This window comes from Ursus maritimus, unplaced genomic scaffold, assembly GCF_017311325.1.
Source record: "Ursus maritimus isolate PB19 unplaced genomic scaffold, ASM1731132v1 scaffold_15, whole genome shotgun sequence".
In the NCBI taxonomy this organism is placed as follows: domain Eukaryota; kingdom Metazoa; phylum Chordata; class Mammalia; order Carnivora; family Ursidae; genus Ursus; species Ursus maritimus.
In genome coordinates this window covers 21,589,206-21,835,390 of record NW_024423897.1, presented here as the reverse complement: position 1 = coordinate 21,835,390, position 246,185 = coordinate 21,589,206, and the positions used below count along the sequence as shown (strand labels likewise).

At 46.1% G+C, this 246,185-nt stretch overlaps 3 protein-coding genes across 9 annotated transcripts; 1 reads left to right on the top strand and 2 right to left on the bottom strand.

Annotated features, from left to right (window-relative positions):
* The first annotated feature begins 12,255 nt into the window (after positions 1-12,255).
* SLC36A1 (solute carrier family 36 member 1) lies at positions 12,256-148,616 on the top strand. 6 transcript variants are annotated; one of them, XM_008692478.2, is made up of 11 exons: positions 12,256-12,390; positions 22,084-22,231; positions 28,681-28,771; positions 29,620-29,708; positions 30,150-30,245; positions 32,515-32,599; positions 32,974-33,192; positions 37,819-37,917; positions 40,448-40,614; positions 44,014-44,183; positions 148,321-148,616. In XM_008692478.2, the coding sequence occupies exons 2-11, from the start codon at positions 22,089-22,091 to the stop codon at positions 148,377-148,379; spliced, it is 1,218 nt and encodes a 405-aa protein (XP_008690700.1). In that variant the 5' UTR covers positions 12,256-12,390; positions 22,084-22,088; the 3' UTR covers positions 148,380-148,616. The 6 variants fall into 6 exon arrangements, with proteins under 6 accessions (XP_008690700.1, XP_008690703.1, XP_008690704.1 ...); XM_008692481.2 differs by lacking the exon at positions 148,321-148,616 and adding an exon at positions 106,663-106,725; XM_008692482.2 differs by lacking the exon at positions 148,321-148,616 and adding an exon at positions 75,047-75,178.
* Positions 66,937-127,721, bottom strand: FAT2 (FAT atypical cadherin 2). The gene is made up of 23 exons (XM_008692484.2): positions 124,292-127,721; positions 122,373-122,687; positions 117,563-117,621; positions 115,859-116,170; positions 114,655-114,865; positions 112,968-113,107; positions 112,083-112,364; positions 110,794-111,004; positions 103,666-107,724; positions 101,912-102,108; positions 99,621-99,774; positions 97,539-97,772; positions 95,013-95,396; positions 92,843-93,057; positions 91,736-91,873; positions 90,998-91,141; positions 88,232-88,429; positions 84,197-85,007; positions 80,697-80,842; positions 75,154-75,595; positions 73,049-73,202; positions 71,088-71,545; positions 66,937-70,012 (listed from the first exon to the last, which is right to left on the bottom strand). Exons 1-23 carry the CDS (start codon positions 127,548-127,550, stop codon positions 69,480-69,482), a joined length of 13,056 nt encoding a protein of 4,351 aa, XP_008690706.2. The 5' UTR covers positions 127,551-127,721; the 3' UTR covers positions 66,937-69,479.
* A 56,980-nt stretch (positions 148,617-205,596) lies between the features above and the next one.
* Positions 205,597-228,584, bottom strand: SPARC (secreted protein acidic and cysteine rich). 2 transcript variants are annotated; one of them, XM_008692486.2, is made up of 10 exons: positions 228,446-228,584; positions 218,500-218,569; positions 217,157-217,219; positions 216,514-216,601; positions 214,895-215,016; positions 212,784-212,904; positions 210,779-210,912; positions 209,721-209,869; positions 207,274-207,422; positions 205,597-206,815 (listed from the first exon to the last, which is right to left on the bottom strand). In XM_008692486.2, the coding sequence occupies exons 2-10, from the start codon at positions 218,554-218,556 to the stop codon at positions 206,787-206,789; spliced, it is 912 nt and encodes a 303-aa protein (XP_008690708.1). In that variant the 5' UTR covers positions 218,557-218,569; positions 228,446-228,584; the 3' UTR covers positions 205,597-206,786. The 2 variants fall into 2 exon arrangements, with proteins under 2 accessions (XP_008690708.1, XP_008690707.2); XM_008692485.2 differs by lacking the exon at positions 228,446-228,584 and adding an exon at positions 227,013-227,035.
* Positions 228,585-246,185: the final 17,601 nt, after the last annotated feature.

The window sequence follows — 246,185 nt, the reverse complement described above, 5'->3', positions numbered from 1 at the left end:
CCTCTCTTTGCCTGTCTGAAATGGAGAAGAGCTCAGATTTCGCTCTTTGAGTTACTGAAAAGAAGGAAAGAATTCTCACAAAAGTCTCGAGGTACAAGATCCTAGACCCAGGAGCTCCTTTTGGGGAGGAAGGGATACTTACGAGATCCCACTGGTCTCCTCCAGACAACAGGAGTCCTGGTGGGAGAGTGGCTGAGCCCTGCCTGGGAGCCCCGGGGGCATTCCTTGGGCTGCACCATTCAGGGACTGGCTGCTGGTGGAAGTGGCCCGAGCCTCAGGCGGGTGAACACCTCACTCTTTAGCTCCAAACGCTATTGTGGGTGTGGGGTTAGGAGCCTCCACGACTTTGGCAGAAGCTTGAGCAAGAATAGCTTTGGCACGTAGGAGCTGCAAGGCCCAGCTCTTGGCTGCTGGAGCCTTAGCAGCCTCAGGAACCTAAATACAGCTGCACCCCCTGGCCTGGGGTGATGCCGGCTCTCTGCTCCTTTGGAAGAACAGAAGACCAAAGACATGAATGGGAGGATGAATGCACTTCTCCACTCACACGGAGACTCCCCACAGTTGCTCTAAGAGTCTGTTGTTCTTTTCTTTCTTCCTTCCCGCCACCAATACTGGTTGAGTACCCATGTGCCAGGCACTTTGCTGGATGCTAAGAACCCACTGGTTCCAGGCAGTGTGGTGCCTGCTTTCCATGAGCTTAGTTGGACATCATGAATATTTATCAGGACTTCTCATAAATAAGTAAAACATTTCAACTGTAGTCAGTGCTCTGAAGACTTCTGTGTAATAAAGCAGATACTCTTGCAAAGGGGTCAGCAAAGGTTTTCCTGAGGAAGAGGGAAGTCCCCTGCGTGGCAATATTCGTTTCACTTCTTTGCCCTAATTAAAATGTGGCTCTGCTGAGGTCGCCACTTCCTCTGCAGGTCACTGCTTCTAAATAGTTTGCCCTCCACCCTGCCTTAGACACCCACTGCCCTCATCATACCCTAGACTTTGTCGTCACCAAAGATTGGACCACCTTCAAAATCTCTACTGTAAGCATCCTGTTCTTTGGGTGGCTTACGCACTCCTATTGGTCCATCTTACGTCCACTAGCTTGCAGACTGTACCAGATCTTTATCATCAGGGCCTCTAGTCTACCGGGGCTGTTTTGCTACCTATCTGCCCCTAGTCCTCTCGTATCCTCACTCCCATTTTTACCTAGTGATTGGACAGTCATTGCTGTCACTTCTGCTACACACTCACACCGATCTTGTCCCTCTCCTTGTATTGTGTCTAACTTTCAAAGCCATGACACATCTAACACTGGTTAAATGCACCTTTGCCTCTACTTTGAGATTGTACTCAAGCAGTTGAATGTGGTGAGAGAAAAATACACAGATTTGCCAACTGGTTGCATCTCAAATTTATGAACACAAACCTCAAGTAGGTCCTAGCACTGCTGGGGAAATCTATAACTTGTTTATGTTCCTCTCCCATTCTTCAGGAGGACTATTTCTTATCTCTTCTCACAATGACTCCCAGCTGTTGGCATTGTTCTTACTTCATTGAGGAAGTAGAAGCAATCAGAAGAGAACTTCCTTATCCTCTGGCCGTTAAATCTATCCACTGACTGTGTCTGAATCCATATACCGGATTTTCTCCCATGAAAATAAGAGAGCCATCCTCATCTGTCTTAAGTCTCTACCTTGAACACTGATCTCATCCCCTTTCCTTTACTTACACAAGCTTTGATTTGACATGATCCTTCCCTCTCTCGGACCATTAAAATTTCCCTTCCTATTGCCTTGTTCTAATGAACATATAAACAGAGTAAATTTTCTCTCATCTCTGTTCTCTTTCATAGCAAAACTCCTTGAAAAAGTTATTTCTACTCACTCTCTCCAATTTCTCATTTTCCATTCTCCTGAATCTACTGTGGCAGACTTTGATCCTTATTACTTCACTGAAACTGTTCTTGTCAAGGGTAACAATACCTCCCGTTCCAAAATCCAATGGCTCAACCTTAGTTCTCTTTTTGTCTTAGCAGGAGTAGAAATTTCAGTCCTCTCTACACTTATCTACCTGGTGGATAAACTCTGAGGTGCCACCTCTCTTGATATGGCATTTGTGCTCTTGTATATCCCCTCTCCAGTGTGGGTCAGATCTGTTCTGGCTTCTGACCAATAGAATGTGACAAGGGTGATGGGATGTCACTTTTCTGATTACATTATGTCGTATACGATTTTACCTTACTAGCAGACTCTCTCTAGAGGCCTCAAAGTCTAGCTGGCTTCGGGGAAGTGACACTGTTAGAAGGCCCACATGGCTAGGTGCTGAGGGCCAGCAAGAAGCTGACAGCCAATGAGAGGTTGGGTCCTTCAGTCCTATAATAGCAAGTAAATTAAATGTGCCAACAGCCTGAGTGAGCTTGGAGGAAGATTCTTTGCCAATTGTGCTTCCAGATGAGAATGCAGCACAGCTAACACCTGCCTGCAGCCTTGCGATCCCTGTAAGCAGAAGACCTATTTAAGCTATGCATGAACTCCTGATGCACAGAAACCAAGAGACAATAAATGTAAGTTATTTTAAGCCACTAAGCTTGTGATAATTTACTACACAGCAATAGAAAACTAATATAACCACTCATCTTTTATATACGGTTGTTGCTATGTTTTTTTCCATAATGGCATTTTATATTGGGTTTTTTAAGAACTCAGATACAATTTGTTTGCATATTAAACAGGTACCATTCTGTGCCTTCATATGGCAAATGATAACCACGGAACACTAGGGTCTAAGTGAGGAGTCATAGGAGAACCTAGAGGTTCTCACACTTATTACCAAGTGTAACCTTGAACAAATAATTTTGTCTCTCTGCGGCTGATTTCCCATGTGTAAAATGAATGGGTTGTAGCAGACCATGTCAAAGAAACTCTGAAACTCTGAGGTGTGATAACTGATGACTCTGTGGCTGACCTAGGACCCGCCCAGTCATCTTTGGAAGGAGGAAGACAGCTGAAGCAGGGTAAAGGACTCACAGAGCTGGAAGATTTAGGAGATGAACTTCCTTCCCCTATTCATTTCATTAGTGAGAAGCTGAAGCCCAGACCGAAAGGAACTTGCTAGTCAATGGCAGAGCTGGCCCCAGCCTTTTCCTTTGGGCTCCTATGCCAATGCTTTTTCAGTAGCAACAGGAGGCCTTTCTCTCTTCTAAGCTCTACCAGGCCCTTTGTTAGCATTGTGAGGTAAACCCAAGGTCTGCCCGCCCTACAGATGGGGCTTGAGGGTGTTCTCCAGATCTCTTAAAGTGCCTGGGCCCAATCCTGGGAATATTCCTCGTCCAACAGTGCTTTCTCCTGCCTTATTTCAGGAGGACCTACCAGTTGGTCCTGTCTTGTGCCAAGGAGGCTGCTGGAGAGTAAAAGGTTAGGGGAGGGTCTGTGGGTGAGGTGGAATCTGTGAGCAGGTAAGAGTGGGGGCTACAGCTTTGGAGAACCTGAGCTCAATAAGCTCTTGGAGGCTTCCCCCAACACAAGCTTACTTTAAAAATTAAAACTCAAAATAAAATATACGTGCCCAGGCAGGGTTAAATTATTAGTTTTTTAACCAAAGTATTTATAATAAAAAAACTAGAGTCTCCTTATCTAACCCTCTCCATGCCGAGTCCCTCTTTCTGGGGCTAAACTTTTTTAAATCAGTTTTTTGTTCCAGTTCTTTAGTTTTCCATCTCTCTGTATGATATACTTTAATATCTTTCAACTTATCAATATGATGTTAGATGAAAATTTATACCTGTTTTAGTTATTATTTACCTTTGTAACTTGAAATTATATAAGCATAAATAGAAATTTATTGTAAATTATAAATATTTGTATCGGTTTCCTTTTGCTGTTGCAACAAATTACCATAAACACAGTGGATTAAAACAACACAAACTTATTCTCATATAGTTCTGGAGGTCAGAAGTCCTAAAATCAAGATGTTGGCAAGGCTCTGTTCTTTCTGGAGGCTCTAAGAAGAGTTTGCTTCCTTGTTTTCCCGGCTTCTAGAGGCCTCCCATGTTCCCTTGGCATGTAGCTCCTTCCTTCATCTCCAAACCCAGTAGAATAGCATCTTCTCTCTTCTCTGACCTTCCTGCCTCCCTCTTTTAAGAACCCTTGTAATTACATTAGGTCCACCCAGACAATCCAGGATAATCTCCTCACCTCAAGATCCTTAATTTAATCAAATCTACAAAGTCCTTTTTGCTATCCAAGATAATATATTCTCAGGTTGTGCAGATTAGGATGTGGACATATCTGGGGGCCATAATTCTGCCTTCTCTACCATACATCCCAGTTTCCCTGGGACAGTCCCACTATATGCCTATTGTCCTGATGCAAATATTAATACAACTCTTTTCATTCTCAAAAGTGTCTCCATTTCAAACGATACAACACCCTACTTAACCAGTGTTTCCCCATCTCTTTTTATATTATAACACATGCAGAAAGTGATAGCATTTTATAGATCCTCAAGATAAAAGAACAAGCCTGCTTATGGCTAGAGGTAACTGTCTCAGGAGCTCCAGCCACCTTAGGACCTGCCTGGCTGCTTCAAGGGGTAGCAGGATCAATACCTCAGCACCCTATAACCCATTTATGGTACCCCATTGGCCATCAAACACCATTGGGAAAGTCTTCCTTACCTTAAAACAATATGTTTAAAGTCTATTCTTGCGATGCCCTCCTGTGCGAGCAGCATTTGGTTCCAATGAGTATAGCTGGGGCTCACGCACATGATTGATGCTCCTGTCATTGTAATCCCGCTGGTTAATTCAGGTTGTCAGACTGATGGACCCCTTGCCATCTTTTCACATATGCCTCCCAGTTCTGTGCCTGCAGAATTTGCTGTCCCTCAAATGCTCTCCCTCAAATGCTCTCCCAGGCATCAGAGTGTTGGCATTGGTGGCACAACAGTCCTACTGGACTCATAGGAGGGGCTTTTGAAGAGCTTGCACAATTTTTCTCTGGTACTCCAGAGTGCATAAGTCTCTTAGCTTTGTGGCATATTTTTCTTCTTTAAACATACTTTGTTTACCATAGAAATATTAGAGGTAAACATCTTATCATCATTACTGCCTTTGGGATCATAAAAAAAACAAAAACGCAATAGCTTGGCAAAGAGGCACATTACAGTGTGTTGACTGGGCACCAGCACTTTTCCTACATACTTAGGCTGATATTTGTTTACTCAGCAGGGTCCTTGCTTTCATTGCTGCCTTTCATTTCCACTCTGTTTCTCATTTACTTGATGGGATGTACTCTCCTTAGTCATCAGCGTGTCATGTCATGATGGTGTTTGGTCTTTGTTACAGAAATTTTATCTCTTCTAATATACCCAAATTAAGGATTTTAAAATTAATTTTCAGCACTTGTGCCACTTAACGAATCCTTGAATTGTATTGTTATGGCTTACAGAACATTTTAAATTATACTGATGATGAATGCTTATATTACAGCTAATAATTACCCATACCACCCACGGAAGTTCCATGTGACCAGTGGCATTTCTTTCTGGATTCTCACAGGAGTGGGTGGGGACCTCTGTGTCCCAGCCGAGGTGGCCACTGTGTGGCAGTAACAGTGTAACACAAATTATAGCTTCCTTCTGAGCATCAGTCTGGCTATTATGAGATACTTTGTAGAATGTTAGATTTGGGTGGGATTCTAATGTTGTAAAGTCTGCATACAAAGTGGAACTTTACTACTATTTTCATATCCTGCTATCTTAAATTCATGTAATTCAGATACGTATACAGACTGTGTTGTGTGTATATGCACCCTGTTTTATTTTTCTTAACAAAATGTGATCATTCTCTGTTATTTTATTGTCCTTTTATGAGGTGGAGGCCAAGGGCTCGGAAGCTGGAGTGAAGAGACACATGATGTGTGTGTGACTCTGGGCGCCTCTTTCCTCAATTCCTCTACCAAAGGGTGAGGGACCGGACTCACTGATCCCTAGAGGCCTGCTCTTGCCATTGTCTTCCTGGTCTAGTAGAAGGCGGCATATTCTTCCTGTGGTTCAGGCCAAAATATTTGTTTCCCCTCTCTCATAGTCCATTTCCTATCCATCGACATTTGACATTTCCAATCTACCATAAAAATATTTTCAGAAACCGACCACTTCTCACCACCTTCACTGTGGTTTTTCTTGTCAAATCACCACACTCTTATTCCAGATTATAGCAACGGCCTCCAGACTGGTCTCCCCCTTCTGCCCTTGCCTATATCAACCCAACAGACAGAGCATCCTTCTAAACCCAAGTCAGATCACAGCATTCCTCTGCTCAAATTCCTCCAGTATCTTCCCATTCAACTCAGAGTAAAAGCGAAGTCCTTAAAATGGCTCACAGAGCTTTACAGAGCTTTCACCCACTTGTTCTTGCTCTGACCTAATTTACTTTTTTTCCAGTAGCATACTCTGCTATGGCCACACTGACCTCCTTGTATTCATTTAATTCCAGTATAGTTAATGTACACTGAGTACAGGATTAGTCTCAGGTGTACAGTATAGTGAATCAACACCTCCATATATGACTCAGTGCTCATCATGGTAAGTGTGCTCTTAATCCCCTTCACCTATTTCACGCATCACCTCACCTACCTCCCTTTTGGTAATTATCAGTTTGTTCTCTATGGTTAAGAATCTGTTTATTGGCTTGTCTCTTTTTTCCTTTGTTCATTTGTTTTGTTTCTTAAATTGCACATATAAGTGAAATCATCATATGGTATCTGTCTTTCTCTGGCTTATTTCATTTAGCAATATATCCTCTAGATCCATCCATGTTGCCACAAATGGCCATATTTCATTCTTTTTCACGGCTGAGTAATATTCCATTATATATGCATATGTATATGTGTATATATATATGTATATATATACATACACACACACACACACACACACACATACATCACATCTTCTTTTTCCATTCATCTATCAATGGACACTTGGGCTGCTACCATAATTAGGCTATTGGAAATTATGTTATAATAAACATAGGGGTGCATATGTCTTTTCAAATTAGTGTTTTTGTATTCTTTGGGTAAATACCCAGTAGTAGAATTACTGGACCATATGGTGATTCTATTTTTAATTTTTGAAGAGCCTTTCCACAGTGGATGTGCCAGTTTGCATTCCTACCAACAGTGCATGACAGTTCTGCTTTCTCCAAATTCTCACCAACAGTTGTCGTTTCTTGTGTTTTTGATTTTAGCCATTCTATCCAGTGTGAGGTGATATCACATTGTGGTTTTGATTTGCATTTCCCTGATGATGAGTGATGTTAAGCATCTTTTCATAAGTCTGTGGGCCATCTGTATGTCTTCTTTGGAGATCTGTCTGTTCATGTTATCTGACCATTTTTAAATTGGATTTCTTAAATGGTGTTGAGTTGATGTGTTCTTTATATATTTCAGATACTGACCCCTTATTGAACATATCATTTGCAAATATCTTCTCCCATTCAGTAGGTTGTCTTTTAGTTTTGTTGATTGTTTCCTTTGCTGTGCAGAAGCTTTTTATTTTGATGTAGTCCCAAAAAGTTTATTTTTGCTTTTATTTCTCTTGCCTCAGGAGACAGAACTAGAAAAATATTGCTACAAGCAGATGTCAGAGAAATTACTGCCTGTGCTCTCTTCTAGGATTTTTATGGTTTCAGGTCTCACATTTAGGTCTTTAATCCAGTTTGAGTTTATTTTTGTGTATGGTATAAGAAAGTGGTCCAGTTTCATTCTTTTGCTTGTAGCTCTCCAGTTTTCCCAGCACCATTTTTGGAAGAGACTATCTTTTCCCCACTGGATATTCTTGCCTCCTTTGTCATAGATTAGTTGACCATATAATCTTGGGTTGATTTCTGGGCTCTTTATTCTGTTCCATTGATCTATGTGTCTAATTTTGTGCCAGTACCAACCGTCTTGATTACTACAGCTTTGTAGTACATCTTGAAAACTGGGATTGTGATACCTCCAGTTTTGTTCTTCCTTTTTAAGACTATTTTGGCTATTTGAGGTCTTTTGTGATTCCATACAAATTTTAGGATTTTAGGACTTTTTGTTCTAGTTCTGTAAAAAATACCGCTGGTATTTTGATAGGAACAAATAACAATATTTGTTCTCCCAATCCATGAGCATGGGATGGTTTTCCATTTCTTTGTGTCATCTTTAATTTCTTTTACCAATGTCTTATAGTTTTCAGAGTACAGATCTTTCACCTCCTTGGTCAGGTTTATTTCTAGGTATTTTATGCTTTTTGGTGCAATTGTAAATGGGATTATTTTCTTAATTTCCCTTTTGCTACTTCATTATTAGTGTAGAGAAATGCAACAGATTTCTATATATTGATTTTCTGTCCTGTGACCTTACTGAATTCATTTATCAGTTCTAGTAGTTTTTTGGTGGAGTCTCTAGGGTTTTCTATATACAGTATCATGCATACTGACCTCCTTTTAACTTTTCAAATAGGCTAGGCACATTCCCTCCTAGGGCCTTAGCCCTTGCTATTCTCTCTGCCCAGAATGCTCTTCTCAAAGAAATGCACAGGGCTTGTTTCCTCACCTACTTTAGGGCTTTGTTTAGATACCACCAGTGGTATCTTCCCTGACTATTTAAAGAGACTGAAATCCCTCCTCTCTGCCTCCAGACACCCTCTCCCACTTTCCTGATTTTTCTCCATAACAGGTATACCTGCTGACATGGTATGTATATTACTTATTTATTTGTGTTGTCTATCTCCCCTCACTCAAATGTAAGCTTCACAAGGGCAGGGATTTTTGTCTATTTTGTTCACTGTTCTAGTCCCAGGGCCCAGCACAGAGATAATAAATATTTATTAATGAAAAATAATGCATTTCCTTATCCTTATCTTCTTACTCTTCCATTTGATTCTTCATTTTAGTCATTACATTTTTAACTTCCAAGAGCTGTTTTTTCCCCTCAGAATATTTTTTTAAAAGCAGCATTTTTGCTGTTCTTCTCATGTCATGATTGCAACAACTTATCACTCTTTGATTATTCTTTTATCTTAGAGATTTTCCTTGGATGTCTGGTAATCTCATTAACACTTTATTTTATTTTTTAAATAATTTTTTATTAGGTTATGTTAGTCATTAACACTTTAAAACCAACCTTTAGGGGTACAATTTATTTACAATCAAGTTAACATATTTTAATTGTCCAGGTAATGGCTTTTGACAAATGTATAAACCCACATAACCAGCATCCCAATCAATAAATAGAATATTAGCGTCACTCCAGAAAGTTCTCTGTGTCCCTTTGAATCCAATCCCCACTCCACACATCCCAAGCAACCATTGTTCAGCTTTCTGTTACTAGACTTGGTCTTGCTCATTCTATAAATTTATATAAATCGAATCATATAGTATGCAGTTTTTTTGTGTCTGGCTTCTTCCATTGAGCATAATGAGATTCATCCACATTTTTGCATATATCAATGGTTCCTTTCTGCTCTATATGCCATGGTTTGCTTATCAGTTCACCTATTGATAAATATGTGGGTTTTTACTAATTTAGCTTTATTGAGCTGTCTGCTGTGAAAATACAAGTCTGTGTGGACAACAGCCTGGACAAAGGTGAGGCAAGCCAAGAAACCTAGGTCACAAAATTTAAGGAGGCACTCATTCTTGGGCTCATGTAAGTACCAACCCTGCACCTGTACAATTCTGAAAGTGAGTGCCTCCTTAAATTTCCCACTTGAGTCACTTCGCTTCCCTCACCCTAGTCCAGGCCCTGGTGTGGATAAACATTTTGATTTTTCCTCGGTAAATACTTAGGAGTGGAATCGCTGGATCATAGGAGAGTTACGTGTTTAACTTCGTAAAAAAGGAAACTGTCAGACAGCTTTCCAAAGTGGTTGCATCATTGTACACTCCTACCAGCAGCTGATGAGACTTCCAGTTGCTCTACATCCTCACCAACAAGTGTATTTCCAGTCTTTTCTGTTCTGCTGCCACAGACCAATTGCTTCTTGTAAATATGGCTCATACCTGTGATTCTTGTTGTCATCCTCATCTTTGCTTCCCTAATCCAAACCAGATTCAGGAGAGCTTTTGCTGAACTGTTTCCATGCCCACTGTTGCAAACAAAAGAAATAGAGCCCTGCAGCTCTAAGTGAGCTCTTCATCTTCAGGAAGAGTGTTTTCAATGGTGCATTTCTGAGATCTGCCCCCACTGGGTCCCTTAACTTCTCTCTGAGTTTCTGTTCCATTCTCCTTCACAGCACCTGTCTGATCTCAGCTGCTTTTGTTAGCCTTTACACGTATTTTGGTACCTGTGGATTCTATCTTCTACCTTTGCTGAAAATAGAGTTTTCAAAGTTTTTCCTTTTTGTTTTTGCATAGTTTTCTAAGAGTAAAAGAGTTAAAGTGCTTCTTTATGTATTCATATAAACTTTATTTGCATTTCTGAGTAAACTGTGGAAGCAGAGGTAGAGATATATATAGTTGGAAGGAGATATAATCGTGTTAATTTCTAATTAGGACTGCCTAATGATAAGGTTGATCGAATCCTAACAGTATCTGAAAATGATGCGACCTTTTTTCATTTCTCTAGTAAGACTGTGGTGGCCAGGTATAACAAAGAATCCTTATATAGTCAATGCATCTCAGGAGCAAATTGGGGAAGGCAAATTCCCACTTGCATCAGTAATTCCAACAGAGAGTTCTGTGGTTCTCATAGGATCTGGCTTTCTTGACTAAGACATTAGAAAGGGCCATAGAATCAATGAAATGGAGGTGACATGGGCTCAGAAGCATTCCAAGCATAGTTCCTGCCACCCAGAAATGAACTGGTGGGTTCTTCCAGGGATGGAATGAACTCACTGCCCTTCCGATTTAAACTGAGTGTGAACCTGCGTTTTTTTCTCTTCCCTGGTGAAATGAACCAACTGGGGTATAGTTTTAAAAACATATGCACAGGTTCTAGAACATACAAAGATTTTAAATGTATGTATAAAAGTAATGTATGTTTATAAAATAATTTAGACAGTATAGACAGTGAAGAGTAAAAGTAAGTACTGTTATTCATGATTCTAGATTTTAACACCACAAATCTCTGTATATCTCTCTATACAAATATTCCTATAAATACATAATTATAGGGTATAGAGAACAACACTCACATGCTGGTAACTGTAATTCTTTGGAGAAGAGAGTGAATTTGGGAGAAGGGAAATCTTCACTATTTATATACTTACATATTGTCTAACATTTCTAATACTAAGAATATATTCGTGTATTATATAATTTTTACTATATTATCAGCTTTATAGAGGCATAATTGACATAAAATAAACTGCATATATTTTTAAAATTTTATGTATTTATTTTAACTGCATGTATTGAACGTGTATAATTTGATAACTTAAAATCTATATTCACTTGTGAAACCATCACCACAATCAAGGTAATGAAAATATTTGTCACCTGAAAGTTTCCTTACAACTTTTCATAATCTCTCCTCTCCTGACCTCCCCACCCACTCCCAGGCAACCACTGATATGTTTTCTATCACTGAAGATTATTTAACATCTAGTATATGAGATAAGTGGAATATGTTTCCTAACTTCTTTTACTCAGCATAATTATTTTAAGATTTATCCATCTTGTAGCTGTATCAGTGGTTTATTCTTTTTTGTGTCTGAGTAGTTATGTAATTTTAATTTTATTTATTTATTTTTTAGTTACATAATTTTTAAAGGAAAAATTCAGGGAGAAGGAGGTAAGAGAAGGCTAGATAACACGTACGCCTCCAACATACTGAAGTGTTGCCATCCATTTTAAAATGTTACTTAAATTTTTAAATATATTAAAAAGATAATGTTGCCTTACCTCACAGTCCCATTTCCAGGAGCAACCACGAATGAATTTGTGTAAGGTTCGAAAAACCTGACTGGGTGATTTTCTAAAAGATGCATCTTTTTAAATTATAAAAGCAACACATGCTCCCCGCGACGTGTTAAGGAAAACACCGCGTGCGTAGACAGGAGCCCAGAGCTCAGGGGGCAGAGCTGACGGGAGTCGCCGGCCGCGCTCTGAGATCAACGCCCCGCCCAGTTGCCCCAGGCCCCGGACCCCCGGAGCACGGCCCTGACTGCAGTGGCAGCAACAGGTCGCCAGGTGGTGCTGCGGCGCCGGGCTCCGGAGCTTCGTGACTGGAGGGGAGCCACCGCGCGCGGGAGCACGTGATCCGGGTCTCCTGCTCGGGCTCCCGGATCACGTGACGAGGCCCGGAAGCCGCGGGTCCCGGCAGCTGAGGGGGATGGCTGGGGCTCCGCGCTGAGGCGAGGACAGGTGGGCTGCGCCGAAGCGGGAGCCAGAGTCGGAGCGGAGCCCGAGCCGGAGCTCGAGGGGTGAGTCCGCGCGCTGACGGGTCGGGGCTGGGGGCAAGTCACCGCCTCAGGCGGGACCCACGTCGCCTTCCTCTGGGGCGCAGCGGATGCTCCGGGTCAGGCACTGACCGGCTTGGGGTGCGGGTCCGAGTCTCCTCGGCTCCGCCGCCTCAGCCGCGGTAAGATGCGGGCACCCCCCCGGGATGAGGCGAACTGGAGGCACTGTCTCCCTTGACCTCCTCTTGCTGTTTGACAGGTGGGGAAACTGAGGTACCGAGGTGCGAAGGGTCACCCAGACGATCAGGCAGGGCTTCTTCCACGCTTCCCAAAGGAGCCCAGTCTCCTCGGGCAAGTCACCGCCCTCTGTGGGAGCCCTGTTGGGGACTTGCGAATAGTGGGTCTTTGGGTCAGAGAATACCAGAACTGGGACCTCCCCCCGCCCTGGGAAGTCATCTGGTGCAACCCCCTTCCAGGACAGTTGGGGAAATAGAGGCTCGGTGCTTGCCTAAGGTCACCCAGTGAGCTAGTGGCATCCCTGCGACTAGAATCCAAGTCTCCCCACGCTCCAGCAGCTGTTCGCTTTTCCCCACACTGCCTCCTGCGGACGACTTGACACGTGAAAAGGCACCGTTTTCCTGTCTTCTCTTCTGGCGCTCCCTTTTTTAGCTCCGCATTCTCCATCTCTCGGATTGGCTTGGCTCTGGGTGTGGTTCCCTGTTTCAGTGTTCAGGATTTTTTCTGCAGCCTCATCATTCTGTAGGTTTTCCTTATACCGTCCTGCAATTTTGTGTAAATGGTGCTGAAATATGAAAAAGGAATTGGGAATATGCTCCTGGGAGGGTAGGTGGCTGGCTCCCAGCAGGGGTTGTGGAGAGCCCTGGCATTAACTTGAAGAATGTAAAGCCCTGGGCTGTAGTTTTTCAGTAACTTGTCTCATTTGGGGAATGTTGGTTATTTGGATGCAGTCATTTGAGGCTTGCTGAAATGAGATAGCAGCATGGGGTAATGGAAGGAACCGAGATTGGGGAATTGGTGGATTTTGTTCTAACTCTGACACTTGCTTTGCAGCCTTGGGTGACTCCCATCCTGGAGTGGGTTTAGGTTTCCCAGCCTGTACAGTGATGGATCCCTAAGGACGTTTTCTGCTCTGACATTCTGTGCATCTAGCTCTGTTTGTCTTCTAATCCGAGTGAGTTTTCCCCTGTGTACATTACTGTCGCCTTGCGACAAGGGTTAATCCAGTTGTCCAGGAAGCAGTCTCCTTACTTCACGTATTTCTAGGTTACCATGAAATCCTCCTCTGTCTTCTTATCTCTATATTTTCAATCTAAATGTTGACAGCTGAAAATGATTTTGACTGTCTCTAATTACTTTAAACATGATCAAGGCCCTCTTGACTCTTGTCGAGAGCCTAGTCTACAGTAATTAACTTGTACATTTAGAGTATGTTTTCTTTAAAGATGTTTTTGTGGAGGAAGTAAAGGGACACAAAGGATGGTCTTTTGCTCTGAGTTTGAGACTGTGGGGTGGAGGCTGTATGAAGAAGAGGCTGTTATGATGCCGGTATTAAGTCTCTCTTCTTTTGTTTTCTGATTGTGCCATTTATAATGACCTGCTGTTGAGTCCTTATTTTCCCTTTAAACCATGTAGCTGTTCATTCAGCCTCATCTCTCTGGCAGCTTGAAGTGCTCAGAGCTGTCTTTTGTCTATTTTAAAGGCAGATTCTGTTTCTTCTGCAATATTCCAGAGAATACGACAAGGACCAATGGATGCAAGTCCCAAAAGGGGAGTGGTTTTTGGGTGAGCATAAGAACTTTCAAAGAATAAGAGCTCTTTCATGTTGCAGCAAGGAGCATGGAGGTCCATGTCACTGGAGATAATTGTCGTTGGGCAGTTGCTTTTGGAAATGGTATAGATTACATTATTGTGTTGGATAGAGCTTTGGACTAGATAAAGTTTGAGGTTTTCTTCCAACTCAGGAGTTCCGTGAAATTCTAGGACTGGACTTGTTAGCATGTAGACTGTGAAGTAGAGTGGGTGTCCACTTCTGTGACTGCTTTATTTTTCCCCTTGCCTCAGACAACTACTTTCTCTTATGTTAAGTACTCTTGTTGTTGTTGTTTTTAATTCCTCCTCCTTTCTCCAGGGAGTGTCTCGATTCTTCAAATGCTTGCTCTCTCTTCCAAGGTCAGATGCTGAAGAGTCATTGTGCTGTTAATGATACATTTCTTCTTTCCACCGTGACCGGAAAGCAAGATCCTAGAACTGGGCTGAGTGAATGGACTTTGGTTTCTACTTGGCTGGCGTAGCTCTGATAACCCCTTCCAGAAGTCTGTGACTGACTGACCACTAACACGTAGGCTAGCTTTTCTCTTTGTTCCGCAGAGGAGACTCACACTGAGCCTTTTTACCTCAACGTAGGCCTTGGAGGAATCCTGATCTTCCCTCCTTAAAGCCTTACTGGATCTAAGCACACAAAGCTAGCTCTGTTTTATGTGTGTGGGGTCCCATGGATGAGACATTTTGAATGTGTCAAAACAGAAACCACATGATGTTGCATTTGGTGCCATCTCTTCTTTTATCTCCCAAATATTTCTCTTGGAAGCCTTGACACCCAGGGCCAGTTCTCAATGGCCCTCTCTAGTAGGAAATACTCCTCTGTGCTTCCCTATTCCGTGGAATGTGTCTATCTGTGTTACTGGGATGCTCATGGCACATAGACCACCATTTCCAAGGTGGAGACCTAGCTCAGCTCTCTAGGGTGATGAAATGGAGAAGAACTGCAGAACTGCAAGTTTGCATAGTGAACTTTCTGACTTCCTGCTCTTGAACTTCTCTATGGTGATAATTGCATCTAGCTCTGAACTCATGTACTTTTTATTATGCAGAATTCTTCCTGCACACCTGATCTTGCCCCTGTCTTGTTCCAAGGGAGATTGCAGGGAGGATAGATAATTTATGGTGTGATAGAAACATGGACTGAGAATCTGGTATGTTGTATTCTTATCCCACATCTTTAACCAGCTGGGCCTTGGTTTTCTCACCTTTGAATGAGAAGCTGGGGCTTTAGATCTTCTGTAGGTCATGCCTGGTCCTAACGTTAGTGGTTTTTATGATTGTGAGTAAAAAGTGAGCGTGTTTGTCTCATCAGCCCCTCCTGTGGAGAGCCTGCTGAGGTCAGCAGCTGCTTTGCGGCTGCCCTCTCACCAGACTCTTTTCTGCAGGAGTCAAATTATGGAATGTACTTCTGTGGTAGGTTAAATGGAGTTTTATCTGATGCCGTTTAAAAACAAATCTTGTGGAAATTAGAAATTTTCACTTTCCTCCTTGTAGACCACACATAGCAACACAGTCTGTGTCCTTGTTCATGACTTTGGAATTCCAGCAATAGAGAAGAGAAAAATGCATCTAGAGAATTTGCTGTTTCTCTGGGTTCCAAAGTCTAACCCAATGTAATTGTTTCAGAATAATGGGTGGCACTTGTAGTCTGCAAATATCACCAATCCATGAACTCTGGTAGGAGGTGAGGCCTGGCATGTACCTATCATAATAAGATCATATGTATTTTTCTAGTGCCTAGTATAAATCCACCTGTAATCAAGATCATTTAGGAAGCTGGTTAAAAATAAAAATGCTCAGAGTGAATCAGATTGGGCTGAGAAGTCTGTTTGGTTTTTTTAAGCGGTTTTATTGAGATATAATTCACATGGCATGGCATACAGTTCAGCCATTTAAAATGTACAATTCAGTGGTTTTTAGTATATTCACAGAGGAGTGTGACTATCACCAAAATCAATTTTAGAACCTTTCCATCACCCCAAAAGAAACTGTTCTTAGGTGTCACCTGCTAATTCCCTACCCCAAACCCTAGGCAACTACTACTCTGTTTTGTGTTCTGGACTTTCATATGAACAAAATCGTATAATATATGGTGCTCTGTGACTGACTTTTTTTGATTAGAATAATATTTTCAAGGTTCACCCATGTGGCCCCATGTATCAGTATTTAATTTCTTTTTATTGCTAAGTAATATTTTATCAATATACCACGTTTCATTTATCCATTCATCAGGTTTGTTTTTACATTTTGGCTCTTAGGAATAATGCTGCTGTGAACATTTGTGTACCACGTTTTTCTGTGGACATACATTTTCATTTCAGGATATACCTAGGAGTAGAGTTGCTGGGTCATATGGTAAGTATGTTTTGAGGAACTGCAAGACTGTTGTCCATAGTGGCTGCACCATTTTACATTCCCACCAACTGTGTTAGAGTGTTCTCATTTCTCCACAGCTTCACCAGTATTTATTATTATCTGTCTTGGATTTTAGCCATCTTGATGGATATGAAGTAGTTTTGATTTGCATTTACCTGATGGCTAATGATATTGGGTATCTTTTCGTGTGATTATTGGACATTTTGACATCTTTGGCAAAATGATTATTCAGATGCTTTGCCTATTTTTTAATTGGATTGACTTTTTATTATTGAGTTGTAATAGTTCTTTATATTTTCTGGATATAAGTCTCTTCTCAGAAATATGATTTGCAGAAATTTTCTCCCATTGTGTGGGTTTTCACTCTCCTGATGGTGTCCTTTGAGGCACAAACATTTTTAATTTCGATAATCTCTAATTTACCTATTTTTTTCTTATTTTTGCTTGCGCCTTTTCTGTCATATGTAAGAAACCATTACGTAATCCGAGGTCATGAAGATTTATGCTTATGTTTTTTCCTAAGAGTTTTATAGTTTAACTCCTGTGTTTAGGTCTTGGATCCATTTTGAGTTAATTTTTGCCTATGGTGTGAGGTAGAGTTCCAACTTCATTCTTTGTATATGAATATCCAGTAGTCCCAGCATGATTTGTTGAAAAGACAGTTCGTTCCCCATTGAATTATCTTGTCACCCTTGTCAAAAATCAGTTGACCCATAGATGTGAGGGTTTATTTCTGGACTCTCAATTCTGTTCCATTGATCTATGTGTCTATCCTTATGCTAGTACCATATCGTCTTGATTACTATAGTTTTGTACTGAGTTTTGAAATTGGGAAGTCCTCCAACTTTGTTCTTCTTTTCCAAAATTGTTTTGGCTAATGTGAGCCTCTTGAATTTCCACGTGAATTTTTAGACTCAGCATGTCAATTTCTGCAAAAAAGCAACTGGGATTTGGATAGGAATTCAGCCGAATCTGTAGGTCAGTTTGGGGAATATTGCCATCTTAACAACATTGACTCTTCTAATTCGTGAACATTGGGATATTTTTTCAATTTTTTAGGCCTTTAATTTCTTTCAACAATATTTCATAGTTTTCATGTGCAAGTCTTACACATGCTTGGTTTAAATTTATTCCTAAGAATTTTATTCTTTTTGACACTATTATAAACAGAACTGTTTTCTCAATTTAATTTTCAGATTGTTCATTGTAAGTGCATAGAAACAAACTGGTTTTTGTATACTGATCTTGTGTCTTACAACTCTGCTTAATTTACTAATTCTCCTAGTTTTCAGTGGATAATTTTTTATATGTTTACAAGTCACCCTTAAAAGTATTGTTTAGTTTTTGGTGATGAAGCTGAATAGTACTTTAGTAGTGCCTCTCCCTCTCTCCATTCCTTTTTCCTCCCCTGACCTTCCCATATGCCCCCAAAGAGAGCTATAAATATATATAAATAGATTCTCTTTCCCTTGTTGGAATTGTCCTTGTTTATTGTACTGAATTTGGAATAGAAACCAATCAGTAAACTCTTAGATGGTTATTTTGAGAACATTTTATGTATTTTCAAAAGTGAGTAAATATGAGGCTGTTAGGTGGATGAAAGATGCTCAGTTTTTATTTTGCTGGAAATTAAAGAAATGTAAAATAAAACAGTACAAGGAACAACCTGTCCGTTTAAAAGAACAAAAATTAAAATGATAAAAGCCAACATTGGCAAGAGTTATGAAGAAACAGTCATGTCCATATATTGCTAGTGATGCTGTAGGTTAGTTCAACTGTTTGTATGTCAGGAACCATAAAAATGAACTTATTCACCTAGTTCTACGCCAAAGATATGTCTCAAAAATTAAAAACTATTTGTATGAATTCTTAATTAGCTGTGATATAAGAGATTAAAAAAAAGAAAGCATAAGCCTCAAATCAACAGTTGGGAGCTAGTGAAGCAAATAATTATATCAGTATAATGATGGACCATTATATTGCAACAAAACATAATTAGTATGTGTACTGTACAGATTCAAGGAAGGATAGATATGAAATAAGCGGGAAAACCTTAAAATAATGAGGATATTGATAACTAAAAAAATAGGTTATGTAAGAAAAAAGAAAATTTGTTAAGGTTATACATATAGCTGATATTTCAGTGCAATTGTGGTTGAATGTATACTTGAAAAAAAATATTTTTCCACCAAACATGCTTTTCTTAGTTTGTAGTGGTTCACCCTTTTGGGTCTAAATATCTAATAAAAATTTTGACTTTGTGTTGATGGGCCACATGTATAAACTCTCTTCTTTGTCCTCCAGAACCTGAAGGACAAGCTTGTCCTGAATTGTCACATATTATGTCCCTCATGTTAACAGTTAGCAGGTGCTATTAAAATCTCCCACAGGGCAGGACTCACAATTGCACAAGAGATTTGGAAACCAGGTTTCATCAAAGGGAGCCCAGCGCAGGGTGGCCTTGGAGGCCAACACTCAGTGGGGACAGCTAGAGTGCAAGAGAAGGTAGCCTTTGTTGCAGAAAGAGCCACAGAAGGAATTCCAGGAGGGACTGCACCTACTCCCTCTATAGTGCTTGGATCCCTACTTCACAGCTCTGAGAAAGGCCTTCTTCTTGGACTTTCCTAGGAATGGGGAGCACGTTGTCTTCCAGATCAGTCTGTTCCATTGGACAACTCCTTTTGATGAAGATTCTTCCTTGTGTCTAGCCAAAGACCTGCCTCCCTCTACTTTCCACCTACTGATCCTATTTCTGACTCATCTTCGCTGTCCCACAGGACAAGTCTTATCCATAGGACAGCTTTTAAAAGCAGTTTTTATACCTGCCAAGTTGTCATTTCTCAATGTTGAACCTTCTCAGTGCCTCTAGTCATCCCCCCTCAGGCTGGTCTTGAGCCCTGGCTATGCCACAGTTGCTTATTCCCTTACTAGTGTACTGCCTGGAACAGAATACAGTGCACGGCAAAAACAAACGGTGCTATCATCTACCTGCGGTTCTGACGCTTGTGCAACCTAGAATTAGCTGATTTGGCATCTATTATGAAATCATTGACTTCTGTCAAGCTTATCATCAGCTAAAACTCATAAGTAGTGTTATTTTTTTCTTTTCAACATGCATAGAGTTGCCAAGCCACATCTGCCACATCCTGCAGTTGTTTCTCAGACTTTAGATCTATAGATTCTAGCTTCTATTGGAGCAGTTTCTTAGCAATATTCTGCTGGGGGGGTGGATAACTTTTTATACACAATGTAAAGAAGCCTCTTTACAGTATTTGAAATAAATTGAGCGTCTGGGCCAAGTAAGCAATAAAGTGGTTTCTTGGTTGTTGGGAGGGGTAGGGGAACTTGTCAGTCCCTGTATCCTGTCCCTTCTCCCTCAGTAATGTGCAGGATTCATCTGGAAGGCCCTATTCCTCAGACACTTTGGTATGTTGGAAAAGACTAGAAATTAACTGTTGTTTGCCTAGATGATTACATTGGTCGATTCCTGGAGTATTAGTACTAGAGAGATACTGAGAGGTCTTTCAGTTCATTGCCCCTTACCCCTTGCTGCACATTTGGGGGTAAATAAAGAGAACTGTTCCATGTTACTAAGGAAACTGGCGATAAAGTCAGCCTCAGAACCCAGGCCTTCTGACATACATAGACACTGACCTATTAGCTTTGCTTGGATAGCATCTTTCAACTGCTCATGTTAAGATACTTTATAGATATTTTTCCTCCTAGCCCTCTTATGAGTTTAATTGCCCCAGAGCTAGATGACTTCTTTGAATCCTTCCAATATGTGAGTAAATGATGCCCTCTTAGATATTTAACGAAGTCACTCTGCTAGTAAAGCTGGGCAGGATCCTTTCTGGGACTTCCAGAGCCTTTACTTGCTTTCTGCCAGGCACTTTCCCTGTGGGATTATGTGGGTCCACTCTTCGTTACGGTCAGTGGGAGAAAATGAGAGACCCTTAAGGGTCTCTTAAGGGTCAGAGTAGGGCCAGTTTCCAAAGAGTCTCCTGGGACTTGACCTGGGGGAGCACTCAGCACAGAGCTATCCTCTGGCAGCGAGTGTTCGGGGTTGGACAGGATGGAGTGTTTTGATGACTGACAGAGATCCTGCGTCTTCACCAGGTGTCTGAGACAGTGCATCAGACTCACGGTGGGGTTCAGCCGCATGCTGGGGGAGAGCCCGCTTATAGGCAGGCAGTTGTGCCAGTCTGCCAAGTGTCAGGAGGATTTTTATTTGTAATTTTTAAGGTACATGTACTTTTCTTTCCTCACTTGCTTGCAGATTCTTGGGGGGCAGGAAGTTGACTCTGTTTCATTATAATATTCCCTCGTTGCAAGTGGCAGTGCCTTCAGTAGACTTCTAGGTTCAGGCAGGGCAGCAGGATATATGTTTATTGCTTTGCTGCTACCTGCTTTTAGTAGAGCAGGTTCCTTCATCGTTTGGGGGGTTGAGTCTTCATTTGTAAAATGATCAGTTTGGAGTGACTGCTGAGGGCTCTTTTAGCAATAGTGTCTAGGGTTCTGTGGGCTTACAGAACTCCCAAAATGTATCCTTATTGTGTGGCTCAGAGAAGTTGTTGTTCTTCTCTATTCTGCAGTAGCATTACTGAGAAGGTTCACCCTGGAGACAATACCCTCACCATCCTTCCCCAGCACACAACAGAAAGGGTTTCTTTTTTCACGGTCTTTACAAAGTTGGCGAATCCATAAAAATAAAAAAGAAGGGGAGGAGGGGAGGTGTTGAAATGAGGGCCAGTGGTGAGCCCTCTCATGCTCCTGCTCTTCCCTCTGAGCTGCTTGCAATTCTGGTTTATTGCAAGATAAGAGTCCTTGGGCCAGGGGAGGAGGTTCACTGGTGACCTCCAAAGAATACAGGATGGGCCAGAGGTCATGGTGGAGAGAGAGAGGAGGTGATCTGTGGCTCTGGAACCTGGTGGGGAATCTGAGAAGAAATGGATGATATGGAGGGGATTTCTTGAATGCAACAAGGTCCTTTTTCTAATGCATGCAGGAGAAAAATAAGATGCTGCGAGGACTATTCAGGTTCTCATCCTCTGAGAGCTTCACTCTGGGGAAGATGGACATAGATACAATCTAACTGTTGTTCAGTGTTCAAAGAAATCAGCTCAAAGGAGAATATAGTTACTCCCAACCTAAGGAACAGGGAAGGCTTCCTGGAAGCACCTGTCTGCATCTTCCCCCACCCATCCCACGCAGTGCCTCACCTTTGCTCTGTCCAGGTGTGTGGTGGCAAATTTAGAAATTTATGAGTGGGGCACTGAGAAGGTTGGGAGACAGAAGCCAAGTGAGCTCAGCCCGCCCTTGTGTACTTTGCACTTTTCCCATTTCCCTTGGTATCAGGCACTGTCACTGTACTTAACTCATAGTGCAGCTGTCACTGAGCTGCTGTGACAATGGCTGCTTCTGCCCCAGAGCCCACCACAGACTTGGAGCTAAAGGCCCCAGCAACTGGTGGTCTTAGCACTGACCCTGTCCCCCCAGCTACCATGTCCACGCAGAGACTTCGGAATGAGGACTACCATGACTACAGCTCCACGGATGTGAGCCCAGAGGAAAGCCCATCTGAAGGCCTAAACAACTTCTCTTCCCAGGGCTCCTACCAGCGGTTTGGGGAAAGCAACAGCACAACGTGAGTAGCTATTTCTTCTTCCCTCCTGGGTGTGATTGATGTTTTTGTGTTCTGTATTAGTAAGATAGTCTCCCTTAGAGGTATTTTTGCTTCCCCATTTTATCAATTCCCCATTTTAAAAATGGAAGGAAGATATAAAGAGATTGGGTGAGTAACAGCTCTGAGACTTGAGTTCCTTGCTGGCCACTCTCCCTCCCATCTGTTTTATATTCTTTGCTCCTTCCAGCTGTGTTGGTCCCAGAAGGCTGGTGCTGAACATAAGAGAAACTTCTAGAGAGAACATTCTCTTAATTCAGAACCATGGATCATCTATGCTAGAACCGCAAATACCTCCTGGGCTCTATTGGAAGCTTCATTTGCAGGGTCTCACCCAGACCTCTGTCCCCATCACCAAACAGCCAGTTCATTTGGCTGAAGAAGTGGTAAGAGGAAGGAAGGAATAATTTCTCCTGCACTTAAAAAATTCAAGAGGTCGAGGGGTGCTTGGGTGGCTCAGTCAGTTAAGCATCCAACTCTTGATTTTAGCTCTGGGTCATGATCTCAGGGTTGTGAGATAGAGCCTCACATTGGGCTCCACACTGGGCATGGAGCCTGCTTAAGATTCTCTCTTTCCCTCTCCCTCTGCTCCTCCCCTCCCCACTCTCTCTCTTTCCCCCTTCTCTCTTAAAAAAAAAATTCAAGAGGTTGAGAAGATGTCTGCTTTGCATTCCCTAGGGAAGGGTAAGTCTTACCTCTGGAAACTGAATCCCATGACTTATCTGGGTGGAATTTGGCCCCTTCTGGGCCTTTGTTTCCCCAAATGTAAGAGAAAATTAAGAACCCCACTGTGAAGCTATGCTGACTGCTACTGACCCGCTTGACTTAGAAGATTCAGAGGAGGGTTTTCTACCCCTTTGAGTTCTCTGACTCAATCCTGAATCTCAACAGACCCCTGATATTTTCTCTAAATCCCAGCATTCCATCTTTTTTGGCCCTTCTGTTTATTCCCCAAGCTTAACTGTTATCCTCTCTGTGTTCCCTTGTGGGTTGGGTATGACTTATCGAGGGATCCTTTATGTGCTAGACTTATGATGTCCCGTGTGACTGCCCAATCCAACTATTGAAGCTTCTGTTGGAGGTCATTACTGGTGAAGCTCCCACTGGCTGCAGTCTCTCCTAGAGCAGGGCATTTTCTCTTGTGAACTGGGATAGAGCTAGAGGATATGGTATGTCCACATTAACACTAGCTGATTTCTGCTCCTAAAGATTCAGTCTCTATAGCTTATTTCTCATGGGACATGCTTTTGTAGATTCCCCCATTTGCTTACAGTGTTGGCTGATGGGAAAGATGGCATAGAGAACAACTGGCAGCAGTGAGGACCATCTTTCCCCTGTTTTCCCTGACCTGTCCATCCAGTTGGCTTCCCCCAGCCAGAAGGAGCTCCAGGTGCACCCAATGGCATGTGATAGCTTCCCTTCAGAAGTCATACTCATTGTGAAATACTTTTCTGAGCTGCTCTCTCTATAGTTTCCCTTTCTGTTTTTGCTCCTTCTTGTTCTCAGGCATCAGCTTGTCTGTGCAATGCTTGCCATATGGGGTCTAAATTTTCATTTTTAAGGGACCTCTCTGAAGTTCAAAAGCAACCACTAGCAACTTCAGGATGGTAGTTCATAGGTTTTGTATGTATTGAAAGTAATATGTGCCTATTAGCTATTCTGATGATCTTTTTTTCACATTGGGTTATAACTAGTAGTCAACCTAAAATTATTTCTCCTTGCTTGTTAAGATATGAGAAAATCAGGAGATACCTTCCTTGGGCTTGTATTGGGATGTTTTCCAGGGTATGGTTTGTTGTGAGGGCCCATCCTGCCCTAATACTGTGGTATACGGGTCAAGGAAAGCCCATCTGTAAATGAGGTCAGGTATCACAAGTGACCTAGGGAAAGTACTCCCTTGGACTTGGAGGGTTGGTTGAGTACTTGCCTGGAGCCCGGATCCACATAAGCATTTATGTGTAGAAAACGTGCCAGGTGTATTTCAGGTGTAAGCTGATTCAGGTGACCGTGTTAGCTCTCGTGAATCTCTGATATGTCAGAGTGTTAAGAGATAAGCTTTTGAGCTGGATTTCTTGTCTACTGTGCCTTGCCCCACCCTGTTATCTACTTTGCAAAGGAGCAAAGAATGCAGAACAGAGTACAAGGAACAAAATACAAGGAATAAAGTACATGCATGCGCATAACAGGCTCTTCTAAGGGTTAGAGGTTCAGTGAAAGTCTCTATTCGAGGGTGCAAATAGGAACTCCAGACACATCTATAATGGTGTGTTTAGTGAGGTTATTTCCTAACACTTGATATTGTCAAGCTATTGACTGCTTTGACAACAGCCTCATTTTATTCTATTGGGCAAGTTTTTCTTATTGTTGCCCTGTTGGGTCACGTTATACCAGCTGTTGATTGAGCTTTGGTACTTTTTCCCCGAGCTGGCAGGCTGAGAAACCAGTTAACTGAAACTGGCTTTCTCTAGGTTATCTAGGGCAGCCGTTTGCAAAGTGTGGTCTTCAGATCCTTTGGGGTTTCCGAGACCATTTCAAGAAGTCTGTGAAATTGAAGCTATTTTCATAATAATGCTAAGATGTTATTTGTCTTTCACTGTGTTGACATTTACACGGATGGGTCAGCAGCAGTGGTGGGTAAAATTGCTGGTACAATAGCATAAACTGGGGCAGCGCCACCAACTTACGCTGGTCATCATCTTTTTTTGCTGCCACGCGTGTACAAAGAATCAGCCAGTTTCACTTAAGCAGGTCCTTGGTGAAGCAGTCAAATTACTCATTTTATTACTTAATGCTTCAGTACAGGGTTTTAAGTAATCTGCGTGACCAAATGGGAAGTAGACATGAAATACTTCTGCGTACCAAATATGATACTTGTCGCAAGGACAAGACCTTGAGTGATTATTGGAATTGTGAACTGAACTAGCTGCTTTTTTTTTCGTAGAACACTATTTTTGCTAGGAAGAACTAGTGAACAATAGGTTATTCAGACCTGAGTATTTGACAGTACTGAGTACTTCATTTCTTGAAAATGAAAGGAATGAGACCATCACCTCAAGAAAAACAGTCAGTGGTATTTGTTGCCCACAATAAAATTTGAGCTTTCAAACAAAACTAGAAGAAAACTAGTATCCAGCACTGTGAGCTTGACACCTTCCCTCTACTTAAAGACTTCTGATAAGATCAGTGATATGAATAAATGTGATTTTTTTCAGATATTGTATAATGAAACGTGCCAGCATTTGGAAGATCTGCATAATTCAGGGAACCAGTATCTTCCAAATGGCCAGTGTGATACTAGAAAATTGTGCATGAGGGGCGCCTGGGTGGCTCAGTCGTTAAGCATCTGCCTTCAGCTCAGGGCGTGATCCCAGGGTCCTGGGATCGAGCCCCACATCGGCTCCTCCGCTAGGAGCCTGCTTCTTTCTCTCCCATCCCCCTGCTTGTGTTCCCTCTCTCACCAGCTGTCTCTCTCTCTCTGTCAAATAAATAAATAAATCTTTAAAAAAAAAGAAAGAAAGAAAATTGTGCATGAGTAAAAGATCCATTTGAAGGCAAGATCACAAGTATGTTTTAATGTGATAGGATATCGGAAAGTTCAGACTGCACATCATCACTAACTTCTAAGAAACAGCCTGTGTCGAATTTCAATGTAGTATCAAAGGAAAATTACAATTGTCTAAAGAGACTATTAAAACACGTTCCTACTGCATGTCTGTATGAGGACAGATTTTCTTCATGTACTTCAACCAAAACAACATATCACAACAAATTGAATGCAGAAGTAGATAATCCTGCTGTCAAGGAAGACATTAAACAGGTTTGCAGAAAAAGTAAATTAGCGCCAGTTTTTATTTTGTAAAATAGAATTACTTTTCATTAAAAATCTGTTATTTTAAAAAATAATAACAATTTAAGGGGCGCGTGGGTTGCTCAGTTGGTTAAGTGTCTGTCTTTGGCTTGGGTTGTGATCCCAGCGTCCTGGGATCAAGCCCCTTGTTGGACTCAGTGTTGTACCTGCGTCTCCCTCTCCCTCTGCCCTTCCACCCCTTATGCTCTTTCACTTACTCTCTCTTGCTCTCTCAAATAAATGGATAAAAATCTTTAAAAAATAATAGTTTTTAAAATCCGTTATTTATATTTGCATGTAATTTTGTTATTTTAATTAATTCTTTTAAAAAATTTTTCAATTTTAACTTGCAGTAGGTATCACCAGACATAATTCATATAAGCAAAAGCTATTTGGTATCCTCAATAATTTATAAGTGTATAAAGGGCTTCCAAGATGAAAAAGTGTAAAAACTACTGATTTCGAACATAAACAGAGCTATAGAGATTTTCAAGGTTCCCTTCCTATACACCCCCTAGTTAAGACTTTGTAGTCCATGGAGTTGATTTTGTGATACTCTGTGGTTTTGGGTGATCCAAGCTTGAGGCCATTGATTAAAAAGAATAATGTTGGCCAGTTGCCTAGAATCCTGGTGTTTTAGAGCTGAAGAGACGTTGGAAAGTATGCTGTCCTATCCAGTCCCCTACTCTACAGCTGAGACAAAGGTCCAGACAAGGGAGGGGAATTGTTATACGGGGTTACTGGCAGAGCCAGGGCTAGAAGGGACCTGATCCCCTACAAAACACAGCTCAGAGGCATTTTGGGGAGGCCTCTAGTAGGGAAGTGAGTTTGCTACAATGCTTACCTTTGCCTGAAGTGGATTAAACATTTGCTCAGATAGACATTTGATTGGCCCATCATCCTGCCCATAATCTCTTGGTCACTTGGCTGCTGATAATGGAGGAGTCACCCCTGTACCCTTGCAGTCCTTAAGCTATTTCTTCAGCATAGTCCAGGAGAGTGCTTAGCCTCTTCTCATTTAGATTCAAAGATACTTTCTTGATCCTTCCTGAAAAGCTTGGGAATGGTAAGAAGGTCAAGAGGTTTTCTTCCTGGAGGTAGGAGAAAGGTTACCAAAAGTAAAATTCCATTCCAGAGAGCATAGATAGGTCATATTTATTATGGTCTTTACGAGTTAACACATGTTATTTGCTTTCAGTTTCTACTGAATTGCAGATGTGAAGAAATATATGGAAGCATCATCTAGGAGTGATTTAGGGTATTTGTGCAGAAGAATTTCCAGACAGTGCCAGGGGCCAAACCTTGAATGAGTCTGTGATTGGGGGCAAAGTGATGCTGTATTTGACCTGTTTTGTATCCTGGAGGTAACAGGATAGAAAATGTGGCAGATGAGGATACTTCTCTGCTGCCAGTCCTTTGAGGAGTTCCCATTCTCTACAGGATGCTCACCGTCACCCCACCCAAGTGACCACAAAACTGACACACTCCTCTGTGTTGGTGCCCCAAGTCTCTCCCTAGACTTGTGTTCCCAGGCCTTTCTTCCCCACAGGCACACTGGCAAGCTCTGCCTATCCTGCTGGGCTCAGCTTGGTCTCCCCTAGAACCCTCACCTGCCTCCCCCTCCCTGAGCACTGTTCCTGGGCACTTCTTAAGAAGACATCTTTCTATCTGGGTGGTTATTAATGTATCTGCCTTATTTTCATTGAGACATTATTAATTTTTAGAGACTGAGGTCTGTATCTGATTCATATTTACTTCTACCACTGTATTAACACAATGTTTTACATATAACAGTATTTGCTGAGTGAAAAAATGAATGAGGATGCATGAGAGGCTTTATAATTACAGCTTGAGGTGGACAGTCTGTATAACAGGTGAGGGGAAAATCTGTCCTCGAGGTGATAAACTAGGTGACATTTGAAGAGGGCTTCTCCAATCCTAGGACTCTGGCATTTGACTTTTTTTGAATACAAAGTACACCAGGGACTGGCCGATTGTGATACCATATTCCTTTTAATCTGTTTACTTTGCATAGAATTTTCTGTTATGGATTCTAGTCTTCTATTTTTTATTTCCCTCATCCTCTCACACCAGTGTCTGTCCTTCACACTTATGCTTGTCGTCCTCTGTTGCAGTTTTGAATCTGAGTCTTTACAGTGGACAGCTTTGGTGAAACCCGGGCCAGAGCCACTAGGAAAGGATGAAGTGCCTACAGAGAGCCCTGGTGTCCCTCTGTTCTAATCTCCAAAAAGCTGGGGTTCTTGGAGATGCCTCAGGGCACAGAGCTTACAGCTTACAGAGCTTACAGAGGCCACGAGAGGGCTCGGGGGTCAAACTGCCTGGGCTTGCATCCTGGGTTTTGAAATGAAACTCTTTACTGGGTGTGTGACCTTGAGCAAGTGTCTTCTTCCTCATCCATAAAATAAAATGAATACATATCTCATAGGGTTGTTGTTGAAATTGAATGAGATAATGCATGAAAGCACTTAGCACAGTGTTATATGATTAATAAATGTTAGCTATCATTATTGTTAACATGCCCTTCTCTACTTTCTTCCCACTTCAGATGGTTCCAGACTTTGATCCACCTGTTAAAAGGCAACATTGGCACAGGACTCCTGGGGCTGCCTCTGGCAGTGAAAAATGCTGGCATCTTGGTAAGGGTCTGCATTGGCGGAGGGAAGTATCATGACAAATTTTAAGAGATGGTGTGTGTTTTTTTAAATCTATTTCATTTAAAACTTTTAAAAATGGAAAGCTTTTTAAATTCAGCTGAGAAAGAGCAAAATTCAGGTGTTTATTCGCTTAAACATATTTATTGAGGGCCTTCTGTGTGTTGGATGTTGTTCTAGGCTCTGAATATTATTGGTGAATAAAAAAGAGAGAGATTCTTGCCCTCACGGAGCTTACCTTGTGGTGAGGAGGATGTATTTAAAATGTCTATCAATAATATTAACTAATGAATTAGTAACAGAAGTCTGTTAGTTTTCTACGTAGTCCTTCCACACCCCACCGCTAGGAGGCCAACTCTAAAAATTTTACTTTTTCCTTTATGATTCATCCCCTATAACCTATAATCTAAAGCCATTTGGTTTCTCTTAGAACAAGAGATAGCTCAGAGCTGTGGATTGCCCTTAGCTAAGGGCTGTTTTCCCTGATCTGGCATTGCTCTAATGAGAACTTTCCCCTTCCCTCCACCCCTTCACCTGTCTCATCTTCCCAGATCACAGGAGCCTTCTGTTCGGCTGATTTATAGCTGTCTTGGAACAGCCTTATCTTGTGTCATTCTTCTCCATGAGGTTAACTCTTTTGAAGGCATGCTAAGGTTCAGGTGGTGCCCTTCTCACCAGGCTAATCTCCACTATCACATTTCTTTCTCTAGTGCTGTGTCACTGGAAGGTGCCTTAGTAGCATTTTGATCATTCCCAAATCCAGTCTCCCTTGGGCTCACTTCTAATTCTACCTGCTTGTCTCTCTCTCTCTTGTCCGCAACATCTGTCTCCAGATGGGTCCCCTCAGCCTGCTGGTGATAGGCATCGTAGCTGTGCACTGCATGAGTATCCTGGTGAAATGTGCTCACCACTTCTGCCGCAGGTGAGAGCCCTCTGGGCTGCCGAATTGTCCCTTTGGGTTCTGTTACCAGCACTGAAAGAGAGGACTTAGGCAGAACACTCTAAATTCTTTGTGCCAGCCGAAGGTGGCTGCTAATGATTGCAGCAGTCCTTTTCCCTGGTTATTTTTGTGTTCTTTTTCAGTTTGTTGTCATCTGTCATATTTACTTATGTCCAGTGGACAGAGACCACATTCTACTTCCATGTGCTTTGTAGTATTTACCCCACTGAAATGATTCTACCAGATGGTTGTTAATTATAAGAAAGTAACTGGCCTGTCAACATTTTCTGGTCCTTGACAGCATTAGATACAGGACTCAGTGGTTTCTCCAGGGTAACAGGTGGGGAACTGGCCCAGGTCTCGGTGAGTTACCTTTGTTCTGTCACTTATTGTCAAACCCACACACTCTGCCCTTCCTCCCAGACTAAACAAGCCCTTTGTGGACTATGGGGAGACAGTGATGTACGGACTGGAATCCAGCCCCAGCTCCTGGCTCCGGAACCACGCACACTGGGGAAGGTAACCAGTTTTCTTTTTCGTTACTGCTGTGAACTCCCAGAGCAGAGGCCTTCAGACAGGGTGGTGAGATGTGACAGATGGTGTGAGCAGTGGAAAGAGCATTGGGTCTGTGGGTTTGGCATCTAGCTCAGATCTGCCAGCAATCATCTGGTGACCTTGGCTCTGTGACCCCTTTCTTCTCTGGTCCTCGGTTTCCTCATTGATAAACTGGCTGTTCCAGCTTTGGCAGTCTATGACCAGTGATTATTTTTTAATTCACTCATATGTTCAGTAAAGGTTTTTAAGCCCTCTCTTATAAGTGGTGCAGAACAATTCTACATATTGGGAGGGGGCATCCTCCTGGGGTAGATTTTGTGGTCCTGGCCCTCTAGGGATTTGTAGTCTCTATAAGGAGAAGGATGTGTGGGAGACATGAGGACAAGAGATCAGGAATAGTCTATACCAGTAGAGAGAATATCACGAGCTAGAAGTGTATCCTAGGAGCTCAGACAGGGAGGAGATTTAAGTACTGTTGCCTGTTGCAGATGAGAAGTGCACATGATAGGTGTTTTAAGGGCAGGACACTGGGCAGGAGAAAGAAGTCTTCAAGGAAGAGATGAGGTGAGCTAGAACCAATGGTTTATTGGGAAAAGACACATTTCAAGAGGTGGGGAGTGTTTGGAAATTTCTCCTTATGGTAACTTTTCAGATGCCTAGAGGGAAATAGTCTAATTTTTGTTTCCTGTTTGAGGAAATGATATGTTTATAGATAGAGAATTGATATCATCAGGGGCCGAATCCTTTTCTATTCTTTTTTCTTTTTTTTTTTAAAGATTTATTTATTTATTGGAGAAAGAGGTAGAAAGAGAGTGCATTTGTGTGCATGAGGGTGGACAGAGGGAAAGAAAGGATCTCAAGCAGACTCCCCGCTGAGCATGGAGCCCGATGCAGGGCTTCATCTCATGACCCTGAGATCATGACCTGTGCCGAAATCAAGAGTTGGATGCTAACTGACTGGGCCACCCAGACACCCCTCTGTTCTTTTTAAATTGAACTACATTAAAGCTCTGTTTTCCAGGAAAACTCCTTCTTGTGGTCATTGGGAGGCTTTTATAGTTCACACATAGTCAATTTCCTCCTGCGATGCAGGTTTATTTTGCGATTCTTTCAGCAGGATCATTCTCTGTGACTGGGAGAAGCCGTTGTGCCAAGTGGCCACCATTGGTTGGCTGTTGGCTGTTTGGTTGTTGATTGATTCTTTCTTCCCTCCCTCCCTCCCTCCCTCCTTTCTATCCTTTCTTCTCTTCTCTCCTATCTTCCCCTCTGTTTTTCTCTCTTTCTCCCTAACTCCCACCCCTCTCTCCCCATCCCTCCACCTTCCTTCCTTATTCCCTTACTTCCTTTCTTTAATGAAGTTAATGTGTGTTCATGGTAAAAAAAATTTTTTTTGAGCAAAATAGATATTCATAAAGTGAAAAATAAAAATATATGCTGGTCACAGTTGCATGGGTATACTTCTGGAATTTTCTGTATGTCTGCAAACATACACATGTTCTTAATCTTTTTTTACACAAATTGACCATACTATGCATACTGTTTGGAATTTTTTTTTTTTCTGTTAAAGGTCCTAGACATATCTATCAGCACATATAATTTTAACAAATTCTTTTTCCCTGCTGTATACTGCTCCATTTAAGAATGGTCTTTCATTTAATCATTTTCCTTTTGATGACCCTTTAGGTTATCACCAACTATTGTTGTAACAGTGCTTCCACCAGCAATCTGTTCTGGTACATCTATTACTGTGTACTTATGTGAGCGTAGGTTGGTTCTTGGGTCCAAGTTAATAGAAAGAGATCGTGAAGGGGTCTACTTCCTAGGTTTTATGCTGAGGGTTCCCTATAGCTTTAGAACAAACAGTGTGCAGATGGCATAGTCAGGCTGTGGGAAGGGAGAGGCCAAGGAACTGGTCTGTGGTCGTGGTATGTGTGCTCCACTCTGGCCATTCTGATTTCGGGATTGCGTGACCCCATGCAGCATTCTACATAAGACATAGGAAGGGAGATACCACACAGATAGGACCTTCTTCACCTTCCTCCAAAGCTGCAGACTGGTGGCACCTAGCACAATTTTCCTTTTATCAGGGTGTACTCATCCTTGTCACCTGGTGGGTAGGGTCTGTGATGACCTGGGAAAACCTGGGAAAAAGCACTGTTCACACACCTATCTCTCTGGGAATCTTGTTTTTTATCCTCCTGATCTTTGTATTCTTCCCTTCCCCATCTTGCAGGCACATTGTGGACTTCTTCCTGATCGTCACACAGCTGGGATTCTGCTGTGTCTATTTTGTCTTTCTGGCTGACAACTTTAAACAGGTAGAGCCCTGGTTTAAAGAAAAAAATGAGATGAGTGGACTTTTAGTTTAGGGTTCCTTCTAAGCCAGTTTTGGTCAACAAAAGAAATAAAATTTTAACATTTTACATAGAAGAGTGTCTTTTAATTTCATCTAAAGACCTAGGGCATTGAGAAACTTCAAGATATCTTGTCTATCCTCCTGTCTTTAGGTAAGTTATGATCAAACTCAGCTGAGACAGTTGGGTTGCTGATACAGTCATGAAGATCTCAGAAGATGGTTTACTGACTACGAACTTCTCTATGGCCTTCAGTTAGGAGTCCCTTTTGGTGGAAGGTCCACTGGCCTTTGCCATTCTTGAGGCTTTTTCTGTTGTATTTCTTCCCCTCAATTTAGGTGATAGAAGCAGCCAATGGGACCACCAACAACTGCCACAACAATGAGACAGTGATTCTGACGCCCACCATGGACTCGCGACTCTACATGCTCTCCTTCCTGCCCTTCTTGGTGCTGCTGGTTTTTGTCAGGAACCTCCGAGTCCTGTCCATCTTCTCTCTGTTGGCCAACATCACCATGCTGGTTAGCCTGGTTATGCTCTACCAGTTCATTGTCCAGGTAAGAGCCAAGGTTCTCCCTCTGCCTGTTATATAATCAAAGAAGCAAACAAAAGAAGTAATTGGGACATAAATAGGGATTTGTTACTTATGCATGGTATATTTAGATTAGGGGTTCTCAGCTTTGGCACTAGTGACATTTTGGGCCAGATAATTTTTTGTCACAGGGGGTTATCCTGTGCAACATGGCATGTTTAGCAGCATCCCTTGTTTCTACCTACTAGGTGCTAGTAGCTGCCATGCCCCAAGTTATGACAACCAAAAATGTCCCCATTGGAAAATGTTCTGGGGGGACGGGGGCGGTGGTGTATGTGTGTGCAAAATCATCCCCATTGAGATCACTGATTAGTCTTTTCTCCAATTGGATAGTTAATACATGAATCATTGTATAATGGGAAAATAGAAGAATATTAAGGTGAAAACAAAAATCAACTTCTCTAACTTAATATTTAGATAAAATAATTCCTTACTACTCCAGTCATATATTTATTTGTCAGAATTAAAAATCCAGTTATTGTCCCCCCCCCTTACATAGCCCATGGGGGCAGGTGTGTAGGTAGTACAAGAGACGACATCTGTAAGTTGATGGGTAGAAGACCAGGCTGAGAAAAATGTGCCCTCAAACACTGTGGCTCTTTATGGATGAGACAGTGCATTTTGCCAAGACTTGAGAAAAGGATAAGAGTGAAAGCCGGTGAATAAAAGCATAACTTTAAAAAAGGTATTTAAATTTAATCCCTAAAGAACTCATCAGTACTTATTCATTAAAATGCAGACAGGGGCGGGGCGCCTGGGTGGCACAGCGGTTAAGCGGCTGCCTTCAGCTCAGGGCGTGATCCCAGCGTTATGGGATCGAGCCCCACATCAGGTTCCTCTGCTATGAGCCTGCTTCTTCCTCTCCCACTCCCCCTGCTTGTGTTCCCTCTCTTGCTGGCTGTCTCTATCTCTGTCGAATAAATAAATAAAACCTTTAAAAAAAAAAATGCAGATAGGGGAGCCTGGGTGGCACAGCGGTTAAGCGTCTGCCTTTGGCTCAGGATGTGATCCCAGCGTTGTGGGATCGAGCCCCACATCAAGCTCTTCAGCAATGAGCCTGCTGCTTCCTCTCCCACTCCCCCTGCTTGTGTTCCCTCTCTCACTGGCTGTCTCTATCTCTGTTGAATAAATAAATAAAATCTTTTAAAAAAATAAAAATAAAAAAATAAAATGCAGACAACACAAGTGTTGAAAACCACATGTCCACCCTGAGTCTCTTTCTCTCAGGGACTTAAGGTATGTGATTGGTCTGTTTCTGTCTAGGTCTTACGAATGTATCTACAAATTATATTAGTATGCAGAGAAGTATATAAAACAAAAGTATGTCTTGTTTTGTTTTTAACATAGTTCAAAAATTACTAGATGTATTATTCATCTACCTTGCTTTTTTACCCTTGACAATGCCTCAGGGAGCTTTCCATGTTGATACACATAGTTTTACCTCATTCTTTTTAATTGCTGCATAGTATTTCAGAGAATAGATGTGCCATTGTTTATTGAACCAGTCCCCAATCAGTGGACTGTCAGGTCATATATAATTTTTAATGTTATATTAGTGTTATGACAGTGAGTATTCTTAGGCCTTCCTTTTTGTAGACATGTATAAATACTTCTCCAAGGTGTTTATCTAGAGGTGTAGCTGCTAAAGAGTGTGCACTTTTGAGTTTTTATCTTGCCGGGTTGCTTTTTCAAAAGCTGTTTAGCAATATAGACTCCCTTCCATGTGCATAAGTAGTCAGCACTAGATGTATCAATCTTTTTAATTTCGGCCAGTCTGACAGGTGAACATTGACTCATTTTCACATGGTCTGCTTAACCGTGACGCAGTCACTCACTGATACGGTTTCTAGGAATACGGTGCATTGTAAAATAACACTTCCTGCACTGAGGATATGACATAATGAGTTTAGATTAACATTGTACTCAGTGAGCATTTACTGGTTTTCCTCTGGCTTAGGAAGTCAGATAGGTGGCAGATATTGACTCTTCTTCTGCAGAACTGATTTTTAAAAACAAAATTAACTGCTGTCCATAACCTGTTTTTTATGGGAATGGAAGGAGGGCCCGTGAATGCATGATTGACCATTTCCAGAGAGTTTCTTTCTCTGCCTCTGGCAAATTAAATTAAAACAAGGAAGGGTAAATAAATGCATGATTTAACTTTGTAATTAGAGATCTCAATCAGTGCCGGGGACACAACACAGTGGACATTAAAGGGAGCAAGGCCACCTCACACAGACGCGCACACGTGCTGCGTTTAGTTTGAAAGCACTGCGGTGGTTGCTGTGAACAGAGGGCTGGGATGGGAGTGTGGGTTCCGACAGTGTCTCAGTCCCAGGTGAAGGCGGTGTCCGTTCAGAGCATTGTCTGCGTCATGCAACCGGCACCTGCGGATGAGGCAGCCCTGCTGATTTCTTAAAAGCGAGTGTGAGCCTGCCTCTGGGCTCAGGCAGGAGCCATGTGTGATCACGCAGTGCTCTCTGCTCTGGGGGAAGCTGGGGAGGATGGTGGTTTGGCTCTGCATCAAGCAGCTTCATTTTGATGTGGTGTATAGGTGTGTAAGATGCTCCCTTTGGGTCACTTTTGTTGCCATTGCTGTTGTTACTGCTGTCTTGTCTTGGCATTTTCTCCCGCTGTCCGGTGTTTCTGAATTTTTTCCCAGCTCCGAGCATGTGTGTGACTGGTGCTCTTGCTCCTCATGCACATGCCAGCCCAGGAAGCTGACTGAGGCCTTTCACCTGTGCAGGTTTCCCCATATCTTCATCACCTGGACTGACAGATGGCACCCAGAGGGGGCTCCCAGTAAATGTATTTATCACTGCATTTCCTTAATTCTGAAATGCAGTTTTTTCACATTTATGTTTCCAAAATTGGAGTACATCTTGCATCCTCATGTACATTGAACAGAATTTTCTCAAAAAGCTATTATCACTGAAATTAATAGTATCATAAAATTGAGGAGACAATATGTTGATAATGAGCTGATTTTAATGTGTTTCTTTGCACATTAAACTTTTTTCGTTTAATGGGTTGGGCTCCAAGTCAGTAGCAATCATTAAGTATGTAGAATTATAAATTTTTTCTGCTGGTCTCATTCACACTGGTATCCCCAGACATGTATTCTGAAATTCCCTCTCTGATACCTCAGCCAGATCTGATGTATAAACCTGGGCAATAGTCACCCACTAATCAATAGATCGTTCCTGTTTCCAGGAACTTAAGTTGCACTGTGATTCAGGAATAATTACAGGGCAATTTCACTCTTTGTCTCATTGTAGAGCAAAAATATTTCTTAGTCTGTCTTCATTCCATGTATTGAAATAGTTCTTATAAAGAGATCTTTATTAGCAGGGCCTCAGGAAAAAAAAAAGATTTTTTAAATTATTTATATTTTAGGGAAAATATAGTGGAATTGCTTTGAAAACATTCAAAGAGAAGCCTATTACAGAGATCTTAGTAGATCTTTTTCACTGATATTATTCTGTTATACTGTTAGAGCGTGCCCCATATTTATCTACCTCTTTAGTTTTTAACCTCTGTAGTTAAATCAGTTTTAAAACATGGTAAAGGCAGTTTTAAAATCACTTCTTATTTAATGTAAGCAGTGTATGCACGTGGTTGAAAAAGTCACATTCTGAAAGGACAGAAGCTTCTGTCCCATTCTGAGTCCTGTTCCTTACTGTCCCATTACTGGACGTTATCGTTCAGTGTTGAGCCAGGGAGGATTCTTTGTCTGCACCTCCTTGCTTGTGCATCTTTACATTGTACCGGCAATTAACAATTTCCTTGCTTTTTATTTGCCTCTATTTTTAAATGCTTTTTTTTTTTTGCTATTTTGTCCTTAAATGTTCCAGTACTCCTGTTACGTGTTTATTAGTACAATTTTTCAAGTGTCCAAACTCATTCACAAGAATTAAGAGAAGAAAGAAAGAAAAAGAGAAAGGAAGAAAGAAAAGCAGAGAAAAAAAGGAAAAGAGCTCTTTTAAAAATCTTCCACCTTTCCTTCCAGCTTTATCTGTGTGGAGTGTTTATGTAGTTGTATTATAGTGAATATGTAAATTTAAAACGTTAATGTTCTCTCTATTATTTCATAAACAGTTTTTCATGTGCTACTTAGTTATTTCAATTTTTACTTTTAAAATAGTGCATAATATTCTATGGTATGGTTGATGTGCAGTAAGCTAACTAGTTTCACTTGTTTGGGAATATTTAGGTTGTTTTTAATTACTATTAAATAACTTTGCTCTAATTTTTTTATATTTTGATTTTTTTTCCTACTTGGATTAAATTTCTGGGTATGGGATTACCTGATGAAAGAATGTAACTATTTTTATGCAAGCTTCAACATTTGAGTTTTTTATAGTACACTGGGCTATAGTCTTTTTATAGTACACTGGGCTAAAGCAGGTAGGGTTTTCTCAGCCTGAAGGGAAAAAAATACAAAAGCTAAATGTCCCCCAAATCATCTCTCAGATGTCAGACTTTCTCCATTCAAAGGATCTTGGATTTAGGAAGAGGTATGACATCTGACGTTGGAGTTCAAATCTCGAATCTCTGTATAACCTTTACTTGGTTTTATTTTCTCTTTCAGAATATCCCAGACCCCAGCGGCCTCCCCTTGGTGGCACCCTGGAAGACCTACCCTTTGTTTTTTGGCACGGCCATTTTTGCATTTGAAGGCATTGGGATGGTAAGAGTTGCACTGTGATGAGCTGTTGTCCTTGGTGTCCTTGAGGGCTGTTTGATGGAAGGCTGAGGAAATGCTATTAGCAATTATCTTCTGAAACTTACTGGCCAGTTAATCAACAGCATTTCAGGGATTCCACTGGAGTTTCCCAGCTCTAGCTTTTGAAAATAAATTGTATGTGATTTAAGAACATTTACATTCAAACCCCCTGTGTTGTACAGTCATCCCCTATGTGTGCAGTAAGCAGTAATACATGGCAACTGGGAATGCAGGGTCTAGAGTCAGACTGACTTGGGAGAAGTTCTGGCTCTGCCAAGGAGTAGCTGTGTCACCTTTGTAAGGACGAAACTTCTCTGAGCCTTCATTGTTTGATTCTGAAAAGTGAACTTAATGATTAATAGTTGTTAGGATTAAATAAGATATGTATGGCTTTGCTTAGTCCCTGACACATAGTGAGTGTTAAATAATTTTTATTTTTGTTAATAATGCTATTGATTTTATTATTAAATTAATAAATATGCAAATTATCTCTCTGTCCTGGAACATTGATGTGTCATATTTTTTTGTGTGTAGATAAATAGGCTTAGCTTTCACTCCTGGCTTAGCTTCCCCCATTGTTGCTGTGATTTTACCCAATTCTTCTCCTTAAGGAGAGGAATTTGCCACTTAGTTGTACCTAATTTGATTTTTATTTATGTTTTTCATAGTAAAGGTCCAGAATTCTTCTCTGAAGAAAATTATTAGTTCTGCTGGTCAAGAGCTTAGAAAAGGGAAGACACTTTTCGTTTTGTGGAATATCTTTTTTCCCTCTTTTGATTTCTCTATCACTTTATATTCTTTTAAGAAAACCTAGAAGCTGGACAGATTTTTTTGTCAAAATACTAAGAAATTGCCCCAGTAATATTGATGGAATGAGTTAAGGCTCTAACATCATAGGGGAGGCTTTCTAAGTGATCAGTGTGTAAGTTGTTGTCCTGACTTTTAACACTTTTCCCTTTGCTCTTTTTTGGGGCTTCTCGAATGTTCCTCTGCTGCTGGGTCTGAGGCCTGAAATGGCCCGTGTTGTAGCAGTGAGAAAGAGGCCCCAAGTACATGGGACTGGAAAGAAGAGATTGAATTAAGTGTGGAAAGCTGCCTGGAGACCCTGGGTTCTTAAGCATTGTACTGAATATGTCACTTTTCCCTAACAGCGTAGTGCAGAAGTTGCTTTTTGCATCATTTCATCAGCCAAGGCTTGGAAATGGAGTTATTCTGTAATCATCATTATCTGTTACTTCAAGATTTCTCTGTGTTTTCTATTTTTATAAGGGAGAAAACACAGCTGTTTTGACTCTTAGTTTGGACTTGAGGGTTGTTGAGTGTGTCCGGTGAAGGGCCCCTGCTCACTGTTTTTTCATTGCACTCTCTCTGTGTTTGTGCCACTGGCCCAGGCCTGACAGACATGCAGGAGATGGGCTGCCTGCCCTCTGGCTCTCTAGACTCCATAAAAGGTAATGGAAGGAAAGCTTACAAACTTTATAATTGGATGTGGACCAATTGCAGCTTGAGACCCCTGAGCTGGGAGGGGGTACAATGCTGAGGCCCAGTTGGAAGTGCGGAGCTGTGGCGCCCCTCACAGCACTGGGCCTGCAGCAGGCCCTTGGCGTCTGCCAGGGTGTGTCTGGCACAGACCCACGCTGCCTCATGGCTGCAGGTCGTTGAGGAAACGCTGTGTCATGACAAGATCAAAGATGGTTTGTGGGGCAGCTAGACATTGCCCTGCATTGCTTTTCCTTGTCAGCCATGCCAGATGCAGTAGATAGCCGGTTGTGAAGCTTGTCAATCACACCTTCTGTTTTCCCTGTGCCTAAAAGAACCAGTCTTCAAAGGGGCCTTTGCTTTGCTTTGGAATGTCCTCTGCTGTGAGGGAAAGGGCAGCAAGGTCAGTGGTTTGGAATAGGAATATGGAAAGTGTGTTTTGTTGTATATTTTGCGAGCCTGAATCTCTCCATCCTGTAATTTGTGACTCCCTCAGCACCCCCGCTTCTCTAAGTCAGAGGTTTAATGTCACTGCTGGCACCTGCCCTTTTGGAGGTAAGGAAACAGTTTCCAGGAACTAGAGTGGCAGTTTTCCCTGACCTATGTTTTGCATTCTTTGGACAGGTTAGCAGAGCTGTGATCTCAGACGATGTCTGTTCTCCATTGTGCTGGGTGGGCATGACACAGCTGCCGTGTGGCTGTGCCAAGGGGCAGAGAGCACCCCCAGCCCATGGGGACCCTGGAGCAGGATTTCAGAGTGCTGGCCTGGGCAGGAGTCCCGGGGCCCAATCCTGCCTGCCCTTGCCCTCAGGACTTCCCCACTTCCACACGGAAAGCAGGGTATCCCCTCCAGCTCTGAGGAAATGCCTTTGTTTATCTGTCTAGTAAAGGATAGATGTGCTTTTGGGGAATCCTAGAGATAAAGCAGTTACTTTTTCTGAGAAGATTACAATTTATTTTGGCCACTAATGTTACTTTTTCCTCTGTTTTCCCTTCTCTCTTACTACTCTAATAGGTTCTGCCCCTTGAAAACAAAATGAAGGATCCCCAGAAATTTCCGCTCATCCTGTACGTGGGAATGGCCATCGTCACTGCCCTCTACATCAGTCTGGGGTGTCTGGGGTACCTGCAATTTGGAGCTAATATCCAAGGGAGCATAACCCTCAACCTGCCCAATTGCTGGTATGTGGGGGAAGATGGAAGTCTGGCAACACTGGATTTTTTTTTTTTTAATTAATGGGTCAGAATGTGGGTTTTCCTCTACTTAGACCTTAAATTAGCTCACTTCACTTTAGCCCACTGCTGCCACCCCCACCCCACCCCCAGGCTAGCACCGTCCCTCCTTGGCTTCCCACTGAGCCTTTTGACTCATCCACCTATCTCAGTCTTACTCCTTCTTCATACCTGTTCTCCCATTACCTGTATGAGCCATCTCAGACTCAAGTCAGTTGTACATCCCCTTGTTGAGAGCCCTGAGGGGCTTCCCTTTGCTCCTCTGAGAGGCGAAACCTTTACAGTGCCTGTCAGTCCCACTCTGGCTCTAGCTCTACCTGTACCTCATTCCTACTTGGCCAGGAAGACTTAGTCTAGGAGTCAGTCTTTTTTGAGAAACTGTTTCTGCTGTCTTACCCACAACTTCCAGTCTAGGTCAGATGCTCCTTTCTTCTGCTCTTCTGGGATCCCATTCGGACCCTAGCCTAAACCTTATTCCATAGTACTGTAATTGTCCATTTACCCAAACTGTGATCTCCCTACACGGTAAGCTCTGGGAGGGCAGGGCTCCTTTGCACCCCAGCACTTGACACAGTGCCTGGTACATGATCATTACCCAGGGGATGACTTTTGAATGAAAAGGAGGACTAAATGCGGGGACTGAGCATCTTATGAATGAGGAGATGTTCTCAGGAAGCAGCTGGTGCGCAGAGGATAGAGGCGATCTGCCATGTCCAGCTCTGTGGCTTTGGGCACGTCACAGCTGTTCACCGCCTCAGCTCCCACTTCTGGGAACAGGGAATAGTCATTTCTTCCTGCCAGGATTGTCACAAAGACCAAATGTTATGCATGAGAAAGCACTTTGTAATCCTATTCTGGTGCTATCAGAAGGAGGACACTGCGCTGAGCTGCTGCTTTGTTTGGAGGAGGAATTCCTGTGGAGGTACATGCCAAATGGATTCATTATCAAGTGACCGATACTCCATTCCTCCCTGGAAATCTGAGCCTGGAAAGGCCAAGTATCCCATCAGTTTACCTTAAACATTCCAAATGGGCAGGGAGAGAGGAGCGCGAAATGAGTAGGTTCCCAACTTCTGCTGTACCTCTCCCCTGTGGCAGTCACTGACTGGATGGCGTGCAGGTGGAGGCCTGTCACCATGGATGAGGGCTTGGGGGGAGCCCTTCTGTATCTCACTTTGCTTAGCTCTTGGTTACTGTATTGCACGGCAACACTGAGACATATTGAAATGCTAACTAAAAAGGTAGCTGTCGCGGTACCTTAGTAGCTCAGTTGGTTTAACATCTGCCTTTAGCTCAAGTCATGATCTCAGTGTCCTGGGTTTGAGTCACATGACAGGCTCCCTGCTCAGCGGGGAGTCTGCTTCTCCTTCTCCCTTTGCCCCTCCCCACCAGTCATGCGCTCACGCGCACATGCACGCGCTCTCACTCTCTCTCTCAAATAAATAAATAAATAAATAAATAAATAAATAAATAAAACCTTTAAGAAAAATAAAAAAGTAGCTGTCACAGGGTGTGTCTGAAGCAACATTTCTCTTTTGGAGATTAGAATTTCATTCTGGAGGGCAGCTGAGCAGACACTAAGCTTGTTGAGTGCTCTGGGGATCAGAAGGACCTTTCAGGCTGGCCTGGTTGACCTGCCTGTGCATGTTTTTAGAGCTCCAATCAGTAAGGCATTGTGCAAGGACAGGTGGAGAAAATTGAGGAAAACATTTATTCAGCAGTGCTGTTGGTGTTTAGCACAGGACACCCTAACCAGCAGGGGTCTGGGGACAAGATCTGTGGGGTGGCCAGCCAAGTGGTATCCTTGCAATAGGCTATTGTTTTCAGAAAGTCTTTCTCTTTCACTCTGATGCCTGCTTTTAAATTTCCAAATGTTCCTGCCCTTTCAAGAGCCAGGTGGTAGCTTGGCATAACTGAAGATAAATGGATCAGCAGGAACAAAAGCAGTCCACATAATCCGAAGCCATAGATAAGCACCTGTCTTCTTTCCTCTGATACTCCAAACCCAGCTACTCTAATCTTTCCGCCTCCATTCGGGTGCAATTTATTTAGCTGTCCCTGCAGGTGACTGTCCTGCTTCCAGACTTCCCGGCACTTCAGAAGGCTTTGGTGTTGTACTGAGTTTAATTATAGAGCCACCAGCTGATTTTTCCAAAGCCTTTTTATTTTCTATTCTTGGAGCAAGTAAGACCCTTTGTCAAACTCAGTCTCTCTGAGGGTGTTCTCCTGTTTATAGCATAAGAATATATTCTAGGTATTAAGTTCAACCACAGAGAAATTCAGTGCACATTATACACAATATAATTACTACTTTTAAATAGATTTCCAACGAGGTGGGAGAGGCCTGTGTTTCTTGCTGCCTAATGCATGAGGGTCCTGTTTGAAGTGGAACTTTGCTAAGGGGCAGGGTGGCCTTCCCTTTTAATATTTGTGTCAGATCCATGAGTACTTATGGGGATCAGACTTGTTTTCTACCCTGCACAGTCCTGTCATGAGATGAGATAGAGATATTGGATGATGACATAATGGTCTCCCCGGGAAGCCTCATGTGAAGCTGCGGTAGGGAGACAGCCACAGTGGAGTGGAAAGATGGGTTTTGTTCCTGCTTCTTGGCTGTGTGGTCGCTGTCTCATTCTGGGGAACACTGAATTGGAGGGGAAGGATATAAAAAGACCTGTTATATTTTAATTTTTGAAAGGACATATGTCCCTGGTAAAGATTCCAGATGTTCAGAGTGTATACAGAATATGTTTGTTTTCATTTGCCTCCCCCAAAGTCCCCAGTGTTACAGTTGCCCATTTTAGAGGCAGCCATATTACCAGTTTCTTGTATTTCCTTTTGGAAATACTTAGAGTATGTAAGAATGTCATATGTATGTGTATGTGAGGGGAAATGTTTTTCCCTTCTTTTTCCTTTTCCTTTTTTTTTTTTTGGACAATTTGTAGCACACTGTAGACACTGTTTCTTCACCCATTTTTCACTTACTATTCTATCACAGAGCTAGTTCCATACCAGCACCTATAGTTCTGCCTCATACTTTTTAAAAGCTGTATGGGACACCATGATTTATTTAGCTAGTTCCCCACTGGTTAACATTTAATCTGCTTTCAGTCTTTCTTACTTAAATAATGCTGCAGTGACATATTTTGAGTGTAAATTTTTTGTGCACATGTGCAAACGTATCTGCAGGATAAATCCCTAGACTTGAAATTGCTGGGTCCAAAGGACCACATGCATTTGTGACTTGGATAGATATGGCCTCTTCACCGTGACACTGTTTTGCCCTCTCACTGCTTGTGCACGTGGAAGCAGAGTAGGCCTTTGAACCTGTCTTGGCTCTCTCCCCAGGCTGTACCAGTCGGTCAAGCTGCTATATTCCATTGGCATCTTCTTCACCTATGCCCTCCAGTTCTACGTCCCAGCTGAGATCATCATCCCTTTCTTCGTGTCCCGCGTTCCCGAGCATTGGGAGCTGGTGGTAGACCTGTTCGTGCGCACCGTGCTGGTCTGCCTGACCTGTGAGTAGAAGACAAGATACTTGCTTTGTTTGTTTGCTTTCCCAAAGGGCATCCGGTCCCCAGGGCTTTCTTGAACGAGAGCCTATTGGAGTGAAACAGTTGTAGTGTGTCAGCAGGAAACTTGGCCTGCTGTCTCAGGTGCAGAGTTGAGGCCTGGCTAGGTGGTGAAGTGAATTGATTATCTATGTGCTCTAAAGGACATGGGAATGAGAACAGTAGTTTGTTTGTGGACACAGCATAAAATAGTACGGTGATGGTCATAATTCATAATAAATATATAAAATTACTATCCCATGTCCTTGGGATAAAATAAGGTAAAAGTCTAAAGAGAGCCATTTAACTCATATGCATATGAGTGTAGGTTACCTTAATAGCAGCTGCGTGTTTATTTGTGTTTTCAAATAATCATTTTCCATTGTGACAGTCTATTCCCTTAGATTTCATTTTGAGCCTACATGATACTATACTAGACATTTACTAAATGTGTTTCTTAGAAAATCTGTATGGATTAATCTAGGTGTTTCATTTTTTACTTTGTGTTTTATTCCTCCTCCCTGACCACACACCCAGGAGTGTGAGTTAAGAGACAAGATATTATTCTATTTTCTGTTGGTTGAAACCAGTATACATTTTAAAATAAAAATAAATATTTCTTTTTTTCTTTTTCTTTTTCTTTTTGGTAGCTTCTATGAGTTGATAAGAATAGAGAACCTCTGAATAGATTGGTCTATAACATCTAATTTAAATTTCTAGGAGATTTGCAACTTCTTTCCAGATTGAAGTGCTGGAATCTAGGTTTCACTTTTTGGCTATGTTTGGCTTTTTATTTTATTTTTTAAAATTGTATTGTTTTGGGGAAAGAAATGTCTTGGTTTATTATATTGAGACTTCCCTGGGAATTTCTTAAATTATCCAGTCCAAGCCTCTATCTTTGGAATAAAGATAGGTCTCTATGATTTTTAAATTGAACCAGAATGGAGTGTTTTAGGGATAAATGGTGTGAAAGTTGTCTTGCATTTGACCATAGTCTGGAAAATCAGAAATGACTTTATGGGTTGACTACTAGCAAGAGGAGGGCAGTAGAGGTTAGACATGGGAAATAGACTTGTGCCTATTCCAGAATGGACCTCCTCAGGGAATAGCCTAGTGCCTGTCCCAGAATAAGCCTCTTCAAGGTAACAGATGAGTGCCTATCCAAGAATGGACTTCTTCCAAGGAACGGAATAATAGCTATCCCAGATGGCCCTCCTCAAGGAAACACACTAGTGCCTATCCCAGAAACAACCTCCTCAGAGAATAGACTAGTGCCTATCCTGAAAAGGCCTTCTTTAGTGCCTGTTCCAGAATGGACCTCCTTACGGGAACAAACTAGTGCCTATCCCAGAATGGTCCTTCTCCAGAAAATAGCCTAGTGCCTGTTCCAGAATGGACCTTCTCAGGGAACAGCCTAATGCCTATCTCAGAATGGACCTCTTCAAGGGGATAGACTGGTGGCTATACCAGATAGGACCTCCTCAAGGGAACTGAATAGTGCCTATCGCAGAATGCATCTCCTCAAGAAACAGACTAGTTCCTATCCCGAAATGAACTTCCTCAAGGGAACGGACTAATGCCTGTCCTGGAATAGAGTTCTTCAAGCCACTTGCAGTTCTCTTTCTCATTGTACTTCAAGGGTGTGGGTCAAGCTCAGTGTCCTGGATCTTTGTATGGAAGGAACTCCCTAGAGCTAAGGAACTGAATGCCTTCCCAGGACCTTGTGATTTAATGTTTGGCAGCATTCTATCTAAGGATTTGTTACAGGATGGGTCTGGGTAGGAGCCAGACAGAGGGTGGACCACTTGGATTTGCCAACTCCAGCAAGTTGATGGCAACAAAGAATCTCACTTCTCCTTGTATGTAGCCTCTGTTTGGCAGACCTTCTGGCCCTGTCTAGTCCAGCCTATAGGAAAAGCCCACTCAGCAGCTAATCCAGTGCCCAGAGCTACCTATAGGCCACTGTTGCCCCAGAGCAACTGAAGAGGAAAGAATGTGACGTATCTTGCTTTTACAGTAATTTGCCTTAATATGTGCTAAGGTACTCTGGATTTTGCTCCTGTCTTCTGCCTGCAACTCCCAATGCTTTGACGCAGATGTATATGTTTCTCTGTGGATGGATTTCCTCTAAGTGTTGAAGAGACAGCTTTCATGTGTGCAGTGTTTATGATGTCAACTTTCAGTGCTCCCATTCTGGAATCCAAAGGGCGTTGGAAGAAAGAGTGGGGATGGTTCAGATAATTGGCTTTTTTCAAAGTGGTTCCTCTAGAAAAGGTAGGTCTGTCTAGGTAAAATGTGTTCTAACTGCCTAAACACCAACTTCTCCCTGCCTGAAGAGCTGGGGCAGTGATGCTGGGCCTGATTCCTCTCCTGGCCCCATTTTCTTCTCAAGCCTGGCTTAGCCTCCGGTAGCATATGTCTTGCTTCCTGCCAGGTTTCTTTCCACTGCACCCCACAGGAGCCACCAGTCTCTGATTCACAGACCTCGTGCTATCCTTAGATGTCTCTTGGTTTTTGCTTCGCTTTTCCTGACTGTGTCTGGGGGTTTCATCTCTCTTAGAAAGCGTGATGCTCAAAGGATACAAGCTGGTTTTGATCTTCAAGCTCACTCAGTTATTTTCCCCTTCTGTGATCTGTTGTGACTTAGCATTGCACGGTCAGCCTATTAAATGATGCAGCCTCTTCATCTCTGAGCACTCGGGCTTCTCTTACTTCCCTGGAGACTTTGAAGTGATTGTGGGATTGAGGAGAGGCATTTCACTGTAACTCCAACTTAAATATATTTATGTGAGTTTATTTTGTTTTTGTTTTTTTCTGTACTTTCAGATCTTTTCTGCTTAAGGTTAATTGGTTTATGATTTTAGAACTTTGCTAGAACTGATTGTTTTCAGTTATACCCATAAATTTTAATAGCAGATTGTTTTATTGCTATTTATGGTGTTTTCTTGTCCTTTCCCCCAACTTTTCCTCCTCTTCCTCACCCTCCAGCCCCCCAAGGGGAACAGGGGAATTTGGTCCAGAGTCATTTTTTTTCCATTTGTAATTTACCTTTCTCACCACTCTTCTGCATTCCCCAAAGACTGCTGTGTCTACTTTTTGGTGCTTAATTTCAGACTGTTGGAGAGGAGGGGAAGGGGGAATATGTGTGTCAGGGAATGGTGCTCATTTTGTTGTGATTGCATATGGAACGGTGTTTATTTCTGGCCCATATGTTTGAATTGCACTTAGCAGGTCACCTATGTGCAGAGTTTGTGTAGGAGGAGAGGCTGGAAGACGCTGGCTCCAGAGGGAGTTCAGAGGTATAGGAAGAGTGGTTTCTTCAGGTTCCATGAGGCATTAACCTGTCCTTCAGGGGTTTGTGCTAATTCTCTGTGGCATTTGCCACGTGAAACATCTTACTTCAGTGAAGTGTGAACATTTCAAAAACCTATTGTTGAAGATGTTATAACATAAAGCCGTATCAATTAAAAGGCCTGTTTGGACTGGAATGCATAGCTGTAGAACATTCCAAACAGCCAGACCCTATCGAATATGAATCTTCCAGGTCCAAACAGAGTGGCTTCTTGGCACCTTTTGGCCTCTCACACTTCTCCATCCTGCAGCTGCAGAGACAAAGGGCAGCAGTGTTAATGAGCTGTGCACCCTGCCCCCCCCCGCCCCCAGCGAACCCTCCTGAGCTAGGCCTCAGGTTCCTCAGCTGTAAGACGTGCAGGGTATCTGATTGCTAAGGCTTCTCTCAAGTCTAAACTGTGATTCTGCACAACTGCTTCAAGCCTGATTTTAAATTCCTACCAAAATATTGCTCAAAAAAAGAAAGTTAATGTAAAAACATTTCAAGAATGTCTAGATATGGGGTTATTGAAAAAGAAATTCTAAATATCCCACTGACTTAAAATGATTTTTTTTTTGCATTTTCTCTTCTGTGTTACTCCTCATGGGTGCATGTTGCAATCATAGTATACACAGAACTTTGTCTTTTGCTTTTTATTTGATATATCATGAATATGCATATCCTTCATAAATATTTTCACGACCACATGATATTCCATTATATTGGTGTATTGTATTTTCTAAGCTACTCCTTTAGTGTTGGACATGTAGATTGTTTTCCTTGCTTTTATACTTTTAATTTATACTCCCACTAAGTGAGATTATGTATTGTGTTCAAGACTGTTGTTAATTTTCAAGGTAGCTTTCTAGACATTTTAGAGTAACACAGGTAGGCTTCACCAGCATCAATCGCAGTGAAACAGCAGAAAGAGCTTCTGGGCACAGGGCTGTAGATGTCCAACGTATTTCTGTAAGTGTGTTTGTTCTCTTAAGTGTTTTCTCTTCTCTAGTGCATAAGTCAGCTTTTCTGTTGCTGGTCTAAAACCACAGGCTCCAGAATCCCAATCAGTTACTTCTCTGAACATGGTCATTTGCCTCGTGTTACTTCAGCAGTTAAAAGATCATATTTTTAGTGTCTCTTAACCCAAAGGGAAGATGTTTTGTAATACCATTGGGCTAATCACGTGGGCTAGCTGAGTTGTCCTCAGTCCCCCATTGCTGTACATGCCACAGCCAGGCTGCTGCAGAGGGTGGTGACTTGCCAGTTAGGAGTGTGCTATCTTCCTCTTTGTATGGGATGCTCTTGTGAGGGAGCAAGGAGGGAGTAGGGGCAGGATATTCCTGGTTGGCTGCTTCCTGAGGTCTCTACCTTCTTTCTCTTTCTAGAGGGCTTTAACTCAGAGTAAAGACGTTTAATGCTAGAAGAGGTTTTGGTTGCTCCCACATCTTTTCTAAATACCTGATTCCTGTCTCTGGAATTAGCTAAAACTAGTTTGCCGCATTTTGCGTGGGGACAAAACAGGTACCCCTGCAATTTGAGCCCTTGGGGCTATTTGTGCTAATTTGGTTGGGTCCTCTTCTTCCCCCGGCATATTAGTCGGAGGCTCACAATTCTTGCCTTCTCCCCATCCCTTCCCCATTATCTATCTCCAGTGTCAGGCTTTATTTGGGGTTCAGTTGTGGTGTCTGGTCCAGTTAGGACAGGAGGAGGGCCTTCCCTTTGCAGCCCTGTGATCCTGGCTTTAAGAGAAGAGAAAAGTGTAGCCGCTTTTAAAAGAGATTTTTGTTAAGCAAGCTTATCTCGTATGTCCTCTGTAGTAAAAACAAAGACAAGTTTTTAGATTGCTTTTAAAATGTCATGATGAAGTAGAACATCTCTGTCTAATCTGAGAAAAGATTACAATCACACAAGCTTCTGTTGCTGTTTCCACTTAATTCTTATCATAGAGTTGAGCACATCTGACCTCACTTAAGTCGTATTGCAAAGTACCATATGTCCTCCAGGTTAATGGGAGGGAGGGGGGATGGCAGACTCAGAGCCGGGAGGAACTGGGGAGGTCATCTGACTTCTCTCCTCCTCGGGCTCACTGTCTCTGATGAAGGTCTCCTTTCTCTTGAGTGGACTGGAGCATTCATGGAGACCAGGGGCTGGCACCGGAAGAATAACTCACACTCCTTTCATGGCAGAAAACCAGGCAGGCTGGTGGCTGTGTTTTTGGCACAACCATGTGTCCTAGGAGAGGAATCCCATTGCTTTGCTGTGCTACCATTGAGTGGTACATGGTGCTTCCCAGTTGACAGTGAGCTGAGGGACATATCCCAGAACACATTCCTAAGTGACTAAACCTGCATTGTTTAGTTCCTTAACATTTCAGAGCTGGATGAGACTCGAGTGACCATTCAGTGGTACAGTCATGGGTGACCGAGCTGAGACTCCAAATGGTGAGCTTATTTGTGCTAGGACTGGTGGTTGCATTAGCTCACATTTATGAAGCATTCATTGTGCGCTTAGTGCTCTAAGTTCTTTATGTGAATGATCTCATTTGACTATCCCTATTCAGCAGTAGTTTAAGTAGCTGGCTGGTTAGTGGTAGAACTGAGATTGGAGCCCAGGTTCTGAATCCAGAGCCTACACTCTTAACCACCTTCCTGTACCAGCTTCTCCTAGGGTTCAGTTCTGATTGCTGCCTCAGTGCTATTGCCACCCCACTACTCACTTGAATTGGAACCATGGGAGCCATCACCATGAGGTTGACATTAGGCAGATGCAGACCGAGACCCCAGAGAGGGCAGGTGTCCTTTTCTGGGTCACATAGCAGATCAACTCTTACTGAGCATTTGGTTGTGATGAGAAAGCTATTTTGTCATCAGCTTTCTATATTTTTAACTTTCCTCCAGATTCAACTCTGAAGATCTGAGGGATATCACCAACTCTATTTAGAAAGAGCTAAGAGCCGAAGCAGACTATTTTTAACTTGGAGGGCAAGTTAAAAGCCTATACTTTCTGTGGACTTTCTGAAGGCTTCAGAACAGTGAAGGTGTTAATGGATACTTGCCATTATGGTTGGACACTAGAATAAGGAAAGAGGAAGGGATTGCCCCCAGGCTGTAAAACCATGGCAGAGGCAGATCTGAGACTCAGTATCCTTGTATTCCCTTTTGTCATCAGGCTTCAAAACCCTTGTCTTACTTCTTTAACAAAGCAGAGAGAGGTCAGGGCTGATTATATACCAATTCTCTGCTAAACGATTGCAGTGTATCCCTGTGAGTGTTAACCCAGCATCTGACTCCTCCCGTTCTTCACAGACAGGATCTTTCTGCTGATCAGCCAGCTCCCCTCTTCTCCCTCCTGCGGGTATCATTCTGCATTTTCTTAATTGTCAGCTCTGTGATGTGACTGTACCAGGGACTTGAAGTCCTGGATTCTAGTCTCAGGTCTGTCACTTTCTATCATTTAACCTCTCTGGGAACAATAGTAATGTTGTAAAGTTGTACCCATGGACCCAAGGCAGATTCGGCCAATGAGTGGCTGCTTCACAATGCTATCTACCAGACGCTAGATGTTCTGCTGTGATGGAAGTGTTCTGGGTCTGTGCTGTCCAGGATGGTAGCCATTAGGCACAGGTAGCTGTTAAATCCTTGAAAGGTGGCCAGTGTGAACAAGGAACTGAATTCATTTAAGTTGACATAGCTTCAGAATAAATATGAGACAGGAGATGAATTTGTCCCTCCCCTGGTAAGTCTTGGACCCACATGCCTCTCCTCTTACTGCAGGGAGTGCTATTCCCATTTAAAAGCAAGCACTTCTCATCAAACCTGGCTTCTAAATGCAACCCAGTCCTTTTGTCTGTAGCTCAGCCAAAGAAGAAGTGATCAATGCAGACAGTCCATCAGAGGAGTAAAATTGACCTGATGGAAGATTGGCTGCCTTGGACTGAGGTGTTCTGGCAATCTCACCACTGTGGTGCCTTCCTCAGAACGACTTGGCTACATTGCTTTATGAAATGGAGTTGGAATGGAAGCCCCCATATAAGATATAACTGATGGGAATCAGGTCAGGGATGTGCTCTGGATCCCAGTCTCAATGCTAAGGACCTCCAGTTGTGGGGAAGACTATTTGTCAAAATACATTTGATTGCTAATGAGTTAATGATGCACTTTTCATGGGCAACAATATATATACTAGCAATGATTATATGAACTGTATCAGGAGCCTGTTGTATGCCAAGCCTTGTGTTAAGTCCCTGTGTCAGCTCACTTCATCATCATCATATCTCTGTGATGCAGGAGCCATTTGTATCCTCATTTTGCCAACAAGAAAACCAGGGAATATACAGGGGCTGTAACTTCCCCCAGTGTCAAGTAGGCAGAGTCAGGATTCAAACACAAGAGCCTAATTCCAGAGCCCATAATCCTCCATAAATTTGTGAAACATTGGCCTTCATTCCCCACCTCCAGTGGAAAGCTGAGTCAGATGGGAATGGTGGGATCAGTGGGCACTGGAGTAAGTGCAGTCAGTGAAGCGTCCTTCCGTATTGGGATAGCAGGGCAGCCATGGCTGGGGTATGAAAGCTGATGGGATTTCCTAATGCAGCGTACCATTCTTCGTCACTTCCACCTCCTTCACATACACCCGTGCCTAAGTTTCAGGTGTGGGAGCCACTACCTTGTCCTGGCACAGGCATGTAGTCATTGTGTGGGGCCTGGCTCCTCAGGTCAGCCTGCACATGGAACTGCTTCTACTTGCCCTATAGGGAAATGCTCTGTGAAATGGGGTTTATCACATTGTTCCAGAAGGACGGCTTTTTTCCCCCTATTTTATTCCTTGTCCGTTGAGTAGAGATGTTTGTGTTGGAGGGACCCTCAGTGGTACGAAAATGACCAGTTGCTCAGAAATAGTCCACCTCCCTTTCTGCTCCAGCCTCTCTCCTCTGATAGGGACCAGACCGCCCTGGAATGTAATTTTGTTCCTTTGCTTCAGAAAGATGGAAGTCATGTCCTGTAGCAGGAAAAGCTGAAAGCCAGGAGATCTGGGTTCCAGTCCCAGTTCTGCCAGCCTTGCAGTGAGACCCAGGTTGTTCCACACCTGTGGGCATTTGTTTTCTCTTCTGTGGAATGAGAGATTGGACTGGATAATGTCTGTTTCTACAGAGCTCTCCATTCGAGAGGAAGGACACTTGCTAAATTTGCTCAACAGTGAGGAGGTCTCTTCCAGCTCTAGGCAGTCTTGAACAGGTGTGTCCTCTCTCCTGCAGGCATCTTGGCCATCCTCATCCCCCGCCTGGACCTGGTCATCTCCCTGGTGGGGTCCGTGAGCAGCAGTGCCCTGGCCCTCATCATCCCACCCCTCCTGGAGATCACCACCTACTACTCGGAGGGCATGAGCCCCCTCACCATCGCCAAGGACGCCCTGATCAGCATCCTGGGCTTCGTGGGCTTTGTGGTGGGGACCTATGAGGCCCTCTACGAGCTGATCCAGCCAAGCAGTGCTCCCATCTTCATCAACTCCACCAGTGCCTTTGTATAGTGATCTGGGTGCATTCCCTGCAGCTGCCCACCCCACCCCTGTATGTTCCCTAGCACCTGGCCCCAGAGCCTTAGGTAGGGGTCAGGCTCTGGGGAAAGGCAAGGTTGCTGTCGGGGAACCCCTCTACCTGACACCTCGGTACCCTGGGCCAGGTGGGGCTGAGGGCAGGGGAGGGAGTGGGTAGCAGATATGCAGAAGTCCCTCTTAGTGGCCGTGCCATCCCTGTTCATTTGTACTTAATTTAACCCAGAACTTTTCAACTTTTTTCCCTCATCATGTCTCCTCCCTTACTGCCCCCCCTCCTTCTGACCCACCTCACCCAAATTATTCCTATTGCACAGCTCACTTTATTTAAAAATCTTAGCATCCCCCACCTCATGTTTTCTCGTTTCCAGGCCCAGGCCTGGATTAAATGAGTGGGAACCCCCTCTCCTTATAAGGCTGGGCCTATCTCTTTCTCAGACCTCTCCCAAATATTTTACCTCAGTATCCTCCTACCTATTTAAGTCTCCAGGAGGTGTCTGGACCTACCTAGTAGTTTAAAACCAGTCCCCAAAGCTGGAGCTTTTAATCTTACTCTCTCTGGCTTGTGACCCTGGACAACACCTTCTCAGAATTCCTCATGTGGGTCACAATGTTGTATTCTTAGTTGCTTTAGCTTCTGAAAGATATCAAGTGCTGCCTAAATTGAAAATATTTATATTTTATTTAAAATTAGCTTCTGTTTTTAGACTCTGTCTCTAGATCTGGGGTTATTGTGAATTGTTCCTTCCTCAGTAAACTTTTACTAGGCTTCTCCTGCTGAAGAGAAACTTGCTCCAGGAAATGTGTGCTTAGGTCCTCAGCACTGTTGGCTGAGTACCTCAAAGGTTTTAATCAGGATCATCTAAATGTGTACCTCTGTAGGGAGGCATGCGCTTTGCCTCCCACTGACCAGCCTGATTTCACGTTGAGAAGTTATGAAGGACTCAGGATACGTTTGCCAGTGCATGAGGCCAAGGAAAAGGTGGCCAAGTGCGATGTGGTCCTGTCCACAGGAGGCTTATTAAATGGTCGCTTTGTGCATTCAGACCTGTTTTTCAGCCTCAGCCCCTGATAGGCACAGGGCCCAGTAACGTTTTGTTGCCAGCATGTCAGGAAGACACCCACACTTTGCCATGGATGAGAAGATGAGGCCAGTGTGCACAGAAAGCATGAAATTCAGTTCATAGAATTAAGAAGCAGCTGGTCTGACACTATGTGTGGTGCTTGGTTGTTTACAATCAACGAGGGCCAGGGCAGAAGCAGTGCCCCGCCCCAAGCTGCCTCCATGACCTAGACTTCTTTTTTTTTTTTTTTAAAGATTTATTTATTTATTCGATAGAGATAGAGACAGCCAGCGAGAGAGGGAACACAAGCAGGGGAAGTGGGAGAGGAAGCAGCAGGCTCATAGCGGAGGAGCCTGATGTGGGGCTCGATCCCATAACGCCGGGATCACGCCCTGAGCCGAAGGCAGACACCTAACCGCTGTGCCACCCAGGTGCCCCATGACCTAGACTTCTAAAGGGAATCACTTGGTAGGGACTTAGGTCCCCTGTGTTCTAAACACTAATTGTGACCCCGCCCCTCCCCTGCATGCCTCCCTGAGTGCCAGAAATAGCCTCAGGGTTGGCTCACCTCAAGGTCAGCCTTCAGATTTGGAAACAAACTGCAGAGAAAGGTGCGTTGCCTTGGTTTTGGCTGCTGCTTCTGCCCTCTTGGTGTGAGAACTATTTCAGGAGGGCATTCATTAGCTCTCCATCCCCTGGGCTGTGTGTGTGTGTGTGTACGCGTGCACACGTGTGTGTATTCATGCACGTGGAATGGGGGCGTGCTGTCCTCCACTGCTCTCCCCAGGCTCTTGCTTCCTTGGAGATGCAGTTTGCCCTGCAAATTAGAGAGCAGCACAACTTCATCAGGGGTCTTGTTTTTCTGTGTTTCACCAAAGCTCATAAGGGCTGTGACCCCCCACACCCCAGCCCTAGCTTTTTCTTTCTCTTCTTTTCCAAAGCCACATTCTCATTGCAGTGACTCCTAACCTACTAATAATTTATTAACTTAGGGAGATGTGATCAGTTGTGACTTGGTCTCCCTTAGGAGAATGATACTTTTCACCCACCCTTTCTGTGGTCACCAGCAGGTGCTTATATGACTGAGGCTCTAGCTGGATGTGGCAGCGGTCCTGCCCTGTGAAGCCTCAGGTCTAGAAGTCACCAAAGTGGGTTCAAGGATTGTCCTCTTCTTTGTGCAAGCTCCAGGCTCCAGCCATCTTTCCACGGCAGTCCTGAGAGTTGTTTGCAGTAAGAAGGCGTTTGCCAGTAGAAAGATCAGATGTGTGTCCTGCCCACAGCTTCTGTGCTGGAAGCTTCTGTGAGTTGGGGAACTGCTAGAGGTTGTTTCTTGTCCAGGTGGGAATTAAGACTGAACCTGAGGACTAGGCAGTACAAAACTGTGGTCCCCTGGCCCCAGGTCTTTGCAAAATGCAAATTATTGCTTCAGGGCTCCTGGCCTGGAAAATGTGGTGTGTAGGAGTGATGGCACTAGCCTTGGGGCTTCTGGAAGCTAATTTGGCATGGCTGTCTCCTTTTTGGTTCTTTTTCCTGTGCTCCTGCTGCTTCAGAAGACCTAGGCAGGGTGGATCCTGTCAGAGGGCCTTTCCGGTTGTGCACTTAGGTGTCAAGTAAAGAGTCAGCCAGAAGATGGAAGTGAGAGGAAGCCCCCTTTCTTCTCCTAGAAGCAGCCCTCTGAGCCAGCTCAGGGAAGTTTAATCTTCTGCCCACGAGGCTTCTTCAGTCAGGGAGCCTGCCCTGGTTTCTTCCCATTGCTCGTTAGGAACCAGCTGCCCAGCTTCTCCCTGCACCCTGCTCTGGTGCCTGGTAAAAAGGGCCCAGCATAAGCAGAAGTCTGATCAAGAACAACAGAGCAAGGCTCTCTGAAGTGTGAGGATGCATCTGCGGGACCAGAGGCAAAACATGGGACTTTTTGGCCCTATACTGTTAGGCACTGTGTCCTTCCCCCAGGCTCCCCAGTGCAGCCTCAGATTTCCATTAGCCCTGAGGTAGCTTCTCCAAGCCCCTTGTTCCCTCCTGTAAATGCTGCTGTTGGGAGATTTCCAACTCTCTTTTGGCAGCGTACCTCCTCTTATATGCAGGTATTTGCTGGGAAGAGCATGATCTGTCATCTTCTGTTTAATTTTCCTAGAAGTTGTCACCGTTCACAAGTGTCATTATTTATATTGTGCTGCTGTCTGTCTGCTGTGAGCCCTTCAGCTGCACAAACACTGGCCAGGTGTATGTGAATGTATGGCGTGTCTTAGCTCAGAACCCACAGCTCACGCCCTCCCTTTCTGCCCCTCACCTCTTCAGCCAAATTTATTGGCTGGTGCTCACTGCTTCCTCTACCCTCATGAAAGGTATACTTCACCATTTTTTCAGTTGTCTTTAAGTGATGATCCCAGAAAGGAACCTTAGGAAATCTGTCCCCCTTCCCTATTCTCCTGGCTTACTTTTTTCTTCATAAATGTCTCCCTTCCGAAATTGTAGCATATCATCTTTGTTTAACACTACATATTCACTGCATGTTTTTTAGAAGTGTAAAATCTCACTTTATGTCTGTTTACAGCTCTCTCTGTTCACTCATCACTCACAGCCAAGGGGTCCATATCAGTGGGTTTTATTTCGTAGCTGATTGGATGTTAAGGCAGGCCCCAGCATCTGCCCTGATCGGAACACAAAGCTACTTCCTGACAGCAGAGACACAAAGTGCCAGTGGCATGATGTGATTAGGGAGTTGGCTCCAAGTCTGCCTTAGAATTAAATTTTCCGAAGTACATTACAAATCTCCAAGACCATTAGGGGAAAAGGAGAGGGTGTGGTTTGTCTTTGAAATCATGGTCAGTACTTTTAGACAATTTAATTAGTCCTGCTGTTTGCAAGGCTATTTGCTTTGACAGCATCAGCTTGTCATATTTCTTCCCTGTTCTTTGTACCACTGGGCCATTCTCAGGCCAGGGGATGTAAGTGGTGCTGATATGTGGTTACCAGAGTGGGAAGTGGGGGATGAGGGTGCAGGGTGCCTATTTTAAGCCGTGTTCTTTTGTTTAAATCAGGGTGATGCTGGGGAAGCTGTTCTGTTTTAGTGAACAAGAAAATTATGTAACTCTCTTGTAAACCATGTCAATGAATGTGTGAATAAGACAAATATGAGAAACTGCCATCCCTAGGTCTTGGTAACCAGACAGTACTGCGTATATTATCCTGTGTATGTGCCTACATGGATGTCTATTTCTCGCATGGTATGTGTAGAGATGTAGACCATGCAGGAGCTCACAGAAGAATTTGTTTTGGGTTCTGCACATGGATTATGTGTTAAACTTTTCTTTTATCAATAAATGAGTTTTATTTTTTATTTTTGAGAGGTTGCGGTCTGCATCTTTGTTTTTGCCTTTTTTTCTTTTTAAATATCACTCAGATCTCTTTGGTAGATATTACTAGGTCAAAATGTTTGTAGTTTATGTCACAGCACTCCTCCAGGGGAGTAGTGCAAACAGTAAAACCACCTATGGAATTGAGAGCTCCCAAGAAAGGGGCCAGGTAGTTGTTTTTCTGTTAGACAATCCTGCTTTTCTTGAAAACTTGAGTAGGAGCTCTCAACCCTGTCTGTGTATATCAGATGACTGTACTTGAAAGGGACGATGGTTAGTTTCACCTGTTAACATGGCTGGGCTATAATGTTGAATAACCCAATTATTCAATCAAACACTAAGTGCAGCTCTGAAGTTATTTTGTAGATGTGGTTGATGTCTACAATCAGTTACCTTTAAATAAAAGTTTATTCACAAAATGTGGGTGGGCCTCATCCAATCAGTTGAAGGGCCTTAAGAAGAAAACTGAGGTTTCAGTGAGGAAGAAGAAATTCTGCCTCAAGACTGCAGCATCAGCTCTTGTACAAGAGTTGCTAGCCTGCTAGCCTGCCCTATAAATCTTGGACTTGCCAGCCCTGACCATCACTTAAGCCAATTCCTTGAATTCCCACCCCCTCCATGTATATACGTATGTATATTTGAAGTGGAGAGATTGATTTCAGGACAGTGGAATAGATGACTCCTGTCCCCTGTTGTCACATTAAGAGGGAAAACAAGACCATATGAGCTGCCTCTTAGGTGATCTGAAAACCAATCTTGGGTGGCTACTGAATTAGACTCATTGAAAAGCAGAGGCCTCAAGGTACACTACTGAAGTATAACACTTTACAGAGAGAGGAAGACAGGGAACATATTATGACTACTTTGGATTATCAATATTATTTCTGGAACTGGGGGGTCACAGGGATTCAGTGACTGTTCCAAGTCACCAACCAGTAAGTGGCAGAATTAGGATACACACCATAGCAAGCCCTATGATTCCAGAAGCCAAATGCTTCTGAAAGGCACTGACTGCCTCCCCCTCTTTGTTACAGCTCAAGAGGGAGGTCCATCTTTAGGGATTATTGTGAGGGTTAGAGAGAATGTTCTAAATTTCCTGGCATGAGAGCTTATAAAGCATTTTCTGAAATATTAGCCAAATTGAAGAAAACCAAGACTCAGAAGCAGTTTTACTGGTTTTGTGGGTTTGCATCCATTCATTATAGTTATATCTTTCTCACTTCCTTTGTGGAGAGCATTCAAAACTTTTTAGATTGTTCACCTCTTCACATGTTTGTTCCTGCTCATGTTTACTCTTAATGGCTATAACCCCTCCTTCCAGGTAACAAGGGCCCTCGAGGTGAGCCCAACTGCCCTGCTGGAGGCATAAATTGAGTGACAGTGGGCTGAATTTGGACCCTAAACTTGGGGCTCTTTGCTAAGCAGGCTTGCTTCCTCAGACTCTGCCTGTTGCAGATGTATGCAAGAAACTGGGTGTATCTTTAACTGGTGCACTTTACTGGACCCTTGGTCATTGGTCTCTGCCCCACCCCCCATTTAGGGGGAAAAATTGGAGTATTATCTACATGTAATAAAATTCACCTGTTTCCTAAGTGTACAGTTTAATGAATTTTGACAAGTGCATTTGACTACCATTTCAATCAAGATATGAATGTTTATTTTACTCTAAAAAGTTCCCTTGTGCTCCTTTGCAGTCAGTTCCATTACCATGCCCACTTGGCCCTTGGCAACAACTGATCTGATTTTTCCATCTCTAGTTTTGCCTTTTCTAGAATATCATATAAATGCAACCATTAAGTATGGAGTCCTTTCTGCGTGGCTTCTTTGACTTAGCATAATGCTTTCTATATTCATCTGTATCATCCCTTGTATCATTAGGTTTATTTCTTTTCATTGCTGAATAATATCCCATTGTATGAATGAACCATAACTTGTTTATTCATTCACCAATTATTGGACATTTGGGTTGCTTCCAGTTTTCAGCTATGATGAATAAAGCTGCTGTAAATATTTGTGTACAGACCTTTGTGGGGACATATGTTTTCATTTCTCTTGGGTAAATACCTAGGAGTGGAATTGTGGGTTTGTATGGTAAGTGTATACTAACTTTATAAGAAATTGGAAAATTGTTTTTCCAGAGTGACTCTGCTGTTTTGGATTCCTACCAACAATTTTAAAAAGCTCCAGTTGCTGCATATGCTCACCAATACTTCATATTATGGTCTTTTAAATTTTAGCCGGCTTAATGGGTATATAGTAGTACCTCTTTGTGGTTTTAATGACTAATGATGTCCTGCACCTTTTCCTGACTTATTTGCCATTGGTCTTCTTTAATGATGTATTTTAAAATTTAGCCTTCTTAAAAATTTTAAAGCTTTTTGTTTTGAAGTAATTATGGATTCACGGGTACAAAGTAATGTATGGGGAGGTCCAGCACACCCTTCTTCCAGTCTCCCCCAGTGTTAAAATCTTGTATAACTATAGTACATGACCAAAACCAGGAAACTGACATTGGCACAATACATAGAGCTCATTCAGATTTCTCCAGTCACATATGCACTCATTTGCCTGTGTGTGTTTGCATGTTTGCATGTGCAGCTGTAAGCACTTTTATCATATGTGTAGCTTCCACCACCACTAAGTCAAGATGCTTACCTGTGCCATCACCACAAGACTCCTTCATGCTGCCCCTATAGAGACACACTCACCTCCTGTGCTCCCCCCCACATCCCAACCTTGGGCAACCACTAATCTGTTCTTCATCTCTATCTTTATGTTACTTCACAAATGTCATATAAATTGAATTACACAGTATTGTATCCTTTTGAGATTAGCTTCTTCCACTTAGTATAATTTCCTTGATGATAGTTCAAGTTGCTGCCTATATTAATAGTTTGTCTTTTTTTATTGCAAAGTCATATTCCATGGTATGGATGTACCACAGTTGGTTAAACCATTCACCCATGGAAAGAAATCTGCATCATTTCCAGGTCTGGCTCTTACAGATAAAGCTGCTATAAATATTCATTCGGGTACAAGTTACTGCATGAAAATAAGTTTTTATTTCTGTGGCATATATATCCAAGAATGCAATTGCTGAGTTGTATGTAAGCCCATTTTTAGTTTTAAAAGGAACTTCCAAACCATTTTCCAGAGTGGCCGTACCATTTTACATTTCTACCAGCAATGTGTGAGTGACTCAGTTTCTCCACATCCTAGTCAGCATTTGGTATTGTCATTATTTTTTATTTTAGCCATTTATCAGATCTTGTAAATGCTTTGTTGGATGTACACCTAAGTATTTAATTTTCTTTGGAGCAGTTATAAGTGGTAATGTGTTTTTAATTTTGATTTCCATGTGTTCATTGGTAGTCTGTAGAAATGCAACTGATTTTTGCATGTTAATCTTGTGTCCTATAGCTTGTCTATACTCAGTAGTTCTATGAGTTCTTGTCTAGATTTCTTGGGATGTTCTGTGCAGACAGTCATGTTGTTTGCATATAGAGGTAGTTGCATTTCCTTTTTTCCCCATTCTGTATACTTTTTTTTTTCTTACTGCAATGGCTACAATTTCTGGCATTATGTTAAAAAAAGAATTGGTGACAGTAAACATTCTAGTCTTGTCTCTGATCTTACAGAGAGGACATTCAGTCTCTCACCCTTAAGTATGATATAAGCTCTAAGTTTTTTATGGAAGTTTCTGTCTATTTCTGTCCTGAGAGATTTAAAAAAAAATCATGAATAGGTGAATTTTGTCAAGTTTTTTTCTTCATCAACTGACATGGTCTTTCAATTTCTCTTTTTTCACTTACTGATATGTGGGTTAAATTGATTTTTCAGTATCAAACCAGACTTGCTTACCTGGATTAAGTCCTCCTTAGTCATGTTGTATTTTTCTCTTTATATATTGTTGGATTATCTACTGTTTTGTTCTCATGCTGATATTTACTCTGACAAATGTAGACTCCAGAATGGTGCCTTTTGGTAAATGAGCAAAACCATATGCCATAACTGCTATTCTTGGCATAAGTGTACTTTTGCCTCAGGCCAGGTTCCCAGCTGCTGTAGTGCTCCATAAAGCCTGCATGTGTTTCCTTAGGACAGTTTCTCAACTTTGGTATTATGTACATTTTGGGGTAAATAAATGTTGTGGAGAATGTCCTGTGAATTGTAGGAAGTTTAGCAACATCCCTGGTCTCTAGCCACTAAATGCCAGTTGTGGCAATCCAAAGTATCTCCAGACATTGCCAAAGGTACCCTTGTGTGGGGGGTGGGGGTGGGAATCATCCCCCGCTCCTATTGAGAACTACTGCATTAATACATTTAGGCTCCTTCTTACCTCTAGCTGGAGGGATGTTTTTTTTATCTTGGCCATGGAACGAAGGTAAGTGTGTGGTAATGGATACTGCAAAAAGATCTGCCTTTTTAATAGTAGTGATAAAATATATAACATCTTTTGAGCCTTTACAATGCCAACTATGCTAGGCACATTACCTATATCATCTCTTCTAGTACTTACATCCAGTGAGGAAAGGTGCTGGTAATATCCCCACTTTGCAGACTGAGGCATAAAAGGTTAAATAACCAAGATCACACATTTTCTAAGTGGTGGAGCCGGGTCTGTCTGACTGCAAACTTCGTACTGCCCCTGAGATCTGCCTTCCTGCCACTAACTCTGTCACTCACAACCCTCAGTGGACAGGGGACATTTCCGGGCCCCAGGCTGGATGCCTAAGTCCTCCCATACTCCAACCCCAACATATCAGGACTACCCACCATTGTCCAATACTTAAAACCTCTAGGCTTTTGTTCTGGGCTTTTCCCTTAGCCTGGCTGGCCCTTCTGTCTGAGCTAAATCTGAAGCTCAATTTTAAGATCCAGCTCAGATGGCTGCTCCTCTTTAGAACCTTCCCTGGCTACATTAGTCATAACTTATCCCTCCTCAGCAGAGCAGTAACATCCCTTCTCTGGTTAGCCTCCTCTCTACTTAGCTAGAGAGCTGTGACTACTTGGCCACTCTCTAGATCATGGGCAGCTTGAGGCATTGATCAGATTGGGCTTGATCTCCCAGTGCTTGTTTGTGAGGGCTAATCTTGTATCTGGAATTAGCGGGTTACTAAATTCACTGTGGTTTCCTTTAGTAGGGAATGGAGCCTGGCCTCTAAGGAGTGGACATTGCTACATATTCTTTTAGTTTTGTATCAGTCTAACCAAGCAGTTTCCTTGGTTGGACCCTGTAGATTTGTTGAGGAATCTTAAGAAAATTCTAAAGGCTTGTCTTTTCCCAGTTGGGTCCTTGAGAAAGTTCCTGCTCTTTACTCGGTGAGACCTCCTGTGCCTCTCCTCAAGACAGAGCTAGCAGAGGCTGCCCGAGATCTTCTAAAGTCTGTCCTTAGACACTGAAGTGTGGGTTGTTGTCCAGCACCTGCGCCCAGATGCCCTCGTAGGCTGGCATTCACCAGTTCACCAAGGGATATCAGGATGCACCAGCTGTTTTATACCAAACTAGCCATGGGCCTTGGGCAAATCACTCTGTATCTCCAAACTTTATAGACTGTATTTTTCTCCTTCTATCTTCTAGAATCTCTATTATCTTTAGTCTGAAAGAGAATGGTTTCCCTCCCCAAGGCCTTGGGCTCTGCCCTTCTTTACCCAGATACTCATTTTGAGGTTCTAGCCATGGCCTAAGTCCTCCCCCCAAGATCTCATGTGTCCCCCGCAGAGCACTGTTCTAATTTCTCTGTTAGGCCTTGATAAACCCATGTGATGGTGTAGTTGTGCAGGCCTCCTCCACAGCCCTCTGAATGAGTGGGCTCACAACTCCTTTGCTGTTGTCCAGTGAATTCCAGCTGCCCTTCCACCCTGGATGTGGTTGTAAGTCCTCCCTTCCACCTGTTCTGGTTGCTCTCTAGCAATGCTCAAGGTTGCTATAGCACTCTTAATGTCCAGCCTTAGAACTAGATACAGGATCACACAAGTGGCTTGGGATTGAGCCCCAGGTTTGAGCTGATTCCATCTCCCAGGATCCAGACACTTTGGCTATTCATACCACTTAGAATTATGGTGACGCTCTTGGCCTGTGAACTCATTAGATTAAGCCCTCTCAGTCCTCCTTGCTGCTTTTCCTCCATCCCCTGATGTCCTGTGTCTACAGTTTGTCTCATGAACCCAAATGTAAAGCAAAGATAGGAAGTCACACAGCCCCAGATTAAATCCTGGCCCTGTCACCCGTGAACTGGGTGACCTCACTTTGTCACTAACATAAGTTACAAGCCACTTAATTTATGTGTGTCTCTGTCCCTCCACCTGTGAATGGAGATGACAGTACTTACCTCATGGGGTTTTTGTGAGGATTAAATGAGACAAGACCTGTCAAGGGCTTGTACAGCACCTGTCATATAGCAAGTACCAGTGAGTGGTGGTAGTGAAGATGATTATGGTGAACTGTAAAAATGCCCAGCCTGGAAGTCAGGAAACTTGTGTCTCTACCTTTCTTTGCCACTGTTACTCTGTGTAAGACTCGGGACGTTTGGAACCAGAGCCGCAGGGACTTGAGATGGGAGAACTTCCCTGAAAACCTTTGAATCTATCACAGCCCAGTAGGCTGAGTCTTGATCCCAGCGCGCCCTCTGGTGCTTGACATGTGAAGGTGCAGGCTCGGGAAGACAAAGGGAAGGAGGGGCCTGTCCTGGAAAGATGGGCTGGGTGGAGAGAGGTTCCCCCTTCCTGAAGAAGGAAAGCAAGTTGTGTTGTAGGGCGATAACCAGGCTGGGTGCAGACCTGAATGTGGGTCTCATCTCTGTGAAGTTCCACCTGTAGGACTTCAGACAAACCCTTCTCCTCTGTGGGTCTTGGGATGAGGAAAGTCCGGAATGAAGATACACTAGATCAGCATTTCCCAAAGATGATTTAGCAGACCCTGGACAGTCATTTTAAAAGTTTGAATGTTCCCACCAGCAATGTAGGAGGGATCCCCTTTCTCCACATCCTCTCCAACACTTGTTGTTTCCTGCCTTGTCAATTTTTGCCATTCTAACTGGTGTAAGGTGGTATCTCAGTGTGGTTTTGATTTGAATTTCCCTGATGGCCAATGATTTTGAACATTTTACATGTGTCTGTTAGCCATTTGTATGTCTTCATTGGAAAAGTGTCTGTTCATATCTTCTGCCCATTTTTTGATTTGTTTATTTGTTTCTTGTGTATTGAGTTTGAGAAGTTCTTTGTAGATCTTGGATACCAGTCTTTTATCTGTAGTGTCATTTGCAAATATATTCTCCCATTCTGTGGGCTGCCTCTTAGTTTTTTTGACTGTTTCCTTGGCTGTGCAGAAGTTTTATCTTGATAAAGTCCCACAAGTTCATTTTATCTTTTGTTTCTCTTGCCTTTGGAGATGTGTCATGAAAAAGGTTGCTTTGGCCGATGTCGTAGAGGTTGCTGCCTATGTTCTCCTCTAGAATTTTGATGGATTCCTGTCTCACATCGAGGTCTTTCATCCATTTGGAGTTTATTTTTGTGTATGGTGTGAGAGAGTGGTCAAGTTTCATTCTTTTGCATGTAGCTGTCCAATTTTCCCAGCACCATTTATTGAAGAGACTGTCTTTTTCCCACCGGATGTTTTTTCCTGCTTTATCAAATATTAGTTGCCCAAAGAGCCGAGGGTCCATTTCTGGGCTCTCTATTCTGTTCCATTGGTCTATGTGTCTGTTTTTGTGCCAGTACCATGCTGTCTTTGTGATCACAGCTTTGTAGTACAGCTTAAAATCCAGCAACATGATGCCCCCCGCTTTGTTTTTCCTTTTCAACAATTCCTTGGCAATTCGGGGTCTTTTCTGGTTCCACACAAATTTAAGGGCTGTTTGTTCCAGTTCTTTGAAAAATATCATTGGTATTTTGATTGGGATGGCATTGAAAGTGTAGATTGTTCTGGGTAGCATAGACATTTTAACTATATTAATTCTTCTGATCCATGAGCATGGAATATTTTCCCATCTTTTTATGTCTTCTTCAGTGTCTTTCAAGAGTGATTTGTAGTTTCTAGAATATAGATCCTTTACATCTCTGGTTAAGTTAATTCTGAGATAACGTATGATTTTTGATGCTATTGTAAATGGAATGGATTCCCTGATTTCTGTTTCTTCAGTCTCATAGTTCGTGTATAGAAATGCAACTGATTTCTGAGCATTGATTTTGTATCCCGCCACATTACTGAATTGCTCTATAATTTCTAGTAGTTTGGGGGGTGGATTCTTTTGGGTTTTCTATATAGAGTATCATGTCATCTGCGAAGAGAGACAGTTTGACTTCTTTGCCGATTTTTATCCCTTTTTGTTGTCTGATTGCTGTTGCAAGGACTTCTAGTACTATGTTGAATAATAATGGCAAGAGTGGGCATCCTTGTCGTGTTCCTGATCTTGAGGGAAAGTCTTCCAGCTTTTCCCCATTGAGAATGATATCTGATGTAGGCTTTTCATAGATGGTTTTTATGAAATTGAGGAATGTACCCTCTATCCCTACACTCTGAAGGGTTTTAATCAGGAAAGGATGATGTATTTTGTCAAATGCTTTTTCTTTTTTTTTTCTTTTAATGTTTTTTTATTATATTATGTTAGTCACCATACAGTACATCCCTGGTTTCCGATGTAAAGATGCTTCATTAATTGCGTATAATGTCAAATGCTTTTTCTGCATCAGTTGAGAGGATCGTATGGTTCTTGACTCTTTTCTTGTTGATAAGATCTATCACACTGATCGATTTGCGAATGTTGAACCACCCTTGCATCCCAGGGATGAATCCCACTTGGTTGTGATGGATAATCCTTTTAATGTACTGTTGGATTCTATTAGCCAGAATCTGGTTGAGGATTTTGGCATCTATATTCATTAGGGAAATTGGTCTGTAATTCTCCTTTTTGATGGGGTCTTTGCCTGGTTTGGGGATCAAGGTAATACTGGCCTCATAGAATGAGGTTGGTAGTTTTCCTTCTATTTTTTGAAACAGCTTCAGGAGAATAGGTATCATTTCTTCTTTGAATGTTTGGTAGCATTCCCTGGGGAATCCGTCAGGCCCTGGACTCTTATTTTTGAGATAATGCTAAGCGAAATAAGTCAAGCAGAGAAAGACAATTATCATATGGTTTCACTCATTTATGGAACATAAGAAGTAGGAAGATCGGTAGGAGAAGAAAGGGAAGAAGAAAGGGGGGCGGTAAACAGAAGGGGGAATGAACCATGAGAGACTATGGACTCTGGGAAACAAACTGAGGGCTTCAGAGGGAAGGGGGGTGGGGGAATGGGATAGCCCGGTGATGGGTATTAAGGAGGGCATGTATTGCATGGTGCACTGGGTGTTATACGCAGGTAATGAATCATGGAACTTTACATCAAAAACTAGGGATGTACTGTATGGTGACTAACATAATACAATAAAAAATATTATTATAAAAAAATAAAAATAAAAAAAAAACTGAGACCCAAAAAAATAAAAAATAAAAAAAAGTCTGAATGTTTATGTGTTTCCATGTGTTCTAGAAAAAAATAGTAACTTTCAAGTCCTTTAGTTTATGGATATGTCATTTTAAGGTGAATAAAAATATTTATTAAAAATTGGAATGCACTAAAAGAAAATTAGTAAGTAAATAACTATACAGGTGGTATTAGGACAAAATTATAAAAACGGTAAGCAAAACAACAGAAGTCTGGGTAACACTGGACTAGCTTATGTGTGATTTCCTGCACGGTTCTGATAAGTTAATCTTATCTACACACTATCTGGTATTATTTCCTAGTACAATGGTCACCATTTATTGTTTATGCTTCTAAACAACAGGAAGCCAACTCACACCTGCCCGAGGCCCCATTGGTGCATGGCAGAGGGGTTTGGAACCGAGCCTGTCTGGCCCCAGAGCCACAGTGTGCTGTGGTGCCTCTCATGGATGTGCCTTCTCTGCCCACCTGCCCTGGGAACTCAGTGCAGGGACTGGGCTTTCCAGTTTCGGTGTCACCTGCAAGACCTGTGTCACAGTTGCCCAGTGATGTTTACGTCCAGCTAGGCCTCAGGAGGGAGCTGTGGAGCAGCAGCCGCAGGATGGCTCTGGGCACTAGGAGGGCTGGCTTCCCAAGGCCTGTGCTATAAAGCTTATTCTCCCCATCCAGTGCAAGGTGTTGTAGAGGGTGCTGGCCAGGGTCACCAGCCCTGAAGTTTTGTCCCAGGCCATTCACTCACCTGCTGATTAGTGGTCTTGTCCACTAACTGCAGGCAGTTGTGTTGGAATTAGAGGTGTTTTCCCTGAGGAATGTTCTGGGCCCTGCCCCCAGAGGTTCTGATTTTCTGTCTGGCTTTGGGACTCACAGATCTATATTTTAGCCATTTTGCTAGGTTTGGGAATCATGATGCTTGATGACCTCAGCAGTCCCTTCTAGCCCCCAAATTCCATGAACCTCAGCTTGGAAAGGCCCATAGACCCTCGTGCCCTTCCCCAACCCAACCCCAAACAGGATAAATGACGTACAAAATAACCGTAAAAAAAAGACACTTTATTATTAAAAAAAAAAAAACAAACACACACACACAAATGTCCAATGAAACTGTGTGTCCGGTCACTCACACACGCAGTTACACACAGCTGCAGGCTACTCCACAAATATGCCCTCACCCACACAGCTCCCTGTCTTAAGCAATAGCCCTGTGGGTGAGAGTCTCTATTGCTCTTTTTTTTGACTTTTGCTTCCAGAAATAACACAAATGAAAAGTCAGTGGACCGGAGAAAGGAACTGGTAGGGGTGGGAGTGGCAAGGCCACCAGAATTCTCCGGTCCCTGCCACTCCTGGCTACATACACTCTACACGTGGACACACATACTATACATGAGGTGCCCACATGTGCAGACACGTGCCCACATTGACCCTCCATGCATAGGGTTGAGTCACTGTAGGTAACACTTAGATTCGCAGGCATCTGAGATGGAGGGGGAGGAAAAGGCAGAGTGTCCAGCCTGGACACTGATGTCCAGCTCCACGTCTCCACCCTGCCCTGATGCCCTGAACAGGGAGCTCTTGGTTCCTTGTGTCTAGGGAAGAAAAATCCCTTTGGGGCAACTCATCCAGACAGCAAGGTTGAAAAGTGCCTAAGAATTTTAAAAATGAAGAATCATGTCCTTCTTGCCTTTGGCCCAAAGTGCTTGAGAAACTTGGGGTGAAGAACCCAGAGTTCCATGAGGTCTGAATTCTTTAACAAAGAAGGTTCAGGGCTGCAGGAATCCTGGCAGGCCCTGGCTGGTGGACAGTCATAGGACTTAAAGAGGTGGAGCAAGTTCCTTGGACTCTGAACGAGAGGAGTGGGGCCCCAGGAGACTGAGGCCAAGTGACGCTCCTCAGGAGCCCTTGTCGCCCCAGGTCTAGCACAGTGCCTCACACAGAGCAGATGCTGCAATTATGTGTGAATGAGGCAGGTGACTTGGTGACCTGCTCACCTGCTGCTCACCTCTCAGCCCCTAGAGGATACCTTGTGGCCCTCCAGGGTCAGAGGACAAGCTACCTTGTCTCTGTAGCTGATGTAGTAGTTGCCTGTCGAGTGAACTTGCCTCTGCCTCCAGAATGGAGCTGTGGGCAGGTGTAAGAATGCTCCCTGACAGAGCTGCCTCCCTGGGGACTGAGAGATGGCAGTCAATGAGATATGCTGCCTCTTGCCCATCCCAGGAATCAGTTAGTCCTGGTTTTCCAGGGTTAACTGTTCTGTACATCCCCTTCCTGCTGGGGGCCCTCATGCTGTTTTTGGAGCTCCACCCTCAGCTTCCCTCCATCCTCAGTGACTCACTGGGGGTCTGCAAGAGCACATTTCAAGGTATGGCAGCCTGGACTGGGAATGGGGGCCTCCCTCCCAGTTTGTCAGCCATGCTCAACTCACTCCTACAAGACAGGAGAAAGGTGCCAAGTCCTTGGCCTCCTACCTGCCTTCCTCTGAGGACAGCTAGAACATAACCTCCTCACAGCTTCCATAATCACTCTCCACCATGTCAGAGCCCTCATAGTTGGGGGGAGCCTGGGTCTGGCCCCGCCCTGTGGAATGCCCACCCCCAACCTCACAGTCAGCATAAGAGGGCCCAGCCCGGCTAAGGCGCATACTCACCCCTTTGTAGCCCCCCTCTGCCAGGCAGGGCCCTCCCCCTGCCTGCTGGAACTGTGAGTGGTAGTAGCTGATGGCCGTGTACTCGTTGAGACAGGGGGCCAGCAGGTGTTCCCGGGGACTGGGGGGCCGTGGGGGCATCAGATCTTCTAGGTTCTGGTTGCTGTAACGGGGTGGGAGGGGTGCCCTCTTGTTTTCCAGCTCCAGTGGGAAGGGGAAGCCGCCATAGAGGCCAGTGGGGTCCGGCATCACAGGTGGGATCTGGTGGTGGTGAGGCGATGGCGAAAGAGGGCCAGGGGTCACTTCAGAGTGGGGGTATTCCCAGCGTTCCTTCCTGGAGTAAGTAGGGGGCCAGACTGTAGTTCCACCTGGGCACACTGAAAATGACAAGATAGGGTGAGCACTGAGTTTCCCTGGTGAAGGTTTCAGTGGGCCTTATAGCTGCTATATATAACTCAGCGTGTGGTAGAAACGGGCAAAAGAGTGGGTGGGTATGTGGCCATCAATGTGTGTTGTCTCTGGCAGCTTGGATTGATATCTAGAATTCAACGGGGCCAACTTCAAGGCCAGAGGTTTAACCCAAAGCCAGCTCATATTGCAAATCTGTGCCAGTGATCTAAGAGTCAGTGAATAAGGGAAGAATGTGGATGACTCCATGCAACCTGTTCGCCTCTGCTGGAGACAGCAACTCCATCCCAACTCCTACTGGTGACTTCTGTCTCCTTAACTGAAGGAAACAGACACACAATTTGGACTGGGGAGTGTGATGGCATCTGTTACAGAGGGTGATTAAATGAGATGTGGCTTGGAAGATTGGAGACCAGGCATCCTTGGTCCTTGCTCTGTCCCTGCTACTGAATAGTTGGGTGAGTTAGAACAAGTTACTGTGTCTTTATGGGCCCCAATTACCCAATCAGCAAAAAGTTTATGAAAATACCTTCTTTAACTATTGGTGAATAAGCCAGAAAATATAAAGTGCTTTACAAATTCACCTCCTTTTGAGCCAAAGATGAGAGTGAGGTGAAGACCCCTCCTCTAGGTCAGTCAGGTCTGGCCCAAGGCTGCCATACCTCCAGATTGGGTGACCAGACGCTTGGACTACTGCTCTTTCCTTTCCTGGAAAAGCACAAAGGAACAGAAGCCCCCCCCCCTTTCACCCCAGGGATCCCATTTACCCCTATCTAGGGTCTACAGGTCTGCCATAGAAACCAATCCTGTGAAGTGAGTTGGAATTGAGAGGAGGGGATCATGGTGCGGTGTAATGAGCCACAGATTCTGATTTCAGAGACCTGGCATTTGGTCCAGCCCACCAGTGCACTGTGACCTTGAGCACATCCCTTCATATCCTATCCCAAGGGATTGGACTGGATGGTGGTCTCACATAATGGAGTATTTAGGTCTATCACCCTATTCCATCAATTCCAGAGGCTAAGGGCCTCTGGCTATACTGACCTGTCTCTTCTCCTGACCATGTCCTCTTAATGATGGACTCGTTGTCAGAGTGGGAAGGGACTGCAGCTGGCGGGAGTCTGGGAGGCACACTGCAAACCACTGGCCGCTGCTTAGAGCTGGGTCCAAAAGTGACAAGTTCATTTGGAACTGAGGTCTTGCTGGGCTCCAGTTGGTTCAGGTTGTTGCAGGAGCTGGTGCTCAGCGGGTTGAGCTCGATGGCAGGCATAGTTTGGGTGTCAACACCAACACTCCTGGCCAGGAGGTCTGGATCCTCCATGGCCACGGGCTTGTGGGACTTGCAACGGCGGCAGTAGAAGAGGAGCCCAATGGTGCTTAAAATGATAAACAGCAAGGCCACTATGATGATCAGAATCTCCTGCTGCCCCCAGTCGCCCCTTGTGATCTCAGGGGTGACTAGGCAGTGTCCTTCTGAGCAGCCCCTTGCTTCCATTTCACATCTGCAGAGAGAGAAGTAGTTGGGGGTTTGAGTCACCATACTTCCCTTTCCATGTCCCCTCTCACAAAGATTTATAGGCCCTTGAACTCAAGCCTACCTTCTCTAATTTTCCACAAACACACACACACACACACACACACACACACACACACACACACACACACACCCAGGAAAAGAAAATGGATGATAACGATCACACAATCAACATCAGAGCCTTGCATCTTCCACTAGGAAGGTGTGGGTCAGTTACAACTTCATTCATAACCATTTGGAATCTAGGCTCTAGGCACATCCGTTATTTCCCATTCCTGTGATCTAGGCATCGGATATATGCTCCACCACTGAGGTGAGAGTTATAGCCACATACTGTGGTGGAGGCAGCCAACGTACCCAGCTGTCCTCAGCAATAATATCAGAATCCCAGATACAAGTCAGCAGCACCCAGCCATGGCAGCTGGGCACCAGTGTTGCCCGCTGTTCTCCAGGAGGTCACAGGAACCCAGTGTGGTCTTGCATAGACCCTCCATTGGACAACGGTTCAGAGTGAGCACTTGGAATTGTATGACCTCCCAGGTCACCGTCAGCTTGGCATTCCATGGTGTAAGGCCTAGGAGGCTTCCGTGGCCAGTTTCATCCATGTTTGAGGGATATTAAGAAAGGCTCCCTTCATCCTACTTGAGTCCCAGTGTCTAAAATTTCACCACCAACACTTTGTCCTTTTGAGTTAGACATCGTCCTCCCCACGTTCCTCTTTTAAATTGCAGATACCACCACTTTCAGCCAGGAAGTATCCTGCTAACAGACCTACTGCAGAGTGAGGTGTGCAGTGGCGCCAGAAATGCCAGGTGCTGAGAGAAAGGACTTGGGTCATAAACACAAAGGGGATTTGGACAAGCCCTTTCCTTCTCTGGGCCTCAGTTTCCCCATCTGTAAACTGAGTGGGTGAACTACATCATTGGCTCTCTTATGCACACGCTGACAGCAAGGAGATCCCTTGGGAGCTTGTTATAGATAGAATCTCAGGCCTCATTCCTTGGAGATTGTGATATAGTTGGTCCAGAAATCTGTATTTTTCACAAGTATCCCTGATGATTTTTTAAAGGCTCCCAAAGTGGAGAGCCATAAAACCAGGTAATTACCAAGCCTCTTTACCTCTAGGATTCTAGGGATCTAAGGATTCTTGCAGTCCCCCAGGCCAGCATAATACAAGACATAGGTAGCTTGCAGTGGGGTTTGAGACCCAGAGCAGTGTTTGTACCTAGTGGAGTCATTGTCCCCAGGCCACTGTCTGGGGAGTAAGAACCCTCCTTCCCTGAGTGTTCTGTTGCAGGTGGTTAGAGGGAGAAGCTTCGGCACATGGAAAAGGCCGAGACGCCAGGTTGCTGGAGCACTCAGCTCCCGGTCTCCCATTGGCTTCTCTGGAGATCAGAGTGCGGAGGTCATTCCCTAATGGTGCCAAACCAAGGGTGAGGAGCCAAAGGCAGGTGGCTTCACCTGTGCTTACCTGTCTCCCATATAAGGGTGAGGACAGTTACAGGAGGCACCTTCAGGGGACGAGATGCAAGTGCCACCTTCCAGGCAGGGTGTTGAAGTGCAGTTCTCCTTTCTTTGTTCACAGTGCCTCCCCAAGAACTGGGGGGGACACTTGCAGACATAGCCTGGGAGGGAGGGCAAGAGGGAAGAGAGTCAGGCAGCTGCAGGGTGAGAGGCCCTCCAGGACAGAGGGGAGGCCTCAGTGTGGCTGCAGAGGCGCATGTCCATGTTTAGTTATTGAGTGCCTCCTTCTGTGACAAGCACTGGTGCCCTGCTGGACAAGAAGACGTGATCCCGGCCTCCAACGACATATAGTCTACAGAGAACAGGCATCTAAAGAACAGTAATCATCCTAGACAACACTTATTCAGTGCTAGTCACCGTGCTAACAATCTGCATGTATCAGCCCATTTGAGCCTCATGACAAATCTGAAATTAGTTACTGTTATCCTCATCAGTGAACCAGGTACAAGTTGATGGCAGGTGAGGAGATGAGGCACAGAGAATGCATGACATTTGCTCAAGATCACCCAGCAAGTAAATGGCAAATTTGGGATTCAGACCTATCGAACCAGTTGTGTATAGTATCAGTATATTAGTAATTATCATAAAACGACAGAAACGTTTTATGTGCAGAGCCTAGCAAGCCAAGGGAGAGTAGAGACTGCAAGGCCAGGGAGGTGGGAAGGGTCAGAACATCCCTATGAGCCAGATGCAGGAATTAAGAATTAGGACTCTATCTTAACAGCAAGGGGAAGCCGCCGCAAGGTTCCAAGCAGGAAAGTGATGCACTCAGACCTGCTTTGCATAAAGGTCACTCTGGTGCCCTGCTGGAAGGCACGGGTGAAGGGAGAGAAGGGAGAGAGAAGGAAGAGAGCAGGGAGACAGCTGGCCCAAGGGTGAGAGATGACAGCTGCCTGGTAGTATGGACAGACAGAAGTGATGGACCTCTTAGATATTCTGCAGATGGAAACGACAGTACTATTACCAGGCAAAAATGAGAACACGGGATAATGCCGAGTGTTGACAGAGACACAGGATCCTCGTGCACTCCTGGTGGAAGTGCAGCTGCTGTGGCCATGCTGAGGAACAGTTTGGCCCTAGTTAGTCAAAATAATGATTTATGTTCTCTGGGTATGTGAATTTTATCCCTGGGCATGGTGTGTGTGTGTGTGTGTGTGTGTGTGTGTGTGTGTGAAGGAAGTTCTCGTACAGGTTCACAAGAAGATATGTATGAGGATATTCGTGCAGCATTGTTGACGGAAGTGGGGTGTTGAAGCTCCCAGGGTGTTCCTTGCTAGCTGAGTAGAGAGGGAAGGTGTGAGTGCATGCACACACACCGGGGTACGGAGCCACAATAAAAGCAATGAATATGAATTGTGGCAGCGTGGACGGAAAACTGTAAAAAAAATTATATATCACATATAATTAGAAATTCAAGTACGTGTAAAACCAGTAATACACATTTTGCAAAAACTCATTTAAAAACTTTATTTGCCTATGGATTTGAGGAGGGGGAAAGGCAGCTGAGCATAGAGTAAAGGGGAATATAAAAGAGAAACTTGGCATGGACCGATCATAACACGAAGGTGTGTGATGAACTCAACCTGTGGCATCAGAGGTCCCTGTTCATGCTGGTCCCCCATCCAAACAAGTAGAAAGAAAGTTAGTCCTTGTTGAGGGAGAACAAAGACTCTTGGCTTCCATTAGTGTAAACCTAGTGGATCCCAACCTGTCACTCATGAGATAGTAAGGGAAAGGGAGAGTCATTTGGTATCAGGGGGAGGAGTGCTGCACTGAGATCTGCACCCCAAATGCATCTCTCTCACTTAATAGCCATGTGACCTTGGGTGAGTTCCTTCACCCATCTGGGTATCCCTTACATAGACCAGCAGTTTCCTGTGCTGTAAAATGGAGCCACTGACATCTTTCTTTCAACCCCTCTCTCCCTCATGGGGCTATGCTGAAGGAATATACTTTGTAAACTCTCCAGTGATATATGATTGCTAGTTCAACTTGCTGGGGTGTTCTGAAGAGCCTCCTGGGATAAGCCTTGGAATCATTTCCAGCCCTTACCTGCCCCGCGGGTCTGTGAGCACTTGCCACCATTGAGACATGGGTTTTGGCTGCAGTCATCACTGTACGAGCAGCACTGGGTGAGGGCCTGCCTCTCTTGCAAGCCTGATGCTTTCTTGCCATGGACCAGAAGCTCCAGTTCCTCTCCATTGATCATGACCCCATCCAGGCAGCCTTCAAAACCCTGGGACACAATTGGGGAAGAATGCAAGAGAACAAGGCCGCCCAGAAAGAGGTCTCCTTCAGGCCTGAGACCCTGGCAGTTCTCTGGGAGTACAAGGGAGGCGTTGCCTGAGCTGTCAACCAACAAGCGAATGGAAGTGTCTGTCTCCTCCACCACAATGGAGTGCCACTCTTGATCATTCACGTGGAGCCAGGAGGAAAGCTTTCCATAGAAACCACCTGGGCAACGGTATTCCAGCTGGACCACTCCATCAGCCAGCTGCAAAGAAAACCCAAATGTCCATCAGCAAAGCCAAGAAGTCCTTATAAAAAGCACTGCTAACAGGCTACCAGTGCAAAGCACATTGGTTGTATTTTCATGGGTGGGAGAGGTAGTGTTTGAGGATTTTCAAGACTATTGTCTTTGTAGAGTTTAAAGGCCCTCAGAGTGCTGTTCTGTCTATGGTCTCATTTGGCCCTTACCATACTCCATGGGATGGTCTGGGCAGGGATGGCATCTCCATTTCACAGATAAGGAAACTGAGGCCCAGAGAAACCTTGCCGACTGAGACTGTTTCTTTGGATTCTTCTTTGTAGGCCTCTCCCATGTTCTACGCCCCTCAAATTGGCCCTCAAGAACACCAAAACCCTCCCTCACTCCCACTCTCTTATTCAACAGTTCTGCAGTTCTCACAGCGGGTCTCCAAGACCTTTCCAGGGGACCCACAAGGGGAACCCCTTTTTATAATAATCCTAAAACATTATTTGCCTTTTCTATTCTCATTCTCTCACAAATACGCAGTTATTTCCAGACATGTGCTATCACAACAGATGAATGCAGAAGTAGATATGAAAATCCAGCTGTCTACTATAAAGCCTTGCATAAGAGAGATTCGCAAAAATGTAAAACAGTGCCACCCTTTTCTTAATTTTGGAAAATGTAACTATTGTTCACAATAATATGGTATTTATGTCAACATGTAATAGGTTTCTTGCTTTTTTTAATGAATTAATAAATAAAGATTTTAACATTTCTCGGTTTTAATTTCTAATACTGAAAATATTGATAGCTCTAACCTACATTAACGAAACCTCCCTGTGATCTTCAATTATTTTTAAGAGTGTGAAAAGTCCGGAAATCAAGAAGTCTAAGAACCACTAGGTTAAATCACTTTAGTTTACTTCACCCCAAGAGGTAGGACAACTATTGTCTCTCTGGGTTGCATAGAGCTTTCTCTGGGTGAAATTGAAAATCCAATCCAATGTTTTACAGAAGTTAGCCATTTGTACATCACCTCCCAATTTTGCCCTGGTTGAACACTACCTATACAGTTAGTTACTTAAAAAGGAAACTTACTGTTACTACAGTATGTAGACTCAAAACATTGTCCTTAAATCACTCCTTTCACTTAGCTAGTACCACAAATCCATTGGTCGCACCATCTCTTCATTGTCTCTCAACCTCTATAAGGTTCTCACCCCTCTCCTCATCCAGCTTAAATTCCATAGCCAAACTCCTGCCCTCTCTTACTTGAAAGAACTCACTTGGGAAACCCACATAGCTGGAGGAAAACACGCAACCTTGATTATCGACCTCCCTTTAATTTCACGGCTGCAAGCTTCAAATGAGCCCTTCGTGGTCCCTAATTATGGTGCTCTCTTCCTTGGTTTACTCTCCCACTTGACTGTTTTCACAACTTCTCTCTCCTCGGACCCCTGATGCTCTCCTCCTCATCCTTGCTCTCAGCAATCAGGTGGGGACTTGCAGGCACTCTTACCACTACATCTCTCCACCTTGGTGGAAGCCAGTCTTTCCATTCATGCACTCGGCCCCACCCCCTTACCTCCTCAAGGACAAGTTTCCATTGACACTCCTTTCTCTTCCCTACATCTTTGTTTGTTCATTCTCTACCATTCCAGTCATCACACAAACATGCTGTTAAGGCTCTAATCTTAAGTTGTGTTGAACCCACTTCTACCACCAGAGATCACCTTCTTTCTTTGCTCCCTCTTTGCAGCAAAATTCCACCCCCCCTCACCCACCATGATACTGAAACCACTGGTGCCAGGTTATTTAGTGACCTCCATGTTGCCAAGTCCAATGATTAATATCACTTCCCATCTCACTTGACCTCTCAGTAGCACTTTATCAGCTGGTCACTCCTTCCTTCATGATACGTGTTCTTCATTCAGCTTCCTGGATACAATACTCTTGGTTTTCCTCCAACATCAGTCGTTGCACCTTTTCAGTCTCCTTTGTTGTATCTTTCTTTTCCCCCAGACATCTCTATTTGGAGTGTCACAAGGATGAATCCTTGATCTACTCTTTTTTCAATCTACACTCCTTGGTGATTTCATCCAGTTTCATGGCTTTCCATACTAAGTATATGCTGAAGGCTCCCAGATTTTCATCTCTATCCCAAACCTTTCTCACAGACACTAGACTTGTTTATCCAGCTCCACTTGGAAGTCTAATAGGCATCTCAAACTTACATCTCCAAAACTGAACTTCTGATCTTCCAACCAAACCTGCTCTACCCATATCCTTCCCCAGGTCTGTTGGCAGCAACTCCATTCCTTCTAATTAATGAGACCCAAATCTTACTCCTTGCTTTCTCTCCCAGCCCTCATTCAATTCATCAGGAAATCCTGTTGGTTTTACCTTCAAAAATCTATCTAGAATCTCAGCTCTTCTTCCCAGTTCACTCATTACCCTGATCTAGACCACCACCATCTCTCACCTGAATTATCGCAGTAGCCTCGTGGGTGGGTCTCTGCTTTTATCCTTGTTTCTCTAAAGTTGTTTATCAACACAGGAGCCATGATGACCCTTTTCAATATGTTGCATCATGTCAGTTCTCTGCTCAAACCTTCTCATGCCCTCCATTTTGCTCAGAATAAAAGCCAAAGTCCTTCAATGGCCTATGAGAACTTGCTATTCCCTCATCCCATTGTATCTCTGACCCCAACTCCTACTACTACTGTCTCCCTTGCTTACTTTACTCACGGCATATACACATCTGGGCTTTTCCTTAAACATGCAAAGCATTCTCCTACCAAAAGGTTTTTGCATTGCTATTCCCTCTACCTAGAATGCTGTTCCTCCAGATGTCTACCTAGCTAATTTCCTTACCCCCTTCATAGTATGGTTCAGTTGCCAACTCAGTGAAGCCTTCCCTGATCACCTTACTTAAAATTGCAACTTCCCACAGTCCTGATTCCCCTTAATCTTTTTTTTTTAAGCCAAAGCACTTACCACATTTAGACAAACTATAATTTCTGAGTTATTATGTTTATGTTTATTGTCAGTCTTCCCCTGTAGGGTGAAAGCTCTAAGAGGGATTTTTGTGTTATTCACTGATGAGACCCAAGCACCTAGAACAGTGCCTGTCACTTTGCAGATGCTCAATAAATATTTATTGAATAATTAATTTCTAACTAACTGCCAAAGTCTGCTTGTTCTTTGTCAGAATGGGAGACTGGCTTTTGTGTTGGAGGTGTTAAAATCAGGCAGGCAATCCCATTCCCCCCAGAGTCCATAGTCTCTCATGCTTCATTCCCCCTTCGGATTACCCCCCCTTTCTTTATCCCTTTCTTCTCCTACTGATCTTCCTAGTTCTTATGTTCCATAGATGAGAGAAACCATATGATAGTTGTCTTTCTCTGCTTGACTTATTTCACTTAGCATTATCTCCTCCAGTGCCATCCATGTTGCAGCAAATGTTGAGAAATCATTCTTTTTGATAGCTGAGTAATATTCCATTGTGTATATGGACCACATCTTCTTAATCCAGTCATCTGTTGAAGGGCATCTCGGCTCCTTCCACAATTTAGCTATTGTGGACAATGCTGCTATGAACATTGGGGTGCATATGGCCCTTCTCTTCACTACGTCTGTATCTTTAGGGTAAATACCCAGTAGTGCAATGGCTGGATCATATGGTAGCTCCATTTTCAACTTTTTAAGGGACCTCCACACTGTTTTCCAGAGTGGCTGTACCAACTTGCATTCCCACCAACAATGTAGGAGGGATCCCTTTCTCCACATCCTCTCCAACAATTGTTGTTTCTTGCCTTGTCCATTTTTGCCATTCTCACTGGCATAAGGTGGTATCTCAGTGTGGTTTTGATTTGAATTTCCCTGATGGCTAATGATTTTGAACATTTTTTCATGTGTCTGTTAGCCATTTGTATGTCTTCATTGGAAAAGTGTCTGTTCATATTTTCTCATTTTATGATTTGTTTATTTGTTTCTTGTGTATTGAGTTTGAGTTCTTTTGTAGATTCTTGGATACCAGTCTTTTACCTGTAAGCATCATTTCAAATATATTCTCCCATTCCGGGGGCTGCCTTTTAGTTTTTTTGACTGTTTCCTTGGCTGTGCAGAAGATTTTTATCTTGATGAAGTCCCACAAGTTCATTTTATCTTTTGTTTCTCTTGCCTTTGGAGATGTGTCATGGGATAGGCTGGTGATGGGTAGTAAGGAGGGCACGTATTGCATGGTGCACTGGGTGTTACACACAACTAATGAGTCATCAAACTTTACATCAAAAACCAGGGATGTACTGTATGGTGACTAATATAATATAATAAAAAATATAAAAAAATGAAAATAAACATAAATTTGATTCATTAAAAAAAATAAAATAAAATCAGGCAGGCAAACCGAGACGTTCTACAAGATGTAATCAGGACTAAAAGACCATGAGAAAGGAAATTCATTTTAAGTTACATGTGATTCCATGTAACTTAATGCCAGGTTTGTAGTCTTGAGCACCCCAGTGGTAGCCAGCCTCCCACCCATCTTGGAAAACACTGGTCTGTTACTCGGCAAAAGAACTCTGAGAAACAAACTGAGGGCTTCAGAGGGGAGGGGGGTGGGGGAATGGGATAGGCTGGTGATGGGTACTAAGGAGGGTGTTATACGCAACTAATGAATCAGGGAACTTCACATCAAAAACCAGGGATGTACTGTATGGTGACTAACATAATATAATAAAAAATATTATTATATAAAAAAAAAAGATTCACATCCACACACACACACACACACACACACAAAAAGGTAATAAAACAAAAAACAAACCCACCATGACTAGGTGGCCTCCCATTTCTCCCTCTGTCTTTAGGCTCTCTCTCCTCCCACAGAGCAGCCCAACTCGTTGTCTTTGGCTGTATATCTCCGGGTGGGGGGCTTGGGCCATCACAACTGGGAAGTCTTGTGTCTTGTGTCTTAACCCCATAGTCACACACAGCATCCCTGAAAACCACGCAGGGTTTTCTTTGCCAGAAATTGGGTTTCATGGCTGTTCCTCAGGCTGTCCACACCTCCCTAGCCTGGCATGCCCACATGAAATCTCTCAGGCTGGCAGTGCCTTACCTTCAGGGAGACATACACTGTCTCATTGCTGAACAGAAGAATAGCCTGTGATTGGAGTGTTTTCAGGCGGAAACGGATATGCCAGCTCTCTGCCTCTGGAAGACTGTACCGCCCAAAGCTTCGTCCGCTGAATCTTGTGGCAGTACCTGTAGAAGCAACCAGAGATGTCAGCTCCACATGAAGAGGTCCCCACAGAGTCCTTGAACTGACTTTGTCTCATTCAATCCTTGGGTGACTTGCTCACATTTTATAGATGAAGAAGTGAGGCTTCTTGGTGGGCGGTGCAGGGAGGGGATAACCTGTCTAGGGTCATGCAGCCAGACAGAGGCCATCACCCTGCACACCTTCTTTTGGCCCCAGAGACCCTTGGCTTGGGTCCCAGCTTGAGTCAGAACTATGAGCTCAAACCATTAAGAAAGCAAGAATCAAGCCAGAAATGTTACCAATGAAATGTGTGGAAATCAAAATTTCTATCCTACATAGTTTCTGTGTTATTTCTGACATCACTGGGGGGAAGAAGGAGGCAGAATTGGAGAGGATTCTGCATATATGTGTGATTTCAAGAATACCACAAAGGTCATTTGCCTCAAGATCTCCCTTCATCATTTGGAGTGTAACCGTTGGAGAAGCGCATAACCAGGTAAAGCGCTGCTGAGAGGTCGAGAGTCACTGTGATCAAGAAAGGGGTGCAAAGTTCTGTGAAGTCCCGCATGTGCACCCCCTGTAGCAACTGCTAGCACATATTTGCAGAGTCAGGAGGCTCCACTTCAACTTGACGTTCTCCAGCTTACTTGGCCATGGGACCCTCTTATGTGGACCACCTCTTCCAAGCCCTAGGAAATAGCATTCTGCAGGCCCGCCTTGGGAAATGCTGTGTTATATATATTAAGCACTATCCTCCCCAGAAGTGAGTTCAGTTGTTAAATCCCTAAAACCTCAATGTGAATAGGCTTATCAATGGTAAGGCAAGAGGAGGAGCTGTATAGGCCCCAGATAGCCCAGATTGTTGAAGAGAGGGAACAAAAGCCAAGAAGAGAAGGAAGAGCCAAGAAGCCCAAGGCGCATGGGATTTCAAGATCCTAAGAGTCTGTCCTACATTAGATCTAAAATTCTCTGCTGTGGGGCGCCTGGGTGGCACAGCGGTTAAGCGTCTGCCTTCAGCTCAGGGCGTGATCCCGGCGATCTGGGATCGAGCCCCACATCAGGCTCTTCCACTATGAGTCTGCTTCTTCCTCTCCCACTCCCCCTGCTTGTGTTCCCTCTCTCGCTGGCTGTCTCTATCTCTGTCGAATAAATAAATAAGATCTTTAAAAAAAATAAAATAAAATTCTCTGCTGTGGGCAATTCCATTGTAGTAGGTCATCACTGGATGGGATATTGAAGATGATCTGGATCATCTAGGAATTCCCAGACCTGGCTGAATATCAGCTGGAGAGAATTTTAAGATACTCTGAGAGTATGACTCAGTAGTTCTGGAGGCGCATGAGAATCTGCATTTTAAAAATCTCCCTACAGTGGGTGTAGCAACTGGAAGCGAGACCCAGGGGAGCTCCTGAGAAGCTGGTCAAGTTGTAACCCTTGGTATAGGTGCCAGTTACACGGGTGTATTTGGTTTGTGAAAACTAGTTGAGCTGTACACTATGGCACATGGGCCTTTCTGCATGCTGTATTTCACCAAAATGTTTTTAAAAACAACAAAACCCTCTCCTCCAAGTGATTCTGGTGATTGGAGAGCCAGCCTCTCTAGTATTTCTCAAAGTGCGGCCCTTGGACCACTTGCTTCAGAATTGCCTGAGGTGCTGGTTAAAAAATGCCAATTCCAAGGAGACAAAGAGTGAGAGAGAGGGAGAGGGAGAGAGACCAAGAAACAGACTGTCAACTATAGAGAACAAACTGATGGTTACCAGAGGGGAGTGGATGGGGGATGGGTGAAATAGGTGAAGGGGATTAAGAGTACAATTATCGTGATGAGCACGGAGTGAGGTACAGAATTGTTGAATCGCTATATTGTATACCTGAAACTAATACAACACTGTATGCTGTAATACTGGGATTAAAATAAAAACTTCATAAAAAATGCCAATTCTAGGCCTCCCCCAAGACCTTCTAAATAATACACTCTGGAGGTGACACACAGGAGCAAGTCTCTTTAAAACCACACTCCCCAGATGATGTGGCACAAGCATGGATTTTAGACCCTCTGGTGTCTTTTGCCAGGTGACCAAGAGAGAACCTTCAGCCATCACAGCTTTCCTTGTGGGCAACTCTGGAGCAAGAGACACTGAAGGGAAACACCCCCACCCCCCGCCCCATAAACACACACGCACCAAGAGCAACTCACCCAACCTAAATACAGTGGGACCTGGAGAAAATGCACAAATCTTTAGAGAAAGAACAGGGGGAACCCATAAAGGGTAGGCCAGGCCAGGCAGGGGGTGATGATGAACTGGAGAAAATGTCATTTTCCTTTTGCCAATGCTCCTGAGCTGGTCCAGGGTATGGATTCTTGATGCCAGGGTTGTTGGGGTGAATCTGCAGGAAGAAACTGACTCCCTATGGAGTGCAGCGAAGAGCTCAGGCTTTAGCGTGGGACACACAGGTATTTAGATACCAAGACCTTCACTGGAGCCCGTGCAGTTTCAGGTAAACCAAAAGAAACCCCATCCCTCAGTTTCAACTGTAGTTGGAACTAATAACCCTGCTTCGTACGGTGTTGGTGACAATCAGTTTAGGTAACATATATAATGCCTGGCACATGGCAGAGTCCTAGCAATGACTGCTACCATGTGAATGACAGCCATCACGGACAGGTCCTTATGGGCCAGACAAAGGTTAAGTGCTTTTATATCCATTAAGTAATTTACTCCCCAAACCAACTCCAGAAGGCAGATGATAATATTTTCATTATTTTATAGATGAGAATCTACAGCTCAGAGGATTTAGTAACCAACCCAAGGTTACACAGCTAGTAAGAGATGGAGCTGGAGTTAAAATCTGAGCTAAGTCTTGAGGTTATAGCCATATGGCTATAGTAATAATAGTAGTACTATTAGTAACTCATGTTAGTGACCGCTTCCTCTCTTTGTATCAGGCACTTTTCTAAACAAGTCCTTGATATTTAACACTCATTTAATCCCTATAACAGTCCAAAGACAAGGAGAGGCTAGATAATTTTCCCAGGTCACTTGGCTAGCAAGTGGCAGAGCTGGGATTTAAACCCAGGCAGTCTGATGCCGGACTCTGGGGTTTCAGTCATCATGCTAACTGCCTCTTGTATCCTTACCGTTATTTTTGGAACCCCAGAAAGTGGCCAGGAGTAGGGTGCTATTCCATGACTAGATTTTGTGAGGCCAATACCTATCCCGTGGTGGCCTGTGGCCTTTAGCCCTGCTAAAACTCCCCTGTAACTACCTCATAGGGCCTCCCTGGGATCTCCATCCCTACAGTCAGTCTGGCTGAGCCCTACAGTGCTGATTGTCTTGGGGAAGCCCGTTCCTCACCATTGCAGGAGCAGCTCCTCTCCAGGCGGTGCCGTGGGGTCAGGATGCTGAGCCTGGCTGTGCTGTATGTGGGCCCCACCCTGGGGTCCAGGTGCACCGTCTCTTGGCACATTTGACCCTGGCAGCTGGGGCCCTGGCAGGGCACCACAGGCATGGCTGACCTCATCTGAATTCCCACCAAGTGCTCCATCTCCTTGGCTGAACGAGTGATGATGGATGCCAGCTCCTGGAGCTTGTAGAAGGTTCCAGAATGCCCCTCAAAGACCAGGAGCACATCTACCCCAGCTGTGGCCTCTGCAGGCTGAAGGCTGGCCAGGTGGATGTTAGCTCGTTTGATGTCCAGTTTGTTGCTGAGGAACCTCTGCAGGTTCCTCCAGTGGTCGCTCACCAGCTCCTCCGGGGTGAGGTGGTGGAAGCCCATCCACATGGCCTGCTGCAGAGCCTCTCGCCCCACATGCCACACATGGACGTGGACCCCAGCAGTGGCGGTAAAGGTCCCATCACTAACTGTGACGTTGAATGCATAGCGGCCACGAGGCAAGCCCTGGGCGGCGATAATCTTGCCATCAGGTGCGCCCACTGAGAAGTGCCTGGCCAGGGTGTCCTCTTGTGCCAGGCTGTAGGTCAGTGTGTCCTGTGGGTCTCGGTCTGTGGCATGGATTTTGCCTACCATACCACCCTGGAACTCCTCCTCCCCGATGGTGATGAAGATCTCCAGCGGTAGGGCAGAGGGTGGGTAGTGGCTCTGCTCCGTGACATGCACTCTGACGGACGTCGAAGATGAGAGGGGAGGGATGCCACTGTCTGACACCTGTGGGCAAAACAAGCACTGCCATTACCACAGGACTGCAGCTGTCTGTGGCCCAAACGAGTCCGGGCCTCCTGGGGCAGCCACGTTTCTCTGCTTGAGACATCACAATCGAAAAAGAGAACAGTAACTCCAAAGCACTGACGGTCTTGTGGAGGCAGTTATATTCCATACCACACAGTAAAACTTAACTCCATTTCCTCATCTTGACAGCTCTCTGAGCCTCTTCCTAAATCTCTCCAGCCACTCACACTCACACCTCCTTCCTCTCCAATGTACCTCATTCTGTCTCTTTCTTTAAGTGAGTCATCAAATGTCTCTTCATGATTCCAGTATGCATTCTTTGTGGCCCCTGTCAGCCTAAGGAGGTTGTCTTTGGGATTCCCCTTTACTGTGTGATTGGGGTCAGGGTGTGCATTTCTTCCTCAGGCTAGCCAACAAGTACTTAGTGCTTTCTACAGGCCAGGCCCTCTGCTGTGATCGGGAGAAAAGAGACCATCAGTACATTACTAAATAAACAAGAGAATGTCAGACATGGATAAAGTGCTGTAAAGGAGATACATGGAGCATAGGACAGAGATCTGAAGAGTGAAAGGGTCCTAACTCAGATCAGGTAGGAGGGAAGTCATGACACTTGAGGATGAGGTGACACTTGAACTGAGTCCTAAGGGATGAGAAGAGGTGAGGAGCGGAGGTGACAAAAGGAACAGCAAGTGTCAAGCCCCAGAGTAGAAAGAATGTGGTGAGCTCGATGGGGCAGAAGGGCCACGGCTGCTGGAGCGAGTGGGCAGGGCTGAGGGCCAGAGTGGGGCACAAGGGAGGCCGCCCCGTCACTGATGGGCTGAGGAGCACAAGGTCGGGTTTTATGTCAGAGCCATGAAAAGCCATGGAAGGTTTTAACAAGGCCATGCTATGACCTCAGTTAAGCAAGGAAAAGAATGTAAATAAAAAATGCCTTTTCCTTTCATATTTTGCCAAGCGTCCCTGCAACTTTCCAGATTAGCAAGGACGAAGTTTTCTTCAGTGACTTTATCACTTTCACAGCTGTCACCAGGGGTCTCCACAACTTTCCCTACNNTAATACCTTGTTCACGTGTATTGCAGTGCTTTGAGTGAGTGAACAAGTTGTGAAATTACACCTAGTGCTGGGATTTGTGTATAACAAAGGTGGGATAGCAATAGCAGCAACAGTAATTAATACTGCTGCTAAGTATAACATATAGCTGGCATCATCTGAGTGCAGACTGTATGCCTGGTCACTTCTAATGCTTCTGATGCATGATACGAGATATCATATCAACCCTAACCCTAACCTTTATTATGAGATAGATACCACAAAGTCTCCCATTTTACAAAAGCTATCACTGAGGCTCAGAGGTCAAGTAACTAGCCTAAGGTCATACAGCAGATAAGGCCAGAGCAGAATCTGAGCTTGTGTCCATAGTCCGTTTCTTTGCTGGCGTCTAGTGCCTCCCAGTGAACAAAAGCAGACATACAAGCCAAATGCAAGAGACGGTGATGCCGATAGTTATGTCTGGATCAGGAGACAGAGTTCATCGTTTCCTAAGCAATCATGTCCATGCCCTTAGCTTTGAGAACCCTCTGTGTTAGCCCACACCTGTCCCCTGAGCTGCAGACTCCCATTCCCAACTACCTACTGGACACCTTCATGTCGATGTCTCATGGGCACCTAAAAGGTGACATGTGTGAAACGGAGTCCTCATTTTACCCCATAAACGTGTCCTTTCCCCACCTCACCATCCTTCCAGCCTCAGCAATGGCTCTACCGCACAGTCTTCACTAGAGTCTGGAACCTGGGAATCACCCCTGATTCTTCTCTCTCTCCCCATATCCAGTCTATCACCGACTCCTGGTTATTTCCATGCAGAGCTTGTCCCTAGTCTGTCCACTTCTTGCATCTTCATTATCAGCTCAAGGTTTCTGCACCACTCTCTCCAGCTGGAATTGGAAGTAATACTAAAAGTTTTAGCAAGGCTTATAATTAGGGTGGCTGTACATCCTGGTTTGCCCAGATCAGTCTTGATTTTTTACCGATTGATCCTGTTGTGGCTTGGTGATCGCCAAACTTTTTTTAGTGCTTCTCTCCCTCTCAAGTGTGACGCAGTGTAGACCTCAAGTAGTATGGTCACCCAAGCTATGAGGCCTCCATGATCCACACAACCCATCTCTTCAGCTTTATTCCTATTAAGATCACTATGATGACCATATTGGCCCCATCTCAATCCACTTCAAGCTCCTTCCCAACTCAAGATGTTGGCTTATCTTGTTCCTGCTTGTGACATTCTCCTGTATGTTTTTCAAATGGCTGGCTCCTCAGGTCCCAGCTCAAATGTTCCTTCCTCATGATGGCAGCCACACTCTGAATATGGCTCCCTTGTGCCTTATGAGCCTCTCATCGCTTTCTTTCTTCATCTGCTTATTGTTTATCTCCATGACTAGAATCAAAAGCCCACATGGACAGGGATCATCCCCTCACTTCCCCTTGCTATATGACTAGCAGCAGGCATAGGGCCTGGCACAGGATGGGTGCTCAATATTTGTTGAAAGACTTAGCAAATCACTGACTGGCTAGCTGGATGAATGAATAGATATATCATCCTGAGCCCAGAGAAGTTCACAGAATAACAGGGTTCACTAGGACTTGAGATTTAGGAAAGGGATTTTGAAACAATAAAATGAAGAACAAATGTTTAAATACCATTTGACCACTTACCTTTGGCTATTCTCACTCTACCCTTTGCAATACCACCACGACCCCTAAACATGTATATATCTTCTCCATTTTGGACCACACACCAGTTCCTGTGAGGTTCAGAGAGCTGTCCTGGCCAAACTCAAGGAGTTAGAGCCAGGGTGAGGATATTGTTCTGCCCAGAAGCTGTGCAGGAATTCAGAGGTTAGGCTCCAGGGTCAGAGTATTTGGTCTGAAGCAACCCACCTCTGCCACTTATTGGTAGTATTACTACCAGTCACTCAACCTCCCTGTGCCTCAGTTACCACATCTCTAAAGTGGGGGTGCTAACTGCCCTTCCCTAAAGCATGTTGTGAGGGTTTAATACAGTAATGCATGTGATGCACTTAGCGCAGTCCCCAGCACCTAGGAAGAGCTCTGTACATTTTCTCCTAATAATACAAGCACTGGTAGTGCTTTCGCCAGCACATTACTGTCCCCGTGGTTACCAGCAGTGGCCCAACCCAGCTCTTACCTTGATCTGAAGCTGATACCATTCCTGGACTCTCCTGCTTAGGCCCACAGTGGTCACTAGCCATCCATCAGGGGTCACTCGGAAGGCAGAGCCATCATTCCCGTTGGTGATTCGGAATGAGTAGGGGGGACCATTCTCTGGGGAGTCCGGGTCACTCAGGATCAGCTGCAGAACTTTGCTGCCAATGGGTGAGTTCTCCTGAGACAGAGCGTGCCAGGAAATCAAAGAGCAAAATGAGCTCCAGTCTTTCCTTTCGCATCTTTCTGGATCCCCTTATCTGTGATGAGTCCTCAGCACTGTGGCTGCTCTCAGGCTATGTCTGAACTTCGAGCTATCATTCATTCATTCTGCCAGCCTGTGAATTTGTTGTTAGCTTCGCCAGTCTAAATCAGGAGCTTCCTGAGGGCAGTGCTGGGTCTTAGAAACAAAGCCCATTAAGGCAGGAAGGGTCCTTAGAGTCCCTTTATGCTATAGAAGGTGACTTGCTCAAGGTCACATAGCTGATAATTCTTGTATATAAATTAGTTAGTGCCTGGGATCTATGCGGAACTTTTGTGATTCATAGGGTCAACTGAACACCTATAAATGGTTTCCTGCTTAGAAGACCAATGGAACACACAACTCAACGAAAAAAATTAAAAATGAGTAAGCATTCAACTAAGAAAAATTGATTCCCTGGGTACTGTTCAAGTCTCTGTTCTATAGTGTGGGAATTAAGTATCTATAGCACAATGGTTGTTAACTGTCTTTTTTGCAACAAAATTTTATCTACAAACAATCTTATGGACAGAAACTAATGGTTGCCTATCCAACAGACATTCCTCCCTTCCTTTCTTACAAAACCCGACTTTTGTTCAGGTGTGGGGTAGCAATATCCTCAGAAAAGATGTGCCCTATTAAGAAGAGATGGACTGGGGCACCTAGGAGGCTCAAGGCGGTTAAGTGTCCAACTCTTGATTTCAGCTCAGGTCCTGATCTCAGGGTTGTGAGATTGAGCCCTGCCTCAGTCTCTGCTCACTGGTCATGGAGGCTGCTTAAGATTCTCTCTCTCCTTCTGCCTCTCCCCACTCATGCTCTCTCCCTCTCCCTCTCAAAAAAAAAAAAAAAAGGAGAGAGATGGAGATTATAATTGGTCTAAGTCAGTTATAAAATCTGGTTCCCTGTGCCAGTTTTTGGTTTAATGGTGATCATGTAATCTGGTTCTGATCACTGGAGAAGTCAACCAGGTGAGGGTTCTGAGAAGCTTTCTTCTTTGATAAAAATAGATCCTGGGGCCGGGGTGGGGGACGGGAGTCCTTTTCTGTTTGCCTTTGAAGATGGTTAGACAAGGATATGATGCTGGAGCTGCAGCAGCCATTTTGTAACCATGAGAATGAAGGTGGGGGAATTTCAGAGAAGCTAGCCCAAAGCTGTGATACTGTTTTTCTGCCAAAATAACCAGTTCTGGAATAGAACTTAATACCATCACACCTTTTGTTATATGAAATAATAAACCCTTATTATTTAATGACATTTTAGTCAGATAATCTGTTATTGGCAGCCAAAGAATCCTAACTAACTAATACTCATAATATACAAAGAAGTAAAAGTGAAGTGACTCTGGCTGATACATAGCAGGACCCAGGATTCTCCCTTCCTATCCTCTTCCTCAACTCCCTCACATCTTATGGTCACAATTCCTATTGAATCCCTAGGCAATCTCCAGATCCCATTTGTAAACCATTGGTATGATGGAAATAGCTCAGGGATCTGGAAAATCATCTGGTTTAAATCCCAAGTTTGCCACATTTTAGCTATGGTACATTTCTTTTTTTTTTTTAAAGATTTTATTTATTTATTTGACAGAGATAGAGACAGCCAGCGAGAGAGGGAACACAAGCAGGGGGAATGGGAGAGGAAGAAGCAGGCTTCCAGCAGAGGACCTTAAGTGGGGCTCGATCCCAGAACGCCAGGATCACACCCTGAGCCGAAGGCAGACACTTAACGACTGAGCCACCCAGGCGCCCCTAGGTATGGTACATTTCTGTACCTCCATTTAAAAAATCCGTAAAGTGGGCAGAGTAGGCCCCCTTATCCACAGTGATATGTTCTAAGACTCCCAGTGGATACCTGAAACCATGAATAGTATCACATCATTTATACTGAGTTTTCTATACATACATCTCTATGATAAAGTTTAATTTATCAATTAGTCACAGTAAGAGATTAACAGCAATAACTAATGATAAAATAGAAAATTATAACAATATACTATAATAATAGTTATGTGAGTGTGATCTCCCTTTCTCAAAATATCTGTACTCCCCCATTCTTCTTGTGATGATGTGCAGATGATAAGATGCCTATGTGGTGAGATGAAGTGAGATGAGTGACATAGGCACACAGAATGTGTGATGTACATTAGGCTACTATGGACCTTGTGATGATATGTTAGGGAACATCAGCTTCTGGAATGTGGTTGATGAGGGGTCAGCCTGACTGAAACCACAGAAAGCAAAACCACAGATAAGGGGGGACTACTGTACTACCTGATTCATGTAGCTGGGTGAGTCGCAAATGAGGTAATGGATGTGGAAGTGCCTAGCACAGTGCCTGATTATTTTTAATTCCGTAATTCATAGTCCCCTTTAGCAGGCTGTGTTGCCATTAGGGATATCAGTGTCAAGGTCACAGCCACTGTAGACTGATAGCGGTGGTGAGCACCATCCATTAGGAGGGAAACGAAGGGAGGAAGGCTTCAGGATGTCTTTGGAAGCTCAAGTGTACCTGGACAGAGGTGCTGTAGTTGAGCTGGAAGAATCTCGGTGGGTTATCATTGACATCAACCACTTGGATAGCAATGTCTGTGTCCTCATGCAGTGGAGGCCGCCCGTTGTCTGTGGCTCGGAGCCTCAGGGAATAGCTAGGAGTCTATAGCAAGATGGCAGTGGAGAGTTAGCAATAAGACCCCTCAGTTCTGCCCCAACTAATGTTTTCAGAAAAATAAGATGGAGACACTCCCCTATGCCCGACTCCATTACCCACCCATGCTATTTTAGGGTCCAGGTTTTGGAGTCAGGAAGAAATAGGTTTGATTTCCAGTTCCACCGCTTACCACCTGTGAGAACTTGGGAAGATGACTAAACATCTGTGAGGATATCAGGACCCACCCACTAGGATTAATTTAAGTACCAAATGGCATAATGTATACAAAGCACTTAGCAAAGTTCCTGGCACAGATCCTGTGCTCAATAAATGATAATTTACTATAATGATCTAATGATTCCTGGTCAATAGTAAGCAGCTAGCCTGAGCTCCTCCAGTCAAGGTTAAGGGTCACTTAGTCCTCTCCTGCCTCTGGCCTCACAGACCACAGAGACCACACAGGGAAAACAAGTGTGGGACACTGAGTACAAGTCTGGAGAAGTCAGCAGGGGTGTTGACCACAGTTCATCCTCTGGACCTGCATCAGGGCCATATCTCTGCTCTGATAAACTTAGATTGGGCCCCTCCCACATGACTCACCTGTTCCCAATCCAGGGCCTTGGCCACCTGTAGCTCCCCCTTCTTGGGGTGGACAGAGAAGTGCCCAAGCTGGTTCCCTCCTATCAGGCTGTAGGTGATGGCACTATTTGCAGGTCCATCTTCATCAGTCGCTGACACCTGCAGCAGAGGGAGGGTAGTTGTTAATCTAGGGCAAGAGGGACCAGAAAGGAATGTTGGCCCCTAGGAGTACAAGGAGACAGCTATGTCCCCACTCCAATGACTCCCATTAGGCGGGCAGTCCCTGGACCACAGTCATCCCTACCAAAGGAATGTCTTCATTTTCTATCCCAGTATAGATTTCAGCATGCCATGGTTCATTCATTTACTCATTCACTCATACTGGCAGGGTGCTAGGTCCTGAAGTAGTAGGTGAGGGATGTGCCAAAATGAATATGCACACAGGAAGTTTAATGTCTAATTTTATTGGTAATTCTAATTTGGGGCAAAGTATGATCAGCCTTAAGAGAGCACAGAGAATGAGGTGGTAAATTCTACCTGGGAAGATTAGCAAAGCATTCATAAGCCTCAGAAGGATAAGGAGGGCTTCTGGGAATGGAGCCAATATTCCAGGCTTGAACCCAGAATGTGTGAAAGTGCAGAGACTGTTTAAAGAAAGGCTCAACTTCCTGTGTGGTTGGAGCATAGGATGCATGTCAGAGAGTAGAAGGAGATAAGACCAGAAGGCAGAATAAAGAGGGGTCATAGAGAACCTTAAATATGGGCATACAGAGTTTGTTTTCACTCTATGTAGTGGGGAGCAATTACATGTTTAAATGCAAAGAGGTGTTATTTGGTGCTTCTCCCCCTGCACAACACTAATACTCCAGGCCCTTCCCAGACCTTGGAGCCTCCGGTAGTCCTCTGGGGTCTCTCCTATGCCCCGTTCTATCAATACCTGATCTAGACCTTATCAAACATAGCCCTGAGACCCTCTGTCATGAGAAACAGTTTGGCCAAGTGGCTGCAAGTCAGAGTTAAGTGTATTGTGTATAAATTGATAAACTAACCCATGCTTGTAGACATGGGGGGGGGATAAAAACCCATCCAAGTCCATGCCCCCCAAAGGGCAAAGTTGTGGGTCCTTACTGTGAGCACGACGTCACCTATGATGGCATTCTCTAAGACCCTTGTGCTGTACAGATCCTGAAGGAATCTGGGTCGGTGTTCATTGACATCAGTGATGTTGACCACGATTGTGGTCATGTCACTGAGAGAGGAAGAGCCTTTCCGGGTGCATTCTATGGATAGGAAGAACTTGGGGCTTGTCTCAAAGTCCAGGCTCTTGTTGACATACAGGATCCCTGAGGAAACAAGAGATGATGGGAGCAATGAAGCATTTGGGACTGCAAAGGCAGAGGTCTGAGGGGTCTTGAGCCAAACCCCAGGAGAGGCAGCTCAACAGGGTTGGGACAGACAGATCTCCTCCATCATCTCCTCTATCTCCTCCATAATCTCTTCCATTTTCTCCTCCACCATCTCCATCATCTCCACCATGTCGTCCATCATCTCTTTCATCTCCTCCATCATCTTATCCTTCATCTTTTACATCACCCTCTTTGTTTTGTTTCCCCATTACCTTCCCCCCCTCCCCCTCCATCTCCTCTCATTTTCGTTATTGCCATCTCAACAGTAGTGTTTCCCTCATTTATTTCTATAATATTTCGTTGAAGTCTCCTTTAAATCTATAATATTAAATCTTTCTCATGTAGATCAATAATAATTCTGTAGAGTAGGAACAACTGTGGTTCACATTTTCTAAGTGAGTCAACTGATGCTCCCAACAGGTAAGTGACCTGCCCAAGTTCACCCAGCTAGTAAATGACAAAACTTAGATTATAAAGAGTTTTATAATACCCAAAATTGTTGAATGAACTGCTAGGGCATAGATTTATTTTTCTGAAATTTGGAAAAAAATAAGGATTTATCATGCTGTTCCTGGATAACCAAATATTTAATGGTAGAAAACTCTTCTTTATGAAAGAGTTTCAGTTAGTAAATAAATGAGGAATGATAAAATCAGAAGATCACCATTTTGCCGCCCCTAATGAAATAATGTATCTAGGAAATAATCATCTAAGGTTGCTAAAACCATGAGAAGGACAGCTGATGAAGAACTCTATAATGGATGGCTCAGGCTGACAACATGCAAGCCCATTGTCAATCTTAACCTCAGGAAAACCTATCAGTTTTTATATGCCTCCCAACAGAGTGCCAACTACAACCCAGCATCATCCATGAAGCACTGTTGCCATGAAATTAAGCTTGAACCTGATCAAGGTCTTTAATCCAAATGTCATTTATAAGAAATATAGGGGCTAGAGAGATATATGACATCAAAAAGATAAAGCTACTAGTCAATCCAAAATAGAAAAAATTCTGCCTGACACATAACCCAAGTTTCATTAGTTAGGTGTGGGGGGGAATAGAAAGGGAGAGGAAAATGTTAGAAATTAACTTAAAATACTGCCTGTCAACCAAATGCAATATGTATGCGTGGGGGTGGTGGCAAAGGGCAAATGTGAAATCAGACGGGCATACGTTGACAATTACAGAAGCTGGGTGATGGGAACATAGGGTTCATGACACTGTCCTCTCTATTTGTTTTATATGTTTAGAGTCTCCATAGTAAACCATTAAAAAATACTGCTTGACGATAAGACAGCTGCTCTAGGAGGTAGAGAGTATGATTGCAAGGGTGCTTTGGGGAGGAATCTGACCTGGGCAGCCTCTGAGGCCCTTCCACGAGGTTCTGTGAGTCTGACTTAGACTCTTCTGTGGCTAAGAGGAAAGAAGAGACCGTTTCCTAGTTCTCTTCATGAGAATAAGGGGAGAATCGGGGGTTCTGGGATAATTGGGGAGGGCTGTAGGAGGGAAGCAGGTAGCCCTGCCCTGGGAAGCTTATGCCCCAGATTCCAGCAAGTGCTTCGTCAGCCAAGGACAGAGAGTGGCCTCAGCCTCCAAGGGCTGGGCCTGAGCTGGGACCATGAAACTACAAACTGTAAGAGGAGAGTGCATTGCCGAACATCCTGGATGGGGACGTGAAGGAATAAAGGGGTTCCCCACATAAGCTGGCCCCATGGTGGAAGAGGGACGTGGGACCTGGAGAGATACAGCATGAAGAACGAACCAAAGGGTTTTGCCCTGGGAGGGTCTGCATGGGGTACACACACCCCATATGTGAAGAAGTCAGTGTTCCCCAAGACCCTGTGTGTGCAGGTGCATGTAGGGGGTGGGGCTGCCTCAGGCACTGGCTCACCTGTGCGGGCATCCAGGCGGAACCTCCCCTGCTCGTTCCCGCTGACCACACGGTAGCCAGTCTTCTCGGCGCTGGGGCGAGTGAGGGTGGCCAGCTGCAGCACCTCTGTGCCAAGCTGGGCGTCCTCGGGTACCTGCACACTATGCTCAGTGTTCAGGAACACAGGCAGATAGTCATCAAGGCCTACCACTGAGACAGTGACTGTGCCCAGAGTGGACAGTGGTATCGGGGTTCCCAGGTCAGAGGCACGGACAGTGAGCTCCAGTGCTTCCTGTGGCCTGACCCGTAGTGGCTTCTCCAGCCGAATCACACCCGTGGTGGCCTCAATGGAAAAATGGCCTTCAGCAGAGTCCGTCAGAGAGTAAACCACCTGGGCATTGGCACCTGTTGGGGAGACCAAGGGCATGGTTCATATTGAGAGACCCTCCTCTGACCCCACCTGCAGTGAACTTTCTAGCCGCAGGAGGGCCTGGGGTCCCCATAAAGGCTAATATGCTCAGGCTGTGTTAAGAGTGAGAATCTTTCAGTGGGAGATTCTTCACCAGGGGGTTCAAGGCCTCATAGAAAGCTTCTGGGGCTGGGGCATCTGCAAACCTATAAAATTATCTGAAAATGTTTACGTGGGGATTAGAGTCCAGGGCCAGCTCATAAAATGAAACTTGTGCGAGGTCAAAACCATCAATAGCGAGTTAGTTCCTTGGTTTGATAGAACAATTCTATATCTTGATGGTGGTGGTGGTTACACGACGCTCTATGTGAGTTAAAATTGAATAAAATTGAATAGATCTATACACACAGACATGTGCTCACATGCACACATTCAAATGAGTGCATATAAAAACTAGTGAAATCTGAATAAGGCTTATAGTCTGGTTACCAGTAATGTCCCATTACCAGTTTCCTGCGACAGCTAAAATGCCACCATTGGGGGAAGCTGGCTGAGCGGTGCAGGGGCCTCTCAGTACTATTTTTGCAACTTCCTAGGTGTCTATAATTATGTCAAAATAAAAAGTTAAGGAAACACACATACCCATGGAAAGGTCTTGGCTCAGATTCTGTTATGTTCTTTGGTTGTGTACGAGATGAAGCAGTAGGGGCCATTGTGTATGAAGAACACCAGTACTGAATGCTTAGCAGTGAGATCCTCACCCAGTCGGAGGAAGGCATGCCCTGAGGCTGAGGGTCTCACATCTCATATAGACATGGAGATACACACCCTTGTGGTGGAATGGTGGCAGGAACTGCCAATTAGAATAGTGGAATTTACATAAATTAAATGTGCATACCATGCAATTCCCCCATATATACATTTTTCTGGAAAGACCATAATTTTTCTAGAGAAAGGGAGCTTCTGGTCAGGCGACATTGGAATATCTGGGTGGAATATTTGGAGTAGAATAATAACACTTTTGAAGGATTAGTGGTAAACTGGTACAAGGCCACTGGATGTGTCCTAGAAAGAAGGTGTGAGTAGAAGCATGTTATTGAAGAAACTAGATCTCCTATACCCAGAAAGGAAAGCTTGGGGCTGGAGCAGATAATCACCACCTCCCAGCCTTGGAAGGGCCATCGTGGGTGGAAGTCTAGAAGATGTATATGACTACAAAGGGCCGGACCAGGACTGATGGGTGCCAGCTCAAAATAGGTAGCACTTGATAATTATCTGAGGTACCACAGAAGGTCAGTAGGGAGCTGCTAGGAAGTAGGGAGGTACCATGGAAGGTAGGTGAGTAGTTGCCTATGAAGTAGGGAGCCTCCTGTCCCTGGAAGTGTTCAAGTACTAGCTAGTGAGCACTATAGGGCCTAATAGCCTTAGATGCCTCTGCTCTATTTGCCCTCTCTAGAACCCCTACATCCCTCCAAAAATCTCACATCTCCTTCAATGCCAAGCTAAAACTCAAGAAAATTGGACATATGTGCTGTATATATATAAATATATATACACGTATATATGCACACACAAAAAAATGCTTTATGGTAGCAGAAGTTATAATTGGTACAATATGGAACAAATACCTAATTTGCCTTATAAATTCTAAAGAAAAGGAATTAACTCTAGTGCAAATAATGTCATTAAAATTCAAATGGAAAATACTGAAAATGATGCTGCTTTATTGTATAGAAAATGGATTAAAACTTAATAGGCTTAGTAGAGTTTGTGCCAAAAATTCCTTTCTTGTGGCAAATTAATTGGAGTTGAATAGTTCTGATTGGTGTATTTCAGATTAGATGTTGTATTTAAAATGTCCTTGAGGGCAAATGGCAGAATTGAAAGGGCTCCAGGCCTGAGAGCCAGTGAGAAACAATGAGGCTGAAAGGCCCTGTACCAGCCTCAAAACATTGCCCAAATCTTTTGTCACCTAGCACTTAGGTATGTGGTTTGTGGGCAAACATTTTCTTCTTGTGAGTGTTCATAGACTCAGGAAGGAGGCAGAGTCCTTGCTGCATCCCAGATCAATACACAAAGAACCAAACCCTCACCCCAGGTGACCCTGTGAGCGAATGGCCTCCAATCCTTCTCCTCACCTTGGTCAGGATCCCGGGCCAACACCACAGCCACAGGGGTCTTAACTGTGGTGTTGTCGAAGACAGCCACAGCACAGTGGCTGGGGAAGAAATGGGGGGCGTTGTCATTCACATCCTCCACATGGAGAATCACGTCTGCCTGGCATGATTGGCCACCTCCATCCGTTGCCTTGGCAACAAGGCTGTACGTATCCTTCTTCTCTCGGTCCAGGGGTGTAAGGGTGGTCAGCTCCCCTGGCCGGAGAAACGACAGCAGGTGAGCTTTCCCTGGGGGACATTACTCCAGCACTTGCCTTGTAGGTATCTATGCAAGACAACCACAGGCACACAGGGTTTTGTCACTCTGTGACAAAAAGGGGTCAGAGAAAAAGGGTCAGTCCTGCCTACATACAGTTAGGAAAGGAGTTCAGTCCCACACCTGCCTACTTCCCTAATTCTCCAAATGCGCTCCACCACCATATCATCAATTTAAGATCCTCACCAACAAGTTACAAAGAGGCACAACATTTTTATAGGGCAAGGAGGCAATTTCTAACAAAACATAAAATGTGTTTATCCTTTGGTCCACAATTACACATCTAGGAGTATATCCTACGGAATAATCCACCCAAGGATAAAAATATGTATATAAAGATATTCTCTGCAGCATTGTTTATAATAGCAGCATACTGAAAAGACCCTGTATGTCTTTCTCAAAAAGGGACTGGTTGAATATATTATGGTTTAGCCATACAGTAAAATACTGTGCAGCCCAGAAGGAATTACAATAGAGTTTTATGTAATGCCTTGTTATTACTTCCAAGGTGTTGCTATGTGAAGAAAAAAAAAAAAACAAGTCACAAAATAGTATTCTAGAGTGCTTATCTTTGAGGAGGGGCTGGTTATCATATAGACTTTCCAATTTCTGCATAATACACACCTACAGTGTTTGTATTTTTGTACAACGAGCATGTATTATTTCTATATTGAGAAAAACCACCCAGTTTTTTTTTTTTTTAAGACCCCACCAATCATCCTGCAGCTGAAAAAACAGCATCAGAGAGAGATTAGGTAACCTACCTGGGGTGACTCAGCATGCCCATGCTGGAATGAGAAAGGACAATGTTGTCTCTTATCTGTCCAGACAGCTTCCTGGGACACCACTCTCACCTGCCACCTCCCAGCTCAGGAATCTCCAAGCCATCCTTTGAGCTACTGGTTCTAAGTCAAGTTCAGCAGCTGGCCCTCTGTGACCTTGGCCTTCTGAGCTGCCTGTCCCCACGCCCTCCCCCATAGCAGCAAGACAGGGATCCCACTGTGGGGCTGCTCTTCCAAAGGAAGCAGACTCACGCTGTCTTCTCCACCAGACTCTCACAGCCCAACCTCTCCTAGGCATTGGTGGTCTACCCTGCAGGGCTCTCTGCTTCCACCTCTGTCCTCTAATAATAATGACAATGGCAACCATATCTACTGAACTCTTATTATATGCCAGATCTGAGCTAGACTTCTATATACTTCATCTCTTGGGATTTTTACAATAATACATTGAGGTCTGCAACATATGCATCTTGAGATCATGTCCTTGACCATGAAGCTCACCTGCCTAAATTCTCTAATGGCTCTAAAGGAGGGATTTGCACCCCCACCCCCACCCCTTGGCCTCTCTCCTCCCCTTTGTGCACCAGTTTCTGGCCTTCCATCAGGACCTCAGATGTATATACTCTTCCCTAAAACAAAGTCCGTGTATAAATTCTCTTTCTGCCTTAAGTATCCATCCCTAGTACTCCCTTAACTCTTCTCCCAAGCCTCCCTCCCCACTCCTGTCAAACCTCCCCTTAGCATCCTGCATTTTTTCTTAACTCAGCACATTTCAAACCACTGATACAATGACTACCTTTCCCACAGACCCAGTTCTTATCTGTCTGTTGATTACGTCCCCACCATCTAGTACAATGCTTGGTACATGGTGCCAGTATGTTTGCTGAGTGAATGGATAGATGGATAGGTGAATCCCTGTTTCTTCTCCAAGGAACCTAGCATGGTATTGGGCACTGTTATTCATTAATAAGTTCTTGGTTTGATCCTGAAGCTCAGGAAACCCACCTGTATGAGGATCCAGCTTAAATTCATCTGCCCCAGGACCATGCAGAGAATATGTGATCTGAGCATTGGTATCAGAATCCAAGTCTGTTGCAGAAACTTTCAAAATGAAGTGTCCTGGAGATGTATCTTCACTGACTTTGCCAGTGTAGAGAAGCTGGAAATGGAAGACAAAGAAGGAGATTGTGGGAGATACATCTAGATCGAGAGAGAAGCCAAATGACAGAGAGGGAGACAGAAGCAGAGAGAGAGAGAGATCAGAGAGCACGATGGGGAGAGGGAAAGAGAGAGAAACAGGGCAGGGGTGAAACAGAGAGAATAAGATGAAACATGCAAGGAAATGGAGATTAAAAACAAGGAGCAGGATGACAAGAGGACTAGTCAGAAAAGACAGAATGAGAGAAATTCCACCACTGAAAACCCACACTAGAAGGACCAGCTACCACCTACTCCACAGGGACTCTTTGAGGCTTCTGGGTGAGTTTGATGAGATGGGCCCGATATGAGGCATTCTGGAAGGTGTCAGGCCAAGCCACTCACTCCAGGCCAGGCATCCTGGTCTCTGTGGTAAGGCCATGCTGTCAGGCTCACCCCCTGCCTACACCCCAAGACAGACCCTTGACTGTTTAAGTCAGGTCTGGACCCCAATGGCCCACAGGGCCTGACCCACCCTCCAAAGTGCTGCAAGTACTTTCATAGCAGGGGATGTGGCACAGGGAAAAGGCTGGAGCTCCCTGGAAGCCCAGTGTTTCTATAGCTGCTGTCTCTGGGCACAGGCTCCAAGCAAACTGATTTCCCCCACTGTAGGGTGTGGGTGAGTATGAACCCCTGTATGTCCTCTGGATGGAGGCTTTGGGCCTGGGTAGGCTATGTAGAGAAAGACTCCCCAGGTCTCTTTTTCCTGGCTCTAGTGATGCTGTTGACCACCCCTGGGAAGGCCAGGGTAGGTTTGATCCCGGCCTCTTCCAGCATGGGGAGGATGCAGGCTGGTTATAAGGATGGCTAAGGGGAAAGGATGGCCACCCTCCTCCCCAAAAACGCTGCTCTTCTGAGACCACCCAAAAGGTGGTCATCTTGGATCCTGCAAAGGCATTTTCCATGCATCCTGATAACATAGGTTCTGTTTTTCTACTATGATTTTATGTGGTTGGAGTGTAAAAGACAGAGGAAGAAAAGGTGATGGGACATATGTATTTTTTTGTGTTATAAGGTCTGTGTTGCATATATCTGTGCAAATAAGTGAAGTGTATATATGCAATGCACATGTAAGTATGTTTGTGTGAGTCATATATGTATACTTCCATATATGGATGGGTATACAGATGGATGAATGTTGTGAGTATGTAGGTGTATGCTTATGGATCTGTGTGTATATACATATTGGTATCTGCATGTATATATAGAGTTATAGATGATCCTCTGTGTATGTGTATATGGGGGAGTGTGTGTAAGTTTGCATTTATGTATATATACTGAATGGCTGGATTTTACATAAATTTGAATTATTGTTATTTAAAATGTTACAAGAGTAAAATGTTAATAGTTTAACTTTATCTGAAAATTTTGAGGTAATGCAAATCTCCCAAAGTTAAAAATTATTTACTGTGTTTTTAAAAATATGTTTAAACGCAAAGCCTCCGGGACAATGATTGTTCATTTATGTCCTCTAAGAACACAGTTCCTTTCCTAACACACAGAGACAAGCACACACATACCACCACCACCATTCAACATTTGTTTTCACGGGAAATTTAGGGTTGCAAAGGAAGCAAAAACGGTAACTGCCTGTCTGCATGTTTGTGTGTACATATAACCTCAAGGAGGCATCTGTGGTGGTTTGTTTTACCCATGTAGATGTGGGGATGTGCATAATATGGGCATGGGGTTAGTGTGAGCTGTCTCTGGGGGCAGTTCTCTTTGGATGTATTTGATAATGAGCTATGCTAACAAGCTGAGTGGTGGTGGGGTTTCCCACTGGGCACAGCAGACTGGAGAATGAAGAAGTTACTTTACTTCTGGATGTATTTTGTAGAGAAGTAGACTTTTGAAGGGAGTGTAGGGGGAGAAGTATGGACCAAGCGTTCTAAAGAGTTTGGTGACATCCTTATGCCAGGGGTGGAGGGGAAGAATTGCCTAGAATGCCTGCCTAGGGCACTAGTCTGAGGCTAGCTGGGGAGAAGCCAGGGCTGATCAGTGATGCCCAGCCTCAGAGATGCCCAGCCTTTCTCCTTCCTCTTGGCCTTCACTCCAGCTTCTTTGCCTCCAATGCCACCTCATCCTCACAAGGCTCTCACCTGTGAGCACTGCGGGCTGTTATCATTGATGTCCAGGACGAAGATCTCTACAAGGACCGAAGCTTGGAACTTGCCATCGGAAGCAGTGATTCTGAGCAAGTACTTGGCCATGTGCTCACGGTCCAGGGTCTTCCTTGAGAAAATCCTCCACTTATCTCCAGCTTGGCTGATGCCAAACTGGCCCAAGGGATCTCCCTCTAAAAAGATAGAACAGAGCTTCCAGAAGTCAAGGAATAGGAATGAACCAGGTTTGTGCCATAGGTGGCTGCCCACAGGACACTTTTTTTAGGATTGCTAGGAAAGACAGAAATCTCCTGCCTTAACTAGGGACCCACCGTTCTATATTGAGTCAGTTATTTGGTGTTTTGAAGGTTCTTCTGACTTCAAAGGCCTCCTATTAAATGGAATTATCACTGTGAGAAACTCCACTCTAAAATATATAGCTGAGGAGCAGGTTTCTTATTTTTTTGTTCTTTGGAAAGCACTGGGGGAAGTTAAAAGGAAGCACATTTCAATTTTATACAAGAACCTTCTGATATCTAGTATCTGTTCAACAGTGGAGGAGTGGGAAGTAATTGACAACACTAAGCTCTCTGAGGTTTTAATTTGCAAATGAGGACACAGACTAAGTGGAGGTTCCCATGAATCACTAGGTTTGCTTCTGAGTCATCTTTCCTTGACACCAATCACTGATAGAGGAGATGGATTTATGAGATTCCAAGATTCCAGAGTTCCAAGACTCAACTATTCCAGGAATTGATGATCTATTGATATTTATTCTATTACTCAAAGATGTTAAGACTTTGTGTTTTTTAGAGTCTGGTTTTATTAGATGATAAAAGTCTATCTCCCTAAGTTTCCATATTTCAAATGACTCTGATCCAGGATCTGTTTCCATAGGAGTCTATGATTCTTGGTTGGAACTTCAGGTTCATTAACTTCCTGTTAGAGAGCTGTGATAGCAGAAGGAGCCATGTCTATGGGGATGGGATGACATGGCACCCGGGAGAGGGAGAAAGGGACATTGAGAAGTAAAGAAACTCTTTTTTGGCCACTGGCTAGCTGGTTCAGCCACTGGACAGGGGTTGGGGTGATTTAGGTTTGCAATAGGTATCCACTGGGGAAAATAGCTCATAGGGTGTGGTTTTAATCCCAGATCTGACTCAAGCTTGGAGGGTGACCTTGGTTGAGTTTCTGCCCCTATCTGCGCTTTGGTTTTCCTGTGTTTGAAATGAGGGGATTGAGCTGGAATCATATCTATAGAAGTGTTTTCACTCTAACACTTAAATCTTGTGATTGACTTAAGGAGTGTTTCTAGTATCCACAGCTTGCTCTAGGCAGAATACGCTCCACAAGGACAGTCAAATGACAGAGTTTTCAGGGATCACACCATTATTGATGTCTTCTTCATCCTCTAGAAGCTAACTGAGAGCATTTATAGTATCTCCCTTCTATTCTGTCTACTCCACCTAAAGAAATAAGAAATCCTCTCTACGAAACACTTTCCAATTTATAGGAGGCTCTCAAGAGCCTTTTCAAGTTAGATCTTAGCAGCATCATCGTAAGGTGAATGAGAACAGGCATGCAAAGTCTATAGATGAAGCAGCTGAGGTCCTGGGAGGTTAATCGATTTACCCAAGGTCACATTGCTAATAGGTGGCAGAACCAGAACTTAAACCCATGTCTTAGGGCACCTCTTACTATACTTTTTTCAATGTACCCCAGTGCTTCCATTCCAAGACAGTTATCCTTACCTGTGATATAGCAGGTGACCTGTCTGTTCTGCTCAGAGATATCAGCATCCAAGGTTTGAAGAGTGACCACAAGTTCACCAGGTTCACTATTCTCAACCACAGATCCTCTGTAGTCTTCAGAAGCAAATCGGGGAGCATTGTCATTCTCATCTGTAATGGAGACTTCAACCAGAACAGAAGAAGACAGCTGGATGGTCCTTCCATGGTCATAGGCCACCACATAAAAGTGGTAGGTCTGGTGGGTCTCACAGTCAAGTTCCTGGAGTGTGGTGATCCAGCCAGTCTCACTGTCAATGGCAAAGAGCTCATGGATATTGCTACCAGGGTCCACTGGTAGCCTGTAGCTCACCTGGCCATCATTGCCAGTGTCCTGGTCATTGGCAGTCACCTGAATGACTGAGGTCCCCACTGGCATATTCTCAGTGAGAACAGCCTTATAGGGATCAGCCTCAAATATAGGCCTATTGTCATTGACATCCTTCACTTGGATATTGACAGAGACCAAGGAAACCAAGTGAGTGTCATTATGGGGACAATGTGCCATTAAATCAATCTGGTACCATTTGGTGGACTCATAGTCCATGGCCTTTCTCACCTTTAGAACTCCTGTGTTTCGGTCCAAGGAGAAGACACCATCCTTGTTGCTCTCTGGTGTGGTGCCCTGTACTAGACTATAGATGACTGGATCTTGAGCAGCCACAGCTTTAACAGAACCAATTTCAGACCCTTCTGGAAGATCTTCAGATGCAGAAAAAGTATACAGAGGTTCAGAAAATTTGGGCAAGGACACTTCATTAGGAACTACCTGAAGCCGTAACAGCACCAGGGAGTTCCAGTGAGGAGGGCCCCCATCTTGGGCTTTGATTTTTAAGTCAAAGGCCCGATTTTCCAATCCCACCAAGCTCTCCTTCACCTTGACAACACCAGTAGTTGGGTTGACTTCAATGACCTCTTCATCCAAGTCTTCCATTGAGTCCACTGAGTAGGTGACATCTGCATTCTGACCCTCATCTGCATCATAGGCCAACACCTGGATAACTGGGGAATCTTTACTGACATTGGATTGAATGGACACTGTGTACTCAGATGCTTTAAATTGTGGAGGGTTGTCATTTTCATCTGTCAGGATGATCTTCACAGTGCAGAAGGCCACTCTTCCTCCTCCATCCTGAGCCATGACTTTAATAGCAATAACTCTTTCTGTTGAATTTTCCCGATCCAGTTTCTGCAGAGTGGTGATCTGGCCATTGGGGTTTATGGAGAACTTCTCACCTGCTAGTTTATTGATGATGGTATAATCTACAGTGCCATAGGGACCACTGTCTTTGTCTATGGCTAGCAACTCAATGACCTTCGTTCCCACCTTTGCATTCTCTGCTAATTCTGCCTCGTAAACATGCTGCTGGAACTCTGGGCTATACTTGTTGGCATTTGTAGTGTTGATATACACTGGCACAGTTGCTTGGAAGACCCCATCAGAAGCACCTATCCTCAAATTGTAAGAAGAGTCCAGGTGCTTTTTGCAAAGGTTGAACATAGAAATTATTCCTGATGAGCTGTTAATGGAGAAGTGCCTGTCCTGATTGCCAGAAAGAATCAGGTACTCCAGATGGGAGGTGTCCCTGCTGTCGGGGTCAAGAGCTTGGACTTTAAGAACCAGGTGTCCACAGGTTGCCAGCTCACTGACATTGGCTTCATACTGAGGTTGCCTGAACTCTGGGGGGTTATCATTGATGTCAGATACATTAACAACCACAAGGGTTTCACCAGTGAGTGGGGGGTCTCCTCTATCCATGGCCCTGACCTTCACATGAAAGTGTTGTTGAGTTTCATAATCCAGCTCTTGAACTGTGGACATCTCCCCTGTGCTCCCATTGATCTGGAAGAATTTGGAAATATCTGAACCATCCTCTACGATCTGATAGGAAACATCACGGTTCTGCCCTGAATCCTGATCAGAAGCCAACAGTTGGATCACAGGGGTCTGAGCAGGCAAGCCTTCTGAGATTGAAGTAGTGTAGACCAATTGAGAGAAAGTGGGAGGATTATCATTGATGTCCTCCACCAGGACTTCCACTGTGGCTTCAGAAAATGACCCCAGAGCTGTGTCTGTGGCTCTGACTGTGAACACATGTTTGGTCTTAGACTCATAGTCCAAAGGGCCTGTTACTGTTAGAACACCAGTCTTAAAGTCAGTGGTGAACAGCATCAAGGGCTCTTCCTCCACAATGTTGTAAATGAGTCGGAGTCCCTCTGGACTTCGGGCCTGGGTGTGGAGAATTGGCGTATAGAGTGTGATATTTTCAGGCACTCTTACTTTGTAGTAAGGACTCTGAAATAGTGGGTTGGATTTATTTCTCACGGTGACAAGTACTTCTCCCTCAGTCTGGAGGGATGGGGTTCCTCCATCCTGAGCAATGACTTTGAGGTGATACTTATTTAAAGCTTGATAATCAAAGGGTTTCTTCAGTGATATGTCCCCAAGATAGGGGTCAATTCGAAAATATGCATAATCTTCTGCAAATGCATATGTGACCGCACCGTTTACCCCCAAGTCCTGGTCAGTGGCAGATACCTGAAAGAGGACATCCCCGGGCTCTGTGCCATCTTGGATAATCGTATAGTAGGGCAGATGCTTAAATCGAGGGGGATTGTCATTGACATCCTCAACAGAGACTCTGACCAGAGCCTGAGCCACCCGCTGAGGGGTCCGATTGTCCCTCAATTCCACTGCCACCTCATAAGTGTCCTGCTCTTCTCTGTCAAACACCACACCTCTTGTCTGCAACACACCTGCTGACTTGACCATATGAAACATGTCTGTGCCATTCAACAGGAAGTAGGAAAGAGTGTCATTCAAATGATTGCCCTGGGCACCAAGAATCACCAGTGCCTTTCTATCCTGTAAATTCTCCTTCACTCTTGCCCTATAGACAATCTGATCAAACTGTAAGCTTGTGTTAAGGGCTTGTGTCAAAAAAATTTTTACGATTGCAGTATCTTGATACAGGCCATCAGAAGCTCTGATGGTGAGCTCCCGAGAGACCCCCAGGAAAGCAGGATTCAACACAGATATACGACCTGTGATTGGATGGATGGCAACAGCTTCATCAACATTGCCAGTTTTGATGCTATAATTGACTTCTGAGTCATCATCGCTGGCCCGCACGACGAGGAGCTCCATACCCCGATGAATGGGCTTCACTACGGCTACTTCATATACATGGTCTGAGAACCTGGGAGGAGAGTCATTTACATCTCTGATATTGATGATGACCTGGACAGGCCTGGAGGCAAACAAGATAGGGTTTCCTTGGTCATGGACATAGACACTGAATTGGAAAGAGGGCATGCTCTCATAATCCATCTCTGATATGATGATTAGAGTTCCCATGCTGGGATCAATCTTGAAAAGCTTCAAAGCCTCTGGCTCCAAAATTTCATAGACCAACAAGGAATTAGCTCCTTCGTCACTGTCAGAGGCACGAATCACAAGGGGGTTGTTGGTTTCATCCATGATCATGCTGTACAGTGGAGCTGCTTCACTAACTTGGCCCACAAAATTGGACTTTAAGAACATGGGAGCATTGTCATTTTCATCAATGATGTAAACAAGAGCCATGACATCAGTAAATGCACCTGCCATATTGCTGCCTCGGATTTTCAACTGGTAAGATGAAATTTTCTCATGGTCCAGTTTCTTCTGGGTGGAAATGAGGCCAGAATATGAGTTCATGGAGAATACACCATCCTTGTTTCCCTCTCTTAACTCATAGGTAACTTCTGAGGAGCTTATAGCTGATACAAGGAGGATTGGGGAGCCAACAGGGATTGATTCAGGGATCTCTACAAAGTACTCAGCTTTGGAGAAGATGGGGGCACTGCTATCTGAGGGGTAGACATTAATGATCACTGTAGCCAGGTCATGCCACTGTGGGGAGCCTTGATCTTCTGCCTTGACTGTCAGACTATACCGGGCATGATTTGCCTGATCAAGTTTCTGGGCCAGAGTGATGATGCCTAGCAGGGCATTGATGTTGAAGAAACCCTCGCTGTTCCCTGAAACAAAAGACAAGACAAACTGAAATTTACCACATGTTCAAGAGATACTTTCCAGATCAGTAAAGAGGCTATCACACAAAACTTGTACAGGACAAAATCTACATCCCTTGTTACCCTGAATTTAGTTATGATATAGTATATATGGAAGATACTGTTTTATAAAATACCCTACATCATGCACATGGTACGTACTCCATAAATGGCAGTTTCAGTGATCACTCAGTTTTGGGGTCACAACTTAAGCTGCAAACCAAAGCTGCAGAAGGTCTTGAAAGCAAAGAAAGGAAACATATGCTTTGTAGGAAAAGCACACTCCTCTCTGTATTTCAGCGGTCAGACTTTAAAACACTACTCTCTCTGTTCCCTGGGTAGTCTATGGTGGAAAGATCTGTCCGTGTCAGGCTTGGGGGTTGAATGGGACGAGGTAAATGGGGAGGGAATGGATAGAACACCCAGACCTTGAGGCTCCTGATCAAATGCCCTTTCTACCACACCTGGATTTCCTAAACTTTAGGCATTCTCACATTGTCTTTACAAGTTTTTTCAATACCCAGCTTCTACCTTTACTATTTTGTACAATTATTGAATGGATATTTTCCTTTAAATTGACTCATTTTCTTAAATTTAAAATATTTTAACAGGCAACTTTTGTATTGCTACTTTAAAAAAGAAAATCATTATTGCTTGCCGTAAATCAGAGGTTACCATAGCTACAAGTCAGTAGGAAAAAATATATTATTAAAATCTAGGTAAAATCTATTGCTTGCTAAAGGATGTAAGCCTGAGACCTATCCTCTTTCTGTGGTAAAAACAAAGAGTAGCAAGTATTAGGGAAGAATTAAAGAGATTCTATTATCCAGGAAAGCTTCGTCCTTGACTAATCAGGAAGCCCAAATGAGAATCAAGGGGGAGTACTTTCTCCACATCTGATCGCCTATTTTTTGTAGGCCTTTTAAAATTTAGTATTTATTTTGATACATGCGTAATAACATTTCAAATTTAAGTTTTAAAGAAAGTTATGGTTATACAACATTATATGATTCACAAAAAATAATGTTGAAAATTAATTGTATTTCCCTAAAAAATAGTGTCTCGAAATTTATTACAGTTTTTTAAGCCTGACCTTATTTAGACAGCAACAGTTCGTTCGTTCCTTCCTTCCTTCCTCCCTCCCTCCCTCTCTCTTTCTTTTTATGGTAAGAACAGATAATATATCTACCTCTTAACAAATGTTTAAGGATATAGCACAGTATTGTTAACTATAAGCACAATGTCATACAGCAGGTCTCTAGAATTTCATCTTTCATAACTGACACTCCCCCCAGTTTTATTGAGATATAATTGACATATAATGTTGTGTTGGTTTAAGGTGTACAACATAATGATTTCATATTGCAAAGTGATTGCCAAAGTAAGTTAGCTAACATCCATCATCTTACATAGGCACATTTTTTTTTCTTGTGATGAGATGATTACCTATTTAATGCCATGACTCAGTAACATCTGAATAATTCTGCTCACCACCAGGGGTACAGGTCTTCCACCCAGGGAAGTATTGCTCTTTACCATTCTTATGCTGTTTATGACTGGTGCGTATTTTATTATTTCAATGGGTAACAAATAGCCAGGCTTCATCATAAAACATTCCATCTCATTCCCCCCCCACTCATGGAAGCCATTCTCCAGCTGACTAGTGAGGTGATCTCCCAATTTGCCCATGTGATACAAACCCTAAGTTCTGTTAAAGAACACAGTTTCAATAGGTAGACTGCAGTTTAAAAGTAGTTCTATTAAAAGTAGCCAAGTAGACTACCCAAGCATAATTATAATTTATGTTATACTGCTGAGAGAAAAAATCGGGGCACAAAATTATATATTCACTTCAATCTTACTATGGCAAAAATATGCACCAAAAAGATAAGAGGGAAATACACAAAATTATTTTGTCTGTGCTGAAAACTGTGGCCGAGTGCTATTTTCTTCTTTATATATTCCTGCTTCTCTCATGTTTTAAAAAATGAGCATGTGTTACTTCTATAATCAGAAGAATATTTGAAAACTAATCTTAACTTATCTGGAAAATAAAATTAGTACCTCCATCAGTGGGGTTGTCAATGAGATAAAAGATGTGAATATGCTTCATAAATCACAAAAAGTAAGAAATTAATGGGTTAATTTGTATTATTGTTCTTCAGTGATGCATAGATTTCTGCTGCATGGCAAGGTATAACAACTTCTGTTTCTTAAAAAAAATACAAAAGCTCTGATTTCTGGAAAGTATATAAGCAATAAATGAACATTATGCTCTGTGAGAGCAGAAAGCAAGTCATATTCACTTTGTCTCTCCACAACATCTAGCTCTAAGGAATATTAACTTTATTAAAGATAATAATTATTAACTGTCATTAATTATGAATTATCAAACATTAAAAGTATCATTAATAATTAGTTGGTACTAGATATTGCCCTTTTTGTTTCTTTAAATATGTATAATTAACACTTATCAATGAAAACAATAAACCCTTGGCATTCATACAATATTTTACAGTTTACAACATATATTAACATACATTTTCTCTTTTAATCTTTACAAAGACTTTCTGGCACAGGGAATATTGCTCCCATTTTTGAGAGGGGAAAACCATAAAACATATGAAATCATGATACGGCCTTAATGAAAATGTTACCCTAAATGTAATTCCTACAGCTGTGCCATACATCGTATAAGGTATCTATAGGTCCCTTCTATTGTAAAGACACAAAGATACTACATTTGAAAATGTTATGTGGACTTCATAAGCATCCTTTACAAATACGGTTGTTGGTATATATAATATGTATATAAATTCTTCCATAACTTAAGTAGGCCCTTAGTTACTATTCTTACCATCTTTGGAAGTGCATTAAGTTAGGTTATTATAATCCCAGAAAACACTCTAGAAATGGTATTTGCCAAAGCTTAGAGAACCTGGCATTTGATTAACTTGCAAATTCATGCCTCTGGTGCTTTTTCTTATTGTCAGAGACTCTTCCCTCTTGCTCCGGACTCATGGCCAAGCCTCTCACCTTTGAGGAGGGAGTAGTGGACCTCAGCATTGGCTCCCCGGTCACCATCCATGGCTCGGACCTGGAGCAGCTCTGTGCCAGGGGCTGTGGTGTCAGGAACACTTGCCTCATAGTGGAGCTGGGTAAAGTGGGGTGGGTGGAGGTTTCCATCCTCCACGTAAATGGACACCCACACAAAGTTCCTCTTGATGGGCATCTCCTGGTCTCGGACCTATGGGCCCAAGGGGATAATGCCATGAGCAGCAAATGGAATGGGAGGAGGCAGGGTTAAATTAAGGCCAATGAAATAGAATACCAGTGAAAAATATACCTAATTGTAATTCTCTGTATCCGTTTAAATTTTGCACTCATTTATGCTCTCTTTTTTAAAAAAAAAATTATAAATTAGTGATTATTAGGCTTAGCTATTGTCATGGATAATCCCACTTTAGAAGAAAGGTAGAAATAAGCACAGAAACAGTATTTTCCAAATTAGGTCTCAGAGACTATTAGTTCTTCAAGATGTTAACATGTTACACAGCAGGAAAAATTCTATGGTGAACTAAATTTAGGGGGCACTGAATTAAATGAAGTTAAAGTTTTCTTTGCTGCAGGACTTTGCAGAGCCTTTAATGTGTATTTATGTGGCCAGAGGTTGATAAACTAGCACATAAAACCCTGCACCTTGAATCAGGGAGACTGGCTTTGATTCTGGTTCCATCATTAAGAACTGTTGGTGAACAAGTCTCTGTCCCTCTGTGGGCCTCAGGTGTAAGATGAGAGAAGTGGGTTGGGTCAGGGCTGGGACACAGTGAGACACATGAGGCACGCAGGGCGTAGACTGAAGGAGGCTACCTCTCGGGGTCACAAAAGTGTGGCACAGAACCCTGAAAGTGAGTCCTTCTTCAATGTTGTGCCCCACACACCTCACTTCCTCACCCCAGTGCTTGCGCTAGGGGGAGATAGTCTCTGGTCTCCTTCCCAGCTCTGATACCATGTCAGTCCACATTGTGGTCATGCAGTCATGGAGCAGGGAGAGAACTACTGGGGGTATTTGGAGTGAGCCCAGAGAAAGCTGGAGTTGCAGGAGCTTTCTTAGCAGCCGTCCCCTCTTCTTTACTCTCAGGCATCCCTTATGGATGGCACCCCTGGCCAGCTGTGAAATGTCACATCTCATGTCATGGGTCATCATGAGCATCAGTACACCTGGCTCGTCAGGGGAAAGGGAACCTTCAGCATGCCTCTGTGCATGTCCACCCCCCCACATCCACATGCAAGTGCATCTTTCCCTGATTTCTCAGTTTACTCACCATAACTGTCAGCGTGTGCTGGGAGGGGCCCAAGCCCAGATCCAACTTCCCCACAGTTACCAGGACACCGCTGCTTGGATCCAGCTGGAAGAGACTGGCACTGCCAGGGTCTTGGCTACCATGTATGGTGTAGATGAGGCCCTTGCCCTTGTCTGGGTCTGTGGCGTGGACTCGAAGGAGCTCCACCCCAGGCAGTGTATCCTGGGGAACTCTGACTTCATAATGAGCCTCCAGAAACTGGGGCCGATGGTGGTTAACATTAGCAATCATGAAGATGTAGACCTAGGGAGGAGAATGAGAGAGAAGGTAGACTGTAAGCTCTAGGGGGTCAGCGACCTTGTCTGTCTAGTTCTTTACCATATCGTCTGTGCCTAGCACTGTGCTTGGCACACAGCCATCACTCAATAAATATTTGTTGAATGAATGGTAAGATTTCAAAATCACAAGGCTTTGAAATAACATTCAGTCTGTGGTTTTCAAAAGCAATTCTGGTTCAAAGGGCCTTTTCTTCAAGTGAAATTTTTTGTGAAATTCCAACATCTGAAACAGATAAAACTCTGGCTGAAAACATGGTAGAAATCCAGGGCCCTACTTACCATCGTTCCTCATACCCATGGTAGCTCCTATGGAACTCTATCTTTAACTGAAAACTGCTCATTTAGACAAAGCCCTTCATTACACAGAGATCCACAGTGGAAACAAGAATTGTCCCAAGAGCACAGAAGTGGAAAGTGTATCAGGTAAGACTGGAAGGCAAAACCTTGATTCCAAATTCAGTGCCCTCTGAAGTACACCACATCCGCTGAAAGCCTTCGGTAGCTTCATCCCAACCGAGGAGGCCTCCCATCCCCTCTCAGTTCAGCGGTCCCTGGGGAGGCCTCTAACCTGAGTGGCAATGGTGTGGGACCCATCAGTCACCTCCACGGTCAAGTTATAGCTCGACCTCCTCCTTGTGTCAAGAGGCTTGGCGATGATAATGCTGCCTGTGGTCTTCTCAATATCAAAGTCCATGTCTTTGTCACCACCTGGAGTGGGAGCAGGGGGAAAGCACACGCACCCTCAGTGATGGAGGCAGTAGTAGTACCCCAGGGTTCGGCTGGCTAATTTAGAGGAGGTGGTAGTATAGATCCTGTCAAGTTTTGTCAATTTTTTAAAGATCTAAGTGATGACACAGAAAAAGGTAAACTTATAAGGACTGAAGAGTGCCAGAGGAAGTTCAGTTTTTGCCATAGAATGTGTTCTGCTGTCAGGACTGAAGCAGACAGGAGTAATGGAGCTCTACCTCATGGCTTATAGGAGTGTTTGCAGAGTCTAAAGGTGCCTATATGCAGGAAAGAATGAATCTAACTTTGTTCAACAATACTGATTTCATAAAGTATAAGAATCTAAAATATAGCATTAACATGCAGCTATTTAAATGTGTATTAAATAGAGATCTGTTTAGTGGCATGGAAATATGTTCACATTATATTATATTTTAAGAGGTTATAAAACAATACTTTAATATAACCCTAAGTGTGTGTGTGTGTGTGTGTGTGTTTATGTGTAAAGGCAAGTGACTAAACAGAAAGACATCAATATTCTAGCAGTGGATTATCTTCTGACTGGTGGGAGTTTTGGTGATTTCAATTTTCTTCTCACACTCAGTGGTGTTTCCTAAATGATCTACCAAGTACACGTGTTAATTTTGTACAAAAGAAAAAAGCCAAACAAGAACAGTGAATCAGAATTGAAAGCAGATCCAGGAGGTCAAAAAGCTTGGGACAGGTGTACATCCAATCTCTGAACCAGGCTGAGAATCTCTATAATAGGACTCCATGGTTCATGTGGTACTGAAACTCTCAGAGATTCTTAACCTGGAACACCTGGTGCGTTTCAGAGAATCTATAAATCCTTATATTTGTATGCAAATATGTGTGTGTGCATGTGTGTGTACATGCACATCTTTCTGGGAAGAGGGCCTGAACATTCGTTAGATTCCCAATGATTGATCAGATTCCCAAAGGGGTCTGTGATTCTCCTCTCCCTAGATATTTTAACAAAATCTTGGTTTAGAGACAGAAGGGAATTTCAGAGAAGACCATGAGAGCTTGGACCCAAGTGTCTCCTATAAAGAGAATGGACACTTTCCCCCGATTGTGAGGCTGGAACCTGGGATTAGAACATTAAGCGTGGCCCCAGGATACAGCAGTCCTCAGGCTCCTGGTGAATGAAGTCAGCTCTGCATGGATCTCACATTGAGGCAGGAGAGGAAACACAAAACTCATGCTTTCTCCTGAGTCTTCCAGGCCCTTGGAGTAACTGAGTAGAGTCTAACTCTAGCTGGGGGAGCACCAGTGAGGCCATGGAGGTACTCCCTGAGATCATAACTGGTGTGGAAGGCAAATTTGGCAGAAGTGGTTCTTCTGCTCACCTGCTGCCCTGGAGAATAAGGAAGAGACAGTCACCACTCATAGCCAAAGGTGGGGCTCCTGGGGAGCATGACCTGAATGAGAGTGCTCAGAAGGACTATGCTGTGAGGGCCAGGGCTGGGCTATAAGGATGGGAGGGGCTGCCCATCTAGGGCTCTCACCGGAGATGTTGAACCAGAAGAGACCGGGTCTGCCCTCCACACTGATGACGCCCACCATGTGGTTCACGGGGTCCGTCTCCATGACTGTAAAGCTGTAGTGGGGCTCGTCAAAGGCCAGTGGTATGGAGGAGGACCGGGGCTGGGGGATCCACTCGATGTGTAGCCGGACACTGGCTGAAAGTGGTGGCTGCCCACTGTCTGTTGCTTTGATCTAAAAAGAAGCCAAACCTGAAGTTGAGTCTTTGTCTGTAGGGTTGGGGCCAAGAAATAAGAAGACCCGGGTGGTCAGCCAGCAGATACAGCACGCTGTGAGTGGTGGAGCTGGACTTTTAGCCACTCGTCCATTCATTTACCACACGGCTAAAGGCTCACTGTAAACAGGCACCATGCTAGTTGCTGCAGGCACAGTGGTGAACAAAACAAATAACCTGTCTTCCAGAACTTCATGCATAGTGAAAAAATAATCAGAGCCACCATTAACTGAAGCCTTACTGTGTGCCAGTTCCTGAGCTAGACTTATCATATATGGGCCCTTCTTAACAACCATAAACATAAACCAAATAGAATTTATGGAGCTCTCACTAGTATCTGGCCTGCTGTAAGAGCAGTATGTGCAATATCTAATTTAATTCTCATGACAGCCCTGAGAGAGGTACCATTATATCTCCCTTTTGCAGGATGAAATGCACTCAGCATGGTGAATTCAGCTGCCTGGGATCATCCGCCTGCCCAGCAATGAGGCTGGGGCTGGATTCAGGCTGTCAGACATGAGAGTCCATGTCTTAGCAACTTGTTATGTTGGTTTCCTACAAGGAAAATGTTCTTATCCCCATTTTACAGGTGACAAAACAAAGTCTCAAAGAGGTTCAGTGACTTGTCCAAAGTCACACAGGTATAAAATGGCAGAGCAAGGGTCGGGACCCAGGCTCACCTCCAAAGTCTATGCTACTCTCACCAAAATCCTTACCTCTAAGAAGAGAGATTTCCCAGGCAAAGAACCTTATTGCCTTCAAAGAGAAAGGCCCAGAATTCTGATGCTTTGGCTGATGTCAGGGCTCCCATTTCTCTCGGAGAAAGCCAGGGAGGGGAGTATCACCTCCACCATGCCTGATGGCTATTTCCCTTCTCCTGTACCCTCAAAGAAAATCCCTAAGCAGTTATGACACCACCCCACCCCACCCCGCAGCCTCCATCCCCTCCTCACCGTGAGGATGTTGTACTCTCCGGCTGTGAAGGTGCTGCTGGATGACACCATGCCTGTGACTGGGTCAATACTGAAGCTCCCCTCATCACTCTCCTCGATATTGTAGGTGACCCTGCCATTGAGACCCTCATCAGGGTCTGAAGCCACCAGCCTGTACACAGGCCCGGGGGTGGCCGGGCTCAGCCTCTCTGGAAGGCGGACATTGAAGAGCTTATGGGAGAACACAGGGGGGTTGTCATTGACATCTAAGATGCGTACCACCACCCTGGAGGTGGACTTTAAGGAGGGTTCCCCGTTGTCCAGCACAGTCACCTGGGGACAGAATAGAGTATGAATTGCCAAATGCAAAGCAATGAGTGTGCATTGTCACCCCCTGCAACCCTACCAGTACCCCTGCCTTCCACAGCCTGGAAATACTAGTCTGTTCTTTGGTATATGCTTGTGATTTTTATTATCATAACTTCACCTACTTGGAACCCAGCTCTCTGGTAAACTCGCCCACAGGAAAGCCAGCAAGAACAGAGAAGGAAACCAGAAAGAATTGGAAGAAAACAAAGCCACAGAGGCTCTAGAGAAAAGCTGGTACTCTTTACTCAGGGGGCCCATGGGCCATTTCTCGGAGACCATTTACTTTTTATTTGCTTGTAATTCTCATAAGCTTTGTTCTCCGGTTTCCTTAAGCTACTGGAGGTTAGAAAAAAACAAATGAGAAGATGTTTATGAAGGAGTGGATGGTACCTTTTGAGTCAGATATGTAGACCGATGCATGAAATGAAATCCAGAGGGAGAGAAAAGGCACTAAGACAATTTCAGAATCAGGGGCTATTACATGTAGTGGCAAATCATCCCATGTATCAATAGCCCCAAGGGCATCCTACAAGATAGGACATTTCCACTCTAAGTGGTTTTGAATTTTTAAAATATTTTGGTATTTAAAGAGAAGTACCTCTACTGAAATAGGGAGAATGCCTCAGTCCCTAGAAGGTCATGTAGTAGCTGCTTACTAGTAATACCTATTTCTGACAAAGGGAATGTGCAGACCTGGGAGCAGAGAAAGCCAATTTATTTCAGTTCTGCTGAAGAATGTGTGTCCCTCCCACTTGATGTCTTTAAGACTAGAAGAAATGCCTGTTCATCAGTTATGGATCTTTCCAGAGGGGGCATAACTAGATTCCTTCTGATTTACTCCCCTCTTATCTGATTTACTGACTCCTCTTGTCAGTCAGAAATGGGCACCGGGGATATTTACATGATTTTAGAAATATCCTAGAACCCACAGATCTAGAGAACAAAGGTTTGGGCTTTCATCTGGGCTCAGCTACTGACCTAGTGCTTGACCTGGGGTGACTCTCTCTCTGGCTGTAGGAATGGGCTGGAAACCAGACTCATAGCATGTGTGCACCACTCCCTCTTCCCGCACTCACCACAGCCTTTACTAATCAATCAGTGCTTCCTGCCTAGCCCAGACGTGGTTTCAGATTCCTTCCCTTCCCAGTGCTGGAGAGCCAGGGAAGTCCCTGAGAGTCTTCACCACCAACCACACACGGCAAGACTCAGCTTAAGAAACTCCTCCGCCCTGAGCCCAGCACCCTCCTCAGCCACAGTGCTTGAAGTCGAGTGTGGCCCCAAAGCCTGGCTTAGCTTTCACTTGGACTGCTTCAGGAGGTTTTTGAATCCCGTGAATGAGTTCACACCATTACTCACCTCCAGGATATGTTCATCCTTGTTCTCTCTGTCCAGCTGCCGGGCTGTGGATAGGAGACCTGGGGGAGAGGTGGAAGGAGGGAGACCTGAGCAAAGGGTTCCCAGGGCCACTTTCTTGGGAGTGAGTTTGCAGATACATCCAAATCATAGGGCAGAATTTTTCTGGTCTTTGAAGAACAAGGACATTTAGGGGGAATGGGACTCTGGAGAAGGAGAAAGGGAAATGAGGAAGTGAGGAAGCGGGAGAGTACAGCAGAGATCATAGGATCAGCAGAGGTTACACCTACGTCCCGCCTTCACCATTAGGAGGAATGCTGTGCACAATGTACTAAGTGGGGGGAGGGGGAGGCAGCTTGTGTCCTCTGGGCTCCTCTCAGCTTGCCTGTAAATTGAGGAAGGTGGATTTGGTTATCTGTAGGTCTAGTTTTAATTTTCTGCGGCACTACAGCTATAAATTGAGGCCACCTGAGGCTGCAAAGGAGAGAAGGTGCCGGTTCTCTGCAGGCATCAGGGAAATCAAGATGGAGGTTATGCAAGAAGGGCATCTAAGCCCACATTCAAAGCGGTCAGGGCTGGGTAGGGAAGGTCTCTTAAATGAAAGCAGACAGATAGAGGTCAGTGGGTCATCTGAAACTTTCTGTAAGTTTTTAAAATCTTGTTTAGGCAATTAAATAATGGAGTAATGAAGTGTGGGGATGAGGGTTCAGTGAGGGGTGAGGGAGGGGGATTCGGTGTTGGGGTGGAGCCTCCAGTGCTGGAAATGGGAGCATGTGTGAGGAATGGCCTCTGTTAGTTAAGTGTTCTTGTCTTGGGCAGTAGAACCAAGTCACCAGTAGAACCAAGCTCCCTCTGTCCTCTGAGCACTCTCGGCCTGACTTTATCTTCCCTGACTGAGGGCACGGCATGGGGGGAAGCAGAGAAGGTCTCTGGAAAGCCCACAGCCAGAGGCCCTTCCAGTCAGAGAAGAAAGACACATTCTGCTGGGACAGTGTGAATATTGTCCCAGGTAACCCCACCTAGCTCATCCCCAAGATGAGGGACCTGACAAGGAAGGACCCAGGATCTAGGGAGCCCCCCAGAGGAGTGCAGGGACGAGAGGGCCTCACCTGGTAAACCTTCCCTCTGGCTCCGTGCTGGCTTTCCTCCCAGTACCTTCTCTCTCTCCATCCCCTCTTATCCTTTTCCCTCCTATCTCTCTCTGTCTCTCCCTCACCATCATCCTTCTCTCTTCCTTACTCTGCTCTTCCGCTCTCCCTTCCCCCTGTTTACCTCTCTGAATCTCACACATTCTTTCTCTGTCTCTCTGGTTTTTCTTCTCTCTCTCCTTTCTCTCACCACCACATCCCCTGACCTTCTAAAAGCCAGTGTCCCTGGAATTGCTGTCCATGGCTTCTGGGTCATTGCCTCTGTTGTCAGCCTGTTTCCCCTTTCTGAGGTCAGTGTCCGGATTCTCAGGAAGTGCTGTGTAGAACGGGGACGTGGCAGAGCCACCCCACAGTGCTGTGTGAGGGCCCACTGAGTGCCCTTCCTGGCATGAGGTGGGCCCTCATCATTTTTCTCTCCAAACAAATGTTTCCCGTTATCCATCTCAGGCCCATCTTTGACTTTTCCTCATCCAGTGATTTTCCAACCACTTTCAATTCCACTTCTAATGGATTCCAGATTCTTCTACGCCATTCACCCTGACCCACCACAGTTTAGGTCTTACCCCAACCACCTGCCCAGCTCCCTCTCCCTCAGGATCCTAACATCCAACACTCGTGGAGCTCCTGCTTGTCCAGATGTTCCTCCAAGCTCTTTCTCTCTCTCTTTCTCAACTCATCGAATCTTCACAACCACGCAGGAGGGGGCCATTATCATCTGCACTTCACTGGTGGGAAAACTCAGGCATAGAGCAACTGAGTAACTGTCTGGAGATCTCACAGTGAATAAGTGAGAGGAATGGGATCTGCCTGTAGACAACTGACCTACTTGCTGGCTCGTCCTCCCTGCTGGCTATTGCTCGCGTGGCTCTCCCTGCCCAGGTACCCTCGCAGGCTGCTGCCTGTCAGTCCTCCTCACCCTTTGGCTCAGCATGACCACCCCTGCTCCATGCAGCCCTTGCTACTCCATCACACTGAGCAGCTCCTTCTCTCCTCTGAGCACTCGTGGCACCGTGTCTACGTGTATTTTATAACGGGCTCCTTTGCACTGACTCGTTCATTTTTTTTATATACAAATCTTGATGCTCATGATGGATCGAATTCCTCCAGGCCTGAAACTGTGTTCGTTATCTTCACGTCTCAACATAGCGCATAGTTTAAATGCTTCATAAGAGCAGACACCTTTAAACATTTGCTGAATGAATGAATGAAGCTCAGGCTTCCCTAGAGATTGTAGATGCTGGTAGAGATCCATTCATTCATTTCCCTCTTATTTATTGAGGTGCTATTGGCGCCAGGTACTGAAGATATTATAGAAGGCAAAAATAGTCAAGGTTCCTTTTCTAGAAAGCCTTTGAAGGTTAGTGAAGGACAGGGACAGTTAATGAAATAATCATATGAATGAATACAATGTTCTATGTGATAAGTGTTTAAAAAAGAAAGGAGTGGATGGTGCTAGGAGATGTATTGTAGTATCAGGAAAAACTCCTCTCAAGAAAGAACAGCTGGGCTAGGATCCAAAAGAAGGGCAGGAGTTAGCCAGACAAAAGGAGAGGAGAAGAAACTTCTGGAATAAAGTACAGCGTGTGCAAAGGCCGTGTGCCAGGACAAGCATGGAAACAGGCCATGTGGCTGAAAGCAGAGATTGGCAGGGTGAGAAAGGCAAGATGAAGCCCAAAAGGTCAGCACAGGCCATGTCAGACACAAGTGTGTGAGACATGATAGGACCTGACTTTATCTTAAGGATATGGGGAAACCATCCAAGGTATCCAAGCAAGGAATGGGACAATATAATGGTGGTGATAAGAAAGGTGGGCTGGGGGCTCCACTGCTGACTTATTATTTTGTTTTTAAATATTCATGCTGGTTAAAATTTCTTCTCCTCAACTGCGGGAAGACTAAGAACATCTCTGCTCTCTGGGGCATTTTGCCAGACCCTGTGTCAGGGAACTCTTGACAGGGGCACATATTGCATGGTGCACTGGGTGTTATACGCAAGTAATGAATCATGGAACATTACATCAAAACTATGGATATACTGTATGGTGACTAACATAACATAATAAAAAATTATTGTAAAAAAAAAAAGACAGTAAACAGAATAGGGATTTGGAAGTTGCTGAGAAGCCAGTGCCTTGGGTGAGAGATCTCTTCTTTCTTCTTTAAGGGGAAGGATAGGATGGGCCCAGGTAGAGAGCCAGCTTAAGCCTATTTTCCAGGGTGAAAGGGTCCTTCTGAGGTCAAAAGTTAACAGGAAAGGCTCCAAACAAATGTCCCTGTGCAAATAGACACTCATGTCCTCCACCCACAGTCTGTCCCAGGATTTCCAGTCTCATGCTCCTCTTCATTTCCTTTTGTCTTAAAGATGGGGGACTAATTTTCTCCCTTTCTACCTCCTCCAATCTCGCCAGGGTTCTGTCTTTCCAAGAGTCAATTGTTGGAGGGGAGCCTGGGGGCTCAGCTGGTAGAGTATCCGCTCTTGGTTTCAGCTCAGGTCATGATCTCGGATGGGATCGAGCCCTGAGTTGGGCTCTGCGCTCAGTGGAGAGTCCTCTTGAGATTCTCTCTCTTTCCCTCAGCCCCTCCCCGTGCTCACGTGTGCTCCCGCTCGTGCTCTCTCGCTCTCTCAAATAAATAAATAAATCTTAAAAAAAAAAAAGGAGTGCATTGTTGGAGCCAGAGAATAGGATCTCGGGTTCGGAGGAGAAAGCATCAGCCTCCTCTACTATAGGATTGTTGTTCATCCTCTAGGAGGAAGATACGGCCTTGGAGACGTATCCACAGTAGTGGGAGCTAGCTCTCAGATTCCAATACCAACGGGAGCCAGGCCAATAGCATAGATTCAGGGAGCAGGCTGGGAATAGTACAACGGGGAGTGAAGCAACCGTGGGGACCAGAGGACATGCACCTGCTCTGCATAGAAAGCTGCTGTTGGCTCCAGGCAGTTGCAGCCCTGTACAAATGTGGGGTCAGTGTGGCCAGATCTCCTAGTTTTTTATGAACAACGAGAAATCTGGAGTGTTTTATGGAATTTTCTAATATTTAAATGCTGGCAACAACTTGAAAGGTCATTGTTTAAAACTTGTGCAAGCCAAATAAAGCACCTCTGTGGGCTATGTCTGGCTCACTGCTGCAAGCTTGTGGCCTCTGGATTCCTCTAGACCATCCAGTGTCCTTGCCCCAGATGGCCTTGGCCCAAGAATAGACATTTGTGGGATGGTTGACACCAGCGAAGTGACTCTCCATTGCCACCACTCTGTGGGCAGGCTTGAGATCAGTTTAGAATGAGGGTTAAGAGATTCAATCTGTGGCTGTGACTCAGGGGAGGGGTGGGTTTGGGAGCACTCAGAGGTCTGAAATAGTCCCAGCTTGACCACCAGGCAACCTGTCTACCTTCCCTAGGCCCTGAGGAAAGAAAGGCAACATAGAAAGAGACAAACTTTATAAAGCAGTAGTTCTCAAACTTAGCACACATAAGAATCCTCTGGATATTTTGTTATATAAAATATGGATTTCTGGGCCCCACCCTGTGTTCTGATTCAGTAGGTGTAAGGTGGGGCCTCAGAATTTGAATTTCTAACAAGTTCATAGGTGATGCTGATGATGATGCTGGTCTAGGACCAAACTTTGAAAAGCACCCAATTCACCCAGATTTCTGAGATCCTTACCTGTGAGAGGGTGAATAACAAAGAATCCCATGTTGTTCCCACTGGTGATGTTGAAGGTCAGCTTCCCTTTGGAGCTGGAGTCTGGGTCCCGGGCATCCAGCTGAAGCACAGAGGTGTGCAAGGGTGCATCCTCCCGGACGGAGGGGTAGAACACGGGTCTGGACATCTGGGGTGGGTTGTCATTGACATCCGTAACCTCAATGTAGACTTCAGTTACAGATGAGAGAGGTATGGAACCCCTGTCCACTGCCAGTACCGTCAGCCAGTAGCAGGACACAAATTCTCGGTCCAGGGGTGCCAGAGTCTGAATCATACCTAGGGACAGTTGATCACCAAACCCAAAATATTTTAGAGCCCACAATAGCTTTAGAAATCACCTTACTTAATAGTCCCCAAATGGTACTATGGAAATAGGAATTCCACAAGAAAAGGGGACTGTTCCTAAATTGTCGTGGGAGCTGCTGAGTCAAACTCGGGCCATTCATATCCTTTTGTAGAGCCTCTTGGAGCCTTTCTCTGCTAAAATAGGCCCATGGAAATTGTCCTTAAACCAGTTCCTTCAAGTTTCAGGTATTATAGGTACCAATTTAAGAGTTAGGGATTTGATGAATAAATTGCTGTCCCCCTTTCCAGCATCTTCATGATTTCAGAGTCTTCATGTGTTCACTCACTCCACAAATTGCCTACTACAGGCCAGCACTGTTCTAGAAGTCAAGGGTCCAATAGTGAGCAAAAGAGGCTTGCGCCCTTAGTTCTCATGGGTCACACTCAGCTGGAAGGACTTGTGTGGAGAGGACAGGGCACAGGCTCATAACCATAGCGTGTCAAAGCTGAAGGAACCTCGTTCCTTTTCAGGTGGGGAGATAGAGGCCCAGAGAGAGGATGTGATTTGATCAAGATCATGTAGCAAGTGGGCAGAAGAGCCGGGTCTATCACTGACTCTTTGTCTAATGGTCTTTCTACCATATCACCCTGCCCTTCACCCTGGAAATAAATTGCCCATCAGATTGTAAGCTCTTGAGGACAGTGACCTACCTTTATTCACCTGGGATCTCCCCCAAAGTGCTTATCTCCAGAACCTCACAAGCAGAGGGTGCTTGCAAGTATTTGTTGAGTTGTACTTATTTTCTATGAAGCTTAAACGGAATAAATAAGTTGGTGCCACCTTTTTGGAGGGCAATTTGGAATTATCTGTTAACATTGAAAATACGCATTAACCTTTGACCCAGCAACTGCATTTTTAAGTTTTTCCTATAGAGACTGTGCATATGAGCAAAAGTATATGATCAAGGATGTTATATCTATATGACAGAATAAAATGCAGCCATTAAAAAAGAAGGGAAAATATTTATATGCACTGATATATAAGATATCCTGATGTTATGTTATGGGGAAAAAAGTGTTGCAGACTTAGTGTCTTTTGTATTATTTTCTCACATAATAAAATAAACAGCGATGATATAATAGATTCAAAGAAAAATTTACAAGATTATAGACCAAATTGTTAATAAAGACTATATCCGGGGAGGTGGGACACAAAAAAATGCATCCATTTTTAAATTATATATAAAAATTTATAACCATGATGCATTACTTCTATAAGCATATACATATATGTCATATACATAATAATTATATAATATATAATGTGTAATATGTAATATATCTGTGTATATAAATATATACATAGATGCCAATGAGATGGGTGATTTGACTTAAATGGACACACACACACACATACACACACCTCCAGTATGATAAAGATAAATTTAAAATAAAATAAAAGGGACAAGAAGGAGAGTCCCTATTTATTGCCTTTCTTTTTAGCCTGTAGCCTGCCTTCTTTCAGGACAGCCCCGGATCTCCTTAGGCCCATTGTCTCCTGCACCTGGCATTCCCATCCACCCCACTCCCAGTACCTGTGTCCTGGTTGATGGCAAAGGCTGCAAGGCTGGTGCCAGCCCTCAGGAAGTACTGGAGCTCCCCATCCAAGCCACTGTCATCATCGTGGGCAGCCACTACCATCACCTGAGTGCCTGAGGGGCTATTTTCCTGCACCTGGCCCTGGTGCACAAAGGAGACAAAGCGGGGAGGGTGGAGATTCTCATTCACATCCAGGACTATCACTTCCACGTGGCAGAGGGTCCTGCGGGCCAGGGGCCTCCCACTGTCACTGGCCCACAGGCTCAGATTGTATCCAGCCCGCCTCTCAAAATCCAGCTCTCTCTCCAGACTGAGTGCACCGGTCATTAGGTCCACGTGGAAGGTCCCATGGGCATCATCCAACAGGACATAACGCACTTCTCCTGCAGGGCCCTCATCAGGATCAGAGGCATCCAGAAATGTTAGAACAGTTCCTGGAGGCATGTCCTCTGGGACTTTCAGCCTGCTGAGTTCTGTGATGCATTGAGGAGAGTTGTCATTGGCATCTTCCAATGTGATTGTCAGGTCAGTGACAGAGAAGAGCTGGTGGCCCTTTCTGGGCTGATCCCTGGCCTCCACCTTGAGTATATATTGTGGTTCTGATTCCCGGTCCAGGTGTCCTGTGACAGCCAGTTCCCCAGTGAGGGGATGAAGGGAAAACTTCTCTGTAGGGCTTAGCAGGGTGTAGCGAACCCTCCCATTGTCATCTGAGTCAGCATCTTTTGCTTTCAATTCTGCAATTGTGGTTCCAACTTCTGTGTCCTCTGAGATGGTTATCTGGTACCCACCAGGAGGAAATCTGGGTGCGTTGTCATTCCAGTCTTTCACATTCACTGTTAGCAGCTTCCAGGATGACTTCCGGGGAGTACCCAGGTCATACACTGTTACATTGAGGATGTAGAAACTGGTGGCTTCATAGTCCAAAGGGGCAGCTACAGTGAGGAGCCCTGTCTCCAGCTCCATGTCAAAGCAGCCCTCCTCATTGCCATCTGCAATCACATAGACCAGCTTGCCATTAAAACCAGTATCAGAGTCAATGGCTGCTAGGTGGGCCAGGGAGGTATTGACAGGAACCCGCTCAAGGATGTCAATGGACTGTGGGAAGTGGTCCTCAAACTGGGGGGTATGATGATTGATCTGATATGCACTTAAGGAAATGAAGTCCTCATCATTAGAGTCCTGGTTCTGAAAACCAACAGAATGGAGGATGGTTTTTGTGAAATGTGTCAATACTCCTGTTTTATCACATGTTATAGGGACCTCAAAACGAGGGTCTTTTATTACAGTAACATTCAAAGTTGTGGGCGAGGCATAGTGTTTCCCATCTGAGGCTGTAATTTTCAGGTAATAATTGATGGGTTGACCAGTAGTGTGATTCATAAAAGAGCGTTTGAGGGATATCACTCCAGAGAAATGATTTAGATCAAAGTACTCTAATTCATTGCCTGACACAAACTCATATTTAAGGTTCTGAAGCTCATCCACATCTATAGCTGACACGGTCATTACAGATTTTCCTACTGGCCAGTCTTCACGGATAGACCCAGTGCAGTTGACTTGCTCAAACATAGGCTTGTTGTCATTCAAGTTCTTGAGCCTAAGAGATACAGATACTTCCTTTTCTTGGCGAAATGGGGATCCCCAATCTGATGCCCGTACCCGGAAGGTATAAATTCTTTTCATGAGCTCATAGTCCATGGGTTTGGAGGTGGAGATGATCCCCAGGTAAGGGTCGATAGAAAAGGGCACAGATTTTGGATGAGTGATGGAATAGGTAACATATCCATTCTCTCCATGATCCTGGTCTGTGGCAGTAACTGTCAGAATGCTGGTGCCTGGCGGGATATTCTCATCAAAGGTACCCTCATAGGAGGACCTGTTGAAAATGGGGGCATGGTTGTTACAGTCGACAATATTGATGACCACGGTGGTGGAGGCCAGGCCTGGTGAGGTTCTGATGTGTAGCTGGTAGTGGGCTCGGTCATGGAAGTCTATGAGCTTCGTGGTGGTGATGAGTCCAGTGCGAGCATTAAGTCTAAACCCCGCACTCTCTGAGGATGGCTTTAGAACATACTGCAGGTTGGGGAAGGCTCGGGTTACTTTCACCATCACCACGCGGCTCCCAGGAGGGGAAAACTCGCTAAGCTGCACTCTGTAAACAGCCTTCTCAAATTTAAGGGAAGTCAGTTTGGAAGGGGGTAGGTGAAAGCCCCTGATCTGGGAATAAACAGAAGGCCTGCTCCCACTCCTGGCCTGCAGGCTGAGGTTGAATCCATGAAGGTGCTCCAGCCAGTTGATGTCTTTGACCAACACCAAACTGAACTCATTGCTGTGGGCGTAAGACTTGGTGGTTTTGAAGTACTTTCCAGGGTCACCACCAACAATTTCAAGTGAGTCCACTTCAGCACCTGAGCTGTTTGCATCTACCATTACAATGGCATAGGTGGTACCCTCATTGCTGTCTGGTGGAGCCACCACCACCGAGGTGATGGCTGGGGGCTTCCTGAAGGCAGGCTCCACGTGGATGATGAGTGCAGCCAGATTACCAAAGCCATTGCCCTCTGAGATTTTCCTCATGCGGTCCACAGCCAGCACCTGGAGCTCATACCTCCCTCGCCAGGTGACGTTGAGCTTCCCAGCCAAGGTGACCACACCGCTAGTGGGATGGATGGCAAACATCTCAGACCTTGTGTTAAAGGCATAATAGAACTTGGCATTCTGGCCCAGATCAGCGTCTGTTGCGGTCACCTTACAGATGGGGCTCTTGAGGGGCATGTCTTCAGAGATGGTGACTCGGTATGAAGGCGGGGAGAAGAGGGGCTTCAGGTCATTCTGGTCCAGGATGTGAACCACCACGCGGGTCAAAGCTTCTAACTCCAAGGTCTTCTCCGTGGCTTGGATGATGAGGGTGTAGCTGTCTCGCACCTCCCTGTTCAGAAGGGCCGTGTTGCTGCTCTTTGTCCTTATTCTCAGAAAACAGAAGTTGCCCACCACATACTCCTCTGTTTTAAACACATTGGCCACGTCCCCGGAGATAATCCGGTATCTCACTGCCCACTGGGGCTCGGCCAAGTAAATGCCCATTTTCACAGAGCTCTCCACATAGGTCTTGGGGGCAGAGTTTTCATAGATGGTTGCATTATAGAGAGAGTGTGTGAAGCGCCAGGCGGAGGAGGAGACGAGACCTTCTCGGGGCTTCTCACAGGTTGTACAATGAAACAAGAAAATGAGAAAGCCCAAGAAGGCAATAATCATGATGGAAAAACTCCCGAAGCCCTAGGCAAAAAAAAAAAAAAAAAAAAAAGGAAGAGTGTAAGTTAGGAAAGAAATGGCTCCTACTACTGTGGTTCTTAGCTGGGGTGATTTTGCCCCTCAGGGGACACTTGGCAATGTCTGAAGACATTTTCAGCTATCCCAGCTTGTGGGGGAGGGGGAGCTACTGGCATCTAGTGGATAGAGGCTGGGGTGCTGCTAAACATCCTACATCACACAGGACAGCCCCCCAACAACAAAAACTGATCCAGCCCCAAATGTCAATAGTGCTGAGGTTGAGAAACCCTGTATTTGAAGACTAATAGACTAGTTTAAGTGCTTTCTCAGGGGTATCTGGCAGATACAACACAGTCCTGACCACTTGACTCCTTTTCCCAAAAAACCTTCAATGGCTGCCCAGTGATGGTGGAATAGTTTCAACCAGGTACCCAAGCTTAGCAATCTGGCTCTAGGTACTTCCTACAGGACCCCTCCATCAAGGCTGAGGTCCAGCCAAACTGAGCTGCAGAAAAGCAAAGTGACCAAGATCATAGGCCTGGCATCAGGCCACTTGGCCATCAGCCCTGGCTCCACCACTTACTAGCTGGGTGACTTTTTGGGCAGGTTATTTAACCTCTGTGAGCCTTGATGTCCTCTTCTGTAGAATAGGGATAAGGATATTATCTACCTCATTGGACTTTCGTGAAAATTAAATGAAATAACAAAGGTAAATGACCCAGCAGAGTGCCTGGGACGTAGAAGTTCTAACTTAATATTGGCTATTATTAGTAATAGGAAACTCAGTTTCATAAAAGGAAGGGACCCATCCAGGGCCTTACAGCTAGGTAGAGGCAAAGCAAGAATTAGACCTGGGGCTCCTTGCATCATAGGCCAGGACCATTCCCCTATCCCAGGCTTACCTGCACCTGTCCCACCGCTAGTCCCTTTGGATAGGGCCTGATTCTGACTCATCCTGTAACTTTGAATCTCCTGGAATGTCAGAGCTACAATGGACCTTTGAGACATGGAGTTCTGACCCCACTCCTCATGTACAGATGGAGAAATAGAGCCCCAGAATGGGGATGAGGCTTGCCCCATTTCACATTGTGGGTGGCCAGGAAAGAACTAGTCCCTGGGAGTTGTTGAACTAGCCATGAATGAGTACTTCTCCCCCTAAGACCTGCTGTGGCTCCCATTCTCTCCTGTGCCATTTTCCACTGGCTTATCCCTGAACTACAGCCTGGGTTAAAGCTCCAGCCTGGGTTAAAAGTCCAACCTCAGGGTTAAGGACAGGGAGAAGATATAAGGGGAGTAGGGGAGGGCAGAGTTTGGTTGCCAAACTAGGCCTTCCAAAAGTAAAGCATGAGGCTGGTGCCTCACCTGCCCGTGAGAGTCTTGACTCCAAGGAGCTTGGCTGTCAGCCAGATGTGTGGAGCATTCCTGGATGAAACAGGCAAGACTTGTTTTTCCGGTTGCCTGGTTCTTCAAAGGCAAGGAAGAGTTAAACTCCTGGGGCAAGAGGGGAAAGGAGAGGCTTGCATCCTTGTGTTTCCAGAGTCCGGAGGGAGCTGAATGCAGCTTCTTTAAAACCTTGCAGGGAGCATCCCAGCAAGGGAGGCAGGAGTGGAAAAGTCTGCCTAACTTGGGATCTACAAGCCTGTGACAGAAAAGAATTTGATTATGCCCCATCCTTCCAGCCTCCTATGGATGGCGTCCCAGGTCCAGCACTTCAGAGAAGAGGGAGCAGGAATGGAGGCAGATTCCACACTTGGGGTGTCTATTCCCCATCCTTCCTGCCCTCTACTCTTACCCCTCACAGCTGCAGCTCACAATGGAGCTGGCCCCAGGCAAAAGCCATATTCCCTCCATTCCACTCACCCCATCCCTGAAACAGTCTCCTGCAAGAGGGGGTGGACCTCTGAGTCACATGGACCCCAACCCCCCAGAGTGGCATTGTGTTGGAAGTTGAAGCCCCGAGGAAAAATGTGTTCTTACCCCAGTCCCAGGTCCACTCACTTTGCAGCCCAGCTAGCCTAGGGTGCATGCAGCTTCCCTGCTCGGCCTGCCCTGCTTTGCAGAAAGCTTCCTGCTCACCAGGTCAGCACCCGTGTAGGGCAGGCCCCAACAAGACACACCACTCAGCTGCTGCACCGGTGTCTTGCAGAGATGAGCTTAGGGAAGGGCGCAGGGGCAGGGTCTCCCTGGAAGGGGATAAGAAGCAAAGATAATGCACCTTTTGATGACGGTTGGTGAGCAGGGCTGTGTTCAAGCTGTAGGACCCACAGACCAGGCGAGTGGTTTGCTGAGGAAGGGTCTGTGTCTGGACATTTGTTTCTTGGCGCTATGCCTGGGCAAGTGAACAGGTTTGCAAGGTGCGGAGGCATGTCGGGTTCCCTGGGCTGCCCTCCCAGCCTACAGTACCTAGGACCATTATTTTGAAACATCTTATGAGGGGCGCCTGAGTGGCTCAGTCAGTTAAGCATCAGCCTTTGACTCAGGTCGTGATCCCGCAGACCTAGAATCGACCCCCACGTCCTGACTCTCTGCTCAGCGTAGAGTCTGCTTCTCCCTCTGCCCATCCCCCCCACTTGTGCTTGCTCTCTGTCTGTAATTCCTCTGTCAGATGAATAAACAAAATATTTTTTAAAAAATGAAAGAAATATCTTGTGAAAACATTAATCAATTCAGATCAATTTCCTTCTTAAAATTTTCCAGTGGCTTCGCATAGCATTCAGATTAAAATCTAAAGTCCTTACCATGGCCTACGAGGCCATGTGGGCCCACATGCCTGCCTGATTTTCTAATGATACCTCCCAGCACTCTCCCCATTGTTCATCAAGCTGCAGCCACCTGGGCCTCCTTTCTCCTCCACAAACATGCCAAACCAGGATCTGCCTCAGGGCCTTTGAACTTGCTGTTTCTCTTTACTTAAGATTCTCACATGGCTGGCTCCTTCTTGTTATCCTTCTTCCTGGCTCAGCTCTCAAATGTCACAATCTAACACCCAGTTTGATGTAACCTCCTTCCTAGCACCCTTCTTTATCATACCACCCCATTTTCTCCATGGCACTTAGCACCACTGGTATGTTCTTGCTAGTTTGTTTAGTGACTGTCTACTGCACTAGACACTGGGCTCTATGAAGACAAGAGCTTTGTATATCTTATTTGTGCATGAATTCCCAGTGCCTAGTACATAACCCTACTCAACAGTTGAAAAATGGAAGGATCTGGACTTAGGAAAGGCAATGACAGAATAAAAACTGAAAGAACCTTTAGTGATTAGCCTTTCCTTTCTGAAGCTGGAATATGAAGTCCCCCCAAAAGAAAGGAACTTGCATGGGATGCCTGGATGGCTCAGTCAGTTAAGCGTCTGCCTTCAGCTCAGGTCATGATCCCAGGGTCCTGGGATCAAGTTCCGCATCAGGCTCCCTGCTCAGTGGTGAGTCTGCTTTTCCCTCTCCCTCTGCCTGCCGCTCCCCCTGCTTGTGCTCATTTTCTCTCTCTCTGACAAATAAATAAATAAAATAAAATCTTAAAAAATAAAAAAGAAAGAAAGGGGCTTGCCCAAAGTCACAGGGTAGGAACCAGAGCCAGGTTCTTTCCTCCAGACCACACTGCCAGAAAGAGAAGCTGTGGCTCTTTGTGAATCCGACCCCAACTACATAACCTTGGGTAAGCTAACCTCTTCAAACCTCTGTTTTCTCATCTGTAAGATGGGGCTATTAAGAGTACTGCTTTCCTAGGGTTTTATAAAGACTAAATAAATAAGATCATGCCCATTAATGTACTTAGCACAGTTCCTGGCCCATGGAAAAGCACTCAATAAATATTAGTTATTATGAGTTTGCAAAGCCAAGGCAGAATCAAAGCCTAAGGTTGGGGTGAGGGTGGGGTCCACGGAACCCTCTGGAGAAGGTCCAGGCTGTGCCCCAGCAGAGCAGGAAGCCGCTGGTGTCTGGTCGAGTCTAAGCTTGCTGGCCCAGCCACAGGCTGTTCTGCTAAGCTGCGAGCAGGCGCTTGTCTGGGGTGGGGCCTCCCGTTCTTGGCTCCTCAGACTCAGAGGAAAATCTGGATGTGGGTAAATGTGCACATTTGCAAGAGAGCACACACATACTTAGGTGGCAATTTTTTTTTTTAACAATATTAGGTGGCAATTTTTGGAGAGTTGTATGGATACATTAATGGTGTATGCCTGCTTGACAGAATGAATATGATATGAGCAAATAAGTTGGTAGCTATGGGGCTTGTGTGTGCACAGGTATGAGCAAGTGCAGGGGTGAGGGTTCATGAATGGACCCTTTTAGGATATATGTCTGAATCAAATAGGCCTCCTTGGAGCTCCCAGACCCCTCTCATAGATGGGGAAGAGAGCAGAAAGTGGTTCATAATGCAGTTTCTGGCTGTGTGACCTTGGGCAAGTGGCTTACCGTCTCTGGTTTTCATTTCTCTCCTTCATAATACCATTTTGAGAATGAAACCAGTTAATGTACATAAATGCTAAATATAGGATGTGACACAGTTTTCAACAAATATTACCAAGTATTATTACTTTTAGCAGCCAGCTCATACTACTGACCGCTGAGTTTGCAAATAATGAAAACTCTCAGATGTATTATCACGCGATCCCCCATCTGTTCTTCACGAGCTGATTTCCTCCAACTCAGTGCTGTAGGGCTTTAATGAGACCATGATGCACTTCACCCTGTGTTTCCCCTCAGGGCTCCTGCTTCTCAGAATCTGGATTCCAACATTCAGAAACTTGGTGGTTGTGACATCCATGTCTTTATCCAAGTCACTGATAAAATGTCTACGCACAAGTGGGAGGAGCAATGGTCTGAGATCTTTCCTCATTCTTTTGGTTAGTGACCTCAAGTGCAATTCTGGAATGAGTCATCTCAGAATACAGAGGAGCCGTCACCGAGGAGCCCGGGCAGAGTCTGGGTGGCCACCTGTGAAGGATGGTGCTACTCTAGGGGGATACTTGCCCTTGGGGGAGATGAGAAGAGTTCTAGTAAGTCCCTTCCAACTCATACAGATATGATTCTTTGGCCTGTGCAGGCCTGTGGTCTCTATTACCCTAAAAGAGCCCTCAAAGGCAGGGAATGGATTTCCGCTGGCTGTTAATCAGGCTTGCACATGCACCAATGCTTGCTCAATGGTCCTTGTGGCAAGCTACCCTGGCTCTTGGGAGACCTGGATCAAAAGTCATTTGTTCTCTGGTGGCCTTGGTCAAGTCAGTCACCTAAGTCCTGTGAATGTCTTTCCTCCTCTGTAAGTGATATTCTGTCTGTTGGGTGAAGGGGCTGGAATGGATCCATGAATTCAGACCCCTCTATTGTTTTCAGGGGCAGAATCTCTTTTTTCCTAATGAAATTGTAAATAGATTAAAGCAGAGCTACACTATTAGGAGCAGGGGTGGAAAGCTAGGGCCCTGCCCACAGGCTTGCCCCTCACCCCACTGGGAAGCACAGGTTTGAAAAACTAGATAGTTGGTCTCTAGGAGCCCCTCCAGTTCTGACAAGCTGGGGCTCTGCTACTCTAACGTCCTTGTCCTGTCATAAAAAAGTCCTAAGACGCACAGGTGGATGTGCTAGGATTCTAATGCACTATGATCTGTATTTGTAATGGCCCGTGTGCAGTGACTTTAGTCTTTAGTCCTAGAAGTCTGTGACTAATTCTGTTCCTTCCATGGAGAACCAGATGTACTTGGAGGAATTCAAAGCCAAATCAAACTCCCACTAAAGAAGCTTTTATCATATTTCTTCAAACTGTTAGGCTTTGTTTCTGGCAATGAATTCCTCCTTGTCACTCCCAGAAGTACCCAGGCACAGACCAGTGATGACATTCTCCCTTATGGCCCAACGCCTTTCCTTTTCCTAAGTATGTCCCAGATGTTCATTAGTAGCCCACATAATACTCCTAGGAAGCACATCTGCCCTTTTACTCCCACTTCTCAGATAAGGGACACTGAGATTTGCACAGCATACCCAAGGCCACCCAGAAAGGTGGTGGCTGAACTGAAAACACGCAACCAGACTTCCTGAACCTGGGTGCTCTGGATTTCCTAGGCTGTAGGAAGAAGCAATGAGATAGGATATTATTTAAAGTTTGGAGAGCCTTTCATGAAAGAAAGAGTCCCTTGATTCATTTTTCTGGATTGGAGAATGTCCACACTCCCCTCAAAATCCAAATGTAAACTTACCATGGATTTGGGTGCCCTCCGTAAGTATTTCCTGATCCCACTCACCTCCCCTCCATGGTGTCTGCCTCAGGCATCAGTGTTAGGGCTGGCTCTTGCTCCCTTTCAAGAAAGAATCCTAAATACATTCTATTTGTGACAATAGCTGAAAGGCGGGGAGGGACAGGAGGGATTGTGCCTTTGAACCAGAATTAAAATCATCAGTGAAAGAATACTGACATTCCAGGTAATTGCTAGTCATGAAGTCTTTAGCTACTGAAGTTATTTTTCCTCTTAGTAGTAGGGAGCCACTGAAGATTTTTGAGAAGAAGCAGGACCAGAAGAGAACTACATGCTGAGATCTTAAATCAGATCAACAGGGAGATTTTTTTCCATTGAAGACTCCCACTCTGGTATGGACTGGGCTTGAACAGCAACCCTACTGGGTTAAGCCAACTGAAATTCCCTGTGGGGAAAGAGGCTTGATTTACTTCTCAGAAACTTGGATGAACCCTTGAGTCATTTGCTAGTTTGTAGGCAGTCCCTGCCGGGTCCTCCTGTAACAAAACATGTCGAAGAACTGGACAGAAGCAGGAAAGGAGCCAGTGGCTTGAGCCCTTGATGGGTCGTATGACTTTGGGAAGGCCACAGAACCTCTTCTGAACCTCATTTTATCTGTCTGTAAACTGCAGGTAATAATAGCTACTCCTACCTACTTCCCAGGGCTGCAGGGGAGACAGACAACATGATAGGTGAACACACAGGGAGGAAAAGACGCAGAGGAACACCTTATTAGGACCAATAATGGCTTGGTAAATGGCAGCCCAAACCTCCAGCGGACTGAGAGGCTCTCAAGAGAGCTGTCAAAGGCCGGGTCTGCCCACGCCTGAAATTAGAAGGCAGAGATGACTGACAAAGGAAGTCCTCACCTAGGACATGGGGGAAAGGGAGCTGGGACTGGGGGGCCCCTTCATCATTAGTATTCTGATATTATTGTTGATGGAGTATACTGTCATACCTACATGTAATCTGTAAATTCAAAAAAATCTGCATGCATTATCTCACTTGGTTTTGAGGGAGGGGGTGCAGCACTGGGTAGAATTGATAGTCAAGAAAGTGGGCTCTGGAGTCAGATAGACCTGGTTTCAGATCCCAGCTCTACAGTTCACCAGCTGTGTGACCTTGGGCAGTTATGTCACCTCTCTGGTCCCAGTAAAAGGGATATGGTCTAAGTACTTATCTCACAGAGTTGCTGAGAAGGCTAAATGAGTCAATGCCTGACAAATAGCCAGGACTGGAATACACTCAGTGCGAGTTAATTATTGTACCAACATCACCATTATTATGACACTTATTATGAACCTCATTTTGTAAATGAGAAACTGAGGCTCAGGTAATTTGAAGGCTCTGCCTAGGTTCATCCACCTAATAGGTGATGGATTCAAGTGCCAGCCAAGAACTGGAATCCATACTCCAAGAAGGGAGACTCAGAGAGTGCTGGTGTAGCTGGAGCCAATTATTTAAAACAAGACTCTCCAAAAGAACTTTCTACAATGGTGGGAATGTTCTATATCGAAGTCCAGTATGGGAGCCACTAGCCATGTGTGGCTATCAAGGACTTGAAATGTGGCTGGTACAACTGAGGAACTGAGTTTATAATTTTATTTGATTTAAATAGCCACGTGTGACTCCTGGCTACTGTATTGACCAGCTCAGCTCTAGAAAACATGGCACAGGAACCAGGAACCAGGGATGCTTGGGATTCAGAGAAGGATGAGGGGTCCACCTATCTAGTTGGCACAGTAGGCACACCCAGGGTCCATGGTACTTTTAGGGACCCCTGAAATATTTTAATTTCTATTAAATTCAGAAGAAAGAAAACAAACTTTTGGGTTGAAGAAAATATTTTCATATAGAAAAATATATTTACCATATATACCAACATTACCATAAGATATAACTTCTAATATTTTTTCATGGATGAAGGGGCTATAATGCTTAGGATCCTTGAACGTCTTAATGGGACCCTGGGGAGATGGATATGTAAAGGAAACAAAGGGCTTCCAGGCACATGGGTTTTGAAGAAACAAAGGGACAATGTGGGGAAGGATGAGAAAATGTTTTGTTATTGGGTCTCCTCTGCCAAAGTAATTCATTCATTCATTTATTCATTCAATACTTATTTACTGAGGGCCTACCCTGTGAGGGCATTCCAGAACAGAAAATAAGACAGATGAGGGCCTACTCTCATGGGGATTCTCTTCTAGTAGCAGAAAGAAAGAGATGATAAATCAGGGTGGTCAGGGGAGCCTTACATGACAAGGAGACTTTCGAGCAGGGCAAGGGCCAGAAGGTCTTCTTGAGAAGGAGTTTCAGGCAAAAAAGAACAGGCAGTGCAGAGCCCCCAAGGCAGGAACAAGGAGGTCGTGCACATAGACCAGAGGGAGCAAGCAGTCTCTGAAGTGTTGAGAGTGCTTCCCAGACATAGAGGGTCTTTCAGCTACTGTTTATCAGCAAGGTCAATTTTCTAATGGAAGAGAAACCTCTTCCACACTGTGAGGACGATAGCTGTAGGCATTCTAGTTCACAGACCCTGACACTCAGTGAGGCCCAGACAGAGCAAGATCTCTTCCTCTTGGGATCCCATATGGATCCACGGCCTTTGCATTTGGAGCTGTTATTACTATTATTAAATTATTACTGTTGTAAAAATACAGTAATGTTAACTACTATTCCACTAGGTGTTCAAAAAGTACGTGTGGAAAGAGGGAACTAGTCTCTGTATGTGTGCTGATCCCAGCCTATGTCCCAGGAGCTCCTTGCCAAAGCACCCTTCTACACACACACACACACACACACACACACACACACACACACACACATCCCTGGGTCTTTGTGACATCCCTTCTTTCCTTGCAATGATCTGTAACAAAGCTCAAGCAGCAGCTTGAACAACATCAATATAATAAACATAATTTCTGTTCTGGGGCGCCTGAGTGGCTCAGTCAGTTAAGTGTCCAACTCTTGGTTTCGGCTCAAGTCATAATCTTGGGGTCATGAGATCAAGCCCTGCTTCAGGCTCTACACTGGGTGTGGAGCCTGCTTAAGACTCTCTCTCTGTCTCACTGCCTCTGCCCCTCCCCCGACTTGTGTGCACAAGCACTCTCTCTTTCTCTCTCTCAAAAAAGAAAAAAAAGGGAGTGATTTCTATTCCATAATTTGTATTACTGTCACCCTTTCCCCAGCAGTGGGTGCAGAGAGCTAACTGATGTGATGTCATTCAGAGGCTGAGGGGGGCAGTGCGGTGGGTGTGAGGTGGCAGGGAAGACAGAAGGTGGAGAATGCTGTGGACGCACCCCAACAACATGAATTTCCTGATCTTTTTCTATTCTGACACTGGCATGCTGGGCTGACTTCTCCGGGTCCCATCCTATGTGATCTGTATAATGAGGCCATCCAGCACAGCACCCCTCTCTATCCAGGCACAACAAGCTGCCTTCCCAGGAGCTAGCAGGCCCCAGAGCCACCAGTCAAGTGGACCCTGTTCCTCTTATCTGGCTCTGAGAAGCTTCTGGAATGGAAGCTTCTCATTGTTCCTTGTGCACGATACCATCGGCCACCCGTGGCCACTCCCGGTCAGGTCTACCTCTAACTCAGGCACCCCGGGGGTGGGGAGGCTACTATCAGCCACATCACATGGTGGTCGCCAGCTCAGGCTCGGGCCTAAGGCAGCCTGCTTTTGAGTTCCGCCTGGTTTGATGACCGTTGCTGGCTGTATGACCTGGAGTAAACTATTGAACCTGACTTTCAGCCTCTTCACATATAAATAGGAGAAGATAGTCATCAGGGTGTAGTGAGGCTCAGTTAAGATGAAGTGCCTAAGTCCTCACAATGGCTCACACATGAGCTGTCACCTGCAGACACTGTGATGAAGATGAGACCCATTCCTTTGGTGTCAAGGGTCCTCGTTCACCCATCAGAGGGCCAGGCAGGAGACCCAGTGGGAGCTGAGCAAAACCCCCTCATTTTATGGGACCTCCACTTGCTTATCTGGGAATTGGGACTGGTCCCTGCTCTCCTGCCTTAGTGCAGCTCACCCTCCACTGAGCTATTGTCGAATGATGCCCTGAGGATGGTGAGGTTTGGGGAATGTGAAATGTTTACAGAGGTACAGACACTGGTCACAGCTGACATTTATTGAACTTTTACTATGTGCAGAGGCCCCATAGTAAGCACTTGGGATGCATTATAACTTTTAACCTTGCTCACAGCAACCCTATAATTATCCTCATTTTGCAGATGAGGTAAATAAGACTCAGAGAGGTTACCTAACTTCCAACGCACAGAGTGAGCATGTGGCCAAGGCAGGATTAAAATTCAGATCACCTGTGTGTGCCTCTCCATCCCCAGGGGTTGGAAATAGCACTTGGGAGAGAAGGATCATATAACCATGTGTTCTCTCAGCCCCACAAACACAGATTCTCAGCAAAGGCTCTATCTCCAGCCCTCCCTCTCCATCCCATTCCCTCTGGCCTGGTGCAGCCTAGCCATGCTGTCTGTCCAGCCAAGTCCAAACCCCTCTGAGCAGAACTGCCTAGGACAAAGCCAGCAGGCGGGCAGGCCTGGGCAGGCAGGGAGCAGCATTCTAGCAGTGGGGCACGACAGGCAGTTCCGTTCTCTGAGGCCCCTGTCAGTGCAGTGCAGCTGGCTGAACCTGACTGCTGGGCTGGAGGCACGAAAGGGTTAGGGATGATTGCAAGCAGCAAGGTGCATACTAATGAGATGTAAACCAGCCCCTGCTGGTAGGCTCTGGGCCAAAGCTTAGAGTTCCACACTCAAGCCCCCTGAGCTCAGTTCATACCGATTTCCTCCTTCCGGAAGTAACTCTGTGCTCCACTCCTCCATGGCAGACACAGAACAGAACCACTGGGCCCCCTGTGTTCTTACTGGACAGGGCTGGCCATCGAATGGAACCAGTGGTTCCCACCATTGGGAATTCCCTGAGGGGGTGGGGGCGAGGGTTAAAAATACATATTTGCCAGCTCCACCCCAGATCTAGGAAACAAAATCATTAGGCGTGGGGCTTAGGAATAGAGTTCCCAGGGTGATTTTGGTGGGACTGGTGTTTGGGATCTGCTGAACAAGGTCATCTCTTCCTTTAGGATCCTGTGTTCTACCATGCCTCCTTTCAAAGTGGATATCCCATAGGTGGCTCTCTCCTAGGCCCTAGTGGAGAGGGGTGGGGAAGGGAGGAAAAGACTGCAAGCTCCTAGGAAGTGCTTCTCGAAAGTCAGTGTGTTAAAACTCACAGCCTCATCTCAGGAAGTCTGACTGAGTAGGGCTGCAGTGCACTCAAGTGCTCCCTGTCCCCTGTAGGTGGTCTGCTGACCACTGTGGGGGGAACACTGGCCCTCGGGCAAAGCAGACACAAGGTTATCTCTAGAGTCAATTAGAAGAGCAGACAAGAAAGGGAAAGTGACAGGTGTGATTACCGTGTCCGACATTCACCTGAGAGTCTCTGAATCTGCAGATCTCTCTGTCCGTCAGCATCTCAGACCCCGGAGGCGATTGTTTATCTTGCTGTGGTCAGGCCTATCTATCTTCCGGATAGACACTCAGCCCCATGAACCATGTTCTACTTGCAGTAAATAGAACTGAACCGGACAATAAAAGGGTTTCCATCCACATGCATATACCTCATGACCCAGCAGACCCGCTCTTAGGAGACACAACAGAAGCGTGCGTGCATACTCACCAAAGACTCACACAGAATCATCAGAGAAGCACTATGGTAATAGCCCCACAGTGGAAACACCCTGAACGTCCACCAAGAGCAGAATGCAGGATGCTCATCTAAGGGAATACGAAGTCCCAACAGAAATGAAGTATTGCTCTAGGCAACAATAGAGATGAATCCCACTGACATAGTGTGGAGCAAAAGCAGCCATACGCAAAAGACTACATACTGTACTCTTCCAACTAGATAAAGGCAAACTTATCTGTGGATTGGAATAAGATAAAGCTGCCCTTGTGAGGGTGTTAGTGACTGGAAGGGGCACTAAGGGGCACAAAGGTGGTAATATTCTGTTTCATCTGGGAGCTTGGTTAGTTTCTGGAAAGTTCATTGAGCCATACACTTATGATTTGTGCATTTCTTGTATGCATATTATACTTCATTAAAAAGTTTTCTGAAAATGCTAGTAAAGGACTTCAAAGAACTTTTAATAAAAGGCAAGACACTGAAATAATAAAAGCATGTTGACTATAGCACATTGCACGGGATTTCATTACTTATGGGATCTTGGACTCTTCCTGCCCCAGGACCAGGAAGGAGAGAGTTCTCAGAAACCAAGAAGCACGGGAGCTGTGCCAGGACTTACCAGGACCATGCAACACCAAGGACTTAGCAGCTCCCTCTCCCACCCCTACTCGGCCCGCCCTCCACAGAACCGCAAGGGCAAGGCAAGCCCACTTTCCACCAGGTTCCCAGGCTCAGCTGGGTCCCCATTCACTGGGGCTTACTTCCTGAAGCATTTTTCTATCCTCAGACCAGTTTTCTGGTCCGCTCTCTCATTTGATCCCCTCAAAGACCCTATGAGGGGAACAAAGAGTATTTTCATTTTATAGATAAGAAAGTTGAGACCCGGGGCAGGGGCGTGGTCAGAAGATTTGGCCAAGGTCATACTGCCAGCAGTGGCCCAGTCAGGACTCAAATACAAGTCTTCAGATACCAAGCCCAACATTCCTTTGGCTACACCACAGATGGGCTCTTCTCAGGAATAGCCATGCTGACTGTAGCTTCATCACTTAGTGAGTACTTGCCTGTGGATGTCAGAGTCCTTCAACAACCCAAGGACGGAGGTACTATCATTGTATCCCCATTTTACAGATGAAAAAATTGAGAGTCAAGAAGTCCAAGTGCCTTGTCCCAGGTTAAGGGCCAGTAAGATGGCACGTGGATTGGAAAGATGGCCTCTCCAGAGTCCCAGCTCTGAAACACTAGTTTAGTGGTTCCCAAACCCAGCTGGACCTCACCTGGAGTTCCACTGGAGCTTGTAAAAATACAGATTCCCTGGCCCCACACCCAGATCCTACATTCTAGTGCTATAGACTCAGGATGGGGCTGAGGAATCTGTATTTTTTAAAAACAGCTCTAGGCATTTGGGTAGCTCAGCCCTAAACTAGGCTGCCACTGAAATAGAACAGTAAAAATAAAACAACTTAAAAGGTGAAGTTGCATTTACAACTTCCAAATTAACTCACTGAGGCTCTCTAACAATTAGAGTTCTCCTAACGATGGTACACAACCCCACAAGAAGGTATTTGACAACTGCCCAGCTGGCTGGGTAATCACTATGTTTGTGTGTGTGAGGGGGCGGGGGAGTGACTAGCAAGGAGCATCAGGAGGGCTCTTGGGGAGCTGGGGGTGTCTGCTTTGCTCTGGTTGCTGGTTAGCCACTGTTGTTGTTCACTTGGTAAAATTCATCAAGTTGTAACTTACAACTGATGCACGTTGTTCTTAAATGTTTACAAGAAGGAAAAAATAGCACACAGTCAGAGACACTGTATAAGGAATCTTTACAGAGTAGAAACTTACAGGAGGGATCCAATAGGGTTCTTCTAAATTATGTGCTTCCAAGAGTTTGATTCTAGGATTTGAATTTTCCAAGATGCTGTGATTCTTTTGAATCAATTCCCAAGACTTCAGAAGCCCCCAAATCTGTCAGAGTGGCTAATGTTTAGCGAGCTTTTAATATGTGCTGGCTACTATGCTAACACCTTCTGTGAGGTAGATAGCGCTATATGCCCTGCACCCTCAGAGAGGTGAAGTGATATGTCCAAGGTCACAGACATGGACCCTGGCTCCAGAGCTCATGTGCCCAAGCCTGGCGCAATACTGGTATCAAGCTCTGCCACTTTCCAAGGCTAAGCTAGTAGGCATCTAAGATACTGCATTTTGTGCCGCGCAGTCCTGTATTTGCTGAGAGGATCCAGAGGAAGGAAAGAGGGTGCTGCAGGTACAGACAGCAGCCCTGACCTGGGACACGTGAGCACAGGCACACTAACGTTACCCCACAGCTGGCAAGTACAGTCCTGCCCAGCTTGCACCCCGGCCAGCTGCTGTGGGCATTAGAGCCAAATGGGAGCTGGGAAATGGAGAATTCTCCACTGTGGGCTCCCTGCCCCCAGCAAGGGGATGGACAGGTGCCTCACAGGGGCCACTCCAGTCCCAGGAATGGGAAAAGACTCAGGACTGAGAGGCGGGAAGGGATTTCTCTTTTCCACAGGCTCCAAACTGGAAAACGTGTAAGGCATCACCTCTTTCAGAAGGAGATGAAATTTAGGAGATGATTTGTTAATCAGTGGGAATATCAGACATGTGCTTGCCCAAGGGGGAGAAAACAACATAACGTTCTACTCCAATCCCCTTCCTTAAATTCCTGCTCCTCCCCACAGCCACGCACACCTACCCAAGGCACCCTCAACTTAACCTACCTCAACACGGTCCTCCAATATTTACAAAATAAAGGCCATGCTTCTACGATGATTTTCTGAAGTCCTTATGTTTTAAACAGACATATGAAAATATTTTCAGATGCAACTATATATCTAGGATTTGCTTCAGAATAATCTGATGATGGAAGAATTAGTGGAGGAAACACAATTGTCGAAGCTGAGTGGTTTTTTTATACTATTCTAACTTTTGTGTATTTCTGTAATTTCCCATTAATAAAGAAAATCATATAAATTACATTGAAAAAAAGCTATACTCCGTGGCCTGTCACATAAGGCCTTCAATGACCTGGCCCCATCCTACCTCTCAGTGCACGCCTCCAACTGTTCTCCACCCAGCTGATAATTTCCTGCACACACCGGCCATGCCTTGACACATGCTACTTTCTCTTTCTGAATTGCCTTTCCTACTTTTCGTTATTCAGACTTGAAAACTGACATTTAGTGCCAGCTCCTCCAAGAAGCCTTCCTTCATTGACTCTATAACTGGGCTGACTATCACTCCTCTGGGTCCCCAGGCCAGTCCCAGTTTGCCTTTATTTTACTACCTCCCTCAAGGTACTAAACCGTCCATTTATAGGCCTGCCTCCCCCAACCGTGAATCTCCGGGGGGTCTGACACACCTTCGAGCTCATTAGGTGTAGTGAAGTAAGTGCCCAGAGGACAGAAGCTGTGGGACGGAAGCTAAGTGGCTGAGCCTCGCCGAGTGTCTCCTGTCTCTACAAGGAGAACAGCACCGGCAGCAGCAGAGGAAGCTACTGGGTCACGCCTGCTGGCCTGCAGGGCAGTTATACAGAACAGAAGGGCCTTGTGAAATGGTCTAACCTGGCAACAGGCAGGTTAGTTATACAGAACAGAAGGGCCGGTGAATGAGAGCTCCCCTTTCCAGGTTTAAATCCCGTGCTCAGCAATGGCTCCCTGTCGGCTGCAAACGACCCAGGACACCATTACAAACTGGTCCGATTGATGAGGTTTATGTCCCCTGTCCCCTGTCCCCTGCCCCCTGAAGTGCGACTCAGCCTGGTTGTGGATCCCAAATTGCGTTCTGAGGCTGTGGGGATGATCCGCCAGCCTCCTCTACGGAGGGGCCGGAGGAGCTGACTAAGAAGCGATACCTTCCCGGCAGCGAGACGCGGAGGCAGGTGAAAAGGTGTGGGGAGTAGTCCTGCCTTCCCCGCTCACTTGCTGTGTGACCTCAGCCAAGTACTCAGCGTTCTCTGGCCAGGCTGCGGTGTCTCCATCTGTCTGATTCGATTATCACTAAGGATCCTTCTGCGCCCCGCTCTTATTGATCTGTGATTGGGTAGGCTAATGCTTAGTCCCTCGAAGTGACAGTTCTCATCTATGAATTAGAAATGAAGATTCATTCGTTCCCTCAGCAGCTATGCAATGAGCATCTTTGATGGGCCAGGCGCTGTGCTGGACATGGGGGCCAGAGCAGTGAGCAACACTTAGTAAGAGAGACAGTATCTGGAAAAAACTCTCAAATAATTATAACTGCAACTCTGATTTGTCTTACGAAGGAAAACCTCAGGGCGCTGTGAGCGGGTCTCCACCCGGGGGAAGCAGAGGGAGCTGGTTAATTGATGACCGTGAGCGTAATGAGTACGACCCTGTGTGCTACATGCATGACCTCATTTAGATGTCACATCCATCCCTGAGAAAAGGACTATCACTAGTCCTCTTTCTCAAATTAGGAGACTGAGGTGTAGAGAAGTTGAGGCCCAGGTCACACAACTAATAATATCCAGGATTTGGAACCACACGTGTCTTTGTAAGCCTGTCTAGAAACCCCCATTATACATGTAAGCATTAATACCATTAGCCATAGAAATAGTAGCACTGAGATTCTGAGCCAACTCAGCTTGTGCTGGGAACCCAGGAAGTGTGGGAAACTTCCAGAGGCTCTGCCCTGTCCAGTTACAAAGGACTCCAAAAGGCAGGGCCCATTCAGGGGGTACAGAAGGTCCCTGATTGTACCGACATCATTGCCTGGTTTTCCTTGCCTCACATTCTATCCTGCCTGGTCCCACCTGGCCAGCAGGAGTGCCAGCACCATGGCCTGTCGTGGGACAGCTGGAAGGAGAACTTCTAGCCTGAGGTGAGTTCATTTGTACCCAGGGAAGAACGGGCAGGGAGCGGAGCATGGTGGCCCAACTCACAGAGGACTGGTGTAGAGCGAGCCTGGCCGCCCCTCCCTGTAGAAAGCACAGCCACAGCTGACTCGGAGGGGCTGGAGAATGTCCGTGCTCTTCTGGGTCTGTCTCCTGAGTCTTTAAGAAGACCACTAAGAGTCTTGGAGTCAGAGGGGGGTTCTAGGAAGAACTTGACTCCCTGTAGCTCCTCTTCCATTTTACAGATGAGAAACCTGAGGCCCAGGGGGCTCCTGGCTGAGGGGGTGTCACTGTTGCACTCTGTCAGGCTAGCCAGTGTCATGGACCGAGCACCTCCCTGCTACAGCATAACCTGTGGTCCGTGGAGAACACTGGGGGAAACCTGAGCTTGCCCCTGGGTTCTTCACCTGCAAAATAGACAGCCATTCCTGCTTTGCCTACCCAACAGGCTACTGGGGTGAATCAGTTAAGAATGGATCATAATATTAATCTAGCCACCTTTATTTTATATATAGGGAAATAGGCCCAAAGAGGTATGGACCCATCTTAGACCACACAGGCTGGGAGTTACAGAGACATGAATAATGAAATTCTCTTTCCATCCTCCTTCAAAAACTCACAATTTTCAAATGACCAGGCATACTCAGCCCAGTCCCTGAGCACAGGCAGCATCCAGCCAGTATCGACAGTAATAGTAACTATCAGTAGTGTTCTGCATTGAAGGCTCTGTTAATCTGCCCAGGCTCAGCTCTCCATCTGTAAAAGGAGCCCCGAGCCTGCTTCTCTACCTCCCTCCTCTCTCCTGAGCTGAGGCCACCAGTGCCAGAGTGTGGCAGGGGACAGAGGCAGCCCTTCTGAGCCCTTGGCAAACCCCAGCATGCTCTGCTGCTCCCCACATGGGGGCATATAGCACACCCTCTCTCCAGTGGAGGGCTGAACTCTGGCCTGGTGGCTCTGTTCAGCGTTCCACTCCAGCTCACCTGCCTCCAAAGATATGCATCAGATTCCTGCTTCCCCCAAGACAGGGGAACAGAACTGCTCCCACTCACCCCACCCCAGGGCTGCCTCTGGTGCCTCTCAGACTCACAGTCTTTTACAGCCCTTAGAGATAGTGAGCACCCCCATTTTATAGCCAGGAAAGCTGAGGTTCTAATCAGGGTACCTCAAGAGCCACACAAGAGCCAGGGCTGGCCAAGTTATCTGACTGTCCCTCAGGCCCTCCTTCCCTCCTCCACACCAGGTGGCTTTTCTGTAATAGGACTCCTTTGCCCCCCTGGACACACACAAGAAGCCAGCACCTCTTGTTTCCCTAGCCCCAGCACTTCCCCCCTAAAACCATGTAGGAAAATGTCACCACATCCCCCCGGAAGGCTCATCCCCAGAAAGCCCATAATAGACTTTCATTCTTCCAAGGACACGACTCCAACTTTTCACACGTGCAAATATGACCTTGCTCCTTCATGAAATCAAAATCCTGGCCTTGTCCATTGCTGGGCCCCAATCCCCAGCCCCCAGTCTGGGCTGGCTACATCTGTGGCTTCATTCAGTGTACCTAGGCACCTCGGGCCCAGGTGTCCCTGCCCTACCCCCACCATGCCCGCCCCTCTGAAATCCTGGTCCCGTCACCACCTTCCAAGAGCCTTGGAACGCCCCCACCTGCTCTGGAACAAGGCACAAGATTGCATTCGCTTTGCAGCCCCCTCCCCCAACCTCCCATCCTCCAGCAGTCCTTACCTATGCCCTTCAGGTAGGGGAGGGTGCCCCAGGGTGGGCTGCTGGGCTGGAGCCCTTTCCACGCACACCAGGCTGACAGGCTCCCGAGGGAGGTGCAGAGACTCAGAGCAGGAAAGCCGGACGCACTCGCACTCCGAAGAGGCTGCTGAGAAAGTTGGAGTAGGTGTGTCCCAGCCCAGGAGGAGGAGGAGGAAAAAGGAGGTGGGAGAATTGAGGCGGATCATCCCCTCCTGCCAGCTCTCTGTCTCACGGAGAGGGAGGGAGGAAGCCAACTGGTTTGTGGCCCAGAACTCACAGTGGGGAATCGAGTCATGGAAAATGATGGCTGGAAAGTTGCTGAGAAATCAGGCCCATCTCCACCTCCCTCCTGGGTTTGAAGGAGGGATAAACTGAGGCCCTAAACAGGTAGTACTCTCGGGGGGCACACAGAGACCATGAGGGGACTGGGGAAGGACCCGGGTTGCTAAGCTCTCGGCCAGTGTTCCCTCCACATTTCTCCCTGACACTGCAGATCTGAGACCACCCCCCCCCCACCCTCCCAGGCCCAGTTCAAAACCCTGGCGCTGCCACCTACGAGCTCAGTAACCTTAGGTAAGATACTGAGTTTAAGCCTCAGTTTCCTTTTTTGAAAAGATGGGGATAATAATAACTCTTACCTCATGAGGATTAAATGAGATAAAGATTAAATGGAAGTCACTTAGCAGAGAAAGTCTCCCACAAGAGGTAATTCTTCTTCTTACTATTACTAGCGGTGACTTTCTCCATAAGCGGCTTAATGTCTCCAAGCTCTGGCTGCCCCTTCCGTGAAATGGGAGTAACAAGAATCCCGGCTTCATAAGGTTGTGCAGATTCACGGGATAGATAATGTGTGTAAAGTGCCAAGCACAGCGCCTGCATCTCACTGGGAAGCAAGACATCTTAGTTTTGGTACGATTTATGGGGTACCTCTCTGCTCTGGCTCTCCAAATGACTCTAATGTGCTCCCTGTGTTGAGAACCAGTGTTTTAAGGGAAGGGAAGAAAAGTCAGACAGGAATTAGCCCTCCTCTCGCTGCTGTGCTTTTTAGTTACAGAATGCATTCATTTGCTTGTTTTGTGTGAGGCTCTATACATACATTTTTCCAGGGACGGTACGTGGTGCTGGGGACATAGAGGTAAATGATACAGTTCCTGCTGCCCCCCCCCCAGAGCTGAAAATGGCTCTACAACCATCCTATCCAATCCATTCCCCGCTCCCCAGGACTTGCAGCCCCTCTGCAGCTTCCCTGGCAAATAAGAGAATCTTTGCTTGCATACCTCTAATTATAGGGAGCTCACTACCTCTCCCAGAAGTCAGTTCTGACTCTTGGCATCTTTATCTGATGTTCAGCTGAGCCCCAACCCTTGAACCTGACAATAAACAAGAATTCTACATGTCTTTATTATTACCGTTATTATAAGCTATGTGACCCAAGGCAGATGATTTAAATTTGCTAAGTCTCTGTTTCCTCGATTGTTAAATGGGCTGACAATTCCTGGGGCTGCTCAGAACAGATCTACTTTCTCTGCCATGTGACCACAACTGAGGGCTGGTTCCGTGGCTAAGACACCGTTTTCTAGAAGTTCAGGCTGGACCCTAAGCATAACTGGAAGTATTAAGGTTCTGGTCTTGGTGCTTATGAAGGAGTAATGAGGCTCTTGGCTATTTCCCAGCTCTTGGGAGCTATTCATTCAAACAGCCACTGTGGGCCGCATGCTTGGGGATCTGTCACCAGAGTCAGGGATGACCATGGTACCAAGCAGGCTGCTGTGGTATGTTGCCCAAGACTTCCAGAGGATCTCCCCAGCTGGGGTGGGGGGATCCCCTAGGCCTCTCCCCTGGGCTGCCTCAGCCCTGGACGAGAGGCCTGGGGATATGCAGTGTGAGGGGAGCTCCAGTGGGAGGACTAACATGGGCAATTATCCACTTGACTGATTGCCACCCAAGTCTCCGAGTCTGGGCCGATTAGGCATTAACCCGAGGGAAGGTGGCTGAGTGGCCCCATGAGCCCTTTGACTAGTCATGTGTGGAGTGGCAGGTGGCTGTCTTCTGTCAGGTCCCTATCTGGGCCAAGGCTGGCCTCCAACCTGTCCAGTGCAGGGACAGGCTGCAGCCTAGGGAGGGAAGGGAGGATGAATATTGGTATGGTTTGCAAAACCCCATAATGCCACTGACATTCATCCCCTCTCCACTTCCCCTGTCACTCCTGATCCAGGCCCTGGTCCTTCCTTCTGGCCCCAAGAGCTGACTGCAGCGTCTGCTGGCCTCCAGTGACCCATGCACCAGGGAAGTTGGACTCCTCAGTGTCCCTCGAGCATACCTGGAGACGTCTCGTTCCTGAGCTCCTGCTCACAGCTTCCTGGACATCTCAGATTGTCCCTATCCATCTTGGTACAGCCCATAGGCCACCTGCCCTCCATGAGTTCCCCTGTCCATGCCCCAGACCTGAGTGAGAAGTATTAATAATAACAATAATAGCTAATCTTTGTGTCAGGCATTCAACTCAGCACTCTGCAGGGATTATCTCATTTCTCTGAATACCACCACAGTGGATTAGGCACTGTTATCATGTTCTACTTTTCAGATGAAGAAACTGAAGCTCAGAAAAGCTTTAATTACTTGCCCAAGGTCACAGGTCTAGACTAAGCTAAGTTTCAAGCTCCCATCTGTCTGCACTCCTGAACCACTGGGCTGCACTGTCCTGGGTCTGTCCCTCCCCCTGCAGCCCTCTGACTGAACCTCCTGTGTGACCCTCTGCTTTGGGTTCTACTTCCGTGTATGTCTCTCTTCACTTTAACCTCTGGCCCGCTCCACTGTAAGCTCCTCAGGGATGGATCTCTGTCGAACTCACTGGTTCTCAACCAAGACTGCATGTTGGCATCCCCGGCATCAGCTGGGTGGGCCCAGCACACCAGTGTTCCTACACAGCGCCAGGCACGTTGTAGGCAGTAAAAGGAATTACATCTGATCTGAATCTTCTGTAGGGACCTGTTTCCCTATGTCAACAAAGCAGGTGTTGAGCTCAGATCTTTAACTCCTAGCTCTGACGTTCTAAAATTCTAATATTCTTTACAGGGATGTTGTCGGCTTCTAAAGAGAGACCTATTGAATAGTCTCTGTCCACTTTCCCCGTACCTGCCTGAGGAAAGCCGTGTTACCCCTGTGGACAGGATGGGATCTTTCTCCTCCGTCCTAGATTTTCCTTTCCAGAGCAATCTGTCCACATTTGCCATGGGGCCGAGAGTATAAGGGCAGGGGAGGGGGTTTGCTGAGAAGTGATGAAAACTGACTAGGTGGCCAACTTCAGGGCGCGCATAAAGTCTGAAAGCACAGATCGTATTATTTTCGTTTTCAACAGACTGTACCCTTTCGATTCCTTTTGGGGCAGGCTAAAGTCTCAGGTTTCTTAAGTGAAAATCAGACACAAATCATCAGAGACAGATAGCATATCACAAATGCGTGTGCAGGGTCAGCTGACCAGCATCTAGGCTGGCCCAGGGTTGAAGGGTTCCCAGGGATCGGGACTTCCAGTGCTATGACCAGGACAGTCCCAAGGAAACAGGAATGGCGGTCACCCAGGTGGAGAGAACTACTGTATTCCTACGTTACCCGTGTGTGTTGCATACCCCGAGTAGGTGCCCAGTGAGTGGGGTCCAGCTGGGAAGACGAGCCTCGGGAGAAGATTCAGCTCACTGGGGACAGTTGGCTGAGGGACTGGCTACTTTGAGACAGTGTGTCAATGAACTTGAAATGCAGCTGTCATTTCCAGGGTGGGGGTGTCTTCCATCACTCCAGGGTGCCTTCTGTGTGACCCTGGAGAGGGTCACACAGCAGGATGGGAGTGAGGCTGGGAGACAGGTACAGAACAGAGACCCTGGAGTCTGGGCTGTGGACCTGTAGGCCTGAAAGGCTCCAGAGGCCTGGCTGTCAAAGGGACATGATGCCTTTAAGGAGGATGAAGTCATCGGGGGCCGAGGCCACCTGGCCCTGTGAGGGCTGCAGCCTGCAGCCGAGAGGGAGAAGCAGAAGGTGGAAGGCAGGTGGGCCATGGGGGCCGAGCCTGGGATGTCAGCTTCACAGCGGACAGACGGGACCCAGCAGGAGTTGGAACAGCCAGCCCTGGCGTTGCCTGGGGTGCTTGGGAATGTAATCAAACACTCAGCAGACCTGCTGGCCATGGGCATCTGGGTACCACCGGGCCCTCCAGCTCATCCTGACCCCCCGTTGGCAGTTCTGACGGGCTCCTGCCAGGAGAAGCGTCCGGCCTTGTTGGCCAGGCCGGTGAGCATGAGCTCATCTGCTGCCAATCCAGCCCTCAGTCGGCCTGCCCCAGGCTGGTGCTGGCAGGTGGGGCTCTGGTGCTGAGAGCTACTGGAGCCAGGCTGGCTGGTTCAGTGGCCTTGGTTAGGTCACCCCAATAAGAAGCTGGGATGGGGGGAGTCACTCTGAGGCCTTGAAACAGAGCCTCTGCTGTTATCCCCACCTTTACCTGCCCCCAGACTTGAGGCTCGGATGTGGTTCTGGCCAGGGAACCAGTACCTCTCCTATGTCCCCTTTTCCACAACCATGTACTACATTTCCAGCCTCATCTCCCCTTTCTCCCTCTTGTGTAGTAACAACAGCAATAATAATAATTGTGGTAATAATAACTGACGTTTGTTATAATTTATTAAGTGCTAGGCTAAGCATCATCTCCTAGGATCCTCAAATGAATCTTCCTGACGAGATACTATTATTTTCATTCTCATTTTGCAGAGGAAGGACCTGAGATTCAGAGTTTAAAGTGACTTGTCCAAGGTCACCATACCCTTAAACGGGAGAGCGAGAATTTGAGCTCAGTTTATGTAGTTCTAAAACCCATGCTTCTATCATGGAAATAATTTAACCAAGTGTGAAAGTAAACACTGAGGCCACTTCATCAACCATGAAAGTGGGATGTGTCCTCACTTCAGGCATGAGTCTGTTGATGGATCTTTTGCTGCTGCTGCTGCTGCTGCTGCTGCTGGTGGTGGTGGTGATAATGGCTGGGTTTTTTTTCTTCTCGTTATTTGTTTTAATTTTTAAACTGTTTCTAGGAAATAATTGTTGGCTGATGGCTTTATTTAATTCTAGAAGGCAAAGGGACATAACTGAGGACCCTTCCCAAGGCATATTTTAAGATCTCTATGTCAACATTTTATGGAATGACTTTATATACTTTTCTGTTAAAAGTTCTTCAAGGAAAACAACTTTATTTATTTAAACACACACACACACACACACACACACACACACACACACACACATGCTTCTAGCCTCCCCCCTTATGTGATGCTCCAACCAAAACACAGGATTTGGATCTAAGGACTTTCCACCCACATTCAGAAAGGCCTCTCACTTAATTCAATGCTCTGCTGTCTCTGTCTCAGAATCTTGATAATTTGGCATCAGGGCCCAGCAGGTAATGCAGCCAGTTCAGCACATCGGCCAGCCTGCTGCTCCCCAGCCTTGACCCAGCACCCTCCCTTTGCTCATGCTGGGCCTCTGTCCAGACTGCCCTCCCCACTGCATCTACCTGGTTGTGCACCTACCTGGCCCATCAAAAGGCTGCCTGCTCATGGACATCTCTTAATCTCCCCCAACTGCTAGGGTTCCTGGGCCCTTGTGGAGCAGGCTGCCCTGTTCAGGTCTCACAGTGAGGTCAGGGCAGGAGATCACTGTGTGGTCCTCATCCCCCTTGCCGTATTTGTTGGGAGTGTGGAGCACAGGGTGAGGTTTGGACTTGAAATTAGACAGATGGATTCAATCCTAGCGTTGTCATCTGTGTGTGCAGCTGTGGCCTAGGACAAGTTACTTAGCCTCTCTGGGTAGCAATGTCCTCATCTGCCATATGGAGGTAGTAGTGATTATTATCTTGCAGGGCTTGTCAGGATTAAATAAGGGATGAATCAGTAAAACACTAAGCAGGGTGCCTGAGGCAACAAGTGGTCTTTTTCTGGATCAGTCTGGTGTCTAATTCATCTACGAATTTCCCATAGCTCTTTACATGGTGCTAAGGAAATGTGTGAGGTGCAGAGGATGGATAGATGCAAAATTGCTTTGGAAGTTCTGCAATGCCATGCATGTCGAGAAGGAGGATGTGATTTTACAGATGAAGAAACTGAGGCCCAGAGAGCTTTGCTAGCCTCCCTTCCTCCCCAGCCTTGGTGCCTGGGTCCTCTGGGTCACTTGAAGGGCAGCAGGGCAGAGGCCCTCAGGGGCAGGAGTTTGCTCTCTGCTGCCTGAATTCCAGAGGCCGCTCTGGCAGCCCAGGCAGCCCTATCTCCCTCAGCAGCCACATTCCAGACATTCTGCCCAGGTTAGGAAGAGAGCGGCCCTGAGGCCTGAAACCCTGAGAACCCAGGCCTAGACAGAGGCGGCAGGATCTCCTGGAATCAGGGATCACTGGCCACACTGGCTTCCTCAGCACCCCAGGCCCTCCTCACAGGCCAGGCCTCAGGACTGGTTGTCCAGGGAAGGCTGCTCAGGGAAGACAGACTAGTAGCCCACTAGTTTTCTAACTTCAGACGTGTGGGAATCATCTGGTGGGAGGGGGACTTGTAGGAATCATCTGGTACCTTAAAAAGGCACATTCCAGGCCCCACCCCACCCCCATTACGGAGCGGCCCAGGATTCTGCTTCTTAAATGAGCCTCCAAGAGGGTGCGCAGCCAGGTTTAACAGCCGCTGATTCAGTCCCCTGCACAGGTGATCGATGATGAAGCTGAGGTCAGGAGGCAGAAGGGGTTGCTTAAAGTCATTGGCTCCAAGGCCGTCCTCACCAGAGCCACTGCTCCTTCTGGAAACAGGAAGCCCTCAGACACAAACCGCACAAGGGCCAGGGAATGCACAAGGGTGAAGGGCTGGAACAGGGCAGTTCAAAGAAAAGTTAGAAAGATGGGCAATATTTGCTCTTCTCACTCCACCACTGTCCTTCTGTTCCCTCCCCCCAACCAGAGGCTGCCAACTGGCCTGACACAGAACCCCAGTACCTCCCACTTTAATCTGGAAATGCGTCTACCCCACCTGCATGTCTGCTCTCCTGGTGGCTTTCCTTCTCCTGTCACTGTGTATAAGAGAGAGCACCGCCTTAGAGTAAAACATCCCGAGCTCAGGTTCCAACTCAATCACTGCCATGCTGTGTGGTTTTAGACAAGTTCCTTACCCTCTCTGACTCCCAAGTTACCCATGTGTACAATGGTGGGCTAGACTAGCTTTTCTCAAAGTGCACTTCATGGATCAGCTGCACAGAAGCCCCCAGAAACCTGGCTAAAATGCAGATTCTCACACTTCCAATCAGATAAAATGGGCAAAAAAATTTGGAGAAACCTTATTTAAATTTTGCATTTACACAAATAAAATATGATACATTTTCCTTGTGGAATAATAAAACATTACACTGAAGGTTAAAGCCCTCTTTGCCACCACCACAAATACCTTCTCCAAAGGCAACCAATATAATTATTTAGGTGTGTAATCTTTGTAGATATTTATATTCATACATAAATATACCAAAAGGAAATATACAGCATTTGGAGGTTTTTGTTTGTTTGGAGAAGTAGGGCGGCTGTTAACATAGCATCCTGTGTGTCATCCTGCAACATATTCACTCAACACTTTGTCTTGGGGTCTTTTCATGGAGTACACCTAGATCCACCCACACTTGGAGCTCTCCAGGTCATTCTGGGGCTCATTCAAGTTTGAGAACTTCTGAGCTAGATAAACACTGACATCACATCCTGTGAGTCTGATTTTAACATAGAGAAGGGGCAAAGTTAGCAGGATATTTCCCAGGAATGATCGAAAGTCTGGCCTAAATGGAGTGTCCTTGGAACTGGACTCCACCACTCAGATAGGGCCCTCTACTTCCCTTCCCTTCCCTTCCTCCTATTTCCTTTCCCTTCCCTTCCACTTCCCTCAGGGCCACACCCTCCTTCCCTTGACAGCCCCTGGTCACCCTGATGTCATCTGTGCAGGCGAGGACTGACTCAGGCTCTCCCTGCCACCCAGAAGGCAGCTCCCTATGGCTCCTGATGAGGCCTGACTGGTTTGACTTGGTAAGATAGTTCGTGGTTTCCCAACACCTCCTCTCTAGCGACTTTCAAGCACACACCGTCTGTCTCTGTGGGGAACTCGGGAGCTGTCTGGGTCTAGAGTAGCGACAGTCTCTTCACTGTCCTCAAGGCTCTGCCATAGCTGTGGGACCTTGAGCAAGCCCCTGTCCTTCTCAGAGCTTCCCTCTCCCCAACTGTAAAATAAGGCTGTAGTCTGTAATCTCTGTGCCTGACAAGTACATCTAGCAAGCAAATCTATGCAAGTTTTTTCAAATGAATAAAAAATGAAAAGTCCTTTCTAACTCCCAAGGACTAAGAATTCAAGGCAATCATTATGAGTAAAATACTTACCGTGTGCATAGCCCTAGACTAGGAACTGAGGGAGACAGAACCCTGGAAAAGAAATGATGCAAACAGCCTAGTTGGGGGTCCAGTTAGCCAGTCAATCAGTATTTCCCTGGAGTCTAGCATGGGGCAGGAATGGAGGAGCCAAGTCAAAGCAGTCCAGAAAGGACCAGGGGTCTACTCACAAGCCATCGAGGAAGAGTGGGGGTCAGGAGAGAGGCAAATGGAAATTATGGTCACAAAGATGATGGGTCCTGCAGAAAGGTCAAAGGAGAAAGCATTCAGGGAGAAGATGAGGTATATAGAGAATGAAAGCAGGAGATAGAAGTAGGGAAAGTATGTGACACACGACAGGTTCTGAATAAATGTTTGCTAAATTGAATAGTTATAGAGACCAACTCATGATAAATGGATACATAGAAATAGATGAGTGCATTAAATAGATGACAGAAATAAGCAGATGAAAGTAAGTTAGCAATGCATGGATAGATGGACACACAGATCATGGATGGATGGATGGATGGATGAGTGGGTGGGTGGATGGGCAAGCAGAGAGATAAATAATCACGGTCCAGGATTATTGGATTTTGGACCAGGTATCTAAGTTTAGATTTGGGCCCCTCTGCTTATTGACTCTTACTGGCCATGTAACCAATGAGGGTTTTGTGCTACAAACAGAGATGATCAGTCCAGTCGGCCACCTACCCCAGGGAATTATGAGAATTGCCTGAAATACTAGATGACAGCTCTGCATAAAGCTGCTTGCAATTGTCAGAGGATGGTGGTTAGAAGTGAATCTAAAGGACTTCTCAGCCCTAGTTTTACCTAAATAGGACAATGTGAGAGATTCATAAGGAACATAGTCGAAGATATTATAACAACATTGTATGGTGGCAGATGGTAGTTATACTGGTGGTGAGCATAGTATAATGTATAGAGAAGTTGAATCACTATGTTGTACCACTGAAAATAATGTGACATTGTGTGTCATCTATACTCAAATTTTAAAAATTAAAAAAAAAAAAGAGTGACTGATAGAGGAACAGATGTGGGACCTGGAATTTATATTACACCCAGTAGGTCCTACTCCATCAAGTAACAGTTGAGCAAACCAAGGGCCTGGTGTTTTGGGACTGCTTGAGGTCAGCATCTGGCTTACACATTCTGTCTCACCATCCAAAGCATGCCACCCTCCCTGACACAGCCCCTCTGCTTCACTTCTTCAGAATTACCCTGATAAGCCAGCCTCGGGGGCAGTATGCAGAGCCCAGCAGTATCAGGATCACCTGGGTGCCCACGGACAAGCACAGATTATAGGGTCCCTCCCCTGTCCTCTAAATCAGAGTACTTGGATGTGCCCAGGTTGAGGATACCAAGCTGCTGTGGCTTGCCCAGTTTCACTGGTTGGTGTCTGGCAGAGTTGAGACTTGAACCCAGATCTCCTGCTGCCTATTCCAGGGCCCCTGCCAGTGCCTCCTGCCCAAGGGCCAGGAAAAGGCCCAAAGACCTCTCGATGGCCCTAAGCTCTGAGATTTCAGACCCCTCAGCAACTACCAGATATACGCTGCTCCAATTGCCTATGGCTTTTGAGCTAAGCCCACTGGCTTTCTCGAGGCTGCTGGTGGGATCCTTGAAAACCCAGGGATAAGGGAGGCCTAAGGGAGATAAGTGGTTCTTGTTCCTCCTCCCATCTGGCTGCTGCCCAGATGAAGGCCACTCTAATGCCTATAGTAAAGTCCCAGGCATGGAGCCACGGAGCCTTGCAGGAGAGGTACTCGCAGAACCCCCAGAGTGGTTTCCCACAGTGGTCTCAGCCGTGGGTGCTCATTACAATAACCACCTGGGGGAGGCGCAGGGCGGGGGTGGGGGGGGAGTGGTGGCACTTTACAAAGTATCGGTGCCTGGGCCCACCCCCAGAGAATCTGAATGCATCAGGATGAGGTGCAAGCCTGGGCATCAGACTGTGAGGACTCACCCTATGGTGCCAGTGTGGGGCCAGAACTGGGAAGCAGGGCTCAGAGGCATCTCCTCCCCAGGGACTTGCTGTGTTTCCAGCTGGAGTGCTAAGGAAGGAATCTCTATTTTCCAGATGGAGAAAATAAGACTCAGACATGTTAGGCAACATGTCTGAGAGCACATTTAAAAGGTGCAGAAATAGGGGCACCTGGGTGGTTCAGTTGGTTAAGCATTCGACTCTTGATTCTGGCTCAGGTCATGATCTCAGGGTTTTGAGATCCATGCCAGGCATGGAGCCTTTTTAAGATTCTCTCTCTCCTTCTCCCTCTGCCCCTCCACCCCTACCCCCCCAACTCACATTTCTCTCTCTAAAAAAAAAGAAAAAAGGTACAAAAATCAACCCTGGTTGGTATGAGCGGCACAGAGAATGAATGAGAGTGCAGGAGTTACAGTTAGACCTCCCCAAAAGAGAAAAACCAGGAAGGAGTGGGCAATCCACTCAGGCTGTCATCCCCAGAAGGACAGATGCCCCTCCTCTCAAGATCCAGATTGCTTAAGGGGGCCGGAGCTGGCTGAGCTTGGGTACCTTGCAGGGCTGGGATGAAGGGAGACTGACCCTGTGTTTGTTTGACCCTGAGAGTGGACGCATCCTTAAATTTTGCACCCTAGGGTGTCCTTCACCCTAGTGCTGAGCCAGGTCCCAGGCCTGCACCTTGTCCCAGGGTGGAGGGCACTTAGAGGGACAGCCCACTGAGACTGCATCAAATAGCACTGGATGCCTCCCCAAGGGACATTGGGATGCTGTTACTGAGAGGAAAGAAATAGATTCTGGGCAGGTGAAAATACAGGGGCTCACACCCAGGCTTTAGAGCAAAGCAGTTAAAAACATGAGTCTGGAGTTGACTGACTCTGGATTTAAATGCAGGGTCTCCCCTTACTATTTACTTGACTTCAGACAAATCCGCTTGCTCTCTGAGCCTCTGTGTGGTTATCTATAGATGCTAATAATGGTACTACCTGTTGATCTCTGTCTTCTGGCCCTTCATTCCATGTCCTCACCCCTATACCAGTGTTTTCCAATTTTCCAGTGAGATCACCTAACTGCAAGGGAGAGTGCATGTGGGTCCCTGGGTGTCTGGGAATAGAGTCTGAAACTATTCACAGCAAGTACTACCTTCTTTGAGACACAGAGCAGCCACACCACCAGCAAGTCCACGTGGGGCATATACCCCAGGAAGCCAACGCCTATGTCCACAAATCATCATAGCAATGTCACTCATAACATCCAAAAACTGGACACAAGTCAAATATCCATTGGTAGTAAAATAGGTAAATGGACCAATACTGCATGACCAGGAAAAATAGCAACCCCCGCCACGGAGACATGGATGCCTCTCAGACAACATGCAGAGGGAAGGAAGCCAGACCCCAGACAGCATATGCTCTATCATACGTGGAGTTCAGCAACGGGCAACACTAATATTTGAGCTGTACTATAAAGATCAGTGAACTTTATTGTATGGTAACACCAATTAAAAATTTTTTTAATTTAAAAAAAAGGAAAAGTATGTAATTTTTGCAATCTATCCAAATGTGTTTGTGCTTACTTTAACAATGATTTCTTCTGAAACATCTCAGTAAAATGGACTCTCCTGGCATATAGTTCTTGTTTGTTGGGTGTATGTCAGTCCCCCTTCCGGGTGCCCACCTGCCCTTGTAGGCACACTCCCCGATTAAGAAGCTCCTCTCCTCCACTCCAGTTTGCATGATTTCCATAAACCTAGGAAGCCACGAGTTGCAAACTAATGGTCCATGAGCCACAATCACCCCCCACCATGTTCTGTTTGACCCACTCTGTTTTTTTTTTAATTTTTAATTTCAAAAAAAGCTTTAATTCATTGCCATTTTTAAAAATTGGGAATTTTTACAGAAAAACGCAGGCTCCTCTTGAAAGTTTGGATGATCTAAAAAGGGGGCATGTTGGCAGCAAAGCGCTAGAGCTCAGATGCTGCACATTTTCGATAGGATTCTAACGCATGAATCCCCCCCAGTCCCACCCGGCCTGCCTCACTCATTCTCTTGGCTTCTTCCCTGGCTCCTGCTAGTGTTTGAGTGTGTGTCCTTGCTCTCACCTCTGATTCAAACCTCTGCTACTCCCCATCCAAGTCCTTCCCAGGCTTCCATGTCCCTCCTTCAGAAAGCTTCCCAGAAAGGCCACCCAACACTGTCCTCTCCCTTCTAGTTCAGGGGTCCATAAACTACAGACTGTGGGCCAGTCCACCCCCACCTGTTTGTGTACTGCCTGTAAGCTAAGCATGGTGTTACATTTTTAAATGATTGAAGAACTCGAATCAAGGGTGATATTTTCTAATGTTGTAGTTGAAACCTCTGCATCTAATACTTAGTTTTATTGGAACGTAGTCACGATTGTTCATTATGGATTGTCTGTAACTGCTGTTGGGGTACCCCGGCAGAGGTGAGGAGCTGCCACAGAGACAAGGGTAAAATGCTTGCTATCTGGCTTTTTACAGAAGAAGTGAGCCGAACCCTGATCTGACTCCAGCCTTCCACAGGACTGTTGCTAGCTCGCCTTTACATACTTTGCTATTCGGATAATGTGATAATTTGCCCTGTCTTGTATTCTTTAATGAGATTGTGTCATAGGTCTCCTTCGTACCACTCCCTCCATGGTCTTCCCTCTGGTGGAGCCAATTGTTTTCTGCCTTAGGGGGTGGGACAGCAGGAAGAGCCTGAACCTCTGGAAGTGGGTTCAGAAAGGCTCTGAGGAAGTTGTCCAAGGAAAATGCCAGAGGAGACACCTGAATACCTACTTCCTCTTTCCATTGTCCCTGCTTATAGGAACCCTAGAACCCTAAGTTACTCGTCCTGGAAGGAACTTCAGAGCATCTTTCTTTCTCTTTTTTTAAGATTTTATTTATTTATTTGGGAGAGAGAGAGCACACAGGGAGAGGACCAGAGGGAGAGGGACAAGCAGACTGGACACTGCTCACGAAGCCAAACGGAGTGCTCCATCCCCGACCCTGAGATCATGACCTGAGCTGAAACCAAGAGGCAGAGGCTTAACTGACTGAGCCACCCAGGTGCCCCTTCAGAGCACCTTTCATCCATCCATCCATCCATCCATCCATCCATCCATCCACTCACTCGCCCAACACTATTAGTTGCCACTGTATGTGGGGCATGGTGCTGGTTTGGACTGCAGGCTAAAACTTGGTTTCTGTCCCCAAGGAACATAGAGCTCAGTAGGTGAGACAGATGTCTCAAGACAAAGTTGTATTTTGGTGTGAAAATCCTTATAGCGAGATGTGAGCACACAGCCAAAAGAGATGCTAACTCTAATTCTTTAACTTTGTAACTGAAGAAAATGAGGTTAACCAGAGAAGGCAAGAAGCTTGCCTACAGTCACACTGCAAGTTAGTGACAGAACTGGAATTAGATCCTTCCCCAACTTCCACTTCTTGGCACTTGACTTTTTCATTCCTTCTTCCAGTCACTCAGTCAACAAATAGTATGGAGTTCCTCCCAAATGCCAAACACTACTTTGGGTGCTGGGCATGCGGTAGTGAGCAAGACAGACACATGTCCTGCCTGCCAAAGCTTCTGCTGGGGGCTGGAGACAGAAAATAAACACATCAGCAAATCAGTCAGTCAGATGGTTTTAGTGAGCTGTGTGCTTTAAAGAAAATAAAGCAGAGGGGTGCTCAGGTTGTGATCTCGGGGTCCTGGGATCCAGCCCCGCATCAGGCTCCCTGCTCAGCAGTAGCCTGCTTCTCCCACTGTCCCTCTCCCCGGCACCCCTGCCCCCTCTGCCTTGTGCTCTCTCTCTCAAATAAGTAAATAAGTAAAATCTTTAAAAGAAAAAAAAAAAGAAAGGAAGGAAGAAAATAAAGCAGAGCCAGGGCTAGAGTAGCTTGGAACTGCTCGGGTAAGATGGCCAGGGAAGGCTGCTCTGACCAGAGGACCCGTGAGGGGCCCCGGAGTGAGAAGGTGCCAGCGGCACAGATCTGAGAGGTGGTATTCTGGGCAGAAGGAGGAGCAACAGCCAGGCCTTGTCTTGTGCCACCTCCAAGATTCAACCCTTACTCCACTCTGACTAAAGAGAACCAAAAACTGGAAGAGTATTTCTCTTTTTGGGTTTTTCTTCAGTTTTTGCTTGTTTGGTGTCTGACTGCTATACTAGATGGTAGCCCCACAAAAGGGGGTACTGTGTGGGTCTTGGTCACCACTTTGTCCCCATGACATGACGGGGGGTGTTGATGTGAACAGAAGGGGAACATGGAGGGGAGGAAACACTGGTGAAGACGTGGAAAGTCGGAGGGTTTATGTCTAAGTACTCCACTGACAGCAAATGAGACTCTGCAAGATGCCAGTTGGTTACAAAAAAGTAACAAAGCCTCCTTCTCCCCTCCCATAATTGCCCCACTTAATTCATTAAAGGATTATCCCTGAGACTGGGGGAGGGGAGGGAGCCCAACCTGGGAGTTCTGGCAGCAGCACAACCTTTGTGAGGCAGCAGGGAGACCTGGGGACTCCCAACTGGGGCAGCAACAACCGGGTTGGGATCAGGGAGCCAAGGGTCTAACCCTAGCTCTGCCCCTGAGTGACTGTGTGACCTTGGGCAGGTATCCTCCCCTTTCTGGACCTCAATGCTCTCATCTGCACAATGAATAAGGATGGGGTAAGAAGAGCACCTTCAAACTATGCTTCGAGGAGCCCTAGGGTCCCAAAGAGGGGTTCTTAGGGTCCACTTTGCAGGGAGGGGCAGCAGAAGATAGACAGGACAGATTGAAGTGGGACACCCCCTTTTCAACCAGAACAGCCCGACTATAATCTGTTTCTCCCTCTGGGTTTCCTCATAAGGAGGTGATATGTGGAGTGATAATGAAAGCAAACATTGAGCCCTCACACCTTGTTGGGTGGATTCCATGCGATAATGCATGCCAAGGGCTTAGCGGAGTAACACGGCACAGTACCTGTATCATGAGGACGCACATGAGGACGCTGTTAGATAACTTGTCCAGGATCTGAACGAGGATGCAAACACTTACAGTCAGGCCCCTTTTAACTGCCCCTTGATCAAGAGGACGGATGTTTGGTATTAAGCTGGCAGGCTCTTGAGGGCTCCACTACTGACTAACACTGTGGCCCAGAGTACCTCGAGGGTTATTAAGGAGAGGATACGTGTGAGACGCTTACCATCATACTTGTGGCACAGGCTCAAGAATCATTAGCCATTATTATGATTATTAGTATCTTAATGTCATATGAAGACTGATTGCATTCCTAAAATGTGTTTGGAACCTACAGCTCTTCCAGCCCTGGCAGTCTCCTGCTCAGGGGGAGGGATGATGCTGTGGGTGGGTGGCACCCTGCCCTCCCAGGGGGAGAGGGGGGAGGGGAAGGGGTGGGTGGTGCCGGCCAGTAAAGAAGCATTCAACAGATTTTACAAAATGAGAAAAAGGACAAGCCAGTGAGATTTTCGTAAAGCTCACTTTATTTCATTTAAAGGACCGTGCTTGAATCAGAGATGAAGGCCTATTTAACACCAAATATGTCTGGTGAGCTTTGAGCACTCACCAAGTCCCAGACCTGTGTCACCTGACACAGATGTTCTTGTTTATTCTTCACCATATCCCCACATAACTGAGGAAACTGAGGTCACGGTCACTAATTTCCCCGAGATCCCGCAGCTGAAAAGCAGAAGAGCTGGGACTCACACTGAAGACCTCAGGACGCCAGAGCTCTGCACGCCTCTCTAATATGCTGTCCAACCTCAGGCCTGCTCTTATGTTTAACAGCTGTATTGAGACATAATTTATATCAAATTCACCTGTTTAAAGGGTGCAAGTCAGTGGTTTTCAGTTTATTTAGAGTGATGCAACAATCCCCATAATCAAAGTTTCAAATATTTTCATCACCCTAAAAAGAAATCTCGTACCCATTAGCAGTCTCCCTGATCCCCATCCTTCATCTCCAGCCCCTGCCAACCACTCATCTATGTTCTGTCTTTGCAGATTTGCCTATCCAGACATTGCAGATAAATGGAATCCTATTGTATGTGTTCTTTTGTTACTGGCTTATTTCACGGAGCAGGTTTTTGAGGTTCATCCATGTGGTAGCATGTATCACTACTTCATTCCTTTCTATGGTGAAATAAAACTCCATTGTACGGGTATACCCTACTTTGTTTATCCACTCATCAGTTGATGGACATCTGGACTTATTCTACTTTTTCTACTTTTCCTACATTAGGAACAATGCTGCTATGAACATTTGTGTATGAGGCTTTTTGGTTTTTTGGAGGGTGTTTGTTTGTTTGTTTTTGAAGTAGGGTCATGCCCAGCTCATGCCCAACACGGGGCTTGAACTCACGACCCTGAGATCAAGACCTGAGCTGAGGTCAAGAGTCAGATGCTTAACCAACTGAGCCACCCAGGCACCCCTTTGTGTTTGTTTTTTATGGGGTTTTTTGTAGACATATGTTTTCATTTCTTGTGGGTAGATACCTAAGAATAGAATGGCTGTGTCATATGGTAATTCTGTCCTTAACATTTATCCTGCCAAACTGTTTCTCAAAGCAGCCATTTTCATTCCCACCAGCAGAATATAACGGTCCAATTCCTCTACAACATCCTTATCAACACTTGTTAATAACTGTCTTCTTGATCATCGCCAACCCAGTGGATGTGAAATAGTATCTTATTGCGGGTCTGATTTGTATTTCCCCAGTAATTAAAGATGCTGAGCATCTTTTCATGTACTTATTGACAATTTGTATTTCTTCTTTGGAGAAATGTCTGTTCAAATCCCTTGCCCATTTTTTAGTTAAGCTTTTCGTCTTTATGTTGTTGAGTTGTAAGAGTTCTTTATATATTCTGGATACAAGTCCCTCATCAGATATACAGTTTGCAAATATTTTTCCCAGTCTGTGGCTTGTCCTTTCACTTCTCAATTGTGTCATTTACAACACAAAAGTTTTCACTTTCATGATGTCCAATTTATCATTATTTTCCTTTATGATTTATGCTTTAGGGGTCGTATCTAGGAATCCATTGCCTAATCCACAATTGCAGAGATTTACCCCTATATTTTCTAAGAGCTAATAGCTCTTTAATTTAGGTCAAGGGTCCGTATTGAGCTAAGGTTTGTGTATATGAGATACAGGGGTGCAGATTCATTCTTTTATATTTGCATATCCAATCATCTCAGCACCATTTGTTGAAAAGGCTATTCTTTCCACATGGAATTGTCTTGGCACCCTCGTCACAATCAATGGACCATAAATGTCAGGGTTTATTTCTGGACTCTCCATTTTCTTCCATTGCTCCAGGTGCCTATTCTTAGCCAGTACCACACTGTCTTGATTACTATAGCTTTGTAAGTTTTAAAATCGGGAAGTATGAGTCCTTCACTTTTGCTCTTCTTTTTCAAGATTGTTTTTGGGTTTTCTGGGTCCTTTACATTTTTATATGAATTTTAGAATTAACTTGTCAAACTCTGCAAAAAAAAAAAAACAAAAAAACAAAAACAAAAAAACGGCTCCTACTTTTTAAAGTGTTCTCTTATGAAATATGGTGATAGGAAACAGTAATTTTAAAAAAAAATTTTAATAACCCTATTTGGAGGGAAAAAAAAAAGCAACCCTGTATTAGGTCCTCAAAATTGTGGGGGCATTTTTACCAATCTGTGAAATCCAAAAGTGACTCAGAAAGTCCTGGAGCATTGATCAGATTTTGAGGTAAGGCAGAATGTATGGTCCTGGGGAGGAGGAGGGAGATAGAAAACAGATGACATCAAGTGGAGTGGTGAGAGGCCCCTGAGCCCCTGTTTGTAATAGATCTAGGAGTGTCCTAAGGACAAGAGGTGGGACATGGAAGGTCCTGTTTGCATAAAAGGCCCACAAGGCTCCTGGGAAAAGTCACTGTCAGCAAAGGGAAAGGAGTGATCTGGGGTCCCGCCCAACATCTGATGGTCAGATGTATTTAACACTGACTGAGTACTTCTCCTGAACGAAGCCCTTCCTATGCAGCATCGCATTTACTGCTCCCCACAATCCTGGGAGTCATAGTTGCCCATTGAGGTGTCGAACACAGCACTGTCCAGCAGGAAGATCCTGTAAACCGCATATGTGATCTTAAATTGCCACCAGCCATGTTTAGAAAGTAAAAGGAAACAGATGAAAATTCATTCTGGTAATATATTTTTATTTAACTCTATGTATCCAAAATGTTATTTCCAACATGTAATCAATATGCAAACATTTATTAGTGGAGTATTTTTTGTTCCTACTTTCTTACTGACACTTTAAAATCCAATGTGTTTTTATACATGTCCAGCACATCTTGACTTAAATGCTAAATATTTGATCTGTATTCGAATTTCACAAAATTTACACTTGAAAAGTAGCTTCACATTCCCATTATTTTAAGCACACTTAAAAGCAAACCAAATATCCGTTTTTAAATTTAAATTAATAAAAATTAAATAAAATTTAAAATCGTCCTCGGTCACACCAGCCAGATGTCAAATGCTTGATAGCCACACGTTAGTGGCTCCCCCATTGGACACACAGGCTGGCATTCCTGTGACACCATATGATGAGGGCAGTGACGAAGTCAGCTTGTCGAACACTGTATCCCTTGTTGTGTGGGCACATAGTAGGTAGTCTTAAACATTTATTAAATAATGCATAAATGGGTGAGTCAACAAGCAGACTGAGCTAATGAGCAAATGAAATAATGAGTAAAAAGCAAGCAAACTAGGCCAAATGCCTACAACAAGTAAATGGCAAGGAAGGAATTCAAAGCCAGGTCTGACTCATTCCGAAATCTATTGGCTGCAAGAAACATATGTGGACATAGGAAAGGAAAGCGGAAGCTTAGGCCATCGAGCCAAGGATCATCAGGGTGTCCTCCAGGCCCTGCCAGCCCTCCATAGGCCCCCTTTGGTCCACCTATCCTCCCTAACCTGCTGCACCACCTTTCTCCTGGCCAAGCTCTGGGGATGCTCCAGGAGCCCAGAGGATGAAAGGCTGGTAGGGGCAGGTGATACCATGAGCATGGTGACAGCCGGCTGCACCAAGCACAAGGACAGGGCTCTGGCCACAGGAAATGGGCACCAGCTGCACAGACAGAGCCCTCACTTGTCTTGAAATCAGCAAGACTGACCTCATATCTGGTCACAAGTCCTGGTGCTGATCCAAAACCAGAAGGAGAAGCCAAGGGAGACTTTAGTTTCAATCACAGGACTTCAGAGCTAGAAAGAATTGGAGGCACCATCTCATCCAGGACATTTATTTTGTAGATAGGAAACTGAGGCCCCGGAAAGGCAAAGTCCCATGCACGGTTGCACAATGAATGGTCTCTTTAAAAAGAAAGGCCTCGTCTTACTCTTGCTATTGCTGATGGTACCATTATTTCTTTTCTCTAAAATGATACCAGTTCCGGGTTCTCTTCCAGCCCCTGGCAGTTCTTCAGCTCCTTGCATCATGCTGGACCCCAGTGCTCTTAAGGGAGTAGCCACAGTGCCAGAAATCTCAACTGTTCCTGCTTTGAGCTTTTGCTGATGATTTTCTCTGCCTAAAATGCCTGTCCTCCCTTGCTCTTTACCACTGCCCCTCCTCCAAGAGTCTCAGCCTGGCTAGATAATACCCACCCCCAAGCCTGGGCTCTAATGTCTCTGACTCAATGCAGCTCCCTCTGTCCTCCTGAACTAATGCATCTCCTCCTGCCCGTATTCCATAAGACTGTCTACGGCAGCTGTTGGAAAATGGAGAAATCCCTGTGGCTTTACCTCCTTCGTCCAGGAGGGTGTCTGTGGCTGAGACCCTAAGTCTGGGAGGAAGTTGTGGAAATAAGGATTGGAAAGCAAGGTTGCGGCCAGATGGGAGAATGGGGCATGTTGTGAACAGTGAGAAGGGAGGAACTGGAGGCCCCGCGGTGTCTGTCTGGAGGGGGAGTCTGGAGATCCGGTCCTATAACGAGGACATTCTTTGGGGGCTTTCTTGATCCCATTTCATAAGAGACGGAAAACAACATCGTTGAAGACAGGCTCCCTGGCCTCCAAGCTTCAGATGTAGTAGAGGAGACTCACTTATTCATCCGTTCATTTAACAAGTGCTAACTGAGAGTTTCCCTTGTGCCAGCCACTGCCATAGGCACGGAGAGTAAAAGTAGGTTTGTGAGAGTGTGTGTGTGTGTTTGCAGAGGGGAAAGGATAAACACGTAGCTATTAATTCTTTCAATGTGCTAAGCACTGTTCTACATGCTAGGGATACAACTGTGGATAGGCAAGTATGTTCCTGCCTCGGGAAGTTCCTGTTCTGGTGTGAGAAGACAGATATTGAATAAGTCATGACAAGTTTGACAAGTTCAGTGCATTTTATGAAAGGAGTGTAAGGAGCACCATGGGAACACACAGCAGGGGAACCGATCTTGATCCAGTGCCCCAACGACAAAGCGACATTTCATCTACACCTCAGAGATGAACTACAAAGATTTCACAGACGAAATGTGAAACGTAAAGTGCAGGGTGCTTTGGGAGTGCGGCAGGAGGGCACAGAACTTCTACAGGGTTGAAAGGAAGGCCCCTTGGAGGAAGTGGCATCCAGTGATCACCTACACAGATATAATGATAATGGAATGTAGATCTAAGGAACAATGAAAACCGGTCACAGCAGATCTGAGCTTTCCCAAGGAAGTGATTTTTAAGATCTGAAACCTACATGGCAGTTAACTGGTGAGAAGTGAAAGACAGTGCAAGTGTTCCCAGCAATGGGACGGGCATATGCCAAAGCCCTGAGGTGGAGGGAGGACAGCTCTCTGGGAACTGTTTCTCTCCAAGCCCTTTGATGGGGATACACAGGTCCAAACTGTCAGTGAGAGCCAAGGGCTGCTCTCTGTACCCAGAGAGTGTTTGCGGTGCTCTGTCCACGGGGCTTTCCAGGCACTTAGAGGCATCTCCCTTGGGCCTAATCCTGGGTTAAGGTCATCCCTCCCTCTCTTGAAAGGGAGTTGAGACTCACAGAAAAAGCAAGGGACTTACCAAGGTTAGAGATAATCATGCTAATTAATCACTTACTAGGTTCCAGCTACTAGCTACTGTGCTCAGCTCTTTACTGTCAACACGAAGTAGAGACAATCATTGGTCTCATGTGACCAATGGGGAAACTGAGGCTCACAGAGGACATCTTGTCTGGGGTCACATGGCTAGATATCCCCAGAAATTTGGAACCCAGGTAGCTGACCCCAGAGAATATGCTCCTCTCCCGTGAGACTCTTTGGCAGAAGATGGCCAGAGTCCAGGTTCCCTGACACTCAGCCTTGTGCTTCTGCCATCGGGAGGCCTCCATATCCCTGTGACAAGACGGACTGACTTCAGGCAGGGCACTAAGCAAGAGTGTCAATGGAGGGTCCCAGGGCTTCAGTCGACCTGCCTTCCCTCCCTGCCCCTTGCTCTTCCACAAGGAAGGTGCTTACACCTCCTAGCTCAAGCTCCACCCACACCACCCTAACTCCTGCCAGCAAACAGCACCAATTTACCCCCCACATACCCTTTAGGGGTGCACAGCCTGCCCTTGGAGGAAGATGCCTGGTAGAGGCTCGCTGCACAGGCCTAAGAAACTAGCTGGGGGTCTTTGAACAAGAACTCCAGATCCTGGGTGCCCAGAATGTGATCAGGAAGTGGGGGTCATAGGCTTGGGGTGAACCATCCCATTGGCTCCACAGACTCTCGATTCCACGGGGAGAATGCAGCTGCAGGAGGGGCAGGCAGAGCCCAGCAGCTCCAGGGTAAGGGAAACCCTAACTGCAGACAATCCTGGGGTTACTGCTAAGTTCCCTCTTTGCTCCTATAAGGCAACTTTCCAGCAGGACGGATTGGTACACATTCCTTGTGCCCCTACGAGACACACAGCCCATACCCATACTTCCTCCAGGGCCCTTACGTAACAGTGACCCCCACCGCACACCAAAATCACCCCATCCCCGCCTCAGGTCATGCCCCAGCTTGTACAAACCACAGGCCTCATACTGCGCTAAGGCAGGATGAGTCAGGGGCAGAACTCAAGGTGCCAAGCCTGAGAAGCTGCTCAGAGCAAGGAAGAGGAAGCTCTGTGGCCCAGAGAGGAGTGAATCAGGCAGGAGTGGTTCAGATCCTGGTTTCCAGCCTCTACTCAGCAAATACCTGTAACAGCAAGGGATGTGGGAGAGGGACCCAGGCACACCTGGTTTGGGGTCAGTCATTGTTGAGGAAATGTTTTACCAGGAAAGTATGTAGATGGCGTCTCCAAAGTTGCTAAAACTGCAATTTGCTCGTGGGGGGCAGGGAGGAATGGAAGAGAGCTTTGTTTGTGTGCATACGTGTGTGCCTTTGTGTGTGTACATATATGCATGTGTCTGTGTGTGATATGTGTGTGTGTGTGTCTCTGATGGGGGTACATGTCTATACATATGTCAGTGTATGCATATCTGTGGGCTTACAGTGTGGGGGGGGAGGTCTAGGTCACTCTGCCTATGCCTGTGTGGCTGTCCTGTAGGTCTATTTGTAGGTCTTTGCCTCTGTAATTTAGGTTGCATCTAAGTGCAGCTAGCAAGGGGCCCCCAATCTTGGTGCCTGGCAAACGATACTAGAACCTATCATCTCAACTACTACATTTGACTGCTTGCCCCTTGAGGACAGGCACCACTCGTGATTTTTCTCACTATTATGAGAACATATTAGACACAAAATACATATTTGTTGAATTAAAACTCAGAGAGGCCCCCACGTGGTTCACCTGCCTGGGAAGCCCCGGAAATCCCAAAGTCTCCCAGGGTGGGAGAGGAACGTCAGCCAGGCTGATCCCATTCCTAGCTCAGGACACAAGTCTCAGAGGACCTCTCCAACCTTCAGACTTTTGTTTGGTGTTCCCCTCTGGTCCAAAGGGGACCAGGGAACAGGGATCTAAGCTCTGCGGTAACTTTGCTGTGTGAACTTGAGAAGTCCCTTCCCCTCTCTGGACCTCAGGTTCCTCATCTGTTCACAGAGCAGGTTGGATTACAAACATCGAAGGCCACATCCAGTCTCAGCATGGTGTGGTTTTTACCTTCAAGCCCTTTGTTCAGTGGTCCCTGCCCAGCTAGACACTGGGTCCATGTAATTGCCTCTCAGAGCCTATTCTTGCTCCTTGTGTGGCCTCCCATGGTCCCCGCTCAGGCAGCAGGCAGAGGTCCTAACAAGTGCTGCTCTCCAAGGCTTCACACTGCTGCTGCGCTCTCTGCTATGTGTGCCCATGGGTCACCCCCAGGCATTAGAATTAAGAACACCTTTGCTAGAAACACACAGGTTGACATTTATAGGCTTGAGGAGGGAACATCTTGGGACAGTGGTGATGAAAACTGTAGTCCCCTAACACCTTGGCCTCTGGGCCTCTAGGGGAGGAAGCATTCTGTGAGCTCATTTTTCCAGAAAGTTGGGTTGGGGAGGGGGGAAGTGGGAGGTATCGCTGATGAAAATGCTAAAATTATCTTTTGTTTTAAGTGTTTCAGGTAGGAACCTTCCCTAGATGTATTACATGCTTCCCTGCCTTCTCAAACAAGAGGTGAAGCCTCATTTCATCTTCCCTTGATGACTCAGGGCCATTATAAAACATTAGTGATTGAATTGAGTTTTAATACAGCTGTGTCCTCAGGGCCGTGCAGGTCTGTTAGGCTATTTTCACCTACACTGAAAAAGCCAGGCTTTCCTTTTTTGTATTTTATTATTGCTCAGTGACAGAGTGTTAGCTGTCACTTATTTCAGGGGCCCTTCTCTCTCCATTCTTTACAACAGTAAGTCTGTTAGATAAGTACATGCCTACACTGTGTAGAAAATGAGTCTCTCAACTCCAGGCCGTGGGGTTCTTTTATGAATAAAATACATGGTAGAATCCACTGTGACTACTCAGAAGCCTTTTTGTATCCAGCATTTCTTAGCCAAGTGACCCTAAAAAATATCTTTCTGTGGCTCAGCTTTCTGATCTATAAATAATAATATCTGCCTATAAAGATATTGCAACTGAACCTAAGGTTATATGCTACTAAAGCACTTAACACACAGCCTGGCAATAGTAACTACTCAATAAATATTATTTGCTTTTCTCTTTTTCCTTTTTTCCTTTTTTTTTTTCTCCTAAGGAGCAAAAACAGGCTGGGTTGTTTTACTCTTAAGTAGGATTCTTGTCTGAGTTTTGGAAATCAGTGACATTGCTGGAGAGCTACTTGAGTGCTGTGTGAGTGAAATGACTCACTCCTAAAGAATGCTTTGAGCTGCAAATAACAGAAAATCCAACTAACAGTGGCTTAAACAAATAGGTGTTTGCTTTTATTCTATTACAAGAAACATACAGGCAGATACCTGTTGGCATTAGTTTAGTGGCTTAATAATGTGAGGACAGGTCCTCTGTAATTCTTTTGGCCTCTGCCTCATGGTCACAATGTGGCTGCTGCAATTCCAGTCATCACATCCTTTTTCAAGACAGGAAGAAGGAGAGAGGGTGATGCTGTCTACTTTCCCAAACACCTACCATCCAGCAGATTTCCCTTTGTTTTATGGTCTAGAACTGGGTCACATGGTCACTGTTAAGGCAAGGATTCTGAAAAACAAGAAACAGGGTTGTCACAATTAACTTAGATCAAACATCACATCTCTCATGGGACTTAACCACATTCTCTCCCTGCTCCTATCCCCCATCCAGGGTTCTGCTAGTAAGAAAGAAGGGGAAATGGAAATTGGGTCAACAGCTAACATTGTTTTTTCCAGTGAGTATCATAATTCTTTCATTGTCTTAATTAGGAAATTTTGATTGCAAGTGACAGAAAGCCAAATCAGACCAACTTAAGCAAAAATAATTGGATAGAGAGAGCAATTAATAGAAACAGGAATGAAAGAAGGAAAGGACATAATATTTTATTATTATAGATTGTTATATTTATTACACATAAATAAATTGACTTATATTCCTGAGAAGTCTAGGAATAGTTTGACTTTCGGGAAGTCTAGGACTGAATGTGCAAATAACACTGGCAGAAGTTTGCCCTTCTCTGCCTTTTGTCTGTTCTGCTTTTCATTTGCTTAATGATCAGGTAGATTCTCCTGACACCTGATGGTGCCTGAGAGCTCCAAATTCTCATTCTCCCAGGCTCTTGCCCAGTAGAAAAAAGAGTGAGTCATTTCTCCCTGTCGCTGTAAGCCAAAGTTCCAGGATAAATGTTAGTTGGCTGTGATTGGATCACAGGCCCATCCCTGAACCAATCACAGTGACCATAGGGAGTTCAGGGCTCTGATTGGTAAGGCAGGTCTCAGACCTAACACTGGAGCAGAGGTTGGGTCAGCTGCCCCAAACCACTGTTCAAAATTGGAGGTCAGAATGGGCTGGATGTTTCTTGGAAATCAGGTGTGGAACCAGAGGAAGAGGGAATGAACACAGAGCAGGCAGAGAGCTTTGCAGTTTCCATCATAGATCTATGAATTGGAAAAACAGGAATTCTGGCCTCGTCTTACAGTGGGCAAAAGGGCCTTAGAAAGGCAAAATGACATGCCCAGAGCCATTTAGCTCATGGATGGTTAGGATGAATCCGGTGCATCTCGGCCCCCAGTGTTTCTCCTACACCACATCCTGAGCTGATGGACAACTGATCAACCCAGGGATTGTTCAGGGGCCATGGGACAAACTAGTCAGAGGAACCACCGAGAGAGACCACTGGTTCCGCATAGTGCTTTACGAAGCTCTTTTACCTCCATTGTCTTATTAGAGCTTCACACTACCCTGTGAGGAGGGCAGGCCCAGAGATAGATCCATTCTACGGAAAGAGAGGACAAGAAAGATGGTGATAGAGCACCCAGAGCAGAGGACTGCTAGTAACCCTTGCCATTTCTCCAGCACTTAGTTTGCGCCTGGCCCTGCATTATCTCATTCATCTCTCCACAGTGCTGTGAAGAAGGTACTATTAGCATTGTCTTTTGACAGACAGGTAGCTCAGATTCAGAAAAGTGAAACAACTTGCCCAAGATCACACAGTTAATAAGAAGAGAAGCTGGGGCTGGAAGCAAGTCTGTTTTAAAAAACTGGGCCCTAAATAAATAAAGGAGGCTCCACCCAAGCTGGGTTCTTAGTAAAAACAAACTGGCCTACGATCTAAGGATCGATCTAAGGATCGAAGGGGTAGACATTTGGGGTGCCTGGAAAGCCTGGCATAGGCAGGATGAGTATCAGGAAGGCAGCCCCAAAGAGCATCAACAAGGAGTCCCTTTTTCCTGCTTCATGACACCTGGAGTTATGCCCCCTCTGCTTTCCTTCTGTTCCTCCCCCCAACATTATCTATTCATGACAGCTTCAGCCCAAAGGTCTGTCCCCCAAAGTCCAGGGATCAGCTCAAGAGAGAGGATTTGGCTGGGAATCTTGGAACCTGCATTTGCGTCTATCCCTAGCTAGCTGGATGAACCTAAGAAAAGCCCCCTCTCTGGGCCTCAGTTTCCCCACCGGCAAAAGGAGCCAGTTGGCCTCTGTAATCTCCAAAGGCACGTCCAGCTCCAGCCAGAATCATTGTCTCAGGTTCCAAGATTTCTCCACCCCTCATGGTAGCTTCAGATTTCTTGCCTGAGGGAAGAGCCCGGGCAAGTTGCTACAATTCAGCTCTCTCACAGCAGAGGCAGAGAGGCATGGCTCCCAGCCCAGCAAGGAGTTTTACCTAACCTCAGCAAGCTGAGCAAATCCCTGAGAACAAAAAGGGGAGAGGACCCGGAGAGGGAGGGGATTGGGAGAGTCTATTCCTGCCTTGCTGAGCCAACTTTAACCCCTTCCACCCTCCCCCAGCAGCGGGAAGGCGAGGAGGGATTCAGGGCAGGGCGTGCTTGGGCTTCTAGGAACTGCTCTGTGCCCAAAGCCAACTTTCCCTAAGGGAGGCCTCCCAGAGAGCAGCTGCAGCTGAAGATCTCATTTGTCCTTCATAGACCCAGACACAGGATGTCACAGTTGGAAAGAGCTGGGAAGGGCTGCACTCCCTCATTTGCAAGTCAGGAGGCAGAGGCCCAAAGAGGGGGAATAACTTGCTGGGGATCACCTAGCTTTAGACTCAGAGGGAGGAGCCTGGATCAGCACAGTGCCAAACACATAGATTAATAAAATTTGTTGAATGTCAGGAACCTAGGCCTCCTTGACTATACCATATTGCCTTTTAGGATTCTTAAAGTTTCCATCCCAAAATTAGAAGCAGATTGTTGAGGCCTGTCTATAAATTCCTCACTTGAACCTGCAGTGACTAATTCGCCCAGGAGTGTGGGATCAAACCCACTGTGGCTATTAAAATTTAATACAAAGTCCCAGTGCCTTGGGGCTGTGCTTTTTTATTAGCCCTGGAACAGGGTGAAGCCTGCATGATCAGTCAGGCTGAGCCAAGAATGCTCAAGAGTCCCATCCCTGAGAAGCTCTGGGGGAGTACTCTTCCCCTCTGGAGGCATCCTGGGGAAGACCTTCTGAAAAAGAAATCTTTTTCCTGTATCAGCCTTAATCATAGGCAAAGCGGGGATCTCTGCAGCCGAGAGAAGTATGTACTAATACAGATCACTCCCCTGCCCCTACCATTTCCCCCCATACAACTGACATTCCACCCTTCATATGAGGCAGACTCTCAGGTCTCCCAAAAGCCTCTGTGAATGTATGTGTAACCCACAAGGGAAGAAGGGGATGGGGGTCCAGACTGTTGGTGAATTGTAAGCAGGGGGCATATTTTTGAGCTGGGAAAGCAGCCAGACTGCATAGAAATTGGGATTCTGGGCTCCTGCAGCCAGTGAGGGTGCACAGGCCAGGAGAAGGCTTTGGGTGACCTGAGCATGGCAGTGGGGATGCAGCATAGCTGCCTTACCTACACTGATTGGTTAATTGTGGGACTGATAGTACTATGGGATAGCAGGTGGCTTGTGAGCCCAGGGATGCCTTCTTGGCCCAGCCTCCCTGGGAGGTCCTTGGGAGAAGCACAAGCTCTAGGGACTATTCCTGACCATTATGAGCATCGCTTTGTGCCTGGCATTGTGCTAGGCATCAGGGGTGAAGCAACAAAACCCACATGGTTCCTGTCCTCGAAGACAATGATGAGTAGGAAACACAAAGGTCACCCTACTATATTTCAGATGTGCTCAAAAGCCAATGCTGAGCTCTTTGGCAAACTAGCCCCCACAGGGATCACTGAGCATGTTTAGTATTTATCGTTTATTAATTGTATCCCACATGCCTCTCCCTCTCTCACAAGCACATCCAGTCCATCAATGAGCCGTCTCAGCTCTACGTCCAAAACACACCCCTGAGCTCCACCTGCCCCTCACCCTAGATCCAGATGTCCTCTCTCCTCCTATGGATGGCCGTTCTTTCTGCCTCCTCTCTTGTCTCCCTTAGTCTGGTCTCCAAGAAGCAGCCAGAATGACTTGTTCTAAGATGTAAGTCACTCTCCTCCTAAAACCTTCCACGGACGTCCCATAGCCCCTATAATGAAGTGCACACTGTGTACCAGAGCCCCTGGAGAAGACCTTCGTCCCCTATCTCCTGCCCACCAGACACTCTCCCTTTCTGACAGGTCTTCTTTCAGCTCCTTGAAGATAACACACTCGTTTCTTTCTCTGCACCCCTGCACTTGCTGCTCCTCCTTGGAATGTTGGTCTCAGCTCACTGTCACTCAGATCTCAACTCAAAAGTCACCTCCTCAGAGAGGCTCCCTTGACTACTCTAACCAAAGCCGCTGCCGTGGCTCACTCTGTCGCATTCCCTTATTTTTATTGCTACAGTACTTACCAGTAACTGGAATCATCTTGTTTCTATGTTTATTGCCTGCCAATCACCATCCACTAGAAAGTATGCCCCTTCAGGGCAGGATTTCTATCTTATTTTTTCACCACAATTTACATAGCCCCTAGAACCAGTGCCCAGTAGGGTCTTCAAAAATTTTTGTGGCCTCAGGGCACCTACGTGGCTCAGTCGGTGAAGTGTCCGACTCTTGATCTCAACTCAGGTCTTGATCTCAGGGTCCTGAGATTGAGTCCCTCACTGGGCTCCAGGCTGGGTGTGGACCCCACTTAAAAAAAAAAATTCCAAAAAAAAGAATTTTGTGGCCTCATTAAATGACTTGCCCAATGCTCAGACATACATTTTGGAAAGGAACGTAGAACTTAAATCCATCTACCTATTTATCAGATGGGGAAATGAAGAAACAGAGAGAGACCAGGATTTGCCCAGTCATATGATCCATTCAGTCATTCCTATAAACTACTACATAGATAAGAGGAGGCAGCTGCAAGGATAGGAGAGGTACAGGTAGTGCCAATGGCCTGAGGCAGGACCTGTATAGGGAAGCAGGTAACAGATGAGTGAGGAGGAGAGACATGTGAGGTGAGGTGGCCAGGCAGGCAAAAGCCAGGCCAGGCAGATGCAGCTTGGAGGTTATTCCTCCTGAAGCGGGGAGGGGAATTATTCCTCCCCCTTGGGTAGGGTGCAGAGAGAGCCTGGAGACCAAGCAGGCACCCTCAAGAAGCCCAGAGTGAAGATCCCGGGGCTGAGCAAGTCCCCCGACATGTCTGCCAGGACATCAAAGGTGCTGTGGGCAGTGGAAGCCGCCTGTCTGAGCTCCGCTCGGCAGAGGGCTGCACCCAGAGCCCAGTTAGTGTGAAGGCAGCGGCGTCTGCGCAACGCCATCGGTGCTGCTGGTGCGCCGCGTGCCAAATTGCTGCACGCTTAGTTACTCATGCCACAGGCTTTGAACCAATTTAGTGAGCAAAGAGGGTGGTTAACAAGGAGTAAACAATCTAAATGCCCATAATTACACTGGGGCTTTGTTGTAATACATCTAAGCCAAGAGGTGGGAGTGGGAGCAGGAGGAAACATGGGGTCTCCTCTTCTTTGTTCTCTGTGGTCTGCCCGGCTGAAATTTCTTCCAGCCAGCCTGCCCTGTCTCATAGTCTGATACGGCAGTCTGCAATTTTCTTGCCTTTTTATTTTCTATTGCTTTTTTCTGGTGGAGGAGGGGGTGCATGCTGGGTTCTAAGCATTACGATTACGGCAGAACAAAGCGAAGGGCCCGCTGTTGTGGAACTGACACTGTAGTCAGATCATCGACAGGTAAACAAATAACTATAAAATGCATACGTGAGACAAAGAACACTAATGTGATATAAGGGGAATAGGAGGGCTCCTGGGGGTCAGACGCAGTGTGTCCAGAGAAGTCATTCCTGCTAAGGGGACACTTGAACAGAGATGGGAAGGAAATCAGGGCTCAGCCATGCAGTTACCCTAGGGAAGAACATTCATGTAAAGGGTGTAACAAGTATGAAAGCACTGAAACGGACTTGTGGGCCTGGGCCAGCACGGCTGCCGCAGAGCGAGGCACGTTGTAGGACCCTTTGGGGTTACACAGCTACAGGGCCAGAGCGGGTTCCAGGTAGGCAGAACGGCATGTGGGAATTCCTCCAGAGAGAGAGAAGCACTCTCTGTTTTTCAAGGTATTTACCTTATTTGATCCCTAGAACAAAACTGTAAGGGTAAGAAGGGTCGATTTCTTTTTCCATTTCACAGCCGAAGACCTGAAGCTCTAGAATGTCCACCTGCTCAGCCAGGATCGCTAGCTTGCAGGTCAGATCTGAGGCTCTGCACCTTCGTGAGCTTCCAAAACAAAAGCAGCTCTCAGGCAAGGCTCTGCCTGGGTTACAAAGTTCAGAGAAGAGCTAGGTGAACCAAACTGCCACACATGATACAGAGTGCTCTGTGGTGCGTCTGTGTAGAGTAGTCACACATCCCATAAGACTGGCGTAATTTAACCAACATGGCTGAAAAACATAGCTCCCATCTTTTGAAGAAACCTTTATAGAAACACTGAAAGTTAGAATCATGTTCATGTCAGATCCAAACTTAACATTTCTGGAATGAAATTCTTCTCAGGCGTATTTGTCCTTCGGAATTACTCCAAGAAGTTTCCCGCAGAGTTCCAGATAAAAGGCAATATGAAAGATTAAATTCAGATCGCCATCCATAAGACCAGATTCCCCTGCAAGAGACATGTATACAGATCTTGCAAACATTTCCAGAAAGTTTTCTCTAGATCTGCCATGATTGGGCATTTGTCTCCATGCCATCCGTGTTTACTGAATTTCTGATATTATTGTTACCGTCATTTTCATTATTCGGTTTCTATTTGTCACCATAGCGAGCGAGAACAACTAAATGGATGGTCATGAAATTTGGCGGAAATGTTTGTGAGCTTCTTGTGTAAAATATAGGCTGTGTAGGAAACAACATTTTTTGGCAGGGCTCAAGTGGGGGGGGGGAGAATCTCGAAGAGCCTTAGGGAGTCATCTTAGGCAATGGCAGAGTTACTGATCAAGAGCGACAAAGCCACAGACCTCAGGAAGCTGTAGAAAGAGAAATACAAGGAGGGATTTACAATTTAACCCCCATATTGCAAGTCACAAGGGCAGATGCTCTGAATCACAGGCATTGATCTGTGATAGCGCTGGTTCTGCCATGGGCCACTCCACGTAGCGTGATCCAAGGATCTATTTCTTAATAATGCTAATGATACTGGCAAGCAGCCCCAGGACCACATCCCGAGGAGGCCTCCCTTGGAGCGTTATACCCATGTTACAATGATGGGGGAGCATTTCTGTTTAGTGAGTACAGTGGTTCTCAAGCTTTGTGGTCTCTGGACCCCTTTATACTCTTACCTTATTAAAACCGAGAAGAACATTCTAAGCATTTATGTGGCGATGTATTTAAAAAGTAACAATAAGCTTACCACATATTCATATAAGCATCCCTATGAAAATATTTTCAAAATTAAAAAAATAAGGAGAAGAGTGGCATTGTTGTACATTTTTTTTTAACAACTACAAGAGACACTTGGTTCTCCTCTCTGCTTGCTGTGATATCACAAATCATGTAGTTTCTGGAAAACGCTACAGTGCACTCATGAGAAAATGAGAGTAAAAAAGGCAAACAGGTTCTTAGTAATACTGAAATTTATGTTGACCTTATGGACCATGTCCAAGGGTCTCTGGGACCCCAGGGGTCCCCAGGCCACTCCATGATGATCTCTGGTGTAACAGTTGAAGCCATACTTCTGGGACTTTGGGCGAGGCATCTAACTTCTCCATGCCTCAAGTTTCTTGCCTACAAAATGTGGATAATATTAGCTGTCGTCGTAAGGCTCTTATGACAATAAAGTGACTTACTATGGGTAAGTCAGTGCCAGCTCTGTAAACACTGGCTGTTCCTATCAGCCTCTCAAGAGCTGAGTGCATGAATTCATTGGTCCTCCAGCACAGAGCACAGAGTAGGCACTCGAGGACTCTGTCGTGAGTAAAAGACATACGCGAACCATTCTCTCGTGTGAGAGGTCTCTGCGGCCCTTCCTGAGACTGAGGAAAGTCGGTTTTCTTGCCCCGATGAAATGAGCTAAACAGATCAGAGAGGCCAAGTGACTTAGTCACTTAGCAGTCACTTAGCAAATCCCACTGTACCCCTGTCACAGCCCAGCGAGGTCCTCCTCCATCCACACCTGGCCACCTGGAGAGGCCCCAGCGCACACTTGGAATGGAGATCCCTGTGGTATCTGATTTTGTCCTGATGTGAGATGTGCCCCCTCTGGAACCTCGTGGGCCAAAGCACGCCTGCAGAGGGCCTCAGTTTAAGATGCCCAGGCTCTCTCCTCCCTCTGCTGTGCCATTCAGAGAGTGCTTCTGGTTATAATTACTTACTAACTTATCTGAGGGGACGGTCTCTTTTGTTTTGATGGTTGTCATGTCTGGGATGTGAGAGGGGCCTCTTATAAATATTTGGGTGTTTGTTGAAGGAAAGAGGGAATAAAACTGTGTCTTTTTATTGACAAAAAGAGACAACTTGGATAGTTTTTCTAGATAAGTAGATGTTAGGGATAGTGGAGAGAGGAGGAGAGAATGGTAAAACATTAAAACAGAAAGAAAATTAAGCAAAGATATAGAGTCTCAAGAGTTAAGGTGGTGTCTACCCAGAGCCTGGGCTCTGCTTAGCTTTTAAAGCAATAATGATAATAATTGCAAGAATGGCTTACGGGTATTGAGAGCTTGCTGTGTGCCTGGCACCATGCTAAGCACTCTGCATGTCTTGTCTCACTGAATGCTCTCAAAGCCCTAGTCAGCAGATAATGCTGTTATTTCCCCTTAACACACTCAGGGAGCCTGAGTGCTCGAGTGACTCGCCTGACGTCCCCCAGCCAGCGAGTGGCACAGCATCGCAGTGGTATGTCTTGCAAGGCTTCGGGAATAGAATGCAGACTGGAGTGGGTGGAAGGAGGCTGGCATGAGAGGGCAGCAGGTTGGGGCACTAGGCAGCAGAGGAGACCCCATTGCAGGTGCTAGAAGTTCAATGTCTCTGGCTCTGCGCACAGGTGAGCCAAAGGGAGATGCTGCTGACATCTTAATTCTGCGACTCTGACACTGACTCAGGGCACCAGGTGCAGAGTCTGGGCATATCTCATTTTATAAGAGAGAACACTGAGCCTCAGAGAGGGAAAAGGACTTACCCAAGGTCACACAGCAAGTTCAAGCCCAGCCCAGTCACTTCTTCACCCCTGTGATTTTGGCACTCTGCCAAGTGCTCCTCTTCTGACTAAGACTCACACATTTGCCCCAGCCACCAGCTCTCCTGAGTCCCTGCCTCTCTGCAGAGAGGGTGGCGTGGGAAGAAGCAAAGCATGGCCTTCACTCTAGGCTTCCCCTCCCAGGGCCGGAAGGAGAGAGTGGTGGGGGCATGACCAGGCCTGCAGTGGCCGCCTGGGGTTCTCCACCACTGCTCCCCCCGCCCCCCAGAACAAAGCACTGTTAATGAGAGCAAATTACAAGCGCTCTGAGAATGGAAGGGGCCCTTTGATGGCTGGGGTAGGAGCGGGGATGAGAAGAGCCCCTTCTGTGTGCTCTCGTGCACACCCTTTCACCAGGGAGCAGGCTCGCACAGGACAATGCCCACAGAAGAATCCATCATTGTGGTCAGTGCTAGGGCTCCAGGTTGGACTTCTATCCCCCAGTTCCCAAGCCCAGCTACCATAAAAACAACAATTGGTGATGGCCAGGCAGCTTGGCAGAGTTCCCCAGTCATCCCAGACTTCAGTCTTAAAGTAGATTTGGGGGAGAAGCTTCAGCATACCCCTAAACCCCTGAAGAATGGATCAGGGCTCTGAGGATCGCTATGCATCATCCCTTTGTCTGGTTAACTTTTCTCTCTGCGATGAGGGGGCCAATACAGTAATAATCACTAAGACGTATTAAGTTCTTAGTCTGGTACTAGCACAGTGCTAAGGGGCTATATATCTTAATCCCCACATAAACCTGAGATGGGAATTGCCAGAGCCCCCATTTTCGTAGCTTAGCATAGTGGTTATCAAAGTACAGTCCCCATGCCAGTATCACATGGAAACTTGTTAGAAATGCAAATTCCCAGGCCCCACTGCCTTACAGAGACTGAGCACCGGGTCAAGGCAGCAGGGTGGCAGGTGGTAGAGCCAGGAGTCAGACCCCGTTCTGGCTGCTCTGAGGCTCCCACGTCTCACCTCCAGCTGCACTGCCTGTGTCCTGCCATCCCCATGTCCCTTTGGTGAGACATTATGGCTGAGAGAGGCTGATAGGAATTTCAGAAAGACAGCGTATTCCCTGGGGCACCGTCTCTAACTGGAAAAGATTACCAACAGCTTAAATGCCCACTAGGACCCGGCTGGTTAAAACAGCTATGAGGCGTCCATGTGACGGAACATTGTACAGCTTTTTATAGAAATTGAATGGGAAAGTGTTTTATATACACTATGGAATGACCTCCATATTACAGTATTAAATAGTAAAAAGCTAAATGCTGAACTATATATGGGGGGGAAGCTACCATTTGTGTAAAAGGAGAGAATTTGTAAACCGATTTGTTGATACATACACACAAGTCTCTCAAAGAGAGAAAAGAACAGGCAACATAAGATCCCTTGGAGGTGAAGAAAACAGGGTTGTAGGAGGGGATTTTTCACATATGCTTTTATATGGATTGTCTGCACATATGATCACTAGAACACAATTCCTACGGAAAAGAAATAAGGGAGCATGGGGAGGGGACTGTGAGAAGACAGAGCAAGGACCAGGAAGGCTGAGGGCTTATAAAATGCCAGGCACTGGGCTATCTCTTTACATGCATTACCTCCTCTCATCCCCTCAACAAACCTGTGAGGTCGTTACTCTTCTTATCCCCATTTTGACATGAAAACAGAGTCACAGAGCTGGTTAGTAATGGAACTGGGATTTGAACGTCCATCTGTGTGACTCCAGAGCCCAAGCTTTAAATTACTTTATTCTATAAACATATACATTTTATTTATTTTCATGTAAATATTGAATATTTATATTTATTTTTTATATATGTTCACTTAAAACTCCCAACTCCCTTTCGAGAAAGTTATGATTTTTCCCCTTTATCAATAAGGAAATAGGGGCCCAGACAGGTGAAGTGCCTTGCCCAAGGTCACACAGCCAAAGCATGACTAACCAGAAAGAGAATCCCTAGAAAGGATGAACAACCTTGGGGCCGGTAGTCCAAGTTCCCAGGGGAAGAGACTCCTCCCCAATAAATTACAGGTGAAAGATTGTGATGTCCCTGTTAATAAAGGTAGGGAGTGCCCATCTCGTTAGCTCTTTCCCCAGTTCCAGGCACAGCGCCCAGTGTGTGCTGAGCACCTGAAACATTGGGAGGAAGCGAGGAAATGAGGGATAACAATGCTGACCGGTGATCACCTCGGAAGAGGTTCTGTAGATCAGCTGGGCCAGGTGGGCAAATCCAGGTCTAGAGATGCAGGGGCTCTTGCTTACACTGGTTCAGTAAGGAATTCTAAGGAGACTGGACCTAAGGGTTGATGACGTTTCTTCATGATCCACTTACATTTAGCATTGTCACAATCTTCTTCTGCCCTTCTCCTCTGCCCCAGTGAGGATAGGAGGGGAAAGGAATTGGGCATTTTGATTGGGGCAGGAGGAAATAAGCCATCATAAGGTTTGAGCCTGTGGGGAGGAGGGTCCCTCAGCAACTGTGGGGTAAAGGGAGGCAGTGAGTATAAACAAGAAGCTCAAAGGAGGCAGCTGAGATACAGACAAAGGCCAGTGGATTAGAAGCCAAGGGACCTGGTTCTAGTGTCAGCTCTGTCTTTCACTAGCTGTGTGGTATGGGCGGGTCACTTCACCTCGGACCCTCAGTGTCTTCTGTTCGTGAAGGAGGCAGACAAGGAATGTACTAAGTGTGGCCCTGGGGGAAGGGAGGTCAGCAAAAGCCTCACAAGATAGGACAGTTTATTTCCCTTTAAGAAGTAAGGGACATCCACATGGATTTGGCTCCACACTATATTTGGAATGAAAAGAACAGCTGTTGGTAAGAAGCAAGTTGTCCGGGGCGCCTGGGTGGCGCAGTCGTTGGGCGGCTGCCTTCGCCTCAGGGCGTGATCCTGGCGTTCCAGGATCGAGTCCCACATCGGGCTCCTCCGCTGGGAGCCTGCTTCTTCCTCTCCCACTCCCCTGCTGTGTTCCCTCTCTCGCTGGCTGTCTCTCTCTGTCAAAATAAATAAATAAAATCTTCAAGAAAAAAAAAAAAGAAGCAAGTTGTCCAACATGCACCGACTGTCAGCAGCACCATTCTGCATCCTTAATAACTCCGCATGCTAAACTTTTGCTTTCTTTATTTTGAAGCATGCTTTCTTATGCACCCTCATTTGGGTCCCACAGCTGATGGAGGGCAGTGATCATGCAGTATTCATTACTTAATCCTTAAACCTAGGCCACAGTGGTAGGTGGTGGATAAATGGATGGATGGATAGATGGGTGGATGGATGGATGGATGGATGGATGGATGGACAGTTGAATATTTTCAAAACCCAAAGGAAAAATAATTCGGGTTCTAAGATAATACTTCTTAGAGAAGATAGATTTGGACTGTCTTCCAGGGTGGGTAGGATTTCAGCTAGGGAAGAACAGGAGGTTAGAGAGGAGGTGGTGTTTGGGGAGGTGAGAATAACCCAAGCTGAGGCGTGGGGCAGGAGAGTTCAGGTGCTTGGCAACAGTTCTTAGCGGTCTGGGGTTGATGGAGCACAAAGAGGGCTGTGGTCCGAGATGCAGCTGGGAAAACAGAACCAGGCTAGGGCAGATCCTGAAAGTTGGGCAGAAGTGTCTGGACTCCTCCACCCTACAGGCAATGGAACTCCACGGGAGGTTTTGTAAGGGAGGAGGGACCTGCTGGACCTGAGCTCCCTTCCCTGGCCTCATGTGAAAGGACAGGCTCCAGGCCAGGGCTGGAGTGGGCCTCACCGCTCGCTGGTGTTGGCCAGGCCTTCCTGAAGAGCTGCCCAGAACCAGGGTGAGAAGGGTTCCTGGCCAGGCCACACAGCTGCACACGGGCACCTGTGCCTCCCCGTGCCGTGGGGCCAGACGCAGGGGGCTATGGATCCTCCCACAGGGAAGGCCTCCCCCTAAGGAATGGCTGAAGTCACACCACATCACCTAGGTGCCCCCGGGCATCCACCCATCTGGCAAGTCTTACCCTCCCCATTCCCCCAAAGCACACCAGTAGGGCTGTCTGGGCTCCAGGGTCCCGTCTTGACTCGGAGTGGCTGGGTGATTTGGGCCAGTCTCCGCCTCTCTTTCAGTGGCCCTGAAACTCCCAGGCATAATTGTCACGTGGAACACAATGAAAGGGTGCCCCCAGAGTTGTGCGAGCCAGCTGTTTCCTCAACTGCGCAAGCAAGGACAAAGTTCGGCATTCAAGTCTCACCGTGCCGCAGCCTGAGCAGGGCTTTGGGACAGGAGGAGGGATGGAGCCATGGCCTTTCCCGGATGCCAAAGATGGTGAGCAAGAAGAAGGTCTAGAAGCTGGTGGATAGCCAGTTCCTGAGAGCAACAGTGACCTCCTCCTGCAAAAGCCAGACCTGGATTTGTGTCCTTGACTCCATCCCTCCTCCTCTTTCCAACTACATATAACCTCTCTAGCCAAGTTTCCTGCAAGAATAAACCAGGGAGAAGAAAATGCACTTCATGAGGTCATTGTGAGCATTCATGTAAGTAACGCAAGTCAAGCGCCTAGCAGAGTGCCTAGCCCAGAATAGCAGCTCAATAAGCATTATGTTTGCCACTATTGTTGTTTTGTAAGACACCTTAAATGTATCCACCCTCAGGCATTCTCACTTTGACCTACCTAAGGTTCACAATAAGGTCCATCAGGGATGGGTCCAGAGCAGAACTCAGAGATGTGCTCAGGAAAAGCACAAAAGGGGTTCTAGGGAGTGAGAAAAAGAAAAGCAGGACACCTCCCCTCCCCACAAACAGAATGACCCCAATCTCCTGATGAACTCTAGAGGTAAACATAGCTACCCATGGAATTTGGCCAAAATTTAAGTTAAAGGAATGAAGCACTAACTGTGAAATTCCAGGTAAGACAATGCAAAGAGGTTTTATTGTGCTTGCCCCCCAAAGTCAGGTTCTGGGAGTGGTACCCAGTCCTTGGGCTAGCCCCGACTCAACCTTCCATGGGGGTATGAGAAGGAATCAGCAGGAAAGACTGAGGGCCTTGGTGCTTTGCTGATTGCCATAGGCAAGCCGCTAACACCCTGCTGAGGAGCAGAGTCAAACCGTGCCCTGCCCTGCCCTAGCTGCTGGGTGGAAGAAAGGGCCAGGTGTGGGGCCCAAAGGCAGAGAGGAGAGCTCCATCTGGTCTCTGGAGATTCTAAGAGTAGGAAAATCAGCAAGCAAATCCACCAGATATGACCCCTCAGACTTTTCTGTATTTTTAAATCTTTGGCATTTTTTACGTAATTAGAAAAAATAGTATTATATGTTACAAAACAATATTGGGCTGGTCTGAAATTCACAACACATGGTCTCTAATCCTGACCCTGCCATCAGGGGGCATCTTTGTAGTGTTAAACAAGTCACCCCCAACCCCCCACCTCACCCCATCCCCGCTTTGAGCCTTAGTTTTCCCCGCTGTTTGGTAAGTGGGGATTCCCTCCTATTCTAATGGCCTGTACCTGTCAAACTGGTGTCAACATTAGGGAAGTGGGATTATAGATGCCTTTGCTTTTTCTTGTCATTTTCCTATTTTCCATACTTAAAATTTTTCTATTACTACTTTAAATCTGGAAGAAAGGCAACCACTAGAGAGTCACCACCTCCCCTCTCTTCCTCCTCTGTAGGAAACAAACCCCATATCCCTGGGTATTTGATAAAAATGGGTAGATTAAAACAGAGACCCCACACTTTGTCAGCCACTCAATGGGTCACCTGATTGGTCCCGTGATTCCACAAACCCAGAGCCCCAGGTTTCCAGAAAGCCAGAAGTGCTCTCTCACAAAGTCCATCTGGTATCCAGTTTCCTCACCTACACGGTGGAGCCTTAGGACCAAAGAGACAGGAAACTGCTCCAGATCGTGAGCGGACCATCCAAAACCCAGGCAGGTCTCAGACACCATTACGTTCTGTCACTCTGTGTCTCGCTGTCATTTCGAACTTACCCCCAAAAGTTGAAAGAATAGTGCAAGACATTCAAATAAACCTCTACGCAGATTGATCATTTGTTTACAGCCCCACTTTCTCTACCATTCCCTCCCCTGCACACACACAGACACAGACACACACACACACACACACACACACGTCTATTTGTATCTGAACCATTGAAGAGTAAGTCAAACATAGCAGTGTTTCAGTGTGTATTTTCTAAGTAAGAATATTCTCTGATATAACCACAGTATAGTGATCAAAATCAGGAAATTTAACTTGAATATAATACCATTATTTAATCCATGGTCCATATTTGAATTTCCTCACTCATTCCCCACTCAACGCCATCTCCACCTCAGAACCGGTTCGTATTTTTACTCAGTACCCCTGTGCCCAGGCACCCCTCCTTTCCACCCCAGGCAACATGAATAAGGCCTTTCATCCTTTCTATCCATCCTCTACCTCCGGCTTACTGCCCCTTTCCACTGCCCTCTCCACTCGGGCATGCCCAGACCAGACAGAACGGGAGGTGCTGCTGTGAGCCCTTCAGCTCGCCTCCTCTGTCCTGGGAGTGCAGACACTTAAGCCTCTGCCTCCAGCATGCCCAGCTGGAAGAGGTGAGTGGAAGGTCCCATGGAGCACATTCCAGTGCTCAGTAATGCTCACTGGCCTGGCCTGTCTGTCCCAAGGGACAAGGTAGGCAAGGCACATTGTCTGTGCTGAGAGCTTAAGTTCTATCTAGTTCTAGAGACAAAATCCACTCCTGTGAAAAATCCACACACTCCAAAATGTGTTTCAGTTAAGAGGGGTCTGAGACTGGAGAAAGAGCAAGAAGGAACTTTCTGGGTACCAGAAATGTTCTGTATGTGAGTGATGGTTACAGGGAAATTTTGCAATTTATGGAAAAATTGGTCAAGCTGTTATCATGAGGTGTTGACCCCTCGCTCTATGTATATCTCAATAAATAGTCTTATCTATATAAATCATGTGTGTGTGTGTGTGAGAGAGAGAGAGAGAGAGAGATATTAAGAATCTACAAGGTAGGACGCCTGGGTGACTCAGTCGGTTGAGCATCCCACTCTTGGTTTTGGCCCAGGTTGTGATCTCAGGGTGGTGAGATCGAGCCCTGCGTCAGGCTTCCCGCTCAGCGTGGAGTCCACTTGGGAGTCTCTCTCCCTCTCCCCCTGCCCCTCCTTCCCGTGCTCTCTCTCTCAAATAAATAAATCTTAAAAACAAAAAACAAAAACACCGAGTCTACAAGGTGGCACACGGCACAGTAGAGCAATGAAGCAGAGCTCCAAGAGGAAGGGGTAGCTTCTAGTGGTGTCCAGCCCACCTGGAGTGGCTCAACTCTGTCACTGTTTAGACACCAAATAAACTGTTGAATACACACATGAATTAATCTGGTACTATGACCATATTTCTTAGCATGGGAGGATGTTTATGATATTTTGTTAAATGGAATAAACAGGTTATGGAAGAGTATGTGAGAATGATCCTATTTGGGGGAATACTTGTGTTCACATATTTTTAAAATAGCTAGTCTGGAAGAGTGTACCAATTTTCTAATAAGGGTTCTCTCTGAGTAAAAAGATAAGGACAATTTCTTTTTTATTCCTTTTTTTTTTTTTGGTCACTTTGTACTTAAATTTTTTTTCACAGCAAATATGAACTATTTGAGTGAAAAAGCAAATACTTTTTTAAAATGATCCATAAAAAAGTGCCAGGGCAGCAGTGCAGGCCCCGAGCACGCTGGGGTTGCATGTGAGTCCATCTCTAAAGGGGGGTTATAGGAGGTAGTATGGCCCAAATTTATCTGACCAAAGACTTTGGGGAAATGCTGCCCTAAAAAGAAAAAGATAGGAGGATTCCGGATCCCTGATAATTGCACAGCACCATCACATCAATATGGAACCCATTGTGTCAAACGTCTGTATAAACAAGAAAAACAAACCTATGTGTAAGCTATGGATACTTGGCGTTTTTGCTATGCAGTGGAGCTGAATTTCGGTTGACAGGAGTTCACACAGGGCCAGGCACGTAGGAAGTGGTCAAAGACCCAACTGCTGATGTTTTCAGCTCTCCAGGGGGACACTGGCATCTTACCCCCAAACAGAAGCTACTCTCCCAGGCCTTCTGCACAGGGTTCCTGGGGCAGCTACGGGGAGCACAGAGCTCCTCCTCTGTCTCTGAGCTCCCAGTGAACAAGTTAGGGATGGAGTCGAGCTCTGGGGCTGCAAGTGGAAAGCCTGGAAGAAATCCCAGGCCAGGCATGTCAGAACCAAATGCATGTGGACTTGCCAGAGCCTGGAGAGTTTCTGCAACCACAGTGTCCAGCTCACCTGGGGCTGGCCCCCACTAAGGGCTGACAGCCCCTGGCTTCCGAGCAAGAGGAGAACTTAAAAGGCAACCACTCCAACCTCCAGCTGAGTGCCTATGCCCTCCCTAGCAGCCCCTCCAAGCAGTCCCCCACTCTCCATCTGAGTTCAGTGATGGGTAACTCCCTAGACTACTTCCCCAGACAGCCTGGCCCTCCTTCAAAGGATCCAGAGAAAGTTCTTTCTCATGTTGAGCTGTGGCTTCCCAGCTTTGGGCCCTGGCTCTGTTCTCCAGGACTGCACGAAGTGAGTTGTCCCTTCAAAATCACTCAGGTGTTGTAGGTGTTTCTCCATAATTAAAATAACAGTAACAAAAGCTACTGTGAATGTGGTATTTGCTGTGTGCCAGACACCGTGCTAAGCACGTTACGTGTCTGATCTCATTTATTGCTCACAAGAGTCCCATGAGGGAGGGCTTACTCTTGTCCCCATTTTACAGATGAGGAGTCTGAGTCTCAGGAGAGATGGAGAGCCTTACCTAAGGTTGCTTTGCACAGCTGGGCCAGGAACTCAGACTTTTCAGAGCTTAACCGCTGTACTCAGCTACCTCCTATGCAAGCGCGTGTGCGCGCGCGCACACACACACACACACACACACACACACACACACACAATCCTTCTCCAGCTGTATCCATAATGACAACTCTGCAATGCAGCCACAAAAAACCCTCATGTGGCTCAGAAGGGCCCAGAACCTTTCAAACAATTCTGTCTGCCTCTCCTCTGGCTCACCCACCTCTCCCTACCCTCAGCGCCTCCTAATCCAGCCTTCGGTTTCTCCTCACATCACTCCAAATAGCCCCTACTGTAGGGTAGGTGTGCCGTTTTTACCCCTCCAGCTGGCCTCCGTCTCTCCGTATCGGGTGATTCTTTTTTTTTTTTTTTTTTTAAGATTTTATTTATTTATTTATTCGACAGAGATAGAGACAGCCAGCGAGAGAGGGAACACAAGCAGGGGGAGTGGGAGAGGAAGAAGCAGGCTCACAGCGGAGGAGCCTGATGTGGGGCTCGATCCCATAATGCCAGGATCACGCCCTGAGCCGAAGGCAGACGCCCAACAGCTGTGCCACCCAGGCGCCCCCGTATCGGGTGATTCTAAGGGACCTGTGGGTCACAGTGCGCCCACCCAAACCACCAGCACACACAGCTCAGGCTAAGCCGGCTTTCTCACTTGCCTGTTGTGGCTCCAGTGATTGCTACACCAGTCCCATGACCTGACTGTGGCCGAGGAGAATCTTTGGCAGTCTCCTGGGGACTTTGGGAGGAAGAAACTTTCTCCGCCCCCATAGACTACTTGGATTAGTACATAAGATACAAACCTGGAGACACAAGCCCATTGTATTAATTTCCTATTGCTGTGGTAACAAGTTCCCACAAACTTGATGGCTTAAAAGAACATGCATTTATTGTCTTATAGTTCTGGAGGTCAGAAGTCCTAAAACTAAGATGTCGGCTGGGTCACATTCCTTCTGGAAGCCTTAGGGAGTGATTCATTTCCTTGACTTTGCCAGCTTCTAGGGGCTATCTCCATTCCTTGGCTTATGGCTTGCTTATTCCTCTATCTTCAAGGCCAGTAGAGTGGCATCTTCAAAACACTCTCTCTCTTTCTCTGACCTCTGCTCCTGGCATCACATTTTCTTCTTCTATTGTGACCCTCCTGCCCACCTCTTATAAGACTTTCATGATTACATTGGACTTACCTGGATAACCCATGATAATCTCCCCATCTCAAGATCCTTAACTTAATGATATATATAAAATCACTTTTACCATGTAAGGTAACACATTCACAAGTTGAGGATTAGGAATGGACATATTTAAGAGGCTGTCATTCAGCCCACCACACCCATCCATGCAGAGGAAGCTTAGCAGCAGCAAAGAAAAGAAGTCAACACCAACAGGCAAAGAGAGAAAAGCTAAGGGACAGAGAGAAAAGAGCCCTTGATCCAGCCGTACCTGAAATCCCAACTTGTGGGTTACATGAGCCAATGAATTCCCTTTTTGCTTAAGTGCATTTGATCTCAGTTTCTGTCACTTGCAACCTAATTTATTCCGACGCTATGCATGCTACTGACCAAGATTTCCCTAGCCAATTCAGTTCTTCAAGGGCAAGCTTGCTGAGTTATTGTCACGATAACCTTTCTTCACAAATCAAAGTTGACACCCTAGTACAAGTACACATAGATGTTTGGGGAGGAAGGAGGACAGAATAGAAAAATTGAACAGAATTACTCTGGGAACCGAGGTGGAAGAGTACAAACAGCACTGCACTGGGAGTCAAAAGACTTGGGTTGTATCTGCATTCTGGTGGGAGAGATCTCAGGACAACATTACTGCTCTGCTCTTCCCCACGCTGTGCATATGAAGGATTACGTGGTTGAACATTACAGCTGCATCCCATTCTAACTTCTTTGTTTTCTAGTACATGATCCTGTTGACAGAGACCTTAGTGGTCAGAATACCCTTGTTGCTCTGTGTTTCTATCACACACAAAGGCATCACACCAAAAATGAAGGAGAATGCTGGGCTTTTGTGGTACATAGCCCGGGGCAATCGCTCTATCTCTTTCCCATCTCCTTCTCTTCCAGCTTTTGGCAGCAAAACAATGACTTTGAGAGAAAGCCAAGGAGGAGGAAANNAAAGAGGCAGCTGTTAAAAAAAAAATTACACATATACACACATATAAAGCCCATCTACCATGCAGCCACCTGTACCCCTGACTGATTCACAATCCAGACGAGGGAATATTCTATGCTTGCTTAGTATGTTTCTCCATTTTTAGAATTGTTTTTTTTTTTTTTTTGCAGTAACAACTCACTAATGTAGGGAATTTTAAGAATAAAGTTTTGTAGGGTTTCTTTCTTTTCCTTCTTTCTTTCTTTTCTTTTGTTCCTTCCTTCCTTCCTTCCTTCCATCTGTCCTTCCTTCCTTTCCTTCCTTCCCTCCTTCCTTTCTTCCTTTTCTCTCTCTTTCCTTCCTTCCTTCCTTCCTCCCTCCTTCTCTTTCTTTCTTTCTTTCTTTCTTTCTTTCTTTCTTTCTTTCTTCTTTTTCTTTCTTTCATCTTCCTTCCTTCCTTCCTTCCTTCCTCCCTCCCTCCTTCCTCTTTCCCCTTCCTTCCTTCTTCTTTCTTTCTTTCTTTCTTTCTTTCTTTCTTTCTTTCTTTCTTTCCTTTCTTTCTTTCCTTTCTTTCGCGTGTGTTGTCAGGGGGAGAGGCCAGGCAGAATCCTGGGAATGGCCAGGGTGTAGCAACAATCCCACAAAGAGCAGGCACAGCCCATGCCCTGACTTCAGCACCATCCAGGCAGAGGAGAATTAGGGGCCTGGACTGTTCCGCTCCATAGGTGCTTGTGGTGGCACCATAGGGGGTGTGTTCTGTGCAAGAGATGTTGCACTTCCGACTCTACAAGGTGGCAGCAGAGCATTGCACTTTATTGTCTTGGGACAGTCATTTTCCCTGTTGGGCCTTAGTTTTCTCTTCTGCAAAATGAAAATATTGGACCAGAAATCAGTAAGAGTCTTTCCAGGAGACACAAAGGGACTTGTGGAGAGCTGGTAATGTTCTGTTTCTGGAACTGGGTACTGATCATATGGATGTGTTCAATTTGTGAAAATTCGTTGAGTTGTACATGTATGATTTGTGCACTTTTCTGTATTTATATTTTGCTTCAATAAAAAGCTTACATAAACAATAAAAAAGAGGGAACTGGGTGTGAGTAGATATGAAGCAAATGTAAGTGAATTGTGTAAGAATGCAGAAGAAAGGATGAAGGCAAGTCACAGCTCCCCACTTCGAGTGAAGCATGTTGGGAAAGAGAAGGAATATGGCCAAAACAGTCATTGTAACAGAAATGAGAAGTGTTGTGCCCTTTGGACACAGCCATTTGTTTCCTTTTGTCCAGTTTCAGATATGGTTTGATATCTTCATGTTTGATAGGGCAAATGAACAGAGAGAGTTTTGAGACATGCCTCTTTATTTAAGGTCTCCTTAAGAATGCTAGTGAGGTCTGGCGCTGGATAGATTCTGGGTTATCACAGCCTACGCACAGTCGGCTCCCTTGTTCCGGCCCCATTGCGCCAGGTCTGCTGGTGGCAAGAAGTAGGGGAAAAGGCAAGTCCCATAGAGCCTCTGGAGTTTGACTTGACCTTCAAGCAGTGGTTGCAATGTCACCATCACACTTAAATGGGTCATGAATAGGGGTGCCTGGCTGGCTCAGTCAGTACAGCATGTAACTCTTGACCTTGGGGTTGTGAGTTTGAGCCCCACATTGGGAGTAGAGTTTACTTTAAAAATTAAAAAAAATAAAAATAAAGGGGTTGTGAATAAATCATCAGTGCAAAGTGGCTAGGGTTCACTCACTCCCTAAACATGTCCTGAGCACCTGCTCCATGCCAGGCACTCTTCTAGGGGCAAGGGACACAGCAGTGCATAAAACAGATTTAAAAAAAAAAATCCCTGCCCTTGGGGAGCATCCACAATTCACTATGTCACTTAATAGCTTTAAAGACTTATTTAATTTTTTTAGTTTGTGATAAAATAGTATAATATAAAATTCACCATTTTAACCATTTTTGAGTATAACCAGTTCAGGAGCGGTGAGTATATTTACACTGTTATGCAGCCAGTCTCCATAACTTTTTCATCTTGCAGGACTGAAGCTCTGTACCCATTAGACAGCAACTCCCCTTTGCCCCCTTCTCCCAGCCTCTGGCAAGTCCCACGTTACTCTTCTGCATCTGTAACACGAGGGAAATAGACAATCATGGTGACGTGGGTGGGGATCCAATAAGCAGTGGAGGTATGGGGCCACCTGTACAAAGTGCCAAGGGAGGAAAACAGCCCTTGCAGCTCAAAGGAAAGAAGCTGCCGGGGACCAGAATGGATTTTAGCTGAGCCTTTTGGAACAGATAGGCTTTGAATAGGGAGAGAAGAAGGAAAAACACTATGCACTTTGGAAACCTATTCAGCCAACCTCAACTAAGCCCTGGAGGCAGTTCCTGGCTCCATTTCCCTGCCTGGAGCAGCAAAGGCTGAATGGAACAAACCTCAACGACAGAACCAAGGGATGCGCAGGCCCAGGTCTACTGGTGACATTATTCTGTTCCATTGCGCTTCTCGGAGGTGTTTCTAGTTGTTGACTGCAGGGAGTAGGGTGTGGACAGTTCTGAGCCTTTTAGCTAGAATATCAGAGTCTTGCTGAACTTGCTTGTTTTCTGCCTGTTCCAGCTGTCCAAGCACTCTAGGTAGACCCCCGGGGTCTCCTTCACCTCACGCTCCAGGAGGGCAGGATGAATGAATGGGAGATTTGATGGGGTGGTGCAGCCCCCGGGGTGATGCAGACTGTTCCCCAGGCACAGGGGTGATAGCCAGGGTGGCCTGGGGAAACAGGGGATGGCCTCTCCCTCCTCAGCTTTCTAAATGCTGTCTGTCCCAAAACCTGAGCCTCGCTTTCCGCTACACCCAAACCACCCGTGGGACTGGTTCTCCCCAGCACAAAACAGCTCTTTGTTTGCTGCTTGTATTCATTTGTTGGCATCTGAACAGTTCTCTGTGGTTCCCATTTGAGGCCAGCCTGAGGCAAAATGAGATTGGCGGAGGTTGGCAGGGGTTCCACACCTCGCTTCCACTCTCCTGCCCCTGAGCCTAGACCCCCAAACTTCTCCCTTTACCACAAATGCCCCCACCACCACCCGTGGAATTTTCTCGCCTCTCAGGGTCCCATCCTTCACTTTTCCACATCTGCTTACCTAAGAAACAAATCTCTTCTAAGGGATGAGATGTTGATAAAGTATTTCTGTTTTCATAGGAGTCTTCTACAGACACACTACCCTGACCCAGATGAAAGAAAAATGGTTAGGAATTTCAGGCATTGTAATGGGTTTCTCAGGGCAGATCAGACTGCCCCTCAAAGTACATTACCCACTCAGTTCTTTGTCTATACAACGGACACCGGGGCACACTGGCCTAGCAATTCTTAGTCTCAGCTCAACTACTAATGTCTGTGTCTTCTTCTCCTTTGGGAAAGTCTCAGTTTCCCCATCATTACAGTAGGAGCTGGATTGGGTCATTACTACCAGCCCCACCATTTATAAGCCTGTGCAGGCAGGGAGGGATAAAATGATATGCTGACCCCAAAGAAAAGTTCTCTGTTTTTTAAGAACTTATGAAACTAGGGGACACTAAGTTTCCCCTGACTCTGTTTGCTCTCAGCTACTTGGGATGGCTTTCATCCAAGTACAACACTTTACAGTTTCAAAGGTGTCTTCCCTGCCCTGACTCAAGTCAATATTTGTTGAACAAATAACTAAACCAGTCTATAAGGTCCCATGCACTGTGCTGACTCTATGGATATAAGCTTAATCTGTCAGCTGCTGGAAAATGAAAGAGATATTCAAAAGGAGCATTGCTCCTTGCCAATGGGACTTCGAATGTTAAGATGGGAGTGAACAGAAAGAGCCCATGCCTGAAAATAAGATGAATATTCAATAACAAGAAGCAGCCAACCTTGGGAAGGTCTAAAGGCAGCCTGTGCCAAGGCCCTGAGGCAGGAGCTAAGGCCACTAGACCTGTCTGGGGATCAGCAAGGTCAGTGTGTTTGCAACTTAGTAAGCCAGGCTGATGGTAGGACATAAAGTTAGAGAGGAAAATGAGGCTGGATCATGCAGAGAGATTTATGGGTTTTATTTTGGGTATTACAAGAAATAATTAGTTGTTTGTTGTGGGGGTTTTTTGTTTCGTTTTTTACGTTTTAAAAAGATCATACATGCAGCTGTAGAATGGGCATCAGCACCGCTTTGTATCCCTCCTGGGCACCATTCACAGCACTAGCAGTGTAAAAGAGCCCCCCCCGCCCCGGAGTTGTGCAAGATAAAGCAGCCCTGCTTCTCCTCCCCAATCCCCATGAAACTTCAGGCACTCACGATCCCCCATGCTAAGTGGCTCTGGGATGGAAAGAGTCCGAGTCTTCCTCGGGGCTTTGATGGTGTCAATCCTCTGTCATCTTTGAGAAGCAGAGGGGAACTCTGGCCCCTCCAGTGTGTCTGCCCTGATCCCTGTAAGCACTCGCTTCTCCCAAACCCTTTCATGTGAGAGGTCGAGCCAAGTGGCAGCAGACGCTCCCTCACTCTCTCCTCCCTTCAAGCTGACACCCTCTAAGCCTTTAAGCAGCATGTAACCCCCTCGTCTCAGCGCCCCTTGGAAGGGAGCAGCCAGCAGATTAAGCGATTCTGGGATCCAGGCGCTGAGGAATTCGGGGCCTCTCAGGTTTCTTGGCAGGAGTTACAAGTACATGCAGAGACTCTTCTTCAGAACAAGTGAAAATAATTCCTTCCAGGGGCAGAAAAAGGCGTGCTTTTGGCAAAGGCCTGCATAAGATGTTATCTCAAGAGACCCTCATAGGAGCCGCTGGGAGGGAAGGCAGAAGTTGCTAAACCAGGTGGGAAAATGGATGGGCAGGCGGGGAAGGACTTACAAGGTTCCCACAGTGACTCGGGAACTGGAACTGGGGCGCCCTCACGTGAGCGCCACACTCCCGGGGCTGGAGGGGGCCGGGCAGAGAAGGGGCATTTAACTGTGGGACATTTGTAGCAGGGAATGGGGTACAGGCACGAAAGGAAGGAAGGAGGCAAATACACACCATTGCTGTGGAAAGATTACTAGTGATACTTTAAATTACAAGCAAAGCACATAATGAAATGTATAATATAATCCAATCTGTGTAACAAAAAGTATATATACAGGGGTGCCTGGCTGGCTCAGTCAGGACAGCATGGGACCCCACAGTAGGTGTTGAGATTACTTAAATAAAACTTTTTAAAAATGTATACACACACACACACACACACACACACATATCTTTACATATTATATTACAGTATTTCTCCGGAGGGATGCCTGGGTGGCTCAGTCAGTTAAGCACATACCTTTGGCTCAGGTCATGGTCCCACAAGGTCCTGGGATCAAGACCCACATCGGGCTCCTTGCTCAGCAGGGAGTCTGCTTCTCCGTCTGCCCCTCCCCCCTGCTTGTGGTCTCGCTCTCTCACGCGCTCTCTCTCTCTCTCAAATAAATAAATAAAATTTTTAAAAAATAATAATAATGTTTCTCAGAGCACAGGGATGATGGCATTATAGGGCTTTGGGCTTCTCCTTCTTGAATCCCTTCACAGACTGCCACTGAAGTAGATGTGGAGGAAATCTCCAATCCCTCTTCCTCTCTGAGACTCAGTTTCCCTCACCTGTAGAATGGTGTGCCCCGCCCGGGGGGCGTGGGGTGGAGCAGAAGATCCCTCAGCGTCCTGAGAAAGGACAGGCCAGGCGGCTCCTGACAGACCTGGGAGGAGTCAGCGGCAAGACCTGGGACTTCCCATTTCTTGAGTCAGGCTTCCCCCTGCTGGTGTCAGGTAATACACAGCAAGCTTCCAAGAAACCGCTTCTCAGTGCTGGGGTAGTGCGCCCCCAACCCCAGGGGGGTCCTTTTGGAGTTGTGGGGTCAGCCACAGTTTCGGAGCACAGCCTGCATTTAGCGGGCAGTGGGAGAGACCAGGCGTCCTGCAGGGCACGCGACAGTCCCGCTCCATGAAGAATTATCTCATGAGCCGCATAACTTTCGAATTAACAAATGAAGGAATCCTGTTTCTAATGATCTGAGCCCGGAATCTAGCTCTCCTTGCATACATTAACAAAGCTGTTTGGGTTTTTGTTTGTCCTTGTTTTGTTTTGCTCTGCCTTAAGATATACTGAAGCGCAGCGACCCTAGGGGTTGATGGACGCTTGCACTTTGCTCTGCCTGGCACTTCACCAGGCTCCTTCCCTGCCGCATAAACTCCCGTCGTCAGCGGCCCTTGCGCGTTGTTACCATCTTGACCTACTCCTACCACTGGCTTTTGTAGCCCTGCCCTCGGCAAATGCGCGACCAAAGAGATCTGAGACTTCTTCTAACAGGTGGAGAACTGTGTATTACTAAATTAGCAGAGATCTAGGAAGTGCAGAGATTTCGTCTTGTTTTGTTTTGTTTTTCCCAGCTTTGTTGAGATAGACAAATAACATAGGTAAGTTTAAGGTGTACAATAGGGATGATCTGATGCACGTATACATTGCAAAATGCATCCCCTCACAAAATTACCTCTATTTTGTGTGTGGCAGTAACATTTAAGATCTCTCTGAATAACTTTCAAGTATATCGCACAGTATTGTTAATTATAGTCACTGTGCTGTACATTAGATCCCCAGACCTTATTCATCATATAGCTTGGCATTTATAGTTTTTGACCAACATCTCTCCATTTCCCCCACTCCCCTGACCTGGGGGCAACCACCATTCTACTCTCAATTTCTTTGAGTTCGGCCTTTTTAGATCCCAGATATAAGCGAGCACCTACAATGTTTCTCCTTCGTCAGATTTATTTCACTTAACATAATGCCCTCAAGGTCCATCCATGTTGTCACAAAGAGCAGGATTTCCTTCTTTCTGTGGCTGAATAGTATCCCATCGTATATATAAACTACACATTCTTTATCCGTTGGCCCATTGATGGACACTTGGTTGTCTCCAGGCTTGGCTACTGTGAATAATGCTGCAATGAACATGGGGATGCAGATACCTCTTCAGGGTGGTGTTTCCATTTCCTTCAGATATATACCCAGAAGTGGATCATCTGGATCACGTGGTAGTTCTCTTCTTAATTTTTCAAGAAGTCCCCACACTGTCTTCCATAGTGGCTGCACCAACTTACATTCCCACTACCAGTGCACAAGGGTTTCCTGTTCTTCACCTTCTCGCTGATGCTTGTTACCTCCTGTCCTTCTGAGGACAGCCGTTCTAACAGGCGTGAGGTGGTATCTTTGTGCTATTGATTTGCATTTCCCTGATGATGAGTGATGTGGAGCACCTTTTCATGTACCTGTTGGCCACTTGAATATCTTCTTTGGAAAATTGTCTGTTCAAGTACTTTGCCCATTTTTAAGTCAGGTTGTTGGGGTTTTTGCTATTGAGTTGTATGCGTTTCTGATATATTTGGGGTTTTAATACCTTATCAGATGGACACTTTGCAGATATTTTCGCTTATTCTGTACGTTCCCTTTTCATTTTGCTGATTGTTTCCTTTGCTGTGCCGAAGCTTTTTAGTTTGATGAAGTCCCACTTATTTATTTTTGGTTCTGTCGCTTGTACTTTTGGTGTCAAATCTAAAAAATCTTTACCAAGACCAATATCAAGGAGTTTTTCCCCTGTATTTTCTCAGACCCTGATGTCTGCTTGCCTTTTTCCTCATTCCAAAGGCTTTCCCTACTCATGCCTTGCCCCGCCTCTCATTCATTCATTCATTCATTCACTCATTTAACAAATATTGACAGGGAGAACTTACTATGTTCCAAGACATGTGCTCAGGGCTAGGGGCACAACAGTAAGCAAAAGAGATCAGGTGCCCGTGTTCACAGACCTTGTATTTTGCATTGGGATGAGGGGGCCAGGGAACAAAAGTGAATAAACAAGATAATAATTACAGGTTGTGATTGTTGATATGAGGAGAGAAAATGGGAGTAAGAAGGGTAGACAAGCAAAGGTCTCTCTGAGGAGGCAGCATTTGAACTGAGACCTGAGAATGATGAAGAGGCAGGCACTAAGGAAAAGCTGGGGAAAGAGTGTAGTTCCAACAGAAGGCACAGCAAATGCAAAGGCCCTGAGGCAGGGCAGCACTTGTCATGTTTCAGGAACACAAGGAAGGCCACTGTGGCTAAAGTATAGTGACTGAGGGGTAGTGATAGGAGGCGGGGCTGAAGAGGTCATTTATTAGACACCAGCTGTGAACAAGACACAATCCTAGTCTCCCGGCACTTACTCTCCCATTTGCTCAGACTACTTACTCCCTGACTGTGATACTTACCCCTGCTTCTCTGAATCTTTCCCACCCTTCAAGACCAGGCCCTGTCCAGCTCACCCCAGAAATTTCCCTGATTCTCCCAACTCTTAGACATGGAGGGCAACCAATATGTATTTGGAAGTGGGCAGCTCTGTCCACTCTCTTGCCTCCTAAGCCAGTGTTTCTCAAACAGTGGTCTTCAGACCACCTGCATCAGAGTCCCCTAAAATGCTCCTAAGTTTTACAAGTATTTTTAGTGAAATATTTATGTTACAGCAAATAGAATAATGTATGTATTCCCATACTCACTATCTACTTTTTAAAACCTTATCGTTCATCTATATTTGCCTCAGTTCTGTTTTTGTTTCTTAAGAAATAAAATACAGGGGCGCCTGGGTGGCTCAGTAGGTTAAATGTCTGTCTTCAACTCAGGTCATGATCCCAGGGTCCTGGAATTGAGCCCCATGTCAGGCTCCCTGCTCAGCGGGGAGTCTGCTTCTCCCTCTGCCTGCCGCTCCCCCTGCTTGTGCTCTCTCACTCGCTCGCTCTCTCTCAAATAAATAAATAAATAAAATCTTAAGACAAAAGAAAGAAAGAAGAAAGAAAGAAAGAAAGAAAGAAAGAAAGAAAGAAAGAAAGAAAATACATTACAAATACAGGTGAAGCCAAGTGTTTGTCAAAAGGGAAGATTCCAGGGCCCCAGACTAGATCTACTCAATGAGAATCTCTGGAAGTTCAGCTGGGAATGTGCATTTTTAACAACCCACCCTGCCTCATCTACCTATGCATCGAGAAGATAAACAATTGCTGATACGTACCAGTTAAAATCTGCCCCATCTCAGCAGCTTCCTGTTCTTCCTTATAGCCATCCCAGAGGGTCTCATCTTTGCTTTGTATCAGAATTACCTAGGGAATGTTTGTTTGTTTGTTTATTTATTTATTTATTTATTTATTTATTTATAATTGAAGTATAATTAGTATATAATGTCATATTAGTTTCAGGTGTAGAACATATTGATTCGACAATTCTACACATTATTCAATGCTCACCACAATAAGCATAGCTGGGGAATTTTGGAAATGCAGATTTCTTCCTAACCCAGGTTCCTCCCAACCTTGTAAATCAGATCGGGACAGGGATGTCAGGCATTTCTGTTACCAGAACATCGAAGGTGGGTTTTTGATGGTAGCAGGAATTGGGAATGACCCATCTCCCTTCTTCTGTTTGAAACACTCCTAGAATCATTGAAGACAGGATTCATATATCCTTTCACTCGCTCTCTCCCAGAATAATGTCAACAAACATTTCCCATGCCCCTGCTGAGTGCTGGGCAGAGCAGCAAGCAGAAGATGTTGGTCAGGGATGATGGTGAAGAAGTCCTGAACCATGTCTGGGTTGAAGTCCGAGCTCAGACGTTAGCACAGTGGATGGACTTGGAGGTCAAGTTGCCAGGTTTAGAAAAAAAGAAAAAAAAGAAAAGATAAGACACCTGGTTAAACTTGAAGTTCAGGTGCCTAGCAAATCATTTATTAATAGAAATACGTCCTAGAGGGGGCACCTGGGTGGCTCAGTCAGTTAAGCGTCCGCTTTTGGCTCAGGTCATGATCCCAAAGTCCCGCGTTGGGCTCTCTGCTCAGCGAGGAGCCTGCTTCTCCCTCTCCCTCTGCCACTCCCCCTGCTTGTGCTCTCTCTCATGTCAAATAAGTGAATAAAATATTTTTTAAAAAAAAGAAAAAGAAGAAGAAGTGTGTCCTAAATGTTGCACGGGATGTACTCATACCAAAAAAAAAAAAAAAAAGAAGAATCATCATTTATCTGAAAGCAAATGTAACTGGGAATCCTGTGTTTTATCTGGCAACTCTACCCGAGGGAGTATCTTTCACTCCTGTGAGCCTCAGTTTCCCAATTTGGAAAATGAGGGGGTCGGGCTAGATGACTTCTATGGGTCCTTATGGCTTGGATGCTCCTGCAGTCAATTCAGACCCATTCCACAGCTCTGAGAGACTTTCTCCCCAGTCCCGCTAGGAGGCGCCCTTACCCTCCTCAAAGGCCCGGCGGCCTGTGACTCCTCCCGGAGACAAATGGGTCCCGCTGGCTCTGGGGAGCCGTCTGGAGACCAGGTTGTGAGGCCTCCATGGCCCTGGGGCCTTACTCATCCCTAGGACAGCCTGTTCACAAGGAAAGAAGGGGAAATCTCATAGACTCTCTGAAGATAAGGACTATCTCATCCAGCTCCCCTCTACCCTTATTTAGAAGCAGAGACTGGAGAAGGCACTGGTCCAAGCCCAAACCACAGGTCCAGAAACTAGATTCCTGTCTCCCTGACCAGGGCCCCTTTACCTCCTTAGGGGGCCTTATTTTTCTGTTTCCTGCTGGACGCATTTAACCCTTGCAGTCCTGTTGCAAAAACCATTACAGACACCAAGCAGTCCAGCACAGCCTAACAACAGGGAACCCTCAGAGCCCCTTCACAAAAGGAGTGTGGCCTTGAAGCAGGAGCTCTTACAACTGAGAGAGGACCAGGAACAAAGGATCAGTCGGGGGTGGGGGGGACATGGGGAAGGGTGGGCACCTCACATTTAAGTAGGAAGTATTAGTCTTTTTATTATCATTTGCTTCCTCTGTGTCAGACGCAATGACCTATGAGAGACCACTATTTTCAGACAAGAAACAAGCTCAAAGTTAGGTCATTGGACAGAAGGGTTCAACCCAGTTCTACAGCAGATATTCAGAAGGAAGGAGCCTTCTGTTACCAGGGACTCAGATGGTCTCCAAAGGACCTACACTGCTTTCACTGTGGAAATGATTTGCCCAAAGGGAGGGAGACCCCCCACCCAAACTCTGGCCCAGGAGATGATTTTAGGAGAGTTACAGATTTGGCATTGCTTAACATTGAGTTAATTATAATTCAATTCTTTGGGGGCCATCTGCTTATCAAAGAGAAAAGCTCTTAGATTTTTTTCTTTTAATAAGAAACAGACCACCCTTCAAGCATGGGCCACATTCATAATTGCATAACATTGTTTTTTCACTGTATTTATATTTTTATTGTATTTATCTCTAAGGTTTATCTCTAGTTATGGTAAATCATGTTGATTTTCTACCTGAGGTAATGAAATAATTTCCTTTAAATATTAAGTTGTCTTGTTTTGTTTTAAGTGATTTGATTTAAAGATAGGAAAGCACAAATAGGAGGCTATAGAAACACTGCCTTGAAGGATTCCAGATTCTGAGGGCCCCTGTTAACTGAGCAGATCAGTGGTTCTGCAGCCAGCAGGGGTGCAGCCCTGCCCTCCCAGGGCCCTGGGCTGATTCATGCCTCATGCCCCTCTGATGCTGCCTTGCCCTTGAGAAGCTCCCAGAGAGAGGCATTTCAATATGGGGGAGAAAGCTCTGGGGTCCAGTTTCCTCCTTTTCTCATTGTCTTATCACATGACCAAGTCACTCAACTTCCCTGAACCTCTTTGCTTGTCTGTAAATTGGTGGCAGAGCGGTTATAATCATGCATGCCATGCAGCCCACAGATAATCTGCCCTGGGCTAATCAAGGCATAAGGAGTTCATCCTGAGGTCCTGAGGTAAGAGGTCACATCTCCCTCCTTACCCAGACACTCTGTAAAGCCATGCTCCATCGCATCTCCCTGCTCTATTTCCTTTATAGCTGGTGTTTCTACCTGAAATGGTATCATTCCTTAACTTGTGCCCTGTCTGCCTAGCCAGAAGGAAAGCTCCAAGGCAGTAGGGACCAGCACCTGCCCTACTCATGAGCATGTAGGACGTGCTTTGCAAGCTGCAGACACCTGATAAATACCATCGAATGAATGAATGAGTGAGCCAATGCCAGAATTGACTTTAATCCGTCTCTGCTTGGATCCCTAGAGATTGAGACTACCAATTCTGAGCTTGCATTCCTCAAATGGCCAAGACCAAGCCAGTCAATTCCTCTCTCTTGAAAAAAGAGAACACCAGAATACAATTTGATTTTTTTTATGAGTTGGTATTATTTTAGTGGTTTAAAAATCATTTGAAATAAAGGCGGGGGTGGGGGGAAACAACTTGGCGCCTGAAGACTCAGCTCTGTGGCCCATTGCAGCGGAGCATACTTTTTGAGCCTGTTTTTCCATCTCTAACGGGAGTCTTGAATTACTAGCCTGAGCCATCACACTAGCACCATGAACATGCGTGAACTTCGAAAAGTGCTCTGTGGATTTACAAGGTCATTAACTCTTTCCCAAATCAGAGTGCTCTTTTCAAAGCAAATCTACTCCTGTTTTTCTCTCTGGTTTAAAACCCTCCAATGACTTGCCAGTGCACAAAAAATAAAATCCAAACTCCTTACCATGGCTTATGAGACTGCACGGTCTGGCCTCTGCCCACCTCTTCAGCTTCATCCAATATGAACTACCCCTGACTTTGTGCACCAGCCATACCAGCTTGGGACTCACGTTGCTCCCCATTTACCTCAAAGCTTTTGCCCATCCTGTTCCCTCTGCCTGGAATGCTCTTTCCCTGCCCTTTCCCTGCTCTCTCCCTACTCCACACACTTAATCCCTTCTTTTCCTTTGTGGTTCAGCTCCGATTTTCTCAAGGAAGCCATGGAACAGCCCTGTCCAATAGAACTTTCCACGATGATGAAAACGTCTAGATCTACCCTGTTCAATAGGTAACCACTATTCACACGTGGCTAATGAGCCCTTGCAGTATCTAATGTGACTAAGGAACTGAAGTCTTAATTTTAATAAATTTAAACTTGAACCTAAATGGCCACACATGGTGGTGGCTCCCATGCAGACAGCGCTCTAGAGTAGTGCTCCGTCGCCCCTCGCACATACCCATGCAGTGCTCTAGAGTAGTGCTCCGTCGCCCCTCGCACGTACCCATGCAGTGCTCTAGAGTAGTGCTCCGTCGCCCCTCGCACGTACCCATGCAGTGCTCTAGAGTAGTGCTCCGTCGCCCCTCGCACTTACTCATGCTTTCTCTTACTCTTCCTTTACTGCACTGCCCACTTCTTACCATTTATATTAAGTTGTGCAATTGCTTTTTTTTTAAGGTTTTTTTAAAATTTTGTTTCTAAGTAATCTCCTTACCCAACATGGGGCTTGAACTCACAACCCCAAGGTCAAGAGTTGCATGCTCTTACCAACCAAGCCAACCAGGCACCCCTAGTTGTGAAATTGTTCAATCTATTCCCCACTAGACTAGAAGTTCTAGAACAAATACTTTGTCTGCTTTGCCACAATGGAGTCTATCACCTGGCATGGGACCTGGTGTATAGTAGGTATATCATAAACATTTGTTTACTAAATGGATGGATGGATGGATGGATGGATGGATGGATGGATGGACAAACTGTAAGAGACTCTAAAGATAGAGAACAAACTGAGAGTTGATGGAGGGAGGTGGGTGGGAGATGGGCTAGGTGGGTGATGGGTATTAAGGAGGGCACTTGTTCTGAGGGACACAGGGTGCTGTATATAAGTAATGCATCACTGAATTCTACTCCTGAAACCAATAACACACTGTATGTTAACTAACTAAAACTTAAATAAAAATTTAAATAAATAAATAAATCGGTATGAGGGGGGAAAAAGAGGATGGATGGATGGTGGAAGGAGATAGTTGCTTAGCCCGGTGCTTCTGATAATGAAGTGCAGTGCTGAAAAACGTTCAGCACACAGTTCATAAAATTAAAAGTAAGCTTGGTGCACCTGGGAAGCACAGTCGGTTAAGCATCGAACTCCTGGTTTCGGCTCAGGTCGTGATCTCAGGGTCTTGAAATCAAGCCCTGGGTCAAGCTCCATGCTCAGGGGGAGTCTGCTTGAGAGTCTCTCACTGCCTCTCCCTCCACCCATCCCCATGCTCTCTCTCTTCCTCTCAATAAATAAATAAAATCTTAAAAGTAAGCTAAACTTGTGCTTGTAGGAACCATACATTCCCTGTGTACAAATACGTCCCTTGTGTATAAAGACGCCTGTGTGTGCACCAAAGCATAGTAATGTGTTTGCAAAGGTTTGCAGTTGTGCAGTTGTGTGTAGACGTGCCCGTCCGTGTATCTGTGTTGTCAGGGTAATGAGGTGTGTAAGACTGAGACACATGCAAAATCACACAGGAAGGGGCGCCTGGGTGGCTCAGCCATTAAGCGTCTGCCTTCGGCTCGGGGCATGATCCCAGGGTCCTGGGATCGAGCCCCACATCAGGCTCCCTGCTCTGCTGGAAGCCTGCTTCTTTCTCTCCCACTCCCCCTGCTTGTGTTCCCTCTCTCGCTGGCTATCTCTCTCTCTCTCAAATAAATAAATAAAATCTTAAAAAAAAAAAAATCACACAGGAAGGCAGTTTCTAAGTCGTTACTTTTTATTTTGAAAGATTTGTCAAACTCCCCATGTCATGGTGAGAGTTTGTACGATTAATAAGAAGCAGCTTTTTCATGAAATGCTTGGAGGTGAACGAGTTCTCAGCCTGTGAGATCCGACCATCCCATTGACTTTGAAGTTTCTCTTGATTAATAGAAGAAAAAAAGGTGGGGAGAGGGAGAAAAGGAGGAACGTGCTAGAAACCGAGGGAAAGACCTCTTATGACAGCTATCCAAATGTGAAAAAAACAAAACAAAACAAAACCAATTCACCGACTCCACTTTTTCTACTTTACAATTTTCCACACCTCGCTCTTGATGTTGGCCTTTCTAGTCGAAACAGCCTCCCAGTCCCGCATTTCCCAAAGACAGCTAGGAGGGGAGAAGCCCTGCAGGGTGTGGTGATCCACCTCCCAGGGGCCTGGCGGATTCCAGAGAGCTGATGATCCACCCCGGCTCCCAAAAGTTTGGACAAACAGCCTAACATGAAAAGAAAGGGCACTGAAAAATGAGGGGGTGGGGAATAGTGAGGAACTGGGCTTATGTGAGAATTGATATGTTTTCCTAACACAGACTCAGGTCTTTTCTCTGGGTGACAGCCTTGTTATCTGTGGTTCTGGCTGGTGGCTTCCGCAGGGCTTTCTCCCACTAGTCCCCTAGTCCCAGAAACATCCTTGCCAGCATCATGTGCCTGTTACTTCCCTTTGCCCACCTTCAGGCCATGCGGGGATGACCCCCTGGCAGCCAGTACCTTGAAATAAAATGAACACAAAGACTAACTTGGTGAGTATTAGTTTCAAACCGAGAAATGGAGAGAAAATCTGAGGATGCAGGATGTGTTGAAGGCAGACTTGAGCAGATCAAAGTTCCCACCCATACGCCACTAGGACATGAGGCAGCACAGCAAATGGCGAGAGAAAAATGAGACCGTTAGTGGGTGAGCAAGAGGCGTTGACAGCTGTGTTACCGCTAAGCTGTGTTACCGCTAAGAATGTCATGACTTGGGTTACAATGTCCATTTTTAGCACCGTTAATGTATTCGTGTAAATCTATATTAGCACCTTGTCCCCAGGCAGAACAACAAACCATCCAAACATTTTAAACATTGGGGGAAACAGGAAGGGGAAGATCAAAGAGGGAGGATCCGGTACTGCGGAAGGAGGCGTGGATTTAGATCACCAGATCCTTGTCGATATCCTCTGCAAAGCAAGACAAGGAAACAGAATCAGAAATGAGCCCTCCATGGGGGCTTCCCCAGCAGTCGGTGGGTCCCACCCATCCCCGGGCCAAGGGTCAGGGGACCAGCCCAAGGTCACCCAGGAAGTTGAAGACTGAGGACCTCGGTCTCCCTGCCCCTGGCCTGTTCCTGTCACTTGCACACGCTGCCAAGTTACACTTCCGTCCCCTCTCTAGGTACCTGCCAGCTCCCAAAATAGTGCTAGGCACAGACTGAGCGCTATGCTTGAGGAAGGGAAAGAGAAAGCAGATGAACAAGAAGCCACCGGACAGAGTGAGGCCCACCCAGACAGGGAGAGCAGAAAAAGGAGTTAACTAGGCACAGAGAACAGAGCTGGGCCAAGAGGATGGACACACAGACGACAGAGAGAATAGAGGGGAGGTGGGGAGAAGAAGGTGGCCCCTTTGCTCAGACACTCACTCTCCTTGATGCCGAAGCACCCGGCCCACTCGTCCAGGGCGATGTACTTGTCATGGTCCAGGTCACAGGTCTCAAAGAAGCGGGTGGTGCAGTGCTCCATGGGGATGAGGGGCGCACGCAGTGGGGCCAGCTCCGTGTGGGACAGGTACCTGCAGGCAAGAGGGAGAGGGCCTAAGGACACTCCACGAGAGACGGGGGAGTGAGCCTGCCCCGCGGGGTGGCAGGACAGGACACGAAAGCAGAACAGGAAGCCAGGATCCTGGTCTACCCCCTCGCTGTACTGCTGACCTGCTATGGGACTTAGAGCAGACACTGCCCCACTCTGGGCCTCAGTTTCCCCACCATCAAAGGGTGGAGAGTTGACCATAATTTCTAAGAGCTCTTCCTGTTCTGAGATCCCATGGATTCATAAGAAAGGTCTCTTGGTGCATTTAACTGTTTCCTAATTGGCTGAGAATCGGGGCAAAGAAACTTAAAATAAAAATATTCTGCTATTGGTAGATCAAAATCTGCTATGAAACAACAATGCGTGCTTCTGGTGGACACACATTTATATAGCTACAAATGCATAGAAAAAAGTCTAAGGGCACCTGGGTGGCACAGTCGGTTAAGCATCGGACTCTTGATTTTGGCTAAGGTCACGATCTCAGGGTTGTGAGCTCCAACCCCACATCGGCTCCGTGCTGGGCGTGGAACCTGCTTAAGATTCTCTCTCTCCCTCTGCCCCTCCCCACCCCATGCTCTCTTTAAAAAAAAAAAAAACAACTCTGAAAAGAGATACTTCAAAATGATAACAGTGCTGCCTTCTGGGGAGAAGTGGGAAAGGACTGGGATTGGCAAGTGGGTCAAAAGAACTGAAACCTTCATAGAGCTTAAATTTTTGTATATCATCATGTGCAAGAGGGAGGCCTTCTCATTTCTCTCCCACTGTCCTTCATTCCTGTTCCTCCAGCCAGCTTTGACTCCAGAGCACATGTATGAATTTTTTCCTCATTTCCCTGAGCCCTCAACTAGTTGTCCTTAAAACACTCTTCCCCAAGGGCCACGCCATGACTCCAATTTTCTCCTAGCCCCCAGACCCCCTCACCCCACCCAACTTATGGAAGGAATCACACAATGTTTGAACTAGAAGGAATACTCCCTCCCCTTACATAGTATATCATTGGAAAAACTGAGGTCCCAAGAGGGGCAGGGACTCAGGCAAGGTCACCATGTAGCTCTGGGACAAGAAGAGGGGGCAAATGGATCCCCTGGCCTAGGCTGGAGCACTTTCCCAGATGCACAGTCCCTCTAGCCCCAGCTGGAAGCCTCTCTCCTGGTCCTTTCTTTGATGGGATCCAGTTGCTCAGCCTAAGCTCCAGATGTCCCCCTGACTTTTCCTCCCTCTCCCCAGTGAGTGACTCAGTTGGATCCCAGCCATGGAAAGAGCCTGGGAGAGCAGCAGCAGGGAGTTTCCCAGAGCTCAGGAGACCCCAGCCCCGAGGGATTGCCGACAGGGTGGGCGGGCTCCAGGCCACAGCCTGGACCAAGACCAAGGGGTGAGCCTCCAGAGAGGAGGACCCCTGTACAGAATGTGCTCCCCCAGGCACGTAAACAGGGTGGCCCGCCTTTCTATGCTCCTCCAAGAACGCACAGCAAGAGGAGATCAGAAAGCTGCGGCGAGGGTCGTGACAACCACTGTGCGGCCTCCCGTTGCCGCAAGCCACCCCCTGCAGCTTCTGGGAGCCTTTTCACTTTTTCCTTCGATTGTGAGAAGCAGATCATCACCCACAGTGTGAGCGTCCCAGGGACAGGGACCGTGTCAGTTTTGATTACTGTTCAATCCCCCGCCTAGAACAGCGCTGGGCACATAATAGACGCTCAGTAAGTGTTCGTTCGCTGACAGCGCCTGCCTGCTCCTCCGTGGAGTTGCACGGCACTTCAGAACCATTTGGACAAGAGGCAAGAACAATTAAACCAAGGGCTTGCAGTGAGGATGTGATCGGCTCTGCGGATTTTTTAAGAACTCCCAGGGCCCATTTGCCCTGTTGGGGCTGGGTCTCCGGTCTTGCCGGAGGACCGCGAGCATGCAGGCTGCCCCACCTCGGCCCCACTGCCCCATGGAGTCTGTCCTCCTTCCTAGCTCGCTCTCCCTCAACTCATGGATACCCAAGGCCAGCATGCGCAGGGATAAGGGGGGACTTTCATTTCCCGCTGACTTCTGCTGCTTCTGGCGTGAAAATGCATTGTGGCTTTCTTCCCCTCGGGTGTGCATCTTTTCTCCTATGCCCGGCCCTTCCTGTCTCGGCCCCCACACAGACTGTGGGCTCCAGGGCTGGGAGCAGCAGAGGCTGCTGAGACGTTTTCCGGCCAGACCCGGTGCGCCTACCAGCCCTGATCTGTGACTCCGTCTACTCCAGCGACAAGCCAGAGCAGCCCCCCGTGATCCTGAGGGCCAGAGGTCTTACCCATCGATGGGGTGCTGGTCCAGCTGGCCAAATTGCCAGTGCACAGGGAAGATGTACATGTTGTAGTTCTTCTCGAAGTCGCGTGCCAGCAGCTCCACAGGGTGGTCTCCGGCCTCCAGGCGCTTCTCGTTCTCATGGATCTTCTTCACCTATGAGAGCAGACGCCATGTGACGAAGGGTCCAGGGGAGACGGTCCAGGCCAGTCAGGGCCCCTCCACCTTGGACAGTAGGCCAGAGCAGGAAGAGACCAGCCAAGACCCCTTGGTTCAAAGTAAGGGAAGGAAGTGGCGGAGACGGGTAGCAGCATCTCATCCACAAAAGTGGAGGCCCAGGGTGATCTCAAAGGGTTCTATCTCCATTGAGCTGCCCCATCAAACTCAGCTGGGGAGTGTGTTAAAATGCAGCTTCCTGGGCCTGGTTTCATGGGGACGCTGATTCTGTAGGCCCGAGGTGGGGCTCAGGAATCTGCACTTTATCAGTCCTCCCAGTGCTTGATAGATTCAGTAAAGTTTAAGATCCACAGACTCAGGGGCGCCTGGGTGGCACAGTCATTAAGCGTCTGCCTTCGGCTCAGGGCGTGATCCCGGCGTTCCGGGATCGAGTCCCACATCAGGCTCCTCCGCTGGGAGCCTGCTTCTTCCTCTCCCACTCCCCCTGCTTGTGTTCCCTCTCTCGCTGGCTGTCTCTGTCTCTGTCAAATAAATAAATAAAATCTTTAAAAAAAAAAAAAAAGATCCACAGACTCAGAAGGAAAAAGGAATAGGGCTGTTTGTGCCCCTTTTGTTTGACACTGGGCTAAACAAAGTCAGCAGGTCTCTTCATTACAGGACTTCTCAGAGTCTTCAAGAAGTGAATGTGTACTCTTGGCCTCCAAAGGCAGTGAGAAGTCTGTGTCCAGCACCCAGGATAAGGGTACTCGTCAGAGCTGGGGTGTAGGCTTACCCTCAGGGGCCTAGTTCTAGGAATGGGACTGTGGATCTCAGCCAGCCTGGGGCCAGGAGCCATCTCGTTCAGTGCTAGGCAGCGACCCTGGAACAGGCTGGAAAGAGAGCACTTACTCGCAGCTTCTGCTTCTCATTCAGAAGGTTGTTGTCCTCATCCCTTTCATACAGAGTGACCAGGACGTTCTTGAGCCAGTCCCGCATGCGCAGGGGGAATTCAGTCAGCTCAGAGTCCAGGCAGGGAGGGATGTCTAGGGTCCAAAACATGAGCGTTGTCAGCACAGACCCGGACTCTCCATGCCTGAGGGCCAACATACTGGCTAGGCCACACTTCCCACCCCGGGGCCTCCTCCTACAGCCGTCTCAATCAGGCCTTGGCACAGTGAGTGGCTCGGCCTTTCTGGGCCAGTTTCTTCACACCACAGTGAGCACAGCAGATTGTGTGGAGGGAAGAATGCTCTGCAAATGGAGACGCAAAGACATGTCTGCTCTTCCCTTAGCCTGATCTGGCCTGCTGAGGAAATGGGTCACCCCAGAGACTCCTGCATCTCTCTGTGTAATGAGGCCTGAAAATAAAGGCCCCCAGGTCCCATGCTGGTGATGCCAACCTTTGGGAGGAGTTCGAAGCTGTGAGGCTGAGGAACAAGATCTATCCATAGGCCCAGCTCAGCTGGGGTGGGGAGGTCAGGACTGCTTACCCACCAGAACCTTCTTTGTGATAATGATTCTATCCTAATCTTTGGAATTTAGAATCCCAGAATGTCAGACCAAGTCCACCCTCTTGTTGGACTTATTAAAGGTCAGCTTGGGGAGATGAGGCTTGCTCAAGGCCACATTATCAGAGCTCATCCACCATCCAGGGCATGTGGCTGTCCAAGGGCTTAGAGGCCTGTCCTTCCCTCATCCTAAGTCTAGGGACACTTCCCTCTGTGGTTAGGACCACCTTCTCCACTACCAGCTGGGGAATGGAAGGGAGCATCTGTGGGGGGCACACTAGGAGTTGGAGCAAGTGAGCAATATGCTGCAGAGGACAGCAAGAGCCACCTGGTAAAAGGCCCCTTGGCAGTCTCACGGCCCAAAGACTACCACCATTCCTCCCCCGGCCTCCTTCCTGTGCCTTATTTCACACCCTCGGCCCTATAACCAGGAGAGTGGGGCTGACCACAGGAGAACCTGGTTTTCTCCTCCACCGTTCTGCAGTCTGCACACCTGCAGCAGGTGAGTGACTCTCCCCAGTGCCATCTGGTGCCAGAATGTACCAGACACACAACATGAGTGTTATCTTGGGGGAGGACCGGCTGTGGCCTTGGGTGTTTCAAATGATAAGGAGACTGCCAGCACTAAAGGACTCACCTGGGCCAGTGGAATCTGCAGCTGGCATCACCAACAAAGCTAGACAGTATCCTGGCATCCCTTCCCCCAGACCCCTGACTCCTAGGTCTCTAGAAGAGGGCGATTAATCACAGGTCTCAAGGGGGCAGGTAGGAATGTGATGGGGTGAAAAGGCCAAGGACATGGCAACGCCGAGTAAGCACTGCGCCTAAGGGAACCGACAGGCATGCCCCATATTTTAAAGCATTCAAATTCAAATATTTTAAAAATAAACTTTATAGATCCAAGGGCTGCCTGGCTGGCTCAGTCAGAAGAGCACGTGACTCTTGATCTCAGGGTCATGAGTTCGAGCCCCACATTGGGTGTAGAGATTACTTAAATAAATAAAAGTTAAAAACAAAAACCACTTTATAGGTCCAGATAGAACATCATTTTTGCTTTACAGTGTTGAAGCAGTAAAGATTTGGGTTAGCCGTATAGAAGAACATCCCCCTCATTAAAGAAAAAGAGTGAGTTGTCTTGGATGCTAGGGAGAGGCTCCAAAAATCCTCCCTGATCTTGTGCTTCCACAACTGCTCAGTCCTTCCTGGAAGGTGTCCTGAACGCAGAGTTGAGAGGAAGCTACTCATAGACAATCCTCTCATTTTATAAATGGCAATCCTGAGGCTCAGAGAGGAGAAGACACTTGCCCAATGTCACACAGCATGGAGGGCGGCAGAGCCAGCATCAGTGCCAGCTCAGTGCTCTCTCCGTGAGCTGGGAGGCTGGAAGTACCCAAGGACAGACTCACATTTGCAAGGCCCGATGTAGTCCAGGTGGAGTTTGTGGCCCTTCTTGGTGCCCTCCAGGGTGCACTTGGTGGCAAAGAAGTGGCAGGAAGAGTCGAAGGTCTTGTTGTCATTGCTGCATACCTGTCGGGAAAGCAGAGATCTCCCCTTCATTCCCAAAGCCCTTCACTGGTACCACCATCTTTGCCCATTTCACAGATGGGGACACAAAGGGCCAAGCAAGGAATGTGATAAGCCCAAGATCAGACAGAGAGTTAGTGGTGGAGCTACAACAAGAACCCACTCTTGGGGCTCCCAGACCAATGTTCAGCCCATGCTGAGAGCCACTGTGGGTCTCTGAGCAGAGGTACGACTGAATCAGGCCGAGATTGGGAAAAACAAACCTGGCAGATCTAGAAAGGATGAATTAAAGATGGGAATGGCAAAAAGGCAGAGTGTACAGGAAAAATTAACACAAAAAGCCTGGGATTGTTATGCTTCGAAAGGCCTGCTTGTGCTGTTGGCCCTTGGCTGGCACCCAGGAACTTGGCTGGTAAACAAGTCCCTGCACTGCTATAAAACTTTCCACAGACAATAAGGATGCCTCACTGTGCCTAGACCGCTTGTACAAACAACACAGTTTATGCTGAACGTCTGCTTTCCTTCTGGGAGTCTGGAATTTGAGTACGTGGTAGGCAGCACTCAATGAAAACTTGGAGTGCTAAGTCGCTAATGGGCTTCCCTGAGCAGAAACGTTGCTCCCATGTGGCTGCATCTTCGTAGCTGGGAAAAAAGTGCATTTTGCGAGACCCCTCGTGGAGGTGGAGAAAGTAAGCAAGCCTGTACATGGATTCCTCCAGACTCTCCCTATGTCTTGTTCCATTACTATTTAGCTGTGTATGTTTAACATGTCACTGTAAGAAGTCTTTGCTGTGAGTACAACCCTACATTGAGTCATGTGAGTCCTCCTAATGAATCTCTGTACATGGGGGTGGCCAAGCAGAGGTGCCAAGGGCTGAACAATACAGTGGCAGTAAGTATCTGTGTTAGGAGGCAGGGAGCCTTGTATCACATCTCCTGTACCTACTTCCTTAGAATTGCTTATATATCACTGCCGAGGGAGAGTTGATGGGCACTGGTGACTAGTGGGATGGGCGTAAAGGGGTAAGGAGGAGGGAAGAATTGACAATGATGCTAAAATTTGGAGCCCAGAGGAGAAGTTGTATTAGAGAGAGACTAAAGATGAAGAACCCAGATAGGAGGTTGTGGGAACAATGCTGCTACCAGATTTGCTGTTCTGAAAAAGGTCATCACTAGCATATTGGTTGCCATGAGTGCACACTCAATAAATAATTACACGGATGGGTAGATGGATGGATGGTTGGATAAATGAGTCCTATTGGAGGCAGAATGCATGGGTTTGAAAGGTTTTTTTAAATAGCATATATTGGGGGGCACCTGGGTGGCTCAGTTGGTTAAGTGTCTGCCTTCGGCTCAGGTCATGATCCCAGGGTCCTGGGATCGAGCCCCTCATCGAGCTCACCTCTCAGTGAGGAGTCTGCTTCTCCCTCTGTCCCTCCCCCTACTCATGCTCTGTCTCTCTCAAGTAAATAAAATCTTTTAAAGAAGTAAATAAATAGCATATATTGGGTAATAAGTACTACCTAACAAATCCCCACAACAGTCCTAAGAAATAAAGACTATTTCTATCCCCACTTTAGAGATGAGAAAGCTGAGACTTGGAAATGTTCTGCATTTGGCTGAGATCTCACAGCTAACAAGGGCGGAGATGGAGTCAACCTTCAGTCTGACCCCAGAACCCACGTTTTTGGACCTGATGCTTTGCTAGGCTGCTCCCAAGCAGAGAAAGCCCCTATCTCAGTGTCTGATGTTCTTGATGTATTCCTTTCTGGATCTGGTGTGGAGCTGGGAACCTGCTGGTGCTGAATAAATTCTTGCTGGTTGCTGGAGAAACCCAGTGACAGGCAGAGCTTTACCTGTACCTTCCTTCAGTGACTATCTAAAGAGGGGAATTTTGAGACTGGAGCTGCCCCACAGAGCCACCAAGCCACCAGTGTTCTGGGCAGCCATTGCATGTTTGCAAGGGCCCGAGCCCCCAGCCCCCGGCCCTTACCTTCTCAAACTCGCCAATGGGGGCAGGGCAGCTGGTAGGGTCCTGGCACACGCACATGGGAGTGTTGTTCTCATCCAGCTCACACACTTTGCCATGTTTGCAGTGGTGGTTCTGGCAGGGGTCTGGTAGAGTACAAGGACATGTAGTTAGCACCACCGGGTCCACCCCAACCCACCCAGATGGATCCTTGGGCAGAACGCCTCCCCTGTGCCCCCACTCTGGGCTCCAGGCAGCCCCGAGTCCTCCTTTCTCTTCTGCTGAGCCCAGCAGTTGGCACTTAAAGGAGACATTGGCTCAGTCTGGGAATTAGAGATTCAGTGGGAGGTCAGAGTCAGGCACATTTTGGGGAGCTGAGGCTTAATCTGGGACCCAAGAGCACTGGACACCATATAACTCCCTTGAGGATTGAAGTAACCACTGTGTTCTCAGCTCTCTGTTCCTCAGTGACAGTGAGGCATTTTTGGATTATAAAATAAACTTTCAAGAATAAATAAAATAAACTTTCTAGAATGACTTGGAAAATCAGCTGTTGTCAGGGAGCCAGCTGCCAGGCCAAGCAAAACAGACTTAAGTGTCCGTGAGGGAAAAGGGAGAAGCGCCCTGAGGCCCACACTGAACAATAGAGCCCGGCTGTGTCTGGTAAACACCGGATGAGGGTGGGCCTGGAGGAGGGAAGGAACAGACTCAGTAGATGACCGTCTGCTCCAACAAAAACTCCGTGCCCTCAGGATGACAGCTCAATCTGGCCGTTTCCTCCTGAGGCATGATTTGGGGTATTTGAGTCATTCTTTGTTGGATGCCTGCCCTGCCAGGCACTGGGCCAAGAGCTCTTGTGCCTCAACTCATAACCCTCCAACAGCCATGGGATGAGGGTCTACCGTCTTCATCAGTCCTGTGTTAGAGATGAGGAAGCGGGGCTCAGAGAACTAAGCAGGCTGTCGGAGTGCACTCTCAGCAGGAGTCAACAAGTTTAGAGGCAAACATAGGTTGCTTTGCCTCCCAAGTCCATGCTGTTAACACCCCCTTGGGTATGATGCCTCTCTACGCTGTGGGATGGAGATGCCGGCACGGTGGTGGGGGTGGAGGTGGAGGCCCTAAGACATTTCTCTCTTTCTGGCACCAACTCCGAGCGTAGCATTCTATGAGCTCTGTTGGATTCCCAGGCCTTATTTCCTCACAGCTGTGTGCAAATCAAATAAGCTAATGAGTGTAAAACTCTTGGAGTTCCTTCAGGTCTGCACCCACTTGGGACATGGGCCAAGACAGAGGTCCTCGAGGAGTGCCGTGACCACATGGGACCTGTGACCTCAGTGGGAACATGAAATCCAACTTTGGCATCAGGGCAAATAACTGTAAGGGGGAGAAAGCCATTTCTAGCTTAGAAACATCCCTTCCTGACTCAGAGCATAGACAGCCTGGCTATACATAGATCATGCCCAGATTCCGGAGAAGATTCCCAACCTTTCAGTCAACACTTTCTCCTCCACAGCCCACCCTGCAGGGGGAAGCCCACCCTGAATTTCCTGGGGAAGGAACCTCACATAGACTGTCCCCATGCCCCAGGCTCAAGCAGCGGAGGGCAAAGCCTGGATACGACAAGACACGAGAAAGGGACCTACTTTCAGCCACCACCTCTTCTTCAGTTTCCTCAGCACCTTCATCAAATTCTCCTACTTCCACCTGCACGGGGTTGGCTCCCACAGGTCCCTGGGGTGGAGGGAGAAGGGTGAGTCAAATGGCCCCCACTCTCAGGGGGTAAACACTGGAGGGGACTTGCCTGGAGCTTTAGGTCCCACAAGAGGAGAGACAAGCTGGAAAGGTGTGCCAGGCCCAGGGCACAGGGAGCACAAATGCCAGAATCCAGAATTTCGATGGATTCTTACAGGCCCACCAAGATGCCTCAGAGGCCACCAGGGGTGTTAGGATAGGAGGGGTACCAAGCCCACCACCCCCGCCAGCTGTACCACAGCAGCTCCCCCTTTATGTTTAATGTATGGGGAGACTGTGGGTGATCACCTAAGAAAAACTGTCCCACAGCTTAAAAATAAAATATTTCAAAATCATAGTTCCCAACTCTAGGGTGCCATGGGAGGTTTGGGAAGCATTCAGGAATGCGTCAGGATTGGGGGACAGACGGGATTCACATCTGTGCTGTGTGTGCCCTGTGTGTGCAAATGCCCGTTCCTGGGTCGAGACCCCACAGCACCCATCCGGTTTTCTCCAGGGAATGAATGTGGAGGTCTGTGCTCCCCACCCACCTACCTCTGCCACCTCAGCCACGGTTTCCTCTACCACCTCTGTCTCATCAGGCAGGGCTTCCTGTTGCTGTTGGGAAGAGAAAATGGGCTTCAGAGAGGTCAGGGCCAAGGCCAGCTTTGCCTCCGAAGTGCCTCCAGCCGGGAGAGCTAGGAGAGCAGCTCACTGGAGATCCCCAAGGCTGTGCCTCAGGGACTACCATGGGTGGGGTGGTGAGGGCAAAAGAGAAGCCGAACACAGAGGTCCTATAGAACTCTGGAGCACCCCCCTCCCTTTATATATTTTATATCTGGGGCATCTATCGAAGATTTAGCTTGGAAAAGCATTTCCATTGCTTTCAACTCCTATGAATCTGAAAACCACTGATGCAGACCAAGTCCTTTCAGCTTAGAGTGGGAAAACAGAGACCCACGGGGCAGGAATATCATGCATTTTAATAGATGCCACTATCTTCCCCATAAGTATGATATTATTATTATGATTTTGTGATTCCTTCTTGCCATGTCAACTTGGAGTAGGAAGAAGCAAGATAACATACAACTTTGAGGTGCCTGGCTACCTGGGGCTTCTTCTAAAAGTAAGGCTAACCCTGCCCAATCTTTTGGCAGACTCTTCCTGCCAGAATCTACCATCACTCACACCTCCTAGTGGAGAGAGGATGAGGGAATCAAGGGTTGAGAGAAACTGCCCCATGCTGCTTCCTCTCTCCTCCGGTAATGGCTTAGGGTTTAGGGTTGGATGACTACTACTGGCCCCCTGCCGGCAAGTCTTGGAGGGACTGGCTGTCCGTCAGGGTGCTCCACACTCCCCTGGCCAAGAAGCAGGGCCAGGACCCAAGCTCAACCAGATCAGTTCTCCTTGAATTGTTTTTAGATCTTCTTGGCACGTTTTTGCAAGATGTGAAACTGCTGGAGCAGATCCACTCAGATGGCAACATCTCCAAGACCGTCTATTTGTTCTTACCTCCCAGATCTTGAACCTGCCCTTTTCCAGTCCTGCCCAACACCTTTGATTTTATAATTTGCCCCTGTCTCCCTTCCCCCACTAATTTGGCCAGATTGGAGCCTGTTGCTTGCAACCAAACAGTCCTCACTGATTTGGAAACTAACCAGCCCTCTCTGTTCACTTTCTCCTTACATGGAAATCTCTCTTCCCCATACTCTCCATCCAGTGTCCTCTTCTCAATTTTTCTCCTGTGCTTATTAGTGTAAGAAAAAACCTTTTTTAAAAAGAAGGCAAATAATGAGATAGGAAGTCCCTGACCCCTCCAAGCAGCCAGGGCCGGCAAATTCGGTGCCAGGGCTGGCGGTGGGAGGAAGACCAAGCAGATATGCTCCTGAGGTACTTACAGGGGCTGCCAAGGCCCTCCCGGCCAGGCAAAGGAGAAAGAAGATCCAGGCCCTCATGGTGCTGGGAACCCTGTGGGGGGACAGAGATTGAGAGTTGAGTGAACGGGGGTCTTCTTGATGGAGAACTCCTTCTGACTCTGAATTCCTGTCATGTGCAAGGTAATTTTAGATGGTGCATGTTAAGTTATAGTGAAAGATGCAAGAAAAATTTGCTTCTACTCAATTCTCTTCCAATTCCAACTGTACAAACAGAAAGCCTCAGTTTGGTGCTAGATGTCTTTAATACCTTTCTAGCACTCATCTATCTCCTTTGTAACAGAGCAGGCCTCTGGCTCAGAGCCCCCACAGGAAACTATATGCAGCTGGAATTCAATGAAGTTGTTTTGACTTCTTTGTGTTTATTTTTGTAGCTTCCTTCCATTTATGACAGAAGACTAAGATTTTTCCATTTATGGTAAAGATATAAAGTCTCTTTTGTCAGTATATTTATTGAAGTTTTTAAATAGTGGTTCAACAAAGGTGGTTGGCTAACTAGTCAAGCTTGGGCGACCCTGAGCCAGATCATCTTCAAGGGCCCTTAAATCCCTAATGTTCTAGGATTCTCTTTTTTTTTTCCCCTCATCCCCCTAACCCTCCTCCTCTTCCTTTTCCTCCTCCTTCCTACCCCCTCTGAAAGAAGGGGGGGAAGTTAATAGGCAGAAACCTCCTGCCAGTTTGAGACAATGAGATCTACCTTCTAAAACAAAGAACAGTAGTCTTGGAGTGTGACCAGTGGAAACTCGAGGGTAGCCACATTTTTCTGTGCTCTACTCAGAAGGGACAGCACTTATCTGGATCCTCTAGGCAAACTATCCAAATACTTGCATGTGTTCATGTTTTCTCCTCTTTCCCCTTCACAGCTAAAGGATGTTGTTTGAGATCTAGAACATTCTTCTGCCCTGGTCACTGTTGAGACCTCACTCTCCAGATGCTGAGCTCTTCGCTCCAGAAATCTCATGACTGCAAGGGATTTGGGAATAGAATCTTCTCTGATGGTTCACTGCCATCTCTCACAGAAGAACTGTAGTGAGGACATTTTATTTCGTGTTCTCAGTAGATGGACTTCTATTTCCAAATAACTTTAGAAAGCTATCCCTTGTATGGATCTAAATGTGCTTCCCTCAAACTTCTGGTCTACTCTGTGCCTCCTCCTGTGGCTACACAAAACAAGAGTGCGCCCTTGGCCCCGGAGAAGCATTTTGTCAAGGTGACCAGTGGCCATATCTTCCCTCTTTTGCCCCCACAAACTTCTATATTGGGCTCATCATCCCTAGTTCTTTTCAAGACTATTCAACTGACCAAGCACCTTGGTGGTACCCTGGCATCATGGAAAAAAACACTCGGCTTGGAATTAAATGCCAGGTGTCCCTGACCCGCCTCAAAACTGTCTGGGTGTATTGGTTAAATCACTTGTCCTCTCTAGACCTTGTCCCCCTTCCACTATTGTGAGGGTTAGACTAGGTAAACTTTGAGGTTGTAGGCTGGGTTCTTAAAATGCCTTTAAAATGTTGCAGGCACATGCTGGTATTGGCATGTATCATCGCCTGTGGCACAACCCTTCTTCACTTGGGTTATAGGATTTGAACAGTAGAAACAGGCAGAGGAAGAGTAGACTTCATACTGGCCCTTTATTGAATTAAAATAGACACAAAACCTCACCTCCTATTTCATGGCATGTGTATGAAATGAAACTAACAGAAATTGAGAGGAATCAGCCTGGGGGCCTGTCCTTGCTTCACCTTGGCTCCAAATCCCAGAGGAGTCCAGTCTTCCCTTTCTAGGCAGTTGTTCGAATGTTCCTGTTCCACACAGTTGTCTGCTTGTTCACTCCTGGGCCTAGAGGTGGAAAAATCTCCCTGCTTGCTTTCCCATTTGGAAGATATAAGCAAGACAACCCGGGCCTATGATTTTATGAATGGAACAGGAGAGAGAGCATCAATGGAGGACTTGTCTGAGACTGATTGAAGTCAAAGGGGCAGAGTGAGACTGGTAGTTAGATACACAAAAAGGTGTTGTCTGGGCTTCAATGACAGAAGTCATGTCATGGACTTGACTAGTCCCCTGCTAGGACTGGAAATGTAATAAGCTTCCGGTTGAAGAGCCAGGAAGACCAACATCACCAGAGTCTGTGTCCTTCATCTGAGCAGAGCAACCTTGCTCCCCCCTCTGACCATGCTCCCCCCTCTCTGGCCAGCTCTGGTCAGCTTTTTTGTATGTCCTTTCTCCCCCTGCTTCCTGCCCTTCTTTTCCAGTGACACACTCACCCTTCCCACTGCTGGTTTTGCAGCCAGAACCAAAAAATAATTCTAAATCTTGTAGTGTTTTTCGTGTCTAAAGGCCTCACATACATGCTGTCCTCATGGAACCTCTGACACACTGGCAGACAAGGCAAGGGAGGGCCTTTAGTCCCACTTTCCCGATGAGACTGTGGTTGAGAGCAGGAAATCGTGCAACATTCAGGCCTCTTGCAAGTCAAACTGCCTTGACAAACTCCCTTCTCATGGAATTGGGTTGGGCCTAATAGGGATTATGTTCCATCTGGTGTGGGAGTGAAGGAGAAGGCAGAAAGCGACAGTGTTAAGAAAATGAGCCGAAATCTTAGAGAAAGAGTTATTTTCCAAATCTGGGGTTCTGCCCAGTGCCCAATGCTCCATTACCAGTCCCAGAACCCTTTCCCTCCATATGATGGGATGAGAGTCAAGGGGAACAGCTAGATGGTTCTTCTTGCACGGACATACTTCCTACACATGTGTAGGATCCCTCCTGAGGCTCTCTGAAACAGGTCTGGCACCCATCCGGCACAGCTCAGGGGGTGCAACAACAACCCCCGAGAGCTCAGAACATGGAGTCAAACCCCAGCATTTGGAACACATTGCCAATCAAACATAGATCTGGTATGCCTAGTGAAAATTTCAACAGCTTTGTAGAAATGACTAGTATTAAATGAAAACTCCCTCCTTTGTATCCCTTTAGCTCGTGATGATGCCTATGTCTATCCTTTCCAAAGTGTTTTGACAATTGAGCATCCCATTGGAGGCTCAAGGAGTGTCTTGTTGTTCCATAGAGCAGGTGGGAAGACTGAGGCCCAGAGAGGGGAGGAAATCTTCCGAGAGCCCCAGGGAGTGAGAGGCAGGGCTGAATGAGGTCCCGGGCAGCCCTGTTGCACCACTGGCCAGCTCTTCATCTCACACAGTTTCTCTTGGCGGCTGCTCCCTCCCAGGTGCTCACCTGAATGGAGCCCAGTTGGGCTGTGAACTGGCCCGAGGTGCAGGGAAAGTAGCCTGGGCCAGGGGAGGAACACGAGGTGTGTTTCCCTTGGCTTGGTGGTCATCAAACGCAGACACTGCTCACCCCCACCCCACCACCGCCTCCTCCCCCTGTTCCGTACATCAAGTCCCTTCCTTTTGCCTTTATTTGCTCTGGAGACGGCTGAAAACCCATCCTTGGCTGCCAGCAGGACCCGAAGCCGAGGTCACTTCTCTCTCTTTAGAAAGACTCTGGGGATGGAAAAGTACAGCCAGCCCCCCAGTTCATCTCCCTCAAAATATAAAGGGCCTCCTTCGGGCTTTCCCTGGACACGGAAAAGTCCCTTGTCAGAACTGGGGGAAATCTCAGAATTATGGAATTTTGTATTGCAAATCTTGCAATCGTAGGCTCTTACGAGCGTGAAGCACAGAATCTGAGTTGTAATCGTCAAATCCAATCTGAGTAGAAAGAGGTTTACGGAGCAGTGCAGTCTAATAGAACCCTTTGGAGATGATGAAATTATTCAATATCTGCATCGTCTATATATGGTAGCTACTGGCCACATGTTGTTGCCCAACACTTGAAATATTGCTAGTGTAAATGAACTGAATTTTTAATTAGATTTCATTTTAATTAATTTAAATTTAAGTAGCCACATGTGGGTAATGGCTACCACATCAGAGTAGTTATAAAGGTAACCAGTGGTTATGCAGAATGGTTATGCAATGTAGCATAAAGGTAAGCACATGGGCTCTGGAGACAGAATGTCCAGGTTCAAATCCTCGCTCTGCCAATTAGCAACCATGTGATCTTTAGAAAGTGACTCTCCCTCTCTGGGCCTCAATTCATTTCTCCATCTGTAAAATGGAAATAATACACCTACCTTGAAAGGCTCACGGGTGATTTATTTGAGAAAATACAAGAAGTAAACAATGTTGTTTGGAAGAGCATCTTAAAATCTGCAGATCCCAGAATCTCCATCCCCCTCAAGGATCCAGGGCAAGAATCCCAGCTCTTTGTCTGTGGCCCAGGGAGAAAGGGTGTTGGGGTGGAACAAAGGAGACATTGCTCCTCTTGGGGAAGGGGACACCCTCCCAGCCTCCAGAGAACACAGTGACGAAGGCTGGGCCCCAGGCTGGCCTCTTCGTTGGGCTGCTGGCGCAAACCAAGCATCCCTCTCCCACTGTTTGGCTTGGAAACAAGGGTTCCAAAAACACACGTTCCTGGTAAACAAGCCCAAAGAGAGAAAAACAAGTCTGGAAGCTAATAAAGGAACCCCCTCTGTGAGCCAGGCTCACCAGGGAGCTGGGACTTGGAAGGAGGTCCGAGACAGGCCAGAGAGGCGCCACCGCAGCTGGTGCGACCACACTGGCACTCGTCGGGGAGCAAGCACAGCCTGCTCGGAGGTGGTCTCGTGACATGGACATCGTGAGTCCATGGGATGCAGTCTTGGCAACGCTGCTCCCAGCTCACTGTGCAAACTTCGGGAAGGCTCCTCTCCTCCCGGGACCACACCTGGCCCTGCCCCTCTGCACAATTAGGAGGTTGTTTTAGATCAGTGGTGTTCAAAATTATGTAAGCCCTCTCTTTCAGTGAGGTCTTCTGCGAAGTCCAATATTTGAAGCAGCTAAAAGCCTACTGCATTTGTTGAAACATGAATTCATTATAATCTGTTCAACGAATCAGCTTGAAATTAAAAAAACAAAAGCAGGTACAAGGCGAGTTGAGATGAGGCTGAAAGTCCTCCATACTCAGACACCCCTGAGAGGCTTGGAGCATCTCTAGGTTCTCCTGTGAATACAGTTTGAAGACCCTGGGGCAAGGTGGTCCCTGAGGTTTCTTGCAACCCTGACTTTCTAAGTCGGCTCAGGCAGAAGCCTTTCAGAGTATCACCACTCCCAACCTGTCCCTTGACTCTGCTTCCAATTTTAGCATTTCTTGCCAGAAGGGAAGAAGCTAAGGGAAAGTTTTAGGGTGTTATGGGTGCCCAAGCCTAGGAGTGAAGAAGTTCTGGGGCAACTCCAAGGCAGCCCTGGAGTTTGGGACTAGGATCAGCTTAACTGAGGTTCCATACAGGCATCTAAGCTGCCACGTTTCACTATTTCACAGTGGTTAGGAGAGGCCCAGGGTGGAGCTTCAGGCTTTCCTCCTTGGCTCCCTCTAGGGGCCACTGCTGCATCGGGGTGACCACAAATGGAGGGGATGAGAAAGAACATCAGAATCCAGGCTGTCACATACCAAAGATAGCAACTACATGGTGAAAATTTCTCCACCTGCTCCTGCAGTGCATGTGGCAGACATTACTAATCGATCACATGACCTTTTCCCCTAAAGTGCGGGGTGGCATCTGAATCCTGAACGCGGTTCTTCTCGTAGCCACTACCAATGGACTGGTCTTGTCCAGCCAGGTAAAACCTCTTTGCCATGCTCCCAATTTTGGAGATAGAGGAATTAAGGCTCAGAGAGGGAAATAACTCACTCAAGGGTCACACAGGAGGCTGGTATCAGTGCTAAACTTCCAGATGTTCAGAAACATCCAGATGTTCACCTTGTTTTGCTCTGTTTCTTTTCTCTTCTGATCAGTCTGGGGTCCTAATGCCATAACTAATATAAGATGACCCAGAGGGATCCCCAGATGAGATAGGTTACTATCAAGAAAGAACCCAGTTCTGGATAGAGTTGGTATCTCCATCCATAATTTTTTCTATAGACACCAAGCTCTATGTCTTGAGAAGTTAGGGTAGAGCTAATTTCCTGTCTAAGACATCTCTTCCTCCTGGATAAGAGGAGGCTGCTTTTCTAAATAATTCTGCCAAGTCACTGCTTGCTGGCTCTGGCTCTGCCCAGCCCAGCCATCCCTGAGTTCAGGGTTGGGGTCAGGATCCAGGCTCTGTGCTGTAGAGAAAAGGTAGTAGCTTCATTAATCCCCAGGTTAGGCTGAAAGCTCAGCTCTAGCCCTCTCTTTCCTCCTTTAAAGACGGGTGAGGGGAAGAGCAGAGGAAGCATACCAGCAGCCATCTATAAGCCGGCATCGTGCTGCCCTCATGGCAAAGCTCTGCGGGCTGGGATAGGCCACACTGACCAGCAAAGAGAGAGAAAGTACTGCTGTCACTGACCATCCACAGGCCTTGTTGCCTATAGACAGAAGTGTACAGGCGTGCAACCGAAGCGACCAGATGAAAATCATCAAAAAAAGAAAAAAAAGTGAACATGTGGACATTTCTGAACATCCGGAAGTTAGGTTCAGACAGCAGTTGGCTGTGTGACCTTCAGTGATTATCCTCCCTCTCTGATCCTCAGTTTCTCTATCTGTAAAGCACAGCCAGTGATTTGGTCCTGTGTGTGTACAACACGTCTACCTCCTCGTCGTAACCTGCAGTTATGTCTGGCTCTGCACATCTGCGTGTGGCTACAAACGGCAGTCGCGTCTGTGCACCTGGTAGTGTGTCTATCACAGTGACCTATGGCCTTGAGGACCTCTGCATGAAGCCTCGTATCTGTCTTTGAGTGTCCACCTGGCTCAGCATCTGTCTGTCTGGGCCCATGCAAGTCAGCCCCAGGGTTTGTATGTGCATCAAGACGTATACCTGGAACTTGTCTGTGAGTCAACGTATGGCTCAGGGGGAGGCGTGTGAGAGCGTGACCTTCTGCGTTGACGCTCGTATGGAGGCATTTATTTTTAGCTGTGCTAGTGGGTGCCTGTTGGTAAAATCAATGTTTACAGTCTACATCCTTGTGGGTTTGCGTCCGTCCCCGTTGATCTCTGCACACTTGGCTACCTATCTAAGTAACCTTGAAAACCAAATAGTCTCCTGTTTACCTCACATCCTGAGCTCTTGCCTTTTCTCCACCATCCTTTCCTATTTATAGCTTATTTGCTATTGGTTGACAAATCTCTACAGATGGATAAAGATTTTAGCAGGACTGTTACACAACCCAAGATCCCTTAGCCCCTCCTCTCTCCTTTCCTTTCCAACTAGGGGGGCAGGGGCTAAAAACATGGGCCAGCTATTTCTTCTCATGAAAGCAACCTCTGGGATTTCAGTTTGCAGGACTTCAGACCTAAAGGACCCCTGGAGACCATCTAGATTCCCCATTTAACAGATTAGGAAACGGAGACCCAGAAAGGGGAAGGGTCTTACCCAATGTCACTCACTGTGAGTTATGACTTGCCTCTACCGTCGCCTTTGCCAATGCTCTTTTCACACTGGAGGGTATAACACCCTTGGGAAATACGAAGGTGCCCGCGTCAAAATGGATTTAAACAACATTTATTTTGTTTAAATGTGCCTGTTAGCACTTTCAATAAAGAGAAGTTATACACAAACCCCAAGATGATAGAGCTGCCAGACGAAAAAGCTAGAAATGATTTCACCAAGTCTTTGGATGCCTTAAATTTATCAGTTCTAAAAACCCACTGCATGGGGGGATTGGGGGCCACAATGTGCCAAGTGCTTCCTGCGTATCACCCCATTTCTTCCATACCCCTTCAAGCTGACGGTTGTTATTGCTCTTTAACCAAGGAATAAACTGGGGCTCAGAAAGCAGAATAGATTAGTTCAAGGTCAAATGGCACCTCCCAAACAGCAGTGCAACTAAAACTTAGGTCTTCAAACACCGGGTCAGGGAGGCTTATCACAGCCCCACGGCTGCCCCTGGGATCCTGGGAGATCAGCAGGGCAGGACCTAGAGTTTGCCATCCTGGTATTTGGGGATCGAGTGGGGTGGGGAACATACAGACTGAGCCTGAGGTCTGAGAGTTTCCGTGTCCCCTCCCAGCCAGCAGGCAGAGACCCTGAAAAAAAGGTTACCGTGGCAACTCACATTCCTCCCAGAGTGAGTCATGGCAAAGAAGAGCCTTTCTGTGGGTGGGACTTGGAGAAAGTTTCAAAAGTTGATTCCATCTCCAGGCACCCCTTCCCCCCTTCCCCCTCCCTTTGCTTCAGGCTTTGTCGATGTGGCAGCTGAGCCCTGTGAGTTAACCCTCTCTTCCCCCAACCACTCCCTTTCAAACTTGTTTATCCTCCTGCAAATATACATCTGCTTCCAGTCCCACACTCCATCTCCCACATCGTCATGCCCTCTGGCTCTTTGGGAAGTACATCCATTTGAGTATATCTTAAGACTAAAGGCTGTGAATACCTCTTGTTCTCGTTCCCTCCCTCTCTCATACACACACACACACACACTACTACTACTACTACTACTACTATTACTACTATACATACAATTTTAAGTGGCTTGCAGATGTCTTAAAGCCCATTCAAAGGCCAGTCTGGATTCTGGTTTAAGAGACTTTCCCTTGAAAGTTTCAGATGACGTCAGGCTCCCCAAAGACCATCAAGTCCAACCTTCTTCCTTTACAGATAGGGAAACTAAGTTCGAAGGACTTCCTTACCTAAGACAGCACATAGAATGTGTGCCTTAAGTCTGCCGACCTACTTCTTATTTGTTTCTCACTCTCCCATCAGCACTTGCAAAAGATAGAAATTTAACCGTAGAGAATTGCTAGCAATAACATGTTCCCTGTGTTCTGTGTAGAATGCTGTCCTTTCTGGAGGAAAATGTGAACCTCTCTGTTCTCTCTTGGGCAGACTGGGCTTCCTTGAGGACATGCTTCATCTCAGTCCCCCCTTCTCCCTTGGTGTCCCTCAGACTCCAGGAAGTCCACTCACCAACCAGCCAAAGGAGCCAACGAAGGTAAAGACAGGAAAGAGTGTGTCCAAAGAGGACTTAATATCCTAAGAGGCTAGACACCATTTCCATGTAGAGTTTAGGCTTTCTAAACAAGGAGGTGTGAGAAGGTTGTCCTGGGACTCTCTCTGGCCTGCCTTCCCCCTTCTCTCCTTCTTGGAACATCCTCCACCACACCCAGCATCCCAGAGGACCCAGAGCCTTGGTTGAATGATTTCAGATGTTTGGGGTTTTCAGATCTACATACACTAAGCGCTACTGCCAGTGAGTTCCTGTGCTTACACCCAGGCAGCCCCGGCTGGGGACAATGCCTAACCTAGGAGTGACTGTCTGACGGTGCTATTTCAGAGTGCGTGTGTTGGAGGGGGAGGGGTCAGTGGGGGAGAATTCCAGGGAAACAGGAGCCTTCCCAGGGGTGCTGATTCAAGGGAGACCCCCCATTGGCCTTCCAGAGATCAATTTATCATTCATGTGAAGTTCCTTTTGGAAAACAGAACCCCCGACTGAAAACCAAGTCTAGGAAGTCTTCTCCTAGAATGCGGAGCACGACAGACGCTGGCTACCAGCCGTCCCCGTGCAGCTGTGACCAGATCAGATTCCTAGGAAAGCAGGCTGCCACATTTGCGCAAGGGAGCCCAGAGGCTAAGCCGGCAGCCTCTGAAACCAGAGAGGTGGGCACAGAGAGAGACAGAGAGAGAGAAAACACTCTCCCAAAAACACAATGAGATGATTTTCTGCAAACCTAAAAGGGAGACCAAGTCATACCACCTGAAAAGCAACAGGCAGTGGGTCCGTGGCTCCTGCCCTTAGTGGGAGCGGTGATGGAGCCCAAGGAGATGAGCACCCGTCCCTGACCCAGAGACCTCCCAGCACAGCTCCTCTTTCTGTACACAAACTGCAGGAGTGAACTAGGGGGTCGGGGCGGAGCAACCAGAGAAGGGAGAGGCCGGGCAGGGCTTGTGCATACCTCAGTGGCAGGCAGGCGGCTGGCGGAGTGCGCTCTGGGCAGTGTGAAGGTCTGCAGGAATGTGGAGGGTTTAGAGCCGGGCAACAGGAAACCACTCGGAGCTCTGGGCTGGGTCTGTCTCCCCTCCACCCCTCGGTCCCTCCTCCTGCTCCTCTGTCTCCTCCTTCTCCCCCTCCCCCTTCTCTCCACTGCCAAAGCAGGCTAGGTCTTCCATTTCTCTCCTCCTCTCCTTGTCGTGGGCTGTCCTGACCAGGCTCCCCAACCCTGCCTGCCTCGTGGGTTCTGGGGCTGCTGCCAACACAGACTCATGGAGCGCCAGGGCTGGAAGGGTCCACAGGAATCATCTGGAACAACCTCTTCCTTGTTCAGAGGGGAACTGAAGCTTGGAAGGGGTAAGGTATTACCCAAAGGCCCCCAGGGGCAGAGCCAGGCCCAAGTGTCCTGACTTCATGACCAGTGATCTTTACAAGATGAGGCAATGTTGAGGAGGGCATTGCCAGTTCCAGGGGACTGTGACAAAGGCAAAGCCAAGACTCGCCTCTGTACAGACAAGAGAAGCTGCCTCTGGTGGCATCATCGCTGATGATGGGGGATGTGATCTAAAAATAACAACTCTGACTCTAGTTGCACCACGAATAGACATTTAAGAGATTTGCTTTCTAGCTGGGGAGTCTGTGTCATCAGTAAAGAACAGATACGGTGACCAATGATAGTAATCATAGAAGTAACAATAGCCGAGGCTTACTGAGACTTCATATTCTTCACCAGCAACCCCTTGACTTAGATATTGTTATTGTGCCCATTTTACTAATAAGGAAACACGTTCAGTGAGGCTAAGTCGCTTGCCCAAGATCACCTGGTTTAAAGGGTCTAGGCAGGCTGAGTCTACCACAATTCAACTTGGTTCATTCTTATGCTGCATGAACTTCTTGGTGCAACAGGTCTTGGTTGAAACTTTATGAGAATATTGATGAATGTATGAATGTTTGTGAGTGCATTCCTAGAACTTTGTGAGACATGAGAATTCATATCTGGTCCTTGTCCTGCAGGAGCTTTGGATCTTGCCAAGAGGGCACGCCTTATGCATACACCCACTCACACGAGTGGTACAGACTCTGATGTTTATCCCAGGGTTCAGAGTGGAGGGATGCCTGGATTGGAGCAGTGGAGAAGGCTTGCTGGAATAGGTGGCTCTGGAAGCATGATTTGGCTTGAACAACATGGAAAGGGGAAGACAGAGAACGCTCTCATAAATTTCCACATGATATGGCCTCTGCCTCTTTTGCCATCCTCTCCTCCTTGCTCTCTCTACTTCAGGTCACTGGCCTCTGTTCAGTTTTTCAACAACCCCAACCTGGTTCCTACCCCTGGTTCTTTGCACTTGCTCTTACCTCTGCCAAGACCAGTAGTTTATCTGAATGTCCTGTGCCTGGTCTCTCCTCATCATTCAGGTCTCTGTTATTATGTCATCTCCTAGAAGAGCACACCCTTTTCCCGACCACCCAACCAGAATCAGCCTCCTTGCTTCTCTCACCAACTTACACAGGTCTTTCTTTCCTCCTGGCATTTGTCATGCTCAGAAACTGTTTATCTCCCCCACCAGACGAATGATCCACAAGAGCAGGGAATCACATGTCATATTTGCTGCAATGCTCGAAGTGTCTAGAACAGCGGTCAACACAGAGCTGGCATTCACTCAATGAGGGGGTTGTCTTCTAATAGCATTCCAGCCTGGAATAGTGCCCAACACTAGTCTTCCAAAGACCCTCAAACCTACAAAAATTGATCATGAAAGTTTGGGTGTCTGCACATTTTTCTGCAGAGAAGGCCCATGGCTTTCTTCAGATTCTCAAAGGCACTAGTCAGGAATCCAAGAAAGGACCTCTGCTCCTCGTGCTCCCCAAAGCCTCTCCCTGATCCAGGGGCCAAGAGCTGATGCTCTGCCTTGGCTGCTCAATCCAGGCTGCCAGGCAGACTCCTCAGATATGTTTTGCCATCTGGACAGCTGCATATTTTTATACGATCGGTTGCTATAGCTCCCAAGCATCGTGGGGACTAAAATTAACTTAAGTGTTGTGTTTTTTCTTTATAAACTAAGATAATGTTTCTGATGAGAATGAGCCAATGGAACCATTCCCATGTGGCCTGTGCTTCAGGAACTGGAAAGCTGGCTGGAGCTAGGCTAACACTCCGGAACAGAGGTCCCATTCAGGGGCCACTCATAGGCACCCGTGGGGTTACCTTGAGCCAGGATCCCCCCGAGGAAAACTAGGTAGATTTTATGTCTAGGGTAAGAGCACCCTTGGGGAAGCAGGAGTCTCTGAAGCAGGATGACTTTGACCTAGGAAGGGAAACTGCTAGGACTGAGACTGGTGGTCCTGTCACCACCAAGGGCTTTAGAGGAAGGGAAAGAAGTGCAACTGGGCCGGGTGTGGCCAACCTGGGTGTGAGTCCCTGCTCTGCCACTGAGTCAGTGAATGACTTTGGGCTCATCTCCTCCCCCACCTGAGCTACACCTTTTCTGTTTGTAAATAGATTGGACGGCATAATAGTAGTTTACAAACCAGAATTTATTAAACACACTGAACTAAGTCCTTTGTATATATTTTCAGATCTAACCTTTATGACATAGGAACTTTTATCCTCCCCATTTTATAGATGTGGAAAATGAGGTTCAGATCAGCTCAATAGTATACCCAAGCCCAGGTACCCAGCACGTGACAGTTCAGAGATTCAAAGCCAGGGCTGAGGGACACCAGACCCCAAGTGCTCAACCACAACACTACCTTCTCCTAAATTTCCCTCCAGCTCTGACATCTGTGGACCCTAGACCACACAATTTGGTACCCCTCTTCTTAGTTGAGAATGCTGCTTACTCAAGATCAGCTTGAAAAATGACCTTGGGGTCCTCGCTGCCTCCCCTCCCACCCCGTCCAGCCATTCACCAGCTTTGCTTTCTAGGTATTACCTACTCCACCTTGACCTTGCCCTTCCTGACCCAAGCACCCAGTTACAGCCTAAGAAGTCGAGGGTGTTTTACTAGCCACTGCCTTGGGAAAACCCACAGGGTGCCTGACATTCAGGCTCTCTATATGTCCAGAACATCAGCTTATCAGCTCCCTCCCTCATCTGTTTATTGACTCCACTGCACTGGGGAAACAGCAGTAAGTAGGACAGAGACATTCTAACACCTAAGGCGGGTAATGAATCTGTTTCAGGTTGTGATCAATTCTATGAAGGAGAGAAAGAGGATAAAATGAAAACGAAAACGTAATGGGGGGACTACTTCAGATAGCATAGTTAGGGTAGGCCTCTTGGAAGAGGCAAACTTGGAGAGAAAAGTTGATGGTGAGTCAGTGAGAAGGGCTGCAGGAGGAACATTGCCAGCAAGGGAAGAATAAATGCCAAGACCCTGGGGCAGGGAGAGGTTGGCCTCTTCAAGTAACTGAAAGTGTGCCTAGAACTGCCAATCATTGGAGATCCCCCTTTTCCTCCTGTTCCTCTTTCTTTTCTCCTTCCTCTTTCTCCTCTTCATTCCTACCATTTTTATACCCTTTCAGCCATTCTAAGTTTATTTCTTCATGTAATATCTCAGTGAGTGACAGAGCAGTCCGGTGAGGGAGTCAGGGTAGGGCTTACAACTTATACTGTAGGTATGGGTAAACTGAGGGGAGCTGGAGCTCAGAGCCAGGTCTCCTGACCCCTGACCCAGAGGCAGATTCTCAACCCCACCAAGAACTTGCTTGTCTTTCTGCCACACTCCAAAGTCTCTGTCACCTGCACCACCTGGGAGACCATCTCTGGAGCTGGACTAGGGCCAAGTGAGCAACCAGCGTTCCCACGTATGAACAGCAGTACCTGGACAGGGAGCAAGAGGTCTGAACTCTGGAAATAGATCAGGGTGTCTGTTGATTTGGTTTCTGGTAAGAAGGAAAGAGACCAAGCAGAAAGTTAAGTAAATAAAAACTGTGCCAAGAAACATCCCCTAAGGCCTTACATCAGAAACAGGGTCAGAAGCTCAGTGCTTCAGATCTCCAGGCCATAAATCCTGAATGAGCCTTCCAGGTAGGAAGATTGACAAATTGTGTGTGTGGAAACCCAAAGACCCCTGGGGGACCAGGTCCTGAAGGAGGAAGAAAGATAATAATTCCAGTAAGACTGAGCAAACACTGGGCCAAACATTTTCTATCCATTATCCCATTTAATCTTCACTTAATATAGACACTTAGGTAGTGTATTCATTTCCTCTTATTGCTGTAATAAATTGCCACAAACTTGGTGACTTAAAACACACATTCATTACTTTAACAGTTCTGGAGGTCAGAGGTCCTAAAATCGAGGCGTTGAAGGCATAAGGGAAGGACCACTTCTTTGCCTTTTTCAGCTTCTAGAGGCTACTTGCTTTCCTTAGCTGGTGTCCTGTCCAATGACACTCCAACCTCCCTTCCTTATCGCATCTGTTTCTGGACTTTGCCTCTCTTGCCTCCCTCTTACAAAGACTTGGGATTACATTGGGCCCATCGGATCATCTGTGGTAATCTTCCCATCTCACAACCCTTAATCCTCAAAGTCCCCTTGCTCATGTAAAATAGCATATTTGCAGTTATGGGGACTGGGACACGGACACCTCTGGGGGGCTGTTATTTGGTCCACCTGCAGTAAATGCAATTACTACTCCCATTTCAAAGAGAAGGAGACAGGGGCGCCTGGGGGGCTCATTCGGTTAAGCATCTACCTTCGGCTCAGGTCATGATCCTAAGGTCCTGGGATGGATCCCGGGCTTCTCCCTCTGCCTGCCGCTCCCCCTGCTTGTGCTCACTTTCTCTCTCTGATTAAAAAACAAAATTCAAAGATGAGGAAACAAAGGTTCAGAGAACTAAATCACTTGTTCAGAGCCCCACAGCTGGGGCTTAACTCCAGACCCCCTACTCTCCATTGCTTCTGTACGCACACCTCCACCCACGCCACACTTTCAGTGAGGCTGCCTCCCTTCCCCCATCTGCCCCAAACCTACCCATCCTTCAAGATCAGGCTGCATCTCTCCTATTCTTCAAAGCTTAGAGCTGATAAACCTAGAAGCCCTGCTCAATCCTACACCCTCCCTACAAGGCTGAGGAACTTGAGGCTCATAGAGCCCAGGGTCATAGTGTGAACGGCCGGGCTGGAGCCCTGGTCTCCCAACTCCAGGCCCAGGCTGAGGCCAGCTCTGACTGCTCCAAGTCTCTGGAGGCAGGGGCTGGACTTGCTGATCCCTTTGGGCTGAGGATTATGTATCAGAACTCTGAAATGCCCTCTTTGTGCTTCCAGCTCAAGGTCAAGGCTGCCGAGCTAGCAAGGCCTGGGTGCGTAAAGACTGACTCAGCCCGTCGTCTTGTTACTGTAGCTATCCCCAGGAAGGCCCTCCATTGGCTGAAGGGCACAAAAACCCCATTATCATCTGGCCTTCCGTCCCCTGGGCAGAGTGGCTGCTGACCCAGGCAAGGCTAAATAGAGAGGGGATGGAATTTCACTTCAGCCCTCTCCCCACTTATAATACTCCCACCGAGCGTCTTCAGATTTTTTTCCCTCAGCTCTTCACAGTTCACAAAGGACTTTCAAGTTTTCTTCAAAGATTTTATTCATTCATTCATTCATTCATTTAGAGAGCATGAGCATGGGAAGAGCAGAGGGAGAGGAGAGAGAGAATCTCCAGCAGACTCCCTGCTGAGTGCAGAGCTGGGCTCCATCTCATGACCCTGAGATCATGACCTGAGTGAAATCAAGAGCCGGACCCTTAACCAACTGAGCCACCCAGGCACCCCCACAGAGGACTTTCTACCCACAACCTTATCGAGTGGCACGGTTAGGCTGTAAGGTAGAAAAGTCAGGATGTGCTAAGCATGTGTTAGGCTGGAGCAGACGGTGTCACTCCAGGACTTGCCCAAGATCACGAAGCTGGCCCATGGTGGAGCTGAAATGAAAAGTCCCAACTTAACAGCCTCCCCAAGTTTCCTTCCAGTGCACCTGCTGCCTCCACCCAGGGTTCCAGGGAGAGCTTGCTGAGGCATACCTCACAGAGCCCCATCCTTCACTGAGGTGACACATGGCTGCACTTTCTCATGTTGACACAAATCCACCCGAGGAGAAGTGCTAACCCAAGTTCCCAGGTGAATTCTGCCCTTAGTAGGACCAGTGCTCTCAGGCCCTGCCCACAGTCTGTCCTGAAGCAGCTCATCTGTCCTCTCCACCTGGCTTTCCTTATCTGTAAAATAAGCATGATTACACTTGACCTTCCTGGGTACAAGGTCGGCATAACATTCAGGTGGGCATGGGTTTTAGAGAGCCGGTAAGAGGCCCAGCTTTGGAGTCAGATCTCTGGGCATGGGTTCTATGGCAAGTCATTGAACTCTGGACACTTGGGGCACAGGATCTAACCTCCAGCTGCAGTTCCTCAAGGGTACAGGGTAAGCCCCCACTTACTAGGGTTCTTGTGAGGAGTCATGAGATCATCTGTGTCATACATTTGGCTCACCATGGCATATCCTGAGCTGCTCATAAATGTTCACTTTCTTATCATTAGAGCATGAGATTACTCAACATTTCCTGAAGTGTCTTCCACAAAATATTCGTCCTCTGGAAAAAGGGGGACCCTGGCTCCAGCAAGTTCGGGAAATGTGGTCTTTGCCTCCTTGCTCACGGATATTCCTGAGGCACATCGGAACATTAAAGCCTCTGAGAAGTTCTGCAGAAGAGAAACTGGTTGAACTCTGTTGAACCCATCCCAGAGCCCTCTTTTTCATGAATTTGTGAATGCGTCCCACAGAGCTTGTGCTCCATGAAGAACTCCTTAGGAAGTGTTTATTTGATCCAACGCCCTTGCCCTTTTTTTTTTTTAAGATTTTATTTATTTATTTATTTGAGAGAGAGAGAGAGAGCATGAGAAGGGGGGAGGGACAGCGGGAGAGGGAGAAGCAGACTCCCGGCTGAGCAGGGAGCCCAATGCAGGACTTGATCCCAGGACCCCAGGATCATGACCTGAGCCGAAGGCAGATGCTCAACCGACTGAGCCACCCAGGCACTCCTTCCAACACCCTTGTCTTAAAAAGAAACTAAAGTCCTTGAAGGTGAAGTGACTTGTCCTGGCCAGTAAATGCAGAGCTGGGGCTCGACCCAACCTAATGAATTCTTTGGCCTCTTGCTCTTTCTATTAAACCACACTGAGAAAAATGCCTTCTGCTACTGATGTGTATGTGCACTCCCCAAATGTCAAAGATTTGTACAGTATTGTGTGGAACTGGCAGGTCCTTCAGCCTTTCTCCGGGGTTCTGTTTCCCTGACTGTCAGTGTGGGGCTCCCTCTGGCCTGGGCGGGGTTGGAGGAGCTCCGCAGTGGATTGGTTCTGTCTCCTCCCATCCCTGGCTCTGTCCTGTTGCAGCTGCTGGTCCAGGTCCAGGGAACACTCACACGCAGGCACCAATTTTCTTCTGAAACCCCACACGCCTGGAAGTCTTTTCTGAAGGAGGGGGAAAGCCCAATAACCCAACCCTCCAACGTGGCAGCTCCTAACTGTTGCCTGACGTGGCCCACAAACCAAACCTCTCTTCACTTTTAGTAGCTGTGTAACCAGGAGTGCGAAGGGCCTGCCAGCCCAGCGACGTGGCAGCGGTGACTCAGCCAACCTAGGGAACAGCCTGGGGGATGAGGAGGGAGAGCTGGACTAAGCGACTGAGCCCCTACCCCTCTTCTCCGATGATGGTCTCTTTTTTCCCATCATTTCCAAGGCGGAGGCCTCATTGTCCTCTTCTGAGGCTGATCCAGCACTGCCTCATGATGTCCTCTCTCCCCACTCCTGGATCTGACACCTTTCCTCAAGCAGGAGCTTCTAGTAAGGAATCTTCGTGATGTTCCATGTCGGTGGTGTTCAGACCGCCTTCTGTGCAGCTCTAGGAGCTCTGAGAAGGAGGGGGCAGATCTCTAGGCTCCCAGCCCATCCCTGCTTACACTAGAACTGCTATTTTTCATCTGACATATTGGACTTTTGCCTAAGATTTCATTTCTTTAAATTGTTTCACTACTTAAGAAAAAAAAAACTGAAATGCACAAATTTATTTTCAGCCCAACGGCTCTACCAGTGAAGAAAAAATGAACATGGAGAGAGAGGGTTATCTGCCCAAGAATACAGAGTATCACAAACACAAACTGTACTGGGCACCATGGGAAGGGGCAGGTTCCAAGAGCCATGTGTGAGCCCCGGAGGATGTCAGACCCACTCCCCAGAAGCTCGCAGTCTGCTTACCCTGGGCAGACAGCCGGTAGTGCCTACCTCCTCCCAGAAGCAGGAGAAAGGGTCTCTATCCCCTAGCCAGGTACATCCCTGGGGGACAAACCGGGGTTACTAGGCAGGCAAGCTCAGTGTCTTCAGGGACAGGCAAATGACAGATGTGAACATCCCTTCTAAGAAATACACCAGGACTAAACCAATAGGGCCTGAGCCACCTGGAGAGAATAAGCCCCACCCAGAGGCTTTCAGATCCCTCCTTCCCCCTTTTAAAGGTTTTCTCCTCAAGCAAAATTCATGTGCTGGAGAAATATCCCCTTGGGCCACCAGTTTGGTACCTTCACTTATGGGGGCTGGATTCACCTTTCTTTAAGGGAATTAACCATCCCTCTTCTGTATTCTTCTGGGAGAAAGGCTAGCATCTAACCTCCTGGTTTGGAAAACTTGAAGGAGACCAAGTCTCTTGCTTCCTTCTCTTTCCTAATCTGTTCCTCTTCTCTTTCATCTTCTCATATCTCTTCTCTCTTTCCTTTTTTGTCTGGACCCTTCCTCTTTCTATCCTTCCCATCCTTTCAAAAAGAGCACTGGGCAAGGAGTCAAGAGACCTGGGCTCTTCACCCACTCCGTAAATGTCTTGGGCGAGTCTTCTCCCCTCTCTGGGTCTGAGTTTGCTCATTTGTAAAAGGACGGTGTTTCATAAGGTCATAATTTCCACACAGTGAGTGATGAGGACCAAGAGGACGAAGAGGCTCAGGTTCTTCCCCTAGAAGTCCCAGAGGCAGCTGGTGCTCAGCTGTTTTAGTAGGGGTCCATCATGTGAGCTAAGGGTTCTGCAGCCACTACAACTGGAAATTCCCTAGGTCATTTAATTGAAGGCCTTCCTGTCTTTAGATTCAGTGTTTCCTCTTCTTTTTCTCTTCTGTCTCCTGCTTCTCTCCCCCAACCGCCCCTGGATCCCTTGCTCAGTTCCTATGGTTTGCTAGCAGAGCTTATGATCCTTCAGGGTTGCAACCCTGAGTCTAACCTGCTATCTCTCTCAAGGCCGGGCTCTGTGATTTCACTTGCAACATAAAAGAAGAAAACATTTCTTTTCTGAAATCCTAGAACAATGAGGGACAGCCAAGGGCCACGATGAGTTGTAGCCAGCCACCTATCTCGGCCCCTGGTCCCAACACCGATCTCCAGCCCCCACTCGCCCCACTCCACTGCCTGCCTCCCAGCTGCATCCCAAGTTGGGTTATTCTCCTGATTCAGACATTTTTGTGGTGTGAAATCATCTCCGCCCCAGCCAGCTGAAACCGGGAGCTTGCTCACAGCCCACGGCAGCTGGCGGGCCCTCCCTTCCCCGCCACGTCCCACACCCTCAGCTCCTCTCCTCCAAGTGCTCAGAATTTCCACTTGATTTTCTTCCAGTCCTGAAAAGAAATGCAGACAGAGTGCAAGGGCTTGTCGGACTCGGCTCTGTCCTCTCCCCATAGCTGCCGGTGCAGTTCCTGGCACATAGTTCACTCCAGGGTCCAAGTGGCTAAAATGAGCTGGTGAGATCAAGAGAGAAAAGTAGAGCCAAAGGGAGAAAGAGACACTGACAGTCTGTCATGATCGGGAGGGAGACAGAGACAAGGAGGTAGACACGGGAAGAGACAGACACAGACACAGGTGTGGGGGAAACTTACCCCCAACTTAGCAGTAAGACAGAAAGGTGACTGCTTGTCCTTTCCACATCAGCCTGGAGCATGGTCTGATAGGCCCATCCAGGGACCACCTGCCCCTCTCAGAGACGCATTGTTGTTTGGCTCGCTGCTTACTACTGATGAGGACTCTGATTCTGCAGGTACATATTAACCTATAGGTTTCTGTCCAGTTAAAGGAAGAAGTTCAGAGGTGACAGTTTTGGTGCCTTGCAGGACATAACCCATTTTGTAGATGAATTCACTTTGAACCAGGTTTACCATCCTTACTCCCTCTTCAACAGGGTAAAGAAATCATTGAAACGTGCTCATTTTTCATCTAAGAGTTGCGTTTTTAACTTTAAAAAAAACAATATTTTGGCAAGAGAGGCAGAAGTAGAATGAGACAGGAGAATGAGAACACTGACAGACACTGAGAGAGAGCAGGAGAAAGAGACAGAGACACAAAGAGGGGCGGCAGGCATGAGATCCAGTCAAACCCACACGCAGAGTCAGAGAGAAGATCGGGGCGGCCACGCACAGGTGCACAACCGGAAGTAGCAGCAGCCTCTGGAGAGGGGAGGGGATGGAGTGGAAAACAGAGATGAGAGGGGGACCTTCAAATTCATTTCTTATGAGTATTTATGCTGTTAAAATAGAGAATCAGACATAGAGGGAAAGGCAAAGAGCCTGGGAGAGAAGAAACCACCAAAGAGAGACAACATCAAGAGTCAGAGAAGCAGAGGAAGCCAGATTCTGATGGAAGGCTCCTGAGGGCAGGGACCATGCCTGGTTCCTGTTGGAGGCTGGCACAGTGCCGGAGGCAGAGACGAAGACAGAGGAAGCAGAGGGGGCAAACATGGAGAAGGCAGGCAGAGGCAGACACGGACAGAGCAGGAACAAACAGGACCAGGGGCAGGTGGAGGGACAGACAGGGGCCCTCTTTGATATTCTTCCCACTCTCGCCTTATTACTGTCCATTTTACACATTGCAGCTAGAAAGATCCTTTTAAAATGCAAATCGCTTCATGTCCCTGCCCTGCTTAGAACACTTGCAGAATCCTATCCCCCCAATATCCATTTTCTAGCCAGTGAGATGTGTGGAGCTAGAGAGGGACCCTTTCAGGAATGTGAATCCCTTATGAAGTCCATCTTTTTTTTTTTTTCTTTTTTCCTTTAAATCAAATTGTTGGGATGTCTGGGTGGCTCAGTTTTTAAGCGTCTGTCTTAGGCTCAGGTCATGATCCCAGGGTCATGGGATCAAGTCCCACATTGGGCTCCTTGCTCAGAGGGGAGCCTGCTTCTCCCTCTGCCTGCTAGCAGCTCCCCCTGCTTGTGCTCGCTCTATGACAAATAAATAAATTAAATCTTTAAAAAAAATAAAAATAACTGTTTAAAAAAGTAATAAAATAAAATAAATCAAATTGTTTATATAGATAGGGGCCCCACTCCTCCCACCAAAAAATTTGGCCAAGGCTACGTACACCCTAAAGGCAGCTCTGCCTCTGGCTAAATCCAAATGTCTCATGTGTTGTGAACTCTCCTCCTCGGATTCCTCATGTTTATTCTTGGCAGGCAGAGCAAACTAAGCTGGCCTCTTCATCTCTACTCCTTCCCAAGATGGCAGAAACTCACTTCTGGTGGATGAAAAGGGATGCCAAACGACAGAATTATTGTTAATTTCAGTAATACTTTGATTAGCATGTGGAAGTCCACCTCTTTTGCCCTTTCTTTCTTCCTTTTTCCTGCTGTCTGGAATTCAGATGCAATGGCTGGAGCACCAGCAGCTATTATGGATCACAAAGCGACCTTAAGGATGGAAGCCTATAGCTAAGGTGATAGAGCAGGAAAAAAACAATAACAGCTTGGTGCCTGATGACTAAGGAGCTGCCATATCAACCCTGGAATTTTACCTGAGAAAGAAATAATTTTTATCTTGTTTAAGTCACTATTATTTTGAGGTTTTCTATTACATGCAGCCAAACTTAGTTCTAACTGATTTACCCTTAGTGCTTCCTATTCCATTAGAATAAAACCCAGATACTTTCTCTTGACCCTCAAAGCCTTATGTAAGCTGGTGCCAGCGTCCAGCTGCTCTCTCCCTTGCTTCATACTCTTTACATACCTTCTCTATGCCAAACATGATGGTTGTTTCCTACCTCAGGGACTTGACACTTGCTATTCCCCTGCCTGGAATGTTCCTAGCTCATATCTTCACAGACAAGCTACAACCCCCTCCCTCCCAGCCATCTGATCTCAGCTTGACTAATTCTTTTTTTTTTTTTTTTTAAGATTTTTTTATTTATTTATTTGACAGAGATAGAGACAGCCAGCGAGAGAGGGAACACAAGTAGGGGGAGTGGGAGAGGAAGAAGCAGGCTCATAGAGGAGGAGCCTGACGTGGGGCTCGATCCCGGAACGCCGGGATCACGCCCTGAGCCGAAGGCAGATGCTTTAACCGCTGTGCCACCCAGGCGCCCCTCAGCTTGACTAATTCTTGAGAGAAACCTTCACTAGGCACCTAATCTCAGTGGAATTCATTACCCACCCACAATCTCCAGTCATTCTACTATACCACCCTGGGGTATTTTCTTTATAGCACTAATCAGAAGATCAAATGAATTTGTGTGTTTATTTATGGGCTTGTTCTCTAGCTCACACTCCCCAGAATCTAAGCACCACCTGAGAAGGGACCTTTTCTGTCTTGGTCACTGATATAGTCCTTGTGCTTCACACAATACGTTGGTTTGACAGTGATGATTTTTCCATTATCAGGAACTAAACATATAAATTTTATGTTATGTTTGTTTTATCACCATTTAACAAAATCGGTCTTTGTCGATGCAAAGGTTAGAAAGTTTAAGGCTTAATACTACAATTAGTATCAGAAAATTTACACTAATAGGTGTTAGAGTTAATTTTATTTTGATGTTTAACTACTGGCAAGGTCACACAATGTAATCTTTCCTAAGAACAATACATTAATTTTTTAATGTACTTTTTTCCTCCTAAATAAAGGAGGAAATAACATTGAAAATGATTTCACAGAAAAATGAATTCACTATACAGAAGCCATGTGCTATGGACAGTAAAGGCATGACTCAGACATGAATTGTGCCCATGGTGACTGATCTTTGTATAGTTTAAAGATGCTAAGGAAAGTAGTCCCACCAAACCGTGAAAGCATTATGCTTAAGTGAAAGAGGCCGTCACAATAGACCATATATTGCATGGTACCATGTATATGAAATGTCCAGAATAGGCAAATCTATAGAGAGAGAAGGAAGGTTAGTGGTTGCCTGGGAAGGGGGTGGGGGGCGTGGTCCTAGGGGGGATGGGAAATTGCTGCTAAAGGGTATGGGGTTTCTTTTTGAGGAGGAAAATATCCTAAAGCTGACTGTGGTGACGGTGGCACAACTCTGTGAATATGCACTGAATTATACACTTTAAGTGGGTAAATTGTATGATGTATTACTTTGCCGGGGCTGCCACTACAAAGTACCACAGACTGGGGGGCTTAAACAACAGAAATGTATTTTCTGCTAATTCTGGAGGCTAGATGTCTGAGATCAAGGTGTTGGCAGGCTTGGTTTCTTCTGAGGGCTCTCTCCTTGGCTTGTAGATGGCCGTCTTCTCCCTGTGTCTTCTCTCGGTCTTCCCGCTAAATTTCCTCTTATAAAGACACCAATTGTGTGCAATTAGAGCCCACCATAATGATCTCATTTTAACTTAACTATGTCTTTAAAGACTCTGTCTCCAAGTAAGATCATATTCTGAGGTACTAAAGGTTATGACTTCAACATATGGATTTGGGGGGACATAATTCAGCCTATAGCTATGATATGTGAATTATATATCACTAAAACAAGAAGGAAAGAAAGAAAGAAAGAAAGAAAGAAAGAAAGAGAAAGAAAGAAAAGAAAAGAAAAGAAAAGAAGAAAGAAAGAAAGAAAAAAAGAGGGAGAAAGAGAGAGAGAATGAAGGGAGGGAGGGAGGGAGGAAGGAAGGAGGGAGGAAGGAAGAAAAGGGGGCGAGAGAAACAAGGGAAGGATAGATTCACCTAGAGCAGAGGCACAGCATGCTGGGGGATTCAGGAGGGAGAGCTTGCTATTGCCGAGGTCCAGGGAATGACAGTAAGGATAGAAATGTGGGGACAAGCTGAGAGCTACCTCCAGGGTACTATGAGGAGTCTCTTGAACACAAATCTGATTATGTCACTCCCCTGCCTATACATTTCATTCCCTGCAGGCTACCCTACAAGCTCCATCAGATGGCTGCAAGTCCCTGCATAACCTGGCCCCTCCAGCCCCCCAAGTGCTGGGTCAGGCACCTCCCCTACGGGCTATGTAACTGTTTATTCACCTGTCTTCCCCACTGTACTGGGAGTTTCCAGAGGGAGAAACAGACCTTGTCTCCATTGCGTCCCTAGCATTTGCATGGCACCCAGCACAGAAGAAGGGCCCAGTCACTCATGGGGGTGAGTGTGATTGTATCTAGAGGTGGAGGCATGAACAGGCAGGGGGAATGCCTCCCTTTAGAACTGTCTCTTTTATCCCTCCCACCCCACCAGTGGCACAGCTTTCTGCCTCCCTGGGTTCTTGGAGAGAAACTGAAGCTTCTCTGAGGTCATTGCTCAGGCCTTAGGCCCTGACTGGCCTGGGAGCCAGGGCCAGGGAGGGCTGGGACTGAACACAGGCAGGGACTCTTCCCCCATGTAAGGTCCTCCTCCAGTTTCCAACCCAGACGTTCAGCCCCAATGACAGGCAGCGTCTCAGCTGGCCAAGGAATAAGAAAGAGGTGCCTGTGCTCCCTGGGAAGGTGTCCAAGGGTGTGGGTTGCAAGGTGGGGGAAGCAGTCGGTAGAATGCCCAGGAGAGCATGGGTCCGTTTCAGGAACTCTCAAACCCCTTCACCCCGTGACCTCCCAGGGCCTCTCCTGCTCTTTCCAATTAAAAATATCCTTTCCCTAACATTTCTCAGCAACTCTCAAAGGTCCAGAGGAAAGACAGCCAGGGAGGGGCCAGGAGAGAGAGGAGGCCATTACCTAAAATACAAGAGGGCAGGGGCGCCTGGGTGGCTTAGTCTTTAAGCATCTGCCTTTGGCTCAGGGTGTGATCCCAGCGTTCTGGGATCGAGCCCCGCATCAGGTTCCTCCATTAAGAGCCTGCTTCTTCCACTCCCACTCCCGCTGCTTGTGTTCCCTCTCTCGCTGCCTGTCTCTTTCTCCATCAAATAAATAAATAAAAATTCTTTAAAAAATAACAAAATAAAATAAAATAAAATAAAATAAAATAAAATAAAATAAAATAAAATAGGGGCGCCTGGGTGGCACAGCGGTTTCTGCCTTCGCAGGCTCTTCTGCTATGAGCCTGCTTCTTCCTCTCCCACTCCCCCTGCTTGTGTTCCCTCTCTCGCTGGCTGTCTCTATCTCTGTCAAATAAATAAAATCTTAAAAAAAAAAAAATCTAAGTTACCTATTTAAAAAATAAAAAAAAAATAAAATAAATAAAATAAAATAAAATAAAATAAAATAAAATAAAATAAAATACAAGAGGGCAGTGCGGACCTTAGGAAGACCTCCAGACTTCTGTCACCTGGCACCATGTTCCCCTTTCTTCCACAGCCTCATAACACCTATCGTATTATTTGCTTTACTTCAACTTATTTTTTTTTAAACCTAAATATGTTGAATTTAGAGGAAAGTTTTGATCACTATTAAGTGGAAAAATAATCACTTGCTGGGCCGGCTGTGTCCTGTTTGTCCCTCAGATTCACTCTCCCCCATTCCTGTCTGCTCTGGGGCCGAGAGGTGGACCTGAAGCAGTGGTCTCCCATGGTCTCTGCTGCCATTTGGGATTGGTCAACGGGGAGCATCAGTGGGAGATTGGATAGTGAAAGAAGAGTGTGGTTGGAGTATTTGTTCCCCCAGCTCGTCCCTTGGGATCAGCAGAGACTGGCTGTGCTCCTCAGCCCCAGGGCCCGGCTCCTGTCGGAAGGCTCCTCTCTGGTTCGAGAAACCACTTCTCCCCTTACCCCTAAGGCGCCTTGCATTTGCTGGCCCAGAGAAACTGCACCATCGCTGTGCTTTACCTCCATGGGGCCCGCATCTGTATGAATAGTCCCTTGATTCACTTATCAGGTTACTCATTTTGAAGTGCCATCTGTTCCTGGCAGCCACCTGACTGATACACCCTTCATCAATAGAACACAGTTGACACAGTGCTAATAAAAGTATGCTATCAAATTCTAATTCAACGTAAGAAGGAATGAAGAAGAATTTCTCCATAATGTTATAAAATGATCTTCAGGACATTTTAGGTGGAAAACAAACCAGCAACAACAAAAAACAAGTTGCAGAACAATGTTTAGAATGCAAGGGAGTAAGAAGTAAAAATATGCACAGTTGATCCTGGAACAGCACAGGTTTGAACTGCGCGTGTCCACTTACACACGGATTTTTCTCGATAAATACGGTGTAGCACTGTAAATGTACTTTCTCTTCTTTATAGTTTTCTTAAAAACATTTTCTTTTCTCTAGCTTACTTTATTGGAAGAATACAGTATACAATACATACAACATGAAAAATATGTGTTATTCAACTGTCTATGTTATTGGCAAGGTTTCCTGTCAAAGGCAGGGTATTTATAGTGAAATCTAGGGGAAAGTCAAAACTTATACTCGGATTTTCGACTCTGTGGGGGTGGGTGCCCTTAATCCCCACGTTGTTCAAGGGTTGACCGTCTATGTATTTCCTTATATTTTCAAAGAGAAACAAAAATTAATAGTATAGTTCCCTGACAGGGAGGGAAGAAAAAGGGTGTTGATAAAAGCTAGTTTTCTGAATATGTCTTATTATATAGTTTTAACTTTGGAACTTTCAAATGTTTTATGTAATTAAAAAATACTAAAGCATATCAAAGACAAAAGAAAATTCTAAAAAAAGTATAGAAGCAAATGAGCCTAATTATATACCAAGTTGGTAGCATAACCATCCTGAGAATCATTATTTCAGGTAAATTTAAGCCGTGTTTTAGCCACTCATCCTTAGTGAGATATATATTAAGGAATTTATATATTTAATAGTCTTATTCTTAGTATTAACTTCAGTATTTTGAAACTTAATAGGATAAACTAATTATATATGATAAACACATTATGTTAGTATCATTAGCAATCAACATATACAGCTTGAGAGATTGATTTTAAAATAAAAAACTAGGGGCACCTGGGTGGCACAGCGGTTGAGCGTCTGCCTTCAGCTCAGTGCGTGATCCCGGCGTTCTGGGATCGAGCCCCACATCAGGCTCCTCCGCTATGAGCCTGCTTCTTCCTCTCCCACTCCCCCTGCTTGTGTTCCCTCTCTCGCTGGCTGTCTCTCTCTGTCGAATAAATAAATAAAATCTTTAAAAAATAAATAAATAAAAAATAAAAAAAAAATAAAAAACTAAATGAAAGGCTCCAGTCATCTGAGCTGGGAAATCAGCAGCCCTGAGCTCAGGATTTTCTTTCCCTCCCTTCTCCAACACCCTTAGAGCAACCAATCCACTCCATTACTCTCCTTATTCTCACCAAGACATTCTAGGACAGCAAATGTTCAGTCACTCAGAGCCTTGCCTTCTGTAGGTACTTGATTACAGGAATCTGTAGCTAGTAGTTTGAGTAACTGTTTTGCCACCACATGCCAGGGACCACGGGTGTCCCCTTTAGCACTGGAAACAAGGTCATGAGTGCCTTTAAATCTTAGCTGACCAGATAATCAACTCAGAAAACCCATCGCTGAGATTCTGTTTCTCAGGAGCCACTTTCAGTACCAATC

Coding starts and splice junctions, on each gene's coding strand:
- SLC36A1 (XM_008692476.2), top strand. CDS start 22,089: ATGTCCACGCAGAGACTTCGGAATGAGGACTACCATGACTACAGCTCC. Junction 32,600..32,973: donor TGGCTGACAACTTTAAACAG/GTAGAGCCCTGG, acceptor CCCTCAATTTAG/GTGATAGAAGCAGCCAATGG. Junction 40,615..44,013: donor CTCAACCTGCCCAATTGCTG/GTATGTGGGGGA, acceptor CTCTCTCCCCAG/GCTGTACCAGTCGGTCAAGC.
- FAT2 (XM_008692484.2), bottom strand. CDS start 127,550: ATGATTATTGCCTTCTTGGGCTTTCTCATTTTCTTGTTTCATTGTACA. Junction 80,843..84,196: donor GAGGAGCTGCTCCTGCAATG/GTGAGGAACGGG, acceptor TTGCTTCTACAG/GTACTGCCACAAGATTCAGC. Junction 73,203..75,153: donor CTCACAGACCCGCGGGGCAG/GTAAGGGCTGGA, acceptor CCTCCCTCCCAG/GCTATGTCTGCAAGTGTCCC.
- SPARC (XM_008692486.2), bottom strand. CDS start 218,556: ATGAGGGCCTGGATCTTCTTTCTCCTTTGCCTGGCCGGGAGGGCCTTG. Junction 215,017..216,513: donor AGAAGAGGTGGTGGCTGAAA/GTAGGTCCCTTT, acceptor GTACTCTACCAG/ACCCCTGCCAGAACCACCAC. Junction 206,816..207,273: donor GTGCTTCGGCATCAAGGAGA/GTGAGTGTCTGA, acceptor CTTGCTTTGCAG/AGGATATCGACAAGGATCTG.